This window comes from Lycorma delicatula, chromosome 2 (assembly GCF_047948215.1).
Source record: "Lycorma delicatula isolate Av1 chromosome 2, ASM4794821v1, whole genome shotgun sequence".
In the NCBI taxonomy this organism is placed as follows: Eukaryota; Metazoa; Arthropoda; class Insecta; order Hemiptera; family Fulgoridae; genus Lycorma; species Lycorma delicatula.
Window position 1 is genome coordinate 720,144 of NC_134456.1, and position 235,125 is coordinate 955,268.

General features: G+C 31.3%; 1 protein-coding gene and 1 non-coding gene across 4 annotated transcripts; one reads left to right on the forward strand and one right to left on the reverse strand.

Moving 5' to 3' along the window:
- Nucleotides 1-6,136: 6,136 nt before the first annotated feature.
- LOC142320404 (gamma-aminobutyric acid receptor subunit beta-like) lies at nt 6,137-192,995 on the reverse strand. Of its 3 annotated transcripts, XM_075358110.1 has the most exons (11): nt 192,789-192,995; nt 110,904-111,135; nt 59,906-60,024; nt 50,901-50,968; nt 45,035-45,180; nt 39,556-39,713; nt 33,219-33,503; nt 30,040-30,276; nt 24,362-24,527; nt 21,773-22,415; nt 6,137-6,516 (listed from the first exon to the last, which is right to left on the reverse strand). In XM_075358110.1, exons 2-10 carry the CDS (start codon nt 110,969-110,971, stop codon nt 22,115-22,117), a joined length of 1,548 nt encoding a protein of 515 aa, XP_075214225.1. In that variant the 5' UTR covers nt 110,972-111,135; nt 192,789-192,995; the 3' UTR covers nt 6,137-6,516; nt 21,773-22,114. The 3 variants fall into 3 exon arrangements, with proteins under 3 accessions (XP_075214225.1, XP_075214226.1, XP_075214227.1); XM_075358111.1 differs by lacking the exon at nt 21,773-22,415; XM_075358112.1 differs by lacking the exons at nt 21,773-22,415; nt 24,362-24,527.
- A 4,847-nt stretch (nt 192,996-197,842) lies between these two features.
- LOC142320673 (U1 spliceosomal RNA) lies at nt 197,843-198,004 on the forward strand. The gene has a single exon (XR_012755466.1). It is a non-coding gene; the product is annotated as a U1 spliceosomal RNA (small nuclear RNA).
- The last annotated feature ends 37,121 nt before the right edge of the window (nt 198,005-235,125 follow it).

The following is a 235,125-nucleotide window of genomic DNA, read 5'->3' on the forward strand; positions in this document are numbered from 1 at the left end:
ACGAAGCAGGAGCAATATAAAATGCCGAATAGCACAAGTGAAACGAGCCTTCAATCAGAAATATAATTTGTTTATATCAAAAATTAATTTAAATGTCAGGAAAAAATTTTTGAAAGTATATGTTTGGAGTGTCGCTTTACATGGAAGTGAAACTTGGACGATCGGAGTATCTGAGAGGAAAAGATTAGAAGCTTTTGAAATGCGGTGCTATAGGAGAATGTTAAAAATCAGATGGGTGGATAAAGTGACAAATGAAGAGGTATTGCGGCAAATAGATGAAGAAAGAAGCGTTTGGAAAAATATAGTTAAAAGAAGATACAGACTTATAGGCCACATACTAAGGCATCCTGGAATAGTCGCTTTAATATTGGAAGGACAGGTAGAAGGAAAAAATTGTGTAGGCAGGCGACGTTTGGAATATGTAAAACAAATTGTTAGGGATGTAGGATGTAGGGGGTATACTGAAATGAAACGACTAGCACTAAATAGGGAATCTTGGAGAGCTGCATCAAACCAGTCAAATGACTGAAGACAAAAAAAAATCAGCTTTTCATTTTATACACACTAATTATTTTTATTAGTATTATACTTTCATTTCATCCAATTGCTATATGATATTTTAGCATAATTTTTTAAAACTATATTTGTTACATTTACATATATATATATATATATATAAACACACACACACATTCTTGAAGTTATCTTTTTAAGATTCATGTTATTCCTGTACTGTTAAATAATATTTTATAAATCTACTCACATAAACTACCTTGTACAGATTATTGAGATAAGAGATTTCTCACTTTAATTTTATCATGATAGTATTTTTATGGAATAACGCATCCTCAGTCATGATTGAATTATTTTATTAAATTGTACATTAAAATAAAAATGGCGGTCAAAGGACACCATTTTAAAACAACACAAAATGTCCGAAAAGCTGTGACGAGGATCTCGGAGGTTATTACAGAAGATGAGTTCCAGAAATGTTACCGTCAGTGGCAGAAGTGCTGGAATAAGTGTGTGCAATTAGAGGGAAACTATTTCGAAGGAGACAACACTAAACATGACTAAACCGGTAAGCAACATTTTTTTTCACATCAGTCTCATTACTTTATTGTCTCACCTCGTGTGTGTATATATGTATAAAATCGTGTGTATATATATATATATATATATATATATATATATAAAATCACTTTTTTCATTCAGGTAAATGCTCTTGTTTTTTTTTTTTAATTTTGTGTTAAAACTGCACTTCCTCCTTTTTTTGAATAATACAAATCTTACTTGTTACTTGAGTCTTAGTCTATGGGGGCAAAGATCTCTTTTTGGTTAACTATTATCTAAAAATAAATAAAAGTAATGTAAGTAGGATATTTCTTTCTCAACACTTTATGTAGAACATTTCTACAATTGAGATTAAGACTATGTGGTTGAATGGTAGCAAGCTTTTACGATGCACCTTATTCTTGATTCAAGGCTGCTTTATGTTAAGTATTTTAGATTGAAATATTTATTTTCTAATAAATCTTTATAATATCTTTAATGAATAATTAGTTTATCTAAATCTGATTTATTTTGTTCTTAAAAGCATGTACATGTTTGCTTTCAGGAGTTCACATAATATATTGAGGTGTGAATGTGGGGATTTCACCATTTTTATCCATGGATTTGTTGATAGGGAAGCGTGAAAAGGCACCTCAAGAAAAATTGTGAAGTTTACTAAAAATTAAACATATTGCCTACCAATAAGTTAGGCAGTCAGCCTTGTTCTACTTATTGATACTCTTGAGTTTGTCAGTACCATCAACAGTTGTATTGATGCTACCTAATTATTGACTTATTAAAGTCATCAGACTTTTTTTTTATGATTATGGTTTGGTAAGTTATTGCCAGGGAAGTAAAATTTTAACCTAGAAAAAACAGAATTCCTTCTGAACGTTGTAATTTAGTAATAGGAATTTCCCTGAAATTTAACAAATTCTGCTTTATGGTTTAAACCTTGAATTCAAGAATAGTTACACTACTAAGAAATGAAATAACACTTATCAGCTACTACGTACTGTATTGTTAGCCAAAATTATCATTATTTTATATTTTTACTTTCATTTACCACCAGAAGTTTTTCTTTTTTTATCTATTGCTACTGCTGCAATAGTATGAGTTTGTCTCACTGCAGCTATATGTTGATGTCTAGTTTGTGTGACTTACCAACAGACATAGAGAGTGAGACAAAAAGAAGCAAGAAGGACATCCATCCTACCACAATGAACTCAGCCCAGGCCTGATTCAGCTGATGTAAGATAAGAAGAAGAAGAATCTACAAAATCTAGATTCATCACCCTTACTTCCTTTATCTTACAATTATTGCCCTACAGACAGCACATGCGACTCCCTCTGTGAACTGAATGCATTGCACCCTTCAAAAACTATATTCTCCCACATGGTGCGTCCTTGCTAGACCAAAGGGCATTAGCATTGAAAGGTCTTCAGTGGATGGATTGAAGGGAATTGCGTTGGAAGAGACACAAATATCTTGCTAATCTCCTAAGGAATACCCATTGAAAAATAACAGTTCAAAACCTGATCTGCAAAGGACCAAAACACAATCTCTAACTCTGTCCATCTCAAAATATATAACCACTTTAAAACTTAAATACCCTCCTGATAATAAGAAAGGCCCAACAGCAAGGGACTGATGTCCAGGCTCTGTGATTAATAGGGGGATAAAGTATCCCCTGATACTCTTGCATTCCATTCCGTTTATGTGAAAGCACAAACATACTGGTGAGTATGAGACAAGGGTCTTAACAAAAAAATTATATGTATAATAGACAACTGGCGAAATGAACCTGTATTTCTGTGCTGAAGCTTCAAGAGAATGTCGAAGGGCACATCAAATTGTCACACTTTTAATGTGTATCTAAGTGGGGGTGGATTGATGTAGCTTCTTACTAGGATCAAGTAATTGTAAAAAACAAAACAATGTAACTATTTAAAAGTGGGACTACTTTTGCTCAACACTAAAAACAAAAATCCAAAGGATAATATACCTTTAGATTTCAATAATCAGGTAAATAAATAAGAGTGAAACAGATTATTTTAAAAGATCTTCAGATAGGGTACATAGCAGATATCTGTTCAAATTTCTGTTTTTCAAAATTATTTTAAACTAATAAAATGCTTATTGAAGCTGGAGATTTAAAAAAAAATAAACTGTATGTTATAGGATTCTGGCGTTTGTAACAGTATTATGCACATAAATTGTTATAAATGAACTAAAAAAATTCTAATTGCATGTAACATTAAATCAAAGTAGTTTTGAAAATTAGTTGCAGAAGAATATAAATTAGCCAATAGTTGTTGGCATTCATGTTAATATAAAGATCAAACTTGAGAAATATTCCTTATATAAAATGGTCTCCTAACACAATGGGGCTGGCTACTTTTAATTAAGACCTACCAAATAGGATGGCTTATCAGTGAGATAGAATATTTTATACAGAAATTTAAATGTTAGAAGTTGGTACTGAGAAAAAAGAAAAGAAGTATGTTTTAAAATAAAGAAATTCAATTTTTTTTAGGTATTACTGATTTTACAAAAAAAGGGTAGGTATGATTTTATAAAATGCGTCTGGGTAAGGAATCAAACTTTTCTCACTTGTGTGGGTGATATGATATTATTTAGTGTTTGTGAAGAAGCCTCAAAAGCCATCAAATGCTATTTTTTTGTTAACACTGATGTGGGGTGAAACAGTGGTTATTATGCTGCAACTGAGCTATTGGTGTGGTTAAATGACAATGTTCAATATTCGATATTTCAGTTACACGGGTTGAACGTCTGCAGTTCAGTGACAGCAGTTATTTTGTTGCTAGAAATATAATCTTATGCTTTTTGAAATTGAATCATCAAAAGAGAATTTTTTCATGTACTTCAAACATAATAAATCATCAGAGATGCATCAGTTTAAACTGAGACTGTGCTGTCATTTCATGAGATTTAATGACTGTCATCAACTGATTTTGAGTTTGGGTCTGTGCTTGAGTAGCCATCCCCTGCTTGCAAATTTTATCAAATTGACATTTTTATTTTGAAAATAGCTGGATGCTAGGAAAAGGTGGCTGGCGTGCTCTTCCCCCCCATCTTTGTGAAACACCATCTTATTTTAGTAAGATAGTAAGATCAAAGATTAAAAACTAAGTAATAATCAAAATGTAAATCATGTATAATTGCAAAATATAATAAAACAAATATAACATTATTAACAAATAAATTATGTTAAATCGAATAGGCAGTTATTTAACTCCATAGCAACAGACGAGGGTTATTTTTGTTTCAAGGTTCTATCGGTCGCAAAATAAAAACCCGCTCAAAAATCGGATGAACCTTTGCGCATATGTGTTGCGCAGCCTCTCTAGTATGGCCTTCAATCACGCCGCGTCACTTTGTTTAGTTCTGAACATGCAGCTAGCAAGTAAACATGTCTACAACAATAGCATCTCCCGCCAAGTGTGTGCGGTAATTCGATTTCTACAGGCTGAGGGGTGTAATGGAGCTGAAATTCATCAACGAATAAGTAATGTGTACGGGGAAAATTCAATGAGTGACAGCAAAGTGCGACAATGGTGCAGGAACTTTAAATGAGGATGTACAGATGTTCATGATGCAGGCGGTCAGGGAAGGAAGCAAGTGTCAACCGATGATCTCGTTGAGTGGATGAGGCAATTCGAGAAAATCGTCAGTTCACAATTTCTGTATTGAGTGATTCGTTTCCTGAAATTTCAAGGTCAGCTCTCTACACCATTGTGAGTGAGAGACTTCAGTACCGCAAACTTGTGTGCGAGATGGGTTCCCAAGATGCTGTCCGACCATCACAAAACAATGAGAATGGATGCCTCTCTAATGTTTCTCCAGCGCTACTACAATGAAGGAGAAGATTTTTTGAACAAAATTGTCACAGGGGACGAGATATGGGTCCATTTCAAAAGTGAAGAAACAAAAGAACAATCCAAACAGTGGATGCAATTCTCATTCTCCCAGTAAACCAAAGAAGTTGAAGCGAATCTTCTCCAACAGAAAGTGTATGGCTACTGTGTTCTGGGACCGGAATGGAGTTCTCTTGGTGGAATTCATGGAACGTGGCACGACCATCACTGCAGCCTCATACTGCGTGACTCTTCAACGTCTACGAAGGGCAATTTAGAATAAGCGGAGAGGAATGTTGTCATCAGGCACTGTCTTTCTCCATGACAATGCTTGGCCGCACACTGCAGCTATAACAAAGAAGCTCCTGCAGCGTTTTCGTTGGGAAGAGTTTGATCACCCACCATACAGCCCGGACTTGGCTTCATCTGATTTTCACCTCTTTGCTCACATGAAACGCTGGCTAGGAGGACAGCATTTTGGCACAGACATCAAGCTGCAGACCAGCATAGAAACATGACTGAAAACACAGGCGGCTCCGTTCTATGACGAGGGTATTGGAAAGTTGGTACCATGGTACCATGTCTAAATCGGAGTGGTGACTATGTAGAGAAATAGCGTAACTATATAAGTAGTTGTTACAAATAAAAAATTTTTTATTTTCACTCTGGTTTTAATTTCATGACCGAACGGACCTTGAAAAAAATAACCCTCGTATACAATGTTTATTTTTTTTATAATTTCATGATTATCTTGGTAGCAATGTATGCTACTATGAATGATGTTTTTATTCAGATTTACAAGTTGTGAGTTATTGCTTTTTAGCAAGAAACAGCTTACATGATTGTCAATTTCATTCTATTTTTAATACCTCTGTCAGTTGTAATTGTTTTGTATTGATATTGTTTATTTTGTATCTTCGTATATGTGTACAAGTATTGTTATACAAGTATTATTTTTGTATAGTAATGTAAATTTTAACCATTCCAATTTAAACAATTTTTTTTTATAATGCTGCTCCAATCAAAGATATACCACACTTTCTGTCAGTCCATCGAAGCAAATGTTAGGGTAGTTTTTACCTGCCCTGTATGTGATTTATATAAAACATGTTTATGTTTTATATAAAACGCATACTCTGATTAAATATTTATTCATTATTTATGACACAAGTATAACCAAAGGAACTAAAAATGAACTAATACATACAAATCATAAATAAATCTTTATTATAACTAAATAAATATATTTAATAATTACAATAAATAATATGTTTAACAATTAATGTTTATGTCCTAAGAAAATAAATAAAATAATAAATAACAATAATATATTAACAAAATTATTCTCTTAATAATACATTTTTAATAACATCTTTTAATTGAAATATAGTATACTAGTTTTAAATTAATAATTATTTTACTTCACTTAACCATGTAAGTACATGTCACTTACCTGACAGCTAATAAATATTAATATCAAGTTATACATCTGTAAAAAACTTATTACTATTATTTATTTTAAGAAGATTATACAGTCAACTCCTGATTATTTGTGGCAATGGTTGTCATGACTGCTAAGTATATCTATAATAAATAAAAAAATTCATTTTACTCGATAAATTGATAAATACTTTAAAAAATACATAATATTAATAAATATAATAATAAAATAATACTCTTCGAAGTACTTCTAAGAGTATTATTTAATTTACAACAGGCCTAAAAAACATGCAACAGCCAATAAATAAATACAACATGCTTTTTTTGTAGTATTTTTTACAACAAAAAAAATACAAATACAATTTTGGTTTTTTGAAAAAACCTCAAAGTTTTATCACATGCTTGAAGTGAATGTTTAGAGAACTAAACATCTTTTTATAAATCTGTTATTACTAGTTAAATATCTTTCCATGACAAATAGACAACTGTAAAATTTGTTATGGGTATTGAATTTGCTCATACTTTGGGTATAGTATTGCTCATTCGTTTATAATTTATAAATTTAGTCATTGATAGTTTAGTTATTTTATGCAATGCTTATTGTTATTATCAGAAACGCCACAAACTAATTATGTAATATATATTTATTCTATTCTTGAATGTTAAATTTTACTGTATTTCTTTTTAACTACAACCTAACATTTAACATATATTTAGAAATTATTATAAAATAAATATTTTGTTTACGTTGATGATCTTTGAACAAATTACAATTTATTATTTTATTTTTCAGTTAAACTAACAAAATTATGTCAGTTCAACATATAAATAAATTTATTTTACATGAAAAATAATTATTTTAATATAACACAGTGATATTGGGAGTATGTGGTTTAACAAAAATGTAAGACTTGTCTAATCTTATACGTGTAGTAAAAGTGAATATGCCTTTTTGTATAAGACTTTGCTAGTATAATTTAAACAGAACCGGTATTGGTCAATTTTGCAAATAAATAATTATCTTTGTCATATAATACTTGTAAAACTATTAAAGTACTAATTTCAATATCAATAAATTCAATAATTATGTACAGATACAAATTCAAATTAAGCAGAAAATTTTTTTTAATGATTCTAAGCTCAACAAACTGGAACTTATGTTACCTGATTTGAATAATTATGAAGGTATCACAATACTTATATTAACCTTGAGAAATAAAAGTAAAAATAGATAAAGGAAGATTAATTTCTTTCATATCACAAACATATTTTTTTGTTTTTTATTTTCTTCCCTGCTACTTTGAATAGTTAATGAATCAGCTGATTGCAATGTAGGCAGGATATAATTAACCAACAGGCAATCAAGAGTTAACTGTAGTTTTTTTAAATTAAAAAATAATAGTTAATGATGATATCATAGTTTGTTTTCATAACATTTCTTAATATCTAGTACTATTAATTAAATGCTTTAAGTAATTATAAAAATAAAATAGGTTAAAATAATTTATTTTTTGTTTTTATTATAAGAATAAAATATAATTTATTAAAAATTTTAATATGGTGGCCCATGGAAAAGTATCCCTGCCAGAATATGTAATATTGAATTAAACATTAACCTCATACGTTTTTACACAAGACATTTGGAACAAAGACATACATTCCTATATAAGAACTCCCGTCCCATAAGTCGTGTGATTATTCCTTCCATGCTTTGAGTGTCAGTTGTGTGCTGAAATCAAGAAAGTGAGGTATTTGATACCACTTCTCTCATTTTCTGTTTAGCCCCCGTAACCAGTACAAGGTATTACTTAGGATAAATAAGGATGATATGTATGAATGTAAATGAAGTGTTAATCTAGTAGAGCCTTAGGTCAACCATTCCTGAGATGTGTGGTTAATTGAAACCCAACCACTAAAGAACACCAGTATCCATGATCTAGTATTCAAATCTGTGTAAAAGTAACTGCCTTTACTAGGATTTGAATCTAAGAACAATCAGCTGATTTGTGGTGACAAGTTTACCACTAGACGAACCTGGTGTATACCAACAATGGTATTTGACCTGGTACCACCTCATCTCTGGTGTTTGATACCAGAGCAAGTGAATATTGTAGTCACACATAAGAACTGATAGTATGGTTTCGTACATAAGGAAACACAGAAGTTATTCCATAGAGCATTTCTTAATATCGTCTCGCCCAGCTAAATGGAGCATTCAGAAATTAGCAAAGAAATGGCGCTAAACAGGATCTGTTAAATGCACTAAAGAACAGGGCAGCATCTGAGATGTGACTTGTATTTACAGGGAATGTTGAAAGGTTATGAGTGTATGAAAACAATCCTCACAAATCTATCAACTGAAGTAGAATTTAAGAACTTGCATTAGCAGTATTACCCTGGAGAACCCACCGGGTTGGTCTAGTGGTTAACGCGTCTTTCCAAATCAGCTGATTTTGGAAGTCGAGAGTTACAGCGTTCAAGTCTTAGTAAAGCCAGTTATTTTTACACGGATTTGAATACTAGATCGTGGATACCGGTGTTATTTGGTGGTTGGGTTTCAATTAACCACACATCTCAGGATTGGTCGAACTGAGAATGTACAAGACTACACTCATACATATCATCCTCATTCATCCTCTGAAGAATTATCTACCGGAGGTTAAACAGGAAAAAGAAAGGAAAGTATTACCCTGGAGTAATTGACAAGGTATACCTGCATTTGTTAACTATGCAACAACCGTTAGCAGCTGGTGGAGACAATTTTCAACATTTACTATCAAAATTAGTACAGTTATGTTAATTTTTAATATTGATCTTACAATGGTTACTGTAGATTTTGGCAGGGCTACTTTTTCATGGTCCACCCTTTACAATATATATATATATATATATATATATATATATATATATATATGTGTGTGTGGGTGTGTGTATTGCTGTACAATAAAAAAATTTACTACACATTTCTGAATAGACATTGGGCTGGAACAATCAGTTTTGCCCATAAGATTCCAGGAACAAAATGTACAGACAAAAATAGAATATCCATTAATTACCAATATTTGAAGGGTTTTAAACACTTTTAGTTCAACTATATGAGGGATAGAAACAAATAAGAATAGCTTCTCAATCTAGGAGTTTAAAATTTCTGGTAAAAATTTGTAGATTATACATTGTAAGTAGAAAAACAAATCAAAGTAACTTTTAAAAATTGCGTACTAAATTTATAACTTTAAAAGAAAAAAGAAAAAACTGGAATAATTTAATAAATACATCAAATTTTAATAAAAAAAATTAATTTAGCAAAGCAACACATTTTTGTCTTCTGATTCAATTTTTAACTACAGAAAGTTGATATTAAAAATTGAAGTTAAGCCACAAATTTTTAATTAAAAGCGGAAAAAAGTCCTAGAAACAGTTTGATAAAAATATTTATGGTTTTCAGGACTAAACAAAAATTAATCCATTAATGTTGCATGTCAGGAAAATTATTTAAATAATTTTTAATACAATATTTTTTAAAACATTGTATTTAAAAAAAATGTTGCAAATCATTTGTTTAACAGCTGATTCTTGAAATCAAAGGTTCGAATCCTAATTAAAGGATTACAAATAAATAACAAAAAAAAAAAAAATCCAGTTTTTCTTATTGTTTTATTTTCTTTATATATATTTATATTTAAAATCTTTTTTGTAAAAAGTATTTTCTTGCTATTTAATTTTTAATTTTATTTCTGAACTAAATATTATGTTTGAAGTGGATTGGGGATCTTCTAAAAATCTGATGGGTTGTTGTGTTAAGAGGTATTTAAAATCCATAATTTTATACTGAACCTTGTGTCACAAAATAGTGCAGCAGATATAAGTATGAATTCAGCATGTATGAGTTATATTTCGGTAGTTTAGGCTGAGTCATTCTGTCACTTCCACTTGCAAGTACAATTATTGTTTTACGCTTGTAATAATGCACTGTAAGCTATCACTTGTCTAGTGCTGTGGCATGCCGATGATTAGCGATTAAAAATTGTGTTATTGTCTTTGTTGTTGATGTTTAGTAACGATAACATCATTTGTAATGCTTCGCACCAATATTCAGTTCAATGAAAGAAAGTATATCAGTCTGTGTTAATGAGTTACTCCATGCGGTACAAAGCAGTTGAAAATAATGAGAATATGAAACATAAGAAAGGAAGTAAAAAGAAGGAATGAAAAATCTCAGTTAGTGAAGAAGAGGATGATGATGGCTGTTTTTGTTTAGTTTGTCTTGAACCATTTTCTGACAATAAACCTATGAAAAAATGGATCCGGTGCATAGAATGTAAGAAGTGGTCTCGTGAAATATGTACTCCTAGGCCAAATAACTTTTATACATGTCAAAATTGTAAAAGTGTGCTTGAAAGTGACAGGGCTAATATAGGACATTTTCTTAAATTACTATTTTAGTGTCTAAATTGGTCTTAAATATGCATTAGTGCTTTATCAATATCATTATTTAATTTTTGTATTCTTAATACAACTTTTTTTTAAAAATAAATAATTTCTTTTTTCCCATCTAAATAACCCATGAAAATCAACCCCAATGTATGTGACAACCAACCTGGAGTCAGGACAGGTTGTCATAAAAATTGACTCCGACAGAATGTTTTTTCTGAAAAGGCAAATGCTGGTATGACCTCAAATTTGTGGGAAAATATAGCCAAAGATACATATAACGAGATACACTAATGATAGAAATTGAAAATATAAGCACTGCCTCTTCAAAAATTAAAAATCATAAATTGTGACAACCTGCCCCAGTCTCCCCTAATGGATAATGTGCAGTACCATTGCCTGAAAACTAAAAAAATTCCAAACGCTTTGACCTGAAAATCAAAAATTGTCAAATTGTTAAAATGAAAGAGAATCGCATATACCAAGACATGTTAAAAGTAGAACTTATAACATTTGTAAAACAAAAGTATATTTATTATAAACTAGATGAAATAGCAAAATTAAAAAAATGTGTTGTGTTGTGTCTTTCCCCATACCATTGCATTTTTAATGTGATAAAATTGATATGGCACAAGTGAAAGGCCACATTGGGAGTAATAACACAACATTGAAGTTATGTAAAACGTCTAGCGATAAGTGTTAATAGAGAAGATACAAATGCTTGAAAAAATTGTATTCAATATGTAATTAAAGAAGAAAAAATCATAGGAAGCCAACGGTTTGTGTTAAGATATTATTGAAGATATTGTGATAAATTTGGGAAACAATGACACTACTTCAACAGACAACAGCTTATCTGGTATTGAAGAAATACATTGAGGTAACAAATATTTTTTTTCTGTTTTACTTGATGAAATTTTAATATAGCAGTAACATACTTTCTTGAAGTTTTTATTTCTAAGATAAATATATCATTTTATAACAATTTTCTAATTTTTGTATTACAAGTTATTTTTATGTTAAAAGAGAATAATTTTTTTTCTTGGATGGATTGCGCTAAATTAAATTAGAATAATCATACTGTTATGTTTTAGTTTGCTGCATGCTTTTCTGAAACGAATTATATTAATTTATCGATAGCCCCAAACGATTAGAAAATCTCAATACATTACAAAAAACAAACTGAAGTAAAGTGTTTACCTATTATAAAAATATTCCATGAAACCAGGCTTATTTAATATATTAATTCTTGACTGCTAAAACTTTTGAATAACAATATCATACTTTGTTGGGTCCCTATACCACCTGCTTGATGTGTCTTTTATGTTTATGTTATTACCAATTATCTAATTTCACTGATTTTACTTTAAATAGTGCCATAAAAGTCAAGTTTTCAAGTTGTGTACTCTCACTATAAAAAGAGAGAAAGTAAATGAAAAACATAAGGAAGTCATTAATGTTTTTGTTTGTTTATGGTGGATTATTAATAGGCATTAATTTGGTTGCAAAGGGATTATGTAATGTTTATATGGAGATTGTGAATTTGTTCTGTAGGGTAGAAGGTAGGTTTTATGTGCATCAGTATAATAGATGTGTAAGAATTCCCTAATGTATGGTCATTTGTATTAAAATGTCTACTGCTTTACTCTAGATTTAACAAATTCTAAGCATTCTGTTAATCAGTACAAGATTATTTTCATGATTATTTTCTGTAATTTGAATGTTGTGAATTCAATCTGGACTTTTTAGCTAAGCTGACTGCTAGATCTTCAGACATCAGTAAACAAAAAAAAGTTTAATTTGTACTTTTAACACTCCCATTATTCCTGGCACAGTCACTTACGTTAAGTAAATCATAATATGCAAATCCTTTGGAATTTGGGAAAACATGTAGATATTTTTAATATAACTGAATCTCGTTTTTCATCTTTCAAAGTAATTATAAACAAACTGATCAAGTAATGAATTTAATAAACAGAAGGAAGGTTGATTTTTTTTTATGTATTCAATAATTTTTAATGTTTCATCTACGTACAAGTGACAGTAAACATTCTTCAATCATTTACACTAGATGTAAGAAAGTAGTGAATACGTCACTAATATAATTCTATAATGGTTAATATACTCTGTTATGCAGGTACTTAATTAACACAACTTTAGCATATCTAACAATAAATTCCCTTGAAAATTTTGTTCAGTTTTTAGTGGAATGCACTGTTAAGAGTGAACAATTTGAGTTCACTATTAGAAAATCTACCATCATACACTTACAATTTTATTCATTCAAGATTCAATAAATCTGGTAAATTGCAAGATTTTTGTTGCAAGGTGCCATTACCATCCTATGGTTCAACCGATCTGGCACAAGCTATTCACAAAAATTATATATTCATTCTGAAATAATAACAAGCATTCCATACCAGGCATAATAGAGAAAGTAAACAATGAAACAGCTTCCTTCTGTTGTCTTCTTCAATGAATTGAATTTAATTCATAATGTCAAGCCTAGTGAAAAATCAGATATGTAGGCCAAAACTTTGTGACAACTTTAACTCTGTTCACCAGGATTGGCTGTATGATGAACATTGTTGCTTTCAAAAAAGTAACTTAGATTCATTTTTATTTGTACTTCAATAATCACATATTAAAGACTGGCTATGATATATGGCAGGCTAAATGGGATGAAACTATTGAATGATATACGCACAATCTCTTCCCAGACATTAGAAGCTTGCATGTCTCATGGGCTTCCCCTAACAAGTATGTAACTCAATTTCTTACCAGTCATGGGTAGATTGGCTGGTAAGCTTGGTGGATTTGGACCTGTGCTTGCAGTGTAGGGTCAGGGCGATGCCTTCCATGTGTTGTATGAGTGCATTAAATACGATCTGGAGTATACCGTAGTAATTTGTCGACTGTATTGCTGTTGCTCTGTCAGAGCAATGCTTGACATCAGTCAAAATTGGAAGGACTGGGCTGAATGGTCAACTGATGCTGAATTTCTGCACTATTTGGCTAGGGAATGGATTGTAGAGGGAATCTAGGGTTTTGCTTGGTCTTGTTCCTACGTACTTTGTTGTATCATGTATTAGTGTTGCATCATTTTGGTTGTAATGCTATTAGTTTTATTTTCATTTTTTTATCTTTGATTTTGTGTTTTTTCGTGTTTGTGTCACATGTGAACTCACTTTACCTTTCGGGTATGTAGGTAATTCAGTTCCTTCAATGTGTATAGTTTTCAGTTGTGTTTTGTTATTTTTAGTAATAGTTACATCGATGGGAATGTCACATGGCATTTGCATTGGTGGGATATCCTGGACGAAGGCTACTGAGAGATGTCATATGCCAAGGTTTAAAAGATGACGTCCGGCAAAGCCCATCAGGGCTAGGTACGGAGAGGTTGGTTGGAGTGTGTCTTCCCCGAGGAACGATGGAATAAATAGTTAAGAGAACAGATTAAAGATTAGAATATCTCTATGTGAATATGTAACCTAATTTGATTCAGAAAGAAAAACTTAATGTTATATTAAAAATTTTTGACAGTACTTTTTTGAGACACATTTTTTCATTTGAAATTAGGTGGAAATATTACAATTTTATAATAATAATAATAATAATAATAATGTAAAAAATATATAATTGTCTATTAAACAAGAAATTTTTTATTCATCTAACCAAATAAATGTTATATTCCATAAAGCTACAATCAAAGCTTTTTTTGATTTTTTTCTATTACTTATAGAAACTTTAAAATACAGAATTTATTTTTTCTCTCTTATGGCCCCACATTAATCTAATAAATAAAAGTAATGCTGTATTATTAATTATTTATTCTTAGAATATTTTATAAATGTTTAATATAAAAAACGGTATTCATTTCTGTTTAATTCATCACTTCCCATAATTAATTGCCCATCTACTATTTGAATATGGTCTACTATTTGAGTATGGTTTACCACTGGTAATACTATGTGTAATACACACTTTAGCCATACCCTTATGTAACATTATTAAGAGGATACAGTTTATTTCAGTCGGCCTTAATTCATAGTATTTCTATTGACTTCATTCTTTTACTATATAAGAAACTGAGTAACAAGAAATTTTGGCAGTTATTGCTTATACATCTTATTAATTATATTTTTTTAATAAAATGGCATTATTGAGATTAGTTAAGATTAATGTGATAATAAGACAATTTCATCAATTTTTAAAAATATATGTTTTTGGTAAATATTTCTTTATCCTGTAATTAAAAGAAATATGATTATATCTGGGACTGAAAACATACCAGATAAGACATAATAAAATGGAAGTGAGAAGATGCTATTTTTGTAATGGGTACAAAATTTTATATGAAGAAAAAATAGTAATTTATTTTATGTATTTCTTGAAGAAACTACACAGGAAGATGTACATTTTTCTTGGGAAATGATATAAAACACAGAAATATAGATGAAATGCATTAAATGATATGAAAGCAAAAAGTTACTTAATTGATGAAGCTAAATAGAATTATGACAAATTCATCAACTTTCTATAAAATAATTAAAATACTCTTTAGTCTAAAAAAATTAATGGAACTTTAAAAAATATAAAAACTGATAAATTACAAGAAGAAAGAAAATCAACATTATTAAACATGAACAAGTTTTTTTAATGGTTAGTTAAACATTTTTAAATTTCTTTGACTATGATTTATGATTACAAGATTATACTTAACTAGCTACATCAGTAATATTTGTGTTTTTCAGATTTACTTTATATCTTTAATATTTTATATAATGAATAAATCTCAAGTAAGTTAGTAAATTTTGTAATCCGTCATCTTTCCCTATTTTGTCATCCTTGTGGTCCTGAAGTAATGCATTATGAATGTTATAGTGTAATGGTTATTTTTATAATATATTTGTGTTAATATATATAATTATAAAATCTAATTAAACATTCTCTAATAAAATAAATACTGGTAATAGAATAGCATTTAACTGGTTGAATAATTTTTATGATTTAATTTACATAGAGAACATAATACTGGTCATGACATTTTTTTGATTAATCAAAATATTTCAACATATTTTACAGTATTAGGAGTTATCAAGAGTGCTCTGCTATTTATTTTATAACCTGCTATGTACCAGTTTACTTGAAAATTATAATTTTATATCTATAACAATTGTTTGACTCTATTGAAACAATATATTAAGATTTTCTTAATTATCTTTTAAAAACATCTACAAAAGTCTTTGTTTTTATTAATACATAAAATCATTTTTTAACATTAAACATTGTGAATAATGACTGTGCCTTTCATGAAAAAGTTGTTAATTTTATATTTAATTTATTATTTAAAAGGTTTATAATTCATAAATGCATCTATTACAAATCTGTATTTTTATTTTCATTATATAAAATTAGCCCTTAATTAATTATTAAGCTTTATTCAATAAATTCTAGGGAGTTTATTATGCTGACAGGGGACATGAAACAGAATCACTAGGTTGATAGGCTCAAACAGTCCCAGGTCAAACCAGGACCTAGCAAGATCAGATTTACGCATAAAATCAAAAAGGGGAAAATAAATTTTGGATAAGAAAAAGGAGTAAAAATGACCTACCCATGTAGGACTGCAATATAAGAGAAACAGACATACACACTTATCTAAAAAGATTTTAAAAACAAGTTATTTTTGGTATGAACTTTTTATTGAATTGTAATACATACTACAGGCTCTCACAAGAGGTTATAATTAAATTATAATCACTGCTTTATATTTTACAACTTCATCCTGAAGTTTACTTTAAGGCTTCTGTTTTCCAATATGTGGTCATTTAGTGGGCCATAATCCTCAGGGAGATAAGGGAATTTTTACGCAGATGAGTGTGGTAGATGACTAATCTGATCAATTATTTCCCATTGCCTAGGATAGGCAATGGGAAATAATTGATACTGCAACAAAAATTATACTCGAGAAATCACACTCGCCTGAGACCAGGTACAGGGTTCCTTCGTAATGAACAACCTTGCCATGCCTAAGATTGTGTGTCATGTGGAAGTATCCAGCTGTACTTTAATACAACTTTATGTTTTAGAAAATTACACAAGCAGGATTTGTGTTAAGAAGAAAATTCATGATTATTTATACAAAAGATTAAAATCAGTATACTTTTGTTACAATGGATTAAAATGCACATGTATTACAATTAGCTATGAATTTCTAGACTGAAACAAATTTAAAAAATAATTTTTTTCTAAATAAAATTGTAAAATATGATTGATTATTCAATTTCAAATTAGTTAATTTATTTAACCTGTACTTTCACTCATATCATATCATTACTTGTTTATTGCCCTTGTATAAATAACATAATAATAAAAACAAAAAATGATACCTACATAGTCAATCTTAGTATTCATCCACACACAACCATCTATAGACATACACACTTATCTAAAGATTTTAAAAACAAATTATTTTTGGTATGAACTTTTTACTGAATTATAATACATACTACAAGCTCTCACACAGAGGTTATAATTAAATTATAATCATCGCTTTATATTCTACAACAAAAGAAGAACAATATTCCTTGCTTATAGTATTACAGATAACTGTTTAAAAATTTCTACAAAGTCAGAATGTTGTAAAATTTCTTAAGTAATAATGTTAAAGATTCTCCTTCATTTTTCTGTTTTTGTTCAGAAAAGGAAAAATTGGTAGTGCTGTTTTCTTGTAAGATTTTATATTTGTGAAAAACAAAAGTTGCCTAATTTGGGTTCACTTATCTTGAAAATTATGAGTTTAACTCCATACTGAAAAATTATTTTTAGATAAGATACAGTAGAAAGTAAAAATCACATAATGCTGTAAGAAGTATTTCTATAAAAACATTTTAGTTGTAATATGTTTCAACACACACACACCCGAGTATAGTTCTTTATAATTTATTAATACTCAGCATAATACTCTATACTGTATAATATTATTAATATAATTTGACTTGATATTAAAATATTAATATAATATTTTTACTTTACAAGACATTTAATTGTGTTATATTTATTAAAAAAAAAAATGTCTACATCAATATACATAAACATGAAGGTCATTGATAATTAGTTTTACAATTTTACCTTATTGTCTTGTCTACATTATTATCTAATAATACAAGTAAATAAAATCATTTTAATTTTAAAATAAATTATTATTTATCACTATGTACACTGCACTGAATCAGCTATGGAATAAGTAAATTTTAATCATAAAAGCACTGAATCCCATAATGAAGTTATAATAGACTTTAAAATTGAATTACTTTGTAAAATGTATAGTCCAAGTGAGGATTAAAAATTTTGGTCAATCTATTGATAATAATTTGTCCATACTTAGACAAATCTAAAACACTGCACTTTTACATCTTTGACAGAAAGAAAAGGTAGATATGCGGTAAGGATTTTCTCATTCACAGCAGCAAATATTTTTGTATAAGAAGGGGTAAATAATTTTAAAAACACTTAGTCCATGCATATGTAGTGTCTGACTAAAAAATTTTGCACATCATACTTTTCTTTAAACATCTATTAAATACATTATACGTACAGATAGCTTTTTTCCTAACAAACAGATTTTAAATATATTTTGTGTACAATAATTTGTTATTAAAGATTGTTATTTTGTTGTTTTATATTGCTACTTATTAAAGATTTATCAACTTTTAAAATTTATGATGTATATACTTTTCTACAGATTAATGTAAATTTTGTTAAGAATATACTTTTACTAAACTGAGATTTTCCAAGTACAGTAACGGTAATGATATTTAATTTTTTTGCACCATTTCACAACTATCTGTGAATCTTCAGTTGGGAAGTTGGTGTTATGAAGCCCCATGTTGACAGTTTTGAGAAAATCCCATTAATTGAATAATCAAAGTAGTTTTCCTGATTATATCATGTGTTTGAATACGTAGCAGATAAATTATGTCTCCCCACCTTTTTTATTAAAAATTGTTTCTTGAATGAGGAGAATGATAATTATTTGTCAAAATTGTTAAAAGATAACTGTAAGTATTAAACAATATACAACACAGCACACAAAATAATAAAAGAAAATAGACTTATTTTTGGCAGCATCAGCAAAAGTGAGCATTTGTGTGCTGGTGGAAGTACAATAAAAATAATAAAATGTATACAGCCTATATTATATATATTCATTGATTAAAGTCAATAAAGTTGTCAACAAAAAGTAAGTTGATCTAAAAAAAAAAATTGAAGATATTATTAGAAATTTAAAGTAAAGTAAAATCAAATAAAATAAAAAACAAGGAATAATTGAAAAGTAATTAACGATAGACTATTACCCCGTAATAAAACATTGAACGACCTGTACAATAATAGTATTATGTAAATATCATTATTCTGATATCATATCAGAATAACACTTAATTCAAAAGAAAGGGGTAAAAATATAATGTAATCTTAAAACTTCACCAAACCTTCACTATGGTTCATGGACCTTCACCTAATAAATGTTTACCATAATCTGTAAAGAGAAGCATAAAGGAAAGCTCATATGATGAATTAAAATTTAAAAAAAGAAAATTTTCTATGATCATTTCAGCAATTTTATCTATTTACTCATCAGTTCCTGTATTTAATCCAGCATTCTGGATTCTTTAAAATTTTTTTAATGATAGTTTTATGTACAACAAAGAGGTCATTCATATAACATTCTAATATACTTTCCCAAGTGATTAAACCGTAATCTGATACGGATGAAATTAAAATAAGGCATGTTATTTTGAAATTTTTAATATTTAAAATTTTATTTATTTTTACATTAATCTTTGTAGTATAAATTTTAACTTTTTACATGCATATTTAATATGAGGACCTCCACTTTAAATTTTCATCCACAGTAACCTCTAGTATTTAATACATTTTACTTTCTCTAAAGTAGGAAAAAACATATAAAACTGTTTTGGTGTTACAAGAATGCAATTTTAACTTGAGATAACCTGAGGATTATTCGACAGCAGTAGAGAAAGAAAATGTAACATACAGATACTTAGTTTTAATTAAATTTAAACTTAAAAGCTTCTGATATAACCGCTGTATAATTATAATCATACCCTTTTCTATTATAATAGAGAAATATGACCTGCTTATCGAATTAGAATTTAATGGAAGAATCTAAAAAGACTTGGTTTAAAACTGTTGGAAAAAATTTTTGGAAGTGTTGTTTTTAGATGCAAAATAAAAAATCAGAAAAGAATTATCAACTTCTTGTCTGTACAGATTTGCAGTTTATTCAATTATAAGATGAATTTAAAGAATAAAATTTAATGCATACGCTTTTACGGTGCAGAGAGATGAACCAAAATAGCAAATAATGAGTTATGAAATAATAATAGAGGACATGATTAAAGATAACAATGACAAAGACTTTGGTAATGATATGGTTAAAGACAACAATGAAATAACTAATGTTCATTCAATCCAAATTACACTTCATGGAATATAAAAAAGCAGTCAAGTACTTTGAAGTACAGATAAAAATATCAATTCATTGAGGTGTTAAAACTAACAAAATTTAAAAAAAAAATCACTGTTTATATGGCGTAACTGGAGATTATAAACTATTAGCTACTATAAGAAATAAATTTTATTTTTTTCAATAAAATGCTTTGTGTTTACTAAATTTGTTAATTGTATTTTTAGTAAATGTCTCTTTTATACATTTTATTAAAATAAATTTATTTTTTTACTGAAATATTCATTATTTATAAGTAGTGTATATTCCTAATTAATCATATTTTTTATTAAAATGTGTTCCCATTATGCTTTAAAGTTTTTTTAAATACAGAGAAGATTTTACACTGAGTATTTTTTAAGATTTATTTACCTCATAAGCTCAAAGCTTATGCATGGTGGATGAAATATAGTCCACTTTATTTTAAATTATGAAATAGTTTAAGGTATAAAAACTATTTTTGAACTGTGTATGATTTCTGTCAGTATATTATAGCTTACGTGATTTATAAAAAAGGGTAAGCAATTTATATGGCAGGTGCAAGGTTGTTCCTTATTATACTACGGATATCCCTCCCGGCAAGTCAGTTTTACCATGTCTTCCTTTAGGTATATGGTAACCAGGGAATACTGTTCTTTGGTAAGATTTGCATTCAAATGCAAATAAACGTAAGTGCATTCTACGGTAGTAAATGTATCATGTTGATAATGTGTCTTGATACTATCAATTTTATCTGATCTCAAGACTTGCAGTATTACAGAATAAATTTAATAGCAGCTGACTGGAAATATTACAAAAGACTCATCAGACTAGAGGGAACCTATTATTTATTTTACTTTTAATTTGATTAACAATCTGGAGACCAACAGTTCATCAGTTGGTCTAATATGTCATGCTGCCCACTCCCTGAGATAATAATAACAAGTGAACTCTAACAATCCAAATATACTGGTGGAATATGTCGATAATAGAGATATGCAATGTGAAATTTTGAGAGGTATTCTTGTCTTGTATTCTTGTGAGAGGTATTGATATGATATATTTATTACTTTCTAATTTTTTGAAATACCTAAAATATATTTTTCCTCAGGGTTGCAGGATTAATAAAAAATTGTATTTTTTCTATGCAGTTATTCTGATAATAACTATATAATGATATAAACAATATAATGATAATTATAGTTTTGTATTTTAGAGAATGTAATTATACACATGGCAATTCAAAAGAGAATTACCAGCCTTTTAAGTATAGTTTGAGTGAAGTATTTTTATTAGTTATGATAACATTATTGTTTTTTTGGAAAATAAATTATCTTATTATATCTGTTTCTTCCAAATTAGATAAACAATTTTTAAAGTTACTGTACACAAAATATGTTACATATGTTATCCTTATAATGTTACATACAACTGATACATGATATTAAACATACTTACATACTTCATATATAATCACTCTGTTTTGATTAAGATGTTGCTGTAACTTTATTTATATAACTAAAATTACTGTTTTTTATTTTAAAGTTTTCATTTAACTTTTTTATTAATAATGTAAGTAATGTAACATAAATAAAAATAATTACAACTTATAAACATCACACAAGAAAATATTGTTTATCCCATTATTATGGTATGTATTTTATAGTGGTATGGTATGCTAATATATTTACGCTTCATTGGTTTTAAAAGTGTGACTGTGGTATGTGAACTGCAACTTCAATACATTTTAAACAATTGCACTAAACGCAAAAATGGAATTAGGAAATATTAATTTTATTCTCATACAGCGTAAAATGTCCAGTAAACTGAATTAAAAATAAGAAATGAAACAGGAAACACAATTCTCGAATATTTATCGATCACATTCACATCCTTTATTTTCGGCATAGATGCTTTAAGAGCGTGTGCACCTTTCCTTAGAGCATTGAATACTTTGGGCCTATTTTGAGATGACCGAGCACCTCGAAATCGAAGTCCTGGTCGGTTTACAGGGAATGTATAACCAGGACTACTCCGACTCATTCGGAAACTGGGTGGGAATTTTGCAGGGTCATCTAACATCCCAGAAGATGTTGAATACCTAGAAAAAAAATAACATAAATGTATAATAATACCATAAATAAAAATATAAAAATATTAGATCAGTAAGTGACTTTGAGAAATAAATAAGGTTTTGTTATGAATTTCAATCAGTGTACAACTCATAACTTTGGATACTGCAGTATCATAAAACAGCTTAATCTGCTAGTTGATTTTGTTACACCTAACCAAATGACTCTGTATTTAAAATATATCTCTCTCTTTATGAATCTACTTGAAGAGTAGTGGTTAAAAATATGAGAAAATTGCTTATTTACTACACAATGATGTTTATCAAACAGTTTTAAAGTGCAGATTTTTTTTTAATGAATACTTCTCCCTAAGCAATTTATATTGATAAATATTCATATTAAATTTAAAGTAACAAATTCCCAAGTCTAAAACAATGAATACTGTACTCCACTTCAACCTTTCAAACTTTAAGAATATTTAGAAAGTGTTTTTTCAATGAAAAACTTTATCAAAGCTATATTTAGATGATTTAATTCACCTAAAAAGCTGTAGATATATGATTTAAAAAAAAAAATGTTATCAGAATAGTATTTAATGTTTTTACCTGATTACATTAAGAGTATTAATGGGTATGGATGGAATTTTTGTGCTGCAGAAATGATCTCAAAATAAGTAACAAATGATTCATTCAAATGTACTAATGACACTGGGCATACAATTTACAATTTCAAATAAACAAAATAGCCTAGAGTAGACAGCATTTTCTCTTACTAAGAACTAAAATAGTTTCTAATTCATTGAGTAGTGATTTAACAGAAGATTTTAGATATATATTATACATTTTTTTTTAACTATATTACGTATGAAAAATAGTTACAAAAGTTAAAAATACACATGTAATTAATTAGAATCATAAAAGAATTAACATAAAATAAAGTTGAACATCATTTATCAAATCCAAAAGTATGAAAACTAATTTGAATAGATAATTAAAAGTACATTTAACTTGATTCACTAGAAATTCTCTAGAAAAATAATTAAAAATTAATACTAATAAAGAAGCAGAAGAAAAATCATATCTTATAAACAACGTAACATAGTTTTAGATAGTTTACAATAAAATATAGTTTGCATATTAATTAACAGAGAAGCCCTTTATTAAATAATTATCTAGTATGATTTCATTCTAGATAATTTATCATTACAAATGATATGGGTTTTTTCTTTGAAATAAGTACTTTATCTTTCAATAGAGGTATTGAAATTTTAATTAAAATCAACTTTAATTTGGAGGTTTTTATAGCAAGGTTTCTTTGTTTATATTTAACATATTTTTTGGTTTCTTTTAAGGATTATCAATTGCCCATTATTCAACCTAGTGTATGGATGTGGAATGGAAATTTTGTAGCGTAAAAAATATCTAGCCTAATCAAGATTTTGAACAGAGACTTAAACACTTTGGCTCAACCATTCTGCAATTGAGGCTGCTATCCTGAGAAAAATATTGATTTATATCAAGGTAACACTTTGGAGCAAATGCTAAGAATAGTACTTTAGAATTTGATGTTATTAATTGAAACAAAACAGGGATGATATTAAATCTCACCCAATGTTTTTAAGCACCTTGGATCAAATGTTTTTATAAACTACTAGTTTATACAAGTGAACTTAACTGTAACACACGAATGAAAATAATATACATTGTTAAATATTGTTCAGAGTAAGTCAGTCAACTGTATACCTTGTGCAGTGTGGCTAGATTAATCTTCAGGGAAGAAGTATTTAGAACTGAAAAAAATTGTTATCTTTAAAAAATATTGTAAAGTGTTGATAAATAAGAGGTATTCAATTTTTAAAAAACAAAAGATTTAGAAAAATATGACAACACTATCATATTCTATCTAGATGAAATTTTAAATTATCAATTAAATCTAAATGAAATAATAATATTTAGTGTTAAAAGAATAGAATTACCTAGTGCTATTGTGTCTATTTCTAATTGAAGGAATTGGAGATAATCGGATATCCTGTAGTTCAATTATTTCATCAGCAGCACCACCAGTGCCACTCCCTGTTCCGCCACTTGTAGCAGAATATACACCATCACCGACAGAACTACTACTAGCTGCAGCTTTTGACCCTGATCATTCAAATGTTATGTTGAAATATATAAAATGAAAAATTAAAGTATTTTAACATAAGAAACATAATATAATAAAGTAATTAGAAAAAGTGTCATGAATTTGCTAAAGTTCAGTGGCATTTACATTGACTTAAATTTAATTACTTAAGTGTTAAAACTGAAAATTATTTTACTGTTATGGTCCATTGTTAATTATTTTTATATCTATAGAAAAATTAAAAAATCTTTCAATGATTTATTAAACTTACAAAAGTCACAAATGTTTATATAAATTCAACCATACAGTATGATGCTGTGTGTAAAGTATAATAAAGTTTAGTTCAAAATAAATAGAGCAATAATAATAGTAATAATAAAATGCCTTTACTGAATGATAAAATACAAAAAATAATACACAGAAAATTGAACTTGCCAAATACCAATGGACAATGTCCATCTTGGGGAGTTGAGTTTGTATAAAGTATTGCAAGCTAGCAGTCAAATTATACAATAACATTCAACTCCAAAACTGTTTCAAACAAATAAACATGAATAAAGTCTTTAGATTATACAAAAAAATCAAACTACAAATTATAGTAGAATAACCAAATTAAAGAAGATGGCAGAATTTTTCATCTATCATGAGCCCATTTTTTTAATAGATATAATATGAGCTGATTTGTGCAAGAAATTCTTCTTTTCAAGTGATTCTCGTTTCTTGGTTGACATCCACGGAAACAAATATTTTACTATTATTGAGCCTTGTACAGGTTCTTCATAATTACATCTTTCTTTAGATTGGGTACAAGGGTGAATAAAAAGGGTAATTCTTATTGAATAAGCAACCAATTTTTCACAAAATTAATTTCAGAATCTTGTTATTTTACCACCATAACCCTATTACACAAGTTCAAAATTGTTTCCTTTAGCTTCCCACTGTTTTCACACCCATTTTCAGAAATACCTTAAAATATTAAATTGTTTTCCCTCCTTATTGAATCAGTCATTTTATTTTGTTTAGATAATTGTAACTGGAGACTTTCACTTTCCCTACTTAAATTGTCTATCCTTTAGTTTTGCTCCTGTTGTAGAGATGCAGTATTTAAAGAAGCGATCTGCTTAACGACCAGTAATGTATTCATGTTGATTTTCTTTTTCAATTTTTCTAGTAATATTGATAAGTGTGCGAGATCCACTGACATTTTGAAGTATGATAATGGTCCAGTTGTACAAAAGAAAAAAATATTAAAAATAGTTAATAAATATTACACACAAAAGTAGAAACTGAAAACAGAGCAATAGAATTTTATAGTACAAAAAATCGATCACAAAAATAATCAATTTATCATGCACAAGCAGTTGTGCACAGATTGCAACAGTAATGCAAAGATTAAACAACAGTTCAATTGCTGTAATAGTGGATATGTTATACTATATAAATGCACACACGTGAACCCCAAACTTTAGTTCATACCAGCACCAGCTACATACATAATGCATAATATTTATTCTCAATAACTAACCAAAAACTTTGAATGTTGATAAAAACACAAGTTACCTGAATCAATTACTTCTCACAAACAAAGAAAACAAAGAGATTACCATATTGTAATAAAAAGTCATTTTACAGTCAAAAATACAAAAATTCATGGAGTGATCTTAGACATGTCCGTTCTCTATCAGATCAGAAACTCAACTCCTAAACAGAGTATTTTGGGCTATTTAAATAAAAATTTACTTTTGAAGAGATGACAGCTTCTCTGATGGATATGGAAAATTATTCCTACTCTAGTAATGCTTTATTTAAAAACAGATTTCATTTGATATGTTGAAAAATTAGAAAACTTTATTTAGCTTCAATCTTCCAGGGGGAGAGATTTTTGAAACAAAAAAATATACCAAAAATATTGTTATTATTTAAAATAGTTTTTAATGAAGTAAGAAGTATATGCAAAAGTAAAATTTTGATTGATTACATTTTCTCATTTTTATGAAAAATGTAGTCATTTGAGATTACCTCCAATACAGTCAACTTAAAAAAAAAGAAAAAAACATTAAATAGATAAATTTCCTTAATAAGCAAACCATCACATCAATTTACTGATTGACTGTTAGACTGTTTCTGAAAAATAAAGCAAAATACATATACAGTACATACTTAACTTTCTACATATGATTTTGTAACTTCAAAACATCATTAAAAAATACAAATATTCAGAGTGTGATGTTTTTGTTGATAAAAATAATTTACTTCTCTTATGTTTTGTACATCTACGTAAGTAAAATGCTTACTTTTGCAATAAACTTACTTCTGATTACTACAGAACTGTTGTGGGTTTTACTGAAAGCTTACTTACAAATATAATAGTATTGTTCTCTTAAAACAAATTAAATTAAAAATAAAACACAGTACTTCTGTATTAATGTGGGGGGCACTCCTCCGTATTTGTACGTTAATCATTGTATTTAGTTTAAATATCACTTTTGTTGTTAATGTTGTGTATAATTTGTATATTTAATGTTACTTAGATGAGGTTAGAGATTGAAGCGAGTGTGTTTATATATTTGGTTTGGTTATATTGATATTGTATGAAATTCAGCACATGAAATTTTTACTTGCGTTACTTTACTTAATCTAACCTAATCTTTTTGCTTGCTTCACTTGCAACCTTGTCTAATTAACATTAAATATATGAAATTATATACAACTTATTAATAAACAAAATGATATTTAAACTAAACACAATAATTATATAACACTACTTCTTCAGAAAGTAATTAATGTAATAATAGGAAAAAATTTAAAAAAGTGGTCACCCCCATTGACAGAGACTTTTGTTCATTAGTCTGAGTACATTACCACAGCTAAATTGAAATAAAACTGACCATAATTATAAGTGACTTGGAGTTTACTAATACATTTTACTGCTGGAAATTTTCTGGATAAAGTGCTATTACATTAAAATCAAACATGCTGATGTATTAATAAATAATCAACTATGGTGCTTAAACTTTGTGACTTATAAAAACATCAAAAATACTCTTCTTTCTACAACTATAATTGCAGAAAGTTCTGCTACTAGAATCAAGTTTTGATTCAATTAACCAGTTGATTCAATCAAATAATTTCTCTTTTAAATTGTATAATTTTGTATTATTTTAGTGCACAGTACAGGATAAAGTATGAAGAATTCATTTAATTATGCTTTAAAATAGTAATTAAAAATATACGCTATTAAAGTATAATACATTATGTTTGTTTGTATTATGTGTATAAAATATACATATGTGAAAAAAGTTTCTGCAGAAGGAAAGTAGTTTTAAATGAACCCGACTGTCCTAATATAGAAATAAGGTACAGAAGAGTGCCTGAAAAAAGATTATACTATTAATCTTTTTATGATTTTTATTATACACCGTAGAACATTAACTAAAATGTTAACTTAAATTCTATTTTATTTCTCTTTGTTTTCCTGAGAAACTTTCACATTAATTCTGTGTTTTTATATACTAATGTATGTTAATCTTCATTAAGATTTTTTAAATGAAGTTTTGATATTTTAAACTTAATTATTCGTGTCAGAGTATTTGTCCTGTTATATGAATATCCAATCTGCATATGTTCGTTGCTAAAGTTGACCTTAACAAAACAACTTTACTATTTGTTTTGAAGGCATCACAAGCATACTATTTTACCTGGTAAAGGTTGATTAAACTCATCTGATTCTTGTCCTCTTAATTCTATGAAAATTCCATGTTGTTACCTAACATAAGTAATGCATTCATCTCTTTTGAAGTCTGCACTAGTATTGGAATTTCTAGTTTGTTATTGTTCATCATTATTTTCTTTACTCATTGTCTAAAGAGGAGCTACAATTAGTTCATCAATTTACAGATCTTCTATTTTTACACATTACTCTGTTTTAAAATAGTTTTTAATAATAGTTATTGCCAACTCATTTCAAACTTTTATTAAAATGAGGTAATACAATGAGAAGATTAATTAATTTTCTTTGCTTAGACATTTGTAATCTATTTCAATTCCATTTTAAATCATTTTTTTTTCATGTCTATACAATATTTTTAATGTTTTTTTAATATTTTTAAAGTCCTAATTTGCTGCAACATGAGCACTGTTGCTATATTAATTGCTACATTAATAAAATAATTTGAGATTGTCATGTTCTTGTTTTGTAAGTCTGATCTCACATTCAAGAATGTGATTCAATAAAATAAAAAGAAGTCTTCTTATTCTGCCATATAAATGAATTTGTATTTTCTTGCTTGATTCAATTATTGATTAAATAAAAAGAATTTACTATAAAATATTTACCCCTACAAACACACAACACAGATTACACGTGCAATAAAATTGGAGGATAACAGTTTTCAGGAAGTTGAATTTTAATGTCTGTTGTAAATAAAATGCCAGGTTGTCTAAAATCATAATGAGGGAGTCCACACATCTGTAAAAATTTGCCATATCCCAAGTATTTTTCAATTATCCAAGGTCTGCAACAAAATTTAATAATTAAAGTACAGAACCAAATTATCAATCATTACTGATTGTGGAAGGTTTATTAGTGTCAAAAATAGTCATAGTTAGATGGATTGTCACAAGTACTGTTTCCAGGGGTTACACAATCACTAACAGATAATTTGTCATGTTGTTACTTACACTGTATTTACATAATTCTTTTGCTGTAATTCCATTTTTTTTTTTTTTAATATTGAGGGGGAAACAATAAAAATAAGTTTACTGAGTAACCAACATAAGAGTAACTATTTAAAAGTGCATTAAGAAAGGCATGATGCAATACAACAGTAGGTAATGGCTACAGAGTGAAACATCAGCCTCAAAGGTGGAGTAAAATGTGACACGATTAAGTACCTAACTTGTAGACACTGTGAGGTAACTGGAAATGGAGCTGGTGTCAGGGATATCCCACATTACAAGTAGAGGGGAATCATATGTTCAGTCTGTAAGAAGCAGAGGTTTGATAGTGAAAAGTTCTCCTCCACTCCATTATTCCTTCCTTTCCTGTCAAAGATTTATGGAAGCCGTAATTTTTAAATATATAATTTTATGAGAAATTATTGCGTATATATTATTGTGCCTAATAACAAGGGACCTTACCACAAAAAATCTGATAAAATTCAAAACATGCATATGCCATTACTATGTCACAACATGCAAGCAAACAGATAAAATACTAACGGTAAAAGTAAAGTTAAAATAGGACCTGCGTCAATTTACTTACATAAAGAAGTATTAAAAAAAAAATTATTGAGATTATTGTATGCATACTATAATTACTAGATGAGGGAATGATATCTATACATCTCCTGCAAATGTAACTTTGGCACAACTGGATGCTTTTGTGTTCCAGATGAGTTCCAAATGAGATGCCACATAAATTCAGAGATGTCAATATAGAATAGTGTAGTTAAAATCAGTTTAAAAAAAAGGGCTAATTAAGAACTGATTCTGTGGTTAGTTAGATATAATTAATTGATTTCCACCTCTTACCTGGTACAATAGATGGTTTTCTAGCAGCTTCTTCAGCTTCTTTTGTCTTTTTTGTTTTTTTCTTTGCTCTTGCTCCCCAGTAAGTGTAATTTACAGCAGCATATTCCAGTAGAGCTGCAAATACAAACACGAAGCACATCACAAGGTATATGTCAATGGCTTTCACATATGATATACGTGGTAGGGAACTTCTTACACCTGTGCTTATTGTAGTCATTGTAAGCACAGTTGTTATACCTAAATGAAAAATTATAAAATAAATAAAATTAATTAAAACCGAATAGTTTAAAGCTAAAATTATCTTCATGTGCACACAACCCCCCCCCCACACACACACTTACACATACAATTAATAACTACAAAAAACTGTAAATAGATAAGTTAAAATTACCTTACTAATTTCCAATAATTAGTTCTTGGTATCCTGCATCTTTAGTTGGTGTTAAATTCTATATTTATTACATTAGAACATATTCTTTTAATTTTTTGTATTTTTATTTGAAATTATGTTTTATATTTTGAAATTTCTAATAATATAATGAGTGTATATGTAAATTCTGGTTTCCAGTACAGGATACCGTGGAAACTAGTTATTGGAAATTAATATTATAAGTTTAACTTATCTAATTAGTGAATTTGGTGGTTTACATTTCAAGTAACATTAAATTTTATTAACACAATGGTCAATATGCTAAATGTGTATATATATATATTAAACTTCAAGTTACACAATAAATGTTTTTATGGTTGGACTAATTGCTTGATGAAAGTAGTGACCTAACCAGAAGTCCTTAACTGCCATAAGTACCTGTTTAGGATAATACGAGTAGGTGGACCAACTACGTGCCACTACCAAGGACACATTTTTTCAAAGCCTTCCACACTTACCACTTCCTTAAAAATATCTCTAACAAGTGATGTTTACTTAAAGAAGGTCTTTTTCAGTTAAAAAATATTTAAAAATGTATGGTGCTTACTAGTTCTACAATGAAATGAATTTTAATAAGTGTGTTGTGACTCAAGTTAAAAATTACTGCATAAATGACATTTTCTGATCGTCTTTAAATAAACATCTTGAATTTAATCTCTTGTGTAAGATTTTCTTTCTTCAGAATTGTTTATCGGTTTATAAGAACAATTAATTCTGATTTTAAAAAAAATCCATCGGGTCACAATATAGTGTTAATATTATAATTTCTTAAAGGGTAATGGCCACTGCAGGTATACCAAAATTAACCAAAGAATTATTTTAATAACACTGAGAAAGGAAGAAAAGTTAACTTGTTTATGCAGCCTAAACTGGGACTAAATAAAAACAAAAAGCAGAATACTACATAATTTCTTTTTAATCTCATAATAATATTGACAGCCCTGAAAACCTTCTTGTCTCAGAATCTGTTTAAATGGCTCAATTTTGTTTACAACAGGTTGTCATTGAGTAATGATAACAATCTGTGTAAAAAAATAAAACAATTTAACAAATTAAACAAATTATGAAGATATTATTAACTGTTATTTAAATCAAATATAAACTACAGAAGAACTATCAACTATATCAATTCTAAAAAACTCTGAAGTATAAAATTCATTGTAAAAACATACTCACCACTAAATAAAAGAAAAAAACAAAGATATAAACTTGTATCACAATCACAAAACATGAAAACAGACACAAATTCAAAATCTCAACTGAACCGATGACCCAATAAGAAGAGACTATCTAATCTCATGATTAGAAAAGAGACATAACTCTTTTAATCAATCATATAAGATATGTTTCAGCATTTATACTAAGCACCATATAACCTGAAGAGTGACTGCCATGTTAGTTAGTTCTCAAAAAAAACATTGTAAAAAAAATTAATTAACCATTAGAATTAATAGTCTTTTGTGCATAAAATGTAATCAACTGTTGCATGTTGTTTTCAATTTAATGATATAAGAAACATTGCTTTTTAGGTAATTTTAAAAAAGTAAAATTTAGATGAATATAAAAAATTAACCAAAAACAATAAAAATGTAATATTCTGAATTGCTGTTCATCTAACTCTTCATTATAACTTTGTTAAGTACCAGTTCGATTAAATGATTTTTGGAACAAACATACACCTTAAAATAGTTTCAAACTAGTTACAAATGTGCTAAGTTATATGATGCTTAATGTAGAAGCAAACTAGATAAAATTTTCACAAAGACTAACAAGCTGAACACAATAAAATACTCAGCTGAAATCAGTAGGTTTGACAGGACTCTAGTAAAGAAAGTCCTACAAGTCTCAGAAAAACAAAATAACAAAAGTAATAACAATAAATTCCATTCACTTACATTTTCAATCGCATAAGAAATTCTCTCAAATTAAAAAAAATTCAGTCTACAACATTGTATATATAAAAAGAGTATTCTTTAATAAAACAAAATACACACTGTTAGCCAGATCATAAAAACAATTGAACATATTTGATTCATCTGGGGTTAACAAAGTGGTTGCTCAAACTGTAATTTATTCTCTTTAGAACAAACAGTGTAGCTTTTTAAAACAATACAAATGCATAAAAGCACTTCACTACTGAATCTACTTTTGGAAGCTACCTCAATAAAACAAATCATATATGCATGTACATAAATAATAATATGGTAGTCTTAGATATTAACAATAAAGGATAAAAACCAGACATTCTTGAACAATTTGAAATAAACACAAAAACATTTTCAAATATAAATGTACAACTACAGTTTAAATTACACATCCTCTCCAAAAACATCATAAACAGCACAGATTCTTTAAAAATTAAACTTAAAACAAATATAAACACCAGGGCCACATTTAACAATATGGTAACACTTAATGCTCTCAGTGACATTCTCTGAAGAAGTTTCTTTCACAGTCAGTTGACTCGCTTTAGCAAAGTTTTATAAAAGAAAAATAAAGCTTGCTGTAGTTGACTTAAAAACCGCTCAATATTTTTTAAACATTCTGTTTGTTATGAATAGACAAATTTAATAGATATTATCATTTTGGTTTCAAAATAATAAGCTGTTCAGGTACTAAGCTAGACTTATGTCAAGGAAAATTTTATGAATGATTGTAAATTTTAAAATGTGTATTATTATGAGCGATAAAAAAATCATAAATTAAAAATGTAAAATTATGAAAACATGGTGGTAAAATAATAGCTAACCTAGAGCAACTCTAGCACTAGTTGCCTCATGATTGATCCAGAATGAGACCCAAGATAACATTACAATCAATATAGATGGTAAATAAGTCTGAAACACGAAATAACCAATGTTCCTTTGCAATTTAAATGATAAAGAAAGCCGTTGGTAATCTCCAGTTGCTAATTCTTCTTTCCGGTCATTTGTTTCATAACCAGTTATGGTAAACTGAGGCAATTCAGCTTCTTCAACTCCTCTCACTGGTGTTTCTTTCCAGTACATAACAACATCACTAACAGTATAACCATCTGTGAAAAACAAATTCTTTATAGTAGGTTTAATCTAAGTTTTAAATAAATAAGTTCGTAACAAGTATAAATAACAGGTATATTATTAAGTATAATTAATAATAATAATGCACAATAATACATAATAATAAACCATACATGTTTATGAATGTTAAGCGCTTTAACCCAAAAGATTACAGGTTATCTGACACAATATAAAAGTCATCACTGAAACTGGCATAGCTATTCTCAACACAACAAGCATCCCATATTGGGATTACTAAAAAAAAGTGAGAAGTGAAGTGATCTCCTGTTCTCTTTAGAGTTATACATACCAGACTATTTTGATGGGCACATCATTCTGAGTCCATCAAAATGCATATCTTCAGCTCTACAGGTGATGGCTTCATTCTTTCATTATAGGGACTGACTGTATTGTGAGTATTACCCTCGGAGAAAGCAATTCTGATTACTGTCTTCTGTACCTAAAATGTTTTACATCTATCGTAACTGTAAGAAAAACTGAGGTAGTGTAAAGATATCTTATGTAATGCAGCAATGCATTATATACAAAGAACACTAGAATGCTTTGAAATACGATGGAACAAATCATTACAGGCTGTTGGTTACAAGTTAGCATGTGTTTAGACAAATATCAACCGCACTGTAACTGCTCTAGTTACTGTATCAGTGTCATTTGTTCTTTAGCTGTGTTAGTGAAAAGAGGTAGTCATGTCTTGGTTGAAAACTGAATACCGGAGGATTTTGTGCTACAATTTTGCACATGGGTTGTATTGATCAGTGTTTAGAGCAGATGACTTCTGTGTTAGGAGAGGTGAACAACCTCAATGAGAACAACCAACAATGAGAACATCATTGTACAGCAATGTTTAGGTGGTACCAAGCGTTTGAAAGAGGCTGTGAAGACACTCCAATATCAGATCGACCATCTTTGTCTGTGACTGAGGGAAAGGTTGCTTCTGTATGAAAAGTGCTTGAGGCAGACAGACATGTAACCTGTCACCAAATAGAGGTGTCCTTTGACATTAATGACAGAAGTTTGTGCTATTCTGTGAGATTACCTTCAAGTTGGAAGGGTTTGTACCCTTTGGGTAATGCATAACTTGACCAACAATCAGATGGCACATTGTATTTCATGGTGCCATGAAATGCTGAAAAAGCTTGAAAATGGGAAATCTCCTTATGTGAACATTATTGTGACAGGTAATACAATTTGGTTTTAATATTATGAAGTCCCGAACAAGGCTCAGAACAAAGTGTGGGTGTTCAAAAATGAGGAGTGAGGAGACTCCGTGGCTGTTTGAAAATCCAGATCAGTGAAGAAGAGAATGGTGCCCATATTTTTTTAGAGAAAATTATGTTGGAAACTCAGAAGACAGTTACAGGGAAGTGGTATAACCAGGAATACCCACCTAAAGTTGTCAAAGCTCTCAATAAGCTGCGTCCAAACTCAAAGGGAGGCATTTTATGAGTGATGATTGTTTTGAAAAATTATAAGATATAAAGTTGTATTGCAAAACTTTCCTAGTTCCTTCTATTAGTAGGGGAGTAAACCAATATAAAGCAAGATATATATAAGTTGAAGTACCCAGTGTTCCTCTGAGTGCAACTCTTATTTAGTACTCAGAAGGAACCATCAGCCAGGATTAAAAAATATATATTTTATTTGAAGATGATTTCAGGTTTTATTTGGTTTATTTAATTCTTGTTCCCTGAAATATTAATAAAATTCATTTACATGAGTAAATAAAAAAAAAAATTCCCTGCAAGAGTTAAAAGAAACTCCTTTTGAAATTTCACAAATGTTTATTTAAAAAGTAAAAATTCAACTGCTTTAGTTTTCATTGCTTAAAATTTTTATAAAATCCATTGTCACCTAATATAAAGCATAATAAATGGTTATGCCAATAAAAAGGTGGAACCAGCATTTCCCATTCAAAGTATAAAAATAAAACTTACCAAAAAGCTATCAATTTAATTTTTATTAAGTGGGTTTAGTTTTTTCTTCTGTATTTTTGATGGTTCAAATACTGAGCAATTGATATTTACAGTAAATATTTCGAACAAGGAAGTAGCAGATATTCTAAAGATTTCACTTGTGATAATTGCTAATCTGTTTAAAATAAGTTCAGTCTTGTTATGCAGGTTATGGTGTTAATCTGTAATTCCATATAAAGAAATAAAAGAAGACAAAACAAGATACTGGCTGCAAATTTAAGTAATCAAAACCACTTAAAACAAAAGTCTTATGCTTCAGTTTTGTATGAAATGGAACTTTAGCATAAAATGAAACGACCAAATGATTAATTACAGATGTAAGTTTATTTATACATGTAGTACATAGACAGCATTACCTAGAAAAAATTATCTCAATTGCCTAACTACAAAAATGATAGAATTATAAAAATTTCCATTAGATCATTGATATCTTGGGAAAAGTTTATATGATTTTTTATAAATGAAATTTCAAAATAAAGTTCAGTTTGTTTTCTAAATTTCATTGTCAGAATCACAGGGATAACTTTATGATTCTAATAATTAATTCTGACAATGACTTGATCTAATCACCAAAAAATGAAGCTGTAAGCAGTGTAGAATACACTGCTCACATGATGAATGTTAATTTATGTCTAAAATTATTGTCATTAATTATGATTAAAATTAATATTTAAAAAATGACTGATAAAAAATTCATTCAAATTGGTCACACAATATCTTTGTTTCAAGCAAACATAGGACAATGGATATAAATGGATCTTTTGTTTATATACAAAAATATAGCAATACTGGAGTTAAATTTTAGGAGGTCAGACTTTATCCAATGAGTGTGTCACAAACTACTGTTAAGGGTTGATTTTATAGCAATCCTAGTGCTCTGCTACTCCTGCAAGCAGAGTTGCAAGTCCATTGAGCTCCATTAGAGATACAACTGTTTCAGTAACTACTAGAAAGTGCAAGATCAAGGTGCCATAGATGGCATCCAAAGTGACAAACATAATTCCAAGGAAACATGGATCAATTGTATGAATTAGAAGAGGCAATCTACAATTTCATACAGAGGTTATCACAGGTTGGATAACCTTTTCCAAGATCAATACCTTTGTCATAACTAACACATATTAAGATATATTTATTTTTCCACTTTAGATTAGTGTTTGTAAAGTTTCTAATCATACTTAGTTTTAGATGCCCCATCCTATGCTTGAATCACTGGTTCTTCAAGCTTTTCTAAAAATCCACAAATTCAACATTGTTATCTGTACTATCCTAAAAACTTGTTCAGCATGGATAAGATCTTTAGAAACACACAAATATAAATACTAACATCCATATAAAAACAGTATACGTCTCAGAATTAAAACAAAAACATCAGCATACTCGTAGTACCTTGTAACTCAATATTAGCATCATTCAACTTAAAATAATCTTTATACTAATATATCAATAAATGAAACACTTTACAACCTAAAAACAAAATAAAACACAATACAGTACCTTAAGGGTACTGTATTGTGTTCTAAAAATAATAATAAATGTTATTACTAAACAAAGTTACTTCACATTAAAAAAAAAAAAATATTTTACACAACATGATGGCGTTCCTATGAGTTTTCCTATCTCCAGCTTCCTAGCTGAAATTTTTCAGCTGTTTCAACAATACAACAATAAAATACAAATTACCAAAACAAACAGCCATAAAAGCACAGATATTGTATGATGATACATTTATAAATAAAATAAACTGCAAAATTACAAGCCAATAATAAAGACATTTTCTTGACTATTTTACAATTAAAAAAAAAAAAAAACAATTAAAGAAAACATTTTTAGAAGCTACAAAAAATCACAGCAACACAGTAATTTTGCTTGACAAGTCAACATGAAATCACCCAACTTCACATGAAGTATTTCCTTTTAGATATATTGGAAATAAATATTTATTCAGTGTATTACTGAATTCTTGACACTCGTGTTACCTGCAGACCGCAAACAAGAACTAAATACTACAAAATAGTATACACAGGTGAATATAACAGAACACTCATCAACTTAATCCAATACAAAATAAATAAAAATAAAAACAAACACAAGTTGTACCACGTTATTGTACATGAACACAGATTTGGGCAAAATATCTCAAAACTGAAAAAAAATCTGGACAAAATTTAGCCTTCAGAACAACAAATAAAACAAAATAAATCATTACAAATAAATGAATCATTACTCACAATCACCACACTAACACAATGTCTCTGGAACGTACAAAACAATCTGTAGTGACTGCATAATATTCAATATTGGTCAAATAGGATGCAGTTTTAAACAAAGGTACAATTAACACTTCAAAACCCTCCAAAACATTTGTCAACCATCTCATATTCACAAATAACAAATTCATTAATAATGACAGCAAACATGATGATATTTCTACACATGCACAAAAAAAGGATCGCATCTTAACACACTTCCAACAATATTATGTGTGTACTCTTACAAAAACTAAATGAATTGATACAATTCAACTTTTGACCACATTCCATACATACATTTGAATGATTGAAAAAACCACATAAGCTGATGACAGTGTGTGACTAGCAGCACCATTCATTCAGGATTCTCATAAAGATGACTCAAAATGTTTTGATGTAGTTTTAAAAAAAGGTTTCATGATAAAATTTGGTTCAGTTTGTTGCAAAGATTTATATTTTTAAGTTAATTTCATCTTCATCACAACCCTCTCAAAAATAAATAAATTTATTCTGGAATGATGTTGTTTTTATCACCATGGTGAATGGAGGGAAGTGAATATTGGGCGTTACAAAAAGAAAAGTAAAAAAATACTCTGAACAAAAAATGATTTCAATGTTTTTACAGAAGGAAAATTTTTATGTAGTTGTTTAACATAGCCTATAATTTGATTAGGTCATGCTGAAGCTGAACCAACTTCAGCATGGTGGGTGTACAGCATAAGATTATGAGAAGTAGGGGTTAAGAGAGGAACAGGTAGGTTAACATGTTACTACCACTGGAATTATAATTTATAAGTAATTTAAACATCAGATAACCAGTAAATAACACGTACTAATAATAACTGCCCCCAATATATTTTCTTGGAGTGATTTTATGATTTTCTTGGTTCTTGGAGAAAAAGTAATTATTAAACTGTAAACTTTTTTATGTTCAATCTTAGTTGCCATAAAGAACAACCCAAAACACATGTATATTCTTAAATGTATAAATATTGTGCTGGTTAGTTTAATTTTTTGAACTATGCAGAATAAGTTTTCACTGATGTTTTCAGTTATTACTTATTATATATTTGTTTTACAATTTTGCTTTAAAAATATGATAATCTGCAGAGCTGAGAAGAATGTTTTAACTTTTAAATCTTTCAATACTGATTAAGAATTTTGAGACAAAAATCATTCTATTCTCTTTATCTGAAAGGAATGTATAGACAATGATTTCATGCCAAAGATAAAGTTAAATCTATGGAAGAAGAAGAAGAAAAGCTTAATTCAAACTTAACATGGCTTAATTTATTTTTTATTACAAAATAAAATTAATATAGATCTGAGGCGTAACCACAAACTGTTTTATTAATGTTATCAAACATTAATTACCCTTTCCAGTTGCTATAATGGAGTAAACATATTCAGAGTACCGCATTAAAAATATAGAGTTTAATGAGTGAGCTAATTTGTACAAATAAAGGTAGTTCACAATGATGGATCTAGAACCCAAGTAGGAAGTAAGCAAAAACAGTCTATATACAGTTGAGAAGAGACTAAACATGGAAACAGTTTCTAACTTGAGCAGGTTATAGACTTGTCAAACACAAAAATAGAACTACATTTTTGATTAAAAATGGCTTCATCATTCATTTTTATTTATTTACAAACAGATGAGATTACTATCACCTCATGTAAAAATATACTTCTCAGGTAAAATCTGTATCCTATAAAATGTTATTATTCAATTATAATATTAGTAGCTGAATAAAAAGTAATCATAAAATTAATTAAAAACTAAATTAAAATGTTATACTCACAACTTTCAATTTCAACAGTACAATTTTGAGAATCAAGAGGATAATAATGTAAATCCATCATACATGCTAAAGTTGCTGTAAATCTCATACCATAAGTTATACTTCCATCACCATTAAGACGCACTAATTTATTACGCTCAGTGACATCATGCAGAAAACTGTTAAGAAAAGAAAATTGCATGTTAGTAAGAATAGGATTTTCTTACCATCATGTAATAATGCATAACAATTAAAAAAGAATGCATGGGCCAAATGCATGTACAAATGTATGCATATACACATACATGCATGCAATGTGGTTAATACTGTGAGAATTAAATAGGATTTGATTTAAAATAAACTGTTAACAGTTTTCCTAATTAGCTAATCTAGTTTTAAAAAAAGGCTTATGAAGATTAAATTTTACTAAGCAAAGTTTATCATAAAATTTATCATTTAAAGAACTCTATTTATTAATATAACAGTGATAGTAAAAGAACAAATTACAATCACTTATTCTGTCAGTAAAATGCTCATAACTTGACTAATAGCAATCCTTTTGTATGGATTATAACTTTTTTTAAAAGTATTTTAAAACATCAGTGGAATAAAACATTGCATTTTACTGATTAGAAATAAATCTAACAAAATAAGTTGAGCTCTGTTTTTCCATGATAAAAGAATATTTTGCCACAATATTGAAAATCACAGACGATGAGTTGATTTCTAAATGTTTGTTTCACCATGATATAATTTACCAGCTACCTTGCATACCTTGCAGTATCACCAGGCTTTTTCCGTGTGTTTATTCTTCTATTATTATTTTTATACTGGGTATTGGCAATTACTAAATTATACTTCGTGCAAAACTCAATAAGTCGGTCCCCTCTTTCATTCCTTTTGTCCAGCCCGTATTCACCCACAATATTTCTTTCCTTGCCTTTTCCAATGCTTGCATTCCAATCTCCAACTATTATTGAATTTTCATTTCCTTTTATGCATTTAATTACGTCATCAATTTCCTTGTATACACACTCTACCTCATCATCATCATGGGTATTTGCACGCATATAGACGTTAACAATCGTTGTCGGCTTAGGTTATTATTTTATCCTCATTACAATGATTCTATCACTATGCATTTTGAAATTCTCTATTCTCTTCCCTATCTTCTTTTTCATTAATGAACTTACTCCTGCCTGTCCTTTATTTGAAGCTGACTTAATTATTTCAAAATCACCTGATCAAAAGTTATTTTCCTCTTCCCACAAAATCTCGCTAATTTGTAAAAAATCTACATTTAATCTATCTATAAATTAAAAATTTTCTAATCTACCAACCTTTTTTAGACTTCTAACATTCTATGCTTCGACTCGTAGAATGTTATTTTTCAATTTTCTGGTGACCCCTTTCTTAGTAGTCCTCACCCAGAGATCCGAACAGGGGACTAGTTTACCTCTGGAATATTTTACCAAGGAAGATGCTTCCATCTTTTTTACATAAAAATGCAGAGTTACATTTTCTTGGAAAAAAGCAGCTGTAGTTTTTCATTGCTTTCAGCTGTGTAGTATTCAGAAGATTGAGTGATGTTGATATGGCCGTTTAAGCATCCTGACCTACGTCCTTAACAACTGCTGAAAGAGCTGCTGCCTTCTTTCAGGAATCATTCTTTAGTCTGGCTCTCAACGATACCTCTCCAATATGGTTGCTTCTTTGGTCCGGCTATTCTGTTTCACTGAGCACTCAAGCCCCCTCATCATCGGCAAGGTCTCATGATTCAAAGAGGGAGATTATATTATATAAGTATATGATAAAATAAATTAGCTTTGCTCTATTCTTCTAGTACCACTTCTTCTATGTATAATTTAACAATGTGTTAGTTTACGATTTATGTTTTATTCAGGCCCATTTTGAGGTGCATTTAAACCTTAGTATATAGATTTCAGAAAGAAATTGTTTGTGTGACTATAATCAATTGATTGATTGATTACAGATTAGACCAACATATATATTGTACTTCAAGTGTTTAAATGTTTTAAACATTATTAAACAGTGCATTATTTTCAAACAGATTTAAAAGAAATATTAATGTTAATTAATAAGGCATATTACTCCACTGATACCATATGTCCAGGATTAGCCCAGACAGTCCTGGTTTTTTAGTGCTGTCCGGGGTTGCAAAAATGTTCAGGGTTTGAGAATTTTATAATTGGCGAGGATTTTATTGAATTTTAGATCTATATGTTTGACATTGCATTTTTAAACATTCTCTTATGGCCGTGCATCTCTCAGCCGACCTTGGAGTAAGCGCTGATGTCGATTTTGATGGAGACATGGCTACCAGTCTCACCACAACATTTTGCTTAGTCATTTGGCAACATAACAGGGGGGCAATGCATTTATGTTGTTTTTTTATGTGAAGTAACTCATCTACATGTTTTTGATCATTTTATCTCTATTCGCTTTTTGTCTCATCATTTAGCAATGGGCAAAAGAAAATGTGTGTTTAATGTTAACTTGCAACAGGAATACAAATTTTTGAAATAGTGTAATGACAGTAACAATGAATGTGTTTATTCCACACTATGTACTGGAGAATTTTCTGTTGCACATAAAGGAAAGAAAAGGTGATATTGAAGACGTCATGAAAACAGCTAAACATAAGAGTGCTATTAATATTACTGGTTCAGAAAACATAAAAGATTTTTTTTTAAAGCCAAAGATGGGAATAACAATAAGAGTGATCTGGAGTGTGCTGCTAAAGAAGCTACATTTTCATACTGCTAGACATGAACTCAATTTCAAAATATCAGACTGCATATCTAATCTGGTTAAATAGTTGTATGATCCATAATTTTCATCTGCTAGAACCAAAACCATGGCAATTATTGTTAATATTATTTGACCATTTATATTTGATAATGTGTTGCGTTCTTTGTAAAATATTAATTATGTAACAGTAACAATGAATAGCTCAAACAGAAGTGAAGTAAAACTTGTTCATATTGTTATAAGATATTTCAATCTGGATGAGGGAATTTAGGTTAAATTTTTAAATTTCGATGAAGTGTCAGGTGAAACTGTTCAAATTTTGACTCAGTATCTTTTGCAGTGTGTGAAAAAATACAAACTTGAAGAAAAATTGGTTTGTTATACTGCTGATAACACTAATAGTAATTTTGGTGGTGTGAAGAGAAATGGGAATGAAAATGTGTTCAGAAAAGTTCAAAGTGATCTAGATAGACCTACTTTAGGAATTGGTTGTTCAGCCCACATTGTATACAATTCAGTACAAACAGCATGTGATTCTCTACCCCTGGACATAGAAGTTACTGTTGTAAAAATGTATAAATATTTTTACATATATACAGTAAGTGTAACAAAACTTAAAGAGTTCTGTGAATTTGTGGAAACAGATTACAAAAAGGTATTACCTCATAGCAGCACAAGGTTCCTTAGTTTCTTACCAATAGAAAGAATTCTTTTCATTTTTGATGGCCTATAATCATACTTCTTATCTTATGACACGTGCCCAAAATTATTATTTGATTTTTTTGAAAATGTAGAAAGTGAACTGTTTTTGAAAATTTTATATGCTCTACAGTTATTTAATAATATAGTTCTGAAATTGGAAGCTAATTCTATAACAGCAACAGAAGCATTTTAGACATATTCTGAATTAATTTGTCAACTTCTGGAAAGAAAAACCAACAAATTTATACCATCTTCTGCCAAAGAATTGCTATGCACTCTAAAAGAAAATAATGATGTTCAGGAACAAAAATTCTTCTCAGGCATAGACAATTTTTATAATTCTTGTATCAAATAAAACCAGTTTTGATAAAATTAGTAAGTCTCAGTGGATGAATTTACAAATTGAAATTGCTGGTCTGATTTAGAACAGAGTGCACAAGTTGTTAATGAGATTATAAAAGATTCCATAAATACTGATGACCTATTTGATGAACGTACATAGTTGAACCAGGTAATTCAAAACCAAAGGGTAGGTTGTGATTCATGTTCTGGAAAAGTACCAGGTACTATTGAAGAGAAGCAGAAAGCAATTTTTAAGGTGTTTCAAAAGATTGATATTTCATATTACAATATTTCTTAAATGGTTGAGTTTGCAGTGTCTTTGCCTGGGACATCTGCTCCAATTGAGTTTTTTCAATTACAGAGAACATTTGGTCTGCAGAAAGGGGTAAACTTTCAGTATGTACTGTTAAACATCTACTAAATGTTAAAATTAGGGCTTTCTTGTTGTGAATTTTATGGTGTAATTAAAACAAACAAACCATTTCTGAAAAAAGTCATGTCTAGTGAAAAATACATCTGAATAAATAAAGTTTAATGTTTCAGTAAACTTTAAGAGTTTTAAGTAATTTCAAAAAATATGTCCTGGGTTGGACCCAAAAAAATATGGTAAGCTTATTATTGAGGAGTTAGTAAATGATACTGCTTTGGGGTGGTAAAAAATAATTCTGGTCAGATTGCTTATAGATTTTTATCTAAGCAATGTTAAGTCTTATGTACTTTTGAGATGTGTTTCTATTTATTGGTATTTATTGCAATTTCTTTTGATATGACAAAATTCATGTATTTTAGAGATGTCTTTAGTGGTGTAATGTGCAACATGAATAAAAATATAAACGAGTAAGTAATTATGATACTAATTCGAGTATGGTTGGAGAGGAATCCAACCCAAGCAACTATGACGTTTTTAAATTAAATAAAAGTAATCAATTCTGTAACAAAAGTAAAAATATAATGCAAATTAAAAATATAAATAAGGACCTACAAAAATAAATGTAAAATAAATGGTGAAAACATTTCTTCTTCCAAGCAATTTTTTTATTTGTCTGGCAGACCAGAAACATTTTATGTTGTAAATATTTATGTAACCCTTAATGAAGTGCGCATACATTTCTTGAACTGTCAGTGATGCTTCTTCTTTCATTACTAATACAACATATCTCACAATTTTACTCTGCAATAAATTTCTACTAATTTATCCTTTATTTTTTTTGTACCATTTTAAAATTTCACACAAACATTTATATAAAGAAATATTTTTACCATCCACATTGATCTTATGAAAAAGCTTAAGAAAAAAGACTGTGTAGTTTAGAACTACAGGAATAAGAAAGTATAAGTACAATTGTAATTCAGAATCTGCCCTGTTTTCATGGTTGCCAACAAAATTTAGTTATCATTATTAAAAAAAGAAAATTATTTTTAACTAAGCATTAAACATTGAACACTGTTGAATGTGTAAAAAGAAATTACAAAACAATATTTCAAAATACACGCATAATTTCTAGGCTGCAAATTATGATGAGTGGTAACAGTGATGGAGATATAGAAAAGTGACAAACATAATGCAAAAAATCATCTTTGGTAAAATTAAAATAAATCAGAAAAAATAAAAGCAAAGTGTAATTTAAAAATTAAGTTCGAGTAAATTAAAAATTAAGTTAGATGGTAAATATAATTATCAAACCTATTTTTATCATTTGCAAAGAATGTATCAGGAACCCAAATCTTTTCAGCAAAATCTCCAGACAATGTTAATACTTCATCATTATTACTGAATGCAAGACGTTCATCCTTCCAGTATTGATTGAGATACATTGTTATGGTATAGTCCTGCAAGAAAAAAATTATTTAATTATTATAAATGTAAATAATATTACAGTTAATTGTACAATTACATTAGAATTTGAATTTTAATAAAAGTAAGGAATCATGTGGGTAAGCTCTTTATTAATGTTAACAAACAAAGTTTGTATAAAACCTCTCTTGCTGTATGCATTTGAGGTGCTGATGTCGACAAACTTGACTGAGATGGAATGGGTGCAGAACCAAGCCATGCGAGTTATTACTTACTTTCTCCTGTTTAAATCCAGGATTTAATCCACGTAGCTAAGCAATAATAAATAGAAAGGCTGGGGCAGCCCTCTCTTAACTTGTATAGAAAAGTTCATGTAATCAAAAATGGTCAAAATTTCATACATCTTCCTCAAAGGAGGAAATAAGGGGAAGATTGTTTAAACTTCTTTGTAGCCCTCCATAAGGAATAGTCATCTCTTCTAAGAGAGGACAAATTCTCAACATACTCCCTGAACGACTCATTCTTGATTTCTTTCAGCAGCCTTTTTAGTTTGTGAGCAGTTCTGTTCCAGGCCTCCTGAAGCATTGCCACCTTTAACTAATTCTCCTCTTACTGGCAGGAAGATCTTCCTGCCACTAGAGAGGTGATAGCCTCTCTAGTACAATCCCTTCCTTCTCGTCCGTCATGTGCTACCTCAGGTGTAGGGCACCATGCTGCTTTCTGCAAAGTGGAAGCCAAACTTTATGTTGCAATGTCTATATCATCTGTACATTTTAAAGATACTTCTAAAGGCGACACTTTGTCTACCCATTCCCAATAGGATTCCTAGTCTACTTATTATTATGCGTGATTGGGGAACTCTTCTTCCTTATAATCATTATGCTAACTGTTAAGATATATGGTGAGTGGTTGCATGTTGAATCATAACTATTCCTCATATCATTATAAAAGGAGGAAACTCAGGTCCTAACATAAAAATCTAACAGATCAGGAACCTTGGCAGAATCTGAAGGCCAGTAGGCTGGTTGTAGCCCAGAGATAATGTTGAGTCGCATCTTCTTGTCAGCCTCCTTCAAGACTCTTCTGTGAGTAGTTAAGATACATGAGTACATGTTTTGCATTGTAGTCCCCAAGTACAATGCACTGGCGACCAAATGTCTTAAATTACTTGCAAAACATCTGAAACTACATGACAAGGGTGTCAGTAGGTCGCTGATAGCTGTACAAGACCCAAGCCAGTCCAATATATCAACTGTGGTTGCTTGGATGTGGGCTATGTCAAAGGATGGGAGTTCATTATACCTTAAACCATGTTTTATCAAAATCACAGTACCACTATGTACCATTATATCTGGAGTGAATGCCATACATCCTGCAGCCTGGAATATGTAAATAATTCTGGTGAGTAAAATGAGTTTCAAAGATGAGGATAACATCTGAAACTTCTGAAGGGATCAGTATCTCTAATTCTTCTCTCTGGTTCATAATACCGTTAATTTCATGATTTTAAAGTATACTGAAGTGAAAAAAAGTGTTTGGGTTTTTCATAGCAAATGTGTTTTTTTTTCATTCTGATACTTTCATCATCTACTTATACGATGTGCAATGTTTTGCCATTCCTAGAATTACAAACAAATTATTTTTTATATATTTTTGCCCAATATTAATTATGCTTTTCTTCAACGCTAAGGTGTTTTTTTTTGTTTTTTTTTTATCTGAGTAATCCAGATACTTATAAATTGTACATTACTATTTCACTTGAAAACTTATGCCTTGAGACTTTTATAAAATATTTAAGTTTTTTCAACTTCAGTTTTAGATATCTTGTTACTCATATTTGCGTTAAATTATAAAGGGTTTCATAAAACATGTTTCATTAATAAAATCATATGTTTTGGCTTTTGACATCACTTTCTTATTAGTAAAAAAAGAAAAAGAATGAAATAGAAAAAGCTGAGATCCCTTTGAAAAAAAGTAGTGTAAAAAATGTACATATTTAAGAAATAAAATGTAAGTAAACTCAGATCTTTTCTGTTAAAGGGTAGCATTTTCTATAATTGAAAGTTCAAGCATACCTTTTAGTTGAAATTCATAGAATTGACATTTTATGAAAGTCTTACAAAGCTCATGTCAATCATCAGCTTGAGTTACTAATTACTTTTTAATTTGTTTTTAATTTCATTTAATTACCTCTTTTAGTTTACTGACATTTTTATATTCATTTTATTTTAATTTTAACTTTTTTCATTTTATGTTTATTATAAATTAAAATTTACATTTATTTTATCTTTAAATTCACGCGCGCACACACACACACACACACACACACACACACACACACACACACACACACACACACACACACACACACACACACACACACACACACACACACACACATATATATATATATATATATATATATATATATATTTTAAGTTTGTTTATTTTAATTTTTATTCATGATACCAAAGAAAGAATACTTAACCTCATGCATAAAAAATCTTAACAGAAGAATTGAGAGGAGAGTGGAAGAAGTGTTACAAGAAGATCAAATTGGTTTCAGGAAAAATATAGGGACAAAGGAAGCAATTTTAGTGTTCAGTTTAATAGTTGAAGGAAGATTAAAGAACGACAAACCAACATACTTGGCATTTATAGATTTAGAAAAGGCATTCGATAACATAGACTAGAATAAAATGTTCAGCATTTAAAAAAAATTAGGGTTCAAGTACAGAGATAGAAGAACAGTTAACGTTTATTGGAACCAAACAGGAACAGTGATAATTGAAGAACATAAGAAAGAAGCCGTAATAAAAAAAGGGAGTCCAACAAGGATGTTCCATATCCCTGTTACTTTACAATCTTTACATAGAACTAGCAGTTAATGATGTTAAAGAACAATTTAGATTTGGAGTAACAGTTCAAGATGAAAAGATAAAGATGCTACGATTTTCTGATGATATAATAATTCTAGCTGAGAGTAAAAAAGATTTAGAAGAAACAATGAATAGCATGGATGAAATCCTACACAAGAACTACTGCATGATAATAAACAAGAACAAAACAAAAGTAATGAAAAGTAGTCGAAATAATGTAGATGGACCACTGAGTACAAAAATAGGAAGAGAAAAGATATGAAGGTAGAATAATTTTGTTATTTGGGAAGTAGAATTACTAAAGATGGATGAAGCAGGAGCTTAAAATGCTGAATAACACAGGTGAAATGAGCCTTCAGTCAGAAATATAATTTGTTTACATAAAAAATTAATTTAAATATCAGGAAAACATTTTTGAAAGTATATGTTTGGAGCATAGGTTTATATGGAAGTAAAAATTGGACGATCAGAGAATCTGAGAAGAAGAAAAGATTAGAAACTTTTGAAATGTGGTGCTACAGTAGAATGTTAAAAATCAGATGGGTGGATGACGTGACAAATGAAGAGGAGTTGCTGTAAATTGATAAAGAAAGAAGCATTTGGAAAAATTAAGTTAAAAGAAGAGACAGACTTATAGGCTACATATTATGATGTTGAAATAGTTGCTTTAATATTGGTGGGACAGGTAGATGGGAAAAATTGTGCAGGCAGGCAGCGTTTGGAATATATAAAACAAATTGTTAGGGATGTAGGGTGTAGGGGGTATACTGAAATGAAACAACTGGCACTAAATAGGGAATCTTTGAGAGCTGCATCAAACCAGTCAAATGACTGAAGACAAAAGAAAAATTATTATTTTCATGACTAGTCTACTTATGGTAAATATATTTTGTAATACTATATAACTAACTACAAATTCTGATATGGATAAAATTTCTGAGGATGAATAAATCAAACTCTTAAGTATGCAATATTGTCTTACATCTAACAGTAACAGAATTATTTTATTTTAACACTTCAATATTCTCTATCACCCATTTGGAGAAGGAGCTTTTTAGATCTAGCAAACAACCAAATAGCTGATTATGATCAGAAAAAAAATGGTAAACTCGAACTATTAACTAATTACTTATGATACAATTATTTGTAAAAACAATCATGTTCATTTTTTAATATATAGAGTAGGCCAAAAGTAACTTCTCAGCAATTTTTTTTTTTAATAAAACATTACAAATTATCTCAAAACTATTTTTTTTTTTATCTTTAAATTAAACTTCAGTCAAAACATTAGATTTGGAAAATAATATCTTTTAAATGCTGGTCTCTGAAGCATTCAAATCTAAGCTTTTTTTAATACATTTTGAGTACTTAAGGCCAATGTTTCTACTGGTGTTGCTGATATTTCGGCTCGAATGTTGTTTTTTAACTCTTCTAAATTTTGTGGCTTATTTCCATAAAACTTTTCTTTCAAACGGTCCCAAAGAAAAACATCTGGAGCTCTCAATTCCGGTGAACTTGAAGGCCAATGAAAATCTAAATTTCTCATATTTATTTGATTTCCAAATAATGACCGAAGGAACTTCATTGTGGCTCTGCTGATACTTTTTTTGAGAAAGAGCACACCATCATAACCTTTTATGTAAAGAACATTCATGTGTAACTTGGGGATTGGTAATATTCTAAAAACGAGCATTTTGTTTGTTGGCACAGACACTAAGGTGGAAATGGGCTTTGTCTCTCATCCACAAATTAGGCAAAAAGAAATTGTCAGTGTTGAAAACTGCCACCAGTATTCCAGGTGAAATAATTTGAGTCCATTTTATGGATTAATTGGATTTTAAAGGAAACATTTTTAAATCTTTGTGCAATAATCTGAATAGTGATGTTCAATTAATGCCTGACTGAAGGGAATGTTTTCATGCTGACATTGTGGCATCCTCTGATACATCGTTCTTTATATACTCAATATTTTCATTATTTCTGCAGGATATTGGTTTTCCTGATTTTCTGGCATCTCCCACTGATCCAGTCTACTCAAATTTAAAATTTTAATTATGTTTCAGAAACACTCTTCTGAATTTAAAGTAAAATGAGGCTATTTTTATTCTTTCTTGGAGGGTGTATTTTTACAAAATGAATTTTGTTTTCATTTAAGTTTAATCTGAAACAATAAAAATTATAATATTTTAATAATAAAAAAATTGTAAATTCTTTTTATAGGAAGTGATTTTTGGCCCACCTGGGTATATTTGCATGCTGAATCCATCAAGGATTGTTCAGTTAAATGAATAAGAATCACATAAATAAAATATTAATGCATTATATTATTTAAAAATTTTATGTAATGCACTAAACTATATTTATACTTATAATTAATTATTCTCATTATTAAACTTATAATTTATTATATTATGTTTATTTCACAGTCAGCCATAAAGTGAAACTAATGATAGGAGTTTTGTTAAATAGCTTCTACTATAGGTTGAAGTAAATAGGTACGATGAGCTATGAGTGGGGGTTGTTTGTTAAGCTAAGGTTACTGGCAATTAATTATCCCAGATATGAAAATTAATATTTTTAGCTGATATATGCTCAGAGTAAATTAATTTTTTTAGAATGTATTCATTATTTGGCTAAAGTAATATTTCATAACCGAGTAATTTAAATAACTAAAAATATCATGTAAATTAATATCTAGAATACCAATAACAACTGACGGTAGCACTGTTGAAGTAAAAAAAAAAAAAAAAACAGGTTTTTGAGTTTATAATTTAGAGCAGACATTCAGCAGTATTAATATAGCAGTAATATTATAAAGATAACTGTTAAATTTACATTATTTTGTGCAAACAATCAATAAATAAAATATCACTTACCATATTTACTTCACTAATGGAATCAAAACTAGCGATTGTCAGATCCATACCAACATACAATGGGTCACCTAAAAGAACAAGATAAGATTACTACAATGAAGTAAAAACTATATACAGTCATCATACATAATTTAAAATTACCTCTTATAACGAAGCCATAATCTTGATATAATGAAGTACATAATTTTAATCTTTTTTCGGTTATTTTTCAAAATCTTATTTTATGAAAACGTTTCTAAAGGGTAAATGAAGATAAAACACTATAAAACAATGAACTTTTATACAAACACATTATCAGTTGAAAATATGAACTTAATCAACATAATTAAACATGTTAAAACTTTACATGTATTTTGAAACACAAATTAACTATTAATGTCACTCAAGAATTGAAAATTTAGAAAATCTTGTGAATAATAAACTCAAAAAATGATAAAATTTGTCTAGTAAATGAAGTTCCTGTTGAAAAAATGTTAACAACAAAAGATTTGAAAAGGTGTTTGAATGATGGAGATCACATTAAAATTTTTTTTTTCGTTAAAATGATCTAGATTTAGAATGAAACATTACTGCAAAAAAAATCGGTATTAAACTCAAAAAGTCGTATTAAATGTAAAAGAAAAGGAGCGTAAACTTTAGATTCGTATTTTCAAAACTTGTGATTGCACAATTGTAATAATGGATCGTTTTACAATTAATAACATTTCTTCCTAAACATGTATGTGATTATTATATAATTTTTATGCAAATCTTTTTAATACATTATATATATATATATATACTGTATATATATATATATATATATATATTCAGAAAATCTGATGTGGACACCACATGACTTCCTTGTACGCTTATTAAATTACACATACACATTTCTTTTGAAATGAAAAGTATATAATTTAAGTTAAAAAAAGTTAAAAAAAAGGAGATGAAGTCTGATTCGAACCTATTTTCCCTAGGCATAGTAGTAGTGCAAGTGATCCAAAAAATAAATTGGGTGCAATATTACAGGTGGGGGTGCTGATCAAAGTTTAAAAATATTTTTTTTGAATTTAAAAAAAAAATTAGTTCTTCCATTTAACATAAATGTAGACAGATCAAAAAGGTTTCTTGTAAGGTGACTTTCGGGGTGGGTGAGAAGAAAAAAGTATAAAAGATATCAATTTTTTGAATTTTTTAAACCTTTCTTTCAAGTATCATTATTTTTCCATTACTCAGGTGATTCAGTAGGAAAGGGAAATAATTTGGAAACTGATTCTTGAACTTGAAATAAGAAAAAACGTATGCCCTAGAAAACGCTTTGTTATCGAGTTACGGCTAGCGAAAAAAATTTCTGTTTCTCCGGTGAAATGTCATATTGGAATTTTTAAGGCGTTATATAAGAAATAAAGTTAATGATTTCTTCTGTTTGTTGATGTAAAGAATCGAATAAAACAGATCCCAGAACTGCATCTCCTGCAGTTTTATGATATCCAACATAAAACAGAAAGATTCGGTGACAAAATACATGTTTTTTTAGGTTTGAAGTACAACATTATTAAATGATTAATAAATGCGTAAATTTTATTATTAAAACTTGTAGAGAATTTAATTCTGAGAAACTGATTTAATAAAGTCTATGGAAAAGAAAAAAGAACTTTTATTATGAAAAACAAAACAGAACAGAACTTAACAGAAAATGTTATGAATATGTAAAAATTAAAAAGCTGTTTTTTGAACAGTATTAGCTGCAAAGAGTGCCGTAGGCACACCTCTGCAGTTAGGCCCTCAGGACGGGTTGCCCTGGCGGGCGGCGTCTTGGAATGGGGTTATTAGGTGTCCAAAACTGACTAGCTCCTGTGTAAAAATATTTTTTTTTGAATGATGGAAATTGTTATAATGAAAGTTATATTAGAAATTTAACTCTAGAAATTGAAACTAACGAATCGGGATTTTCGCTAGTGATCATTACATTCCGGTGCCCACTTTTTTGTTATAGTTCATTATTTTATGAATAAAGACAATCACATAAATAAATAAAAAATATGTAAAAAAAAATTAAAACACCAATCTTAAATTAAACGCACTAAAATGTAAAAAATAATTTTAAGACGATATCTCAGAACGGATTTGAAAACAAGCTTTGATGGTGATATGTAAGATTATGTGAAAGTCACAGCTTCAAATTAAAAATTTGATGTTTTTGCCAATTTTTTCTTATGCGTGTTTGCATCCCACTCTTTAGGCCATTCATCACGCATTAGACGTGTGTCTACTTTTTGCTTGTATACCTGGAATTTCATCCATCTCCATTTACAGAAATCTGAGGGAGTAAGTTCTGGTGATCTAAGTGACCAATTTACCGGCCCCCTATGTCAAATCTATTTACCAGTAAATTTTTTATCTAAGAATAAATTTTCTTACTTCATTCGTGAAATGAGTTAGTGCTCCATCAAGTTGATGGTACATTTTAATTCATTTCACCAGTGAGAAATTTTCAAGCACGGTATGAAATTTATAGTTTAAAATTTTCACATAATTTCTCCCCGTCAGAAGTTGTTCTAGTGTGAAAGGGCCTATTAAATGGTTGTCGATCATGCCACTACAAACATTCACCAAAAATCATTGCTGGAAATTTGATTGAAACAGCATGTGGGTTTTTCAGACTATCAATGTGAATTCCATATGTTGTTTATGCCATTACGTAAAATTTCATCTGAAAATAGTATGAATGAAATTAGGTGGTAATTAACAACAATTTTTGCTGGCATTAATTTGATAACAAAGCGATTCTGAATGTTCATTTGTATGAACATTTTTCCTTATTTCTAGGTCTATCACTCTTTCTAAGAATAAATAATAACCAGTGCATTGACAACTAACTATGTTGTCAACATTTTTATAACCTTTAAATAAAATATTATTATACTAAATTTGAAACCACCCTTAAACACAGTTGACATTTGTAATAGAATAGTGAGTTAACAATGACAGATTTCTAAATTAACTGAGTTATTAGGGACAGAAAAAATTCCGTTATTCTTCTTCTAACGTGATGGATGACAAATAAAAACCTTACTTCAAAGGGAAATAATTACAAGGTTCTATTTGTTTCAAAAATAAAACATAAAAAAAAAGAAAATTACATTTAATGATTGATGTCCCAGTCATAAAACAGATTTAAAAAACATCAATTGTAAAAATGTTATTTATTTTTACAACTTTTATATTACATATTCCTTTATTATTATATTATTAAAATTAAAAAAAAAAGCAGAAACAATGTAGATTTCAAAATAAGGAACAAATTACCACACAAAGAACATGCTCATTACATTAAAACTACCCTATCGACGTTTATGAACTAGGGTGCTCTGTTTAGATAAATTTTTGTGATAGACAATTAGGATTTAGCTTGAAATATTTAAGTAGTTCATATTAATATAATGTCAGCATTGCCTAATACTTCATAGAAACAATAAAAACAAATGAAAATATTAAATTTTAAAACTGTAGATAATATTATATTATATTAATGATAACTTTTTAACAGATTAAATTACATGAAGTATACAAATTACATTCCACTGATATACTAAATGAAGAACGCAATTCAATAAATAGTTGTGCCTTTCTGACTTTCAAAAATAATTTTTTATAGAACGATATAGAACTATATATAAACATCATTTTTGGTGTCACTGATGAAAACTAGAAGTACGTGCTATTAGCATAATAGTTTGCTAGTAGCATGTAGCATGTCTACATGATAAGCACAATGGAACAGTTTTATTCTTATTTAAAGTTAGATGGTCACAATCCATTTATGAATAATTTTTTTTGAATTCTTGTAGTAGAATTTTCAAGTCCATCTAAGTAGTTATCTTCAGACATAGATACAGTTGTGCCATCTGAGAAGAGGTTAGCAACGAATGGTTAAAAAATTTGAGCCATATAAGACTCAGAAAAGCAAGGGTAGTAGAAAATGTAATTGATAATGTTATGAAAAAATTATGATACAAGCAAGAAACTCCCATTGAAGTTTGGTTTGGATGCACAAAATAAGCTTTGTTTGGGTAAATAATAATTCTTACTTTAATTTAGGTGAATTTAGACATTTTCTGTGTATTAAAATACTGTCAACTATTGAAACATCACTTTTAACTGTATTTACTTTATCATGCTAAGTAAATGATGGAATGTGGGTTTTGTTTTCTTGCCTCGGGGAAAGAAATAAAAACAAACATAGTGGCTGTATTGGTTGAGCCTCTATGCTGAACACTGCTGCACCCCTTAAAAATTCATAATTCAAAAAATTTGAAAACGGTTTTTAAAAATTTATCTGAAGAGTATTTACAAGCCCAGATCTATTGACTATCTCATTTAGTATAGTCAGGATTAGGGAAAATTTACAAATCATTGTTCAACATTTTTTTACCTATCTTCACCCCTTTCAGGGTCAAATTTCAGAACAAATTTTCATCAATTTATCTTCTGTAGTTTTTGCTGGGTGTTGATTATGAATGACTCACTCATGACATGTTATTTTATTTATATAGATATACTGGTGGAATTTTGTGCTAAGATCTTCTGCTAGAATAATTAATTAATTATGTAATTGAAAAATCATTAATCATTTGAAATATTTTAAAAAGTTTAACAAATTCTGTTATTCTGGTTGACAACTAATTACATTTAAATTATTCTTGTTATTATGACCTTGAACAAACTATACAAATTTTATTGAGGAAGACAAGATTGATGAAATAATGATTAAATATACCACACTTTTGCAGGGAATTTTGTAAGAAAATTTAATGTAGTCCTACTTTCAATATTAATTTTATTATCAGATTTTAAAATGTATAAATATCCAGATCAAAATTATGCTCAAAGTATTGTTTTGTAACCAGATTAAAATTAAAGAAACATTTTGATGTTTAACAAAACTAATCACCAAATAAATACAAAATAAATATGAATCACAGAGTAAATTAAGAGGCGATGTAATAATTTTTTTTAAAGCTGAACAATCAACATTAGCAAGAGCAGTATAATTTGCTTAAGTTTAAGTTTAGTCATATTATAATATTAGGCAGGTAGGTCAGAATAAAAAAGGAGAGAAAAAGGTGAGGATATAGAAAATTGTGAAGGCTTGCTAGGAGTATGGTAGTAAGGGTGGTGGAGAAAGGGATGAAGACACACTCACTCCATTTTTGCCCTTAATGTTTGAAGTTATTGGGTGCGCAGTAACTAGGTCAACAGACAAATGAGACTGTTCCAACATACCATTGTATCAACATTATCGGCAAACACTGTTTTGCATAATAATGTTTGTCAATAAATCTATAACTATTAAATAATTTGTTTGCGGTATCATCAAATTATTAATAAAAAATGATTCTAGCCAATATTTTGTTATATGCAAATAATTTTCATTAATTATTCTTTTTATTATTATATTTCATCATGAAAATTATCTGATCAAATTTAAAAGAAAAGTTCACTTTAAAGGTTAGTTTTGTTGTATAATCCTTAAATAAAAGTATATCAACACTATCATATGCAATCATAACCTCAGTTTTGATTGACTGTAACATCAGTTGTACTTAAACATTTTTTGAAGAAACAAATAACTTTTATTTTTAATATTTAAAACGTGTACTACTTGAAAGACACAAGATATTTTTAAATAATATTTAGCAAAGAAATTGGCACATATATGAGCAAAAAATTAATAAAATCCAATGAAATAGTAAAACTGTGGAAAATTATTTTAACATAGTCCTAGCTGATCCTGGAACATAAACTATTTTTATAAATGGAAGATGTTATTAAAATAAGGTACTTTAAATAGTATTACAGATCTACAGTAGCCTTGGGACAGTGGACCCATTTGTGTCCACTGTCGACATTTGTCAAGTTCATATATTTTTTTCCTCTCACCTGAGTAAATGAACTGTTTTTGATTATTTCCTATGCTGATTCACAATAGAGGAAATTTTGAGTTGTTAGAAATTAATGAAACTTACTTTGATGTCACAGTTTACAGTGAACCTTCTAAAAATAATTTTTTAAGTGATGGTGATAGTGATGATGATATGAGGTATCTAATAATAGAGCTAGTTGAAGATATGAACTGCCTTTTGGGAAATCAACTTCATGCGAGTGTAGAATCAGTTTGTAAAAAAAATCACAGAAAATGTACCTGTTAATATTTGAGAATGATGTAGTGATGTTGAAACTTCACATTGTTCAATTGTTAGTACATCATCTGAACTGGCACACACAGTGATCATACCAGAAATATTACATCGGCATGAAAATGAAATCTCAGACTGCTTGTTTCCCAGTACATCATCTGATTCAATGCAAGAAATGTTCTCAGGTAGTGTTACAATCACATGAAAACAAAATTTCAGACTTTCAGATACCAGTACGTCAGGGTTGTCGAAAGCAGAAATTCCAAACAAAATAACAATCAGAAACAAAAATAAATATTTGCTCTGAGCAGAAATGGGTAAATCATGATAATCAAGATAAATTTCAACAAGAAGTCACTCATCCAGATTTCTTAAATGAAGATTATTTGCAGACAGATTTATTTAATAAATTTTTTGATTATGAAATACTTGATTTTATAATTGAAAATTCAGTTTATTATTCAGAAAGGGAATACAACATTCAAATTATCAAGAAATGATATTTACCTTTTTATAGCCATTTTGTTTATTTCCAGTTATAATCCTTTACCATGAAGAGGGATATATAGGGAAATAGCAGATGATGTACAAAATGCTGCAGCGTCTAGAACCATATCCCGAAATGGATTTGATGAAATTATGAGGTATCTGCATTTTTTCATAATTTGGAATTGAAAAATGAAGATAAGTTTGGAAAAGTATGAAAAATTGTGTAATATGTTGAATGATCAATAGCGTAAATTTTTTCCTGGTGATGTCTATCTTGCTGTTTAAGAATCCGTGGTGCCTTATTTTGGCAGACATGGCGCTAACATTTGCATAATATGCCAATTTGTTTTGCTTAAAAGTGTGGGATGTTTGTACCAGATTTGGATATATTATTCAAGGTGAACCATACCAAGATGTCTCTATGGGTAATGTGATTCTGGAACTGGTTGTTGGGGATGCAGTGGATATTGACCTCATTTCCAGAATTGTTGGTAATGCACAAAAAAGCAGCCTATTTTTTGACAACGTTTTTATGTCACTTTGTCTTATAAATGCTTTGCTACAGAACAGGAATGATGTGTTTAGATAAAGTAAAAAAGGCAGCACTCCCAAAACCAGATTTGTGCAAAAAAGAAAATCGAGGCAGTTACCATCAGGTTACTGATAAAGTTACGGAAATAACTCTGGTAAAATACTATGACAATAACATAGTTACTGTTGCCTCATCAATGAACGGTGTGTCACCAACTGAATGAACAACACAATGGAGCAATGACTTGAAAAGAAGGATCACTGTCACTGCCTTGTAGCCAGCATGTATACATCATTACAACACATTTATGACTTGAGTTGATCAAATTGTTGAAAATATAATTATCTAATTATCGAATCAATATTAGAAACAAAAAATGGTATGGCTGATGATAGCTTTTTGTCTTAATGTATTCAAGAATAATTCATGGCAACTATTCTCCCTCGCACGTAAAGGACAAGAGGTATCTTAGATCTGCTCGCTTTTACTTTATATGCAGTCAATTGATACTTAGGTACATGTTCTGTAGTCTGACCACTTGCTGGGAGGCCGAATAAGAAAGTTTCTTTATGGTTAATGCAGGAAGTAAAGCATGATCAAAAATCCCATTTTCCAGAAATGAATAAACCCAGATACGTTATGTACAATATGGGAAAGCTGTGCAAAAAAAAAAAAATGTAAAGTGGGCCTCCACATACAATCCACAGAATTTCACTTTCCTAATGTTGAAGATGGTAAATTTCATCTCCCTGACATGTCAGAAATATCCAAAAAAGTAGTAACTAGAATTTATGTATAGTATTGGTTAAATTTTGTTGTTTTATCAATCTGGATGGGAAATTACATTAGAAAAACCTAGTGTTAGTTTAGTGTATAGATTTTTGTTAGAATCATTAAAATTTTTAAATTCGGTATTCATAGAAACACTATGTTATGTGAAAGATTTGTATAATGGTAGCAGCATATTATTTTAAAAATTTTAATAATTACATGTGATATTTATGATTTAGATTTTTTTTGCGCACAATGATATAGCCACATAAGCTTGATGAAGCTTGTGCATGGGATATGGAAATGGAGTTTTGTAGCATATGAAAAGTGCCATGCCTGACCTGGATTTGAACCTGGGATCTCTGGATGAAAGGTTGAGACACTACTGCTCTGTCATGGAGATTGGCATGTGGATTTTGACATTAACAGCCTTCCCAATCTTTAACTTAGTATTTCTGTTAAAGTATGTTTTATTTGCATAGGTAGTAGTTTGTTTTTTAATCTTATAGTATTTTGTTTAGTTTTTTCTTCAGTAAATTCCATTCTCTAATAATTATTACTTTGTGTTCTATATATATTTTTATCTATATTATAATGTATGTATTTTGTATTCTATTTCACATCTTATTTTGTATTCTATATCATAAGTAGTAGTAATATTAGTAGTTAAATAATCGTAATCATGTTACTATTTATACCTGTGACATTAATAATTGTTTTTTAAACTATAATGAATAGATTATTTTAGTATAATATATATTATACTGTGTAATATTATATTATTGTTTATTATTTATTACTGGTATTAATTACATAAAATATCTTTTAATGGTTACTAAAACCACTGATGTAATATTTTTATACAGAGTAAATCATAAATCTTTCACTAGGAGTAAAGCATTCTAGTTTTTCAATTATCATAAAAATAGAACCTAGAAAGTTTAATAGTACATTTCACTTATTCTATTTTAATAGTGTAACTCATATTTCTAAAAAATGAGCAAAAAAAATAGAAAACTTAAAAGACTCACCTCCAAAATTTGGTCTCAGTCGGATATCGTAACCATTTAACAACCTAGATATGGTTTGAGTGACGTTTGACAGTCTGTCAGTAGCTGAAAATGATGCTGTGTTACCAGGCAGGACCATCCTAATAATAAAACATATTAATAAAGTTAGTATCATATTTTAGTACAATGAATATATTGATTTTTTAATTAATACTTTATAAAATGAGAAATTAATTTAGTTTTTAAATAATATACATACATACACATATTAATAAATAAATAAAATACATGCACTTCTTAAAAAAGAGGAGGTGTAAGAAAACTGAATTATATTTTTAGTTTTTATGTTTTTGTAATACTGTTTGTTTATTCAATCCCATAAATTCTTTATTAAATACTGTTGTGTTTTGAATCATTTGTGTTGACATTACTTAGAAAAAAACATTCCAGTATGATTTTCATCCATATTATATGTATGCTTTGTATTATTTAACATGTTGATTTTGTTAATTTTATTCTCTTGTACATTATATATCACATTCATATAATAAAATTTTTTGTTGTGCTATTTGCAGCAGTACTTCCATAAAGCATTAGTAAAGTTTGTGTGTGCTATTTCTAATGGTTCATGAAGACATAATTACACTGGGGACAAAAAACAATTTTTTTTTGTCTCATGAAGTAAAATATGTGATTCTGATATTATTTTTTTCTTCTGAATTCAAATATGATATCAGTTTTTCCTCATCACACAAGATTTCAGAGAGAAAAGCAGTTATAATTTCAAACATTTTAATACTTTCTGGATTCTTAACTACACAATATTCAAACGTTCGACTCACCTAGAAAGTAAGAAATGATTTTCTGCTATATTTCGCCTGTGGAGCATCCCTCCTAATATGCTGGTCAGGATATGCTGGTCCCTCCTAATATGCAGCATATTAGGATTCCATTTGCCATGATACCTCTTTTCCATAACTAAAATCTTCTGATGAAAGTGTTCCCTATGCTCATTTCTCACTGCACCAAGATTTTCTGGGAAGAAATCTAGATGTGAATGTAGGAAGTGTACTTTTAAGGACATATTACAATCCAGATTGTTATAAGATCGTTGACAATATTACGGTAATTTTCTGCGTTTTGATTTCCCAAAAAACTCTGAGTAACATTATTGAATGCTTACCAAGCTGATTTTTCCAGTGCATTTAACAGTTCCTCAAACCTTTCATCATGCGTTAGTGATCATATTTGTGGACCCACAAATATTCCTTCTTTAATTTTTGCATCACTAATTTTAAGGCCACATACTAAGGCATCCTGGAATAGTCGCATTAATATTGGAAGGACAGGTAAAAGGAAAAAATTGTGTAGGCAGGCTACGTTTGGAATATGTAAAACAATTTGTTAGGGATGTACTATGTAGAGGGTATACTGAAATGAAACGACTAGCACTAGATAGGGAATCTTGGAGAGCTGCAACAAACCAGTCAAATAACTGAAGACAAAAAAAAAAATAATTTTAGGAAACTTCTGTTTTAAGTACATGAAACCAAGAGTATTGTTCATGGCCTTGCAAAATTCTTCATTGATTCTAGTTTGATATGTAATGGAGGTAGACACACGTTTTTAGGATTACACAACGAGTCATGTTTCACATTTCTCTGTTCAGAAATGAGTGATTCGCATTTAGGCCATTTTTTTCTAATGAAATGGTTTTTTCTCTCCCTATTATCCCATTCACACAAAAAACAACAGTACTTTGTGTGATCAAACCACACAAAGTGGTCTTGGTCTTGTGCAGACCAAGAATAAGTGCAATTACCTTCAAATTACTGCAAGAATTCCATTCATACACTGCATATTGAAGGTTTTCCAATATAAATTTGAAGTTTTCATATGTTTCTTTCATACTAGCAGAATGAGCTAGAAGTACTGATGGAATTTGTTGCCATTATGCAGAACCAAAGCTTTTAAACTAACTTTAGAGGAATCAGTGAACAAGCGCCATTCTGTTGGGTTATGTTCATTACAAAGTGTCTCCATAAGAGAAGAAATGTCATTACAAAACACTAAGCCATTTTCTTCAGAAAAATAGTCTTTAAATTCAGAATGACGATTACGATAAGTAAATAAATACCTTTGTATTCTTTTGAAGAAGATTTCATCCTTTTAGCCGGGATTCAAGCATTTCAGACCGTTTTTTTGGATAACTTTAAATCTCGTATGAGATTGTTAAGATTTTTTTGAGTCAGTAAATGAGGGTCAGATGAACTGCTTTGTTCAAAAGTTGTACCACCAGAATCTGTTTCTTTTTCTTCCTTACTTCCATCGGACTCTGAGCTCTCTCCATCTAATGTCACATGTCTGTAGGCTTTAGTATGGGCAATTCTTTGCTGTGCGGAACTGGTCTCATTGTAGATTGCAAGTTAGGGTTCACCACTGTATGTTTTGATTTTGACATAATTCCTTTAACGTTTGTTAAGTAGAAATAACAGTCAGAAAGGGATCTTTGGGTTCCTTCCAAATCATAGGGATAGCAAATGGCAAGTGGCGTGTGCCATTTTTCCATGCAGTGAGAATCCTAGAACACGATAAACAACAGATATGTGGGGCCCAGGCCCTTGTTTGGTCCCTGACTTTATATCCAAAATAAAGTTCATAACACTTTTTTACTAATTGAGTAAGGTTTCGCCTTTGGGGCTTAAGCATCACTTCATCACATACATAACAAAAATATTTAGGGTGATTTAAACAAACTCGTTATTTTTTAACTAACGACTATTTAAAAGAAAGTTGTAAATATGTAATACACAATAATTCAGACACACAAAGTACTCAAAATGACGTGTTTACTGGTTCACTATTATCTCACAACTGGTATCGTTCTGACGAATGTGTGCTACACTAGATCATGTTTGTACATATCTATAAACGTCTGAACCTGTACAGCAGTAGCAACGCTATCTTTTGAGTTAGCTCATTTGGTTCCATCATATTTACAGTGCTCTAGAAACTTTTACTTGACAATAGACAAATGGACGAAAAAATGTTTTAAAATACTAAAAAAAAAAATAAAATAACAAAAAAACTGTGGGTGATGGAGAAATTCCGAATACATATTTGAAAGAAGGATAATAAACTGCATTAAGCACACCTATTGGTACTCGTGAGACAAAAATCATGTTGATCAGTGTTTTGTTTTTAGGTGTAACAATTATTTGATTCTTTGGTAAACATGATACAAATACTAAAAGGACACTAACAAATGGAATACTAATACTAACAAATACTAATGGAGTATTCGTTTATTTACCACTTCAAATATGTTTCTACATGTATTTTTAATAATTAAATAATTTGATTATACAATATTTTTTTGCTATATCTTTTATAACCAGAAACGTAATACTAATTACAAATAGTTATAAAAATCTCATCTTTTATTAGATCAGTAATACCAATTTTGAAATATATCTTAAATCGAGTTAAATTTATTAAAGTTAACTAATTTTTTTTTATATTGAAGTACATATTTTTTTACATTCTTATTTATGTCAAGAACAATGTGATCTACGAATAAGTACTCTATCATTCAATTAGTTGGTAAAGTATTAATTATAGAAGAAGCTACTTGTTTAGTTCCAAAGAGTCACAATAAATAAATAAAGTTTGATAGGAATTTAATTTGTTTATGGTCTTGTTATGATGTGGATAACCAAATTTAAACCCAAAAAAAAGATTATTAAACTATTAACTAACAATCAAAATCTTCAGGTGAAAAAGTATCACTTCTGGCTTCTATTACAGGTGCCTCATGCTGTTATGTTAATGTAAATGCCAAGTATACTAGTACCATCAGGTTACAGCCAGTCATTAATGAAGGCATACCACTAGCTATTCCTTTTTGAAATTGTGCCAATTTAATTCATAATCATATAAAAGCCATCACATCTAAGAATACTTAAAACAACAGTTCAACATAAGTTTTACATTTTATTTAGACATATATGTGAAACAAAATTAAATTTACAAAACTTTAAGTCTATATATTCTTCAAAAGCTTGAAAATGGATAGAAATATACAAACATAAATAAATAAAGCTCTTAATAACAAGAAAAAAAATAATCGATTACTATTTCTGCTTAAATGAATGAGTACAAATGTTACCTCTGAATGGACACATTTACAAAAACTGCATATTTGGACAGCCTTTGTACTTATTATTATCTTTAATTACCTTTTTGGATTATAGCATGTACAATTTTTCTTTTCCTCCAAAATAGTTTATAAAAAAAATTACTTTTCTTTACGTTTAAGTGAAAATTTCGTTTCATTTACTTAAGTGACATAAAGACTAGCATGTATATTAATAAAGATTATGGAACAAAGTAAAAATATACTGGAAATACAAAAGTCAGAGCTCCGAGAGAAAGACAAACTTTAATTGGTAACAGTTCAATTGACTACAGTCAGATGGATTAAAAGTACAGATTTTTATCACAAAGTCTAATGATATAATGGTTGTATTGAGCAGCCTTTGCGAGGGATGGCTGCACTGTTTCTCTTCCTTCTCCTTTTCTTTATTTCTTCTTCCTTAGGTAAATGCCATAAGAAATTACTCAGTCCTTGTTTTTGTTTCATAAGTGCTGTAATGCTGATAATTTCCAGCACAAGACAACTACTGAAAAGGCTTGTTTATGGTATAATGAGATGGCTCTCTGCCAGTTGAAATATCCAAATTCTATGCTGCCAACCTGAGGGTCTCATAAAATGCCAAACTAGTGGCTGAGGTAAAGCCAGGCTTTATTCCTCATTCTTATCTTACCTACCCTAATTTATTTATTCTCTCAGCTTACACTAAATTACTCTCGGTTTGTGATAGAGGAACGTTTTAGCATATAAAAAAATGTCAATCCTGATCAGGAAACCAAAACCTTTTTGATGAAAGAAAGAGATGTTATTATTCCGTTCCGGACATCAAAAGATATTACATAATCACTCTTATAGACTAAAAACACTAATTAGAATATCTTAAAACAGGGGGCTATTAAAGTGTTTTTAAAATCTCCCTTTTATTTAATTAATTTTTCCCTTTATTTAATAAATTTACAAATCTGTAAATATTACATATTAATTTGCTCAATATCTGCAAGAAAAAGATTTGTTTGGATAATAAATATATCTTGTCCCAACTAAAATATTGGTAAAAAAAAGAAAAAAAAAGGATTTATGTATTGACATAAAAAAAAAGTATTTAAAATTTGTTCTCTAAAATTTCAGTTTTACTTTCCCATCTAGTGCTATAGCAGAGCTATAAAAAATTGGAAAGTATTGTAACCGGTTCAATTTTGGCATATGCAGTTTTTACCAGATCTTGAAGTTTTGACACTTAAGGAACCAAAAAATTCAGATAGAAATATTCCTTATGTTAATGTTCATATGAACGTGTGTATTCAGTGTTGGCCTCTAAATCCCCTTATATCTATCTCCAGAACTACTGTACCGATTTTGACCAAATTTGGTCAGTTTACTTCTATACATGGGGCATAGATGCCATTAAATTTTCATCTTAAAAGGTCACGGGGGTGAGGATGTTGAGCAAGTTCACCCTCAATATCTCGAGATTTTGCCTAGTTAAGTCGTATATTTCTTAAGAATATTTGTTAACAATAAAAAAATAAAAAAAAAAGTTTTGTAAAATCGCATCCCCACTCCAAAAAATGTTTTAAATTTTGAAGCTTTGTTGTAATCGCCATGATGTTTGTTTTTCATTGTGGTTTCTTTTATGTCGTCTAATTACATATACAAATTAATCTTTACTAAATCGGGAGGCCCAAACCCCACAAAGCGGCCGGACTCGACCAAAAGTCATGCATTTAAAAAAATGTTTCTTCTTTCCTGTTAAATTACTGTAATGGTAGCTTGATTGTTGTAGTTCCATATCTCGCCTATAGGGCTCACCTGACCCGTTCACCCCCTCTATGGTGGACACTCGGTTGTAGACACACGAGGCAGGATCGTGTGTATTAGTTCTGTTATATTCAATCTATACAGCTACTCGATTTGTTATATGCATTAATTATATTCAATGTATTACAACTAGTCGATATATTATTTATATTCAATGTGTTACTATTCGACGTACTATTAAACTGGAATACAATTGGAACAATCAAGGCTACCAGATCTATCTAATCAAAAATGTTTCTTTTCAATCAATAAACTTAATACGGATTCGTTTCTAATTATTCAAACTTCACATATTCAACATTTCCCTTTTTATTGTAATGAAGACTGTATTAAAAACAAAATTAATGAATATTTTAACATTTTTCGCCTTTCCATTTTGTTTTATTGAAATCAAAACTGCTTTAAAAAAAAAAAATTAAATTGAACTTTGACTCCCACTTTGGAGTTCACGCTAAAAGTAACAAACATGTTCGTCTGAGGTATCAATTTAATACATTTTCAAAGGCGCTGAAAACGATTTTAATAAAAGTTGTTGAAATATAAACTTTTCTTTTAGTAATACCAAATTTGAAATTTGCGGTTTTAATCTTATTAGCCAATATTATTATCTTGTAATTATAACGCGGGATTTTTTCAGTATGTCATTAATATACTAATTATTAATTATTTTATTTATAAATAGCCGCGTGACGGGAAATTCCTACAACTATGTAGTCAGCTTTTTTATTAGAGCTTTTGTTGGAAAAAAAATAAAATTTATAAAAAATAATATAAAAACTTTTCAATTAAATAAAAAGAAAATATAAATATAAAATCTAAAGTGTATGCTATACTTTTTAAAAATGTTTGAGGCAGGATTTATTAGTCTAGCGGTTTAGCGCTTCAAATCGTATATACAGACGTCAAAAATTACTCCTGATTGCACTTTGCGGGTGATAAAAACATTTTCTTTTACAGTTACTCTACGATAAATTTTTCTTTTCATATTATTGTCTTTAATAGAATTTATTAAATACAGTTAACGATAAACGTTTCATGATTTTAGGGTCATTAAGAATTACGATTAAATTAGAAAAAAATTCGAGTATACAGTATTTTCATTTAAAAAACGAATGTAAATGAAAACTAATAATCGATTGATTAGCCTACGGGTAAAAGATATTAACTTTGTTTAATTTTACAGACGAATGGGTAATATATGGTAATTTGTATTAACATTTTTTTTTAATATTTCATTTGTTCATTAATATAGAATATCATTAAAGTGAAATGTTGAAAAAGAGTGTAGATTTTTATTATAATACGTAAAAAAAAGTAATTGAACCGGCTGATATTTTGTATTTTGCAACCAAATAGAAAAAATTATTTTAAATTATCTTTTAGAATTCTAAAAAAATAAAAATAAAGTTGATTTAAAAAAAAATATATTCTTAGTTAACACCAATAATAACGTACGTATACTTCTGTAAACTTTCATATACAGAGAACGTGTAAACAACAGAGACATGGGAAGAACAAAATCATCTTTATTAAACGATGCCAACAAGATTTCATCATCAAGTAAGTATTTTTGAAAAAACTAAAATAGGCCTATTTGTTGAATAACATCTATTGAGATTATGCGATTAAATAAATATATGTATGAAATTAATTAGTTTGTAAAAACATTAATAAAATTATTAACAACAGTGTTCTATGATACAATTTTCCGCCGCTCAGGAATAGCAGGGTTTGGTGTATCGATAGAGTTAAACATTATTTAAAAAGATAGTCTAATTATAAAAATTCTCATTCAGTATATTTTACACCGTTTTCATTACATAAAATAATTAAAATATACATTTTCTAATGTCTTTTAATACCCTAAGGTCGGTTTCACACTGAACATACCGAGTGATACCGCTGCGATGAAAAAGTCGGAACGGATCGGATCTAAAATTTTGTTTATTAAAAATTATAATTTTTTTTTATTAATTATTTTTATATAATTTTTTTGATAAATGAAAATTTAAATTTTACTCGATTTCCTTGTTATATTATGATGCAAGATTAATCCACTGAGATTTCAAAAGTTTAGTTTGTAAGACTTGTAGATCATTTTAAATAACAAATGACCTTATTTAAAATTCTTAAACATTAATTAAAATATTTAATTGAATTAAAAAAAAAAACATTACTATAATTCAAATTTGGTTAAACCCATAACCTATATCACGGCTTAATGTATATAAGAGTTATGAGACTTTTTAGGTAAATGGTACCTTTTTAGGTAAATTAAGAAACAAAGGCGTGACAATATCAAACTTTAGAAAATTTAAGTACAACAGAAAGATTTTGCATCCATTAAATAAAATGAACATTTTAAAAATGAGAAGGGAAATCAAATTTATCCTATACTTTTTCCCTAATGTTTACGTTGTAAACTGTTCATTAGAGACTTTTTTTTTGTTTAAATCAACCTTAAACGGCAAAATTATTTTAAAAATAAATTCTAGCAGCTGTACTTTCAGACTGATAGTCAGTGTTAAAGTAAAATTAACAATACAATTTCGTCAAGATCGTTAATCGTTGTCTAACCTAACGTGTGTAATAAACATGGAAAATAAAGTTTTAAAATTATTTATATCAATCGACAAATACAAGTTGCAAGAAGAGCACGCGCTGCTTAAGAAAAAAAAAATGCTCGAATGAGTTTACAGTAATAAATTATATTTTCTGGAAAGTGAAACAACTACATTCCCGTTAATTTTCTTAATGAATCTATATCAGTAACTAGAGGAAATTGGAATTTTAAAAAAATACGTAAGTATGTATTTGGAGGATATGGCTATCAGATTACGTTTTTCGATATCATTTCTAATTCTAATAACTGCACCGTAATTAAAAATAGAAAATAAGAAATATCCATGATAAAAATTACAGGTCCTGGTCCATATAGCAACTGATCCCTGACTCTTGAACTTGATGAGTGGATCATGATAATGAAAGTCTTAGGTGCATCTCTACCACTTGCATTTTCAACCAGCAAAGTAAAATTAAAAATAGCTTCTTTATAAGTTATCTTATAAGCTCAGTTGTAACTTAATTATAGGTTGAACTACCGGTTATTTTACAAAAAAATTTCGTCATAGTCCTAAAAAAACAGTTCATAGTTAGGTGTAGTTTCAGTAATACTAAATAATAAATATTAAAAATCATGTCTGCCGAAAAAAAAACATTGATTTTTTTGTTCTGGTTTGTTTCCATGGTGATTTTGTATTATAGTAGCAAATACCCCGTTTGAATTTTGAAAACCAGTCGGTTTGTTTGCAGAGATATTAAAAGAGCACCCTAATGCATGTCCTAAAACAGCGCTTCATGGGCACCCCTTTGTTACCAGTTGATGGTGAAGATTGGTTTAGCCTCGCACGAGGTGCTTGCATTATCTTACTACTCTAGCCTCACATGCAGTCCTTCACGGGAAGTCCATTATCATTAAACAGACATTTTTGAAATATTATTTAAAAAAATTAATTTTATTTTATTTAACGTAAATTTAATTCTATTATTTTTGTAATATTATTCATTATATTGAATAATATATTGAATAATAATATATTATTCAATATATAATATAATAATATAATATAATAATATTGAATCATTCGATTCAAACCCAGCTCACACGGTGATAGAGGTTCACGGTACACATTAAAAATGTAAATGTTTGTTTGCTCAAAATCTTAAATCTCCGAAATTTCTTCACCGATTGCTTTGAAATTTTGACGCAAAGTTGCATTCGAATACGCGCGTGTTTTTATATACCTACTATTATATAAATGTCACACCTGTGGGTAAAAACATGCTTTTTTTTAATAAACAGCGCTGTTGGAAGTAAAAGCAGCACACGGTATACTAAATATTTTACGATTCCATTTCAATGTTTCCGATATGTGTGTCCACTATAGACTAAAAAACTACTGGACCTATATACGCGCGGGAAAAAAAGGAAGAAAAAAAAAACGGGAAGAGAAAATGGAAAGGGGAAAGGAGAAAAAAGAAAAGGGTAAAGGGTAAAAGGGAAAGGTTAAATTTTGTGAAGTTCCGTAATTTTCATTTCGTTAATGTTTTATCACACTTTCAATTGTGTTCATTTAATTTATATATATTCAAATCTAGCAATAGCAAAGCATTGCCGAGTCTGCTTATATATATATATATATATATATATATACCCGCCACGCTTCGCTGTGGCACATTGTGGTTGCATGGATGAGAAATGAGAAACAAAAGAAAGCATATACGTTTCATAGAAGTTTAATTTTGCAATATTTGTGGATATACAATATTTTTTGTTTTACCACTGTCTGCGTAGATATAAAGGCTATCTGGTATGCCGATTCGGGAACACGCACATACAGTTGTCCATGTGAGAAGCAATTCGCATCTAAATCTAAACCGCACAATTCTAAAGATTGACCTTGAGCTTTATCGATTGTGATTGCAAATGCCGATCGAATTGGGAATTGCAATCTTTTAAATTGAAATGCTGTATCGGTCGGGATCATGGGTATTCGAGGAATGACGACATCTTCACCTTTGAAAGGCCCAGTTAAAATCGTTGCTTCCCCTACGTTATTCGTCAATTTCTTAACTGCAAGTCGCGTGCCGTTCCAGAGTTTTGGCCGATTAATATTCCGCAACAGGATAATTGGCACACCTATTTTCAATTTTAATATGTGTGGTGGCATCCCTGGCAGATCAAGTGAGTTTAAAAATTCCGTCGGATAATTAACTACTTCATCTGCTTCCACAACGGTGTCTATCGACTTATATGTAATTTCCTCGCTTTGAATGCCGTATTGAATAACATTATTAAGTCGATAGACATCTTTATTCTTTGCGGCAAGGATAGCTCGTTCACCGAGCCGATCGTGATTTCTATGATTAATTTGAATATCGGGAAATACTTTTTCGATCGGTTCTTCTTTCGATGTTACTAAATTACAAAAATTATCAGGAAATAATATTCGTCTAGACGTCTCATCGGCTGGCAACTGTCCGTTTCCAATGTCCAGTAACTGTCGTGAGAATACCTCAGCTGATGGATCGTTCTGCAACTGGACACGCATATTCGTAGTCGACTGCAATGTACGTACGTGTCGCCACAGTGTTGAATATTTCAGGCAAGCATTTATTTCGTCTGCCGGTGTCGATCGAGAAATTACAGGCAATGTTTGCCTAAAATCTCCTGCGAGCGATATCATTTTGAGTTTTGAAGCGTACACAAACGAACTTAACATTTTTATTTTTATATATATATATACACACACACACACACACAGAGAGAGAGAGAGAGAGAGAGAGAGAGAGAGAGAGAGAGATGCATTTATATGGCTGTGTCATTCTCGGTAACGTAAGGATTCCAACGCGGGGTCATAATCTAAATCGGTTCAACCGTTCAGCTGCTGTGGTGAAACATACAGCATACAAACATAGACCCTAAATATATTACATTCCATTTTGGGCAATAAAAAAGTAAAAACATTTACATTTTCTGGTCTTATACTATCTACAATGGATTATATTTAAATTATGTGGCACCTAAATGTATAAAATAATGTGTTCAATTTAATTTATTAAAATAATTTAATCGGTTAAAATAATCAAAATAAAAAATAGTCTCATCTTATATATTAAAAAAATTGGGCTGAAATCTATTTGAAGTCCGTCCGGGCGTATCGGACGGATCGGGGTGATTTTTTTTTTATTATACTTGGAATGACCAACAAATATGTCATCGAGCTTCATCGGACCCCAAACTTGACTCTCCTCTGAGAAATCCTAAACGATATCCTCATTTATTCCTTCACTGAGGAAATTTCGGAGGTTATTATTCATAGAAAAATCACTTTGAATGTCGTCGATGCTTGATGACATATATGCAAGCCATTCCAAGCAGAATAAAAAAATCAGCCCGATCCGTCCAGAAGAACGTCTGGACGGGCTGGAAATAGGTTTTCGGCACGCATTTTACCTGTGGCAGGAAAGCGAGGAAAAAACAAGGGGGTTCAGGGGTGAAACACATTGTAAATGAAATACGTTTTTAGCAGATATTTTACAATATACAACCTTTATAATAACGTTGTGGAACATCAAGGATCCAGTAGGTTTTTAGTCGATTTTCTTAAATATATAACATTTGTTTATAACAATAGCAACACTGATCCCTCGGTCAGCAGAACTAGTACCCGCCTCATTCCTTAATTGTTAAAGCGTAATAACTTTCATCATCCGCGCCCTTACATCGTTCCATAAATTCTTATTCCGGTAACCCATCTCGTCGAACAACAGCTGTTGGAAGTGCCATTGTCTCTATTACAAAGAACAGATTGTTAAACGGACCTGTTAGCGTGCGAAAAGATAATTCCTTCGGGATTCTTTCTTTCTTTATTATTTTCTCATTCTTTCTTCTCAATCGGAAGGAATCCGTTACCCTGGCCTGTTATATTGGTTCTGTCACTATATATATATATATATATATGCATGCGCGCACACACACACACACACACACACACACACACACACACACACATTATTTTTAATTGGTCCTGGCAGTATTAATACTGCCAGGACCAGCGAGGACAGTAAGTAGTTAAGCAAGGAATTCTGTGAGTAGTGCTGCGAGGCCGTGTACAGCGGTTATCAGTAAGCGTTTGGTAACGAGTGTAGAATACGTCAGAATCATTCCAGTGTGAACAGCGGTGGAATGCAGGAAGTTGTTCGGTTAGTTATCGGCAAACAAACAGTAGTGAAAATGACAGTACTAAATTCATTCATAAAGTGTAGGGTAGTTCTATTGTAAACAGCAAAAGTAATAATATTTGCAGAGAATTGAATCGTATGAACTTTACGCTTGTTTAATCTTATCTTGTCGTTAATGCAGTATTAGATATTAATATTAGCGGTCATTATAATGTTTCTAGTAAATTGGACTGTATTCTGGTTTTTATAATTTACCTGTCTTTAAAAAAAAATCTTGTCCTTATTTGAATTTTTATTTTGTACGTCATTTGTTCGTTATTATTATTTATTTCAATTTCTATGTTTTTAGAGTAATAAACTGTGTTTATATAAGACATTTTTAGTTTATTAGTCTCTCAATATCCAGGTCGAGCCGCGAACACGCGACAGTGTATGATATATATATATATATATATATATATATATATATATATATATATATATATACTATGTATACTTTGTGAGTTACAATTAACTTTTCCATTTAAAATTAAACAAATTACAGTAATTTATAGGTAAAAATATATTCCATATTTTAAAAGCAATCCCAGATTACGTTGTGAATCAATGTACCGGGTAGTTTGAAACTAGCAGCTTCTAGAGATGTGTGGAATACAAACGCCAAGAATTACTAATTGGTCGATTTTCTCCGTGAAATATGAGGGATAGATTTCTCCTCAATTGTTTTTAATAGAAGTCGTTATTGTATCGAGGGATCTGTCGAGTACTATCGTTAGAAATTGCTTTGTTTCACCGCACAAACCCCGAATATCCATTGTTGGGGAAGTTCGCGTACCGCGTTTAGTAATCGTGCGTTCCTCTAGTAGCTTTAGTATCAGTCCTACGTCACCGATTTTAACTGACGGGAACTGAGCTGATCTTTCAAGCATACTTCTCTTTTATATAGCTGTTCCAGATCGCTACCGTTCCGTGAGAGATGTTTAGTTGTCTTTCCTATCAAGAAACCGCTTTACTTCATCCGTAAATTAATCTCAACAGTTTTGAGGAAAGATATGCGCGATTTCTCAAACCAATTACCTACGCGTTTAAACTGAACAGGCGCAAAAGTGAATTACAGCATCAGTTTTTTTTCCGTTTTTGCATATACTAAAGCTAGAGAGAATTCCACGGTCACGTAAAACAGCGACTGGACTTTCTTCCTCGGTGGATAATCCCAAAGTTTCATGCCGACAACTAAAGTTAGGAAATTCTATAAGTTAAATTTACGCGCCTATCCGCCGTATAGAACTGTACCGGCGATTGTTAAACCTAGGCTGATGGATTGATATTTTTTCGTTATCAGCACCTGTTCTTTGATATTATAATTTTTTTTGTTGTCGAGGATGAGATGAATGTTTTGTAGCGTGTGTGAAAAATGCCATGCCTGACCGGGATTCGAACCCAGGACCCCGGGTGAAAGGCCGAGACGCTACCACTCGCGGCACGGCGGCCGGCTTGATATTACAATTAAAAAAAAACAAATATAAATTTTATATTGAAATGAATTCGATCGACTGAAACAATAATACTGTATACTGAAACCATCATATAAACTTATAAAAATGCAGAGTAATAATATAGTTTCGAATAAACCATCACTAAGCGGGAAAATTAAATAGCCGACACTGTGCGGTTGCTGCAGACGAACGCTGATAAATGACAGTTAATGTAATGTGTAATGTTAAACTACTTTTATTTTTTACGTTCATTGTACGCTAGCTGTTATTAACTTGTTCATTAGAATCTTTCGTAAATGAAACGAATCGTTAAGAATTTTGATATATTTTTTAATTTTACGGGTATTTTCATCTTTTTTTTAAATTTATCTCTTAATTTTTAAGCGATTTGCTTAAAACCTTTTTAATAATCGTGCAATTTTCTAAAATATTATTCACGCCTATTAATTTTTTACAGATTACTGGTTCGGATGATTAGAAATAAGCGGATTATAATAATAAAGTAATAGTAGATTTCAGTTGAGTTTATTAAGATTGGTTGAATTTTAGTTGCCGTGGTAACTGTCGGCGTAATACGGAGAGGGAAGGAACAAGGCAACCGTTGAAAAGTATGTTAGTACACAGACCTCTCTTAAAATCTATATATACAAAATATAGACTGATTGAAATACGTTGAAGATTGTTTTAAAATCTGTCTTTGCATCTTTATTTTTACTAAATAAAATTAAAGGAGTTTTGAATTTTTTCGCTAAATGCTTTTCTTCAGTGCTAAATGTAACTTTAATTATTTTTTTTATAAGGTGTATATTACTTAATGAGTGATATCGAAGAGAATTGGTTAATTATTTAAAAAATAAGGCCGAGAAGTTTAATCCGCGTATCCTCTTGGAGGATTTAACGATTCTCATGAGGGGGAGCGAATTATAGAGAAGGGGGTCCGATTGTCTCCCCTAACAGATTCAGGTAATGAAGTTTCGATTCAATTTCCTTATTAAAAATTGTAAATGGCTCGATGAAAAATTAACAAAATTTATTAGGCCAAAGTTTTTTCGGAACTAATAACACTAATGGACACAGTTTTTGGTAAATTAATGCTTTATTGTGTTTCTAATGTATCTTTTTACGCTGAATACAAAAATATAATCAGAAGTTTCCCATCACACAATTTTTGTGTGATAAAATTTTTGAAGTATTGGCTTTGCGGAATTCACGGTATTTTTTAGGGATAAATTATATGTATAAAAGAATATTTTCTAATTTTAAATAACGAGGGTGGGGTACACACATAACATTAGGAAGGCGAAAACTGTATATGAATAATGACTGATCTGATAATAATGTAGTTTGTGATATCATCGCAGAGCAGCTTCTGAATCATACAATTAATACATCTGTATTATTTAAAAGTTTACTGTATATATACATACTATGGTTTCATTCTGTTTTTTGATTTACAATTAGTTTGTCAAGTGCGTTGTGTTAATATGAATAAATATGCCAAGGAAGTGCGTAAATGATCCGTATAATTTCTCTTACATGTGTGGGGGGATTGATGTGGAGATTTGACAATAAAGAACAACGACAAAGTAAGTTTCACGTTAGAAAATGTTATGAGCTATATTTTGGCTGTAAAGTTGGGGATCAAGATAAGAAATCGTCACCTCACAACTGCTGTTCGGTCAGTGTGAAATATTTGACAGACTGGGCTATGAGTGATCGGCAAATGAATTTTTCATACCGGTGATGTGAAGTGAACCACAAGACCGCTTGTCTGCTATTATTTCTATATTACAAAGATAAAAGCAATAACTAGTAAATTCAAACACACAGTAAAGTACCCGAATTTACCGTATTTTTTTTCTGTTTAGCTTCCGGAACCACCGTAAGATATTACTTCAAAGGATAATAGGTATGAATGAAGTGTTGTCTTGTACGGTCTGAATTTACCGTCTGCTATACGGCCATTGTCTAATGGTGAGGTCGTGTACCGTATCCTTCAACACACATAACTTAATAATTGAATCGGAATATAAGGCAGCCACTGAAGTTCGCCGTGTGAAGCAAGATAATCCTAATTTTGAAGCAGAATCCTCTTCCCATGAACCTCATCTGATGACTCAAAATGATTAAACGACCTTTTTCAGAATTTGGACTTGCGGGAGAAACAAGTCGAGTTTTTAAAATCTTCTCCATACTGAGACTAAAGCGTGTTACTTTCGTAATCGCCGGCAAGAGTTTCAGGATTTATATTATATATAGAATAGAATTAATGAATAAATATGCCAAAGAATAAGTACTATCACGGATGTATTTCATCGTGAACATAACTCTACAGAATGGAGTCTGTTCATTGATTCTACAAAACTAGTTTAAAGGCTGCCCTTTTGGCACAGTGGAAATAGATTTCATTCTATACCGATAACATATGCGACTAACATAAAGAAACATATGACAATATGAAAATTGCGTTAGAAAAGATTCAGCCAAACCGTGAAGTACTTACGATAGGACAGATAAATGTTGCACATCTTCCACTCGTTAATTATTAAATGATTCTTTCTCTACAGCCTCACCTCCTTGACCTTTTAAGATGAAATTTAATGGCATCATGCCCCATATATAAATGTAATCTGACCAAATTTGGTAAGAATTAATGCTGTAGTTCTAGAAATATAAGATTATTTAGACACCAACACCGAACAAATGTGCGTACAAAAATTAAAATCCGGAAAATTTCCATCCGGTTTTTTGGGGTTCCTTACGTGTCAAAACGTCAAAATCCGGTGAAAACCGCATATGCCTAAATCGGACCGATTACAATACTTTCCCTTCTAGAACTATAGCTCTGCTATACCGCTGTCTAGACGAGAAAGTAAAAATAATGTGAAATAAATCTAAATCCGTGAATTTGTTTAAATAAATATGTATATTAAAATTTATAAACATATTTACTAATAATTAAAAGCTTTTCTTTAAATATCGACTTCGGAACTCAAAATTAAGTTAATATTTAGCAGATTGTAGCGAAATTGGTTTTTATCTGATACCGACTTTTAAAAGGTGAAATTTAAAGAAGAAATGAAAAAGTACTACTTTTTGATTTCAGTATATTTTGGTACTTTAAAAAATAATTTTGTTTAGTAAAATAAATAAATATGTACAGCAGCAATAATCAAATTAAATATTGTAACTACATAACCTTATTAAAATAAAATAAATTTAAATATTTTAACGGTCAAAGAACATATGTTTATTTTAAACAAATAAAAAGATTTGTTCGTTTAATTGTGAAATAAACGATACGTTTTTCATATTTGCAAATAAAAATACAAACTACAGATAAATGTCTTTTCGCTTAAACTTTTAACGTTTAGATGAAGGACATTTATGTGAAATTTCTTCTGGAAAAAAAGTTTTGAAAAATAGAATTAGATTAAAAAATTTTATATCAATGAAAACGAAATTTGTAAAAAAAAGGCTTGCATCTGTTATCAGATTTAAACAGTGTACGTTCGATTGGGAACAGCTGTGCAAAAATATCCTTTTAAATGTATTGTTATAAGTTATAAAAAACAACCGTTCATTAATCTTGCAGAATATATGTGAACTTATAAAGAAATTTACATCTGTTTCCAGATTGTACAGTGTATGTTCAGTTGGAATCGGATGTAAAACAAAAATATCGTTTAAACATTGCGATAGAAAATATTTACAGAAAACATAAATATCTCCTTAGGAAATCTATAACTCATCCTCAGCCGCATACCGTCTCGGTTAGGAATCAAACCGAATGAAGAAGCAGACAAGTTGGCTAAACAAGCTAGTAAATTTAACGAACACTATGCAATTAAACAGTTTGCCGACGCTTAAAGAAGCTCAAAAAATATCTAAACAAAAAATCAATAGCTGGAATGAAAAACGGCAACAGATGAAACCTCAAAGTATACATCGCATACGAAAAAGTACTTAAGAGAATCCTGCACGCTCATTTCCAGGTAAAACCAAGTCATCATAACTCGATTGAGATAGGACACGCTAGCTTAAGCTACGTTCATTTCATATTGAAAAAGAAGAGAAATCTATGTGAATATTGCCATGATTATCTATTAATAAAACACATTATTACCGACTGTTTACACTACCAAATGGAAAGAATGAAACAAGATATCTCAAGATCTAGAAAAGTGCTTAAATAATGTGACAATTGTGAAAAAAACTGTTAATTATTTTAAGAACTTAAATTTTCAGCATTTCTTTTGTCTTCAGTCATTTGACTGGTTTGATGCAGCTCTCCAAGATTCCCTATCTAGTGCTAGTCGTTTCATTTCGGTATACCCTCTACATCCTACATCCCTAACAATTTGTTTTACATATTCCAAACGTGGCCTGCCTACACAATTTTTTCCTTCTACTTGTCCTTCCAATATTAAAACGACTATTCCAGGATGCCTTAGTATGTGGCCTATAAGTCTGTCTCTTCTTTTAACTATATTTTACCAAACGCTTCTTTCTTCATCTATTTGTCGCAATACCTCTTCATTTGTCACTTTATCCACCCGTCTGATTTTTAACATTCTCCTGTAGCATCGCATTTCAAAAGCTTCTAATCTTTTCTTCTCAGATACTCCGATCGTCCAAGTTTCACTTCCATATAGAGGGACACTCCAAACATATACTTTCAAAAATCTTTTCCTGACATTTAAATTAATTTTGAAGTAAATAAATTATATTTATTACTGAAGGTTCGTTTCGCTTGTGCTATTGGGCATTTTATATCGCTCCTGCTTCGTCCATCTTTAGTAATTCTACTTCCCAAATAACAAAATTCTTCTACCTCCATAATCTTTTCTCCTCCTATTTTCACATTCAGCGGTCCATCTTTGTTATTTCTACTACATTTCATTACTTTTGTTTTGTTCTTATTTATTTTCACGCGATAGTTCTTGCGTAGGACTTCATCTATATGCCGTTCATTGTTTCTTCTAAATCCTTTTTACTCTCGGCTAGAATTACTATATTATCAGCATTATATATAACTGTGAATTATAAGTAACAAATTCTAATTAGACATGTCTTCTAAATCTGTTTTAAACCCCTGAATTGTATTTACTGCTTGCTACAAGCAGCATTATGTAATTTAAAATTATATACACGTGACCCACTAAATGTCACTAATGACCGGTAAGGTCGATGCGACATTAAAGAAATAAAAATTATTTTCTAAGAAGGATCTTTAAATTTGGTTAAATATTTGTTCCTCTTAACATTTTGGCGAAAATATTTGCTGAAGTGGTAGGTCACAAAATGTTGTTTGAAACATTTTGCGAAATGTTTGGTTACCGAGCAAATAAGTGTACACCTGAATTTTTTACAGGTCATCTCAAATAGTAACTAAGATAAATAACTTGCAGTTTAAGTCGTGTCAACGGATTACTGTCATAATATGGGTAATTTAAGGAAATCCCGAACCGGCTTTTCTGTTAAATGTTAAAGGGAATATTAAAAATCTAATAAAACAATTTTTAATTTAACCTCTGTAAATCCGCATGGGTCCCGAGTCTTCTCTCGAGAGTTACTAATTACGTGCGCGAAAAATTATAATCTGCCACTACTCATTTATTTATAGTCGGAAAAAATTGAACAAAATACAGGTTATAGAAAAAGATTCTTAAATTCGAAAAAAACTGAACCCTATGTCTGTGCGATTTTTTTTACTTATGTTACAGCTGAAAATCCGACAAGCATAAAAAAATCGGAAACAATACGTGACTTTCTTCGTTTAACCCTTTCCAGAGTAAAAATATTTTTATCGGAAAAAATCTTTTATACACAGTTTTATAAAGCGCATTTCGCAGATTCAAAAAAAATAAATTTGGTCCAAATCAGGCCAAATTTGAGTAAAATAAAATGAAAACTAACGTGAATGGCGAGACCGGGACGCGCGGGGTCGCTTGGCAACAATGATGGAATTCAGCCCCGCCCTGCTGGAGTGATATAAAGTGACAATTTATTCTCATTCTCCTATCTTTGTTCTATACATTGAGTAACGGTACATGCTTCTTGGACAAAAGGCTAAGCCTACACAAGAGTTGGCGTAAACGTTGACAAAAAATCCCCCTCACGATTGTAACTCGACAAACTCTGTTAGAAATAAGACTAACCGAATGATCCCGATGTCGCTACCCTCTACGAAAACGAACGATTCAAATTGAATACAAAGCTAACGTACGAGGTTGCAGCGGGAGATGTTTTTCATAGCATATACACACGACCGGCTTCCTCCGCTGGCCGCAGTAATGCAACTTCAAATTTCTATAACAAAATTTCCCTTTACAATGTACAGATACAAACTACATAACGTTAAAGATTGAAATCTGTTGTTTCTAACGATAACAGCTTATGAATAGAACGATCGGTTCATATTTTACAGGCGGCAAAAGAATAGCCTTACAAATCCCCGTTATTGGGTTAACGGCATTTAACAGGTTAATTGAAAAAGCAGTATTGTTAATATATATATTAGAAAAAAGGCGGGCCCCCCCCCGCGAAAATGATTATATGATTTATGTTCCGACTGTAACTAAATAACGTTCATGAATTTTGCGTATTAACAACAAAAAAACTTTTACGACGAAAAGCTTCAAAATCCTGAACATTTTTAACCGTTTCTTATATTGTGATTGTTTAACACAGCTCTAACCGCAATGTTTTCCTTTTTTATCTCCAAAACACAAATACGAGGGGCTATCGTAAAGTTGTAATTATTACTAAAAAAATAATCGAAGTAGAAATTAAATTTTTATTTGTTCTTCTTAAGATTTCTCTACATAGTCGCCGTCTAGAGTTATACATGTCTCTCAGTGTTTCTCAATCTTTCGAAGGCCGCCATTGTAGAACTCAGTAGATTGCGTCGAAATCATTTGTGTTGTCAAATTTCCTACCCCGCAATGGTTTTTTGAGTTCTGGGAATAAAAGTCGCTTGGGTGAGGTTGGCAGAATAGGGCGGATGTGGAAAAACTTCAAAGCCGCATCGTTTTGATTCCTAAACCACCTACAGATGAATGAGCAGGTGAATTTTCGGCAAGAAAACCGGTAATCATACCGCGCCGTTTCTCGAATCAGACCGTCACGCAATTTGTTCATCAGTGTGCAGTAAGTAACAGGCACACTGACTGACAGGTCCTGATCCTTCTCCAGGTAGTCTGCTAAGATGACTCCACGACAGTCCCAAAAAAACAAACAGCATGACCTTCCCTGCAGATTTCTGCATCTTAGCCTTCCTGGGTCCTCTGTGCTTCCATTTCTTGCTCATCTCTTTTTGGTCTCTGGATCGTATTGATAAATCCAAGATTTATCCGTAGTTACCAGGCGACAAAAAATAAATACTCTTCGACTTGCTCCAAAAAATTCAACATCTCCCTTGTCGCGCCATGAAAAGGAGTGGTAATCGTGAAACCCAGCGTGCTGACACCTTTGTGTCAACCAAACAAATCGACATTAACAGCTATAATTTACAACATTATGTACATAAGGATCGATTAATATGCAGAATAAATTTTATCCAGATATCTCGGTTATTTCTTAGTAATAATTAAAACTTTACGATACCCCTTTAATTTTAGATAAATCGTTCATATTAAGAAGAATAAATCGTCCGAACGAATGGATCGTTCGTATGATGCGCGCAGCTGCCTGGCACGCTCTGCGCCAATGGCAGTTAAAATAAAAATGTGCGCACGTACATCAAACGAATAAATAAAAAACAAACAAACACACAAACCCAAGCACCATCATTTTTTGTGGTAAATATAAATAAATCTCTCCGATAAAAAAGCGCGGTGCGTTGGTTTATTTGTTTGCTTATGCGCTCTATTTTTATTTTGTCACCGCGGTAAGTAAGAGAAATATAATGAAGTAAAATTACTAATATTTTTTTCTTTAATGAATATCTGTAAAACACTTAATATTCTCACAAAAATTTTGATACAAACGCATCGAAAGCTAGATGATCGAGCAAGCGAAGCGAGCCCTGACCGGCTAGTATATATTTATAAAGATATAAATTACATATAGTTATAAATAAATAAATTTATTTTATTTTCTAATGTGTACGTTGTAATCTGTTCAAATAGTGAACAGCAACAGTAGTTTTTGTTAAATCTACGGAAAAGTTTATTAAAATTTGTAGCATCCACGTCAAGCAACAGTTTACCTCCTTTAAATATTAAAAAATTATTCGACCTTTAATCATTACCTACCGATGTTGTGAATTGAAATACAAACTACAGGAAGCCAGTCGCATAATTAAAAATGAAACATTTACCCTTCTAATAATAAATAAAAAGTGTACACAAAAAAGCAGCGTTGTATAAGCAATATGTATGTTCAACCGACTTTATAGAAAAAAAACGAAAAATATGAATTTAAGAACTAAAACTGTTAAAAACAACATTAAAGAATGGATCGCTGAGTCGGTTCAGGAAATATCACAATAAGAAATGATGTATGTAATATAAATCTGAAAAATTCTATTTTGTTAACTGTCGATAGGTTAGTTTTAAGTTCTTTTTTAAGTCTTTTTATTATTTTAATATCTCAGACCCTGTGCAGAAGTATCTGTATATACCTCTATAAGGATTTCAATTTCAAAATTAATATATTTTCTCTATATATTTTATACGCTATGAGTTTTTATTTGCAGATACGAATAAATAACCGTAATACACGTACACTGCGAGAATATAAATTCTATTCGGATAAGTAGAAAAGAAAATAATCTCAATTAGATTACACGCTTTCGATTATATTAGCGGGTAATAAAGGGCTCGTTTTTGGTAATGTTTAAATACCATACACGGTTTTGCTATTATCTCATGACAAGTTTATATAAAAGATTACTCCAAGATTACGCGTATTTAAAGCTTTATACTGTTTAATTATTTTGTATGAAAAATATACGTCTAAAGAGACATAAGTATCTATACATTTTTTTTTGTCTTCAGTCATTTGACTGGTTTGATGCAGCTCTCCAAGATTCCCTATCTAGTGCTAGTCGTTTCATTTCAGTATACCCTCTACATCCTACATCCCTAACAATTTGTTTTACATATTCCAAACGTGGCCTGCCTACACAATTTTTCCCTTCTACCTGTCCTTCCAATATTAAAGCGACTATTCCAGGATGCCTTAGTATGTGGCCTATAAGTCTGTCTCTTCTTTTAACTATATTCTTCCAAATGCTTCTTTCCTCATCTATTTGCCGCAATACCTCTTCATTTGTCACTTTATCCACCCGTCTGATTTTTAACATTCTCCTATAGCACCGCATTTCAAAAGCTTCTAATCTTTTCTTCTCAGATACTCCGATCGTCCAAGTTTCACTTCCATATAAAGCGACACTCCAAACATATACTTTCAAAAATCTTTTCCTGACATTTAAATTCATTTTTGATGTAAACAAATTATATTTCCTACTGAAGGCTCGTTTAGCTTGTGCTATTCGGCATTTTATATCGCTTCTGCTTCGTCCATCTTTAGTAATTCTACTTCCCAAATAACAAAATTCTTCTACCTCCGTAATCTTTTTTCCTCCTATTTTCACATTCAGCGGTCCATCTTTGTTATTTCTACTACATTTCATTACTTTTGTTTTGTTCTTGTTTATTTTCATGCGATAGTTCTTGCGTAGGACTTCATCTATGCCGTTCATTGTTTCTTCTAAATCCTTTTTACTCTCGGCTAGAATTACTATATCATCGGCAAATCGTAGCATCTTTATCTTTTCACCTTGTACTGTTACTCCGAATCTAAATTGTTCTTTAACATCATTAACCGCTAGTTCCATGTAAAGATTAAAAAGTAATGGAGATAGGGAACATCCTTGTCGGACTCCCTTTCTTATTACGGCTTCTTTCTTATGTTCTTCGATTGTTACTGTTGCTGTTTGGTTCCTGTACATGTTAGCAATCGTTCTTCTATCTCTGTATTTGAACCCTAATTTTTTTAAAATGCTGAACATTTTATTCCAGTCTACGTTATCGAATGCCTTTTCTAGGTCTATAAACGCCACGTATGTTGATTTGTTTTTCTTTATCTTCCTTCTACTATTAATCTGTATCTATACATAGGAAAAATAAACATTTTTTTATGAAGATCATGGTGTATCACGAAAATATACATTACAAGCACAATTATTATCTTTTGCAATTTTGGATCTTTTCCTAAAACACCGTGGCCTTCATAAAGAAATGTTTATTTTTCCTATGTACGGATACTTATGAGATTATGTATTCTTCAGCAGCGGAGGACATGCATCGAAATGTATTTTCAAAACAGCGATAGTTTTTTAAAGCATATATAAATAAAACTGGTTTTCATAAAAAATTATTTATTTTTTTATACGTGGAAACTTACGGTACACCCTGCATTATAAATAACTATTCTAGAAATCGTATATGTATTTTTTTTTAAATATAATTTTGTTAACCTGAAAGATGAAAATAAATTTGGCATTTAAACTAGTTACGAATCATTAAAATTGTTTTTGAAGTATTACTTTTTAAAATAAATTTGATTATTATTTTGTCTTATTGTAAGTTTAAATAAGTCTAAAAAACAAAAATAATTTATATTATGTAAAACGATTTGTAGAACAGATAATAAAGATATATTTTTATTAAGATAAATATCTTAATTACAAATGAAATAATGTTTACGTCGTTTATGCTCTTAATATATAAATAAAAAGCGTTACCGAAAGTAAAGATTTTCTGATTTACGCTTGTAGGAGCACCAAAGCTGAAGGGCAATCAATTAGCAGTCGGGAGATTCCGGCTATGGAGTTACGTAAAGTAGAGTGTATTAGCTTTAATCTAACTAAACTGAAAAATTTAAATAACCTAAAACTAATTAAACAGCAATTGCGAAAAATATAAATCTCTAATCGTGTTTTTCTTATCGATCCTTTTAGTCTATAATATATACTGCGCGTTCCACGAAGAGGCATACGCTTTTGATTTAGTATCACTCGCTCATTCCCCCATTCCCGATGTACTTTTTATTTAAAAAAAAGATTAATAAATTAATTGAACTGCCTGGATAAATCATGAACTAGGATGTATAAAGGATATAGAAGTATAAATCAAAACTAGAGTATTTTGTAGTTTTTCACATCCTTCATAATAAAAAAAAACTTTTTTTTTAATATGATTAGAGGTTACAAAAAATTGATGGGACAAACAAAGAAATATACGGTTTGAATTTATAAACTTTTTTTTGTAAAGTTTTATAATACTATTAGGATACAGTATAACTGTTTATCTCCAAATATTATTCAACCTGAGTAAATATTCGAAAAAATGTAATGCTGTGGAAATAAATTATAGACCAATTTGTGCAGTCGCTTATTTAGTAACTTAGTGATAAATTACACGCATTAAGTAGTTTTTTTTTTACTCTTACTTTGAACTTTTTAATAAAGTTTCCTTTATATCTTCTATTTAAAACATTTTCAATTTATTCTTATACTTTTTACTAGTTAATTATTAAAAGTAAAAAAAAGAAAAGTTTTTACTTCCTTGTACGAAGTAAAGGAAGTATTGTGATCGCGAAAAATTTCGGTTTTCAGATTTCAACGGAAATATCCATTTTTACCATACCTGAATCCAATTTGACTAGTTTCGGCGTGACGTCTGTATGTACATATATGTATGTGCGTATGTATCTCGCATAACTGAAAAACGATTAGCCGTAGGATGTTAAAACGATGGATTTAGGATTGTTGTAACATCTAATTGTACACCTCCCCTTTTAATTGCAATTGACTGGACCAGAAGTGTAAAAAAAAGCCCCCCCAAAAAAAAAAAATGGAACTTAGACTTTTTGTCAACTGCAGTAATAAGCCCTAATAGAGTGCTTTTCAACGATATATCGTAAACGGTACTTATTTTCACCGGTTCCAGAGGTATAACTAAATTAAATTTTAATTAATGAAATATTTGAGTCTTAGAAGGGGAAGGCACATCGGTTCAAATCTGACTTCATCTCCTTTTTTTTTTTTTTAACTTTTTTGTGTTTTACTTTGAATATATTGATTTATTAATAATTATTAACCTCGGATTGTAAAAACTGTTTTACGATAAATAATAATTCAATAATAACAATGAAAAAAAAAAAAAAAATATCAGTTATTAATGAAATAAAATTTTATGTACTTTTCATTTAAAAAAATGTGTAAATGTAATTTACTAGGCGCACAAGGAAGTCATGTGGTGTCTGCATGGGATTTTTTTTAATTTACGGAAGAATGAAAAAGGTGAGATTAAAAAGAGAATGATGTAATGTAATTTTGAATAATATTGAAAATGGTATTATAATGGAATAAAAACATTCTTCTGATAAACTTAATAATAGATACGAGAGAAGGTTAATATTATAAAGATTTATAAACGAACGGGGAAGAGTGAAACTATGAGAGAAAAAAATTGGAAATGTTTTGTAGATACTGCTGTAAATACTCGTGTTACAAACTCAACAGATTTATTTAAATTATATGAAAAAAGATTCATGTAATTTTTCAATAGGCGTGTTTTATTTCTACGATTTTTTTTTTTTGTCTTCAGTCATTTGACTGGTTTGATGCAGCTCTCCAAGATTCCCTATCTAATGCTAGTCGTTTCATTTCAGTATACCCTCTACATCCTACATCCCCAACAATTTGTTTTACATACTCCAAACGTGGCCTGCCTACACAATTTTTCCCTTCTACCTGTCCTCCAATATTAAAGCGACTATTCCAGGATGCCTTAGTATGTGGCCTATAAGTCTGTCTCTTCTTTTAACTATATTTTTCCAAACGCTTCTTTCTTCATCTATTTGCCGCAATACCTCTTCATTTGTCGCTTTATCCACCCGTCTGATTTTTAACATTCTCCTATAGCACCGCATTTCAAAAGCTTCTAATCTTTTCTTCTCAGATATTCCGATCGTCCAAGTTTCACTTCCATATAAAGCGACACTCCAAACATACACTTTCAAAAATCTTTTCCTGACATTTAAATTAATTTTTGATGTAAACAAATTATATTTCTTACTGAAGGCTCGTTTAGCTTGTGCTATTCGGCATTTTATATCGCTCCTGCTTCGTCCATCTTTAGTAATTTTACTTCCCAAATAACAAAATTCTTCTACCTCCGTAATCTTTTCTCCTCCTATTTTCACATTCAGTGGTCCATCTTTGTTATTTCTACTACATTTCATTACTTTTGTTTTGTGCTTGTTTTCTACGATATACTTATATAATATCCTTTTATATATATACGTAAAAAACGATTGGTTTCTGGAATTACGTAAAAATTAAATCGTGTAATACGAGGTGCTAATATGTTAAGAAAATATTTAGTATATTATATTATTTTGTATTAGATACGAATAACTAACAGAAAAATATACAAAAAAGTAGATGATACACGCAAAGTAGTTCTGTATAATAACAATTAAGAATCAAGAATCTGAAGAAAAATAAAATTACATTTTTTTGTAAAATTAAAAATTAAAGATGGCTTAAATTTTTTTTCTGAGGAATTAATTTGCCAAAGAAGCTTACAAAGAGATTTGTACGTAGAAATATGAAAATGTAAATATGTAGTTTATGAAAAAAGCCATACCTAACCGCGATTCGAACCCGGGTCCTCCGGATGAAAGGCCGAAACGCTACCATTCCGCCATGGATATCGGCAATTTAATCTCTTATATAAAAAAATCTGATGTGGACAGTACACGACTTCCTTGTACTCCTATTAAATTACATATATACATTTTTTGCTGCACTTCATTTATAAACTTTTCATTTGACAGTGAGATACATATGATCCTCCAATTCTTTAATAAAGTGGACACCACATTGCAGCACATTTTTTTGTGGTGTCCGTATCAGCATTTTATATTTGTTTATATGTTTTACGTCGCAAGTGAGAAAGTGTCGGATCTGTAACAATGCACACATCGGTTGGTATCCGACTTCATATACGTATCTTTTTTCAACTTTTTGTTCTTTTAATTTAAATATACCGATTTATTAATAAACCTCTATAAAAATTGTTGGTTTAAAAGAAAAGTACATACAACTTTATTTCAGTAATAACTTCTGATTTTTTTCATATTTGTTTTCAATCGGAGGTTAATAATTATTAATAAATCGATTAATATATTTAAGTTAAAAAAAATAATCTGATGTGGACACTACTTGTTTTCCTTGTACGCCTGTTAAATTAATATATTTATATTTTTATTACATATCTTTTTATTTATTTTTTGTTATTATTGAATTATTATTTATTGTAAATTTTTTTTTACAATCGGAGGTTAATAATTAACGAATCAATATATTTAAATTAAAAAAAAGGAAATGAAATCGGATTCTGGCCGATGCGCCTTCCCTTTGTAAGATCCATATTTCATTAATTAAAGTTTTATTTGGTTATAACTCTGGAACCGATGAAAATAAGTTCCGCTTATCGTATATCGTTGAAAATCTCTCGATAAGGGAAATCTCTCGATTTTCTAAGTTAAGAAAAAGTGCAAAATCCAATTTTTTTTTGGATTTGAGCTTTTTTTGAATACTTTTGGTTCAGTCGATTGCAATCAAAAGGGGAATGCGCAATTAGATGTTACAACAGTCCTAAATCCAATTTCAACATTCTACGGCTAATAGTTTTTAAGTTACATACGAGATACACATGTACGTACGTACAGACGTCACGTCGAAACTAGTCAAAATGAATTCAGGTTTGGACAAAATGGAAATTTCCGTTGAAATCCGAAATTTTTCGCGATTATAATACTTTTAAAAAATGCTAAAAAATAAGATATTTTTTACGGTGTGTATAAAAATAAATAAAAAATTTGATCTACAACGTAATACAAGGGAAAATGTATATTATTCAAATAAAAATGTTAATTTACAGCAAAGCATTTGGGCCGATCCCAAATAAACTATTCCGATCGCATTAAACATTAAACTCCTAACGTGCCGATTGATTATAAACGTTATAAATACGAATCAACAGAGACTCAAAAAGCCCTTAACCTCGAAAAAATTCACTTCAGCAAATAATTATTGGAACGGGTTCGGAAACTATGTAGAATAAAAATGTGTCCTAGCGGATACGAACGATTAACTATTTAATTTGTTTATTAACAAATTAAGGAAAAAATGTTTAGCTTTTTTCCAATGGCGGTTTTATTTGTCAATCGAATGTAAAAATAAAAAGCACCAATAGATATCTGAAGAAATTTGACGTAAAAAACCTTTTTCTATAAGCAAAACTAAGGGCGCTAACAAATTTTATAAGCACCAAAATCGCGCTACGGTGGAGTAGGTTGGAAACCTACTTACTGTATACCTTCTCGTATACGGTATGACTAAACGGATAAATTAATAATTTATCCGTAATTTCTTAACTTCTCTGTGAAAAAAAGCGTCTGGGAGCTTTTTTTATGCAAAATTGTCTTAGTTTTTTACTGGTGGTATTAATTTTTTCATAAGATTAAAAATAAACAAAATATTGAGGAAAAACTAGATATTTTTTCAAAAACCACTTTTTTCCACAAACAGCCAAAAATTTGGAGAATCATTCGATTCTAAGGTTAAATATTGAAAAATGAAGTCGCATAAAAATATCTGTTTGCAATAATTTTTTATAACAATTTGTTTATAGCGTCATTTTCATGTGATTACGAATTATTTACATTTGCTTCCTAAAACTCATCCAAAATTAAAGATTTAAAAAAATCCCATCTCTGCCACTTACAGTACATGTTCTACCTTACAAATTTTTTTTTTTTTTTTTTGTCTTCAGTCATTTGACTGGTATTTGACTGGCAGCTCTCCAAGATTCCCTATCTAGTGCTAGTCGTTTCATTTCAGTATACCCTCTACATCCTACATCCCTAACAATTTGTTTTACATATTCCAAACGTGGCCTGCCTACACAATTCTTTCCTTCTACCTGTCCTTCCAATATTAAAGCGACTATTCCAGGATGCCTTAGTATGTGGCCTATAAGTCTGTCTCTTCTTTTAACTATATTTTTCCAAACGCTTTTTTCTTCATCTATTTGCCGCAATACCTCTTCATTTGTCGCTTTATCCACACATCTGATTTTTAACATTCTCCTATAGCATCGCATTTCAAAAGCTTCTAATCTTTTCTTCTCAGATACTCCGATCGTCCAAGTTTCACTTCCATATAAAGCGACACTCCAAACAAACACTTTCAAAAATCTTTTCCTGACATTTAAATTAATTTCACCAGAAAATTACAAAAAACAAATAAAATATTTTTATATTTGGGGGAAAAAAAACAGAATTAATAACAACTGGTTTGAGCGTTAGCCAAGATACCAAAACGCTTTTTTTCTAAAAAATGCAATTTGAAATGTCGATAAATAAAGAATTAAATAAGGTACAGAGATATCCCTTATGGAATGAGTAGATATTCAGTATCTCAAGAACAGAATGCTGTATTGAATTTTCCATTTTTGCAATTTGTTTATTAAAAGTATTTTATCAACAACTTGCAAATTTTCAAAGTTGATCCGGGTTAACGGGCGATCAGGAATTGAAAATACTTCGAAAATTTGACTGATATATATAGCCTTGCGTCTTATAAATCCATATCTTTTTGAATTATTTCTAATTAGAATAGAGTTATGGAAGTTTATTTATTGCGCGCAGTAGATTTACGTTACAGCCCGATTTTGGTGCTTATTGAAAAAATTCGCTAGCCGCTTTAGTTTTACTCGTAGAAAAATCCGAGGAGTTTTTTATGTAGTATTTCCTCAGCTATCTATTGCTATGTTTACATAGAATTAAAAATAAAGCAGCTATCGGCGGAAAACTAAAACTTTTTCTTAATTTGCTAATTAAATAGTTAATCGCTCGTGTCCATTAAGGCATATTTTTATTCTACATACGTTTCCGAACACATTCCAATAATTTATTTTCTGTAGTAAATTTTGTCGAGGTTAAAATCTCTGTTGACTCGACTAAAAATAATACATATGTTTAAGACTGTGGGACTTCAGATCAGACTGTGGACTACACAGAGTAATTCAGAAAGAAAAACTTGGTGACTGATTTTAGAGCTTGAAATAAGGAAAAAAGTTCATAAATACGTAAGTCTGAAAACGCCTTTTTATCGAGTTACGGCTAGCGATAAATTTCGTCCGGATTTCTTCCCTTGGTGAAATGAAGTCAAACTCATTTAATAATTTTTACTCATCATAGCAAGCGTAGGGTATGGAGTTATTTTAGTAATTTATTGTTTAAAAAAATACTTTTTTGATTTTGGAGGCTCCCGTACTCAAGAAGAAACATTTGGGTAAAATTAATTTTTAAGAAAATAATCCCTAAGTAGCGATAATAAATTAAAAAGTAAGGGCTATCAAAAAATTTAACTTTTTTACATTTTAAGTACAAGCGGTAACTTACGAAATGGATTTAGACTTGTAATAGATTAAAAAATAAAAAAAATAAAATTAAAAAAATAGTTTTTTAATTAAGTTTTGCAAATGGGGCACCGTCGGTAATTTAATTTAAATATAATATTGAAATCAGCTTACCAATAGAATAGTTAATTCCCTAATTAATCTACTCCCTCATGAGGGAGTTGATTAATCTATTCGTAAGCTGATTTTAATATTATATTTAAATCAAAATATTTTTTGTTACCGCAAACCACCGGTGTATGATGAGAAACTTTTTGTAGTGGTTTGAAGACCTATCAATGTAGAAAATATAGTTGCAACAACTGTAACTCTTTTTCTGAAGAAACATGCAGCTAAAAAACAAAAATATATAGTCATTTTTTGGGGAGGGGGTGGATATTAAATAATTGGTAATCTATAAACTTGATAAAAATCTTCAATTTTTGTAAGAAATATGTAATGATTTGAAATTTTTTCACCAAAACTCCCATTTTCCAATTTTCAACGGATCTAGTTACAAGACAAATGCAGACCGACATACGTACGCACAACCGTCCGTCCGATAAAAATAGATTTTTTTTTGAATTTGGAACATTGCAATAAAAAATTTAACAACAAAGATGCTTTTCTAAGATTAATGCCTTTTTTAAAAAACAAAAATTACCTAAGGCACAAAACATAAAAACGAGCAACTTTTTTTTGGATCTTTTCCGTTAAGTGGCAGTGTTTGCGTGTTTGTTGTATGCGTGAATAGTGTAAATGCGTCTCGGTGTTGACTGGAATGATATAAATGCGGCATACTGCCGGCAATAATGCAGAGAGTGGCTCGCTGGCCGCGACTCGGCGGCGGTAGATTGTTTTCAGAGCAATAATGATTCGGTATTTGATCGATTACAATGTTATTGCTTTCTTAAATTTTTGTAAATTATTTCTTTTTTTTACAAATGGATATTTTTAATTTTATTAATAATAAACAAACACTATACGATGATAATCAAGGTAGATTATACGAAATTAAACATGGGAATGACAGCAGCCAATGAAGGATTAACTTACACGAATGATTTTTTAGGAATGGAATATTTGTAAATAAATTAATTACGGCTCAGTGATGGTGGTAATGACGCGCCATCCGACCGTGGTATCATTTTATCCCGTACCGAGGCGCGTTTATACTACTCCCAACAAAATTGAAAATGCTGCCGCTAACGGAATTTTTTTTGTCTTCAGTCATTTGACTGGTTTGATGCAGCTCTCCAAGATTTCCTATCTAGTGCTAGTCGTTTCATTTCAGTATACCCTCTACATCCTACATCCCTAACAATTTGTTTTACATATTCCAAACGTGGCCTGCCTACACAATTTTTTTCTTCTACCTGTCCTCCCAATATTAAAGCGATTATTCCAGGATGCCTTAGTATGTGGCCTATAAGTCTGTCTCTTCTTTTAACTATATTTTTCCAAACGCTTCTTTCTTCATCTATTTGCCGCAATACCTCTTCATTTGTCACTTTATCCACCCGTCTGATTTTTAACATTCTCCTATAGCACCGCATTTTAAAAGGTTCTAACCTTTTCTTCTCAGATACTCCGATCGTCCAAGTTTCACTTCCATATAAAGCGACGCTCCAAACATACACTTTCAAAAATCTTTTCCTGACATGTAAATTAATTTTTGATGTAAACAAATTATATTTCTTACTGAAGGCTCGTTTAGCTTGTGCTATTCGGCATTTTATATCGCTCCTGCTTCGTCCATCTTTAGTAATTTTACTTCCCAAATAACAAAATTCTTCTACCTCCATAATCTTTTCTCCTCCTATTTTCACATTCAGCGGTCCATCTTTGTTATTTCTACTACATTTCATTACTTTTGTTTTGTTCTTGTTTATTTTCACGCGATAGTTCTTGCGTAGGACTTCATCTATGCCGTTCATTGTTTCTTCTAATTCCTTTTTACTCTCGGCTAGATTAACTATATCATCAGCAAATCGTAGCATCTTTATCTTTTCACCTTGTACTGTTACTCCGAATCTAAATTGTTCTTTAACATCATTAACCGCTAGTTCCATGTAAAGATTAAAAAGTAACGGAGATAGGGAACATCCTTGTCGGACTCCCTTTCTTATTAGGGCTTCTTTCTTATGTTCTTCAATTGTTATTGTTGCTGTTTGGTTCCTGTACATGTTAGCAATTGTTCTTCTATCTCTGTATTTGAACCCTAATTTTTTTAAAATGCTGAACATTTTATTCCAATCTACGTTATCGAAAGCCTTTTCTAGGTCTATAAACGCCAAGTATGTCGGTTTGTTTTTCTTTAATCTTCCTTCTACTATTAATCTGAGGCCTAAAATTGCTTCCCTTGTCCCTATACTTTTCCTGAAACCAAATTGGTCTTCTCCTAACACTTCTTCCACTCTCCTCTCAATTCTTCTGTATAAAATTCTAGTTAAGATTTTTGATGCTAACGGAAAAGATCCAATTATTTTTAGAATTTTTTATACCGATATATTTACTGTACTTTCCCGTTATAACTATAGCCGGGAAATTAAAAAAAAATGAACATCTACTATAATTTTCATCGTTCCAGTCCTTCTTACTTTCTTGTACGAAGTAAAAATTTCGCAAAAAATTTCAGTTTTCAGATTTCAACGGAAATATCCATTTTGACCATCCCTGAATCCATTTTGACTAGTTTCAGCGTGACGTCTGTACATATGTATCTCGCATAACTGAAAAACGATTATCCGTAGGATGTTGAAATTTTGGATTTAGGACCGTTTTAACATCTAGTTGTACACCTCCCCCTTTTGATTGCAATCGACTGAACCAAAAATGTCCTACTAAGCCCAAAATTAAAATAAAATTGGATTTTGGACTTTTTCTTAACTTCATATTAAGCACTCATTAATAGCTTTTTAACGATGTATCATACGTGGTATTTATTTTCATTGGTTCCAGAGTTATAGCCAAATTAAGTTTTAACTAATGAAATATTTGTATATTTATATATAAAGGGAGGGCACATCGGTTCGAATAAACCTTCATTTCCTTTTTTATTTTTGTAACTTTTTTTAATTTAATTTTTTAAATTAAAAATTTTTTTTATAAAAAACAAATATATTGATTTATTAATAATTATTAACCCGTGATTATAAAAACAATTTACAATAAATAATTATTCAATAACAATAAAAAAAAAAAAAAACATGAAAAAAAATCAGAAGTTATTAGTGAAATAAAATTTGATGTAGTTTTAAAAATGTGTATATGTAATTTAATAGGCATTATTACATATGTGTAATAATATATGTAATAGAGTTGGTGAAACATTTTATTAATATTTATTGAATTATCTAATGTTAATTATAATATTTAATATTGATTATTTAATATTAATTGAAAATTATAATTTAGAATCGTATTATTTTTGGATTTTCTTAGCAAATTCTTTCAAAAATTGTATATTTATTTAAAAAAAAGTCTTTTTATTTAATTATTTGACAGAAAAATAAAACACATTCTTGAACTGTATTCAATTGAAAGTGATTGTTGAAAATTTCTTTCACTTCGCGTATTATGTACAAGATTTCTGGTGTGTCGTATAAATAAAAGTTAATAATAATTAAACTATTCTGATTAGTGAACTCTCCTGTTTACCGATTACAAATATTAATTTTGATCTTACGGTGTAGAATAATCAGTTTTTATTATTGGATTATTTGGTAAACAATTTATTTAAAGAGTAATTAAGGGACTTTTACTCTAACCTAATATTTCAGGTAACATTGTTGAATTAATGGTTGTACTAATATTTGATGTTAATAAAAACTAATGTTTTAGCAGTTGTGTAACTGTCCACTTTTATCAAAGAATTAGAGGATCGTATCTCACTTTCAAATGAAATAAGTTTAAATGAAGTGCAGAAAAAATGTGTATATGTAGTTTAATAGACGTACAAGGAAGTCGGTCGTGTGGTGTCCACATCAGATTTTTTCTTTTCATTAAACTTTTGAGGATAATTTTACTGAACTATATCTTTTATTTCTTTTTTCTGTTTAGCCTCCGGGAATCACCGTTCGGGTATTACTTCAGGGGATGAATGAGAATGATATGTATGTATCCCAGGTCGACCGTTCCTGAGATGTGTGGTTAACTGAAATGCAACCACCAAAGAACACCGGTATCCACCATCTAGTACTCAAATCCGTAAAAAAGTAACTGCCTTTACTAGGACTTGAACGCTGGGGGACTCTCCGCTTCCAAATTTGGGAAGACGCGTTCAACCCTACAGCAAACCGGTGGGTTTGCTGAATTACATCTATATGTATGTATCCGTCTAAGGATATTTCTTTGAAAATCATTTCAGAAAATACTTTGTATATTACATTCGTTTTATTAATTAGATGAAATATTAAATTTGTTCATCAGTCGTTTAGATATACGAATTATACGAGAAAATCATCTGTCAATCTATCGATTCTTACCGATATTTTCAACAAACTTTAATGTAACCAAGACAAAAGGCAGATTTTAAATTCGAATATCAATTCTAATTTTTAAAAATTTAACAGATACAAAATTATGAATATAATTATTGATAATAAGAGGAAAAGAAGAAAACGTATAGTTTATTTAGAAAACATTTTTTCACTTTATCGGAAAAGAGTTCACAGTATTGTAGCGTTATTGCACTGTGTCATGGGAAGGAAGTTGGAGTTTCAGCTTACATTACAAGATTTTAGCGTAGCAAAGGAGATCTCAACTGATGCGTTACTTAACGCTTACTTTAACATTTCTGTCAAAAGACCGATGAAATATTTTTAGGATTATGTAAAAGATCTGATTTCTACATGTAAAAGAAGTGTAAATCTTAATAAAACGAAGGAGATGGATCAAATAAATATTAATATGGATGTCTGTAAACGCTTAAACTATTTGAATTTAATGAGCCTACCTAAATAATAAAAATTATATTTTTTTATATTTTAGCCGATTAAATTGACTATACAGGCAAATAATTTATGAAATTATGCTTTATTCAGTTTATTAAAGTATACATGATATTTTTAAAGTCTGCTGTTTACAATTGAGAAATATCTACTTTTCAACCCATCTACATTTCAGAAAAAAATTGAAGGATAGGATTAGTCTACTATATTATAAAAGTTCTCTTGATGCATTTAGATATTTTAATAAACTTGAATTAAGCTTATTTTAATATGCAACTTAATCTTTTCTTATGAGTTAGAAGCCTAATTTGCACACTGCAATTTGCACATTGCACAATAACGATGGTTCTTTTTTTTGCTTATTTGTGAATAATATGGTCCTGTTACCCACCTGTGAAATTTCTAATGCAGTTTTACTTTTAAAAAAACTTAAAGAAAACTTGAGTAAAGAACTTATTTTACTACTTTTCAAACAACATGAGTTATTGTCAGCGTAAAACATACGTAAAAGATTTTAAAAGTACCTACAATTAATTGCCAAATAATATTTAATCTTTTAATCTTCATTCTTTTCCGATTGTTTTCACTCAAGTTTGGTTTTCAAACTTTCAGATATCGTTTATGTTCCAAGTAATAGATATTATAATTACAAGTGATTACTTTTAAAAATTAAATATACTGTTACATTCATTTTGATAAAGTCTGAATTAAAAGCAAAACTTATTAATTTGTTTTTCATTGTTTGTTTACAGTCTCATCAAAGATAAGAATCATTAGAGACTAAAACTGTTCATAAGGAATTAGGCGATAAACACCAAACAATGAACAAAAAGTATCGAAACAGGACTAGACCATTGTTCACTAAGCTCACAGAACTCTGTAAGGGATCTCACGTAAGCAAAACCGCTAACTTGAGTTCTTCATTTCAGTAACACAGAGAAACAGCATCAGTCAGTCTTTTGATGCATTCTTCCAGTTGAGCAAACCTTTCACATGTGAACCCGAGTTTAATTTACGATGAATAGTCCCAAACACTGAGCAGTCTAGGAGTAAGTGGTTTACACTCCACACCTTACAGTTCTACTGAAGAAAGTCAAATTGGTGAGCATGTGCAAATTGAGCTTTATGTGCCCGATTCTCAGCCTTGTTAATATGAATTGGTCTCTCCTGTTGTTTGGGGTAAAAGGTTTCCGAAGATGTTCTCCCGGATGACATGTAAGGCCGTGGGAGGACTGAGAAGCCAGAACCCATTCCATTGAGTCCCGTACGCCTGCCTTCAGCGTTGGAGGGACGAAACTTACCGACTACATATTTGATAACCTGGTATTTCCTCCTGTAACGCAATGGGAGTTCACTGGTTCCATTAATATACTTGTTGCCAATTCCCGTATAGATCTTCGGATGCTAGCATCATGCAAGGAATTTAGTAAGCCCTTAACATTTTCTCTTACAGAGTTGTACACGGTAGAACCGTATTCCAGCTTCGACAAAACAATGCTTCTGTATATGTGTTTAGGATGTTTTATATGTATTCTATATATATATGTTCTATATGTGTTTAGGATAATGCATTTGTCAGCATTCCAGTTGCAGGATAATATAAATTTAACGACATTCATCCCTCCTTAGACATTCAGCCTTAATATACTTAATGTGGCTCGACCAAGTGAGCTTTTCATCAAAAGTCTCACCTAGGAGTTTAATCTCGTCTCTTCTCTTTATCTCCTCTTTAGATGAAGAGTAGATAAATTATAAAAGGAGATAGATTATAGTTCGACCATATTCTTATGAACCCGGTCAAACTACGTTGATGATGGTATTCCATGTTTAACTGTCTGAAGAAAATAATACATCTTGACTTAGTTACAGACAATTTGAAGCCACTACTATGTGCCTATCTTTGAACCAAGTTCAGGACTTCTTCTGCATTGTTTCATTAAAGGTCTCAATTTTCTTGCCCATAGAGGTAGTAGTGACATCATCGGCGAAGATACTTTACTCCGCAGAGGAATGATCACATCTGCTGCCCCGCTTATAGCCACCAAGAAGAGCATCACACTAAGGACAGATCCCTGAGGGACTCCATTTTTATTTCAAAGACGTTTGAAAGCACCCCGTTAGCCGTAACACGGATCATCGGTTTACTCAGGAAATTAGCCAAAACGTTCAACATGTTCTTGTTGACATCGTTCTGTAGTAATACAAGGATTATCCTTTCTTTCCAAACCATCTCATAGGCATTTTTAATGTCTAAAGTCACTGCAAGGAAGTGGTCCTTAAAGGCGAATTCCTCACAGATTCCTTTTGTATAGATACAAGGTGATCTCCATGGTAGATCTCTTTTCTTTGAATACGTATTTATATGGGAGAAGACTCTAACTCCTTTCAGATGCTATTTAAGTCTGTTTTATCACCTTCTCTATCACCGTGCAAAGGATGTGTATTAAATTTATCTTAATTTTGTACATAATTTACTCTACACAGATTTCAACAAGTGACTGTAACGTGTAAATGTTCAACTTAGGAGAACGGGAATACGTTAGAGCTGCAAAAGTTACGTTATTTATGAATGAGCTAAAAAAAAAAAAAATAGTTTAGATCTAACCTGTGCCAATTGATATTAGATCAAGTTCACTTTAATCAAATTATTTTTAGTATAACATAGCTTTGTTATATACTGTACCAATTAACTTCCACAAAAGAAATTTTGATGATTGTATTTAATGAATGAATCCATCCGTTACTTTCTTTAAATAACTAAAAATAATATGAACTTGATTTAATATCCATTGGCACGGGTTAAATCTAAACTTTTTTTTAGATATATATATATATTTTTTTAGATCATTCATAAATAAAGTAACACTTCTGAAGCTCTCATTTATTCCCTCTTCCCTAAGCTGAACATTTACATGTCTCAGTCGTTCGTTGAAATCTATGTAGAGTAAATTATGTAACAAATTAAGAAAAATGTGTTTAGTATATGAGAGAATCGGTTAGTGTAACTTAAGTTACGATAATGTAGGAATAATACAAAACAATAAAACTAATTTAGAATAAGATAAAAATTATAACCGCACCAGTCATTTTATATCTTTGCCACGAATTTAAAGCTTTATAATAATAGCAAAAATAATAATAAATTCGAAAATAAAATCATGTTCTTTCCCAAGTATTTTTCTACAAATCTATATAATTTCATTAGGTTATTTAAAACGTATTTTCGAAAAATTGAAGGAAAACAAAAAAAAAATAATTTTTAACCTCAATTGACTTTCATCAGTTTGAAATAGGCAAACAATTATAAATATATATTCTAACTTACTTCTTGAGTGTGTGCGTGCGTGCGTGCGCACGCTTGTTGAGGGAGTGCGCGGCGTATATATATATATATATATAACGCACACACACATATATATATATATTTCTATACACCCACATTTGTGGAAAGAAAAGTACACTAGTCTTCATTTCTTTATATTAATTATACCTCACTAGCTTATCTTATTCGTTCATTGATCAAACAGTTGTTCATTCTTCCACAACCGCACCAGTCAGTATTATTTTAAGAGAACGGTAAGTAAAAATTATTAAAAAAAACTCAAAATCAAAATTATTTTAAGTCGATTCAAAGTCAAAATTACTTTTCACTAGATCTTCTCTTTTTGCTCCAAATAATCAGCCTTACATATACACACAAACACACACTCGCGCGCGAATATATGATCGACATTGTTCTTAGGAAATTTACCGTACAAAAGACTTAACAGAAGACGATAAGGGTTGTTTAATTTTAAAATGGTTTAGATTTTAGAGAAATACAGCGGGTCGTCGCTCACCGATGCGAGGTATAGTATGCATATTTGTGTGCGCGTGCGTGTTTGTGTATTTGCATATCTGTAGTGTATAAACGTTGCCGTGTTGCCGTTAAGAAGAATGTGACGTAATCCGCTAAAGAGTAAAAATAGAAAATATTTAGCGCCCTGTCATGAAACACTTGTGATTTTATAAAGATAGAAACTTAGAGAAAACAGAAAAAATTAATAAATAAAAACAAACGTTCTGTAAACATTTTACATGTGTAATTAATTATATAAAATAATGTAGTAAGTAAGCTGGCAGTATTTATTATGTATTATATTACTAAATTTATTTCAAACGTAAAGTGTTCGTAAAAACACATTTATTTTTTACTTTCTTATCGTACGGGAATATAATAATAAAATACAAGAATGATAATTTAAATTAAATACAATTACGCGAGTGTAAAGGAAAATAAATACTCACGACTTTATTATTTATATTTATATATTACATTCATTACTTAAATAATTCCTTGCAAACTCAACTACGTTAAATATTCATAGTAAACCAGTAAAAAGAAGCTCTAGAAACTTATTTGAAATTGTAGCTTCAATCAAATTTATATTTAATATAAAACCGAACCCGTAATGAAACCGCTACCCAACACTATTTATGAGACTCTCACACAACTAGCGCGACTAGTGGATGAATATGTTACTACTGATTGTTGCTGCCGTTTGTCAGGTGGGGTTACGTGTCAGTGCAGTGTACGTCTTGTTGCAGTGCAGTATTGCGAGTGCGGTTGTGTTTGTGTTAATTTTTACACGGATTTGAATACTAGAACGTGGATACCGGTGTTCTTTGGTGGTCGGGTTTCAATTAACCACACATCTCAGGAACGGTCGAACTGAGACTACAAGACTACACTTCATTTACACTCATACATATCATCCTCTGAAGTATTATCTGAAAGGTAATTACCGGAGGGTAAACAGGAAAAAGAAAGAAAGAAACGTTGTGTTTGTGTAAAACGCCTTATTCAATCTAAGAGAGGATAGCTATAGTCGAGACGTATATTCCTTCTGGATCGTTTGAAGAATCGCGTCAAGTATTCGTAGAAAAATTTTCGAATGCCTGTATCCCAGTTAAGAGTAGCATAAACGATTTAGTTAAAAAATGGCGTACAACAGGTTCGGTTTCAAATACAAAACGAAATAGGCAACTTTCCGTTAGGACTCCACAGGCGATTATCGAAAGGAGAATTACTGCCGGTCCAAAAAAATCACTACATAGCAACTTGTAAAATTTATGTATTTATACACGTCAGATTCTTGTTAATGCATAATGAATTTACGACATAAAAACAACTATATATATTTACGATATGCAAATCTGCGCTGGATTATGGAAAAAAGCCATGAAAACCAGAAGGAGCTGTACATTTGCTTTATAGATTACAGAAAATCTTTCGACTGCGTTCAATATTCCAACCCCGTAGGGGAAGACACACGCCTTGTGACGCTTCCGGTCGCTACAACCCCCCCCCCCCCCTCTGTTCCTAGCTCTGATGGGCTTTACCGGGAGTCGTCTTTCGCTCTCTAACTTTCTACAGCTCATAGTAATTACCCAGGCTTCGTCTGGATGCCACCGATGTAAATGCCTCAGGAGACATTTACATCGGTGATTTTCAAACTTCGCTGTAGGCCTCGTCCGGACATCTTGCATATCCTACTTCGTTTCCGTCTGAACTAGCTAACCGAGTTTGCGGAAGCACGAACCCGGCGCCTAGTTCTGCTTTTACTGAGCCATTTTCTTGTAAATGTCTCATAGATTTCGAGGCAAATTGAAAAAAACATACCACCAAAAATTTTGTTCGCAACAACGAAAATTTAGTTCTAGTTCCCTTAGCGACTCAACTTCAGTTCATACTCCTGACACTGCGTACAACATGCAAAACTGTGGGAAGCTCTAAAGAAATTAGGCGTGCCACCTCGTATCATTTCACATAATCGATTCGCTTTACACGGATCAAGAAGCCGTGGTAAGATCATCGACTGCAGACACCCGTTGGTTTCGGATCGGTAAAGGCGTAACGCAAGGATGTATACTGTCGCCTTCTATTTTCAATTTGTATGTGGAAAAAATTATGAGAAATGCACAAGTCGAGTCGGATGTTGGAGTAAAATTAGGCGGCAGGAACATCAATAATTAGCGATTTGCAGATGACACAACTTTATTTATTAGCCGAGACAAAAAGCCGCCTGGAAAAATTAATTCAGAGAATCAAAAACGAAAGCGAAAATTACGCCTGTATTTAAATATCAAGAAAACAAAAACAATGACAAATGCAGGTGATGGCAGTGTCAAGATAAAAATCAACGGCGACGCGATTGAATGTATCCAAGATTTCTTTTTTCTTGGTTCCAACATCAACCGCGATGCAGAATCGGCACCTGAAATTAAACGCCGTATCGCAATACAATGAACCGTGATGCAGATGACTACTATGCGACCGTATGCAGAAGATTTGGAAAAGTAGATACGTAGGATCGGACGCAAAATGCAGACTCGTGCAGGCGATAGTTTTTCCGATTGCCATTGTGAGAGCTGGACGCTCAGAAAATCAGAACGGCGGAAAATCGCCGTTCGAGTTGTGCCGGCAAAGACTATTGAGAATCTCACGGGCTGCCAGAATTACAAATAAAGAAGTCCTCGAACGAAAATAAATTTCATTCGAAACTAAAATCGCAAGATTTAAACTTACATACTTTGGCCACGTCACGGGCACTAATCGGTCAGCAGAAATACGCTGGCTTGATACCAGCAAGATAGCGCAGCTTAAAGAAGCCGTACATGATCGACAGTTGTGGAGAACATTCGCGTATGGAATCGCCAAGAGTCGAACACGTCTGAATTGGTAATCATCATCATCATCATCAAAAAAACATCATGAAGATGGTTGATAACGTATCTAAATCTGCAGCATTTATCTTGTTGTATAGCCAAATATATAAAAGTAAAAAACTTCAAAACAAAAAGTGTGGATGCGTTCTTAGTAGATTATACCTAATATAAAATATATCATCATATTATAGCAGTGGAATTTTGGCTGGATAGTTATGTTTTTAAAAATTTTAGCCTAAAAAAATATGCCTAAAAGTAATTTTGAACCGATATTAACGGTAAGATTATGAGGAAACCGTAAAAATGAATTTTTTACAATATAGACTGAAATTTTCCATATTTTTGGCTGCTGGGAATTGCCGCGATAGTTTGATATTGTTTTTGTACTTAATGAGTGTACAACATTTTAACTAAATAGTTCCACGAGTCTATGAAGCTTTGTTTTATAGACGGATTGAAGGAATACTCAAAAGTAAGTTCAAACGTTCCCATTTTTTGTTCTATAACCATTTTTGGCATAGATCTTCATATTTCAAAATTGATTATGCGCTTCTTCGTTAGCTAAGTAAAACTCACTGTCAATTGCATATCGACTTTTTCCCTTTATTTTTGTAAATGTATCGATTTATAGAGATCGAATTACAATTTATAACTTTTGTTTTAATCGAATTACATTTACGATAGCCTTTCATTTTTTCACGGTCTCATTGTTAAGCCGTAAAATAAAATTAACAGCGGGAAAAATATATATAGAAAACACCGAGTAGAAAATTACGAATAAATCAAAGCACGAGTGGTAAGAGATTAATCGCTTAGAAAATGATGCAGAGAGTCGGGCAACGTTTGCTTATAGCAAGGTCAGTGGAGGGAGAATCTCTGATAAGTGCAGAAAAATAGGGGTAATTCTACAAAGGAAAATAAACGTACGTATAGCCGTATTCGCTTTTTGATCTTTATTGATCGACACCGCCATAAGCATCCAAGTAATTAGCGGCCATTCTCCCAAACCGTAAGCAAATATTACCAAATATGGCCGAATTACTCGTATATCCACCCGCCTATCGACAATACAACTACAACAGCTTGCCATAAACTATTCTAAGTCTAAAGATGCCGTAAATAAAATCTGTCAACGAGATTGGAAAATTATCTATCCTTTCTGTTCTGTATTCTACCCTTTTTCCTCGGTCAAATTTTTCAAAATTATAATCTAACGATTACCTTTAACAAAGATAATACTATAAAAAATGAAACGGGCAAAATATGTTTCGTATTTTGAGAAAATTTATTTGTTAATTACGACTTCTAAATTATGAAATTCGCCTATAATTTTAAAACAAATAAGCCAGGATTTATGATTTATTTATGCGGGTTATAATTTTTAAAGAATTATAAATTACAATTTTTAGGTACTGAACCGTTATATTTAGAAAAAAAAATTAGCCTCCGTTCATTTTCAGATCAGAGATTGGAGCTATACCTCATTCTACTCTTAAATCAAAAATTTAATACCCTGATAATTAATAATAATTAATAATTTAATACCCAAAAAAAAAGTTATTTAAAATGTTAAATAACTTTTTTTTTTGGTTTTGAGGAGAGGAGATTTAAAACAAATATTAATTGTTAATAGCGTTTTAAAGATTTTCCGTGAAGTTTTAACCGAAATATAAATTTTCCGGGATAGTTGTAACGAGTTAAAAATGAACTACCCTAAAGTCCGATCTTTATAAAAATTCTATAAAATCAATGCTCCGTATTCGCGGTCACATACTAAATTTCATGATTGAACATATAAGATGTGCTACAACTCGTATATATTCCACAGATAAGTAAAATATACGCGCGCGCGCATACTCTTTAGCATACACAGACGCGCGCGCTCATTCATAGCTCTCTTATACACGCGCGCATACACACACACACACACAAATAAAAGTGTTGAGACAGCTCCTGACAATTCACACAACTCCTGAGGTTCACTCGGCTCTACCTATACTATATTAGCTGGCTCCGCATTAGAATCTGACAGTCTCACTCCATCGCTTGAAGACTCGCATTGACTTGTTATAACTCAACAATCATTATCGATATATTTGTGAATTACATAAACAGAACTTTAATAAATACACTTTGTATTCGTAATTAATTCAAGGCTTTTTATTTAAATAATTTAAACAGTACATTATCAACTACACGTACAATTCAACCTAACCGAGGTACTTCACAAAAGCGGCAGTTATTCGACAAAAGTGCCCTAGTTTTTTTTTTGCGTTTTCCAACTCAAGGGATTGTAAAATGTATAGAAATGAAAAAAAAATCGGTTATCCAACATTTTTGTTCATTACAGTATTCTTTTATATATTCTATACCGTAGCAAAAAATGTAAAATAATAAAAATTAGCAACTTACTAAAAAATAATTTATTTAATGTTAATAATAATATATAAAAGAAAAAGAGTGAAATGAAATTTAAATTGCACCGAAAAAATTTATTTTAAACTTTCTAAATTAATGATTCCACAAGAACGCAAACTTTAAAGATGTTACTCGAATGCGAAGTCGACTACTGCATTACGTATATTTATCATAGAGTGCTTCATTCCTGTTTTTTACGAATGCCGTGAACTAATCAAAAATAACAACGGGTAGTTTCGTATAAACATATTTTATAAATTCTTCTGTTTTTTTTATATTTTTTATTTTATCAACTTATTACCAGCTTGATTTGTTCATGGAAAATAAATTCAGCTATTTTATATTAATTTACATGTATTAAAATAACTGCAATTTTGTAATAGCAGTTTTTCGTTTTATAAAACACCACAAAAATAATGTATAATTTAAAGTAATATTTTATTATTTCGATCAGTTCCGTTATTGTTTCCAAAAAATTTAACAAAAAAGTCTCTAGATCTATTCTAATTCATAAAAAAATTACGGAAAAAATTATTCAGATTTTTTAAAATAAAATAAAATTTAAACATTTGTCGAGCTGAACTACTGGGTCACGCAATTCCTGACCGGCCACGGTATCTTCCCCGCCTACCTGTGTGGTAGAAGGAGGGTGGATGACCCCTACTGCCCTTACTGCGGCGACCCAGATACCCAAGTATACGCGGTGTTCTGGTGCCCGCAGCGACTTGATTACCGGACCGCTCAGCGTGGAGAACATCAACGCCACCGTGTTGCGGAGCACTAACAGCTTTGACACCATCGCGAGGTTCGTGTTGAGGGTTCTTCAGGAGAAGGATCGGGGGACTCGGGGATGCGGGACAGGTCTCTGCGGAGCTGCCGTTCACACGTGCTTGCACGAGTAGGCGGTAGCGATGAGGCACGGAGACTCTCGCACTCCCGAGCGAAAAAGACCGAGTCCCGGCGGGATGCCCGACTCGGGGTGTCCCCGTTAGAGCACTATCGGCCGTGCCTCTAACGACAACGCCCCGTTAGAGGCGTTGGCATAAAGACCGAGTCCCGGCTCCCGGAGCGGGGACCCAGGGACGGCATAGCCGGGTCTGGTGGATCCTACTCTGGGGGTTTGAGGCGGGCGCAAAGTGAGATCCGACCGGTGGGCCGAGTCGTGGAGGCCCGTTAGAGTAAAGGACACTCTCCTGGGCTGTGTAATATTTAACTGCAGAATCCGGCCCGGGTAGAAGAAAAAAAATTGTTATATACAAAAAAGCAAATCGGTTAAATATTCCTTTAAACTTCTACTGATTATCTACCGTTATTCGGAAATAAAATGCACCCTTAATTTTTATCGTACTTTAATTATTTAAAGTAGAAATTTAAGCTATACAAGTTAGTATTAGTAGTTGATACAAATAAAAAGTAAATATAAAGTAATGTAGGTGTAAACATTTCTATAGGGATTTCTAATCGATATGTAAATTCTTTAAAGCATTTTTAGCAAATTTTTAGATTTCATATTTTAAAATTAAAGCAAAATATCATCTTTATATATTTACTTTCTTCTTCTCACTATTAAACCTTTTTAAATCTCGTTGCATTTTCTTTCTTCTTTTTCTCTTCTTTCCGTTTTTTCCATTCTTTCCGAGAGTGTTTGTTTTTGCTCTTCTGTAAATATTCTGGAGCTGATTTTTGGTTTTTCCTTTTCATCTAAGGTTTGAAATCCTCAACTGTTTTACGAAATTATCTGTTATCGTTTTTTTCCATTTTTATTTAGTATTTCGAGGTCTTGGTTTACTTCTCGGTGCCACCCGTTTTTGGTTTTCCATCTTTTCAAAAATTAATTGATCTATTGTCACTCGTTTTTAAAATTTGGCCGTAAAAATTCATTATTCTTTTCTGCATTTCCGTTTTTAAATCTTTAATTTCTCGGTAAATTAATTTGTTAGATTTTAACCTGTAACCTTCCTCTGTTCTTTTGGACTGAAAAATCTTCCTTCTTTTTTCTTGTTTTAATATATTAAGCTTTCCTAAACACTCGCTTGCATATAAGGCTTTAGGGCAGATTACTGTTTTGTAATGTCGTAGTTTAGTTATAGCTTTACATCGCTGTAACTAGTATCGATCGGCAAAATAAAACCGGAACATTTTTCGGCGACTCTAAATGTTATACATTTATTATCAACCTCTTATTTAATTCTGCAATAATTCGGTCGATTTAAAATATTTTTATTGTTTAACGATCAATATTTATCATCCTAAATTTTCTAACAGATTTTATTACATATTCATTCCACTTTAACCGTCACGTATATTTATATAAATAACAGTCTACTGAGATATCTAATATCGTCAACCGTTTATTGAAATTAATGCATAATTATTGTTACTTTATGAATCCCGGTATATTTTTGTACATTCCATCATTTTAAAGTACGTAAATAATGCATTCGTTTATTTCTCCTGGCAACTTTAAAAACTAAGCAATGAAACAGAGAAAACTGGCGAAGTATATTAATCTGATAGCCGATTGACTGGGGGCGATCAATACTGGGCGATATTGAATGGATGTAATCAAAGATCCGATCGATACTGCTTTCTTATTGGGCGATTGGACTTTACAACTTTCTGTTTGACAGATTTCACATTGACTTTGATAGATAAACTAAGTTAGGAGCGTCTTTGTAGATTTTAACGTTATTATGATATTTTAAGGAATGAGAAGTTTAAAGAAAAAATTATGCTAGCTAGATCTATTTTACCTCGATTGTCCAGCGACTGGAATACGAGGTGCGACAATAAAGTAATGAGACTGATTTTTCTTTGCAAGATGTGGCAATCCTGCAGCTTGCGTAGGCACACCATCTTTGACCTTGGTCTATAATCTATTTCTAGTCCAAGCGGCACATTGATGCGATTGCTCAGTCGTTAGTTGTGCTGTAATAAGTGAACACGTGTTTGTGTTCCTCGTCACAGCTTTTTGGACATCTTGTTTGTTTGAAAATGGTGTCCCTTGACCGCCATTTTGACTCTTGGAAATAGATAAAAGTCGCACGGAGCGATATCTGGTGAATAAGGTGGCTGTGGTAGTACTGAAATTTGTTTTGAGGTTAAAAATTGCTGTACTGACAGAGCAGTACGGGATGGCGCATTATCGTGATGCAGAATCCAATTATCAGCGATGTCGGCACGGACACGAAGAACTCATTTACCAAGTCTTTCTAAAATTTCTTTGTAGAAATATCGGTTAACTGTTTGTCCAGGAGGCACTCACTCTTTATGAATAATTCCCTTGGAATCGAAGACGCACACAAGCGTGCATTTCACTTTTGACTTTGACACGCGAGTTTTTTTTTGGTCCGGGTGATCCCTTTGAGCACCATCGCGAACTTTGGCGTTTTGTCTCTGGATCGTATTGAAAAAACCAACCTTCATCACCGGTGATAACACGGCTCAACAAATCTGGATCGATTTCCGTTTGCCCTAACAGATCGGCTGCCACATTTTTCCGTGTTTCTCGCTGTTGTGTGAGATTTTTGGGGACCATTTTTGCACAAATCTTTCTCGTACCAAGATCTTCAGTTAATATTGCACGAACCGTTTCGATGTTGAGTTGTTCTGGATTCATTTTCACGGATAATCTTCGATCACATCGTACGATTTCACGCACCCCGGTCAAGTTGACATCTGTCTGTGAGGTTGACGGTCGTCCACTGCGGTCTTCATCTTCAACATTCGTTCTGCCCTCGCTAAAAATTTTATGCCGCCGAAAAACTTGAGCTCTTGACAGAACCTCCTCTCCAAAAGCCTTCTGAAGCTTACCGTAAGTTGTCGTCGCGTTTTCACCCGATTTAACGCAAAAAGAAACGGCATACCGTCGGCCAATATTTTGCGGTTTCATTTCTGTGACGAGAGACACAAACACGTGTTCACTTATTACAGCACAGCTCACGACCGAGCAGTCGCATCAATGTGCCGCTTGGACTAGAAGTAGCTTGTAGACCAAGGTCAAAGATGGTGTGCCTACGCAAGCTGCAGGGTTGCCACAACTTGCAAAGAAAAATCAGTCTCATTACTTTATTGTCGCACCTCGTATATTACCTGCTTTATAATGAACGATGTTACGGTTCCCTTATATTCTTATGAAGTCGCTCGGTGATATCTTCGAATAATTTATTGAAAAAAAGATCGTCATCGGTTTACATCAGTTTTTAATTAAAAATAAGCGATATTCATTCGTGTAAAGTGAATTAATAAATAAGTGGAAGAAGTGAGTTTCCAAATTTATTCTAGTATCCTGACTGGAATCTATTTAACAATGAAATTTAACATCAAATCTATTACGATGACGTAATCGTTATTATATTATAACTCTCGCTTTGAATGATGTTTTCATACGCTAGTTTTCCAACATATATTACAGCGTGTCTTTCTGTTTTAATAACTAAGCTTAATTACATAGTTCTGTAGATACACGTTTTTTTTTACATTTAGTTTTCAAATTAAAAAAAAAATTATTTATATAATTGCTTTACGTATGCTTTTATCGCAAATACTTCTCACAATTCTCCACGTAATTTAATTTTAGATTTGCGTTTATATATTTTATTTGGATAAATTAAATTCGATAAGAATTAAACGAAGTTAACCAAAATATTTAATATTATACATATATTCCTGGATTATTCTCCTCCAAGTATAAGTTTACTTTTTTATCTGTTTATTGACTTTTAAAGTACCCAAATATTAGTACGGTGTAAAATTATTTATTTAATTTTAATTAAAATGCGACTAAGAAGTAAAATCTTTTCGACCTAAATTTATAAGAAAAAAGTCAAATATCTGAAATTATCAGATTTAAATCGATTTTCAAATACAATTTATTTAAATTTAGTAAGGATGAGTAGAGTACTTATAAAACCGGCTAATAAAATGATATAATCTTTCAATTTCATTAAAATCTTACTTTAAAACGTATATTCTGACCGTAATCGCGGTTGTATTTTGTTTAAAAATAAATGAACTATTTAAAATCTTTCTCAAAATTTTAGTAGTAGATAATAAAAGGTTTTTCAAATTTTTTTACTGTAATAAAGTAAGTACTTTCTGTTCTCCCTATCAAACATGAAGCGCATTCTCACGTCACCATATATTCACGTGATAACATCGCGTAAATTCTGGTAGTACGATTAATATTTTATTTTTATTTTAATTTTAAATATTTACAGAAAACTGTAGGTATAAATTACTTACTCGATAGCTGAAACTTGTATTACCGAACAAAGCAGGATGGTAAACCAGCCGATCCAGATTAAGGTCATACTGGTGTTATGAAAATAATTTGAGTGATGTCACTCCAGTGTTACATCTTTCCACCACCACGATGACGACATGATGACGAACTGACGAACAATCATGTCGGATAAATAAAAAAAATTATTACTTTTTTAGTTCCTAATATTCATGATGATAATTCTTCATTAGACTGTAAAAAAAGAAAAAAAAATACATTACCAGTTTATCATAAAGGAAAATTAATTACACAGTTATCTTTCATAAAAATATATATATTAGTTTAATAATGATATAGCCGGGTTATTTAAACGATTAAAAATCTGATGTGGATAACACATGACTTCTTTGCACGCATATTAAATTACATTTTCAAATTAAAATTACATAAAATTTTATTTAATTAATAACTTCTGATATTTTCATTTTTTTATTGTTATTATTGAATTATTTATTGTATTTTTTTTTTACAATCTGAGAGTAATAATTTTAATAAATCAATAAATTTAAATTAAAAAAAGGAGATGAAGTCGGAATAAAACCGATGTGCCTCCCCCTTGTAAGATCCAAATATTTCATTAATAAAAATAACTCTGGAACCGATGAAAATAAGTCCCGCTTATGATATACCGTTAAAAAGCTCTCGATGAGGGTTTATTACGGCAGTTAAGAAAAAGTTCAAAATCCAAATTTTTGGATATTGGGCTTTTTTGGACACTTTTGGTCCAGTCGATTGCAATCAAAGGGAGAGGTGCACAATTAGATGTTACAACAGTCCTAAATCCAAAATTTCAACATATTATGGCCAATCTTTTTTGAGTTATGCGAGATACATACGCACGTAGGTACGTACAGACGTCACGCTGAAACTAGTCAATATGGATTCAGGTATGGTCAAAATGGATATTTCCGTTGAAATCTAAAACCGAAATTTTACACGATCACAATACTTCCTTAACTTCGTACAAGGAAGTAAAAAATAGTGAAATATACGTTCATTGAAGTAGCTTCTCGGTACAAGAAAGAATGTCGTAAACGCATCCAGTTATATCAATTATAAAAAAAATATATATATAGAGGAGGATGTAAATTACTTCAGCCACCCGGTGTATATAGTATAAAATTCTCTTAAATTTTCTGTTTAGCACTCATAGATACAGTGTGCTATATAAATTCGTAAATCAGCTTGATGAAACGTCACAACTGTAAAATTCAACTTCCTTATATGAAACAGATTTAGTTAAATATCAGTACTTTCTTCAGTTGAATTACCGTTAGCTCTATTGTTAACGGTAGTCATCTTAAATACATTTGATTTGGAAGGAATTATATATCTGATCTATCATTATGTCTCCTCGATTATTATGCCATTTGTTTTTAAATTTCGTGTTTTTTAATTTTCATGTTCAAGGGTGTTGAGATAAAGGTTTAAATATGTTATATATAAAATTTGCTGTAGTGTGTTCTATTTCTGGAAATTATTGGTAAAAATCGATTCTGATATGTGTTTCTTGAATCTACAGTAAAAAATAAGAAAAATAAAGAAACTCAACCTCACCGAGTAGTCGTTAAAACAGGAAAGGCCACTTTATTTCTTAATATTTTATTATCTTTATTTCTCGTCACTTTCATATAAATTTCGGAATAAACTTTTTTCCAGTTTGTTTCGAGAAAGCGTATCTAAAAATTTGATAGCTCGGAAATTATCTACGACCTTCGTTTTCATGACGGACTGCTTTCATTAGAAAAAAACTTCATTACGTAACTTCAGTAGAATGAAATTTATAAGTAACATATAAATAAGGTATGTTTAAAATAGAATTAGCTTTCCGGCTGACGAAAAACACATAAAACACACAGTCTTTATCGTGGAACTCAAAATTTCGACACTATAAAATTGTGATAAAGCCGGAAGCGCTCTATGCGGCAGAAATCCTAAGGCTGTGCAACATAGGTCTACTAGAAAATCTAGAAAAAAAGAAAGGAAAATTATAAGAAAACCTTTAGGTCATAAATTTAAAAATAATCACGAAAATTTAATTCCAAACAACAAACTTTATACTAAAATTGAAAAACTATCACAAGGAAAACACGAATTGCATTTTACTCCCGTTTATTTTGAATGAATAACAGTAGATCGACAAAACGGTTTTTTCATTTCTTCCGAAGTAAAAAAAACTAAAGGCAAACGGTTCACACGAATCCAAGAAAACCTAAAAGAACTGAAGATAACCGAAGAAATTATAAGAGAAAGAGAATTTTAAAGAAAATATTAAAGGATAAAAATAAAAAATTCCAAGAAGCGTCAAAACGCAAGAACAACAGAGCTCAACTTTTTGAAGTATGAAGAAAAGAATGAAGAGGTACCGGGCAGATAGAGAAACACAAACAAAGAAACGACGTTAAAAGATAAAAAGAAACAATAAATAAATTATCTGATGTGTTCCAACGTGAATTATTCGGAGGAAAAAAGATACGTCTAATCAGAATAATTTATTTCTTTTGGATTTACAACAGAGAAATCGATTTGATTTCGTAAAATTCTATTAATAAATATTAATTTAATTTTTCTGATATCGTATAAGGATAAGAGGAGAAAAATCTGAAACGCACATCTTTATCGATCATTGGTCGCAATCTGTTGTTCTATTGGCCAAGAAATATGATCGGTGCTATTTCTTAAAAGTTTATTACTTATCTGAGTTTTTAATTTTTTACATTTTCCGATCGATTTTATTACGTATTTAACAACTATTAAATTAATAATAGTTATTATGAAAAATTTTGTAAATAACCGATCAACTGGAACGTCGTACTTAAAAAATTTTATTTAAATTTGATTTAAACGACTTAAATATTTTATGGAACATTAAAAAAAAATTCATGTCATGTTTACAATATTTTCTTTTTTTTGAATAGGGAATCTTGGAGAGCTGCATCACTGGTTTGATGCAGCTCTCCAAGATTCCCTATCTAGTGCTAGTCGTTTCATTTCAGTATACCCTCTACATCCTACATCCCCAACAATTTGTTTTACATACTCCAAACGTGGCCTGCCTACACAATTTTTCCCTTCTACCTGTCCTTCCAATATTAAAGCGACTATTCCAGGATGCCTTAGTATGTGGCCTATAAGTCTGTCTCTTCTTTTAACTAAATTTTTCCAAACGCTTCTTTCTTCATCTATTTGCCGCAATACCTCTTCATTTGTCACTTTATCCACCCGTCTGATTTTTAACATTCTCCTATAGCACCGCATTTCAAAAGCTTCTAATCTTTTCTTCTCAGATACTCCGATCGTCCAAGTTTCACTTCCATATAAAGCGACGCTCCAAACATACACTTTCAAAAATCTTTTCCTGATATTTAAATTAATTTTTGATGTAAACAAATTATATTTCTTACTGAAGGCTCGTTTAGCTTGTGCTATTCGGTATTTTATATCGCTCCTGCTTCGTCCATCTTTAGTAATTTTACTTCCCAAATAACAAAATTCTTTTACCTCCATAATCTTTTCTCCTCCTATTTTCACATTCAGCGGTCCATCTTTGTTATTTCTACTACATTATATTTACAATATAAATATTATAATTTAAAAGAATTAATTTTAACCTTTTTTCAAATAACGAGAGAAAAAAAACAAAAAGAAACGGAAGTATACCTAATTCACGTTTACGGCAGCTGGTCTGAAATATGTTATCTAACTCTATAATCAAATGATAAATACTACTTGCCAAAATTCTCATTGGATGACTAGGTGTTAGCTCTCGTGTATTTTCTGCAGGATGAACAGCGTATATATCTCATTTAAAGAGATAAATCGAGTACGAATAGCCGTTTGACTGCGTCATCCTTTGTTGTCGCATCATTTATATCAATTTGGCTCGGCTAATAGTAATAGAAATATTCGTTTTTTATATATAAGGCTGCACATGAAAATAATGGTTTCATTTAATTTTTATACAATTTAATGATCGAAAGGAAATAAAAACATCATGCGAATAGTTATACGTTAGTTGAAAGCGCTGTTGAAAAAAATATAGGTTACTGTTAAATATTTAACCAAACTTTAGACTAACTCATTTCAACTTCGTTATTAATAATTTGCTTAAAAAAATAGTTTCAACGAGATTTGAAATAGATAATAGTAGAGTTAAAAGCGAATGGTTTACGCTTTATTAAAAACGATTTCAAATTAAAATTATGAGATTGAGAATCGATAAAATACATAAAAATGAATATTTGTCACGTTATGAAACGCATAGAAAATAATAAAAAAAAAGTAAAATGTGTAGTTATAAAAACAAGTTGAATATGAAACGAAACAAAATTTCACTTCAAATGCTGGAGAATTTAAAAAAATATTTTTAATAGCGAGCATTTAAAATAGAAGTCTTACTCTATTCACAATATTTAATATTTCCGCAAGGCTTATCATAATTGATTTGAGTGTTATTTTCCGACCTTCCTTGCGATTCGAGTCGATGCCCGGATTGCGGGACTGATGATAGCGGACTACCTCCTCTAAGTCTGTCTCCGATGCGAGTCGAACGTTCACGAGCTGTTAGGGAACTTGAGAGAATACATTCCTTTCTGGATCTCCGTATTAACTGGATGATTCGCGATTAGCTGGTTTTTTCCGCGCCCTTGCGGTGTGTAGGTCTTAATCGAGGTACTCGACCGTGTTAGGATCCCGGCTTAGGCATTGGATCGGTTGGAGGTAGGCGCATCGGGATCGTACCAGGATAATATTGGTATTGCTTATGATTCGATTTGGGGCTCCCGCTGGTGGCGGTGGTCGCGCCGCTGGTGTATGTTAACCCGTGCGACCGGAGGTATGGCTTCGGACCGGAATGAGGTTGCGTTCTCCTTGTTAGGTGACCTAAATTGGTCAGCTTATTTAGGTGTAGGTCTGAATTTCTATGTTGCGTAAGACATAATTTTGATCGGTGTGAGTGTAGCACTGATTTAACATTAAAATCGTTCGTTTTCTGAGGCATTCACAGTCACGAACGGTGCTGTCAAATCTGGACTAGTTGCGGTATTCGCGCTTCCGCGGTTTCGGTCAGTTAGTTTGAGGGAATCGTGTTAGGTTGGATGTGAAGATGTCCGTTTGAGGTCTATTTGAAGGCGAAATTTGATTTATATTTTACCGATGCAAATGTCTGCCGAGGCATTTACATCGGTGGCATCCCGACCGAGGCCTGGCTGATGACTGGCTGATTACTTTAAAATGTGTATTTTTCACGTTATGAAACGCAAAGAAAATAATAAAAAAAGTGAAATATATAGTCGTAAAAACACATTGTATATGAAACAAAATAAATAATGGAGATTTTATAAAAGTATTTAATAGCGAATACTTAAAATAGAAGTCTTAATCGTTCTGTGATGAACGACAAACTGAATAGAATGCTGCAATCAACAATAAAATTTGCCGGTTAAGAATATTGTGTCGCCTGGAGATCTACTGCAGGAATAATCGTCGAGAGCAGGTTTTTATTTGTCTTCGAATAGGGCACACTAAACTCAATCGTGGACATCTCATGACTCGGAGCGATGTACCCGTTTGTATTCGTTGCGAATTACGGTACAATTCATCCTTGTGGACTGCGTCTATTGTGCGGCATCGCGTCAGAAATTTAAATTAGGGCTAAATATGGAATATTTTAGGGGAAAATCTGACGATGGGATTTCTTGCGTTTGTATTCGAATATTTAATAAATATTGTAATGTATTTTAGCGTTTTTTATTATATGTTTTCAGTTTTTACTATTTTGCCTTGCGCATTTTGATTGTTAATTTATTTATTTTATATTACGGTTGTTTAGTATATATCCGTCATACGGATATTAGCGTTGGTGTTGTTGAAATAGTTTTTTGTTACAGAAGCATTTCTTCCGGGGGCTAATAACAACAAATCTTCGTTGCGCCCCCCCCCCCAAAAAAAAACAGTTATTAAATTATTATGATGTTGATGCTCACTTGATGAATATATTTTTATACTTTCAGCACGATATAAGAAATAATCTCGCGGAACATTTTTTTTTGCACTTTATGAACCGCTAAGAATGTACATATCAATTTTAATCAAGCTAAGCCGTTATATGATGAGAACTTTTTAAACAATTTTAGGGTTCGCTTTTAATTTTCAGATTTTTTCCTTGTTTCAAATTCTTTTTATTTCCTTGTACGAAATAATCGCGAAAAATTTCGGTTTTAAGATTTGAACGGAAATATCCATTTTGACCATCCCTGAATCCATTTTGATTAGTTTCAGCGTGACGGCCGTACGTACGTATGTATATCGCATAACTCAAAAACGATTAGCCGTAGGATGTTGAAGTTTTGGATTTAGGACTACGGTAACATCTAGTTGTGGACCTTCCCTTTCGATTGTAATTGACTAAACCAAATTGTCCAAAAAAAGTCCAAAATCAAAAGAAAATTGGATTTTAGACTTTTTCTTATCTGGAGTAATAAATTCTTATCGAGAGGTTTTCAACGATGTATTATAAGTGGTATTTATTTTCATTGGTTCCAGAGTTATGGCCAAATCAAATTTTACTCGTAATTAATGAAATATTTGGATCTTACAAAGGGAAGGCACATCGGTTCGAATCCGACATCATTTCTTTTTTTCTTTTTTTAATTTAAATATATTGATTTATTAATAATTATTAACCTCTGATTGTAAAAAAAATTACGATGAATAATAATTCAATAATAATAATAAAATGAAAAAAAAGTACTTTTCATTAAAAAAAAAAATAATAATGTATATGTGTAATTTAATAGGCGTACAAGGTAGTAATGTGGTGTCCACATCAGATTTTTTTCTGCATGCTTTTCCAATCGCGGTTTTTTTTTTTAATGGGAAATAAAAAATCAATCATTCATTGATCAGTCAAAACAACTTCAATTGCTGTTTGGATGATATTTCACTAACAAATAAATATGATTAAGAAACAACAGATATACTAAGCACCAATAAGTACAGTAGTAACCGGATTAAATTGTTTACGATAGAAAATTTTGAAAGATTGATGATAAACAAAATTAAATGCAAATAGTGAGTGCGTTTGCTTTTGATAAAAAAATTATTCTACCAGCTGAATGACGTAAGTTCTGTTTTTATTATCCGTTAGTAATTTATAATGTAAACTATTCAATTTATCGGCAGAATAATTAATTTTTTTAATTTCACATCTATTTTTATTACTTTTATATAATAATAATAATAATAATAATAATTTTTTAAAGTGAAAAGTATACCCTTTATCGTTAGAATAATCAATTTTGCTACTGTACACTTTTTTCTATAATTAAACCGGATACAATTTTCTTTAATTTATTAAAGTGCTATCTAAAATAAAATTTTACGTCTTTTTAGTGGAAAAAAATTTATTTATTTATTTATTTATTGACAACTATTCGTCTCAATTAAACTTGGGTTCAGATGTGAAGGGTTTGTTCAACCGGAATAAATACATCAAAAGACTTGTGGTTTCTCTGTGATAATCGGGATGAAAAACTCAATTTAGCTGTTTTGCTTTACGTAGCTGGTGTAGCCGAACGGTTTAAGGCGCCAGTCAACAGCTGCTTGTGCGATATCCCTAACAGAGTACACTGTGCGCAGTGAAAATAGTTAAGCGATCATATTCCTGTTTCGATATTTGTTTTCCATTGTTTGGTGTTTATTCCTTATTACTTTGAACACTTAATTTTATTGAAGTCGCTAATGTTTCTTATCGTTGATGCGACTATAATGAAAAAAAAGAAGATAAACTTTCTATATTTTTAATGTTGTTTTTAACGAAAAACGTAAAAAGATAAATGATAATTGAATTCTTTGTCGTTTTTTATTTATTGATGTTCCCGTTTTTTAGTGAAAATCAGTAAATTTTTTTTACGTAATAGAAAACGCTACTCCCATGAAAAGTATGTAGTCACAAATTTCTTTTAAATAGGATGTACTGTAAATAATAATGACGACGATGAATTTCTTAGCATGACTCCTGTGTTAGTTTTGATTTGTGAAAACTATCGACCAGATTATACTCGGTAGTTATATTTTTTTATTATTTCTTCTAATGTTAATTATGAGTTAAGATGGCCTAACCTTCGATTTCGATAAAACTTGAAATATATGTTATTTTATTCGAAGTAAGACCATAAAGTGGTCTTTACTTCGTTAATAGTTGTTAAAGTTAATATTTGTAAAAGCATTACGTTTACGATTCACAGTTTGGAGATTAGCTTTTACTGGCAATACGGTCTTGGTTCTAATCTTGGTAAAAATTAAAATATCCGTTCTTTAAAGTAGACCGATAAAAGTATAACTAATAATCGTAAATACTTCACGATACGCCCTGTGAAAGCTGAATATATTAATCAAATAACCTTATGTTCCGAAGCTGTTATTGAAAATAATAATAAAATTATTATGAATAGAAAATTATTAAATGCAATAAAAAAACTCACGATCGTAGGTGACGTGAAATACCATCCGTGGAAGTTTATAAGGATTTCAACTTAAAAGAGGCCACATCACTCAGTATTTTTTTAAATGCGTATATTGGTGTGAGACGGGTAAAATAACGTGAAAGATGTTGGTATGTCTGGAATTGGAGTGGGAATGGCATTTTATTGCCTGCACATTTGACTATTGCCGGTCCGAGTCAAGCACTGGCTTTTGAACAAGATGCTTAATCGTGTGTTATTCGTTAAAATGCGGTTGAAGAATGTGTATTCGTGATGGAAAGTTATTTAGAGACGAAATCTCATACTGCGGGTCGGAGAAAGTTCAGGGAGAAATTTGAAAACAAGCACCAGTGAAAAGTGTTATTCAGAAGTTAGTTAAAAATTTCGTGAAACAGGTTCGGTGTAAAACCAGAAAGGTTCCCGACACAGTCAGTTTTAACGACGCAGATGGCACAGGCTATTAAAGCGGGAGTTATAAGATCTTCGTGAAGACTAAGCCGGTAAGAACACTTAACTAGGTTCAGCCCGGCTGCGGTGAGAAGAATGCTGAAATTTTACCCGTATTAAATGTAACTTTGATACGTATCGAATCCTTGAACTAACTAATGCCGATTTTGCTAAAAGGTTCGCGACTGTCAACGGTTCAAGAACTTCATTAGAGGCGCCGTCGGCGTTTCAGATTAAGTACTTTTCACAGATGAAAGGTGGTTTAATTTTGGTGGGTATGTTAATAGTCAGAACGACTGACCCTGGGGTACTAAAACCTGAACATTTTCTTTGAAACCCACAAAAAATAGGCGCGTAGTGTGCGGTTTCAAGTCGATGAATAATGGGACGCTTGTTTTTTGAAAAGACTGTGGATGCTGCAGTCTACCGAGAAATTATCCGACAGTTTATAGTCTTTCTGCAAGTGGATGAGCATGACTGCAGGTTGCAACAGGACAGGGCCGCTTGCCACAGAGTTTGGTCTACTATGGAGATGCTACAAGATTTTTTTTTGGTGGAAAAATCATTTCTGAAGCACTGAAGCCCCCAATATCCTTTTATTTGACTAGTCCAGACTTCTTCAAGAAGTTGTTTTTAAAATCATTCCAAACACCCTGCAGGAATTGAAGACAAACATTACCGATATCATCCAGGAAATAGACAGGGTACAGTTAACAAAAGTTGCCAGGAACATCGTCAAAAGTTGATAAGTGCATACAAGTGGATGGACAACATTTTCAACAGCTTCTATAAATTATTATTTAAATATTTGCCGATAAATAATACTTATGAAATAAACTAAGTTATGAGGGCTCTTTTAAGTTAAAAAAGTTGAAGTAGAAGACAGGGTTCATAATTAATCAGTAGATTCTGTTTATGTCGATCATAATTAAGTGTTATTCATCTAATTTATCTTCTGTCATTAACATAATTATCATGAATGTTGTTGGTGTGTTGTACGTTTATTTCTGACCACGTACAGTGTACCGATTATGAGCACATAATTATTAGTTTCATTGATTTAACACATACACATGAAAATTTATGCCGATTTGAGTATCATAACGGGTGGATTGACTTTAAATAATATATAAGTAGTTATTAAAAAATTGAGAAATGTTGACTTTAAATAACATATTTAAAGTTGAATCAAAATTGGAGGTGAAACCCACCTTATCCAATGTTGTTTAATGCAACTTCAGAAGGGATGTAATGCTTTTACAAATAATTGGTTTTTGTTTGTTTTGATTTTAAATAACATGTAATTCAGGTTTCATAAAAATCGGAGGTGAGGTCGTTATAATCCACAATTATTTTCTTCTTCTTTTTTTTTGTTACACCATGAAGTATTGTTGATTAAAATATTTTAATTCCTGATAGTAAAGTAATAATTGTTGTGGCTAAAATAAAATATATTGATACATTAACATCTATTTCTACTGTAAATATCTGGTAAACTGAAACAATAAATCCTAAAATTCTCATTAAATAGCCATATGTTATTATTTTTCATATCCCATTTGAAATATGTATGAATACTTTGCTCCTGTTTGACCAAAAAATTGAAAATGTTAAGAATTTTGAAAAATGCGTAAGATTTTTGATTAATTAGAAGTAAAGTAGTTTCTCTTGAAATAAATGATATAGAAATTAATAGTAAAATTACTGTAAGCAATATTCATCAGCAAAATGAAACTGTATTTTGTTTTTCTAAATAATATTGTATATTTATTATTGTTGAAATAATGAATATAACCCCTTATTTAATTCTGTAGTGATTTGCTTAATTTAAAAAAAAAGAATATTGTTTAGCAATGTCTTACCATCCTATATTTTCTAACAGATTTTATTATATATTTATTTCATTTTAACAGCTACACTGAGTTACACGTATTTAAATAGACGTCAGTCTATTGATATATCTAATATAATCAACCATTTATTGCATAATTATTATAATTACTTGAATAGTGGTATGTTTTTGTACGTTTAATCATTCTAATATTTGTAAATAATGCATTAGTTTATTTGTTATAGTATCTTAGAGAATAAGCAGAAATACAGAAAAATCTGGCAATATAATTTGATAACCGATTAACTGGGTGATAATCAATACTGGGTATGAGATTGACCAGATGCGATCAATGGTGCGATCAGTACTGCTTTCTTATTGTAATTGGACTTTAAAAATTTCTGTATTATCTGAAAAATTTTAAATCTTTTTCATCATCTGATGTGGAAGGTCCATGTAAGGGAAGAGAGAATATTAAATTTAAGGAAGTGTATTGGTATCTGAAGTGGTGATCATAACTTTTACTATCTAACAAGCAGTTGTTCACGACTAATCTGAAACCAACTTTGGAGTATTACAAGCAGCAGCAAGGTTGAGATAATGCAGTGATTCCAAAACAAATTACTGAGGAGCACAACAGAAGCGTCATGATTCGTAAGAGACAGTAAGATATACAAATATCTGGATTTTCCATATGTACGAGAAGAAATAGAGTGATTCAATACAAAATATAAACTGCGGCTAAACAACCATGTGAACTATTTAGCTATTAACCTTCTAGACAATAGTGAAGACATTAGAAGGCTAAAACGACTCCATGTATTGGATATTGGTGACTTTTTTGATTTGAGTTTGAGCTGCATCAACTGTGTTACCTATCAATTCATTATTTCATTTCGTTTAATTTTAGTTTCATTTTCTTTTTTCCTCTCAGTGTTTCATTTTTTCTCTTGTTTATTAATCCTTCAATTGTTTCGTGTTGAGTCACCAATGTTCTCTGACTGTACTGTTCTCTGACTTAACTTTATGTGTGTACTACTGAAAAAACATACTAATATTCCTACTCAGAACATTCAGTGTACTGAATGTTCTGAGTAGGAATATTAGTATGTAATTTTGAGGAGTTTTGATGAAAGCCTCTCTGTATGTGATTTTTTATGTGATCATATTTACTTATTGTTTTTTTAATATTGTAACCGATTGTACACTTTATTTTGAGAACAAAAAATAATTTTTACAAATTTTACTTCTTATCTACTGCGATTTTAACAGATAAACCACATTAGCCTTTGTAGATAGCTGATAACATCATTATGATAGTTTAAGGAATGAGAGGTTGAAAGTAAAAATGATGCTATGTCTATTTTACCTCCATTGCCCATTGACTGGAATATGTTTTCTTCACTATAATGAACGATGTTACGGTTTCCCTAAATTCTTATTGAGTCACTTTGTAATGTCTTTAAATAATTTATTTTATTTAATAAATTTAATTTAAAGAATTATTATTGGATTCCATCAGTTTCCAAATAAAGATAAACGATATTAATTTGTGTAAAGTGTATTAAAAAATAAGTGGAAGAAGAACGTAACCAAATCTATTTTAGTTTCCCAACTGGAATCTATTAAACAATGAAATCTAACATGAAATCTTTTATACTGTAATGTAGTCTTTATTATATTCTAACTCTCATTTTGTTTGATGTTTTCGTTCGCTGGATTTCAAATATATAATATACCATGTCGTTCCATTTTAATAAAAAACTGAGTTATGCAGTTCTGTAGAGATAGTCATTGTTTTTAAATGTAGTTTTCAGATTTATTCAAATATTTAATTTTTATTTATATATTCTAGGAAATGTTTACATATAAATTGTATTCCGTCAATTTTCATGTGAAAATAATAAGAATTTTTTAATAAATTAAGAAAGGAGATGGGAGGTATTTCTATTTCAACTCGATTGTCAATTACTAAGAATTTATCTTATTCTAGAATTCATTAATATTTAGTTAAAATCTTCTTACTTTACTTCGCGGCAATCATAGGTATTGAAGACCATGTGCTTCACCTTCCCATCTCTCACTATTTTAAGTCTCCTTCATCCGATTGTCACTCCCACCCAGATCCATCAATTTATTACGGAACTCATCTATCCAAATAATCGGTCGCGACTCAATAGATGATTCTTTAAATCAAAAATGATTTATCCTCTGAGGAGGTATAAGGAAAACTTGACTTGTCCATCTAAGCTTGTTGATATATATCCGTGTCTTTTCTCGTTCCAATACATCTCTATCGCTTATTTGTCCCTATATTCTCCTCATACATTTAGGTTTCAAAATCAGCAGATTTTTTTTATACTTGTCAAATTTTGATCATAATTTTCAAACTCATATATCGGCTTTGTATCGCAAAATGTAACACATTATTGTAGCGAAAACTTCATATTTATTCTACTAATTAGTTGTATAAAAACATTCTTTATAACAGATGATTGACTATTTCACTAACATCAGTGCCCAACTATCAAATTTTAATGTATAAACTGAGAGAGATGTCAAAAAGGCAGTGAAGAAAGAGAAAAATGAATCTTGACATAGGGGATGTGAAAAAATTGATGCAAATATTGGGCGATCAAGGACAAAAAAGGCACTGGGAGTGATTAGAAATTTAAGGAAAGATGAATGATATGGTGTGAGGGTAGAAATGATTAGGTTGTCTGAAATGTGTATTATGAAAATATGTTTACCGAAAATCGGATGGAATTCACAGGTAACTTGGTAATAGAAGTAAGAGAAGGAAGGGATGAAGTCGAGGGTAGAATAATGAAGAAGGAGATTTGTGACGCTCAAAGTGAGTAAAGGTGGAAAAATGCCGAATCCCAGTAGAATTCTGATGGAGTTGGTGAAAAATGCTCCAGAAGATGTGGTTTATATATTGGAAAACATTTTTAACAGATGTCTGTTGGAAGATGCTGAGGTTCGAGATGAATGGAAGGTGGCTTTTATTAGTTCATTACATAAAAAGGGAGCAACAACTGATTGTTGTAATTATCAAGGAATTACTTCCTTTGTCAGAAGGTTGTATGGATGTAAGACAAGAATTGAGAAGGAGATGGAAGTCAGGAAGGAGAAGTTTTAGGGCTGGGAAGTCATGTATAGATAATATTTTTACTTTACAACAGTTAAGTAAGAGGATAGAAAGAAATAAAGAAACATAAATAATTTTTGCAGACTTGAAGAAGCCTTATGATACAGTACCATTGAAAAAAAATTATTTGAGGTACTGTACTCCAGTTCAATTCATCATAAATATCAAAATACAATTAAAAACTTGTATGATGGTCAGATCAAAGTGGGTTATCAGCTGTCATCTGGGTTCAATCCCACTAATAAGTCTCCGTCGAGATTGTTGCTTATTCCCGACGTTGTTTAAAATATACATCGATGGGGTTTTGAAGAAGTGGCAAGCAAAATATAGAGGTATGGGAGTGAAGGTGGACGATGATTAATATACATTCATTATTGTTTGCGGATGATCAGATGATTAAAACTTTGGATGATTATGATATTGAATGCATGAGAGGAAGCCGCTGGAAGTATATGAGAAATGAGGCTGAGAAGGAATTCTGAGAAGACCATATGTTTGTGGGATGTAAGCGGTAGATTTGAATCTCAGTGGCAATATTGTTAAAGGTATTGAAGATACTTAAGTTAAGATACTTAGGCGTTTAACTTAAATAATTAGGAGCAATTCTTTCTAAGGAGGGACCAAATAAGGCTGATACACATAGCAGAGTGGTTCAAACTTGTTTGGTTTGTTTCGGTATGGAGGTCTGATGTTTTGGGAAAGGATTCAAAGATACGAATTTACAACTCGGTAGATAATAATATAATGCTATACGGGGCAGAAACGTGGGAGATGAGGAGTGACAGATAGTGGGTGGAGATGGATGTTTTGCGAAGAAGTACGGGAGTTTTGCGGTTACAATATACTCGGAATGAAGAAATCAGACAGAGGATTCCAGTGACGAGTACTGTGTTGGAGGATGTAGAGGTAAGGAGATTGAAAATGGAGGTGTGGTACAGTATGTACCACATCTCCATTTGTGTGGTACAGAGGTGTACGTAAAATGGAGCGATATAGGAAGCTTACAAAATTATTAGAGTGGGTTCCTGAGGAGTGACGGAGGGCGTGATGGTATCAATAAATAAACGAGGATTTGATACGGATGCTTAGAGTGATCGTGAGGCTTGGAAAATAGGATGCGAAAGATGACAGCAATTAACTTCTTTTTTTGTCTTCAGTCATTTGACTGGTTTGATGCAGCTCTCCAAGATCTCCTAGATCTCCTATCTAGTGCTAGTCGTTTCATTTCGGTATACCCCCTACATCCTACATCCCTAACAATTTGTTGCTTGCCTGCACAATTTTTTCCTTCTACCTGACCTTCTAATATTGAAGCGACTATTCCAGGATGCCTTAATATGAAGCCTACCTCTTCTTTCAACTATATTTTTCCAAATGCTTCTTTCTTCATCGGTTTGCCGCAACAACTCTTCATTTGTCACTTTATCCACCCATCGGATTAGATGTTAATTTAGTAATTAACATAATGCTGCAAAAAATAGCAATAAAAAAATGTATATTCTTGAAAATCTAATCGGCTGAATTTCTTTTATCATTAGTTTAGATAAAAAGTTCCAAAGCAATTTTTCGTGTAAAAGAATATGTCTACTGATTGACAGAATTAAAATTACAGTGTAAAAATCACAAAATGTTAATCATGAGTACCCATTTATAGTATTTCGAGATCAAAGATTTGTTCAGAGGAAAATAAGTTATTTCGTGATTTTTTTGAAGTCAGAAGAATTTATAAAACTACATAAAAGATATTGCCTTAAAGTATGGCTTGTAAAGTTTACCAAACGATTTTGGTTTTTAAGTTTCTCATATTGCTTTTTTAACTCGTTTGTTTTAAACAATGACTGTTACACAGGTTGATATTAAAGTATAGAAAAGGCTTCATATTTGAAAACTTAAGGATACTACACTTTGATCTTAGCCAAGAGGCCGAGAAGAGATACTTAAGGATACTGTAGAAACAAGTGTGGATCTACATAGTTACAAAATTAATTACTACTTTATGGTGTGTTTGAAATTTTTGTCTACCATCTTGGATTCGCCATACTGAATCAAACTATTTTTTAAATAGAAATGTAGATATGTGATACACAATTTTAATGTCATAGAGATTCCGTACAATGGCTTGCCAGGTCTCCAGATCTGTTTCCTCTTAATTATTATTTTTTGGGATTAAAATATAAAGCGTACAAAACAAAACCTGTAAACATTGACGACTTGAAAACGTTAATAATTGATGAATCTGCACGTATGCCACCAAACATGATACAAGTTATAGTTACCTAGCTATAGAGGACAAGCATTTTGAACATTTCTTGTAGAATGTTATCTTTAGAAATTTATTGTATTAAGTAATTTAGGACCGAAAATATTTAACTAAATTTAAAAATTATATATTGTGATAAAATATATGACAAAACATTCTCCATTTTGATTACCTTCGTACAATTTTGATGTATAATGCAATGCGTATGATGAATTTTTGAACCGTGAATTTCACTAAGTTTTTGTTGTAGTAATGCTACGAAGCCGTTGTTTTTTGCGGTCATGGAAGGAGCGCCATCTATAGCTACAGAATTTAATTTTGACAGAGATGGATTGTATTTTTGCAGAAGTTCAAAAACACAATTAAATATATCACGTCCTGCAGTAACACCATGCATCGGTATTAGTTCCAATAATTCATCAAAAATGGCTAAATCCTTGTCGCAAGCGCGAAGAAACACAGCTAATTAAGCTATGCCACCGATGTCCGTACTCTCATCACAGGCGATGGAAAAACTTTCAAAACTAGATGATTTTGCTTTGATCTGATCACTTAAATCGGCGGCCAAGTCGGTAATTCTTTTCGCAACTGTATTTCGAGACAAAGAAATCGTTTGAAAAGCCTTCGAATTTTCAGGACAAACAATTTCTGCAGCTTTAATTAGACATTTCTTGATGAAATCACCTTCAGTAAAAGGCTTCGAGTGTTTAGCTATCGACTCGGACAAGACGTAACTTGCATGTACCGCCTTTTCATTTTCTTGCAATACTTTACTAAATATTGACTGTTGTTTTTTCATACCGAATTTGAGCTCTTTTAACTTCTCTTGTCGCATTAATCCTTCTTAATTATCATATTTTGATCGATGTTTTTCGTAATGACGTTTAATATTATATAACTTTGGTACATTAACGGTACTGTTGCAAATCAAACATATTATTTTACCGTTTACTTCACAGCAAAAATATTCCGATTCCCATTTTACTCGGGATATTCGGCGATTTATTCGTTTAGTTTTACTACCGCTTGGCTTCGATGTAGACATACTGAATACAAAGGGCTGATATAAATAAGCAATTGTTAACAGAAAATAATAAAACATTTTAATTACAATATCAGTGTTTTGTCTTGAATATTAACTAACCAAGCAGAGAATAACTGCACAAATCAAGCTATAATCATAACCGCTTGTAAGATAACGTATGTATAACTACGTCTTATTAGGTTAGGTGTATCAGCTGATGCGTAGCAGTTTGCCGTTGACAGCGGACTCCATTTCAGCCAATTAGAGTTTTACATTTTCGCGCGTACAATTTAAAATGATCCGTATAGTTTATAAATAAAGTATATTATAATTTTATATGCCGGTTTCGTTTCCGATTCACATTACTATTTTATTTTTACTTTGCGTCGGATATATTGACTGGGCCGCAAAAATGTTCATCTAGGGCCGCATGCGGCCCGCGGGCCGCGAGTTTGAGTTAATCCAATATTAAGCAAAAAAAATCATCTCTGAAGACAATTTAGTCTTTTTAAAAAAGTTTTCCATTTAATTAATCCGTAAAACCTTACTACAGGATCAACAGAAAGGCCTCCTCTATGAAATTAAAAGGGATCATCGAAATCGATCCATTCGGTGAAAAGATTTGAATGTACTTGTAATAAAAAAAAAGCCTTCTCTGTTTATTGATATCGGTAAAAGTAGCTTAAGTGATTCTAAATTTGGTTTGAATATAGGAAAAGGAACCGGCTAGAACATCGTATGAGAGGAAGACGCTTATTAGTGGATGCGGTAGAAGGCTTGGTGACTGAAAGAAAGGAAGAAATTTCAAATGACGGGTGGGATTACGGAAAAGGGAAAATATACGGAAACAAAGAGGTTAGCAAAGGACAGAACAAGGTGAAGAGCAGCAACCGTGAAAAGACCTGCCCTAATGGCAGAAGACTAAAAAAATAAACGAATGAAAGAAAGTGTATTTATAGAAAAGACTATTATTTTAATTATCTGGTTTTTCAGCTCATTTACAATTTAATCATATTATTCTCATCTAGTTACGTCACGACGGGGATGCTTATTGTTTACTACTTGAACAAATTGCAACTACACATTAGGATTATAAAAAAGTAACCGGTTTTGAAAAATATACAGTAACTATTAACTTTTGTTAATGACTAAATTTGTATTTAATGAACGTAATTTGTAATTAGTATCATTAAAAAAAATAGTTTAGTGTTATCTCACCAACGACCACGAGAAGTATCGTGTATCTTCAACCAAATTTAAAAAGAAAAAGACTTTTAATTCGACCTATATGTGTATTTTTCTGTTTCTAAATGCATTTGCTTTAACGATTAAATTTCACGTTGAAAAGGAAGTTTCTCTAGCGATACAGTAATAATTTCCTTCCAAATTATCATCAGTAGAGGATATACGAAGAGGTATTCTCTTTTGATTTAGTATCGCTCGCCCATTCCCCCTCCGATTCTATTGAAATTTTACAGATCTTTTAACGAAGGTTCTAAAAACGTTCTGTGAAAATCTAAACCTTCAGGTTTTATAGAAACTAAATGACGGCTTTCATATAAAAACATTAATTTCAGATAAACCGCATTTATTATTCATTCAAATAGCCGGTAACAATTATTAAGAAATCCCTTTCGGCACGCCGGAAGGCGGAGGTTGATTACACCGGTGCTAAGTAGGGGATAAAGGTGATTTCCAACTTAAAATTAAGAAAAAATTCAAATTTACTCGATACGACAACGGTTGCATGTGAAAAAAAATTTCACATGTTTAACATACGACGAGCCTTCTTACTACAATTCCAACAAACATTTGGTCATCCCTTGCCGTAATATCAAAAAATTTGTTTTAGACAAAGGTTTTAGGTAATGTTTAAAGGACTAACGACCTCTTTAAACCGATTCGATATTGTGCCTATTAAGAGATTATGTTTTTTTTGTCTTAAAATCCCCATTTTTTTCACCCACTGGGCCAATGGTTGGTGATATCAAAAAACTTTACTTACATAAATTTTAGGCCCTTATTCAAAGAATAGTAGAAACTTTTTAATTCCATATTTTACTTAATAAGAAAATTATAGCGATATTTTGTTTTTTCGAAAAAGCCCTCCCCCCATTTCCACCCCCATGGTCCGATATTGCCCATTAACGAACTCGATCGAGATTTTGGGTCGTTATATTTAATGTATCAATTTGAAAGTGAGTGGCGCAAAATTACGGCAGTTTAACGTGTCCACCAGAAGTGATATATACGCGTATATATATATATATATATATAAACGTTTGAACTGACGGTGGTTTTGGGATCTGGGATTGTGAAACGCGAAGATATGTCGAAATTTTCCGGAAGTCGAATCATTGTTACATTACAATAGGTAGCTTTCTTATGAAATCTACCTAAAACATTAGATTGTCCAAAAATATAATGAAATAAACTATTTTGTAATTTGGTTTTTTTTACCCATTTATAACCCCTTAAAATTGGATAATTCATTCGGTTTGAAAAATAGATATTTTACAAAAAAGTAAAAACAATAATTCATTTTTAACTATAACGATTTTTTAGTGATTCTGAATTTAAAAGCACAATCTCGTTTATATTAAACATCGGACCTTTAATTATTAAATATCCTTAAATTATTAAATTTAAACTTGTTTTCAAATTATAATTTATTATAAGCGTGTCATTACATGTGTATTATTAGTATTTTTTTTATAAATTTAGTTTTTATGAGATTGTCATTTTTAATATTATTAAGTGTTATTAAATGAAATGTTTTTTAAATAAATAATTTAATTTTTAAATAACAAATGTAATAATATTTTCTATTACTTTAGACAGGAACACTCGTTTATAATTATATTTTGTAATATGTAGAGACATTAGAATATAAACAACAAGAAATATGTATATGTAACCTTTTACTTCAGGGTTATTTTTTTTTTCTGTTTAGCATCCGAACTGCCGTAAGCCATCACTTCGGAGGATAAATGAGAATGATATGTATGAATGTAAATGAAGTGTAGTCTTGTATAGTCTCAGGTCGACCACTCCTGAGATGTGTGGTTTATCGAGTCCCAACAACCAAAGAACACCGGTATCCACTATCCAGTATTCAAATCCGTAAATAAGTTATTCTTGTCTTTGCTAAGATTTAAACCTTAGAACTCTCGACTTCGAATCGGCTGATCTGCTATGACGAGTTAACCACTAGATCAACTCGGTAGGTTTACCAATAAGGCCTGCTACTCTTCAAGATCTGGGAAATCAAATTGTTACAGGAGTGAATTCAATAACCAGGGGCCAGTTACCGATAAAAATAATTTGAGACCAAATATAAATAATTAACTGTTATTTATAAATCTCGATTTTTACATCCTTGTACGAAGTAAAGGAATTATTTTGATCACGAAAAATTGCGGTTTTCAGATTTCAACGGAAATTTCCATTTGACCATCCGTGAATCCATTTTGATTATTTTCGGGGTGACGTCTGTACTTACGTATGCGCGTATGTTTGTCGCATAACTCAAAAACGATTAGGCGTAGAATGTTGAAATTTTGGATTTAGAACTGCTGTAACATCTAATTGTGCACCTCCCCTTTTGATTGCAATCTAATTGACAAAAATTGTCCAAAAAAGCCCTAAATCCAAAAGATTTGAATTTTGACTTTTTTTTAACTGCAGTAATAAACCCTCATCGAGAGCTTTTCAACGATGTATTATCATAAGTGATACCTATTTTCATCGATTCCAAATAAAAGTTTAATTAATGAAATATTTAGCTCTTACAAGGGGAGGGTATATCGGTTCGAATCCGACTTCATTTCCTTTTTTAAAAAAATGAAATGTACGTAAAATTTATTTCACTAATAACTTCTGATTTTTTTCATTTTTTTTTATTGTTATTCAATTATTATTTATTGTAAAATTTTTTACAATCGGAGGTTAATAATTATTAATAAATCAATATAATTAAATTAAAGTAAAGGTTGAAAAAAAAGATTTCACCGGTGTTAAGGAGGGGATAAAAACAAATTCCACCTTAAAGTTAAGAAAAACTTCAAATTTACTCAATACGACAATGGTTGCACGTGAAAAAAGTTTCACGTGTTTTGCATACGATAAGCCCCATTTTCTTACAATTCCAGTTATATTTTGGTCATCCCTTGCCGTAAGGGTTGGTCATATCAAAAATTGTTTCCGGCTAGAATTTTAGGTAATGTTTTGAGGACTAACGATCACTTTAAACCGATTCGATACTGTACCTATTAAGGTAGGTATAGTTTTTTTGTCTTCTAAACTCATTTTCCACCCCCTGGGCCAACGGTTGGATATATCAAAAAACTTTACTTAGATAAGTTTTAGACGTTTATCCAAAGAATAGTAAGAACGTTAATTGAATTCGATATTTTACTTAAAGTTATAGCGATATTTTTTTTTTGGGTTTGCTCATCCCTTGCCGGAAGGGTTGGTCATATAAAAAATTTTTTCCGACTAGAGTTTTAGGCGATGTTTAGAGGACTAACGACCATTTTAAAGCGATGTGATGCTGTGCCTATTAAGGGAGATATGACTTTTTTGTCATCAAAACCCCATTTTTTCCATCCCCTGACCCAACGGTTGGTGATATCAAAAAACTTTACATACTTAAGTTTTAGGCCCTTATTCAAAGAATCGTAGGCGCTTTAAACGAATTCGATATTTTACTTAATAAAAAAGTTATAGCAATATTTTGTTTTTTCGAAAATTTCCTCCCCGCATTTCCACTCCCATGGTCCGATATTTTGGGTTGAGTGTTTTTAGAGAACAATTAAAAAGTTATTGGCGCAAAATTACGGCAGTTATCGTGTCCGTAAGAAAGTGAATTATACATATATATATATATATATATATATATATATATATATATACACTAGCAGACCCGACAGACGTTGTCGTGACGCGGCATTATTCTGTAATAAATGCACACACATAAATATAACTAACTTAATTAAGTTAAAATTAGCAGGAATGTGCTCTAAATTTCATTAAAATGACTATTAGTATGATATTATCAGTTTGTGATTGTTGTATTATTGTAATGGGTTTATTGATTAATTATGTGTAGTACGGTTAATATTTATTTTCACTAAATATTGAGATGTCCGATGAAAATTGAATTAAAAAATCGAAACGTCGTAAAATTAATAATTTGTGTAATTAATAAATTTTCATCCACATTACTTCTAATTTTCACTTAACATCATTCTAAAAAAGTACCTCCTACATATTATTTTATTTATTTAATAATTTTGATGTTTCATAACCATGTAATAGCTTAATTAATCGATTAATAAAAATTAAAGCGCTGTAAAAAAGCAACGTAGTTAAAATTTTAGTAGAAATTTTTATCATTTTTCTCATTCTTTATTTTAAGATCTATTTTACCAAATTTTAGATAATTGTAAATTAAAAATAATTTTAGAAAACTTTTTACAAAAATAAATCGGCTAAAACATTATAAATTCAATTTTTTAAATATACTTTAAACTATATTATAAGTAACTTATATTTTAATTTTATAAATGTTCTAATTTATTTTACAAACTTAAATTTTTATTTTCAAAGAGCCGTTCAATACTTCATAAGTTGCATAGAATCAAATGAGAACTGACAATTTAAATTTGTAAAGTTGATTGTTATTGAATGCACGTGTATACATCATAAAATTCATGTAAAAACTCACTTCAATACTGCACCTTACAAATTTGCACGATGTACATTTTTTAATTAAACTTTAAAACGTTATTTCAATAAATAATAATATAATATAATATAATATTCTCAATAAGCGTGCAATTCTAGCAGACTCGGCAATGCTTCGCTATTGCTAGATCTGAGTATACTACTTACAGATTAAATGACAACAATTGAAACTTTCATAAAACCTTAAAAAACTAAACATTAGCGATTTAACAAAATTTCACCTTTAACTTTATAAAATTCAGAATGTAAATAAATCCAATTGTCAGAACAGCACTACCTATCGGATTTAATTCAAACTATTCTCTAAATACGAATTTTAATGTAAGAACGTAATCTAAGCTACGACGCAAGCAACTGATATGCGAAAAAGCAACAAAAAAAAAATCCTAGAATCCGATCGCAGCACCAACTACCGGGTTTGACTGATAAACCAAAAATTAAAAAAAAACTCCTAAAACGCGATCGCAGCTCTGCCTACCGGACCCGATTGTGAACCTTAACCATCCCAAGATCAACAACACATAAATAAATTAAAAAAACATTTTCACTTCAATACTGTACCTTACAAATTTGCACAATGTATATTTTTTAATTACACTTTAAAACGTTATTTCAATAAATAATAATATAATATTTCTAAATACGCGCACAATTCTAAACGCGATCGCAGTGCTGCCTACTTGTTACTTAATCAGTTGTGATTTTGTTTACATTGGCAACGGCCATACGGGTTCTTTGTGACCGGTCGTTGTGTTTGACAGCGGCCATCTTGCATCGATCTGATTGGTTTTCCTTTGTTTACATTTCCATCTGATTTATTAGCCTCTTATTTATTAAAATACTGTTTTCTCGCGATTTTTTGTAACACAATAATAACACAAAATTACGAAATATTTTTCTCAATTTGATCGCAGCACCAACTGTCGGGACAAACTAAAATTAAAATAGAATATTATTAAATATTCGATACCTCGATGTCTGCGTAGTCTGCCTAATCCGATGTAAGACATTCCAAAATCAATAACTACTTATAAATAAAAAATTAATTAAAAAAACATTTTCCAGCGGACCAAATCGTGAATCTAAATCATTCTCGAATCCCGTTGAACACACACAAAAAATGTCATCAAAATCGGTACAGCCGTTTAGGAGGAGTTCAGTGACATACACACGCACACAATAAATATATATATAAAGATATAAACTTTTGAGCTGACGGTAGTTTTGGGGTCTGGGTTGTTGGGGGGTTGTGAAACGCGAGGATATGTCGAAATTTTCCGGAAGTCGAATCACGGTACCCATTACAATAGATAGCTTTCTTATGAAATCTACCTGAAATAGATAATATATTCAAATTGAATAAAACAAGCTATTAATTAGTGATAGTCCACGACTAATTATCTAATCGGTTCTAATTATTCTATTTCTAATTAACATCTTTTCTTTATCCTGTTTAGCCTCCGGTAACTACCGTTTAGATAATTCTTCAGAGGATGAATGAGGATGATATGTACGAGTGTAAAGGAAGTGTAGTCTTGTAAACATTCTCAGTTCGACTATTCCTGAGATGTGTGGTTAATTGAAACCCAACCACCAAAGAACACCGGTATCCACGATCTAGTATTCAAATCCATGTAAAAATATCTGGCTTTACTAGGACTTGAACTTCTAATTAACATCTACTTTTAATTATTTTTACAAACTATTTTGTAACGAATAAAAAATGCGATTTATCTGAAATCGATATTTTTATTTGAAAGCCGCCATTTTGTTTCTATAAATCCTAGAACGTTGAGGTTTTCACAGAACATTTTTAATATCTTAGTTAAATGTTTTGCAAAGTTTCAATAGAATGGGTGGGGGAATGAGCGAGTGATACGTAATCAAAGCGTACGTTCGGATTATATCAGGATTATTCTGTCTTTTTGCAGAACTTTCGTTTCGTAAGCCAATTAAAATTTTTAAATAAAAATAAAATTAATAATTTTATGAATTCCAAAATACACTATAAATTATAAAATAATACCATAAAAGTTTTGTAAATTTCGATCTTTTGAAGTCGGAGCCAGATTAAAGGTAAGCGATTGATGCTGACTTTAAAAAACTGAAACTTGAATATTGTTACTAGTAAAAATTTATATTAGAATTCATTTAAAGTTAACGTTAAATGAAAATTGGGAATTTCCTTTATTTACCATCGCTTCAGTTTGTGATAATTATAGAAAAATCTGGAACACGCTCGTAGTTAAAAAAAAAAAAAAAAAAAAAAAACACATTAAAAAGTATTCGGGCTCGTTAGGAATGAATTCGGGATGGAGTTTCTACTATTATGTAGTGATAATAAATTTATTTTAAATTAAGTAACAGAATGTAATTTACTTAATAAATGTATGTAATTTAACGAATCGGATTAATTAATTATTGTTTGTCTATCTGCCAGTAGATAATGAATCCAGCAAATGACGCAAGGTCTATCAATCAACAAGACATGTTCAATTCCCCGGTTTATAATTGGCAGTATAAATCATAACGAATAGGGTACCGACATTAGATTAGGTGCTATCCAGTTACCGGTTCGTTTTGTTTCAATAGTAAAAAAATCAAATAAATTCCACGAATAAATGAACGTAAATATTTTTATTTCTGTATAGAAATGCTGGCTGGCAACGATGTTACTAAATTTTCTCGACATTTACATAAATCTTAAACATCTATCGACGAAACACTCTCAATTCCTTAGTAGTAAAAATAAAAATTATTTTTCTTACGTATTAGTTTATATTTTAATTCTGTAGAATTATACAAAAATTAAAAAAAAAAATTAAATTTTCTGCTCTGTCTTTAGGCTTAAAATCATTAAAATTTATTTTTAGTGTATCATCTTAAAGATTAATTTTAGCTATTTAAAAAAGGTAATAGTAAAAATTTAATATTTATTTACGAATGAAGATTTAATACTAGTTCCAGTTTGATAACGGCTTCATTTAGTGAAAATTAATAAATTCGAAGAGACAGCTTAAAACGAGCACGCACATGAGTAAAATTTTCGTAAAACTGAGAAAAAATACCTCTTTAAACCGATTTAGAAAAAAGTAATAGAACTCTCTCCTCCTTCCCAAATACTAAAGGAATCAATAGATTTCATAATTACGTATACATAATGTTACAAAAGTTTTAAAACTAAATATATTGCAAAAATGAGTATCTACTGCTTTGAATCAAATTTTTAATTTTTAATAAAAAAATGGTCGTCTAGTATATGATTTTCATTTAAAAATTTAAAGAAAAAAAAATTATGAAAACTTTAATCGATCTGTTTATCTTTTTGAAATATCACGAACCGAAATTAAAAAAAAAAAAGCATTAAAATATGGCGAAAGCGATGAACAAGGGAAGAGTAATATAGGATTTTTTTTAACCAAGTTTATCTTCAGGCTAGATTCTAACAGTTACTGTATAAAGAGCTCAAAAATTACTAAAAACCATTTATCGTTTTATTCGATAATTTAACGGCAATGTACATTATTATTTCGCAATATCGTACAACTCAGCATCGTTTTTCGTATCGAATTGTACGTACCGCGTGATCATCTTGCTATCTAAAACATTAAACTCGTGTTAAAGATGCCAGATCCAAGATCGAGGAGAGAGATTTTTAAAAATATTATCTAAAATAGATTTTTTCCAGATATATAAATCTGTATTTGTTTTTACCGTCTAAACGCACATTAAAAAAAAATCAATTCGTTTCCAGATCCTAGTTTCTGAAATCCCAGTCGGAATGACATTTTCATAGACTACAAAATTTTCATTCTGTATTCTTACAACTCACAAGATTTTTTATAAGATTAAGATTTGTCTTTTCTTCCCAAAGTTGTAAAATACACTGCACGTCAAGGCGTGCGCCTAATGAAAATGATGCAGCTAAGGAACACTTTCTAACAATAGATCTCCGATCTCCACGGCGGAGTGGTAGCGCTTCGGCCTTTAATTCGGAGGTTCCAGGTTGGAATCCCGGTCAGAAATTGGCATTTTTCGCGCGCTAAAAAATTCATTTATCATCCATCGATAACTGTAAGGGGGCGTAAAACTGTTTTTACGGTATAAATAAATAAATAGGAAGAGAAAATACATTTCTATTTGACTCCGTAATGTCAAAATATATACAAATGAATATTGCAAAAAGGGAAGTAAAAGAATTATAATTTTGATTAAAACGTGAAAGAAATTCCAAATTTATTTATTCGTAGATCAAATTATACGGTAATTTCTTTCAGGTTCTTATAAAATAATAAAAATCACGACTCGATTTTTAATTTAGGTTTTTATATATATTTTTTTTATTATGGATTTATCACTTGAAATAAAATTTTACTACTGAAAAATTTCTGTTAAAAATCCATAATAGGTTATCTATCGCACCACCCCAAACCTCAATCTTTACGAAAGACAAAAAAGTTTAAACATTTGAAAAAAAGAATCGTATGTGTAGTGAGAAATTAATTATTTTGTATACAGTTATTTTATCGAAGTCATTAAATAGGAAATTAATATAGCTTAACCTTATAATTTTTCATTCGTTAAACGGTTTCTATTTTATTTTAAAATAAATTACGGTTTTAATAAAAGTTCCTCAATTTAAATGTCCCCTTCTTTCTTTTAGTAAATAACTATTATTATTTCATAACCGTAGCAATATATCTTAAATTAATTAAATTAAACAAGTGCCAAATTTTACTTTGTAATTCCTACAAAAGTTAATTTACTATTTGAGTAATAAAGAATCACGTTCTACTTAAATTATTTGGACAAAATTAACTAAACCATTAGTCCTACTCTACTTAAAAAAAAGCTTAAATTTTATTTAAAATTAATTTAATCGGTAAAGAATTATTTTCTTTCTGATAAGAAAACATGTATCCATATATAAATATATAAAAGCGCTTAGTTTTGTTACCTTGTCTAATTAATTGTACTAAATGAGGTTACCGTAATTTCCTAATTGTTACATTTTGAAAAAAAAATTACAAAATTTTCAATCCTTCCATTTGAAATTTTACTTTTAGAAGTCCAATCTTCAAATTAAAAGCTAATAAATACCAACAATTCAGTAACCGTTAATTTGTCGCCAACCTGAAGAATTAAAATTTAGAAAATCGTCAAAGGTTTTTATATTTAGTATTTTGGTAGGTTTTATTTACTTTTTTTTTTACATTTTTTAGTCTTATTTTAATTTAAAATTTTGGTAGACTTACGTAAAATATTGCCTGTTAATATAAATACGCTATTAAGAATCACATTAAAGAAAAGCTTCGGTCTGTACAAATACAGTGTTCAAAAAGTGACGAAACTTAGGGAAGAATATTTCCTTCTTTTGTTGAAGATTCAATCGAGGAAACGTGGGTTACGCAATGCAGCAGAGAACATTCATCGGCTCCCGATACATTAGATGTGCTAGTTATGACCAGACCCAGTGTGGGTCTGGTCATAATTTTCTGTGAAGGCACTATGGTGTGGAAACAACAAACAAGTCCTCCATCAAGCGGCTGTACGGCAAGTTCTAAGAGGGAATGTGTGGCAGACAAAAGCGGTCGACCTATAAAGCTAACACCAGAAAAGTTGATCGACGAGCAAGCTACATATTCTGTTTGTCCCGAGAAATCTGTGCGACGCCTATCTAGCCTCTCCGTTAGTAGTGCCACACGACATTACAAAAGTATTGCAGACTATGTAAAATTTGCTTTTAATACATCCGGTCAGAATTCGCACTATTCACGAGGTTTTACCTGCAACGACTCAAAAACGTGTAAGCTTTCTGCCGGCGGTTCATCTGTAACGCCGGATCGGGAAGAACTAGATTATCGGTTCTGGTCTGACGAGGCGTGGTTCCACCTTGACGGATACGTGGATGGACAGAATTCACGTATTTGGTGTACGGAAAATTCACATCAGCTGCACGGCTGAAAATAGTGTACGCACAAAAAGCGGGTGTTTGGTGTGCAGTGTCGCGTAGGCGAATCTTCATAACACTCTTTCACGGCACAGTGAGTGCTACATATAGATGGTAGAAAAATTTGTAAACACTATACCTGCAGATCGGGTAGAGTACACGTAGTTTCATCAGGACAATGTTACGGCTCGTACAGCCAACAACATTATGACTTTCTTGGATCGGCGTTTATATGGACATGCGATTTCAAAGGGGTTGTGGCCTCCTGATTTATCCGTTCCTGAGTTTTTCTTGTGGGGATACCTTAAGCGTGCCGCTTACAAAACTCATCCTCACACTTTTAGATGCCCTAAATAAGCTAGGGTTTAATGGCCCTTTTAATAATATGCTACAAAACTATTTAAGTAACAGAAAACTTATTGTTAAAATTAAAGATAAATATAGTGATAGATACGAAACGGATAGTGGCGTGCCTCAAGGGTCTATCTTGGGCCCAACACTTTTTAATCTGTACGTTAATGATATGTCTAGCGCGATCTCTAATTCGTGTCTGTTGCAATACGCTGATGATAGTGTTTTAGCATTTGGACATAAGCGATTGGAAGAAGCAGAGTTTTTAATGCAAGAAGATTTTAATAATCTATTAAAGCGGCTTCATGACAAAGGCCTAATTATTAACGCTAAAAAAACTACTGTTTTACATGTAAGATCTCCTTATCTTCGATCCCAAAGACCGATAAAAATTATTTGTCATACATGTGACTGTATAAAAAATTACCACATAAATTGTAATTGTGAACATCTCCAGAATGCTGACAAATACAAATATTTGGGTGTACATTTTGACTCTTTTTTTAGATGGGATCACCATATAAAACATATATGTAAAAATTTAAGAGTGGTTGCTATGAAATTCATTTTTAAGAACTTTTACAACAGTGAATACAGGGTAAATATAGAAAGTGGATACAATTTGAGAGCAATGAGCTTTATCACAGATAGATATAATGATACTTACGGTAAACGATTAAAGAAGTACGTTGTTCCTGCATTACTTAATTCTTTACCGAATCACCTCAATAATGTAAAAATAAAAAAAAATGATTTAAAAAAACTTCTCATTGAGTGGGCATTACTTATAACGTAATAGGTACTAACAGGATTCATGTTGGATTTATACTGGCAGTCCAGACAATTATAACATGATTATAGTTATTATTTTAATGTTGATAATTATTGTAAATCAATAAATAATGTATCGTTGAATGGTTAAAGCTTAGTTATTTATTTTCTTTATGTAATTGTTGCAACAAGATATTAATTGTGTAATTCGTTGTAGTAATTAAGTATAGTTTTGTTTCTTGAATATAATTTTAGTTACTAAATCTAATACATTACAATTATTAAAGAAATAATTTGTTCATTAGTTTTTAAATATTTAGTCTAATTTTGTAAAATTAATTTTTATAATTGTACTACTATTATAAGTATTATAAAACTAATAATATCTTTAGTTGTTACATAAAATTGGTTATTACATTAACCACTTAATAATGTAATAATACTCTTTAGTATATCTGTCGACAGACTTAGGTCTGACGGATGACCATGTAAGTTTTAAATTGTAAATAAATAAAATAAATAAAACACCGTTCCCGGAATTGCAGAGCGAAATTGAACGATGTGTCCTGCAATTTTCTCAACAAACGCTAAAACATGTGTTTAAGAGCATGCAACGTCGTATTCAATTATGAAATCGCATAACGGAGACAACTTTGAACGATTATTGTAACTTATTCATTTTCCTATAAGGTTGCGTCACTTTTTGAACACCCGTTATAAGAAATGGAAAAGTTTCTAGCTAGCGTAAGCTAAGATTCTCCGGAAAACGGGAGTATTTACGTCTCTAACTTAAATTTTTATAAATATTTTCTTGACTTTTAATATAAAAACGCTTTTTTATCCTTGAAGTTATTTATCCTTTCGATATGATGATAAAAAGCCGGCAAAGATCACGGCAACATACAAGGGAATAAACACTAGGACCTAATGATTTTAAATTTGATCGATTAAAACCCAGAACGATAAATAACTTAACGAGTGACGAGGCTAGTTTTTATTTACAAAGAGTATCAAGAAGCAAATCATCTGTTAATGATCTACCGCAAAAGCTACAACGCTTCATGAAAAATCACTTTACAGTCGTGCGGTGGACAATCTCTTCTTAGTTATTACTAAAGTCGCTAGAGTGTATTAGGTTCTCGTGTTATATACCTGAACTTTATATCTTTAATTCTTAAACTATCATTCGCTAAATAAGGAATCTTTTTTTTTTCATTAAGATGGAACTACGAGTCACGTTACGCAAATTCCAAAGTAGATTTGCAGAATTCCTTTCGGTCATGTTATTGCTGATACGGCAATATCATGCCAGGAGCGCCTGATCTTTCAGCGTACTTTTTATTTACCGAGGTGTTTGGAAAATAAGTGCATCAGCATCTCACACAACTTAGATGTTAAAACATTGAATCCTGCTATGTTAACTCGTTGTGAAAATACAACAAATAATGACAAGTGAGCTACACGAAAGACTTTTCTAAACTAAAATGGTGGTTATCTGGAGGATGATTCCTTAAGGAAAAAGATGTTGCCGATATAATTTAATGCTTTTACGTATAAAATTTGTTATATATTTAAAAATTAAGTAAATAAAAGAATTTGTTGTTTATTGTATACGTTAGATATCATAACGGTTGTAAATGCTAATTCCACTATTATTGTTGCTTTTCTGAAAATCATGAAATCTCAATAGAACAAACACACAAAAAGTAATAAACTCTCAACTTACGCACAAAAAACCTTAGCGTATCACCTGAAATTTATTAGTGTTGAATTTACATTTGAAGAGGATAAAAAAAGATAAATGTAAAACGATAGTAAAAAAATTTAATGTATTTTAGTCGACCGCACGATTGGAAAAAAATACTGCAAAAAAATTCAAAACCAGAATCTGGATAAAAGGATGATTTATCATCTTAAGTTAAACGACAATTTACTCGCCTGTTAATAATAAAAATGTAGCGCGCACACATGCATACACAGAAAGAGAGAGAGAGAGGATTGTCAACGGATTGTAAGAATAAGCCTAAAAGCTTCGCCGTTGAGATTATGACAAAGACGTGTATTTAAATATCCTAAAATCAAAATTATTATATACAATTATTAATATGCCATCGGTGGAAACCAGCATAATTTTTCAACAGGGTCCAAATAAAAAGCATACAGGAAAATCAGTCCCGAGTTGGATCAATGATGAGGAATTTAGTAATCGGAATAGAAATCATAAAGCCCTCATCTTAATCCCGTACAAAATACGTAGTCCCATTTAAAAAAGTTGCTAATTTTTAAAAAGTTTTCCTTTTTTATCGAAGGCTTCATCCCCGCGATACGGAATATTCCTTAGGAAGAAAATTAAAGTACATAAGTATCCAAATAAAGAATTATGTAAAAAATTATTTATTGTTTGAATAAAATTTCGAAATTCGGGACTGATGGCGAATGTATTTTCCCACCCCTTGATCGGTTGTAACCGAATTTAAATATTATCGATTAATCGTATTTAGCGGTCATCATAAAAGAAAAAAAATTGTGTAATCCGGTCCGAAGATACCAAGGAAACTGATAACTGTCGAGAATAGAAAAAACATAAGGCTACTATCCTTTTACCCTTGAATGAAATTTCCCGAGTACATAACGAAAGGGGCATAATAATGTCATCTAATCATCTAATTAGTAATCCGACTTTTGAGTCCAGAAACTAAAAAAAAGAAAAAAGTTTTTTTGGGGCCCCCTTATTTTTGGAGGTTTGAATAAAATCAAATATTATCAGAAAATATCTTAGCCAAAAGAACTAACTTAAGTAAAAATACTTACTTATCCTACGGGTAACATTTTGAGTTACAGAGCCCGTAATATTTGTATCTCCCGGCCCCCTTGTGACCGAAGTTAAATATCAGCAGGAACCGATATACAAAAATCATCGTGCTAAATTTTATTAAATCGGTTCATCCAACCCGCAGACTTACAGGAAAATATAGGCCAACATACAAGAAAAAATAAGAGTACATTATATCCTTCCGCAATTGTACGATGCTAAAAAATGTGTTTTTTCTTAGAAGGATCATAAAATATCAAAATCTGCGACCTGAAAAATTTTAACCCGCTAGGATACTTATACAGTATACTTTATAGTTTTAAGTATCCAATCTCCGTAGTGGAATAACGGCGTCTCTGCCTTTCTTTCGGAAAGAAAATGTTCGAATCCCGATCAGGCTTGACTTTTTTTTTAAATACAAATTTATCGATCGTCCAAAAAATGAAAAGCGATTGTAATTGACCATCAGCCTGTAATTACGAGGATAAATAAATATATAAATAGATTATGTTATAGGGAAAATAAAAAACAACTCGTGCTCAAGAAGACCGAATTTTCGTTTCCGACCCCTTCGCTATTTCTCAGCCAGATACACACTGATTTTCAGACAACAACGCAGTAAATTCGTCGGCTTAACCGACACGTGCATACGTTTGATCCTACACACAAGCATCAAGTTTCAATTCACTCACCTCTGCGACTCGCTGTATAAGTGCGTTTGAAAAATACACCACCACACAGTCAACATAACCTCAAATTTTGTTCAATCTTAAATCGAGCGTAATTAAAGAACGACTGAATCAAAATCTTGGAAATTTTCACATTTACAACTTCACATACACCGATACAGCATATCTCAATTTTAATGAAATTGACCTAGCAATTTTGGAGATTTTCAAGCCACAAAATTGTGACCTGTGTAACTCATATATATATATATATATATATACACACGCGCGCGCGCGTGGCTGAAAAATAACTTACATCCCCTCTAAGGTTTTTTTATAATTGAGATAAATGGATGCTGTTTGCGGTATTCTTTCTTGTACTTTCAATGAACGTATATTTCACTTTTTTTTATTTAACGTAATGACATTTGGGATCGCCATTTTGGTTTAAATAGTGAGATTTTAATTTTTTTGATACCGTTTATCTTGTCTTGCAAAGAATTTTAAAACAACCTATCACACGACAGTCGCCCCTGTCTCCCTCCCTCCTGAAGGCCAAATACTCTAAATTGGAGCTTACTGATTTAGCCTCTCTTATTCGAGAAGATTTCGAAAGAGAAAATCGGGATATCTCAAATAACAAAAATGTTAAAGGGGAGCATACAACCGTAGTTCTAGCTATCTGAAACGAATCGTTGTTAGCTACCATTTTGAACCGGGCGATCAGAATCTAGTTTTAATTTTATCATTTTTATCATTTCATCGAGTTCTTTAAAATTATATTTATTAAACGGTATTTTTGTACTTCCTATACCTCAAAATGTAAAGAAAATTCATTTTCATCTACCACTCCCACCAGGCGACCGAAAGAAGTACCGTATTTTTCTTCAAAAAGTCGGTAAAAAGTAAACTAAAAAAAAGAAACAATAAATAAATAAAGAAATAAAAACCGATTAAATTGAGAACCTCCTTTTTATGGGACGATTAACAAAAGCCAGCAGAATATAAAAATAAAGTAAAATTTGAATATCGATCAAGAACAAACACAGAATAATATATTTATATTTTTATATTCTTATAGTTAAAAAAATAAAATATATAAAATAAGTTTGTAGGATAAAATAATAATTTACGTAGATTAAATAGTCGCTGTTTCACGTAGATTTATTATTTTTTTTTTAAAGCAAGTAAAATTTAACTTTATCATTTGGTAAAGGTATATATAAAAACGGAGGTCAAAAAATGTCTCTGTAAAGTAAAAGAGTTTTATCAGAGGGAAAATGTAGGTTAATGTACCTATTGAGTACGGCACCTCAGCCAGACATCCGTTTCTCCTCTCCTTAAATGTCTCTGAACGCCTAAAATAGCGCTTAAAAGGAAAAACTCCAACGCTTACGTTGTAAAGTGATAAATAGCAATCTAGTACCAGCATTTCTTTTGTAAAAAAATATTTTTATATATTCTATATATACAAATTTCAATATTAGGGCGTTATTTAAAATTATTATTATTATTATTATTATTATAAGGTGCAACTTTCTAAATGTCTAATTTAACATGAAGCACGAATTTTAATGCAGATATAAAATAATATTTCAGACTTTTTATTGGATGTGAGGAAATGTTTTCTTTACAAACAATTATAATATACAACTATAAACAAATATAATTCAAGAAATTTTTGGTGGGGCTGAGCCCACTGAAATGCAGGTGATATTTGATACTATAAGAGACGTCTTAAAAAAAAATCAATTTATCATAAGAACTAATGTAGGGATCGTAATTAGACTCAAATAAAGTAACTGAACGCTGCTGCTTCTTGTGTCTCGGGTGCTTTATATGCATTACATTACTAAGAAACGTTGAAATATTTGTGGTTAGTGTAAGTTACAAACAATTATTTCTGTTGTGAAACAATTCATTATGGTAGTAAATCTCTTATTATTATTATTATACCGCAGTTATAATTGTAATTATTAAGTTTACACAATAAAAAGAACAAACGATGTAATGGATGTTTTGTGATAGAACGCTCATTTTTCAGAGGCTTATTATTCTCCTGACGGGGCTAGTAATGGGTAGCAAGGAGTGTATGAGAAGAGACGGCACATATTTGGAGTAGTATGGTTTAATACAAATATATTTTTAATCTAAAAAAGTCATTAATTTTAAGGTATAAAATTACATCATCACAACTACCTCGAAAAAAATAAATAAATAAATACAGTTGGTTTCGTTAAAAGTTCTACAACGAAATTATATTTTCATATAACAATATTTTTAACACAGAAAACATGAAAATCAGTGTATGAAACACAAACACACAGGCGCGCGCGGGCGTTTTACTTAACTACTTTATGGATTTTCCATAAATTAGCTAAGCAAAGTATTGTATCATCTGAAACTTCCTGTTGTTATTTAAAAATAAGACAAAATACGATTAAGATTTGAAAAAATTAAAAATCACAAATAACTAACTTTCAGATTACATAAAAATTTTCTTTCGAGAGGTTCTAGTTTATAAGTTTGATATTTTAAACTTTTTTTATTGACATTATCAAGATAATTTTATTTTTTGTAATATTAAACTTGTAATATTAAAAATGTAATACTAAACTAATATTAAACTAAAGAAATTCTTTTTATCTTTCATTCACGGTCAGTAGTAAACTAAAACTAATTTATTAAATTTCTGTAATACCGGGTGTCCGAGAATTATCTTAAATTTGATGTCTTATTAGAAAAATAGTAATAGTCCTTTTAATAAACGGTTGGGCTCTCTTTAGCTAACTCGTAAAGTTTCCCACGGCAAACACTAGACAGCGGTGTGATTGCTTACGCAACTGATACGTCAGTCGCCGTGAGTGCAAAGATGAAAGCACGATGCGTAGAGTGGGTAATTGAAAAACAATTAGACGCACAAGTCCCGCGTAATTTTAGAACTCTGTTTAACTTACAGCCACCCTCTAGAACAAGTACGATAAACTAAATAAACCGGTAATGTTGAACGTAGAAGGGTGCAGACAGGCCTAAAATATCAGATGAAAAAATGGAGATCGTTCGACAGTCTTTTGTTCGTAGCCCTGGGAAGTCGACTTGGAGGGCAGCACGCGAGTAAAATCTTCCGCTATCTATCATTCGCGTATTTTGAAGAAACGATTAAAATTGCGTCCTTATAAATAATAAATATTGCAACACAAGATCGCACTTTTATATAGGAATTTGTTATGGAAATGATTGAAAGAATTGAAAATGATGATTGTTACCTAAAAAAAGTTATGTTCTCTAAATCTAAAATTTAAAATAAATTTAATTTTTAATATTTTTTATTATTAAATTTTCTTCTTTGTCTAATATTTAATTTAATTCTAACCTTCTAAAATTTATGTTCTCTAATCGTTTGACTTAGTTATAATCGGTACGATTTATAATAATGGACACTAATTCTCTAGCTTATTACGTAAAATAAAACTACATATAAATATTTTTTTTTTTTGCTAAAGAATTAAAACAACTAAAAGTAAAAAGTTACTTGTCATTTTAAAAAATTATACTAAGAAAAAAATTTAATAACTTAACAGAATTTAATTTGTTGAAATATGATTTCAAACGATTCAGTGTTGTGGAGGAAATAAAATAGAATAAAATAATTCCTCAGAAATTTATTTAAAAGAAACGTCAAGAAAGACATCGAATCTCGGTAAGCATGCAGGAAAGGAAACAAACAAAATTCTACAACGATAAAGAAAGAGACAGAGACTCGGCGAAAAAGAAAACAATTCGTACAAAAACTAAACGATAATTGTGTTTTCAAGAAATTAACTTCTAAAGAAATTTCCTATTTACGTATGATTAAAAAGAAAAGCACGGGGACGCGTTCTAATTATAAAGTCATATATAAGAGCGCGCCCTTCGCTTTTGTTGTTAGTCGTACATAAAGAAAAAATTTGTTTTATAATAATTTTCTTGAATATAATTTTTTTTAAAGTAATTTTCTGGAAAACAAAACTATTTTTTACTTTTTAGTAGGAATTGTTTTTTCTGTTTTTGTTATTTGATTTTTATTTCTACGAGTACCGTTTACCTTTCTTATCTTCATTTTTATTATATGTCGACGCGTTTTGGAATAACTCCATCGTTATAAAGTTTGTACTAGTACTTCCAAATTTTTGTTTGTTGGTTTTATACACACTCGCGAACGCGACATTTTTTGATACAAAATTGTAAGACACCCAACCGTTCCATTCCATTTGGATTTCTAATCCAAGAGTGTCGCTTTATATGGAAGTGAAACTTGGACAATCGGAGTATCTGAGAAGAAAAGATTAGAAGCTTTTGAAATGTGGTGCTATAGGAGAATGTTAAAAATCACATGGGTGGATAAAGTGACAAATGAAGAGGTATTGCGGCAAATAGATGAAGAAAGAAGCATTTGGAAAAATACAGTTAAAAGAAGAGACAGACTTATAGGCCACATACTAAGGCATCCTGGAATAGTCGCTTTAATATTGGAAGGACAGGTAGAAGGGAAAATTGTGTAGGCAGGCCGCGTTTGGAATATGTAAAACAAATTGTTGGGGATGTAGGATGTAGAGGGTATACTGAAATGAAACGACAAGCACTAGATAGGGAATCTTGGAGAGCTGCATCAAACCAGTCAAATGACTGAAGACAAAAAAAAAAAAATTCTAATCCAAGAAGAATAAGAAGACCCAGCACATGCGACTACCTCCGCAAAGGGGAGCGCATTGCTTCCTCCAAACACTAGGGCCCCCGAAAGCGTATTCCTGTTAGGACGAAAGGCGCTAGCACCGAAAGGACTTCAGGGGACGGACTGAGGGGAATCGTGCCGAGAGTACGAAGCTCATACGGGCCTGGTCTTCCGCGATCAGCCCCAGACAATTATTTCTCATCGGTCTAAAAGACCGGAACGCAAATACCGACTCCGTACATAAATGAAATACAAAACTCTATAACCGCCACTAACTAAATAAATGATCCGTCCGACAAACGAAAGACACAGCGGCAAGGGAAATTCGTCCAGGTTCTGCGATGGAAATAATAAACTCCCGCTATTCTTATGTTCCGTTCCGATCCGTCTTTATGCAACGTTTAGTCAACGCCCCTCCCTACATCGTATCGCGCTTTATCTGGCCTTCTCCTTGTTTATTTGTTATTAACGGTTATACTTATCTTTTAATTTTATTTATTTCCTGTTTTGAAGCGCTTGAAAAGCACATCCGCTTGACTGTTGATCTACGATCGTTTTATTGTCAATTATTAATTTGAAGATTTCTAAATTATCTAAAACGTTCATTCTCCTTCCTTTAATACAACTGTAAATTAATTTCATCGATCGTTTCATTTTCATCGGGGTATGTTCTCCTTTTATTAAATGCGTGCCATAATTAGAAATTTTATTTTTAATATTTAAAAGATCTCATATGTTCATTATATTTTTATTTTTATTTTCTTCCCGTTTTCCCGATGTAAGTCGCATCGCATACATCGGACAAACGGGAAGAAAATTAAAATTAATCGCAATAAATAGTCTACGTTTAAATATACCGTAACATTTTTTACCCTATTTTCTTTTATATTTTCTGTTTTTAAATCTATTTTTTTTTACATAATAACAGCGAATTTTATTTTTATTTGACTTATAATGCAATTGTCTTTCTTTCCCTTTGCGGGCTTATGGAAATTAATTAACTTAAAAATATAAATTTTTTTTCTAAGAGTTCATGAAAATTTTTAAAAGTTGCCAAATAGATAAATTTAAATTGAAATTGGATCGAAATGAATATTAATCTAGAACAGAGAATCCTATTTTGACAAATTTATTAATCTTTACGAAAGTGTTTAAGCAAAAAAAAAAAAAAAAAACCGGTAAAATAAATTAATAAGCGTGTAGTTGTATTTGCGCAATCGCGAAAAGTTGATGAAGTATTTTTTTTTATTTTATTATTATGTAAAACGACGGAACTACAAGTAAATAAGATGATTTTGACAAGTCTGCCGGAGCAGACAGCCGTCTATATAACACCCAAAACAAATTTTTAGTATATTGCTTTTTTTTAATGGTAAATTGTGCTAGAAATTAATTTCCAGGTCAGAAGATCCACCCGACATACAAAAATAACTTTTTCGTTAACAGTAATAACACAACTACTACCGAGACTGCCTCCTGAGATATTTAACCTTACACTAGCCTACGCATCAGAAGATATGAAAAAAATAATTATAGTATTCAATTTGTGTACAAAAAAAAGGCATAATATAAAGATTAAAATTCGTTTGTAGATGAGAACATTTATTACCACAGTTTTTTATAAATAATAATAATGAACCGTTAAAACTAAGACGATTTTTTTTTCAAATATGCATAAAAAACAGAGCAAGCATTTATAAAAACAAAAAATTTATAAATTATTAAAAAAAATTAAACAATAAAGAACTACATTTTAGGATAATGAAAAAAAAAATGAATAAACGTAATAAATATAAAATTCCTTTATTATTATTTAATTTAAAACAATTAATTTTCAAAAAACTAATTTATGTATTATTTTATTAATTTAATTGTAATTATTTTTAATTTTAGTTTTTTATTAATTTTAATACCGGTGATATTTAAGTATGGTGACAGTTTTATACCGCATATCCGGTAGGTAACACGTATTTGGAGGCAGAAAGAAATGGGATTCTATATATTTTTAAAAAATCTGCATTACGGTGAGTTTTTAATTTTTGTCCGTCATCTTGGATCCACCATATTGAATCAAACTTAATTTGTTTAAATAGGAAGGTTAGGTTAAAATAGGTTAAACAGGAAGGTACAACAACGCAGCTTGTATTACGTTACCCGCCGGGTTGATGTAATGGTTAATGAAATACATGTTACATATGACACATGATTTCGACTTAAAATCTTACAAAAAATAAAACAATGGCGAAAGCCGTTTTTCTATTAACGCCTTCGTTATCGAGTTGTAAGCATTCAAAGATGCGGTGACGGAAAAATCATGTTAACGAGATAAAACGCGCAATTTTATTGATTTTAAATTCATAATAGATACAAAAACGAACTCTAAACGATGCTATAATATTGATGATAATAATAATAAACAATAAATAATAATTAACAACAAATTAAACATCTATATCGACTGATATTATTCTCTAAATAACAATTAACTGCCGGTGTAATATCAGCTGATATTTCTTACTTATTGTAAATGAAACAAATCAACTTACTTACATAAAACCTAACTTTACATTAAATACTTACATAAAAATGTATAACAAATTTAGTTGAGCAAATCAGCTGTTAATTTACAACAACGCAACTTGTATTACGTTACCCAACGGGTTGATCTAGTGGTTAACGCGTCTTAGATTAGAATGTATTTTTACTCATTTTCCGTAGGTACTGTAATTTTTATGATAATATAGTACTCAAGTACGTATGTGGTTATGCGGTTCTAAAGTCCTGAACGACCACTCTGATTTTCACAGATAATCTCAATTAATCCCGTCGATTTGATTTAAATAATCCAACCGTTTACGCGGGATCTGGTAAGACGTATATATTGAATTAAAAAGAGGAAAGAAGGAGATCTTCTCTTTCGAAACGATTGAACAAATATTTTTTGCGATTCTACAAACTCAGATGTTATATATAGACAAGCCGATAATGAAAATACCGTAGAAGTTCCCAAGCTAACAAACACCCGCGTTAAGTTTTTCTAGAGAAAGTAAAAAGTGAAGTAGTCTACTTCTATTTTTAAACGGGTCTAATCGATGAATGTTTTAAAAGAAGGGTGGAAGGTTTTTTTGAGATAAAAAGAAAACATTCTGTCATAAATAAATAAACTGTTAAAAAAAATCCGATTCAAGGAAAATTCTGCACTTAGACAAAAAAAATAATCTAATATAATACCAGTAGTAATAAAAAATAATCTCAATTCTTAGTATTCGATGCCAAATATAAAATAACCATATTATGAACTCGTAATTTTTTGTCAACTTCAAAATATAAATTTAAAAACATTTTAAAAGTAGTTAAAAATAAATGGAAATTTATTATTTTTAAAACAGATATATTTTTTTGATTTGTATTTGATTTTTAATTTTCTTTTCTTTACATATTATCCTACGCTGGTATTTTATTAAAAGATTTAAAACTTCATTAAAACAATGAATTTTTTGTACTGAAATATTCAATATATAATATTATATTTTTATTTGTAACTAGGGAAGGCTAGTTTATATGAAAAAGTTAATTATAATAACAGGGTTCATAAAATTAATCGTATGTTAAAATTAATTAACACCCTTCTCTGGTTTCAATGGAAAAACCAAACAAGTTATTAATAGTTGTAATAATTTGTTGTGTTCTAATTATTTCTGAATCGGTTATGCCGAAATCGTATTGTTTCACAGAAGTATATAAACAAGAGCTTCAACAATCGTTTTGAATAGTGCGCAAACTTATCATTTAGCAAAATGCTTTTTTAAAGAAGTGAACATTTCTTTTTTTTTAGTAAATTACAGATACTATCAACGTTTTTTCATTAAAAATAACTTTGATTTAATTATTAATTTTAAAATTGAGGTTTTTGTAGACGAACAGAAATTTTTATACTTTTTTACGTTACTATATTTTTTTTTGCATTGAAAATAGCAATGGATAATCTTTTCTAGATCTCTAAATCATTTTTAGTTAGGAATTTAGTTTTGCACGTAAGCTAGAAATGAAGCTAATCTGCGAGTTTATTTATGATATGTAGATAATAATTTTAATATAATGATACTTAGATGATGTTTTGGTACTTCTAATCACATTTTTTTATTAAACAGTTAAATTAATCTAGTACAAACGTAAAATTCTCCTATGAAATGAAACAAAAAATAGATTTCATTTTTAACAGAATTTTACTAAATTTATTTAAGAAATAAATCCGTTCTTGGATTTAAAATTAATAGTTAAAGATTTACACCGATATATATATATATATATATATATATATATATATATATATCGGTGTAATAACACCAACGATTATTTTCACCTATTGGAGATAAGGTGGAAGATTTTAATACGACGGTTTACACAGCAAACAGAGCGAACTTAATCTGAAAGCTTATCGCAGAGAAAGAAATATAAATTTATTAAAGATATAGCTGAGTTCAGTGTTTTACAACGCTAGAGAATCAATAAATAATTTAGCAAATATATCAGCAGATCAACCTTACTTCAGAAAAATAAAGAAGAAGAATCTATAAAACGGGAAAAAATTGAATTCTTCATTTATATAGCAGAAAGTAACATTTTTTTAAAATCGCAAATATAATGCCAGTTTTAGAATATTTTCATCCATCCTCGGAAACGTTAAAGAAAAAATTAAATCTGTCCTAAAAACGGTCATTTATAATATCAACAACTGCAATTAAGAATACATTAAAAAAAATAATTAAAGAAAGGTTGAAATTAAAATAAAAGAGAATTTAGGTAAATATAAGTAAAAAAGGCAAGAAAAATCGACAATATTGCAAAATTACCTGGAAACTGGTCAAAATATATATTAATTAAAAACGAAGGTTTTAAAAAAATGTTCTTAATAAAAAAGAACTGAATAACTTGAAAATCTACTTCCGTGTAAAAAAGATTCAGAAACATTTTTTTTTTTTTTTTTTTTTAATAACGATAAGGGACTAACATCTATTGGCCTTTTAGAATTTAAAATTTATTAAAAATCTTTTTGTGACACTTTTCTATCATACAATCAATCATAAATGATATCTCCTCTCTTAAATTTTTCTGAAGAGAGGAGGACATCTGTCCCAACAGACAGATGTATATTTCTGTCTTTTCTGGGATAACTTTTATCTTTTATATTCGTCTATACAATAAATGTTATAGGGTATTCAACTTAAAAGAGACCTCAGTGGTTTATCCTAAATGCACATTTTTGTTAAAATGCATATTATTGGTGTGAGATGGGTAAACTAACTCGGTAGATGTTGGTACGACAGGGTGCTAGGGTGGCACCACCGGGTTGGTCTAGTGGTTAACGCGTCTTCCCAAATCAGCTGATTTGAAAGTCGAGAGTTCCAGCGTTCAAGTCCTAGTAAAGCCAGTTATTTTTACACGGATTTGAATACTAGATCGTGGATACCGGTATTATTTAGCGGTCGGGTTTCAATTAACCGCACATCTCAGGAACGGTCGACCTGAGACTGTACAAGACTACATTTCATTTACACTCATACATATCATCCTCTGAAGTATTATCTAAACGGTAGTTACCGGAGGCTAAACAGGAAAAACAAAGGGTGCTAGAGCGAGGAGTAATGATTATTACCTGCACATTTGAGTATTGACAATTTGTGTGGAGCACTGGTTTTGAACAAGGTTGCGTAATCGTGTGTTGTTTGTTAAAATGAGATTAACTGGTGAAGAACGCGTATTCGTGATGGAAACTTAATAAAGACAAAATCTCATATTTATCTGCGAATGTTTAGGAAGAAATTTGTAAAGGAAGCCCCAGTAAAAAGTTTTATTCAGAAATTAGTTAAAACATTTTGTGAAACAGGTTCAAAGTTAAACCAGAAACGTTCCCGAAATATTTAAATTTTAATGATTCGGGTCGTACAGGACCTTTATTAACCCACCGAATCGGTCTAGTGGTGAACGCGTCTTCCCAAATCAGCCGATTTGGAAGTCGAGAGTTCCAGCGTTCAAGTCCTAGTAAAGACAGTTACTTTTATACGGATTTGAATACTAGATCGTGGATACCGGTGTTCTTTAGCGGTTGGGTTTCAATTAACCACACATCTCAGGAATGGTCGAACTGAGAATGTACAAGACTACACTCATACATATCATCCTCATTCATCCTCTGAAGAATTATCTAAACGGTAGTTACCGGAGGCTAAACAGGAAAAAGCAAGAAAGGTCGTACAGGACATTAAAGCGGCAATTACAAGATCTTATAAATCTTTGTGGAGACTAGGCGGTGAAAAGAACATTCCACTAGGTTCAGCTCAACTACAATGAGAAGAATGCTGAAGTGTTATTCGTATCGAATACTGGCGTTCCCTGAGCTAACTAATGCTAATTGGGTTTACTACTGTCAACGGTACAAGAAATTCAATAGAGGCGACACTGGCGTTCCAGATCGATTGTTTTTCACAGATGAAGCGTGGTTTAATCTTGGTCGGTATGTTAATAGCAATCCAAAAAATGTTTAGGAATTAAAGACAAACACTACCAACAAACAGACAGGGTATAGGTAACAAGAGTAGCCAGAAAAATGATCAAACGTATTGACAAGTGTTTAGAAGTGGATGGACGTAATTTTCAACACCTTCTCTAAATTATTATAAGAATAATCATTTTTCCAATAAACTATTATTTATAGACTAAACTAAGTGATGTGGCCTGTTTTAAGTTAAACATTCTGTATATCTGGGTATATTCAAAGATGGTGGTGTGCAATCTGATTTGGAAAATTTCACTGGTTTTTAAGATAACTTAACGACAGTTATTTTTATGTACCAACGCCTCGCTATTTTCGAATGATAATTGTTAAACAATTGAAACGTATCAGATTGAGATTAAGTTTTATGTAAACGGATTTAAAATACGCGCTTTTAAAGCTTTCTGATATTTTCATTTGTAATTAATTTTTGTTTAAAAAAATTTCCATTAAAATTTTGTTGAAAAAATTACGACCGGACCGCTACAAAAATTTCCTACGTAACAGAAAAGATAAAACGGAATCCATTTATTTGTTCGTGAGCGAAGCTTGAACGTACGTAAAAAAGGAGTGGTTTTCAATCTAGAATTTCATCCTTCTTTTAAAGTTGATTAAAATTAAAATAATTAAATGCGGTTTATACTTTTTTTTTGTCTTCAGTCATTTGACTGGTTTGATGCAGCTCTCCAAGATTCCCTATCTAGTGCTAGTCGTTTCATTTCAGTATACCCTCAACATCCTACATCCCTAACAATTTGTTTTACATATTCCAAACGCGGCCTGCCTACACAATTTTTCCCTTCTACCTGTCCTTCCAATATTAAAGCGACTATTCCAGGATGCCTTAGTATGCGGCCTATAAGTCTGTCTCTTCTTTTAACTATATTTTTCCAAATGCTTCTTTCTTCATCTATTTGTCGCAATACCTCTTCATTTGTCACTTTATCCACCCGTCTGATTTTTTTATAGCACATTCTCTTATAGCACCGCATTTCAAAAGCTTCTAATCTTTTCTTCTCGGATACTCCGATCGTCCAAGTTTCACTTCCATATAAAGCGACGCTCCAAACATACACTTTCAAAAATCTTTTCCTGACATTTAAATTAATTTTTAATGTAAACAAATTATATTTCTTACTGAAGGCTCGTTTCGCTTGTGCTATTCGGCATTTTATATCGCTCCTGCTTCGTCCATCTTTAGTAATTCTACTTCCCAAATAACAAAATTCTTCTACCTCCATAATCTTTTCTCCTCCTATTTTCATATTCATTGGTCCATCTTTGTTATTTCTACTACATTTCATTACTTTTGTTTTGTTCTTGTTTATTTTCACGCGATAGTTCTTGCGTAGGACTTCATCTATGCCGTTCATTGTTTCTTCTAAATCCTTTTTACTCTCTGCTAGAATTACTATATCATGGGCAAATCGTAGCATCTTTATCTTTTCACCTTGTACTGTTACTCCGAATCTAAATTGTTCTTTAACATCATTAACTGCTAGTTCAATGTAAAGATTAAAAAGTAATGGAGATAGGGAACATCCTTGTCGGACTCCCTTAATTATTACGGCTTCTTTCTTATGTTCTTTAATTGTTACTGTTGCTGTTTGGTTCCTGTACATGTTAGCAATTGTTCTTCTATCTCTGTACTTGAACCCCAATTTTTTTTAAATGCTGAACATTTTATTCCTGTCTAGGTTATCGAATGCCTTTTCTAGGTCTATAAACGCCAAGTATGTCGGTTTGTTTTTCTTTAATCTTCCTTCTACTATTAATCTGAGGCCTAAAATTGCTTCCCTTGTCCCTATACTTTTCCTGAAACCAAATTGGTCTTTTCCTAACACTTCTTCCAGTCTCCTCTCAATTCTTCTGTATAGAATGCGGTTTATACATTTGAACGTAATTCCATGATAATCATAATAATGATAATGCGTAAATAGCAATGAAAAATCCTAATTCTGTCCAGTATTCTAATACATAACCTTTTGTACGGAAGATTTTTTTAATTTGTTTTTTCTCCTTTTCTTCTTTTTCTCCGGACCGGATCCTGCAGTTAAGTATTACACAGTCCAGGGGAGTGTCCTTTACTCTAACGGGCCTCCACGTCTCGGCCCACCGGTCGGATCTATCTTTGCGTCCGTCTCATACCCCCAGAGTAGGCTCCACCAGGACCGGCTATGCCGTCCCTGGGTCTCCACTCCGGAAGCCGGGACTGGATATGCCAATTTTCTCTAACGGGGACACCCCGAGGGGAGCATCTCCGCCAGGTCTTGGTCTTTTTCGCTCGGGGGTGCGGCAGTCCCCGCGCCTCATCGCTACCGCTCACTCGTGCAAGCACTGTGCGAACGGCAGCTCCGCAGATATGGAAGAACGAGACTTTATTATATTACGGAAAGAGGATGAATGGAAATCTTATAATCACGTTCTTATAATTATTTTTACCGACTTTTCGGAGAAAAGTACGGTATTACTTTCAGTCGCACGGTGAGTTTGCGGGGTGAAATGAATTTTCTTTACGTTTTAAGGTTTGAGGAGTACGAAATACCATTCACTTAAAATGTAATTTCCTTATATATATATATGCTTACATATACAGGCATATGTATAGAATTTGCAGCTCAAAAATTTCCAAAACTATTCGATCAATTTTATTGAAATATAAGTAATCTGTAGTAGGGTACATGTACTTGTGCATGTGAAAATTACACGAAGATTGATCAAGTCGTTCTTGAGTTACGATCAAGTTAAGTTAGAAAAAATTTGAGGTAATCTGTTTAGTAGTGTAATTTTTATACGCGCTTATGCAGTGAGTCACAGTGGTGATTGAGTTTAAATTTGATACTTGTGTGCAGGGTCAACCGGTTGATCGAACGTATTTAGTGCGTTGTCTTCTGAAAATCAGTGCGTTTCTGACTAGAAATAGTGAGGGCGTTGGAAACAAAAAGTCTCGCGCTTCTTGCGCAAGGGTTTTTTTTTATTATTCCTCTTTAATTTAAACCAGAAAAATAGGGGAAAGACAGTTTCTAAAAGAAGGGCGCTCTACTCAGCGTATTTTTGAATGCTTTTCTTTTATTTGTGTAAAATATGATTAATGAATACTTTCAAAAAGGCTTAGTTTTTTGAATTAAAAAAGATTTGGACAGTCTATTTATTCTGTTTTCTTAAAATAGTTTATAGCTAGCGTTATTTTTTCATACTGAAATAAATCGTTTGATGCCTACTTAATAAAAACTGATAAAGAAGTTTTCTGATGTTACAAACAAATACAGCTAGAACAGCTACATCATCAGCAAATCGTAGCATCTTTTCACCTTGCACTGTTTCTCTGGATCTAAACTGTTCTTTAACATCATTAACCGTTAGTTTTATGTAAAGATTAAAATGTAACGGGGATAGGAAACATCCTTTTTATTAATTATTATTAGAAATTATTAATTTCTAGATATAATATAAATTTATACTGCATAAAAAGTAATACCGATATTACTTGGCCGTAAGGCCAATTTCTGTAGTGGCACCGATAGGAGTGGCTATTGTTTCGCGTGTGGTAAGGCTAGCGATACAAGTAAAAATTGTAAACAGGAGCCTCGATGTACATCCTGCAAGCTGCACGGTCATGTGCCCGGAGGTCGGGGTTGCAAGACGATTGCGTCCGGAATTGTGTCTTCACAGTAACGTCTTAGTGTCTTTGAGGGACAGCCCCATCCGGGAGGTCTTCCACCTTCAATGATGGGGTGGGGACTCCTTTGAGATGCTATCGGGGGGAATATAAGACCGTAGTCCCGGTGGGGGATTCCCTTGGGAGTTCCCCACTAGAGGCGAGGCATCAAGACCGGAGTCCCGACGGGTGGTTCCCTTTTGAGAGCTACCCGTTAGAGGCACGGCAAGCAAAAGACCGAGTCCCGGCTACTTGGGCGGGGTGTTGCGCCCTTCCGAGGTAGTTTAAGGCGCTGGCACTCCTCGGATCTAAGTTTATTCTTAGTTGCGGATCCGGATCCGCGGGGCAGGGAAAATAAAGAAGATAAAAAAACATGCCGATATTAACATCGATGGAATTCATATTTATGCGCTTTGATTGCTTTTCTGTTTGGGAATATTACGTATTTTTATGTACGCCATCTATAAGTCCATTCAAGTACCACATAAGTACGATAATGTATTTTGGCGCCGATTTAAAAAGGTGTTTACGGAATTAACTAAATATTTGAACGAAATTGTTTCTTACTTTTTAGCGTACTTTGATGTCGGTTCCCGGTTTCATAATTTTCCGTTTGATTAATAACGTTAAGTTATTCGACGGAGTTAACGAGCTCCTTTTTAGTGATAACCTCCTTGGTTTAAAGCAGAAATAAATTTGCGGCATCGGTTTTCATTTTGCGGGCTAACGATAAATACGAGACAAAGAAATGACATGGAATTCATCGATTTATTAAATAACTTGCGTTTTGGCGAAGTTACAACCGGCCGTTTGAAAATACTTTGCAAAGAAGGAGAACAAATTTGCAGATGGAAATGCCGTAAGAATATTCCCGACTACTAAATTAGTTGATAAATACAATCGTAGTACGACCGATACGATATCAAAAACAAATATAGTTTATATTATTAACGCTATCGATGAATTACGAGAAGCTGCAACATATGGGGAAACTCCTCCCGGGAATGTTATTCCGGTAGACGTAAATAACTGTGGTGGTATGACGCATAAAAAAATGGAAGAGGGTTCAAGAGTTATGTTAAGAGTAATATATCGATTTTTTACGGTTTAATCGACGGCGCTATGGGAATCGTAAAGAAATTCAAATGGCCTATCCTACAAAGGGACAACTGGAAAAAGGGGCGAACTACCAAAAGCCGTTAATAAAATTCGATGACGAAAAGATAGGTAAAAAAATGAAAGATGAACGTGGATGTGTATCTATTAAACTAGTAAATACAACTTTTCAAGCTACTAAAGTATATGGAGATGTAGAAAGATGTATGCTAATGATGTATCCTTTAAGTTTAAGTCGGGCTGTAACAGAACACAAATTGCAAAATACAACGAAAAATAGAGCAGATTTGGGGGAAAAATATTTTCAAAAGAAAGTTTATGTACTCTAAGTCGAGTCAGAAGCTTAGATAGTTTAGTTTTGAGCGATTTAATTTCACGTAAAAATACTGTATAGCCCGTACGATAAAAAAGCACTTATGTGACGGAAAATTAAGAAACCTTGCACAGGAATGAATAATGTGCTACGTTTCGCTCAGGCGGCGTTACGTTGATTATTAATGAAATATAAACAACATTACCAGTATTATGAAGAAATATAGTTGTCCGACCTTGCACGTATATAGAATTATAAGATTCCCACTGTCCCTTCCGATGTTGTATATTTTATATAATAAATATCGAGTCTGAAAGTTTTAAGACGAGATATCTCGATTTTTGATGACTTTATTAACGGTACTATATATCTTGTGCAGAAACTCGCATTACCTGCCCTACAGAAGACCGTATAACTTCATCTAACATGAAGCATACGTACAGAATATCACGATTCCACTATCCGTACCTACTCACCGGACAGCGAAAAAAAGGTTTAAATCTTTTTTCAAATCATCGCGAAAAGCAGCTACACCGATCGCAACAGGATTTATTACAATCGGATTTTATTAATAAGAAAAACGTTATGCGCGAACAAACATAAAAAAAATATACGGGTCGAATAATATCTTATTTTTTGAAGTCGGTTAAAAATTAACTTTACTATTAACCGGTTTTATTTATCTTTTTTAAACAATTTTGCTTTATTATAAATATCTATTATAATAACTAGAATTAAATTTGTTGTTATTAATTATTTGATTTTTAATTATAAATAAGTCTACTGAATACCGTTCGGTATACTTAATAAACTTATAGGCATTCTTTCTTTTCTATAAGTATGAAGAACGAAGCCTGTTACCCCTATCTACTAAGAAATGAACTCATCACTTTATCATCTCTTCGAACTTTTTTTCCTCTTGGTGAATATTCTTTAAGAATTCCTGAAATTCGGCAAAAAACCCATTCTTTCTATATGTTGAAGCTATTGTTTTCTATACTCATCAATTTTGTCGTTTAGCGAAAAAATGTTTAAAGTTACTTTATATTAATATTTCGCCTTCGATTTAATTCAGTGCATCCTGCAAAAATTCTTAAAAGATATATTTTCTGCAGTTTGAATTAATTGTTTGTATTTTAAGTACGTGTGTACGAATGTTCAAATATATATACGTTGTTTTTATTTTACTCCAACTGGCCACAGCCATTACTTTGTTAAGTTTTAGAAGTGTTTTTCGCCTTACCTTGTTCTCTAGAACTTTTCTCACGGTCCATTCATTCTATTAAACCATCCGTGGCCAATCTTTTTCAATAAGGTTCCCCTTTTTGAGCGTTAAATCTTGAATTCCACTTTCATAACAAAGTTTTTCCACCCTATCTTTCCTTTATCTTTAAGCTTACGACTTCACTTACGTCTTACGCGATAATTATCTTAACAGACTTTTAAATATTACCCTAAATATCATATCAAGCAGTAACAAAAATGAAAAAAAAATTGAACGATAAACTTTTTCGTTCAAAATAACTTTTTTTTTACGCGGTTACGGTTACATAGGTATAATTCAATTAGGTACTTTACAAATTTACGATGTTAATATAATATTAATTATTTATGAAAATGGGGAATTTCCATCAGACTTCAAAAAAAGTGTTATAGTTATGATACCAAAGAAAGCAGGGGCAGATAAATGTGAAGAATACAGAACAATTAGTTTAACTAGTCCTGCATCAAAAATCTTAACTAGAATTTTATACAGAAGAATTGAGAGGAGAGTGGAAGAAGTGTTAGGAGAAGATCAATTCGGTTTCAAGAAAAGTATAGGGTCAAGGGAAGCAATTTTAGGCCTCAGATTAATAGTAGAAGGAAGATTAAAGAAAAACAAACCGACATACTTGGCGTTTATAGACTAGAAAAGGCTTTCGATAACGTAGACTGGAATAAAATGTTCAGCATTATAAAAAAAATTAGGGTTCAATTACAGAGATAGAAGAACAATTGCTAACATTTAAAGGAACAGTAATAATTGAAGAACATAAGAAAGAAGCCGTAATAAGAAAGGGAGTCCGACAAGGATGTTCCCTATCTCCGTTACTTTTTAATCTTTACATGGAACTAGCAGTTAATGATGTGAAAGAACAATTTAGATTCGGAGTAACAGTACAAGGTGAAAAGATAAAGATGCTACGATTTGCCGATGATATAGTAATTCTAGCCGAGAATAAAAAGGATTTAGAAGAAACAATGAACGGCATAGATGAAGTCCTACGTAAGAACTATCGCGTGAAAATAAACAAGAACAAAACAAAAGTAATGAAATGTAGTAGAAATAACAAAGATGGACCGCTGAATGTGAAAATAGGAGGAGAAAAGATTACGGAGGTAGAAGAATTTTGTTATTTGGGAAGTAGAATTACTAAAGATGGACGAAGCAGGAGCGATATAAAATGCCGAATAGCACAAGCTAAACGAGCCTTCAGTAAGAAATATAATTTGTTTACATCAAAAATTAATTTAAATGTCAGGAAAAGATTTTTGAAAGTGTATGTTTGGAGTGTCGCTTTATATGGAAGTGAAACTTGGACGATCGGAGTATCTGAGAAGAAAAGATTAGAAGCTTTTGAAATGCGGTGCTATAAGAGAATGTTAAAAATCAGACGGGTGGATAAAGCGACAAATGAAGAGGTATTGCGACAAATAGATGAAGAAAGAAGCATTTGGAAAAATATAGTTAAAAGAAGAGACAGACTTATAGGCCACATACTAACGCATCCTGGAATAGTCGCTTTAATATTGGAAGGACAGGTAGAAGGGAAAAATTTTGTAGGCAGGCCACGTTTGGAGTATGTAAAACAAATTGTTGGGGATGTAGGATGTAGAGGGTATACTGTAATGAAACGACCAGCACTAGATAGGGAATGTTGGAGAGCTGCATCAAACCAGTCAAATGACTGAAGACAAAAAAAAAAATAATATTAATAAAAAAATATATATATAGATATGTAGATATGATTGTAACATAAATTTTTTCAAGGAGGTATAATAAAGTTAACGGTAGTGAATTTTTAGATATATACCTAAAAATCTGATGTGGACACTATACGACTTCCATCTACACCTAAATTACATATACACATTTTATGCTGCACTTCATTTGAACTTATTTCATTTGACAGTGAGATACGATCCTCCAATTCTTTAATAAAGTGAACAGTTACAGAATTTCTGAAATATTAGTTTTTATTAACATCAAATTCTATACGATTATTAATTCAACAATCTTACGTGAAATATTAGGTTAAAGTAAAGGTCCCTTTATTACTCTTTAAATAAATGTAAGTCTTATAACTACCTAATACTATGTTTTTAAATTATTATGATGTAACCATTAACAAAATGAAAACGAAAACGGAACAGGAGAAGGTTACTAAATTTTATTGTTAAGTAGATTGAAACAAATGAATAAATAAAAATAATGTGATTATAAATTATAATTTTCAATTAATATTAAATAATCCGACGTGGACACAACATGACTTCGTTGTACGCCTATTAAATTACATATTCACATTTTTAAAAGTACATAAAATTTTATTTTACTAATATTTTTTTTTCCTGTTTACAATCCGGGATCACCGTCAGGTATTATTTTAAAGGACGAATGAGGATGATATGTAGTGATATGTAGTCTTGTACAGTCTCAGAGCGCCATTTCTGAGATAACTTCTGATTTTTTTTCATATATTTTTTGTTATCGCATAATTGAATTATTATTTATTATAAGCGTTTTTACAATCAGGGGTTAATAATTATTAATAAATCAATATATTTAAATTAAAAAGAAAGAGTCGGAAATGAAGTCGGATTCGAACCGATGTGTTTTCCCCTTGTAAGATCCAAATATTTAATTAATTAAAATTCCATTTGGATATAACTCTGGATCCGATGAGAATAAGTAACTCTTATTATATATCGTTGAAAAGCTCTCGATGAGGTCTTATACTGCGGTTAAGAAAAAGTCCAAAATCCAAATATTTTGGATTTTGGGCTTTTTTGGACACCTTTGATCCAGTCGATTGCAATCGAAAGGAGAGGTGCACAACTAGATGTTATAACAGTCCTAAATTTAAAATTTCAATATCCTACGGCTAATCGTTATTGAGTTATGCAAGATATGCACCTACGTACGTACAGACGTCCCGCCGAAACTAGTCAAAATGGATTCAGGGATAGTGAAAATGGATATTTCGGTCGAAATTTGAAAAACGAAATTTTTCGCGATCACAATATTTGCTTTACTTCGTACCAGGAAGTAAAAATGTGAAAAAGTCTATATTTTTTATTAAAACATTTGGCGAATTTTCGGTTTTATTTTTGGATTTAAAATGAAAAGGACAAAATTGAAATTTATTCTTTATACATTTAGGGAAACGATTAGGTATGTGTTTCGTAAATATGTATATTTATTATGCAGTATTATTCTCAACGAACGGGGAAAGAAGGAAATTAAAAGGTTATTGAATAAAGATAAAATTTACACTCTTCACCCAGGTGTATTGGAACTGGAAGTGATTGTCGTTATAGACGAATTTGTCAAGCCTTTGCAGGATGCGATTATTCATGCCGGTGAAGATGTTAAAAATATTATAATTTTTATTCTAATTTTAGTAGCAGTTTGTTAGAATCTAATGTATTTGTAGAACGAACAAGGCTATCGGATGCCCTAAATACTCATAATATTCGTCATTTCTCTTTTGATGACCGTCACCCTTCCAAAGAAGTTTTTCAGTTTACAGAATCTGAATTGAAAAATTTAGCGATAAAGTTAAAATTCGAAAATGAATTAGGCACTGTAAGAGACCGGTATGATGGATATAAGTTACGTAATAGTAAATTTAAGGTGTAATGTGTGGTCCATTGTTCATTATATACAGTTACGAATATTTCAAAATTAGTAGGTGCAAGAGGATTTTAATTTAAATATAAAAATACTTTGTTTAAGTAGCTATCTATATTCTAAAATTCATTCAGCCACTTGGAATAATTTGACAAACATAACTAGCATTATGACAATGTAGTTTTTTTTTAAAGAAACCGGTTAGTATTTCTAATAGTATAGAGTTAGATTCTAATGAATCAGACTTATATTTGAATTTTATGTTAGATTTAGGTTATTTTACCTGCGTTGGAAAGCATACTATAATAAGTGATACCATAAGGACATTAAAAATTCCAAACTTGGAAATAAGAAAGGAAATCGTTAGACGGTTATGAAAAGTAAATTTGGAATTCAAAATCTTTTGTTTCTCACTTCATATGCTCAGTTTAGACTTAAGAAATAAAGAAACTTCTTACAAAAATTTGAGCGACTGAGCGTAGACCGAGTGACCAAAACCGTTTTCTGAAAACAGAAGCTGATTTAGAAGATACCACGAGTGATTTTCCATATAACCCTATCGGATTGATTCTCGTTTAAGTTCGACGTACAATTAATCGTAAATTTAGTGATTTGATTATAATAAGAGACTTAACCGGAGTAGTAATTGAAATTAAATACGGACGGGGAACTTCACCGTACATAAGTCGTAAGCAAATTATCATCGGTAACAGTTGTTATAATGTATTTGAGAAACTTTGAAGGATAAAGTTAATAAATCCATTTTGACAGGATTACACGCAACGTATAGAATATTACAGATATCTCCGATGCGGTTAATATTACTATTTAGATATAATTCATTCATATGTGTTAATTTTCGTTCGATTACATTTTATTTTAAGATTCATTACGGTCTTCTGACGTTTAATAAACGTTTACTTTACGTCGTTTAACGTCGGTTTAGCGTCAAGTTATCGTTGAATTAGCATTAAGTAAAACTATATTAAAACTAGTTGACCGTTGTTGAAAGGTCTTTTAGTGTTATTTAAACGTTTTTAGCGTTAATTTGCAACCTAGATACATGTAGGAGTCATAACTTTAAGTGTTTGGCAAGTACAGTTCTCATCAACGTCACAATTTTTGTGTATTAAAATTCCGTTATCGTTACGATCTGTAGAGAAAGTTATGTATTCTGTTTTAGTTACGTTTAAAGTTAATTATTGGCTTGCAGCCAATAATTTATGTTAATTAAAGCTTGATTTTCTAAAATATTTTTGGCTACTTATGTTATTTCGATTGAAGCTCTTTCGACCTTTCTTTTCTTATTTTTTGAATACAGATCAGAAACTTTTAAAGAGAACATTAAGCGGAATTTGTTCAGCAGTCGAAACAATTTTTCTGACTTTTTTCTTGTTCTTTTCCCTTTGCAGAAAAGTAACAGAAAGGTTACAAGGGAATTTGGCCTTTCTTTTGAATAAAACATAAGCGAAAAACAGGAAAACAAAAAATGTAAGAGAAAAATACAAACATCTAAACTATCTAATAATTTTTATTTCGAGTATTTTAAATTCAAGCTAGATTTAAAATGAAACTATATTATTATTTAACTAGACATTAATTCTCGAGTTTACTATTCTTTTTATAATTCATCTAATTTATTATCTATCTTTTTTTTTAATTCTTCTATTTTCCTACACTAAGCGCTGTTTTAAATTTTTCATTAATTGTTTATTTGAAAACAATTTTCTCTGTAATTTTGTTGTTGTTGATAGTTTACATTTATTTAAAGCCAGTACATCTTAATTTCTATGCACCGTTCAATCTCAGCTTCTAAAATTGGAATAAATTCATCTTTATCTATTAATAAACCCGTTTTTATTAATTACGTCTTTATTGTATTTCTTTTTTATAAATCTTATTGAAACGTTTCAATTTCTACAAAGTAAATATCCTAACGACGAAATAATGTAAGAGGTTGCTATAATAAAAATTACGCATTAGATGTGTAAAAATACATTTTTTCTAAGAAAAAGCTTGCGAAGGTTGTTTAAAAAATATAAAGAAAAAAAAGAGATGAAAACAACGTAAATTCTTTGCCAGATTTATCAAGCATTTGTGTGATTTTATTTGGAATTATTTAAATGAAAGAAATTTAGATAAAATATCAGATAATAATAATAATTGTCTCGATAATAATTTACAGAATAGCAAAACAAAAAATAAAACACCTTTTAATTTAGAAACAGAATATCAAGACGTAAATAAAAATAATTCGTTTTTAAATAAAATTATAAAGTGAAAAACGCTTAGATAACAAGCAAAGTAATCTGTTGTCGTGGCAGGAGAAAACAACCTTTATAGTAATATATTCAGATACCGGCTCTATTGATAATTTCGACCTTATATACTGAGTGTCTACTAGTGAAGATAAAAATTGTTAAAATTACTTAAACGTAAAGAAAAAATAAGTTTTCTACACCGGAGTTAGAGTTTGTAGATAAAATATATAACAAATGAAGCTAAGAGAAAACACATCATCGTTAACAGTGGATGTTTTTGTGTTTCTATAGATTCTTTGTATAAGATCAATCATCGCTATATTTTAATTTAAGATGCGATTTCTAAATTGTGATATTTTAATTTAACACGCTTTTATATTTTACATTATTTTTAGTCCTTATTTTATTTTAACACGTTTTTACATTTTACTATTTTTATAATGTTACAGCGAAATAAGCAAAAGAAAATTTTTAGATTGTACATTTAAAAGATTAACATATTACATTTTTACAAGTTTTCCTAAAAAATGGGAAGATGTGTTAACAATTTTAAATGTTAGTAAATTAACTTTTAAGGTAAATTAAATTATCTTAAAAATAAAATGTTTTTGTGTTTTTATGTTCTCTATTTTATCACGCTACAAAAACTAATCTTTTCATTTTCTTATTTTTTGTAATTTTAATTTTGTCTACTTTAATTATAAATTTATACTTTATTTCTAACTTATTAGATTTATTTTATTCTTTATCCATGTAAGAATTGAAAATACAAAAATCTTTTAAATCATCTACCGTAAAAACGTATCTTTTTGGGTTTCTAATTTGTTTAATTCTATATAAGTAGATTCTTTATCGGTTTGTCTGGCATTTCTCCCACCACCACCCCATTCGGTCGCCTTTTGGTTTGTCTGTACCACAAACGGTTACTGTTCCTCAAAACGGTTTAGCGACCGATATCCTAATTAGCTCTTAAAGCTTATCTAACTGCGTGAGAGGAATAAGCGTGCTGCCCTACACCAGTCGCTTGCGTGTCCTACCGTTCGTTTCTCATATATTACTAAAACGGGTAGACGCACCCCGTCTACATCTAAAATGTATGACTTGTCAGTAAATTAAGATTTATTCCGTCAAGGAGAGCAATTTACTGCCACGCCTAGGTCGCTGAATGCCAGCAAATACCTGCCCACCATATTATAGCGCATGAAGCTATATTTGACCGATGGACAGCCATTTATCGAGGGTAGCTTCCTACAGCAAGCGATAGGAATCTTATATCCCTTAAACTAGCGATGCCGGTTGAACAAAGCAACGGCGTCAAGGAACTCCCACACGGTCCGACAATGCGGCTCACGCCACATTGACTCGCCGCTTATGAGCGGCCAATTTTTCCCTTGACCTCTAAGTTCCAGAGTTCTGGCTCCCTCAAGAGCTTGGTAATCGAACATCATGTGTTCATTGGACTGGACCCCCCGCAGACGGCAGACGCACAGCTGCCAGGTGGAACCGAAACAAACGTCGGTTCAAATTCGCGTGGTTGGAGAGCACTTGGGCTTCCGTCGCCCTTAATAACGAACTAGAGGCGTACCATCCCTCAAGTCCTGTTTAAATCTATAGAAGGACCTACCCCTAGTCGTGGCGTGCCATTCTTGCTGCCGTGCTTCCATCGCGAGGCTGTAAATCCTTCTCCGCAGGCGGGAGATGGGTAAGTGTTCGAAATTTAGAACCGGTGCATCGAGATCACCGTTCCGCTCCGGTACAGGCCCGGCCCGAAACCTCATCACAAATACCTCGGCCTCTCTATCGCTTCGCAATTTCTACATGGCCCCCCCCCCGAACTTTCACCGCTAAATCGATCGGGAGAGCCTTTCCGGCGGTAGCCTCGTAGGAGGTTGTTTTAAACACACCAGTACATACGACTAAGGCTCTGCGCTGGACAGAGTGCTCGATTTCTTTTCAACCTATGCGCCCAACGGACGCAGCATAACAGGTCATAGTTTCGAAGACACCTCGGTACACCGTGTACAAATGACGGCCCGACAGCCCGTAATCCTTCCGAGGAATCCTCCTAAGCTTGTGCATCACATGGATAGCATCCGCCGTTACTTGACTAATTCGGTTGCTAAACAGCAACTTCTCATCAAACAAAATACCTAGGTACTTATGTACTATAATCGGGCTGATCACACAGCCTTTATATTTAATTTGGGGGTTACGACTGTACGATAATTTGTCTACACCCTTGAGAAGTATATAGAATAGGTAGACTCTTCTACAATCTGTATTCTTTGCATCTACTTACATTAATAGGATTATTTATAACTTCGTCCATTAAAATTTCTTTTAATTTTTTCCGCAACATCTAAAGCATCTTTTTCTTTTAGATCGTTTAATAAATTATATTCACTTATTCCAACAACGTTTGGATATTTATGACCTTTAAAAGGTGCAAATTTTAGGCCTCAGATTAATAGTAGAAGGAAGATTAAAGAAACACAAACCAACATACTTGGCGTTTATAGAACTAGAAAAGGCTTTTGATAACGTAGAGTGGAATAATATGTTCAGTATTTTCAAAAAAATTAGGGTTCAAATACAGAGATAGAAGAACAATTGCTAACATGTACAGGAACCAAACAGCAACAATAACAATTGAAGAACATAAGAAAGAAGCCGTAATAAGAAAGGGAGTCCGACAAGGATGTTCCCTATCTCCGTTACTTTTTAATCCTTACATGGAACTAGCGGTTAATGATGTTAAAGAACAATTTAGATTCGGAGTAACAGTACAAGGTGAACAGATAAAGATGCTACGATTTCCCGATGATACAGTAATTCTAGCCGAGAGTAAAAAGGATTTAGAAGAAACAATGAACGGCATAGATGAAGTCCTACGCAAGAACTATCGCGTGAAAATAAACAAGAACAAAACAAAAGTAATGAAATGTAGTAGAAATAACAAAGATGGACCGCTGAATGTGAAAATAGGAGGAGAAAAGATTACGGAGGTAGAAGAATTTTGTTATTTGGGAAGTAGAATTACTAAAGATGGACGAAGCAGGAGCGATATAAAATGCCGAGTAGCACAAGCTAACGAGCCTTCAGTAAGAAATATAATTTGTTTACATCAAAAATGAATTTAAATGTCAGGAAAAGATTTTTGAAAGTGTATGTTTGGAGTGTCGCTTTAAATGGAAGTGAAACTTGGACAATCGGAGTATCTTAGAAGAAAAGATTAGAAGCTTTTGAAATGCGATGCTATAGGAGAATGTTAAAAATCAGACGGGTGGATAAAGTGACAAATAAGAGGTATTGCGGCAAATAGATGAAGAAAGTAGCATTTGGAAAAATATAGTTAAAAGAAGAGGCAGACTTATAGGCCACATACTAAGGCATCCTGGAATAGTCGCTTTAATATTGGAAGGACAGGTAGAAGGGAAAAATTGTGTAGGCAGGCCACGTTTGGAGTATGTAAAACAAATTGTTGGGGATGTAGGATGTAGAGGGTATACTGAAATGAAACGACTAGCACTAGATAGGGAATCTTGGAGAGCTGCATCAAACTAGTCAAATGACTGAAGACAAAAAAAAAAAAAAGGTGCAAGTCAATCTATTTCATATTTTAAGAACGGTTCCTTTTTTAGGCCGATAATATATTACTAATTCGTTTTTATTATTTTGTGTCGCGTAAGGAATAGGGAAAAATCCTTCTGTTTGTATTAAGTTTGTTTTATAAAAATTTATTAATTTATTTTTAAGTGGACTTTTAATATAACACGTTTTAAATTTTTTTTTATTTTTTTATTTTCCATAAACAGCGATTACAGGACCTTTAGAAAAGTTATTTACTGTAAAGCCGTAAACATCAAAATTAGTATATAATGGTAATTCCACTCGATTAATTGCACTCTTCTAACTAAGCTTTTAACAGCTTTTTCGTATTTTATTTTTATCGATAAAGCTTTTTTAACACCTTCGTAATTTAACAAATAACGTTCTGATTCCAACACCTTTTTTAGCATATCGTTTTCTTTCTATTTTTGACGATAAATTCTAGGATATTTCATCGATTTAATTTTTTGTGTATCGTAATATTTATACTTTTAGTAATAAAACAAGGCGTGAAATATTTTATGTCCATTAATCCTTTTTCTGCGGTGTTTATTTGTTTAGGAATTGCAGAAAATACGGTTGTATATTTTGCTAATTAAGTTTATTAGATCTTTTTTCGATGATTTCCACATAATTTATAGGCAAAGCGTTAAAACTAAACGCATTAATTACAAAGCGTATTAGTTTTTGTCTACCTTTATTTTTCGTTCTTTTATTTGCCTATAAACAATAATACAATAAACTACGCAACAACTGTATTTTAGTAAATTTTTCCCATCGCGCTGAAAAAAAAGCAGAATATAATGGTGCATCGTTCAAATATTGTTTAGACAATTTAATTACGTTAACCTAATTTTTTACTGGATCTTTACGTAAATTATCTTCGAAAGTAGATAATTATAAATTGTTGCTTCTAATCTTGTTTATTCCGTATAATTTTGCTCTAAATACGTTCCTTAATCGTTCGTCCGGGCGATTTAAAAAAAGTTATTATATGTTGCCCTATAGTTGTATTTACATCTGGCGAAGTAATTTGGCACGCAAATTTATTATAAATTTTTGCTCTTACATTACCGCTTAACCGTGTTGTGTAATTTGTCCCGACAATATAATCGTTATTTACAATAATATTTTTAGCTTTATTTTCTTTATCTTTATCTTGTGTAAAATTTAAATTTTCGATTAATTATTTTATCGTTTGTTCTTTATAGAACATTTGTGTAAAATCTGGGGTTACATCCAAGTCCGTTAAAAAATAAATTATTTTGTTTAATATCGTCTAAAATCTCTGGTAAACCTTTTATTATATAAACTAATTTTGCATCTGCTAATTCTATTTTATAAGGAGAAATGACAAATTCGTTATTATATCTTTTTAAGATTTTATTTAAAAAATCTTTAGGAATTATTTGGTTTAGTCGGAAGTTTTGCCTTAAACCACGGTTTACCAATTTTTATTTAGAAAATATGTATTATTCGAACCGCAAAGTATTTTTTTTTAACTAAGGTTTATCTTTTACTTTTTCTGTATCTTCTAATCCGACTACCTTTTTTAACAAAATATTATCGTCAAACGGTTTGTTAAGGATATAAATAAATCTTTTCTATTTTCTTCGTATTCTTCTATATAATTTATATCGCCAATATTTGTAAAAAGACTGCCAATATTTTCTAACAAAATCTGTTTTTAAAAGAGAATCTGCGATAAATTTTTGAATATTCTTTCCGAATAAATCTTTAATTGTTGTAGTATTTGACTCTAATTCTAATTCCTTTTGTTCTTCTTTTTACGCTTGTTGTTCTATTTCGTCATGTTGTTTTTCCGTTCTTTAATTTAAAGAGTTTTTAATTTTAGTAGGGCTTCGTGGGCTTATTTTCTTGCTTTCTTTTTCTCTTCTTTCCAATAACTCTTGTCTTTGTACTGGAATAATTATTTCCATAAACTTTCTTTCGGAAGTTTTAATTTTTAGTTGTATCACCTTATATTTATTATATATTATATTATTTTTTCAACAACATGGCATAATTATTTTAAACTACATCATTTTTATTTTCTCTTTTTTCCTTATCTATATTTAGGAGCATTCCTTTATTTATTTATTTTTTATTTCTTAATTTTTTTTTATTATTAAAAGGGTAGATGAAATTTCCTATTAACGTCATTGTAGCTGAAATTTAAATCGAAAATAGGTATCTTTTCTGTTAAAAATGTATAGTAGTCGAACGTTGCGAGATACGGTAAAAGTCTTACTTATTTGATAGGGAAAGCGATTAAGATAAATGATTTTAAAAGTGGTAATACTATTAGAATTCTCTTCTGTGTAATAAAGTACAGATATGATTAAAAAATTGAATCGAGTTAAAAAAGTTTTTCTTTGTTTAATAAAGAAATGGAAAAAAGTTTGAAATTAAAAAAATATTGTGAAAATCGTAGTAAGAACGTCAGCTATAAAAATTGGTCCCATCACATCAAGAGCACAAAGCACCTGGGAGTTGCAGAATCATCTTCTAGAAAACAGCGATTAAGAATGTTAGAAGAATACAATTTAAAAGGATTTTGGAAACGGAATAGATCCAAATCGATAAGTAATCGATAGAGTAGTGATAATTCCATTTGATGTAGAAGACCTTAAAAGATGTAAAATTCTTCAACTGAAAAAACTTGCACGCAAGTACAAGATCAATGTTCTGGCTAACTTGTCGAAATCATAAGCGATTGAAGCTCTTATGAAACCAAAATATGCAATTTTTCAAGAAGAATGTGGCTCAAGATTTTAGTTTTGATGATGACACGGTTGTTCTGGCTAAGGAAGAAAGAAAACAGGCATTTGAAATTTCAGAAGGTTAAGTTTGAGGTTTATAAAGAAATTTGGAGTTACAAAGGTCGATTATTCAATCTATTTGAATAAGGATATAGAAGTTGAAAATGCGATCGATGCTATGATCAACAGTCAAAACAAAAAGGCAAACATCAAAAGGGTATAAAATTATAGCAGATGTTGACCATCCCAGTTTTCATTATCCAATTTCAAAGGTGATGGATTCAGATGTAAAGGTGTAAGTAAGAATTTATGCAACATGTTGGGAAAATTTTATCATCAAATGAACAAATGGAGATAACTCAGGTAAGATTTAATATTAAGATTGTTAGTATACCTTAGAAGTAGCGGTAGACGTGGAAGATCTGTAAGAATAATGAACTTGGCTAAAGATTTGAGAACAAAGAAATGTATTATTAGAATTGAAAAATAAATATAACTTGTGTTGTCCTCCAGCTATTGTCACTGCTTTAACTCGTCGATGGGATAATATTTTTGATACACCGATCGGGGATAAATAGAAGAAATTTATCGAGTAGAAAATTACAATGGGAATGTGCACATGAGATGTATAACATTGGAAATCCTACAGAAGATATTGGAGATGAAGAATTTACTTTGGTAGATATAAAAAATATAGAAAAAGTATTGGACATTAAGATTAAAATTGTTTATGCTGAGAATATGAATAATATTATCCACAAAGGTGATTCAAAAGATATTGCAATCGTTACAAGAATGATAACCGTTTTGATGTAATTACTAGTATGAAGGGTTTATTAGGTAAATCAAATTACTATAAAAAAATGTGATAAAGCATGGAATGTCGGTAGGCCAATGCCTGAGCATAATTGTACACTGAAACCTTGTAAATTGTGTATGAAAGAAGAGCATGATGAAGAATATGCAACTATATACTGTGAGGACTGCAATCGATATTGTTACAATGAACAGTGTATGATGGAACACAAGGTAAAAAATGGTGTACATGAAAGTATAGTTAGGTGTAAAGTGTACAATTATGTTTGTAAGAGAAATGGATATTATCAGTATGGATAATCAAAGTGTAAGAATTGTCTTGAATATGTTGCGTCATAAATGTAAGCAAAAGGTTCAAAAGGTGGAACGTGTAAAGATTATAAAAAGTGTGCTGAAAGTTGCATTAATGAAAACAAATTTTATCAGTATACAAAAAAATATTTATTCTTCGATTATGAATCTATGCAAGAGACTGGAAGATATGTACCAAATCTTGTGATTGTTAAAAACTAATGTGAAAAGACTTGAAAATTTTATGATCATGACTCATTTTGTAATCTGTTGATAAGTAAAGAGCATTAAAATTATACTTGTGTAGCACATTACGGAAAAGGATATTATGCACAATTTATTCTGAGATACTGTGTAAAGAAAACATTTGCACCTATTTATACTATTCTATAAGACAACGAAACAAAAACTTATGATGATAACCACCTGGATATGAGATTAAAATTATAGGTAGCTCTAACTTTGACATCTCACTTTTAGCATCTCTTCCAAGGACTTATGGGCTTAGTGAAATGAAGGAAGAATAATTTTCATTGTCTCATTTCTTCAACACACGTGAAAACCAGAATTATATTGGACCTATTATTGAAGTTAATTATTATGGTACAGATACTAAAGCTAGAGACGAGTTCTTGAAATGACACACAAATAGAATAGAAGAAAATTATGTCTTTGACTTTAAGAAAGAACTAGAAGAATATTGCGACTCTGACCTAGATATTTTGAGAAGAGGTTGTTTGGAATTAAGAAATCCGTTCTTGGAAATTGTTAACATTGACCCATTTCTGTATATTACAATAGCCAGTGTATGTATGGCTATTTATAAAGAAAAATACCTTGAAGAAAAACTACAGCTGTTGCAACCAGACAGAAAAGAAAAATGTAGTAAGCAGTCAGTTAGTTTGCTAAATACATTTACTGGAGTTCAGCATGCACTAAATGGTTTTAATAAAATAATGAATACTATTTATCAGTATCATGGATGTTACTGGCACAGCTGTGTAAAATGTTACAAGCCAGATACTACAAACGATGTTAATAAGATGAGTATGAATGACTTGTTTTTAAGATTAATGAGAGAATGAAACGGTTGTGAGAGTCTGATTACGATATAGAAGATATTTGTGAATGTGAATGGCTTCTGTATATAAGAAAATAAAAGAAACTGGTAAGGTTAAAATTATAGACCCCTTGACCCTCGAGATGCATTCTTCAGTGGAAGAACTAACACGAGTAAATTGAAAGTAATAGGTAAGAAATTGAGATACATAGATGTATGCAGTTTGTATTCTATAGTTCAATATTATGATTATTATTCAGCTGGTCATCCAGAGGACATTTTTAACTGTAAGAGCTACGATAATGAATGATTGGGTATGGTTAAATGTAAAGTATTTCCTCAAAAAAAAAATTGTATCTCTCTGAACTTCCAATTAAAGGAGAAAAGTTGTTGTTTCCTCTATGCAGAAAATGTACTACTAAAAATAATAGTGCTAGATATTTTCAACCAGATAGCAGTAGCAAGATCACAGGAACTTGGATGACCAAAAAGATCAATAAGGCTTTAGAAAAAGGTTACAAGCTATTAGAAGTATACAAGGCTTGGTTATTTAAAAAAAAATCAAATGAGTTGTTCAAAGGATATGTAAGAGATTTTAGGAAGATAGATTAGGAAGAAGAGATAATCTAAGTAAGAGATAACAAAAGAAGAGATATTAGAGATTAGAAAGATTTTTCCTATAGGCTTGGTCTAGTGGTAAATGTGTCTTCACAATTCAGCTGAGTTCAAAGGTTCAAATCCTAGTAAAGGCGGTTACTTTTATACGGATCTGGATACTAGATCATGGATACCGGTGTTCTTTGGTGGTTGGGTTTCAATTTACCACACATCTCAGAGATGGTCAACCTGAGACTGTACAAGACTACACTTCATTTACACTCGTACATATCATCCTCTGAAGTAATCCTGACGGTGGTGCTGGAGGCTAAGCAGAAAATGAAAAAAATATTAGAAAAAAAAGAACATAGAGGTTAGGAAGATGATTCTTCTTCTTGGTTGGCTGACTACAAAACAAAAGGAGAATATATACTTGATATTAAAGAGAAATTGGAAATAGAACTAGATATTGAAAAAAATTGAGCCAAATCCTGGTAAGAGACGGTGTCAAAGATTTACTTGAATGTTTATGGGGTAAGTTTGAGCAAAGATTAAATATGAATTAAACTAAATATGTATGTGATGTATTGGAATTTTATAAAATACTTTTAGACAATAGACTGGACAAAACAATCCTGATTTTATTAAATGGTAATACAGTACAAATAACATATGATTTGAAAGACCTTTTTATAGAAGATTCTAAAACTAGTAATGATTTGTAGTTACTTTCACAACAGCTAATGCAAGAATAAGATTTTATGACATGGTGGATAAACTTGGTGAGAATTTACTATGATATAGATTCAGTTATATAATAATGATGACAGTGAAAATACAATAGAGACCGGTCATATGCTTGGTGAGTGGACAAATTCAGTTATATAAATAACTGAATTTGTTTCAACAGGACCTAGAAGTTATGCTTATACAACATTAAAAGACGAAAGGTAAAGTGTATGACCAAGATAAAAATTTTACTTTGAACTATAGAAATTCAAAAATATTGGTTGTGAATATTATAACACTGAAAGAAAAACTGAATCTGTAGCTGTAACTAATAATCAAATAATGACATCTAGTAAATAAAAAGATCACAAAGAAATTTCAGTTTGATTATGAAAAAAGGATGATTATAGAAGAGAAACATGGAATAATTGATATGTTACCTTGGGGGTATTAAAATTGAATTTTAATGGGCTGCAGTCATTAAAATTATCAAGAGGGGTCTGGGCCCCCAAGAATTCAAAGATTTGTACACTATTCAGAGATTAAAGTAGCAATTGTTAATTATGAGAACTCAGAGTGGCAATTGTAAATTATATGAATTCAAAGTGAGACATTTTTTTAAGAAAAATTAAAGTCAAAATTATTTAAACATAATATTAAGTGAGAGTTACTTTAAGAGAATTGAAAGTCAAAAAATAAATAAATGTTCCAAACCATCTTCCTTATTACTTGTGTGGTGTGTCTGATCTAACAAACATTGTTGTGACGTTTAAAAGTTGAAATTTACCCTAGCACAGAAAGAATGGTGATGAAAAGAAAGAAAGTTGTATTGATGGAACAAAACCTTGAGACAATCAAGAGACTGGACAAGGAAGAGACAATGCAGAAGGTAGCTGATGACTTTGGTGTTGGACAGGTAACAGTAAGAGAGTGGAAAAAGAAACGAATAGAAATAGAAAAAAGTGTGTATCAAGAGTTGCAAAGGGTATATTAAAAGAAAAATTATGAAAAAATGAGACTATGAAAAAGCGAGTGAAGTTTTCTACATTAGGTTTACTCAATTCAGGGACTAAGGTGCGCTTATTTCAGGGCCTATTTTACAACAAAAAGTATTGCATTTTCATAATGAATTGAAGGAAGTGAATCCAGATTTCACAGCGAGTAACGTTTGGCTAGACCGATGGAAGAAAACTACGATATCCGTCAGTTATGTGTTTGTGGTGAAAAACTTTCATCAAATTTTGAAGAAATGAAGCATTAAAGAAAACATTTCAGGAATTAAGCGAAACTGAGAGCCTGATGGGTGATATTTAACAGTTTAGAGTTAGGCCTTAATTATAAAATGTTACCTACTAAGAGTCTTGCAGCCAGAACTGAAGCGGTAGCCCCCTGGCTACAAGTGTAGTAAGGAGAGGCTGACAAATTTAGCATCCAGCAATGCTACAGTAGACCTCAAAATAGACATTGTAATGATTGGAAGGTCCCAAAATCCTAGGGCTTTTAAAACAAGCACGTGAATTAGTTGTGAAATTTTCAGACTGGTTCTTTAAGGAATTCATTTCTTCAACAAAGAAGTTTACGAAAGAAAATAGTTTACCCAGAAAAGTTATTTTATTGCTATATAATGCTTCAATGCATACTGATGCTGATGAGCTTCAAGACGGTGACATTAAGGAAAATGGGTAAAATTATAACGTAGTTTGACGTTTAATAGGCATTTTTTAACACGTTCCCATTATCCAACATTTTTGTTTATTCGACGTTCTGTTGGTCCGTCGGATAAGCGAGATTCTACTATAAATAATATATATATAAAAAAATGTGTAAGCTATTGTAAAATGAAGTTAATTCAGAGCTGAATTCATTATATCTTGTTTAACAGTTAATTATTTACTCTTTCATTTATTAAAACCCAAGTATTGTAACGATAGATTCATTTTTAGCGTATGCTAATCTTGATCGGGATTCAAACCCACAACTTCTGGATGAAAGACAGAGAATCTACTACTATATCACATAGATCAGCAGGAAAATAATCCTATAAAATAGAAAACCTGATTAACATTTTTCTAATTATTTACTTTAATTAACATCAAAATTATTTACTTTTTTATAAATAAAAAAAAATAAATCCGGAAAAGGTAATACGAAAAGTCTGTGTTTTATTACTACTGGAACTACAATTAGACGTTCTTCTTTATCACTGAAAGTTGTAATTTGGCTGGTAAATAGCTCTTAAACTAAATAAACGTTCACCGATAAAGAATAAAAACTTTTCTGATAGAGGGTTCTCGAAGGGAATTTTCTATTAGCTAAATTTACTTTTATAAACAAATTTATTTGTTCAAAACGATATAAACTTTTGAGGGACTTTTATTAGAGAGTAAACTGAAATCTTTACAATCTTACTATTTTACGACATTCGTAGAACATCGCAAGGGATTGGATCCTGAAAATTGAAGGATGTGAAGGTAAGATAGACTCCCGCCACTGTATGAGATGTTAATAAAGCAGTACGGAAGAAGAAGATGAAGAAGAAGGAAGACCCTCTACTGGTCCCAACATCACGGACAGGAGTCCGGAACAGAGCCCAGCAAAGATGCGTCCTGAAAGGCAGCCATAACAGAAGTGGATGAAGAACTTCTACACAACCCCTCCTTTAAAACTTACATATAAATTAACTTAAATCAGCAATTGCAACTCCTCCGGAGAAGGGGGCGCATTGCTCCCTCCATATAGTTAGTGCCCCGTTGTGGCGTATTCCTGCTAGCCTATGAAGCGTTAGCACCGAAAGGACTTCAGTGGACGGTCTGAAGGGGAATTACGTCGGAAGGACAGGTTTCATAAGCCTAGCCTTCCGCGGTCGGCCCATAAAATGGGTTCGATAACGCTGGTTTAACAACGGATTGGAATGCAATTAAATCCGTCCTTAAAAATACTAAATATTAAATAAGACAAAACTTGAAAAATTAGACCCGTCACTTAAAATAAACCTTTTAAAAACACGCCCGATTGAATCATCCAGCAGCAAGGGACTCTGTCCAGGTTCTGCGATCCGTAGGGAGAATCTATAAACTCCCGCCAACTTTGCATTCCATTCCATTCCAATAAAGCAGTTCTCGAAATCAGCTAAAGAAAGAGTTCTGTGTAGTAACCAAAAAAATTAAAGAATATTTTTTTACGAATTTGTAATTCAGAATGCTGGTATGTATTAATTTTTCATTATAAATAAACAACCGCCCTTCAAAAAATTATAAAATTTATTAAATAAAAAATTCACCGATATAACTTTTTTCTATATTTTAATTACTTCAAACTAATTTTTGAAGGATAAACTGTAAATATTAGGTAACGACTAAGTTTATTGGGACGTAAATACAGAAAAATAAGAGGTAATCAAAATAATAATAATATTATAAAAGAAGTATGTAACATTCACGGATGTTAATCAAAGATACAAAAATAGACTGCTCGCGGTTAACTTAGCGTAAAGCATAGGTTATACATAACGCAATCTACTAATTTTGTGCTTCTGTTTTTAAATATGAATTATTACATATTATAAAATAATGTAAGAGAATACTTTACGATTTTGTTTTATTTTAAGTTTTACTTAAAATCTTCATCGGATATAATATAAATAAGTAAAATAGAAAAAAAATTACAGATATTTTTCATAAAAATAAAATTAATTTTTAACCATATTAAATATATACGTCTTTCTTTCCTTTTCTTTCTTTCTTTTTTCTTGTTTAGTCTCCGGGAATTATAGTTTAGGTAGGATGATATGTACGAGTGTAAATGAAGTGTAGTGTTGTACAGACTCACGTCGACCATCTCTGAGATGTGTGGTTAATTGAAACCCAACTATCAAGAACACCGGCATCAAAAACTACTGTTTTACATGTAAGATCTCCTTATCTTCAATCCCAAAGACCAATAAAAATTATTTGTCATACATGTGACTGTATAAAAAATTACCACATAAATTGTAATTGTGAACATCTCCAGAATGCTGACAAATACAAATATTTGGGTGTACATTTTGACTCTTTTTTTAGATGGGATCACCATATAAAACATATATGTAAAAATTTAAGAGCGGTTGCTATGAAATTCCACCACATCTCACCCCTATTACCGATTCACTGTAAACGCTTACTCTATTCATCCTTGTTTGAATCTGTTATTCGATACGGCTTGACAACATGGGGATCAGCCGCAGACTATCTCATAAATAAAATAAATTTAATACAAAATAGGGTCCTCAAAGATATTGCTCTTTATGATTCTGATAACAATTATGACACTAATTTAAATAATCTTACAAGGTTTCTGTCAGTTAGAGGTCTATTTAAATTCTTAATTATTTTTAAGAACTTTTACAACAGTGAATACAGGGTAAATATAGAAAGTGGATACAATTTGAGAGCAATGAGCTTTATCACAGATAGATATAATAATACTTACGGTAAACGATTAAAGAAGTACGTTGTTCCTGCATTACTTAATTCTTTACCGAATCACCTCAATAATGTAAAAATAAAAAAAAATGATTTAAAAAAACTTCTCGTTGAGTGGGCATTACTTATAACGTAATAGGTACTAACAGGATTCATGTTGGATTTATACTGGCAGTCCAGACAATTATAACATGATTATAGTTATTATTTTAATGTTGATAATTATTGTAAATCAATAAATAATGTATTGTTGAATGGTTAAAGCTTAGTTATTTATTTTCTTTAAGTAATTGTTGCAACAAGATATTAATTGTGTAATTCGTTGTTGTAATTAAGTATAGTTTTGTTTCTTGAATATAATTTTAGTTACTAAATCTAATACATTACAATTATTAAAGAAATAATTTGTTCATTAGTTTTTAAATATTTAGTCTAATTTTGTAAAATTAATTTTATAATTGTACTACTATTATAAGTATTATAAAACTAATAATATCTTTAGTTGTTACATAAAATTGGTTATTACATTAACCACTTAATAATGTAATAATACTCTTTAGTATATCTGTCGACAGACTTAGGTCTGACGGATGACCATGTAAGTTTTAAATTGTAAATAAATAAATAAATAAAAATAAATAAATAAATAAATAAAAATAAATCCACGATCTAGTACTCAAATCCGTATAAAAGTAACTGCCTTTACTAGGACTTGAACGCTGGAACTTTCGATTTCCAAATTAGACGCATTTGGAAAGACGCGTTCACCGCTATACCGACTCGGTGGGTACATGTTTGTTTCCTAACATTTACTTTCCCGCCTTTTCTAGACTTAAATGGCAGGCATTTTTCAAAAATATTTCGGCTAGGTGTCCCTTACGATATCTGCAGAAGGAATGAAGAACTATAATATTTTTAATAAAAAATGTCAAGCTTCTGCGGCATTCAAATCTGGAATTTTCTGATGAAAATCGGAAACTTTCTAACAACATGTCGGAAGTTGGCGGAAGGTCGGTAAATTCGAAGGGAGTGTAATAATTAAAGAGACAAATGTCGACAGTGGAAATAGTATTTAATAGAATAAACTGAAATAGTGTTACATTCGAGTTTCGAGTCGGAACCCCTGACGTAGAAAATATCAGCTGTTCGAAGAAATTTCCATTATATAATCCATTTTGTTTATTTCAAACCTTCGGCTCCGTTTAAAACGAATACCGTAGAAGAACAGCGCACTGTGATAAGAGTTTTATTTTCAGAAGATACAAAATCGACCAAAATTCGCACAGGGTGTTAAAATAGTACGCTAAAAAGCGTATTAAACGTAAGAAATATTTTAAGTGGATTGAACTTTTTAAATCGCCTGATGATTGATTTTCATCGTTGCGCAGACCGGTGAAATTTCGATTGATGCTTTGCAAAACAGCTTTAATAGTCTTATTGGTTAGGACAGTCGTATAAAAATTTGGGATCGGGGAAATTTGTAGTGCGAGTATCGTCTCTGTCCGCTCCATTATCCATTATACCCTAAATAATCGCAAAACGTGTTCAGATCGGATTTTAGAGACTATCGACCCAGTATCACAAAGACACTCGATTCAAACTTAAACAACGGTTTTTAACGGAAGGTAAAGCATCTTTTTTAGATCGCTTAATAACGCGATGAAAGTTGAATTTGTTATTTTGAGCAGGAATCCAAAAGTTAGAATGTGGAATGGAAACATCTAAGCCAGGTAAAAATTCAAAACCTATGAGTTAGCCGGTAAAGAGATACTATCGAATTTTTAGAACGATAAAGGCAAGATTTATTACAAACGTTTAGAAAAATGTTCAATCAATAGTGAGTTCTATTGTGACAATGCTAAAAAAATAAACTGAAACTTGCAATTAGGAGGAAACTTCTTGGTTCTTTTTTAAAAAGAGTCATTCTTCTGCACGATAACGCCTGCTCCTAAATAATTCAAAAGACGTGTCTTTACTACTAATTATAAACAGTTCGATTCAAATTAATGCAAGTTTTTGCAACTCCTTACAGTAGGAACTTTCAGTATTAATTAGAAATTTCTTCTCTAATGGAGTTACCGGTAACCCTGTTGTTATTAACAATATCATTTTTTGTTTTTAATCAAATTATTGGAATAAGAAAACTCACAGAAAAATTGGAAAAGTATTTAAATGTAGCCAGGGATTATGTTAGAATGTACTGTTAGTTTCATTGTTAATGACGCGTACATTTTTGGCCTTTCCAGCATCGTCAATATTTTCGTTGCGGAACTGTATACTATTAAAAAGGTCTTACTATAATTAGCCCAACATTTCGACGTGTACTTATTTGCTCATATTCCGTGAATGCCTTTCATGCGATTAATGATGTGTACTTCAGACACTCTATTGTCTGTCAGATTCGGTTTGTTATTTCGCAAATGACTCAAAAGTAATAAAACTGTGAGCTTCTGCCGAATCCCCAGCCATACTGGAATTTCAAGCAATAAGAGCGCTGACAGAACGGTAAAAGAGGATTGTTTTCCGGCTTCTTTTACAAATCTCGTTGCTTCGAACGACCTTGTTTGTTTCCTGAAGAAGGTAGTTCATAATGAGCGGCAAAGTGAACGGGATGTTACTATTAACAATAAACTTCACCCGATTAAGTACACTGTCACCGTGGAGCTCCTCGTGCAGAAATAAACGTCGAGAGGTGGTTATTATTTGCCGTTTGCGAATAGGGCGCATTAGCCTTACTTATGGCTATACGATGACGCAAACAGATGTACCCGTTTGTGCACGCTGCGACTGTCAACTAACAGTGCATCACATCTTCGTTACGCTGCATCGCGTCACAAGTTTAAATTAGGGGCTGACGTGCGAATTATATTAGTTCGAGGTAATTCACGGCCGTAGCGCAAGCGGCCTTGTCAACCGCGGAGGGTTAGATGAAAATTCAAAATTTGAAGATTTTTGTTTAACGAATTTTGAACGAAGTTTATGCTTCTCAAGAGTGCAGACAAATTATCGTACAGTCGAAACCCCCGCATTAAGTATAAAGGCTTTATAATCAGCCGAGTGAAATATCATAAGTACCTAGGTGTTTTGTTTGATGAGAAGTTGCTGTTTAGCAACCATATTAGGCAAGTAGCGGCGGACGCCGTCTCAGTGATGCACAAACTTAGGAGGATTGTTCGGAAGGACTACGGGTTGTCTGGCCAAATGTACATAGTGTACCGAGGTGTCTTCGAAAGCATGACCTCTTACGCGGTGCCCGTTTGGGCGCATAGATTGGATGTGAATAGAAAACTTCTTCAAAATTTAAGGAGTGCCCAGCGTAGAGCCTTAATTGTATGCACTGATGTTTTTAAAACAAACTCCTATGAGGCTACCATCGTATTGGGAAAGGCTCTCCTAATCGATTTAGCGATGAAAGTTCGGGAAACCATGCGCCTCGAGTTTGTTTTTAAGGGCAACGCGTGCCCAGGTGCTCACCGACCATGTTAATTTGTACCAGTATCTGTTTCGGTCCGCCTGGCAGCATCTCATCAGCTGTGCGTCTGGGGAGAGGTTCATTCAAATGAATACCTGAAGTTTGACTGCCCTGCTCTTTAGAGGGGGGGGGGGCGCACGGATCGGGCCACCCTGGAACTTAGAAGTCAAGTGGAAAATTGGCCGTTCACAAGCGGCGAACCAATGTGGTGAGATCCGCATTGTCGGACTGTGTGGAAGTTCCTTGATGCGATTGTTTTGTTCGACTGACATCAGTAGTTTACTTAAGAGAAAGACTCCTACCGCACTGCTGTGGAAAGCTAACCTACAGACATATGGCTGACCACCAGCCAATTAAGGCTCCAAGCGCTTTAATACGGTGGACAGGCATTCAGCGAATTGCTGTCTAGACGAAGTAAATTTTAATTTATGGATGTCATATATATTTTTAGTAGTTGATGGGGTGCGCCTACCCATTTTAGAAAATATATGACAACTGAGCGGCTGGGATACGTAAGCCGGTGGTGTATGGCACCGCGCTTAGTCCGCTCACGAGGTTAGGTAAGCTCTAGGAGCTAGTTAGAACACCGGTCGCTAAACTGTTTCGAGACTCAGTAGCCGTTTGCGGCACAGACATTCGGTCTCATGCTTTAGGGCGACCGAACGGGGGAGTGGCGGGAGAAATGCCAAGCAAACCAATGCGATGTATGCTGGAGAGCAATGCAATGTTATCGACTGTCTTGCGATTTATAAAGGCCGTGGATCTTAATTTAAAAATTTAATCATTTATACGATCCTTATCGTCTGCGCATACAATCTGAGAAATGCCGGATATTAATTTTGTTATTTTAAGTTACTTTTTATTACGTCGTGAAATCTTTCTATCTATGGAAAGAGTCAATTTTATTATCTTAATTAAGATTAATAATATGATATATCTCTGTGTTTTTCTCTTTTAACATATGTTTTAAGCATTTTCTTTTTAAGCTGTATTTTTACGTTTCCGGGTTTTAATTTTTAAAATTTATTTGTTTACAACAAATATCTTGTGTCCGGGTGTCGGTAACACGAATGCGTTTCTCGCCCAGAAAAACCAAAAAAAAAAAAAAAAACCTTTTCTAGTCATTTATCTGTTTAATAATGTCGAACAATACTCGTATAATAGAAGTAAAAACCGGTTTATCTTCGTCGTTTGACGGTTTAACTATTGTTCTTGTTGTAAATTTTACATAAATTGCGCTAATGTAAAACTAAATCTTGTGAAATATCAACGTTTCCTCAAAATCGATCCCACGGTTACCAAATTATGCACAAACAGAAAAAAATTATACAAATTGACTATAAAACCGTTTCTTTTTAATACTCGATATAAAAATCTACACTCGTGAAAAAATAACGAATAAAATTGTTCTTATTTAATTTTATTTAAAACTAGCTCCCTGTCACAGCTTCGCCCGCGCTACATGGTTACTTGCGTTTCTTGTAGCGGTCAATTTTTTTATTTTACGTTTATTAGTCAAGTAAGCGGAGGCAGGTGCAACCAATTACTCGTACAGTAACGGTGGCAGTGGCTCTGTTGGTTGAGCCACAGCATTATATACCTTCGCACCCGCTAAAAAAAACCGAAAACGGTTTTTAAATATTTATCTAAAGCGTATTTGCAAGCCCAAATCTACTAAATTTACTATAGTCGGGATTGGGAAAATTTACAATCGCTGTTCAAAATGTTTTTTACTTTTCCTCTTTCAAGGTGGAATTTCAAAAATCTAGAATTTGGTTTATCGACATGAAGATTACACTAACCAAAGATCAGGTTCATTTCTTCAATCGTCAAAAATCTATTTTAATCCTTGAAACTCAGAATGAAACTCAATAATTCTAGAAGTTGGTTTTTATGCGTTCATAATCAATCTGTTTAAACCCAGCTCACACAGTGATAGATAATCACAGTTCACAATAGATTAAAGTTTGTGCTTCAACCGGCAAATCTGTGCTACAACATTATATATATATTTTTTCGAGATGAAATATATCCAAACACCTTCTCAGTTTTGCCAAGAAACACGGGTAAAAATTTAATAGCGATAGATCGAGTAGTTTTTTGTTTATTCGAATTAAAAAAAAAAACCTTCCTCTTTACATAATAATATAGAGATTTTTCGATTAACTTACTTAAATATTTAGTTTACCAGATGATTTGAAAAAGTTTTCTCGAGATACAGAACATTTGATTTAAATCCAAAGCGATAATAAAATTATCACTTTATTAATTATTATTATTAAAATCTGTTACAGTAGAAAACAAATACGAGTAAACTTCAACATATGACCTATATACTGGTATATTAATCAGCTTCAATGGAAAATCGGAAATTATACAATTTCCTTTACAAAATAATTAAACCCCTTGGTGTTACCTTTTGTTGGGGAGGGGCTATAGTAGCTCCAGTACACGAAATTAAAAACCTTTTTTTTTTTTGAAAGAAGCATATTTTTCTAATCTACGTTACTTCTCTAAAGATCAAAAAAATTTTTATAAAATATACAGAATTACTTATTGTATGAGAAAGATTTGTCATATTTCAGAAGCGAGTTCATCACACTAAAAAGAAAAATTTTTATAATATAAACATAAATCCAGGCTTTTGTCTACTTTATATCATGTTTTATCTATTTTTTTAGTAATCTGTTTTTTATTTTCATAATTTTTCATAATTTTGTATTCTGTAAAAAAAGAAATTAATATATTCATTTTTAAAGCAAATCTTCGATATTAAAATATTAATAATATATTTTTCTTCAAAAGAGTGATAATTACGAGGATTGTAAAAGATTAAAATAACGTAATTCAAAGAACATTTCTTTGGTTTAACCTGAAAAAACTGAAATACGAAAAAACATACATTTTTATGATCAAAACTTTAACGGGCCTTGAGACCCAATAAATGAACTAAAAGTAAAATTACGTAGCTGTTTGAATAGTTAAATGTTGACATTAGTTTTTATTTTTTACATATCTTTTTTTAAATATATTTATTTATATTCGGATCAACAATCGAAGTCATTAATGGCTCATCGATATCTCTGAGAACGTACCGGTAAATGTGTATTCTTGAACAGACTCGGGCGACCGTTCCTGAGATGTGCGGTTAATTGAAACCCAACCGCCAAAAAACACCGGTATCCACGATCTAATATTCAAATCCGAATAAAAGCCTTTATCGTTCTTGTTTTTAAAGTCTATAAATTTGTTAATACCTTAAGCATCTGATTGTAACCAAACTCAGCTTAGACGAAGTAAAATTTCAAGGAGATTAATTACGGGAGAATATTATAAGTGATAAACACCAAATTCCAAAATAAATATATAATTTTATTTTTATGCTTTTTCATAGAAGATAGTAGGAATAGGTAACGTACCGATTACTTATAAATTTATAGGTACATGTATAATGATTGCACAATTAAATATTATTTTATTCGATTTAAAAATAATTCTTAAAACTTTCAAGCTGTTTATTGCTTCATTAAAAAAGAATTTTTGTGAAAGTTACAAAATCTGGTATAAAATCAATTTTTCAGAATCGATTATTTTTCCTTTTTGGAATTTGAGCATCGCGTATTGCTCTTATATTTCTGCAATAACATAATTATTTTAAACCTTAGAAATGAGTATTTTTCCATAGTAAAGTGCGTATAACTTTTTTGATTACGTGTACATTTAAGTATAACAGCTTGCTGTATATTAACGATTTAAAAATTAAAACGGTACTATTTTGAAAAAAATAACATTTTTATATATTTCTATTTCAAATGAATCGAATGAATGTCGGTGAAGAATGCGAGTTAAAACAACGTAGAGAATTATTATAAAAATGTTTATAATATTAGTTTTATTAAATATATCGGTAAGTTATTACGATATTTAAAACTTTCTTAATAAAAGTTCTATTTATTAAACAGGAACAGACATAAAAACGAATTTCTAATCCGTACTTAAATGAACTTTCTTCGTTATACATCAAATTCAAAAATTTGAAATAACAAAATGAAATAAAACAAATTTGTATTCGTAGAAATCAGTTTCGGTTTCAATTTGTGCGCGCGCGCACACACACACACAATTACAAGATTAACAATATTACTTTAGTGAACAATATTACTTTTTCTGAAAGTAATATTGTTCACTACGCAGCCAGTCCTTGTGGTGAACAAAGAAAATACGACAAATATGTAGAGCTGAACATCTCTGTTCTATCGTCATATCGATGTGTGACATGACGGAAAACCGCCTTTCTGATTAAGCCTAGCGTGCGATGGCTGTTATTTTGATGCGGCTATCTACTTTCGAAAAAATAATTTTATCTCGTGTCCGGTGAACAATTAATATTTTTATAGGAGAACATATAGGTATAAATACACACACTACGGGCGCACGTTAAATACACATACACTAGCTCAAATAATGCAAGAAAACAAGGAAATCCTTAATTAATCTCAATAATTGGTAAGAAGAATTATTCCGGTTTATATTTCCGTATATCCACGATAAATTGTTTGGGTTTGAATTTTTAAAACGTCTAGCACCGTGAAACAAATTAAAATAAAAGAAAAGCGATAAATCAAACTAACGGTTTCGAGTAACAACGGCCGTTAATCCTATGATTACAACACGACGGATATCGTGAATATAACAGAAAATAAACGATCTTATGTTTAAAAAAAAACCTAAAAATTAATCCACTTACTCTTTTGCAATTAAAATATAAAATCGAAATTGCACCAAAAAACTATATAATTTTAAACGGTTACACGAGTAAGCTATAAAACCACTGCAATCTGTTTCTCATGTAGATGTACCGTTGCTTAATTTCATGAATTTTATTTACCGTTAATTATCCCGTAATATTTTTTTCCACGGTATAACATTATTGGTTTTATTGATGATAAATTTACGTGTAACGAGCAAATCGATCGATTAGAAACATAATCGAATCATATTGTTTCATTTTGAAGCGTCTCGAACGATCGCAATGTTTATCCATTTCGATTTTTGTTACCGGTAAATATTATTCATGTAGATAGATTTTAAGTAAATTAAACAAATATGCGGTTTCCGTAGCGCGAGTGGTAGCGTCTCTGCCTTTCATCCGGAGGTTCCGGGTTCGAATCCCGGTAAGGCATGGCATTTTCACACACGCTACATATCATTCATCTCATTCGCTGAAGCAATACCTAACGGTGATCCAAGAGGTTAAAAAAAATATATAAATTACAGTAATCTCTTATATTAAACCAGAAAATAGCAACTATTTTCACTTTATACAGGATACGATTTCGAATTTGAGAAAGATTTTATTTTTTAAAGTTATTATTTTAATTAATTAATAATTTGAATTATCTTACGATTAATTAATTTAAATAAAATTAAAATATTCGTTTTTATAAGTATAGTATTTCTCTCCTGAAGAATTTTTGAATAATAATAATTAAATAAATCCGAATTTCCCGTATATTTATGCGGTTATACTTAGCATTTAAGACTTAAAAATTATTTTTTATTCTTAAAAGAATTAATTTATTTTCAAATAGTTTAACAAAATTATTTCACGTAATTGTTATTTTAATATATTAATTTGGATTACAACAATTCTTATTTTTTATTAATTAATTTTGTCGTTATTTAATATCTTTTTCTGATTAAGTTTTACCGTAGTTTCCCTTAATCTTTTTAGGAAAATACTGGAGCAGTTACTTGTTTGTTATCCATGAAAAAGCACACTGATGTGATTTTATATAATATCGTATAATTACGTTATAATCTGAATAAAATAATTTATTTTTAATAACGTTGAATAGAACTAATTAAAATTAGATTTAAAATTCAACATTAAAATTTTCTATTTTATTTTTTTAGTAATACTATATATATTGATAATTTTTCTATAACTTATATTTAAGAATTTGTATTAATGAGAAACGAAAAGAAACATTTTACGTAAACAACAAACCCTTAACAATTAAATGAAGACATTTTTGAACTATAATTGAGTGAATTTTTTCTTAGAAAAAAAATTATTTTCTTATCTCATTAAAACCATATGGAAAACGGAACAAAGTAGATTTGGAAAGTATTAAAAGGATTATGGACATCTATAAATTATTATATATCTATCAAATTTTGACATGATTCTTTATTTTATAAAATACCTGATATAAGATAAAAAATATATTAATAGTTCGTAATATTTAGAATTAAAAATATATATTATTAGTGTTTAATTTTGAAATCACTAATTTTCTTGGTCATAATTTTTTTTGTCGATTTGACATTTCAGAATTAATGTAATAGAATGAGAAAAAGGCGTTTTTTCTGTACATATATAGTAAAAAATATGAGTACATGTAATGTAATCTTTTATATACAAAATTTTCTTTTCTTACTAACGCACATCGAGGAAAAGTTTACGTATGTAAAATTTACAGTCATTAAAAGAGATGATAACCTTAAAATGATCTATTTTTATTTGTAAATAATCAGAGTGAAAATATTAAATCTATATTTTATTACTTTCATGAATAATAAATTTAAAAAAAATAATAAAAATATTACAAAAAGAGAAAATATTAAACATTTTAATTTTTATAAAAGATTTTTTAATGTCTGAATAAAAAGTAATATTTACTAAACACTTCAGATCCGGTTTATTTGTTTTTCAGCTTTAAAATCAGTAGCGTATTTACATTTAATAAATCAAATCACGAAGAGAAAAACTTTTTTCGTTCGTTTAAAACATTTTTATTTATTAATTTTCAAAATAATGATATTAAAATAAAAAAAAATTAAATTTCAATTTTATTTTTTACGTTGAAAAATATCTGATAAAATGAGATAATTATAAATATTATTTTAGTATAATATTATTAATGAGGAGTAATAATGGATAACGGTTCAGCTGCTGCAATTTAACAGATAAAGTACCTGAGAGGACCGATCTCTGAATCGATCACTAGTGTGTAACTTGAATTTTAACGTATAACTTACAGATGATGCTGTACCCTCAGGGCTGCGTTTGATGCTCCAGCAAATTATCCAATAATTCGCACGATAAAACATAACGATTTTTCACACGAGTAACACTTAAATAAAAGGAACATTATTTATTTATTTTTTCTAAGCGAATCTAATTTAATAAATATTTTAAAGTCGGCTAGAACTTTGATAAAAAAAATGACCCGATATGACTTTTCAGAGAAATACTACGGGATGACAACAGTCTGCTACCTACCAAGGTAGAATGTTAACAGAACGCATGCGCTGTCAATAAAGCGACACTAGCGGCAGACTGGTGTATTACTCATGTTCCTATTTCTCAACCGTCCCCCCTACTTTTACCAAGACTGTGTCTACGACGTTTATCACGTAGGCTATATGGAACAGTTTAACTCAAACAAGAAGGAATAAATAAAACTCTTGTGTGTAGTACAAAAAAATAAATAAATACTGCACCTACTATAAATCTGATAGTCTGCTTTGAAATAATGTTTACATGCTTGTAATTAACATTCAACATATTTTTATAACACATACACACACACAAAAAAAAACTTTAGAGTCAAGCGTTACAATATTTCATTTATTCTTTTCATAATTTGAAAAATTAAAATAACTTTTCACTTCTTCAAACTTTGATGCCTGGATTTTAGCTTAAACTTTAAGCAAATAAGTTTTAATATGAAAAGAAAGGAGAATTTAATTTAAATAATATTTATTAATATATTTGCTTATTATGGAATACCTACTCATTTTTTCTGTAAGTACAAAAAAAGATTAACTTCCCGATAAGATAAATAGTTGAAATTTAGCAATACATTGATTTATTTTTAATTCAAATTGATAAGAGAAAATTTAAAAAAAAAAACGATATTTTAATGGATAACTTTTTCAAAAGTACGGATTTCAGTTTTAATTTTATTCTTTAAAATTCAGTTAATTTTTGGTAGTTTTAGTTAGTTAAAATTTTACTTCATATTATTTTCTTAAAATTCAGATTAAAATCTTAATCTAATAAAAAAAAAAAATTAAAAAATCCCTTTCGGCACGCCGGAAGACGGAGATAGATTTCAACAGTGCTAAGTAGGGAATAAAAAAGATTTCCTTCCACCTTAAACTTAACAAAAAATTCAAATTTACTCAATATGAATTTTAGCATATGACAAGGAAGTATTGTGATCACGAAAAATTTCGGTTTTCAGATTTGAACGGAAATATTCATTTTGAGTATCCCCGAATTCATTTTGACTAGTTTCGGCGTAACGTTTATACGGACGTACGTATGTACCTTGCATAACTCAAAAACGATTAGCTGTAGGGTGTTGAAATTTTGGATTTAAAACTGTTGTAACATCTATTTGTGTACCTCCTCTTTTGATTGCAATCGATTGGACCAAAAGTGTCCAAAAAAAGCCCGGTTCAGAGCTTTTCAACATATATCATAAATGGTACTTATTTTCATCGGTTCCAGAGTTATAGCCAAATAAAATTTCAATTAATTTTTTCTTGTAATATTTGGATCTTACAAGAGGAAGACACATTGGTTCGAATTCGAGTTCTCCATTTTTTTTAAAATTTAAATATATTGATTTATTAATAATTATTAACCTTTGATTGTAAAAAAACATACGATAAATAATAATTCAATAATAACAATAAAAATTAAAAAAAAAAATGAAAATATATCAGACGTTACTAATGAAATAAAATTTTATGTACTTTTCATTTTAAAAAAATCTGATGTCAATACCACATGACTTCTTTGTACACTTATTAAATTGCATATAGACATTTTTTTAAATGAAAAATACATAACATTTTATTTCGTTAATAACTTGTGATATTTTTTCATATTTTATTTTTATTGTTATTGTTGATTATTATTTATTATAATTTTTTTTTTACAATTACAGATTAAAAATAATTAATAAATCCATATATTTAAGTTAAAAAAAAAAATGTTAAAAAAAGAAGACGTCAGATTCGAAACGACATGCCTTCCTCTTGTAAGATCCAAATATTTTATTAATTAAAATTGTATTTGGATATAACTCTGGAACCGATGAAAATAAGTACCACTTAGATGTATCGTTGAAAATCTCTCAATGAGGGCTTATTACTGCAGTTAAGAAAAACATATGTAATTTGTGCATATGTAATTTAATAGCCATGTATACATTTAGTTTAAAATCATATAAACGACGATTCTAAATGGGTAATCGATAGTATTTTTAGTATCGATTTATTTTTATCGAAAATAGTTGTTCTAAGATCTGCTACGATATTGAATGAATGAACTACGGTAGTCAAATTTATTTTATAATTTTTATTATTGTTCTTACATATTATTTATAAACATTTAAGAAAAAAAATATCATATGATTTTTTGACAGGCAGTATGATCAGCTAAGTATGTTCTCAGCTAAGGGGGACGGAGTTTCAGAAAATTACGGAGGAGTCAGTGTTGATCGAAGTTATGTCCATGCGACCGGCCTATGTGACACAGGTGGTCACTACGGCTTTGCTGCCCATCCTTGAAGATAAATTATTGGCTGATGTATGTATCCGTATTGGATGGGTGGCTTGTAGGGTTATGAGATGTTCATTTAACGCTGTTGGAAGACAGGCCACAGGGCCAATTCGTGTACCGGGCCAGGTCGTAGTGGCCGCTGTTTCACCTGCGGTGAGGCTGGTCATCTACAGAAGGACTGCCGGCGAGAGGCTCGGTGTCCTTGCTGTCGGTTGCATGGACATGCACCTGCGACATGAAGATCCATCAGCCTTCTCAGTGCTGATGGATGTCTGTGAGGGACAGTCCCGTCCAGGAGGGGTGGGAGACACCGGTGTCCCACTATCAATGATTGAATGGGGACTCCTTCGCATCACCTCTGTGGGAGGAAATGTAAGACCGTAGTCCCGGTGGGGGATCCCTTCAGTGTTCCCCATTAGAGGCAGGTATTAAGACCAGAGTCCCGATGAGTGGATCCCTTTGGGGTCTTCTCATTAGAGGTGCGGGATGTACTGCGACACCGAGTCCTGGCTACCTGAGCGGGAGCTTGTGTTCTGCTGAGGTAGTTTGAGGTGAAGGCACCCCCTGGAGCTGAGTTATGCTTTGATGCTGTTCTGGCTCTGGGGGAGAGGTAAATGAAGATGAACAAAAAAAAGAGGAAAAAATTGGGATGTACAAACACACACAGACAAATACAAATGCCTTTAATAGGTTAGGATAATATTTAAAAATAACATTTAAAAAAAATATGTAACGTTGAAATTTGCAGGTTAACACACTCATTATAACATTATATTTTGCCTGAATTAATCTACCGGCAAGCGTATTAGTTAATAATTTCTATTATTGTATTCATGCAAAAAATATATATCAAAATAATGAACTTAAATATAAAATTAATTAACTTACATTAACATCTCAGAACGAGTTGGAAACAGAGAAATGTTTAACTGGCATAGTAATAATTCTAAAATATTAAAATATCTTAATTTACAGTGGTTTGGACGTATGTATTTTATTTCACTTTTTAGAAAGCTAAATCGGCAGAACTGTTTGAATTACCAGTTATTTGAATTTATCTGAGTAGAACAATTTTTAATCATTACCTACATCGCTTTTAAAATTAAAGCATCTTTTTCACTCAATTTCTTTCCTTATAATGCACTATCATGTTCTTAAATTTTTATAAGATGAATATGCAAAGATAATAATTTTACTTTTTTGAACAGAATGACAAACCATAACACCCTTTAAAATTATTTAGAGTATTTGTTAAAAAGTAAACTATAAAATAATCATAGTTTACAGAAAGAGATAATGAAGTTAATTTACCAGTAATTTATGAGTTCACATTTTGACCGATTGTGAAAAATTTTAAGTTTTTTAAAAACTGTAAAATTAGTATTTAAAAACTTTTTACGTAGTAATATTGCTTCAACAAAAGATAATAAAAAATTGAACAGCGATCTGACAGGTCACTCTTGTTTTTGAAAAGAAAAAAATTGTTCTAGAGTTACAGTGGATGAGATCAAACATTCTTGAAGAAGCTCGGTGTACCGATAAGCCTACTCCCTTATTCAATCCCTATAAATGAAATGCATCCACATTATGTTCAAAGATATTGTATTACACTAAAAAGCAATGCAAATTTTCAACAAGTAATTGTATCGGTTTACTATGTCTTAGGTACCCGATGTTTCTATCAACATTTTCTATTAGTAAGCTACTTTTGTATAAATTCTTGTCATACAATTATCAATATAATTAACCAACTAGAAAACATTGGCATCACAGAAAGGAATCGGTCAAGCATTTGCAGATAAAGTAATAAACTAGTACCCTCCATACTTCGGCAAACTAAAAAAAAATTTTAAAAAATAATTACAAATCTAATTAACGATCGGGCATTTATAGAACGATTAGTAGAGACAGTAATCATAAGTTGGGTATGCAAAAAAACTAACAGAAAAACGAGAAACTAGAATAAAGGAGCATGTTTGAATGTTTTGTTGAATAATGATAGTTAGCCTTCCAGTATTTTTAAATTATTTAAAAATCTTTCTGTAAAAGTGTTTTTTTATCATATGAACATCGGTTAGTTATTAATAAAATATTAAACTGTTTTTGTTTTAAATTATATTATATTATAGACTTAATAAAATACGATACAGATTTATTTATTCATTAAAACAAGAATTGTACTGTAGAATATACAATTCGCTTTTCAGACGTACTGCGGCATTAAAATAATCTTTCTGTTTTTAGTACGTAAATTTACCCTAGCGGTGAGCAGAAGAACTAAATAACGCTTGTCAGTATATTTTATAACATTTGACAACCGTAAAATTATTATTGCGCGTTTAGATATTAGAAAAAATAATATTAATTCTTTACTAATATTTTTTTTATATAGAATTAATTCTAATTGAATGTTTCAGTCGATATAAATTACGATTTTTACACATTAATGCTGTAACTTCTCGATTTCCTAGTAGTTAAATTTTATATGGGCAACCACCAGTAAACTTTTACATTCATACTTACCTGGCGTGGAGGTTACCGTGATCATTAAGGCGGTTCCTCCAGGGTGAGACTTATCCATTGCACTTCGGATTGGTTGACCCCTGCGAATATCCCAAATGTGGATATCTCGGGCGCGTAATTTTTGAGAGTCGGGACTGCGTTCGCGCTGTCCCGTATAATTTGTGATTAAAGTTAGCTCACACACTGGTCTTATAACATAACCAACTTTGTACGTTAAACAAGGATATTAAAATTAGCTTTGAATGTATGTCGTCATTATGTGTAACACACATAATTAGCATCCCCGTAATGTAAATTATTTCCTTCAGAATCCTCTGAAGGATTGATTAAAACTTAGAGCTCGAATTCGAAATCAGCTGTTTGCGGTTAAGTTCACCACTAAATCTCTAACATGGCTGAATTCCCTCCTGATTTTCTTTGAGGTTGTTTTCGTCATATTTAAAGCAAGTCTGCCTCGAATAAGTAAATGACAAAAAAAACTATTTGATTGTGGCACATCGCTTTTCCTACCCAAAAAACAATTCTTGATATCTGACGTTGCATTTTCCATGTCTCTCGGGGCTACAATTTTAAAATGCACCTTTACTATCAAAAGTAGTTGTTACGTAGTTCAAATTACATTTTAAACTTTTAAATCCTGTAGATCGATCGGGAATTGATATTTTAGAAAAATAAATATAATAGAAATTTCATGAATCTAACGTTTATCACACAACTAATTGAAAAAAAAACTTTTTTAAAAATATGTTCTACGTATCATCATCGTCCAATGAATGACTGGAATTATTCAAATTTTGTTTTTTTTTAAATAACTTTACAAACTTTTTTTACGATAAATAAATAAAAAAACATGTTACTTCGTAACTAGAAAAAAAATTATTTAAATGAAAAGTAGAAGTGTTTAGTAAAAAAAAAGATTTTTTTTTTATCCAACAGAATATGCAAAATTTATATTTTGTACAAAATTAAATAAAAAATAAAAATACAACTCACAGTTCAAACGATGTGATATTAATAAAAATAATCAATAAAAAGATCATCTTTTGTATAATTACAAAATAAACACCCGGCATTCTCGTTGCGGCTTCGCCCGCTCATATGGTTTATTTGCGTTTTCGGTCGAGGTAAAATTTTTTTATTTTGTATTATTTAGTCGGCGACCAATAACCGGATAGGAGATCCCATATATTGTAATTCGTAAATATTGAAGCGTAAACGAGGGCCACTAAATGAGTGATAGAATCGTTAGAATTAAATAAAATGAAACGGCGCATGCGCAGAGGTAACTTAACAGTAGAGATAAAGCCGCATTTTAAATTTAAACCGATGCAGTAGAAGTGTTCTGATTTTGCATTTTGAATAAAGCGACCTATTTTTATCGTATTAAAAAATAACCGATTGTGATTGTGAATACTTGTAAACTGAAAATAAGTTTGTGACTAAAAATCATGCGGAAGTATATGTTTTGTAAAATAATAGATACGATATTGAACAATGTATCTTTCTTTAAGTAGGTACGTAAGATTTGAGGTGTATAACGATGTAATAAGAATTGCAAAACTTGTACAGTTATTGTGAATTCGTAATAAGTTGTTTTTCAGAAATAATAAAAAATATTGATTAAATATATGCTGCAACACTCGTAAAACTATTGTCAAATTCGGTTATCTGAGCCTAGGGGTTAACTCGTCATCGAAAATTAGCTGATTTCGAAGTCGAGAGTTCTAAGGTTCAAATCCTAATAAAGACTTGAATACTAGATCGTGGATACCGCTGTTATTTGGTGTTTTTTTTTTTTAACCTCCGGGGCCGCAGTTAAGCATTACTGTACAGAGGATGAGTGATTTGTAGCGTGCGTGAAAAATGCCATGCCTGACCGGGATTCTTTGGTGGTTGGGTTTCAATTAACCACACGTCTCAGGAACGGTCGACCTGAGACTTACAAGACTACATTTCATTTAGATTCATACATATCATCTTCTAAAGTAATACCTTACGGTGGTTCCAAAGGCTAAACAGAAAAAGAAAGAGAATTCGGTTATCTGACTTAAGTAAAATAAACACCCCTACCGTCACAATTATAGTTGCGCAAGCGTAAAATGTTTTTTTTTTTAGTTTCTAGCATCTCATTTAATGGCGCTGAAATGTGCTTCAATATTGAACACTTAATTGTATTTTACGCCGTAAAGTTCCCCTTCTTTTTTTTTTTGTCTTCAATCATTTGACCGGTTTGATGCAGCTCTCCAAGATTCCCTATCTAGTGCTAGTCGTTTCATTTCAGTATACCCTCTACATCCTACATCCCTAACAATTTGTTTGTTAGGGATTCCCTTGACAATTTGTTTGTCAAGGTCCCCTATCCAGTTATATAGAAATCAATGTTTTTTGTTAAGTAACCGGAGGCAGGTGCATCCAATAGCATTGTACATACAATAACAGTGGTAGCGACTGCGTTTTTTCAGCCGTCGCGCACCTCTTAAAAGACAAATTTAAAAAAAAAGAAACCCGAAAATAGTTTTTATATATTTATCTGAAGAGTATTTGTAAGCCTAAATATACTAAATACCTCGTTTAGTACACTCGGAAATAGAAAAATTTGCAATCATTTTTTGAGATTTTTTTACCTTTCTTCACCATTTCAAGGTTGATTTCAGAAAATTTAGAAAATGGATTTCAGATATTCACATGATGCTTACACACATCTAAAATCAAGTTGATATCTTCATTTGTTACCGGTAAATTAAAAAAAAAAAAAAAAAAAATAGATTTCATTGTTAATTCATTTTAACTCTTTAAACTCGGAATTTTCTAAAATTCCTTTCTAAGTGTGCACTTATACCGTAAGAAAAACGTGTATAAAAATTTTCATTAACTTACCTTCAGTATTTTTTACTGAAGATTGATTATGAAATCTTCAATAAAAAATACGACATGCTATTTTATATAAATAATAGCGTTCCCCCGTCGCGGCTTGGTCAGCGATATCAATACGGCTTCACCCGCAATATTTTTTCAATAGTAAACTTATTTATTTATTTATAAATAAAGATTATTTAATCGAGAATATTACTTTTAGATTTTCATTAAATCCTGATAAAACGGTAAATAATTTTTTTTTTTTTTTAAGTAGGATTATCCGATATAAATGCCTAACGCTTAAATATATGACACTATAAGGGCCGATTTAGGATGTAACACTGAAAAATGCTATTTGAGATACTTTTATTTCAGGACTCTTATATAAACTATATCAGCGGTTTTTTTTGTGGTCCTAGAATAAATAAGCTGGTTTTTTTCGCGTATCATTTATGTATCTCGTTCATCGTTTTTTCCTTAATAACAGGTGACGCTGTCAAATGTTGGCGATCAGTTAACGGCAAGGGTTCGTAGCAGATTATAAATAAATTAATCACGATAACTTCTAGGATTATTAATCGAATTAAACTAGATATAAGCGAATAAAATACACATTACTGTAACAAATGTGATATCTAGTTGAATGCCGATAGTAATAATAGGAACATTTACTAATGTATAAATACAATAAACAGAAATCTAATTATGCAGTTTATTTCATTTACATTATAAAAGTAAATTTAGATTTTAGATTATAAGTATAGAAACAAGTTTTATTAGTCGATTCAAATTGTAAATACAGTAAGTAGTTCAGTTTTCATTAGTAATTGTAACGGTAAACATATCTCTTTATATTTTCATTTTTCAAACAATGCTTTTAATTTAATTTAACAAAAATTTTAAGAACTCTATAGAAATAAATAAGAATTAGTTTACGTATGATTTAACGAAGCAACTTAACTACAATGGACCTCGATAAACTTGTCCGATCGATTATAATATACACAGTCCGTCCCACAGGAAAGGTGACTAATGTGAAATAAAATACAAAACCTTTTTTTTAGTTTATATGACTTTTTATTCAAAATAGGTTCCTTGTCAGTCAATACACAACTGGAAGCGTTTGAAAAATTATTCGAAACAATTCTGATGCTCAACCTTTGAAATCGCCCCCAGTCCCGTGGTCGTAGCCCTCTGGATATCTGAAATCGTGTCTAAACGATGAAAACACTCGAAATACTTAAAACACCATGTTTCATCACCTGTTACGATGCAAGACATAAAGTCTAGGTCCCTAGCGGCCGATCTTTTCATTTCTCTGCAGTGTATCATTTTGATCGTCAGCGAGTGAGTGGGGCAACAGCGACAACAGATCTTCTTTTTGCCCAAATTTTCAGTTAGAATGCGATTCACAATTGTTTTAAGAATTCCAGTGATCTTCTCAATTAATCTGGTATATGCACAACGATCATTTTGTAGAATTTCAGCCGCTTTTTGAACATTTTCTCCTACTCGAACTGTCGATGATGCTTCTGGACGCGGATCATCTACAGTGCTATCTATACCATCACGAAACCTTGCGTACCGCATAAAAAAATTTTTACTACTCATTGCTTCACTACCGTAAACAGTTTGTACCGTTTTAAAACAAAACGTTTGCACGTTGCTCTATTGCTTCGTTCACGACCGAAGTTCAAAACATACTGTAAAATTTGGGTTATTACGAGCAGTCTGTGATGCCAGCGCTGTTAAATTTAAAACGGAAAGTTGTCGGAATACCACGATAGTTAATTCATGAATTCGTTCACAGATCGCATTAGTAGTTACCCGAATATAAAATCAGTACCTCTCCTGTGGGACGGACTGTCTATACAATTATTTATATATTTGTTTAGTTAATATACATGTATTTAAGAAAAAAGTTTGGCTTCCTTTTCAAAAGAATTTGTTCGTGCGAACTCGGATAAAATTACTGTATAAGACTTAAACAGATACAAAAGTCTTTTGAAAAATAACTTTTTTCTTTTTGTCTAGGGTAATTAAAAAATATGTTTCCAGCAGTTCTTTAACTGGCATTGTAATTATCGACATCCTTAGATAGGCACCAAAATTTCAATTAATGTTATAAAACAACGCTGAAATTTTAAATTTAAATATAATTTATTAGTACATATAATTTATTTTTAAAAAGGAAAATGGATTAAACTGTCTCTATTAACACCGTTAATAATTTTAACACCTTTATGATAATCCAATTAAAAGGAAAATATGAGATATAATCAGATATACAGGAAAACTTACAACAGGCAATAAAATAATGATCAATTTTTAAGCTAAATGATTACTCATTCAACATAGTATAATAAATGAATGATATATTTTAACGAAAATATTTGGAACAAAAATACATACGTGAAAGCAGATGAAAAACGATAATTTTATTTTTTCAGAATACTTTTCCTGTCGTTTATTTATAACGATGTTTGTTTAAATTTCAATAAATTCTCGACCGTTTTGAATGATTACATTACCGTTTTGTTCACAGGACTCGCAGAAAGGTTTAATATGTAAATTTATTAAATTTGTTTATATTAGTTTACAATTAAATTAATTCGGGGAAAGTACACTATAATCTAAAATTGCATAGTATTTTACAGAATAATTTCTCATGTTGTGAACGATTACGATTCGTTGGCTAAATCATGTTCTATTAGAAATTGTTACTTTTTCTTATGAAAATTAAAAGGAAATGTAACTTTTTACCACTCTTATATTAAATCGCTCTTGGACTATGTATGTGAGACGGTCTATATATGTTGAAATTAACGGTACGGAACCTTTCAGTCGAATTTTGAAGCACTTCCGCTTATCCGTTCGCTCTGAAATTTTGCATACAGGTTTTTTCCTGATAACACATTTTAATAAAATGTGTTTTTATCATAGCGTTCTACCTACTATAACAACCGACTAGAACTAAATGATAACACGCTATTAGTGATCGATTTAACCGTACATAGACCTATTCAAACTAAAAATTTGATAGATCAGCAATTTTGGATTTTGTTTATTCGTTATATTTTCATCGATATAACAATCTAAATATTATAGTTATTATTAAAAAAAAAGAAGATTTATTTAAGATTATTTTTTTCTTTAACTTAAATGGTTCAACCATGTCCTCAAATCTTGCAAACTTAATTATACTCATTTCTCGATGTCATAAAAAGGTGAAATTTTACAGAGCGACGTAAATCGGGTGACAATATAAATATTCCATTCTTGATTTCATATATTTCTATATTTTATATATAGAGAATTTGAGATACAAGGAAAACACGTTTTTAGGAAGAGAGATGAAACTATAAGATGCAGTTATCGATCCGATTGATTTTTACTGTCGATTCAGTACGAGTAGATCAGGTGGCTGTTGCAGCGGATTTTTATTTAACTAGTGTAAATTTACCTTCTAAAATTTACGTACACTAATAATCTTTTTTTTATACTCCGGGACAACCTTTATTTATTACTTCAGAGGATGAGATGAATGACAATTTTTGTAACGCGTGAAAATGCCACGCCTGACACTAATCGTGTTATTTAGTTAAAAATAAATGGTTTCATTTATAATAATGAAAACTAATTTTCCAGGTTATAATGTAAAATAAAATTGCATATAAATATTTTCTTGTCGGCTAACGAATTAAAACAGTTAAAAGTAAAAACTTACTTGTCAGTTTAAATACTTAGCACCTTAAAAAAAAGTATTTAATTAAAATATACATTAATTCATTAAGTATATATAGTTATATAACATAATCATATGTAGAGTCCATATAAATAAATTAAGTAAACAAAGTTATAGATTAAGTATATAAATAAAAAATAAAATAAAATAAATTGAAAAAAATTTAAGACAAGCTTTTCTTCAAAGAAAAAACAACCAAAACAAAACAATTAGTACTAAAAAGTAAAACATATATATATATTTTTTTAATGCTTTTATTTATAGTTGCAGCAACAATTATAGTCATTAGCGACTACAGTAACACTATCATGTAGTATTATATAAAACAAAACAAAAATAAACAATAAAGAAATAGAAACAATAAATAATAAACATAGACAAGTGACGATACAAAATAAAATACAAAAATCACAAAGTCGTATTCTTCATTTCACTGTAGGAGAGAAACCGCAACATACGTTTTTATACCTTCTTTCAGGTTTAGTACAAATTTCATATCTGAACCCAGGTCTAAGTTTTGTCGGACGGTTCCAAAGATCGGGCGATCAAAGAGCAGGTGGTACACGGACCATTTGACCTTGCAAGCCTAAGGAGAGGGGACCTTGAAAGCTTATCTTCTGAGGAGAGCCAAGTAGGTGAGCACGGGTAAGCCTGGTATGTCCAATCCTTAGCCGAGTTAAGATGACGTTTCTGTCGCTCGGGGTTGAAGGTTTCTCGAGCGCATTCTCCCGGATGTTATGTAATGCCGTCGGAGTACTCAGCAGCCAGAATCTATTCCAGCGAGCCCGCAATTTTACACGGACTGATTTCATGAAGTCTCTCTCACACGTCTATTGTACTCGGATGCCGTTTATTGCAGCTCTCTTGGCAGCCTCATCGGCCCGTTCGTTCTCGAAGATCCCGCAATGGCCAGGGACCTATACCGGTACCGCAGTCTTATTTATTCTTGAAAGGTTATCGTAAATAATCTGGACGATGGATTCAGAACGTTTGCAGCTCAAGATCTGAGGTACACTCCTAGAGTCTGTAATTACTAGGAAGCTGTCATCGCTACGGGTTTCGATAACTTTCAAGGCGGAGTAAATCGCAAAGGCCTCGGAAAAGAACACGGAAGAACAGGCATTAAGTTTATATAATATATCGGTGTAGGAAGAACAATAGAACAGCCACATCCATCGGCTGAGACAGACCCGTCTGTGTAGATGAGAGTGTACCCGTTGAACGTCGTGGCCGTGCTGTTAAATCGGTCTCTAACAGCGTTTCGTTTACGACTTCCAGATTGTAAGTATACGATTTCTGAAGACGCGCGTAATCAAGGGGTGTCGCATCCTATTCCCTTTTCAAGGATCTTCGGGGCAGGCATATCTAGTTCTTGGAGATAGCGAAGCAGCCTGAAGCCGAAAGACTGCGTTAAGGTTGTCCTTCCTTCAAGCAGCGAAGTGCGAGCGTGTCTGGTCATCTGCCGTGAGCGATTGACGGTGTGTTCGATGGTCTTGTATTTCCTCCTGTAACTCAACGGGAGTTCATCGGATTCCACCGGTAAGCTTGGTATAGGGCAAGTGGCGAATGCTCCTATCGACATTCGAATACAGGTGTTGTGCAAGGGGTCAAGTACGCCCTTAATTGTCTCTTTCGCAGAGTCATATTCTAACAGACCCGTATTCTTACTTCGAAAGAATAACGCTTCTGTACGTGTTCAGGATGATGGAGTTATCCGCAGTCCAGTCGCAAGATGAAATGCAGTTCTTCTTAGATATTCAGCCTTGGTGCACTTAATGTGGGATGCGCTATAATTATAGAGGGTGGATATAAGAGCGCGCCCACGAGAGCACACCCACGCTTTCTTTTTTGTAATGTATAAATAGAACGGTATTTTTTTAAGTAATTTTCTTGAAAACAAAATTATTTTTTACTTTTCAGTACAAATTGTTTCGTTTTTATTAATTATTATTTTTTTTAAGAAAAGCACGCTTTAAATTTTTTTTATATTTTTTGTACAAAAGATTTTGCAGGAACATATTTTCTCAACCGTTAACTGCGAATTTATTTGACGAACGGTTTAGAGAATTTATTTCTGTTAATTTAATCTTTTAGCAAAAATTAAAGATCTCTAATATTAGAAAAATTTCACGGCAAAATAAAATTATTAAAAAAGTTATCGGATTATATACAAAACTTGTATCTACTTTAAAAAATATACGTACATAATAAGTTCAATTAAGAAAAAATAAACCGATGAAAAACTACTAAAAGCGCTAAATTAATGAATCACGGTCTACTAAGGTTTAGTTGTAGAATGAAAGACAAAAATTAAAAACCGTAGGGGATAAAAATCGATTGTAATATATTAAAGCAACACTTATGAAGTATATGTAAAGCAGAAAATATGTTGAAGTTAACAAAATAGCACAGAGCGGTTTGGAGAGGAGATCAAACCGGTCAGTCAACAACAGATACAAAAAATATACAAAGGTTCCAGTTTGTATTATAGAAGCTTCCCTTTTTATATTAAATCGATTTTCGTTAATTTATTGTTATTTATTTTTTTAGAAGTTATACCCGATTTTTTAAAACGATTTTCAGAATTTGTTACACCTGATTTATATTAATAATATTTGAATTAATTTTTAATACTATTTTATTAGTAATAGGTTATTTTTAAAGAAAATCTGTATTACGCTATTTGTCCCAGTCCTTCGTATGGATTATTTGCTTTCTCTGAGGTTAATAATCTTCACTGTATATGCAGTCCATGCGGTGAACAAATTAAAGGGGTTAATTGTAGAGCTAAATATCACCTGCATTTTGGTAGGCGTTGCACATTAATACGCCTAATTTAATATCCCTAACGGTATATTAGAGTCGATTAAGAAGACAAACGGCAAACTATTCCGTTCTTCACTTTCTCTAAAAAAAACCCGGCGTAGTGTGCTTTTTATTCTTCAGAATGACTATGAAATTTTCGTGTCTAGTGTCTCATGTCAGGTCCCTGCAATCGTACAGTTATGAAACTTAACAAAGGCGCATTTTATGTTAGAAAATATATCGTTTTATAAACGAATTAATTAATTATTCATTGTGTTATAAATAAAACATAATGCGCATTATTTTATGCTTACAGTGTGAAAATAAAGTGTTTCTCTATTTTAAAAGATGCGTTTGTAAACAAATATTTCGACCGAATGATTTATTACCGCAACAGTTCTATAAATGCGAATACAAATTGCGTGAAATGGCTACAAAATAAAAATTAAAATATGTAAATAGATAGAGCTAAAGATATAGAGACTGATAAATTGAGAGACAGACAGACAGAGAGAGAAAGACAGATTGAGAAAGAGAGGGAGTGAGGAGGAAAGAGGTAAGAAAAAGGAGAGTACGATGTGAAGAGAATCATTTCTCCTGTTTCCATTCAGAACGGCGGCTAGCTATTTTTGTACCAGGTTGCTGTATCTTGCAGAATGCAAATTGTTTCCATTACTTCAGTCGCTTTACAAACACACAGAAACACACAAAACATACTGACGCGCGCGCGCGCGCACACACACACACACACACATATGCACAAAATTTGTAGGAGTTTAGTAACAGCAGGCGTTCAATTCTTTTCAGTTTCTTCCGCACCCATCCCTCAATCCTTAGTTATTCTTTCGTTTTATTTTATTTTTTAAACCCATTTTCATCTCTTTTATAGAATATATGTCTTGAAATTAATTTACGTACTTATCAGATACTCCTATACATTTTATCTTCTGTTCGCTAGATTGATACAAGATTAGTACAATAATCTCGAGTCAAGATAAGCTAACTTACAAAATAAATAAATACTGCTTGTCAGCAGCTATTTTCCTCTTTTTTTTTAGATAGCGCTATAGTAGAGCTATAGAAGGGAAAGTATCAAAATCGGTCCGATCTGGGCATATACGCTTTTCACCGGATCTTGTCGTTTTGATATCTAAGGAACCAAAAAAAACCGGATGGAAATTTTCCGGATGTTACTATTCGTATGTACGTGTGTATGTATGTGTTCGATTTGGCCTCTAAATTACCGTACATTTACAGAATTACTGGACCGATTTTGACCAAACTTGGTCAGACTACTTTTATATATAGATGCCGCTAAATTTTCAACTTAAAAGGTCAATGGGGTGAGGCTGTAGAGCAAGGTCACTCTCGGTATCTCGAGATTTCGCCTGATTAAGGTCACCTTTTTCTTAGGCACATTTGTTAACGATTAAAAAAATAACAATATTTGAAAAAAAAACGTTTGCAAAATCGCATCCCCACGTCAAAAAATGTTCTAAACTATCGCTATGTTGTGACGTCAGAGGCGACCGGTAGAATTAAATAAGTATTAATACTTTAAGTCTCAAACTCGATCGCCCGATTGATTCGGTACACGGTGCGTTAAGCCTCGCAGCTACACCGGTCTGCCGACCTTACAAGCTAAATTTGTTGTATGTAAGTTGTGAAATCACATTAGTTTAGCTAGTGCCGACCGTCACCGCTAGTACAGCCACACCCGTGTGAATTAAATACGGTATACGCGCGAGGATTCCTCATCCTGAGTAATTTTTTGTATTCTCGACGCGCTACCAGAAACGACACTTTCTGCTCGGTAAAGATCTGCAATATCTTTTTCTTCTTTATAAAGGGGGAATTCCCGAGATCTTGCCGAACGCGTACCTTTACAATTTATACATTTTCTTCTTCAGAGCATGCGATATAATCGTGTCCCGTACGGCTACAACGTGCACAAACCTGTTCCTCTTTGCTATCGATTTTGATGTGATAAATCCCTGACATTGAAAGCACCGTCTGGGATTTGGTACGTATGTTTACAAACGAACAAAAATGTAACTAATCTTTATTCGGTCAATCGGACTGGAAAAAATCAGAACTAGCAATAATGTTGATACATCGACACCACTCTCCCTTCTCAAAATCCTATGCAGACTGCGATGTTGACTCGATGTCAGTCAGGTCGCGGCAAGAGATCACTCCTTTTCTAAAAGTTATTCTCCACTATCACTCGGTCTCTTAAGTGCTAGGAGTTTCCGACGCTGCTCTTCATTACAAATTTCAATCAGTAGGGCGCCACTTCTAAGTATCATTATCGATTTCGTAGACGCACAAACTTTCTCGATGCGTTTATTAATTAGGAAGGGAGAAAACGTTCCTAATTAATAAACGATTTATCCTCGTTGTACCTAACCGCAAGAAACCTTATGGAAGAATATTTCACACATTCCGTAACGTTTCTCGTTTCCGTAAATGAATATATTTTCGTCCGATAAGGTCGGTCGAAGTCTCTTCAAACTCCAGTTTTCGTTGGTTTTTACAAGTGGACCAACAACCACCGAAAAGCTATTAGTGCAGCAGATCGTGCGCGTACTGGAGGTAGGGCTGTATGCGATCGGGTTTACCCTGGTGTCTAGAGGACAACGTTTAAGACTCACTACGTAGTGCCATCCATCCATCGGCACGATAGTTTCCACCTCGGGTTACGGTTGCGTTTCGTAAGGTATCGCGACATCACCGAGTGTAAGAAGAAGTGTAAGATGTTGTGTCGCTGTGTACGGGTACACAGCGACACTGTAAAATTAATTTACGACATAATTTACAATTATGTTGTAAATTAAATGGCTTTCTTGACGTAGTGTATGTGCGTGTACAGTGTAAAGAGTTCAGCAGCTCGGAGTGTACTAGAAAGAAAAGCTGCATAGACTAGGGCTGTGGGGACGCCAACCCCCGAAATTTTAAAGAGTAAGACTCCCCGTCGGTGATGTCAGAAGCTGTTTTATCTCAGTTAATCTTTCTGCCACGTTTATTTTAACGTTATGTATATATATATATATATATATATATATATATATATATATATATATTACGCATAATTTCATTAATTTTTTTGTTAATAAATTATTTTTAAATTTCAAAATAACGAAAATTAATATCTCAGTCAAATCAATGTCATAAATATTAACTGTATTTTTTTATACATATACGCAGCAAAAATTTGGAAAAATTAATCTTCTCTTTGATAGAAAAGACGAATGAAGTATTAGGCTAGTTCTGAAAAATAAAACATTTTAAAAAAAAATTTGATTTATCGTCGCATAAACAATTTGAGTCATTAGCAATTGGAGTGTTAAACAAAGATGGTACACCTATATATAATACGAAAGGTAAAGTCGATAGATGGGTGGAATATATTGAAGAGTTATACGGAGGAAATGAATTAGAAAATGGTGTTATAGAGGAAGAAGAGGAAGTTGAGGAGGATGAAATGGGAGAAACAATACTGAGATCTGAATTTAAAACAGCATTAAAAGATTTAAATGGCAGAAAGGCTCCTGCAATAGACGGAATACCTGTAGAATTACTGCGCAGTGCAGGTGAGGAAGCGATTGATAGATTATACAAACTGGTGTGTAATATTTATGAAAAAGGCGAAGTTCCGTCAGACTTCAAAAAAAGTGTTATGGTAATGATACCAAAGAAATCAGGGGCAGATAAATGTGAAGAATACAGAACAATTAGTTTAACTAGTCGTGCATCAAAAATCTTAACTAGAATTCTATACAGAAGAATTGAGAGGAGAGTGGAGGAAGTGTTAGGAGAAAACCAATTTGGTTTCAGGAAAAGTATAGGGACAAGGGAAGCAATTTTAGGCCTCAGATAAATAGTAGAAGGAAGATTAAAGAAAAACAAACCGACATACTTGGCGTTTATAGACCTAGAAAAGGCATTCGATAACGTAGACTGGAATAAAATGTTCAGCATTTTAAAAAAATTAGGGTTCAAATACAGAGATAGAAGAACAATTGCTAACATGTACAGGAACCAAACAGCAACAGTAGCAATTGAAGAACATAAGAAAGAAGCCGTAATAAGAAAGGGAGTCCGACAAGGATGTTCTCTATCTCCGTTACTTTTTAATCTTTACATGGAACTAGCAGTTAATGATGTTAAAGAACAATTTAGATTCGGCGTAACAGTACAAGGTGAAAAGATAAAGATGCTACGATTTGCCGATGATATAGTAATTCTAGCCGAGAATAAAAAGGATTTAGAAGAAACAATGAACGGCATAGATGAAGTCCTACGCAAGAACTATCGCGTGAAAATAAACAAGAACAAAACAAAAGTAATGAAATGTAGTAGAAATAACAAAGATGGACCGCTGAATGTGAAAATAGGAGGAGAAAAGATTATGGAGGTAGAAGAATTTTGTCATTTGGGAAGTAGAATTACTAAAGATGGACGAAGCAGCAGCGATATAAAAGGCCGAATAGCACAAGCTAAACGAGCCTTCAGTAAGAAATATAAGTTGTTTACATCAAAAATTAATTTAAATGTCAGGAAAAGATTTTTGAAAGTGTATGTTTGGAGTGTCGTTTTATATGGAAGTGAAACTTGGACAATCGGAGTATCTGAGAAGAAAAGATTAGAAGCTTTCGAAATGTGGTGCTATAGGAGAATGTTAAAAATCAGATGGCTGGATAAAGTGACAAATGAGGAGGTATTGCGGCAAATAGATGAAGAAAGAAGCGTTTGGAAAAATATAGTTAAAAGAAGAGACAGACTTATAGGCCACATACTAAGGCATCCTGGAATAGTCGCTTTAATTTTGGAAGGACAGGTAGAAGGGAAAAATTGTGTAGGCAGGCCACGTTTGGAATATGTAAAACAAATTGTTAGGGATGTAGGATGTAGAGGGTATACTGAAATGAAACGACTAGCACTAGATAGGGAATCTTGGAGAGCTGCATCAAACCAGTCAAATGACTGAAGACAAAAAAAAAAAAAAGCAATTGGAGTGTAATTGTAAATGTACCAGTAAACGTGTAGCCTTGAACAGACTCAGGCCGACCGTTCTTGAGAGTTGTGGTTAATTGAAACCGAACCGCTAAACAACACCGGTATTCACGATCTAGTGTTCAAATCAAAATAAAAACAACTTCATTACTAGAATTAGAACGTAAGAGCCTTCGACTTCGAAATCAGTTGATTTACGATGACGAGTTTTACCACTGGAATTACCCGGTGGGTTAAAGTTTTTTTTTTTTTTTTTTTAATAAGAATACGACTGGTCGGCCCTCCGTGGTGCGACTGGTAGCGTACAAAACAATCTCATTCACAAAATAACTTCAGACAATGAAAACCAACCGCGCCGATTCCTCAAGGTATTGAAGCAAGTTACCTAGATATCCTCTGCTTGATTTCCCTGTGTATAATCCATCGATACGGTTTGCCTGTGTAATAATATTACATTGCCGGTCTCCGTGGAGCGTCTCGGCCTTTCACCCGGAGGTCCCGGGTTCGAATCCCGGTCAGGCATGGCATTTTCACACGCTACAAATCATTCATCTCATCCTCTGAAGTAATACCTAACGGCGGTCCTGGAGGTTCAAAAAAGAAAAAGGACTGAATAAGAAATATATAAATATTTTCTATTCGGTATATGAAATTACGATGATAGAAAAGCGTCCTTGGATTTTAAATAAACCATCGGTAGCGTCTCAGCCTACATCCAGAGGTCCCGGGTTCGATTCCCGGTGAGGCATAGCATTTTCATACGCTAAAAAAATTATCTATCGTACAGTTCACTGTAATCGGGCAAAAGCCTGTTGTTGCTTTGAATTTATAAATAAAAAATTTTTTTAATACTCAATAATGCAAATAGAAGTAAGTAAATCACGCGCATCGTACTTCTAATTACTGAACAGAATAACAGTGTTGTCTAAAAACAAACACAGCAACCTCCACTATTTTATAATAATGATATTTTAGCGGCACTGGATCCTTTAAAATGAAATCTGTTTACGTATATATTTTTTTGGAACAAAAAGAGCTGAAATATATTCATTTTTTAGATAAAATTATTGAGCGAGAAGCAAATTTCTGCTTCACTGCAAATTTCGCCATTGCTAGAAGCAAAATCGGCAGTATACATATCCATTAATTACAGTGTTTCACTCGTTGTATTGCGCATGCGATAATCATGTTTCCCACAAATTCATTGACAAAAAGATACGTAATAAATTTTATTTCTTCATTAAACTGCAGTGAAATTCATTATTACCGATTTATATGTAGAAGAAAGTACTTACTAACCGAGTTACATGTAGTAAAATTGTGTCGTATTTATAATAGGAAATTTAGTAAAATAAATAAATCATATTTTGGGTTTATATTTAACAGAAATTTTAATTTGGGTTTTCGGTAGTATTTGATCAAATCGGTCAAATAGTTCTGGAGATATAAGGTGATTTAGAGGCCGACATCTTATACGTACATACGAAGATTAACATCCGGAAATTTCTATCCGGCTTTTTGGGTTCCTTAGGTGTCAAAAGTCAAGATCTGGTGAAAACCGCATATGCCCAAATCGGACCGATTACAATACTATTACAACTATAGCTCTGTTATAGCGCTATCTAGACGGGAAAGTAAAAAAATAGTTAATTTTAAAATTCAGTTTTCTATAACTAAAACTTGTATTATTATTGATAATTTTATCGTATTTTATAATTTTCTCGATTACGACATTATAAAAATGATAACGAGTTAAAAACCACAACGAATATTGGAATTACTTTTAAAGTTATACTACAGGATTCTTTTTATTTTAATTTACTACACCTATATACATGTTCTTTTGCAATATTTGCAACTACAATAGGACAATATTTAATGCATTTTAGTCGAGTCATTTTGCAAACGTATTTTAAGGAAAAAGTTCATATATTGAATCCACGTACTAAACCGTTAAAATTTTGTCTACATGTACAACATAGTCATTTTTATTTCGTCGGAACAGGGGAAAGCTGTACCAGCCGCATCTACCCGCACAGAACGGCAAATTTATCATATTCTTCTTCATTTAAATTGCATTTAAGATATTATCAGGATATAATTTCCTAACATCTTGTATTCGTTCAAAGAAGTAGGGTTCGTACACATAATCCGTTACTCATCATAATAAGATGAATAGTATTTCAATTCGTGAAGTCCCCAACGTTCAATTTTAACATATCTTTTGTGTCTATTTTTGTTACGGAATTGTTAAGAATTCTACTATTCGCTATATAACAATTACACAAAATTGAAATCTTACTACGCAAAGGGTCATATCTATAGTGAAAATGAAATAAATATATGTAAAAAATAAAAATGAATTTAATAAAAAATAATCAAAATTATTTATTTTTCAGGGATGAATAACTCTTATTCTTCTATTTTTTATTAAGCAAAGACAATAATAAAAATAAAAAAAAATTAATAAAAATAAGTAAAATAAATTATTATTTATTTTTTATGAAGAACCTCCTCTAATTATACTTTTCAATTTTTAATTTAAATGACATTCCGCCACTTCCATGGTGGAGTAATAGTATTTTTCATTCGGAGGTTTCGGGTTCTAATCCCGGTCAGGCATGGCGTTTTTCATACGCTAAAAAAATTTCATTTTCCCACGTACAAGCTTCAAATGGAAATATCAGGCAAAATAAATATAAGAGAAAGATTTTAATAAAGTTAAAAATAAAATTATTTTTTTATGGGTGAAGAATTGATCTGATAGGTGATTTATGAAAACACTTTTTAATCCAAAATAGATACACCTTTTTTGTATTTTATGTTATAAATAAGACTGGAATAAAATGTTCAGCATTTAAAAAAAATTAGGGTTCAAATACAGAGATAGAAGAACGATTGCTAACATGTACAGGAACCAAACAGCAACAGTAATAATCGAAGAACATAAGAAAGAAGCCGTAATAAGAAAGGGAGTCCGACAAGGATGTCCCCTATCTCCGTTACTTTTTAATCTTTACGTGGAACTAGCAGTTAATGATGTTAAAGAACAATTTAGATTCGGAGTAACAGTACAAGGTGAAAAGATAAAGATGCTACGATTTGCCGATGATATAGTAATTCTAGCCGAGAATAAAAAGGATTTAGAAGAAACAATGAACGGCATGGATGAAGTCCTACGCAAGAACTATCGCGTGAACATAAACAAGAACAAAACAAAAGTAATGAAATGTAGTAGAAATAACAAAGATGGACCAATGAATATGAAAATAGGAGGAGAAAAGATTATGGAGGTAGAAGAATTTTGTATTTGGGAAGTAGAATTACTAAAGATGGACGAAGCAGGAGCGATATAAAATGCCGAATAGCACAAGCGAAACGAGCCTTCAGTAAGAAATATAATTTGTTTACATCAAAAATTAATTTAAATGTCAGGAAAAGATTTTTGAAAGTATATGTTTGGAGCGTCGCTTTATATGGAAGTGAAACTTGGACGATCGGAGTATCTGAGAAGAAAAGATTAGAAGCTTTTGAAATGCGGTGCTATAGGAGAATGTTAAACATCTGACGGCTGGATAAAGCGACAAATGAAGAGGTATTGTGACAAATAGATGAAGAAAGAAGCATTTGGAAAAATATAGTTAAAAGAAGAGACAGACTTATAGGCCGCATACTAAGGCATCCTGGAATAGTCGCTTTAATATTGGAAGGACAGGTAGAAGGGAAAAATTGTGTAGGCAGGCCGCGTTTGGAATATGTAAAACAAATTGTTAGGGATGTAGGATGTTGAGGGTATACTGAAATGAAACGACTAGCACTAGATAGGGAATCTTGGAGAGCTGCATCAAACCAGTCAAATGACTGAAGACAAAAAAAAAGTATAAACCGCATTTAATTATTTTAATTTTAATCAACTTTAAAAGAAGGATGAAATTCTAGATTGAAAACCAGTCCTTTTTTACGTATGTTCAAGCTTCGCTCACGAACAAATAAATGGATTCCGTTTTATGTTTTCTGCTACGTAGGAAATTTTTGTAGTGGTCCGGTCGTAATTTTTTCAACAAAATTTTAATGGAAATTTTTTTAAACAAAATTTAATTACTAAGTTAAGAAAGGCTTAAAGAAATGTGAAATCAAAAAGAAGTTTATATAATCCTGATAATTATATCTGCGGAGGGAATAATACCATCTAATTTTTACAACAATCTTGAAAAACTGAAGATCCAGTGGAAGACCCACGCGCTGATGCAAAGGAACGTGATAATTGACACCTGCCATGTTGCCTGAGAGGCACTTAGTCAAAAATAGCAAGCCTAATCTAGTTGGTATATATTACTCCGAGTTTAAGGAATTTCACCGGCAAAAGTGAAAGCTGTGAAAGTGTGGGATAATAACACTAATAATAATAATAACAATTTTTTTTTCAAGGTCGAAATATACGCCTACGAAGTGTTTCTTGTTAATAAAAGCATTCTGTATAGCGTTCTCAAGAAGTATAATGTTATCAGTCGTAGAATGACGCTGTCTATATCCGGTTTGATACGGTGAAAGAAGTCGCTTCCTTTCTAATAGCCATACTAAAGCATTTATCATTTCCTCTAAGAGTTTGCCGATACACGATAGTAGAGATGTAACTCTTAATGTCTAAAGGATCTTTTCCTTGTTTCAAAAGCGGTACTCTTTTGAAACAAGAAAGAAGCTCATTGCTTCTTTCCACATTTGTGGATATGAGGCCGAGGTCCATATTTTATTAAGTAAGTGTAATATCCACGCTTTATTATCGTCCTTAAGTTTTTGGACGAGCGCATATGGAATATCATCATACCCAGGTGAAATATCACTCGAGTTTCGTAGAACGTGATTGAATTCGACGAATGAAAAGGTACGTTATATAAAAGGGCGTTGTCTGTTACAAAGTTTAGTGATGCAATTCTTGCTCTCTCGAGATGCGAATGAAATCGGAGTGATGATTTTAATTCCTACTCCCAGTTTCGAATTGATCGGCCAACAATTCAACTGTAGCCTGTTTATTCGTAATTTTTGTTTTGGGAATCGACAAGGGCTAATGATATCGGTAATCGATGCCCGATGACAAGAAAAGAAATTAAAAAAATAATAATAATTTAAAGCTACGACGGAGATAGCAACGTGATCCTAGTATTACATTTTTGATAAAAATGTAACAATTTTCTCTATCTTAATTCTCTGATTTTATTTAATAATACATATTGTCCACTTTATCGATGTAAATGGCCAGTCGTTTAATTTAAAGTTAAAACATTTAAAACCGATTTAAAAAAATAAAAACTTTCAATAGTTTTTCAGCTGTTTCTTTAAATCTCGACTTTTTGAAGCGAACGCTAAATTAAAAACCAAAACTTACTGACCTTTAATTTATCGCCGACTTGAAAAAAATTTTAATTTAAAGAATAATTATTTATTGTATAAAATAAAGTTTCACTTACCAAAAATTTTAAAAGTATATATCTGAGTTCTTTCGGACCTGTTGGTCCATCATCAGGGATTTCCCAAAAGATGTTAATTTAAATTCAAATGTACGATTATATTTAAATTAAAATTGTTACGTTCGTAATAATCGGTCGTCAATAAATAAAATTAAATTGTACTTCGATAAGACCGTAACGTCATATTCGTAAGATGTTTGCGACTATTATGAAATAGAGTTAATGTTAATATTTTAACGGTTTTAATATTAATATTTTGATCGACTCCTGAATTTGGATTATCCTGCAGGAGTCGAGGTCATCGCCTATGCAGATGACCTGGTGATCCTTGCGAGTGATAGACGTGCACTGGAAGTACAAAATAAGGCCTTAAATTTGGCATTACAGACGATAGAAAACCGGCTATGTAATAAAAATTTAGTGCTGAACATTGATAAATACAAATTTATCACTTTCACCGGAAGAAGGATCATCGATCGGCTGGATATCAGGATCAACGGTCAACTAATAGCAGAAACCGATAAGCTGAAGTACCTAGGCGTTACCTTTCAGAGGAACGGTTCCTTCACCGAACATATAAACGAAGTTTGTAACAGGGCTGACAGAATGATAAAATCTTTAAATATCATTATGACGAACCAAAGAGCGCCTAAGGCGTCAAAGAATCTTCGGTAATATCGTCCATGCTTTATGCGGTACCGGTTTGGTGGATTTCAGTGCAAGTAAAGAAAAACCTGGCACGAATTATCAGGACCCATAGGAGGGAGTGATTTCTGGATATAGGACGGTCTCCTACGAGGCTTTGTGTGTGCTCGCTGGAGTCCCACCGATTGATTTATCGGCGCTTTTAAGAGTTGAAAGAGACCAGGGAGTTGGAATTCACGAATCAAGGCAGCGGCTAACGGCAAGGCGACAGGACAGGTGGAATGAGAATGGCCCTGGAGGTAGAACAAAGAGACTCATCCCCGATATTAAAAGCCGGATATATAGGAAGCACGGGGAAGTGAATTTTCACCTGTCACAATACTTTACAGGGCACGGCAACTTTAATTTTTACTTGGACAGAATCGGTAGAAGAGCATCAACGGAATGTATGTATTGCGATCGCAAAGATGATGTCGAGCACACATTTACTGACTGCCATAAACGGAGAGAAGAATTAGTAGACATCGATCTATCATCTGATGGTAACGGCAGATTAATTAATCGCATGTTGCAGAGTGAAGATGCCTGGAAGAGGGTTGATTCAGCTATTAAGAAAATATTAACGAAGAAAAACGAGGACGAGAGGAGATCGGGGTTCTGATCTTAGTATAGGGAAGGGCGGATAGCCCCAGCGGTGAGGACCGGCGTGCCGAGGCGTGCCGGTTTCGATGAGCCACTGGGGACTCCAAGGGTTTTCTTGATAGGAAAGATCAAAGAAAAGACCCGATCGTCACGTCAAGACAATCACGGTATGGCGTGGCGATATATATAGATGGGCGTATCAATAGACTCAAAAGAACAGGCCGGTGGGCCGACCTGCCGTGCCGGACATACAGCCGGTAGGTGGGAAGGCCCATTTGAGTACAACAGGCACTCCCCTGGGTGGCGCAATACCAACCAGTCGGACCGGCCCAGGGAGGAGAGTAAAAAAAAAAAATAAACCTATTAATAATTAATTCGCATCTAACATGTTCATTCGTAAATTTATTATTATTCAAATATATATGAAATTTTTCTAAAGTACTGGTTTTATAATAATTATTATTGTATTTTAATATATTCGTTAGGGTTATAATTACGTCCAGTTTCTAAAATGTGTCTAGCAAAATAAAGAAATGCCATTTACGCACCCCCCCCCCCACCATAAATGGGGTAGTATCGGACTCGCACGGGTTCGGCTAGATGTTATTAAGAGCCTATGTGTACCCGCACTCTACGTACTAAAACTGCTATCTTACCGTTTCTCCTCCTCCGGGGGTCGGTCCTGCAGTTTAAGCGTTGCGGGGACCCAGGAGGTGCCTTTAGGGTCCAAGGGTCCAGAGTCCCCGTATTTCATCACCGTCGTCCATCCGCACAAGTTCAGACGCACGAAGGCTCCATAGGGGGTCTGTCCTTCGCCCCTTCACTTTCAAGTCACTTTCTTCGCCCGAGTCTCAGGTCTTTTGTATGGAACTCTGATTCCTTGCCGGTTGATCTTCAGTCCTGTTACGGATCTGGGTCTTAAATCAGGCTCTCTCCCGTTCTCTAGCTTCTCTCGCTTTAGTTTTCATGATACTTGTCGCTAGGTGTACTACCTTGTTCCATTCTGCTCTTGCTATCAACATGTATGGAACTGTTTCTTCCGGAGAAATATATCTAAACAATTTAGTAAATTAAATTTTATTAATAATTATTTAGTTTTAACAGTTTTTTAGGTTAATTTTATTTTTAATTTTTTAAAAAAATCTGGTTTGGCCTATCCGTGAACGCTGCCCATATGTAAAAAACCTGTCTACAAAACCATAAAATAAGATGAGAATCATACAGATACTACGTAAAAAGACTACTTCCGAGTATAAATTAAGTCTGTTTGTAATGTGAAGAAAAAAGAATTATTCCTTTTTTGCTGCGGTTTGAAAATAAATAAGAAAAAATCTTTGAGAAACGATATTTTTTTACATTAAGTTTTTGAATTTTCGTGCGAAAATACTTTGAATATCGGAAATGAATCGAAATGAATATCTGTAAAATATAGTTGCGGGTGGGAGAGTAGCTTAATATCTCGTAAACCGATTATATTTTTCAATCGTATTACAAAAATTCGGGATCCATTTTCCATCTGGGTTCCAAAATATTTTTTGATTACGACGGGGCTCGACCGTTTTGGTTTCACTTTTGGCTACGTCACTGTTTGTCCACCGGTTTATCATACACTCCCCGCTAATACTTACAAGTATGAACGGGATGCTTGGTTATTAAGAAATTTGCTTAAACACGTTACAGTGGAAACTCTTTTACCTTCGGTAAATGTCTCATCAAAAAAACTGAGGAAAACTCTTTTTATTGTTTTTTTTTTTTTTTTTTTTTTAAATTAAATAACTTAATTAAATTATATCAATTAACAATTAAAATAAAAAATTTCAAAAAAAATTTAATAGTGACATTTAAAATATATATATATATACCTACCGGTATTGGAAATTGGTGGACGACCCATCTCTATCTACACGTAGGAATTTGATCGCCCTCATAATTATTAGATAACATCTCGTTGTTTACAAATTGAAACAATGTTGTTTTGATTCCATATCCATTCAGTATCTCTTTCATCAAATAAACAGATATTACAATTCGGCTTTGCCTTATAATGCAATCATAATTTATATCGTTCCCTAACTAGTAATTACTTAGTAATTACCAGTAATTATTAATAATAATAATAATGGAATTATAACTATTATTTGTTCTTTACCCTCACTTTCACCGATTTACAAACACTAAATTTTTTAAAGTATCAGTGAGGAAAGGACAGGAGATTTCCAAATAATTTTCTTGATAGAATATAAAGAACAACGGAGGATGAAGTAATACAGTAGTATTTATAAATTTTCATTTTCATTACAGTTTTCATGAAAATCCTACAGAAATATAAACTCATAACTATGTTGCTAAAATTCCCAGAATTTCTATAAATCTTAACGTTACAGAAAAAAAATTAGATAATAAATTATTTCATTTTTCAAGGTAATGTTTTTTAATTTTTTTTTATTCTCTGTCATAATTATTCCGTTACTACTTCAGATGACAACAGGTTTTTTACGGTAAAAATAAATTTTATAAAATTAACATTTTCATAAAGAACAATTCCTTTTTATGTAAAATAGAATTTTTTAAATCTTTCTCACTTTCAAATTCTACATTAGAACTGTTCCTAAAATACAAAGCAACATAAATTGTAATGTAAAATAAATAATGTAATATAAAAAACGAGGTCATTTTATCGCGTACATCGCCATACTATACACTATAATCCATTATGAACTCTAATACGGAAATATTTACATTTGATTTGATTCAACGGATAAGCACAACTGTTATTGTCTTACAGCTATTTTTTGATACTTTCGTAGGACAACAGGGCTAATGGAATTCATCTCAAAACGTATAGTTAAGGGACTCGGACCTGTCTTCAGGAAAATGGTGGACATTTCCAACACTTGTAAGACATCACCAGTTTGTGCGTAACTACATTCCATGAATCAAATGAAATGTGAGTATTTCTGTATTATAGTCTATAGTGGAATTATACTGTGTAGTAGCATGATGTAGATGATAAAATGATCTCACTTCATATATACATTAGAATTATATATATATATATATATATATATATATATATATATATATATATATATATAGGGAGAGAGAGAGAGAAGGGTTGTAAAAAAAGACTATAGGTGTTTTAACGTTAATATTTTTTAACATTAACTTACAATAATGAATCACATATAAAATAAAACCTTTTTCTCTACAAGTTTTTAAAGTGAGCACCTTTCGTTACGGGGCTCAAAACCGACCTACAGTAGAGTTCGTCTCACACTTAACCAGCAAGGCTGGAGTAATGGAAGCAAAAAGCAAAACTTCAATCCTGTGACTCTAAACGGATAAGTAGCGGAGACTCGTATACAAGAGCCTTTATAAAACCCCAAAGGAAGAAATCACTTGTTCCGATTAAGCGACCTTGAAGGTCACCGCAAACTAGCTTTGACATCGTGTCCAAGCTGACCGATCCAGCGGTTGGGGTAAACGACATCAACCCACCGGGTTGGTCTAGTGGTGAACGGGTCTTCCCAAATTAGCTGATTTGGAAGTCGAGAGTTCCAGCGTTCAAGTACTAGTAAAGTCAGTTATTTTAATTTTAATACTAGATCGTGGATACCGGTGTTCTTTGGTGGTTAGGTTTCAATTAACCACACATCTCAGGAACGGTCGAACTAAGACTGAACAAGACTGCACTTCATTTACACTCGTACATCATCTTCATTCATCCTCTGAAGTATTATCTGAAAGGTAATTACCGGAGGTTAAATAGGAAAAAGAAAAGAGGTAAACGATGTCAGGTGTCTGACGTCGTCTTTGTCAGAGTTATATCAGTGAGAAGATGCACAATATTGTTCCAAAATAGAATGTTTTGGTCTTGCAGTTGAGAAAACAATCTTGTACGCAGCATATCCGAATAAGCAATTCCTGTTACGTTTGCTTCAGCGAAAAAGAACGTCTCGAAAACTTGCTGTAAGATTATTGCACAAAAAACATTTAGTTTTGCGGAGTCCCTTTTGCAATGTAAGAGTTCATGCGAATTTTCTGATCTCCAGGTAAGGAGATGTGTTAACTTTTCTACTAAGATGAAATGTTGACTAGTACTAAACGCAACACGATTAAAAAAAATAGTTATTTTTACGCTGTAGGATTCAGTGCCTGTAACAGCTGTAAACGGTGTGGATGTATCTGTAAGCATTTCCGTAAAACATTCCACGTTGTCGTCACCGGCATTGCTAGTTTTATTTTGGCTGAACTTCCGAACAGATGTTTTATAACTATGCAGAAAAGACTCCCCGACATATTCAACTTTTTTTTTTCAGATAACCTCAGTCCGTCCCGTACTCTTCCCTTTAAACAGACATCCGGTCGTTTCAGACTGATTATGCCATCGCTCGATTAATATTATTGTACTTGGAAGGATAATAATTAAACTTTCTATAGAACGCATGCAGAAGTGTAACTACAGATTAAAATTTATAAAATCGATAAATACTAAAGGTTTTCTGTTCAGGAGTCACCATATTCGCTAGCGGCTTCGTCAAGTGTAAAGATAAAGAATAATTCTAGGGCCATGCATCCAACTAAAACTGTCCTTTCTATTCTTCGATTCTAGCTTTAAATCGATATTATACACCGCTTTTTTTTTTGTCTTCAGTCATTTGACTGGTTTGATGCAGCTCTCCAAGATTCCCTATCTAGTGCTAGTCGTTTCATTTCAGTATACCCTCTACATCCTACATCCCCAACAATTTGTTTTACATACTCCAAACGTGGTCTGCCTACACAATTTTTCCCTTCTACCTGTCCTTCCAATATTAAAGCGACTATTCCAGGATGCCTTAGTATGTGGCCTATAAGTCTGTCTCTTCTTTTAACTATATTTTTCCAAACGCTTCTTTCTTCATCTATTTGCCGCAATACCTCTTCATTTGTCACTTTATCCACCCGTCTGATTTTTAACATTCTCCTATAGCACCGCATTTCAAAAGCTTCTAATCTTTTCTTCTCAGATACTCCGATCGTCCAAGTTTCACTTCCATATAAAGCGACACTCCAAACATACACTTTCAAAAATCTTTTCCTGACATTTAAATTAATTTTTGATGTAAACAAATTATATTTCTTACTGAAGGCTCGTTTAGCTTGTGCTATTCGGCGTTTTATATCGCTCCTGCTTCGTCCATCTTTAGTAATTTTACTTCCCAAATAACAAAATTCTTTTACCTCCGTTATCTTTTCTCCTCCTATTTTCACATTCAGCGGTCCATCTTTGTTATTTCTACTACATTTCATTACTTTTGTTTTGTTCTTGTTTATTTTCACGCGATAGTTCTTGCGTAGGACTTCATCTATGCCGTTCATTGTTTCTTCTAAATCCTTTTTACTCTCGGCTAGAATTACTATATCATCGACAAATCCTAGCATCTTTATCTTTTCACCTTGTACTGTTGCTCCGAATCTAAATTGTTCTTTAACATCATTAACTGCTAGTTCCATGTAAAGATTAAAAAGTAACGGAGATAGGGAACGTCCTTGTCGGACTCCCTTTCTTATTACGGCTTCTTTCTTATGTTCTTCAATTGTTATTGTTGCTGTTTGGTTCCTGTACATGTTAGCAATTGTTCTTCTATCTCTGTATTTGAATCCTAATTTTTTTAAAATGCTGAACATTTTATTCCAGTCTACGTTATCGAAAGCCTTTTCTAGGTCTATAAACGCCAAGTATGTCGGTTTGTTTTTCTTTAATCTTCCTTCTACTATTAATCTGAGGCTTAAAATTGCTTCCCTTGTCCGTATACTTTTCCTGAAACCAAATCGGTCTTCTCCTAACACTTCTTCCACTCTCCTCTCAATTCTTCTGTATAAAATTCTAGTTAAGATTTTTGATGCGTGACTAGTTAAACTAATTGTTCTGTATTCTTCACATTTATCTGCCCCTGCTTTCTTTGGTATCATAACTATAACACTTTTTTTGAAGTCTGATGGAAATTCCCCATTTTCATAAATATTACACACCAGTTTGTATAATCTATCAATCGCTTCCTCACCTGCACTGCGCAGTAATTCTACAGTATACACCCCATCAAAGAGATATTATAATAAATAAAACCCTGATATTCTTTTTTTTGTACACCCGGTATATTCATATTTGTACACAAAAACGTTTTGCGAAATATTTAAAAAAAATATCTTTGTAAAACTATTTCGACTGATAAAATCTAAAAATGTCAATAAATTTTATTTTAATTTTATTATATATATAAAACTGTTTAAAAAATACTATTTAAATGGAAGAACTAAAATTGATTTTAATGCAATATATTTCTATTAAACAATTTTTGTATCTTTTAATAATATTTTTTAGAAAAACAATTTATTATTATTATTATATTTTCTGCTAAGATCACTATGATTTCTATGTTGCGTACTGTTTACTTTTCTTTTAGCTTCATTCTTTTATTATATGTTGACGCGTTTCGAAACAACTCCATTGTCAAAACGGATTGTACTTCTATTATCACACCGTATATACTTTATTATCGCATCTTATTGTATTAATATTTTTGAATTTAAATTGAATTTCTCTTATAAATAGAAGTGTCGAGTTCAATATTTAGGTTAATAATCGTGTTAATTAGTTTCACGACCGCTAAACTATTAACTCATTTTATTCAATAATGTACTTTTCTTTGAGAGAAAGCGAGAAGGAGAAACTTATAATTCCATTAAGAAATTATCGGCTTCATTTACCCTACTTCATTTTCAGCTAGGCTTTATCTGATAACTGATAATCGATGTAAGCGATGAGGAGAAGCAAATCGATTTTCGGATTCTAGGTTTTACCTTTTAGGCGGAGTTACTCGATCGGATTTGAAACTATGCGTAAGCGATGTAATTTAATAGTTGAAATTCAATTAATGACTTTGTATTATATATGATATTATTTTGGATTATAATTCATATTATATGCCGAAAGTTTAGGGTGTATAATTTCTTGTTAAGTAAAATAAATAATAAAACTAAGTAAGCATACACGTATTTATTTTTACATGAATAAATATCCTAAATAATCCTTTACTATTTATTAGAAAAGAGAAGGAAAACAGTAAACATTGGGACTGTCGGTATACTGTACAAGCCGTGAAGTTGTAAAAATACAATAGGTGATCCGTCTTACCGTAATATACCACATAACCTTATAGAAGTTTTTTTAATAAAGAAAGTATAAAATTCTTACCGTCACACTAGTAATATATATATTGTAGGCTGTAAGGAAAGAAGTAAAAATGAAATCTATGATATATCCTTTTACAAACACCGCCCTATTTTTATTTCTAAACCTTTTTCCCCACTCGTAACACCGTGAATTTGGTCGGAATTCATTTCTGAAAATAAAATAGGTGAAGGTGGTCGGTGGTATATTGCTTGTGTAAAACATCTGTGCGTCTCTAATATTACAACATAAATATTTATTACCCTTATAAAAATATGCGTTCAACCAAATAATGTAATATTAGCCACAGTAGCAACGACGTATAGATAAATAATTAGAACCCCGTACATTCGTTTAAATCGTGTGGTGTATATAATCTCTAAAGTTGATATCCGGAGTTTAATACCGATTAATATATATCCATTGAGCCCCCCTCTCGATGGATAGACTCACCCCTGGTCTGGCAGGATGATCTGTAGTTACTGAATAGTCCGTAAAGAAAAACTGACAACAAAGTTGTACTTTCCTGGCATTGGTTATTTACTTTTATACAGCGGAAAAACAATTATGAATGAGAAAAGCCGTCTAAAATTTCCTTTCTTTTTAATGGAGGTAATTTATAATGAAGTTTTATTGTAAAATTATCCTTTGAAAAAGTTAAAAAAATCTGTACTTTTTAATTTATTTTTGCTCCCCAACCTTCAAAATCACTTTCTAAGAAACTTTTTTGATTATTCTAAGTTTACTATGTTGAATGAAAGAAACTAAAAAGAATTACCGATAAAAACTTACTTAAGATTTGTTACGGGTAGGAGAGGGTGAATTACGATGAAATTTTATTGTAATATTATTACCAAAAATTTATTATTTAAACTTTTAATAATATCAAAAAGTTTAAATAAACCAAAAAATCTTGAAAAATGAAAAAAATCGATACTCGTCAATTTTTATCGGCTCCTCCATCCCCAACGTATTTTTTTTCGGAGTCGCTTGTACTACTACTATGCCTAGGAAGACGTTTAAAAAATTCGGTTAAAATATATGCAATAGATAAAAAGATAGTGTTTTTCAACTTATGGGGAAAAATGAAAAAAAAAGGTAATATAAGTACACACGTATCTACTGAGCTTAATATGAAGTTGGATTATGTTGGCAAAATTTTGAGAAGATCGGCTCCAAAAAACTATTTGCCCCGACCCTTGGAGATATGGACCCCAAACATTTTACCGACAAATTTTCTTATTCATCAAAATCGATTTATATAATCTTCTTCTTCTTTTTCCTGTTTAGCCTCCGGTAACTACCGTTTAGATAATTCTTCAGAGGATGATATGTATGAGTGTAAATGAAGTGTAGTCTTGTACATTCTCAGTTCGACCGTTCCTGAGATGTGTGGTTAATTGAAGCCCGACCACCAAAGAACACCGGTATCCACGATCTAGTATCCAAATCCATGTAACAATATCTGGCTTTACTAGGACTTGAACGCTGTAACTTTCGACTTCCAAATCAGCTGATTTGGGAAGACGCGTTAACCACTAGACCACGATTTATATAATCTAAAGTTATTAAGCTTCAAATACGCTTAACAGTATACATACGTACGAAAATGACCCTTTCCCCCACCTTTTTGTTTTTGGGATTCAAAGTCACGAAACGTCGTCATAGCTCTGGAATTATGATGCCAGGAAAGTAATAAATGTAGAAACATAATGTAATTAAACGGGTCAAGTGAAGAGTTTTATGCGCTGATGTAATATTTATTTATTTTTTTAATCTCCGGGACCACCGTTAAGTATCGCTTCAGAGGATGAGATGAATGATAAGTAGCGTGTGGAAATGCCTTCTCTGACCGGGATTTGAACCCGGGACCTCCGGGTGAAAGGCCGAGACGCTACCGCTCGCTCCACGGAGACCGACAATGTAATATTATTACACAGGCAAACCGTATCGATGGATTATACACAGAGGAATCAAGCAGAGGATATCTAGGTAAATTGTTTGAATACCTTGAGGAGTTGGCGCGGTTGGTTTTCATTATCTGAAGTTATTTTGTGAATGAGATTGTTTTGTTCGCTCTTTCTCATCACTTATCCCTTTTAATTATTATTAATGCGGTTTTATTTATCCCTTTTTACCTATTTTGGATTCTTTTGGCGAATATCAGATAATCTTTAGGTCCATTCTGATGATCCGGAAATGTGCGGTAGAGCCGGTGCGTCGATGATGCTTCTGGGAGCTTCTAATTACGAACCTATCGGAGAATTCTGTTTTTTTTCTATGCCGCTAATCAAAGGCATTAGCTACACCTTCCTCGGCTTATACGAGAAGATTATCAAATACGTTCTCCTCTTTTCTCTTCAGCAAGTTAATGGTATGTAACTTCGGTTACTACCGATTCTTGGAAAGTGCAGGCCAAAGAAGAACGAAGAGGTCTTCGGAAGAAGAAGAGGGAGAAGAAGAAGGAAGACCAACCACTCGCCTCAACATCACGGACTGGAGTCCGGAACAGAGCCCAGCAGAGATGCATCCTGAAGGGCAGCCATACCAGAAGCGGATGAAGAGCTTCTACACAACCTCTCCTATTTCAAAACTTACAGTAAGACAAAATAACCCAGCAATAGCGACTCCTCCGGAAAAGGGGACGCATTGCTCCCTCCTTATAGCTAGTGTCCCGTTGTGGCGTATTCCTGCTAGCCTATTAAAGAGTTAGCACCGAAAGGACTTCAGTGGACGGTCTGAAGGGGAATTACGTCGGGAGGACAGGCTTTATAAGCCTAGCCTTCCGCGGTCGGCCCATGAAATGGGTTCGATAACGCTGGTTTAACAACGGATTGGAATGCAATTAAATCCGTCTTAAATTCACTAAAATAATAATAGACAAAACTTGAAAAATTAGATCCGAGATTAAAAAATAACCTTTTAAAAAACAAGCCCGATTAGAATGATCCAGCAGCAAGGGACTCTGTCCAGGTTCTGCGGTAAAGTAGGGAGTAATAGACTCCTGCCAACTTTGCATTCCATTCCATCTTCAGCAATTTCCATATCTACCTGTGAATAGAAAAAACTCGGAAAATAGTTGTGTAAATGAAAAAATATGAAATAAATTAAAAATAAAAGATTAAAATAAGTAAATGACGGTTTATTTAATTATATTAAAATAGGGATTAATTATGAACGAATTGAATCTATCGAGTATTTCAGGTTGAACTATCTTTATATAACCCCCAAATGAAAAATAAATCGATTTCCACAATTTTGTTTTGTTCCATAACTTAAAAAAAGATTGTTATCAAATACTCATTTAAACTGCTAACTGTTTTACGGGTCTGTATGGTGTGTCATCATATTCACACAAAACTCTGTGTGTGTCAGTGTGCGGTCGCATTTATGTATATATATTTTTAAGAAAAAGCATATTTGAATATATTTTGCTAAAATTTACTTATAATAAAAGTAATTGGGGAATACCAAGGGGGATTTAGGCCATGGAGAGGTTGCCCGGAGCAAATAATATCCCTAAAACTTATGATGGACTTATATAAAAGACGGAAAAAACAACTAATAATCACCTTCGTCGACTTTAAAAGGGCCTATGATTGTATACACCGACCATCCATGCTGAATATTCTGAGAAACCTGGGCCTTCACCCTAAACTCGTAAACATGATAAAATTAACTTTAACCGATACCCAGTCCAGAGTGAAATTCAGAGGTGAACTCTCTCAACTCTTATACATAAAAACTGGATTGAGGCAAGGAGACGGCCCCTCACCACTCCTTTTTAACTGCGCCCTCGAATTTGTCATGAGAAAATGGTATGAAATAAATCCCAAAAATATAAAAACGGGTACTAAGAAAAATTCCATCGCACTAAATCGCCTAGGATTTGCAGATGACCTCGCTCTTTTAGCAAATAATATTCAAGAAGCCAAAACACAAATCATGAGCCTTCAAAACCTAGCACAAAAGATAGGGCTTCATATCTCTTTCGAAAAAACTGAACTGATGGCCATAGATCCTCTGGTAATAGAGCGCATTACGGTAAACGATCAGAAAATTAAAATAGTAAAACGATTTAAATATCTAGGGGAAATAATAACTTATAATTTAAATGAAAAAGTGACATGGCAAAACAGGACAAATAAAATGATTAAATCCCAAAAATTAACTCGGTCTACATATAACAAAAAATGCCTTTCTGCTAAAACAAAACTTAAACATTATAAAACTGTAGTACAGCCGGAAGTCACCTACGGAAGCGAGACCCTTTTCAAAATCACTCAGAAAAACCGAATTGAAAAAATTCTGAAAATAGAGAGGAGAATTGTCAGAACGTGTATCGATAAAAAACACCAAAAAGAAGGCCGATGGTGGGTTGTGCCAAATGAGGTGGTGTATCGAGAAATAGAGCTTGTTACTGATACTATGCGGAAAAAAAGAATCTCTTTCTTCGGTCATCTCATAAGGACACCGCAAACAAGACCGTCAAGAAATATCATTGAAAAGCTCTGGTTCCAAAAGCTAGAAGTAGGATGGATCAAAGAAATTAGAGAAGATATGAAAGAATTGGGAATTTCCCTGACCGACCTACAGAATAAAACTGGAAAAATTACAAAGCTAAAAGATAAAAGCATTAGATTTAAACAAAAGACAGACAAACGACAAAATACAACGAAGAGGGTGTTTACGGATGAAGAAAAGAAAGCAAGATCTGAACGGATGAAGAAATACTGGGCAGCTCGAAAGAGTAAAATAACACGCTTTTCTCAGAAAAGATCCAACTAAAATTGACTTAAGTGGTCCCATGTTGGCCGTAAAAGCATAATAATAATAATAATAATAAAAAAGTAATTATTTTGTTAATAATGACAGAACAACAATTAAAAGATAATACAAAGATGAATTATTTTAATTTATTCTTTTTTTTAAATTAAAGACTTATAAAAATAAGGGAGAATTTATTATAACCGATAAGCGGTCATTTGAAATAGATAAAAATTACGAAGAATGAAAAGAAATTGAAAACCACAAGAATTGAACTCTTCTCTTCCGTATTGGAATGAATATTAGCGTCGACTTAAATACAAAAATCTGTATAAAATTTATAAACCTAATACAAAACAAAAAACTCAAAACGTTAACTAAGCTCGTATAAGCTGAAGATTAGAAACGAATTTTTAAATTACTGTTCTAATTATATTCCTAATATCGATAAGTTTTTCTGTTTAACCTCCGGAACTACCGTTATATATTGCTCCAGAGGATGAGATGAACGATTTATAGCGCGTGTGAAAATGCCATGCCTGACTGGGATTCGAACCCGGGACCTCCGGATGAAAGGCCGAGACGATACCATTCGCGCCACAGAGACCGGTAATAATATTGATAAATTGCAATCGGACAAATGGATGCACAGCAATCAGAGCGAAAATTTTCGCCAGTCAGTCGACACTCGCTAACAAATCGTTTCCGAACGTATGTTTATAGGAACTGTCATCTTTATTCTTACCAGAGATTTTTAATTAACTTAAAAATTTAAATTTTCTATTTAACTTACATATTTACCGTGATGTTGGCAGGAAAATCAGAGCACTTTATACAAATTATCCCTCAATATACTACGTAGAAAGACGTATTACACTGAACGCGGTAATTTGCGGTAATTTTTCTTTTAATATATTGTAACAGGACCGATATAACGTTTCAGGGGTAACAGATTTCTTCCGATTAAACAAAAGAAATTAAGAGAAAATAATAATGAAAAGAAGAATCGAAAAGGATTCTTTTCGCAGACTAACAGGTCCGTTTAATAATCTGTTCTTTGTAATACAAAGCAATGACAATGCTTTGGACAATGGCACCTCCAAAAGCTGTTGTTTGACCAGAACAGTTACCGGATCGGAATAAGAATCTATAGAAAAACTTAAGGGCGCAGACGATGAAAATTATTACGGTTCAACGATTAAAGGTATAAGCCGGGTACTGGTTCTGCAGGCCAGGGAATATAAGTACTGCTAGGGATCAGCGGAGAGAGTCAGTAGTTCTGCGAGGCCGTGCACGGCGCAATCGTGATAAGCGTAGTTTCGCAAGCCCGAATTAGACGCGGTTGCGGTGACGGCGATATCAGTAAGTGTGTGGTGACAAGCAGTGAAGTTTACGTCACGAATATTCCAGCGTGTACAGTGGACGAATGCAGGAAATTGTTCGGCGAGTTATTGATAAACAGTAGTGAAAATAACAGGTAGTTTGTAGTAAAATAATAATACTTGTAAAAATTGAATTGTACGAAGTTTATACTTGTCTAATCTTATCTTGTTAATGCGGTATTAGATATTAATATTAGCGGTCATTATAATGCTCGTACTAAATTGGACTGTAATCTGGTTTTTAAAATTTAACTGTCTTTAAATAAATCTCGTCCTCCTTATTTGAATTATTATTTTCTATATCATTTACTCATTTTTTTTTTCTATATTGTTAGAGTAATAAATTGTATTTATAAGAACGTTTTACTTTTTCAGTCTCTCAATATCCTGGTCAAATCACGAACACGCGATAATTTCGAAAAATCTCTTCGTCATTCTCTTTTCTTACTAGTAATGAACTCATTAGATGATATTCTTATTTTTTAAAACCGTAAAGATTCTCCAGGACGTTGGAGACTTCAAACTTTCTTCCAACCAAGGCGTTTTAAATTGTCTATATAACTCCTTCCTGATAATTTTCTTTTGTCCTTTTGATATTTTTTTTCTATTCAAAACAAGAGATTATATTACTCATGCTATTAAAACAATCTACACTAAATTTTGTTTCATTATACTGATCAACGTTTACTGATTTTCTAATCGTTTTAAAAATTTCTCGATCTTGGTACATCGTTGATAAAAGACATATTATCCGAATAGTGTTTGATGATAAAAGCAGTATTTGGCCAGTAGAGAGAAATCTTGTTTCACCTACATCTCTAAAATTCAGTGGCAACAGTGGTTGATCTGATACTGGATGTGTACGGAAAATTTTCTTCCGTCGAAAACGATAAATCGGTAATATTATTAAGATCTATCACTCAATCGAACATATTTTGTGAGTTTTTGAATCTACTGTGTTTTTTTTTTACTTCCTTGTACGAAGTAAAGGAAGTATTGTAATCGAAAAAAATTTAGTTTTAAGATTTCAATGGAAATATCCAGTTTGACTAATTCAGAATCCAATATGACTAGTTTCAGTATGACGTCTGTACGTATGTATCTCGCATAACTCAAAAACTATTAACAGCCGTAGAATGATGAAATTTTGTATTTAGGACTGCTGTAACGTCTAGTTGTGCATCTCCCTCTTTTGAGTGCAATCGACTGAACCAAAAGTGTCCGTCCAACTAAGCCCAAAATCAAAAAAAAAAAAAGAATTTGGATTTTTGAATTTTTCTTAACTTCAGTAATAAGCCCTCATTGAGAGCTTTTCAACAATGTATCATAAGTGGTACTTATTTTTATTGCTTCCAGAGTTATAGCCAAATAAAATTTTAATTTATGAAATATTTGGATCTTACATCGGGAAGGCATTTCGGTTCGAATCCGATTTCATATACATATTTTTTTTATTTTTTATTTTTTTTATTTAAATATATTGATTTCTTAATAATTATTTATTTTCTTACTGGATTTTAATTAATTTTTTTATTTTTAATTACGATTAAATTAGTAGATTTAAAAATTTTATTTATGAATTAGGCAATAAATAATTTCGCCTGTTTATCAAAAACATGTCCTTTTGTAATTTATTTAAGGTTTGGCCTGCTCAATGGTTTAAATAGCAATGGTTTAAATTTTGACTGTGCTAAGGTAGCATAATAATTAGTCTTTTAATTGAGGTCTAGAATGAAGGGTTTGACGAAAATTATACTTTATTTTTAAAATTTAATTTGAATTTTATTTTTAAGTTAAAAAGCTTAAATTTAGGAGAGGGACGATAAGACCCTATAGATCTTTATTTTATTTAAAAATTTTTTTTTAGTTTATTTTTTAAATTTTTATGAGTTAAATTTTGTTGGGGTGACAAATAAAATTTTAATCTTTATTTTTTTTTTACATTTTTTTATGGAGTTTTGATCCTTTATTTTGATTAAAAGATTAAGATACTTTAGGGATAACAGCGTTATAAATCTGTAGAGTTCTTATTGATAGATTTGTTTGCGACCTCCATGCTGGATTAAAACCCTGATTTAAAAAAAAAATAACAATCAATAACAAACAAAAAAAATATATGACAATATCAGAAGTTATTAGTGAAATAAAAATTTATGTATTTTCAATTTAATTCAAAAATGTTTACAATCAGAGGTTATGATGGTTACATCATAATAATTTAAAAAACATAGTATTTGATAGATATAAGTCATACATTTATTTAAAGAGTAATAAAGGGACTTTTACTATATCCTACTATTTCAGATAAGATTGTTCAATTAATAATTGTATAAATATTTGATGTTAATAAAAACTAATATTTTATCGATTGTGTAACTGTCCACTTTATTAAAGAATTGAAGGATGGTATCTCACTTTCAAATGAAATAAGTTTAAATGAACTGTAGCAAAAAATGTGTGTATAATTTAATAGGCGTACAAGGAAATCACGCGAGTCCGTAACAGATTTTTTATTTTTAGCTGGAAAAAATACATTATAGTCATCATGTGATTTGTCATCAGATGATTATTCATAGTCATGAAAACCACAGTTAGAAAATACATCGTTCTCGAATTCACTTCTTACAGATTCACAAGAAACTTCTCACTTTTACTTGTATTGATTATCCTACCGATTTCAGACGACCGAAGTGCCATTTTTAACCGGTAAAAACTACAATAATATTTTGTATTAACAAT

What these genes read in the sequence shown, in the direction of transcription:
- LOC142320404 (XM_075358110.1), bottom strand. Translation starts at nt 110,971, where the DNA reads ATGACCTTAATCTGGATCGGCTGGTTTACCATCCTGCTTTGTTCGGTA. An exon ending in ACTGAGACCAAATTTTGGAG is followed by an intron (nt 50,969 to 59,905) that starts GTGAGTCTTTTA and finishes TTGTTCTTTTAG; the next exon opens with GTGACCCATTGTATGTTGGT. An exon ending in TTTGCAAATGATAAAAATAG is followed by an intron (nt 39,714 to 45,034) that starts GTTTGATAATTA and finishes TTTTCTTAACAG; the next exon opens with TTTTCTGCATGATGTCACTG.